This window comes from Periophthalmus magnuspinnatus, chromosome 16, assembly GCF_009829125.3.
Source record: "Periophthalmus magnuspinnatus isolate fPerMag1 chromosome 16, fPerMag1.2.pri, whole genome shotgun sequence".
NCBI lineage: Eukaryota > Metazoa > Chordata > Actinopteri > Gobiiformes > Gobiidae > Periophthalmus > Periophthalmus magnuspinnatus.
In genome coordinates this window covers 10248656-10537013 of record NC_047141.1, presented here as the reverse complement: position 1 = coordinate 10537013, position 288358 = coordinate 10248656, and the positions used below count along the sequence as shown (strand labels likewise).

Genomic DNA, 288358 nt, shown 5'->3' with positions numbered 1-288358 from the left:
TCTATCTTGTATTATTCAATTAGCTCAGTGTTGTTATTGATGCACTAACTAAAAACTCCAGACAAAGCAATAAATGTTTCCACTGAGGCAAAAGTAGGTTGCAGAGCATTAACCAGAAAAGTTACATAGTGCACCTTTATTCATCGTTGACAAAAAGGAGTCTGTCAAACTGCAAATGATTACTTTTTTCTACAACACAAGACGTGTTGTGCAAACTATGTCAACTGAGCAAATGATATAGTGCTTTGTGTCTTATGCAAAGGACTACTCATTTAAAGAATCAAAAAAACAAAAATGTCCAAACTCTACAACATGTTTCTTTGTTGAGGACAGTAATTATCGATTGCTCAAATGTAAGTACTGTTAATGGTGAAGTGGCAGTGACTGAGTTCTACACATTATCAATCTTGGATGGCTGAAAATGATCAGGATGCTCACAACAGTAGAACAAGCTGAGAAACCTAACTTTTGTTACATCCAGATGAGGGAAAGGCCCTTTCCTCAGTATATTTTTCTGTATTTTCATTAAAATAAGCTGAAGTACTGTCTGTCAGTGTCACTATGGTTGCTTTGGTTCACTCGGGCTCTTCACTTTTGGCTTTGCCCAAACCACACTGCTGCTCTGTCATTGTTCAAATCAGGTACCTGCCAAGATAGATTTTTGTGAGTTTGTGAATGCACAAATATATTATCTTGCTGTGCAAGGTTAATTTAGAGACACCAACTTCACCACACCAAAGGGAGAAAGACGTGGACCAGACAGGACATGTGACTCCTACCTCTGGGTGAACGTCACATCCTCCTGACTGAAAGGAAAGAGGAAACAATGACAGATGAGTTGCAATTTCAAAAACTATTTCAACCAATTCAAGCATGGTCTACTGTATCTGAACAGGAAGAGTAAGAATCATCAGTAATACGTCTTTAAAACAACTACAGTTGAGTTATTGTCTTGCAGAGAACAGCGCTGTTTCAGAACACACTACACTACACTGACAACAAATCATCTCAATATTAATTTCTGCATTATGCATTGTTCTTGTCAGTGTTGTCTATGCTAGGTGCAGGCATTTACAGAGACGCCTCACAGATGATGAGCTCTCATTAACAGTGAGAGTAGATTGACCAAACACGGCTCTGTTGGACTAATACAAACAGCAGGTAACACCAGACTGTTGACACAAGCCCTGACACAGGCTGACTGCTTCTACAGTGCAGCTGCCGCTCTAGTCTACTACACTTGTCATGATAATCTATGTTTGCTAGTCATTACACATTGTGAACAACAACAACCACTTTTTAGCAAACTATAAATCATAATGGTTTAATAAAGCCCTGACTATCTGCTCTCATCAGGTCCAAAAGTGCATGCCACAGAGCCGTGTCGTGTGTGTCACTGGCTGTGGCCAGACTGGCTCCAGGGCTGCGCTGATAACACAACTCTATCAGATGAACGCACAGGGCGTGGCTTCAACAGGTTTGGCCCCAGATCTGAGAGATACACACAAGCTTAGACCTGCTCCTTATGTAACCACGATATCACTATATTTAAAGTAACTGTAGCTGTATTTGAGGAAAAATCGACTTGCCCCAGTACAGATATATTGTATAAGTGCTGTCTGCGTCTAATTATAAATCGTTTTATTGTCCGAGAATCAGGAACGGCAGTGTTAGCATGCTAGTTGTTGTTAGCATTACCATGACTGCAAAACTTACTCTGGCTGAAAGTTGCAAAATGTGCGTATAAGCTCATTGCAGTGAATAGTTAGGGCAGTCAGAATGTAGAAGGTAATGGAGAAATAACTTTGGACTGTTTGTTCAGGACTACCTTGGTTGGGGGATTGTTTTGGGTTGATGGAATATTCTTGTTGTGACGAATGAGAGCTATCCACAGTGCTGCCATTAAGAAGATGCACGCTGCTTTAAACATGGCATATGGAGGTTAATAATGGCAGTGCCTATGTGCCTGTATGCATCACATTAGAGCCTTATCCTTCCATAAATGCAGCGTATTTTGACTGTGTTGTTTCAGTGTCTGGTGAATGCACTGCAGAGTAAACACAAGTATGGGAATGCAGACTTATCACTCTTCCATCTGCGCTCCTCTGAAATAAATCTACCTGTGACTGTCACAAGGCTGCACATGTGAGCTAAGCAACACCTCCAGGCTCCAGTCACTCAAGTCAAGGTCAAAGGGTCACGCTGCTGAATTGTGCAAAACAACTGCCTTTTGTGCATTACTTACATTAAATAGATACTAATACTGTGTCGAAATTTGAATATGCATTAACTCATCATTTTATTCATGAGTTTTTTGTAATAATCTAATCTATATTTCTGGCCTATTAAGCATATTAAAATGGATTATTGCGGCTTTAATTACATTTTAAACATTTTACATTCATTTGTAATATCTAATAATATCTTCATTTGGAAAAAAACACATTATAAACTCCAGTGAAGCATTTAGGTGTTGAAGTTATCCAGTGTTTATTCCGGTTGCTGTCGACAATGGGTATAAACACTTGATTTTGGGCATGAACTACTGTGCAGGTGTAGTCTTGTGAGTGCAGTTTGAGTCCAATACACTGAAATATTTCATGGTTTTGAGTTTGACACGCCCCCTTTTTTAGTCAACTACCCAATCAAAAGGGCATGTCTTTAGCCAACCAAGAATTTCTTGTCAACTACAACCCTACTTCGGCTTAAAAACTGTAAAGGAAAAGTCCAGATATTTACCTGTGACGCAACAATTTGAGCAAAATGAAAACAAAGCATTTTTGAGAGCTCAGAGAAGATGACTTTGGTGAACGAAACAAACTACAACTCCAGGTATGTGTTTGATGAGGGGACTATTATCTAGATGGAGAATATTTACAAATAAAGTGTATTATTGATTCAAATGGAAAATTGTTAGAACCTATTTTAACCCAATAACGTCACCGTCTTGTTAAGAAAGGGTATTTTAGTTTATGTTTTAGAGTCTGTATAGTCCTGACTCCTAGGTTTGGAATGACGTGTAAAGGGCCCATATGACGCTAATTTCTGATCTCTGTTATGTTGTTTGCTCATTAAAAACATACCTGCAGTTGTGTTTTGCTTCATTCACACAGAACAGAGTTTAACACAGAAACCCTGCACATTTTAGCTGAGTTCATCTCTCAAACAGAAAACGTTGTTCCACCTTGTGTGGTAATTCATGTGGTAATACAGGAAGTTCTCCACTGTGTTTTTAAACTCCAAACGCATTCACCAGAATCATTTGGATAATTTCCTATCCAAAGCTTTGGAAGTGTAGACAGACTAATAAGAAAGGGTTACTCAAACATGTGTGAATGAAATACAGCACAACTCCAGGTATGTTTTTGATGAGGTAACAAAATTCGTTTTTACAATCGTTTTTCGCTCACAAGAGTCAATTCTGAGTAATATAAGACTCAGAGATGTGCAGACTTGGCTGAGCACAAACTTACTGAACTTAAATCAAAATAACACTCAGATTGTGCTTTTTTGGCCAAACTAACCCTCTGCTCAGGCCTGACAGTGTGATTAGCCCTTTGTCCTCTTATCGTCGCCCTGCAGTGAGGAATCTTGGGCTGATTGTGGACTCTATGTTCAAACTGGACAAGCACATCAGCTCTGTCATAAAGTCAACCCTTTCAGTTGAGGCTCCTTGTTAAAGTAAAGCCTTACCTTCCACAGGCGTATTTTGAAAAAGCAATCTACACATTTGTTCTGTTGTGCCTGGATTATTGTAATTCTTTGGACGTGGGGCTGGACCAGACCCCCCTGCAGCACTTACAGAATGTCCAGAACACTGCAGCTCATCTGCTGACCAAAAGTAAGAGATAAGAGCACATCAGGCCTGTGCTGTGAAACCTGCACTGGCTCCTATTTCATCAGGTGCAATTAAAAATGTTATTGATTGTGTTTAAATTTCTGCACTCTATGGGACCACTAGATTTTAGGGAGTTACTGCAGCCCTATGCTCCACCCAGAGCCCTGAGATCAGCTGACCTGCTCCTGCTGCTCTGCCCAAACCCAGCCTCAAAACTAGAGGTGACAGAGCCTTTTCTGTGGCAGCGCCCAGACTAAGGAACAGCCTCCCTCCTTGGATAAATAAATAAAATAAATACAAAAACGTTTGAGGTTGTACAAAGAGTAGGCTATACACAGCACATAAATCTTATCAGTAAATGGCTTTCCTGCTGAACATAACCATTCAAACATTACAAGAAAGTTTAGCGTTTTTACTCGCAAGTTCACAGTTCAAGTTCACATAGGTCAAATCCAAATCCATCATGTGAAAGAATGCACCCATAGCACCCGTATCTCTGCAGGGTGCGGAGACGGGTGACCCTCAGGTAGACAGGGGCCCCTCCAGTCTGTCACGAAAACCAACAGGACCAAATCAGTCACATTCACCAACTGTCACTCACAAGTGGCTCCAGGACAAGGGGGGGGGGGGGGGGGGCACTGCAGGAATGTATAACATGTTTTTAGGGGGGCAAACATGTTACCACAAGGGATCAGAAAGACTAGGATGAAAAAGTAGATCCGGTCTGCCTTCTTCACCCTGACATGTTTTCATCAGGTGGGTCATGCACCGCTGCATCACAGTAGCGTGGACGTGAGGGCTGCTCTTATATCCAAACATCCAATGAAAAGTACACCTTATCAAGACAAGAGAAAGTCCTGTTATTTTAATGCATATTTTAGATGCCTGCAATAATATAATTTAATGAAAATGTAAAGGTGTATTTTGTAACTTTTCTCCTGTAGGGGCTTCATTAGGGGTGTGCAAATATATCAAAATATTGATATATAGTTTAATTTGATGATATAGTCTCGATGTCATGGGCTGCTGTATCAATATATCACCAAGAATATTCATTGTATATTTTAGCAAATTATTTTGTGACTGCGATACAGTTTTGTTGCTTGTTTAGAGAAAAGAAATTTGTACATTTGAGATATTCACTGTTTTGATGATTAAAATAGCTGATATTTTATATTAATGTTGAACAGGCAGTGGTTTAACAAAGACTTTTAGCATCACAGCCATGATATAGTAGATGTAGAGAAGTTACAATGCACATGTCTCTTTGTACAAGTAAATGTTTTTTGTTTGGAAATGCTGTTGATTTTTGTGGCTTTAATCCCCTTTTAAACATGCTTTTGCTCACCTTGGGATAAGTATTATGCATCACAACTTAAAATAATGTCTACATTTTGAACGCACGCTTTTATAAACTACATTTCAGTAACAGAGATGAACAATGACAAAACAAACAAATGAATCCCTTAGGCTAAGTGAATGCTGTGTTAACAGAGCAGAGCCATACATGTTTTGTGAACACAAACCGACTGCAGAACGGGTCCAGTGACTTAAAAACTGCTGGAGAAGTCCAGATTTTTACGTCTGCCGCAGCAATCCAGGCAAAATGTGCTCTGAGCATTTTACATTTTGGCAAACATGTAACATGGTTAAAATGTAAAAAGTGTAAATTTAGCATGATATGTGGGTAAAACAATGACATCTCTAGAGGCAAGAGGTGACAGACCCTTTACCAGAAAAGTTACATAATGCACCTTTAAAGTAAACTGCAAGTTTCAGAATATAAATGTAGTGCATTCAATGTGCCAGTGAGACTTACTGCAAAAAGAAGTCATCCATCAGTAGTATGGATAGGGAAATAACAGAGTAGAGTGGTACAGAGTTTACCTGCAGGGGAGAATAACTAACTATGTGCTCTGACAGCTGCATGTAGCCTAACTGTCATTAAAAGAAGCAGGTTAGCTAGGCTGTTAAGCTAATGAGGAGGCGTAAGGAGGAGGAGGGAGGGATGATAGTGGTGTAGTGTCCATTGGTGTTGACTTACAGTAGAGGGCAATGTTTGTCCAGACAACACAGCGGACTGCAGCTGTATGGCCTATACGGGGAACACATTTCAGACAAGAGAATGTGCCCTCTTAAGTTTGATGATTTAATGGTTTCTTACTTGTGTTATCATTATGAATCTGACAGTTAAAGAAATTCTATAGTGGCAAATGCCACTATAGAATTATGACATGTCATAATGACAGGTTTTTCTTTTTACTTGGGTTTCTGCATACAGGTGCTAAATATTTATCATAGTTTTACATCAGGTAGGTTAGAGATTGTGAAAAAGCACAAAAATACAGGAAGTAACACTGAGTGATCAACCGAATACCTCTATTTTTGTAATCAACATGGAAAATTCCATCCCAAACGCAGGGACACTTTACGCATAAAGGAAGTGATTTTTTTCTGAAAGATTAAACTTTCATTTAACAAAATAATAGTTGTCATAGGTATTTTTAATTAGCCTAATCATAACTATTGTGCAATCAAAAGTGTTCATGGACGATTTTGACTGTCTGAGAGGAAAAAATTGTAATCATGGAGAAAATCTTAACTGAAAATTGCGGGTTATAGGCCTCAGAGTGAGACTGGGACAAGGATCAAACGGCCAAAGACGAGCTGTGTCTGATAATTTGGAGTCTTGGTGCAGAGTGAGACCTCCTCTCGCTGTGTCTGCGATCAATCTTTGTGGGCAACAGTAAACACAAATGATCCTCAGTAACAGCAAAAGAGCTCTGCCGTGATTCCCTTTCAATTTTTTTTACAAATGCAGAAAATAAGCCTGTCGCGATAAACACTATATCGACTTATCGTTCAATAACAATCATTTCTGAGGGTCAATATTTATCACAGGTACTTTTTGTCAGGACTAGTGAGGAATTTTTTCTGGATTATGATTGTTATAACTTTTATGACTCATTATCTATACATTAATTATTCTAAAATTGTTTCATTTTTGTATTTATTTATTGCAGTTCTCATCCTCTTTTCTACCCGAGCATGGACTATATATACAATATGTACGATTAAAATTCCTCATGTTGTGTAGAGTGACATCCAACAATCGTATAAGATGAAAAAAATCGTGCAATGAACACAAGGCTTTAGACAAATTTTGGCTCTTGTTAACACTGTGGTTGGTAGATAATAGTTATGGAGTTACCTCTACATAAAGGTAAAATTTTAACTATAGGGATCCTAGTGTGTTGTGCCATGGTGACGTCAGGTGAACCCAACCAATATACAAATATTAACCATCACAACAATCTCACGCTGTTTAAAAAATGCACTGAAATAGCTGCCTGAAATCCTGCAGTCATCCAGCCTCCTCTTTTAGGCCACTTCTCCCGGGAGGACAGTTCTCCGTTGTCCCTCATAGGTGTTTGGATGAATGCTAATTGCCAAGCACAAAGAGCTCCATTGATGTCTGTGGACAATGGGGAGGCGGCGCGGGCACAAGCAGAGCGCCGCTATTATTTCATGTTTATTCCGCATTGCCCGCTGTTTGTGTGACCGCTGGCTCTTGTCACCGCTCACAATATGGCCCTTGTGTCCGGTAGCCGTGGTGGAAACCGGAGCTTCCTCTCCCCGATGCCCCCCAGCACGGTGTGGCTGCAGTGCGAGTGCTCTGTGGGCAAAGGCGGGCACGGCTGAATGCTCCCTACAGTGCGTATTGGCAGCAGCGCTCTGGGAAAGGACAGCACACAGAGGCTTGTTGTGTGCCAGGCTCAAATAAGATGGTCACTGTATTGTACAATATGCTGCAGAGGGGTGGTTGGGTACTACACAGAAAAGGTCAAATGTGAAAAAGGATGAGTAAAAAATGTTTGAACTGAAGATTACTTGAGTTTACCACTAGACATAATGTTACAAGATAAAGGAAAACTATATTTTCCCCATAGATAAATTATTCCTCTGCATTTGACCCATCCTTCAGTGCCCCTGGGGAAAGCTGTCAGGGGCAATGGGCACCAGAGCTCAGCGCTTTAGAGCACATCTCCAGATCTTGAGCTGGTCTTGGTCAGGAGTACCTTAGCTGGAGGATTTTACCTAATTTGCATGTGTTGGGTTAAAGGGGGAGACCAGGGAGCCTGAAGAAAACCTAACCAGAGGCAGACCTTGCAAACTGCACAAAAAGACCCAGGCGACCCGGAAATCGAACCCGGAAACTTCTTGCTGTGAGGTGAGTGCCAGCCACTCAGCCACCATTCTACCTAACAATTTGATAAAAGAAAGTGCAAGTCCTACCCACAGTTTTCAGAATGATGAAAATTAGGATTGTTGCCATAGCTAGGCCTGTCATGATAACAAATTTTGATGTACGATATATAGATGAAGAAAATATACGATAAGCGGTAATATTGAGAACCTAACCATAACCAGAGAAGTGATTTACTCAACCTTTTATGGCTTAAATCTTATCATGAGGGCAAAAAATAACCAAAAAGTCCCCAGTAGTGCAAAGAAAAAGTAGACAGGATAAATACTGACCTCCCCCCCCAAAATATCATTCCAGCTTTCATATATTGAACGATAAGTCGATATAGTGTTTATCGTGACAGGCCATAGCAATTTTTAAAAAGTAAATATATATTTTGAATGATGAAAAGTCTTCAAAATGACAGCTATATCAACATATTAATAAAAGTCTACATGAATTTTTATTGTAACAAAATGCATAATAAAAAAATAGCAGTGGGACGGTAGAGTTGGAGAAATTTCCATGTTGTTTACGAGCAGTGCACCGTCTGACCCGGGAGCAGGGGCAGTGAGCAGAGGGCGTGGGGCTGTGTGAGACTGACAGATGATGGTCCTGGATCAAGAGACAAAAATAGTTTGTGCTTTTCAACTTCAAAATGAGGGCCCACACAAGAGGATGCTGTAAGGATTCTTCAAAAGACAATAGCTTCCAATGAACAGTGCAGGTAATGCTTTTTTTTTTTTAAAGTGATATTTTCTGTGTGAAAGTGTTGTAAGTTGTCGTTCTTATAGTAGCGGAACATCCCCTCCTACAATGAGGTCTGCTGGGATCTGTTTTCTTCTGCTATCAAACTGGTCATGGGTCATATGTGCACCTCTAGAAGCAGGTATAGTTATATTCAGTGTTTACTCAGGAGAGAATTATGTCAAAGGTTCATAACTGCTCTTTTTATTTCTACATTATATTGAATCAGACTGTGAGCATATCAGGTGCTACTTTTTCATTAATCTGACTCTGGTTACCTATGCATTAAAAAGGAGCTAAAGCGTTATGATGTGTGGAATATAATACTGTACATTGTACAGTACACATCGTTATCTCAAAAGTGATGCATTTCAAAGTTCATAAAACCAGTTTTATAGTTGTTGAGAGATTGTACTGTGCTGATAGACAATGCCTGCATTTATTATATGCAAGTACAGTACTATAGAAGGTATTATTTTGTCTGGTGTAATTTTGTTCGCGAGTTTATGGGCTTTTACACGAGCATGTATTTAAAGTTTGCTCTTTGTATCATTGCTGTTATTTTACAGCTGTTAAAGGTGCACTACACACGTTTTATGGTGGAGGTTCCATCACATGCTTGTCTCATAAAAATGTTCCATAGCATGGTTTTTAAGCGTATCTACCTTTCATTCACTCGAAAGGTATTCATTCAGTATTATTGGCAAAAATACTTAGTTTGGTGGAGTCTTGGTGCTTGTCTCCATGGATATATTTATGCCATTCTGTGGAACATTCCATATGAAACACCTTGGCCCTCCACCTAAAAGCATACACAGAAAGCTTTTAGTATAAATAAACAACAACGTAACTTAAAATTCCCGGACTTGCTTGCAGAAACCAAAGAACTGCAGTACCTCATTGAGCCTCCTGTATATGCTGAGGTGACAGGCCGCAGAGGGGACAATGTCACCTTACCATGTTTACTGAGAAATAAACCTAAACATTACAAAGTTAAATGGACCAAACTGGACCCGGAGTCGATGGGAGTGCAGAATGTTGTCATGATGCTCAGTGCTCAGGGCTACAAACCCTACGGCCATTTGGGAAAACGCGCCTCACCCCGGAACGCCCACGCCATGGATGTGTCCTTAGAGCTCAGCCACCTGACGCTGGAGGACGGAGGCAGGTACCGCTGTGAGCTCATCGACGGCATAGAGGACGAGAACGTGGTCATTACTTTGAGTATAGAAGGTAAGAGGCAATGGTTAATTGTAAAACTGTTGTGAATGTAGACAATGCTGACCCATTGTTAAGCCAAGACTTGAACAATAAGATGCCATACAAAGACGTGATGAAGAGTTTATGGGATCATGGTTAGGACTAGGGCTGCACAATAAATCGCAGCTGATTTGTCACTATTACATCGCAAAGGCTGCAGTTATTTGGATAATAGAATGTCCTCTGCAAAGAACAAAATGTTGGGTCTTTATAGAAAAGTCAAAGCTGTGCCTCTAGTTTGACACTTTTACATTTGAGGCCATAAACTTGAATGCACTTTAAACATGTTATGAAATAAATGGAATTCTTATATTAGTCTATTAGTTCATATTTCAGTCTTCTCCCAAATGTCTAGCCCTAGTTAAGGCCAAAAGATTCTAGATTATTGTACAATTTATGGGGCAAGAACAAAACTGTCAGGAGCCAAGGCAGAAACCAAAGAAAACTAACTTAGAGATGAGACATTTTGGGATACAAGACGAAGTGAAAACAAAAGCTTCCAGAGGTCAAGACCAGGTGACCATGGATGTTTATAGGCCAATAAAAATACAAATAATGCAAAGACCCTAATAACACCATAGTAACTTGCTGCTTTCAGGATTAGTGTTCCCATATCAGAGCAAACACGGCCGATACAGATTCACTTTCCATGAGGCAAAGCAGGCGTGTGCGGAGAATGATGCCATTTTAGCTACATTTGACCAGCTCTACCGAGGTAAGAAACTCTATTTTAACACTAACATTTCCCAATAAACAGTAAAACTAAATGTTATGAAAACCAGCCTGGACAGAGGGCTTGGACTGGTGTAATGCCGGCTGGGTCCATGATGGGACTGTGCACTACCCGATCATCCAGCCTCGAGCGGCCTGTGGAGAAGGGCTGCTGCCGGGCATCCGCAGCTATGGACCCAAGGACAAGAAGCGTGATCATTTCGATGCATTCTGTTTCACCTCGTTAGCGCCTGGTGAGTTGTTGTTAAAACCGAAACATTTGAAATAGAGGTGTGAGATAAATTGGAAAATGGATGATATCGCAGTTGAGTATATATTCTGAATTAATTAAACATGATGGAAGTTGTTATGTTATAATTTAGTGTTTTGTTCTCAAGACGATTATCCAATCAGAAATCAAAGTGAGCCTCACATGAGTCTCTCATTTGGGTTGTCAGTTTCAATGCTGAAATGTGGATAGTTAGAAGGAGTCTCTCTGATCTGATCCTCTAGGGTTAGCAACAGGTTTGACTGACAGGGTCGCTAAGCACCTGCTCCCTGCTAAACCAACAGTGTGGACAGAAAGGGGCGTTACTTTCAACACGCTCACTCCTAATTGGCTCTTTATTTGGCGCCAAATTAGCCACTAGCCTCGATAGCTTCATTTGGCTGGAGCCGAACACTATGAGTGATGTCACACTCACTTATTCCACTTTAAACAGTCTATGCTTAAACCCCAGCACTTGCAGCCAATCATTAATCAGTGCTAGTACAGCCTTTGCAGCTCAGTGAGGAAATTCTGGAGATTTTGAGGTTTCACACGAGCAGTAGCCTGTCCATGTAATGAAAAATTAGGAAAAGTTTGTATGTGTCCTCTCTCTGCAGGTTAAGACACTTGTAACCTGGGTTCAAATGTGTTTATTCATCTTATTACAGGATTTGCTGTGGGTGCTCAGATTGTATTATTTTACATTGGGCTGCCGATCCTTGCTGCAAATAAGTTTTATAAGGACTACAGAGCCGTTTTAAAGCCTCCCAGAGAATCAGTGCAGTGTTGACTTGTTGTTGCTCATGAACATTGGACATAAATAAACCTACTTTATATCATATTTTAGCGGCGAACTTTTTCCCAAATTCTTTATTCACTTCTTAACTGGAAGTGCCACCACAAAGAAAGCTCAGTTTAGTAGCATTTATGGCAAAAGTGCACAGTGCATTTTTGTGCATTTTTTTTTTTTTAAATAAATACATTTTCTTTAAATAAGTGTAACAAACTTATTTTCTACTTTTTCTCTCCTAGGATCTGTCTTCTATGCGCGGGGCTCCTTCTCCTATAAGCAGGCAGAGCTTGCTTGTGCAGAGAAAGGAGCAAAGCTAGCTGACGTTGGACAGTTATACTCTGCCTGGCATTTCCACCAGTACGACCGGTGTGATGGAGGATGGCTGAGGGACGGCAGTGTGCGCTTCCCCATCAGCAACCCCAGGAGGCGCTGTGGTGGTGTCTCAGAGGCTGGGGTGCGCTCTTTTGGGTTCCCGGACAGAAACGCTCACCTTTACGGGGCTTACTGTTATCGGTAATGAGTGGGTAACTATAATTTGGACTTGTGTGAATGTAAATCTTACTATTGCTGCTTTAATTTTTTTGTTTTATGAATATGGTTGTGACTGTAAGTATTTGTGTATGTAATTACAACATGACTAAAATCAAATCAAGATGATGGGACTATTTTCTGTGTCTTCACTTGTGGATTTAATAGATACTGTATATACAACTAAATATACTCGTGTTTATCCATGTTGTTATTCTACATGCTGACAAAAATAAAGCCAAAAAAAGTCATACCTGAATAATTTATTACACTGTACTGTACTGTATTCTATTATGAAAATGTATTTCATAGAAGACACATGCCCTAACCTTTCTATTGCTAATAAATCAACTACTAGCACATTCAGCTGGGTCTATCCATTATGTTGGAATTTTCATGTCAAGAATAAAAAAATATGACCAGTTTCGAGATTTCCCATGTGATGTGTGTGTTTCAGTTGGATAAATGCCTAAACTCACAATTTAAGCGAACTGTTTGCAGCCTGTGCTCTTCTCAATAAATGGACAGGCCATGTCTCATGTGAAAGCTCAGAACCTCCAGAATTCACTCAATAAGCTGCAAAGGCTGCACTAGCACTGATTCATAATTGGCTGCAGGTGCTGGGGTTTAGGTAGTGATGATTCAGATCAGAGAGGCGTTTTAGGTTTAAATCGACTGGATTTCAGCATTGAAACGGGCAACCCAAATGAGAGACTATTATAACATTAAACAACTTGGCCACCATGTCTAATGTTCATGTATCTGTGTGTTTTTTAAGAATAATAAGCATTACATTAAAGCTATATTTGATTTGAACATTTCTACCTTGTATCTGGGGACTCAATCATGCTCATGGACTTTAAAAACCTAAATCTTACATACTGTACCTTTAATATCAATGTATTTGAAAGTTTGAAAATGCCATTGTCTGCATGCAGTATTAATGATGTAAAAGTAATCAGTTTGAGCGCACACTGTGGAACCATGTCAAATACAACTCTACATTTTAAAAGCTATCATTGGGGTATTTCAGTGGTCGGGAAGGGTCTATAAATAAAATCAATGCATTCATGTAATAAAACGTAATTTGATTTATTGCTTGTTAGACGCGTCACAGAATGTACTATACACTTTTTCCATAACTCACTGTCTAATGTTAAATAAACAGCAGGCAGAGTTAAGGGGGAGATATTTTATTATTGAAAAGTGTCAGAATGCAGATACAGTCTAAACTGAAAGTGTCAGTCACATGATATATGTGTTTTTATATGTGGTAATGTACATTGTGCAAAGTGCAAAATATACAGTTTAGGTTTTCCTGTGCTTCTTTAGGTCAACTTTACTGCCTCAAAAGAACTCTTATAAGTAGAGACAGTTTCATGACTAATTTTCTACTTAACTTTCTTACTTAAAAAAAAGAAATCAACTATAATCAGAAGACACATAACATCAAGATTGTCCATTGTCCTATACCATCTATGATAATATGTCATAATATGGGATCTATTTTTCAACATTTCAAACATTTAGATTCAGTGCAGTAGTTATTACAGTCATACATACAAAATAATAATCTAATAATTAGATGTCCCATTTGATGTACCGAAACTGCGGCGCAGACTTCTGTGTGGCCGCGCTGTCAGCAGGAGGTGTGGTGACCGAGGACGCTTTCATCAAATGCGCGAAAGCTAAAAAGTAAATCAAATCATGAAATAAGTCAACATTGTATCTAGATGTAAAGATATTTTCAAGGACACTTATTTGTATTGTTATTGGCCTTTAAACATGCTCACAGGGAACTACCATATGGGAAAAAACATTAGCTAGCATGCCCAGACGTGTTAATGTAATCATGCAGTTGTAATGAACAGGATCTGATGTAAGAATGACTTTGAACAAGACTGATGATGATTTATGTTATGATTCATGAAACTACCTGTGACAAAACAATCCTGGGAAAATATCACTATATAAGCATTTTATAAAAGCTCATGGCGGATTTAAACTGTCTGCAAGTGTGGTGCAGTTCAGGAGTCGAGCGGGTCTCACAAGACTTAGAGAGTTATTCAATTCAATGTGTCCTGCCACATTGACCTGACGGAGTGCCGGTCCAGGTGAGGCACAAGTCTGCGGAAAGAATCTGCAAGAAATCTACTTTTTCCAGACACCGCTGCAGTCTGGTACGGTTTCCTAGTCATTATACGTGTGTTATCACATTACTACCCTGCGTGCAACCACACTGCTTTGGTCAGATACGCAGTTGGTGTAACCGCTTTAAATATGTGCCAAACCCAGGCAGCCGTTAGTGTTAATGCGGCGTCTGGGACAGTGGACTTACTGCACAAGATTCATCAAACTATCGTGAATGAAGCAAAATAAAACTCCAGGCATGTTTTTGATGGGGGAACAATGTTATATTATGATTAAAATCTGAAAGTTAATTTTGCATAATATGTGTCCTTTAATGATTGGCAAAATGAACTGACTCACTTGGAATGCATGTAACTTGTGGCTCCTCCCAGTGGCCGCTGGGCAGACACTGGATGACCGGGTTGAGTTTCTGGATGTACCCGTCCTCGCAGTAGTAACGTACCATGGAGCTGGTCTCATAACGTGACCGCTTCCTGCCAAACACTTTAGCGTGTGGGACCTTTGGAGGCTCACCGCATGAAGCTAACAGAGCACACAAAACGGTGAGTTATGTCTGAAAGTCCCTTATAACCACTTTGAACTAAAATGGTTAGGTTATTAGAGGTAGTTATTATTTTTATTACAAGCTGTTGGCATTACATTGTGCATAACGCTATAATAATGATGTAAAAATAATGTGCATTAGTCATAAATGCTGTCCCTTTATAATATTTTGCATAATTTATTTACTCCACACTCGGTGGTGATAAGCTACTATTGTAGCCACAGTTGCCTTGGAGCAGAGTAACTGAAACTGCCAGGCTGCCAGTCTGCGATCGGTCTTTGTGACTTCCACAAGCACTCACACACACACTGTATTAATACAATCATGTACTAATATCAACTGTCACCTCCAACAGTATCATTAATTGTTCCAAGCACAACAGCTACTAATATTACTAGTATTATTTTAATATTAATGATATTATTTGACCTAAAATAATCAAAGTGTTATCCGCAACTTGTCTCGAGCTCTCACAGACCCTTTGATGTCTATTTTTCATGTGCATGATTTATTTCAGATACATTCACAGCTGTTCCCAAAAAACAGCAAGGTATCAGACTCTTCTGGGTTTGCAATCAATACAATGAATTTTGTTCTGTTTTTACAATGTGACATATGGGTGACAAATAAAAGTTTTTTTCAAGTCAACATGTTTTTGTTAAAGGGACTGTACTAGATTTTTACTGTTGTAACAATATGAAAAAGTCAAGTAGCTCATTTTAAGTGCTTCGTATTCCTCACTTACCTGATGCATTCTGAGCATCCTAGTTCTTCACCGCGATGAGTTTATAATCGCATTTCACAAAGTCACTTTCTGGGGACAAAGCTGAGCATTGCGATCACAGTAATGCAAACAACAACTAGCATACAAACAGGACTCTTCCTGATGCTCAGAGGATAAAGCGCTTTATAATTAGATGCAGACAGTACACACTGGGCTACTTTAAAACTAACCACACCGAAAAAAAAATCAGGTACAGCCCCTTTAAAGTCTTAACTGAAGTGCACTCACAGACTCCCTTCTTGCAGGTGTAGGACAGGTGGTAGTTACAGGGCACATCACTCCACTGGCCCTGCTCGTGCCACACCATCACAGCACAGTCCTCTCCAGACAGGAAGTAGCTGTCGGGCTGCCCTTTGGACCAGTTCTCATACAACTGACACAGAGGGAACAGGCCATCAGAGACAACAGGCTATATGATATGAAGATCCATGTCATATGTAAATGTGCAATGGTGTGGGATTTAGACTACAAAAAGAACTAGGGAACTAACTGAACTATTTGGGAAAAAGTTTTCTGGCAAGTATTGCATTGATATTTGCAATTCATGTTAAAATATAAGGATTCTGTTCAAGTTCACTTTTAAACACATCCAGAAGACTTGACAAGACAACTGAAATGTGAACTGACAAACTAATACAAGAGTCAGATTGCAGAACATCTTTGTAGAGGTCTAAACTACAGGGTTAGCAGCTGTTGCACAGAATAAGTCATTTGCTACTTGAGTCCATTCAAACTGCAATTTTGATTCAATTGTGATTAGTGATTTTCAGCCCTAAAAAGAATAGACATAGTGCACAAAGTGTTCTATGTACTCACCAGCGGTCTGCCATCTGACCAGCGGAAATCTCCCTCTATAGTTCTGTCATTCAGTCCGATCCACTGATATTCTTTGAATTTATCTACAAAATGAGATGAAAACCACATTCAGGAAAAGAAATCATACAATATTAAATGGATATTACATTACATATTATAAAGCATTATAAACCACTTTACACAACCACTTTAGAAAAGTCATCATGTCATTTTCAGAAAGGACAAGTACCAATTACTTGGTACTTGTCCTTTCCCCATTAACCAGAGTAGAACATAACAAAAAAAATAAATAAATAAATAAATAAAATAAATAAATAAATAAATAAATAAATAAATAAATAAATAAATAAATAAATAAATAAATAAATAAATAAATAAATAAATAAAAATAATAAAAATAATAATAATAATAATAATAATAATAATAATAATAATAATAATAATAATAATAATTCTGTAGATACTTCTGCACTTAATTATGATACGCATTTAAGAGACAATACATTTGGACAATAATACGTGTGTTTAAGGTTGCTGTTGCTGGCAGTTCAGAGGATCCACCGCCCCAGCAGCAGTGTGTGTGATGTCTATTCCAAAGCTGATGCTAACAGGAGCTACATCCTGGGGGAGGGAGGGACATTAAAGGCTTTGTTGTGTCTTCACTGGTAATATCTACTACGAAATCTACAAAAATGGCGTCCAAACAAGCATCCCACATTCCTGACAAAGATTGCACAAATGTGCATGAATCACACAATATAACTTTGAGAGGGTAAATAAGAAAAGGAAAACATGGTTAAAAGCTCTAAAAAGTTGATTTTGTAGAATCGGTCCAGTTTAAAATGAAAGGCTTTACACTTGTGATTCCAGGTCCATACAACAAGAAACAAAAGAGTTTGGAATTATCAATTAGGGATGTAATGATATTACATCTCTCAGTATGAGATTTTCACAATATGCATCTCATGGTTGCATATTTATTGCAATGTTTTGTGGAGGCAAACAAAATTGTGAATCATGCTACTTTTTACTTTTAAAATGCCTTGACAAGTCTTTGGGTCAGTCTTAATTCAAACAATTAAGTTTTAAAAGTGTTACTGCTGCACCATAGCACTGCACCTAAAAAAAGACACTTGTAATTCGATATATTGTGATGGCCCAGGATATTGACGATACAACATCACGATATTTTAGTTACTGTTACATCCCTATTATTATTGGCCCTATAACCTACTTACAATCCTATAGCTGCTGTGTTTCTGTGTTTCTACTGTAAAGTATGTGTTGATGAGTGATATCAATACACAATCAATATAAATTGACTGTGGCCATAATAAACTTCATCAACACTATTCTAACACATATGATTTCAAATCAAGGCAGTCAACAGTCAACAACAGCAAGTCACTGAAGAAAATCTTTGGCTCCATCTGGTGGTCTAACATGGCATCTCATGTACTTAGCTGTATTATTAGACATTTGCTACAATCCTCTTTTGGTTGAAGATATATATTCAGGGGTGGTCAGTAATTGCTGAAGTACTTTAGTTAATTAGTTTTTGAGAATCTGTACTTTAATCTGGATAGTACTCATTTACTTGAGTAACTTTTTAAATAATCTACTTTTAGAGTTAAATTTAATTTTTTGTTCAAGAAGCACTCTTACTTGAGTACATCAACCACTCACTCTTTCCCACACAAGTGTATGCAGTGTCTTGGCCACAGATACAATGACAGCATTCATCTGTGGGACCTGGCTGCCAATGACATTTACGTCAACAGCAGGATTCGAACCACCAACCATTGGATCACCAAACAACCATTCTGTAAACTGAGCTACTGCTGCCTTCAGATACTCTTTAGTTTGCCTCATTTTTGTGTCTATCCTTTGGCAATACCATATTTTGTGCATTGTTTTATGTTTTTCTTTCCAATTAAATTAAGTTCATATTATAAAATTCAGATTATATCTTGACAGTTACTCTTATTTGAGTAATACTTTTCCCCAAATCAGGGCTGCACGATATGAGAAAAAGATGTGATATTTGATAACTATGTTTTGTAATGTGATGATTTGTAACGCTATTACTGCAATACTTTAATAAGCTTTTTGGCACAATAAATTCTGTACATTTTTTTCCTTTCATGCTGTCATGCTGCTCCTCTCTGGTTGATTTTGCATAGTCAAATATAAAAAAAATAACATCCCAGAGCTCACCCTAGCCTCACCATTGATGTAGTTCTGCTCTTCGGGGGTCATGACAGACACCAGGTGCGCTCCACACAGGCGGCAGTGCTGTTCGGCCGTGTCCCAGCTCTGACGACTGGAGAAGTGACGATAACAGAAGCCATGGAACTTATCCCAGCCTGGCTCACACTCACCCAAGTCTGGATAGAAGCAAAGATAAGGAGAATGCTAACAATGCTATGCTAATGATGCTACTAGAAATGCTATAATAGGTTCACACAACATCACAACACTGTAGAATCCCTATAGTTTAAACTGGGATGGACGACAGATCAGAATTCTGTGGTGGAATTTGTTGTTTAACTGTAAGATTGAGGATTTGGTTTATGGTTAATATCTCTGTAAACAAGAAACAAAACTGGCACAAAGTTCAACGTCTTCTGTCAGTATGAATGCACAACAGTGAAATAAATTTTTCACAATAGTCTCAAAAAGTGGTCTCATTATTCAACCCCAAAGATGCGATTATCGTCAGCTGAAAAGACTTTAAGATATGACATTAATCTGACACGTTTGTGGAGCCATTCCTTAATAATTATGATAAGGGTCAACATTTGTGGACCTTTATTTTGGATATTTCTTTCAAAAACTTTATATTCCTAGAACGTGATAGGTGCTGTACCTGACTGGCACAAGTCTCCAGTGTATCCAGGCAGACAGACGCATCTATATTCATCAGCTTCTTCTTCAATACATGTTCCTCCATTCAGACAAGGGCTCTCCAAGCAGGTGTCTGACAACAACAACATTTAGGGATAAGAGATAGTTTTTAACAGCTGTGCGAAATATCATTGTGTAAAATTGAATTCACATTATTTGTACAGTCTTTGCTTGGCATTATCCAATCTAAGACCGTAGATAATAACTGCAATAAAAATGAAATGCAATGAAAAAACTACTTAAAAAACAACAACAAAACACTCATAACGCATAGATTTGAATAGCTACAGGTGTCACTGTCAACATATTAAAAGCCAAAAGGCCATGGGGACAGTAAATAAGTGAGACGAGGGACAGGTGTAGGACATCCAAAGGACAACCAAAAGAGTTGCTCACCGTAGATATAACATATATTAATACTTGTGTGACAGACAGTGGCATAGTGGTTATAATAGAGGGGTTTATTGAAGCAGGACTAAGTAACATTTCACCTTATTAAACATCTGTGTCCTTGTCATGGTTAAATATGGCAGAAAAGCTGCCTTGCAAAATTGGTGGAAAATGACCCAAAGAGAACTGTCCTGGAAAACCCTGGCTTGTTTTTATATTTGGCAACATTATATGTTTTGTATGTGATTATGCTGCCTTAGTTCAACAAAAAAGAAAAGAGAGGAAGACAAAAAGACCTTATGAGTTTGTTCCCTGACCTTGTATTCTCATAAGGGAACTGCAGGGGGAGCTCTTTTGCTGAAAGTTATTTATTTCTGCTTTAAGAGTTCAGACCACTAAGGAAGTGATTGTCCTTTTATGCAGTGCACTCGTGTCATCATGTACCTGGCACATCTACAGATGACATTCTGACCTCCGGCACAGAGGCAGCCATGGCCAGGTGCGCCTCCACATCTCCTGTCACTTCCTGGGGGGTGGGAGTGGAGAGGGGCAGGTCCTGGACGTCTGTGGTAACAGAATCATCTGATGTATCCTCATAAGAATGCCATGGACAGACTTCTCCTGATGACATCGAGTCGTCCTCTTCAGTCCAGGGCTCTGTTAGTACAATACAACACATTATATGTTTCAGTAAAATTACACTGGAGTTTCCTCTTCTTCCAGTAATAGGGATGAACAATGGGAAAACAATAAACTAAAATGTTGGAGATGGCTTATGGGCCTAAAAACTAGATGGAAGAAGTCCAGATTTTCATCTGTGATGCAACAATTTGGTGCAAATGGAGCATTTTTGAGTCCTCAGAGAAAACAACTTCATATTTATGGGTTAATGAAACAAGTATAAATGTAGCAAAATGCAACTCCAGGTATGTTTTTGGTTAAAAGCTCGAAAAAAATCACTTTTTCATACTATGTGTCTTTTAATCCATAATAAACAAATAGTTGATAAGGATTCAGGTTTAATAATTGCTTAATTAAGGGGCTAGGGGCAGGACCTAGTGTTAGGGTAGTCATATTTAGACTTGCAATTTGATTTTAACCTTTTTGGACCAAACAGAAAATAGAAATTCTATGTTTACAAAGCTGAAAAAATGGAGCAAAAGTATCTGAATCTCACCGTTAATGTTCCTGTCGGTTGCTTCTGTCAAGTGCTCCTGCTCTGTCTCTCCCTCAGCCTGTCCTGTCACTGTGGTGAGGGGGCTGTAGAGTACCTCAGATCGGGACTCTTGGGGTGGCCCGTCGGACGTCAGCTCCCAGCCCAGTGTCACGCTCTCATAAGACACCAGGGTTATCTGCTGGGAGTCTGAATCTACTGTTGTGCTGTCCACTGTAGGCAGAGGGGGATAAAGTAGCCAAAAATAGTACTCAAATAATAGTAATGTTATTTCAAAATAATACTACTCCAGTAAAAGTACAAAGTAGGAGTCCAAGAAAGTACTTAAGTAAGAGTTAAAAATATTTGGGGAAATCAATACTTGAAACTACTAAACTAATACTTGAAAAAACATAAATCATTTGGTACAATTATGTACAGCTCTGTGGTCAAAAATGTCTAAATCTAAGTGTGGGTGTGTTGCCTCCAGTGTGTTGCCACTGCAATTTGAAGTAGTTGGTGACATTACACAAGACTTCCCTAATTATAGCCAGGTGTTTCTGATTATAAATATCTGGCTACAGGGGTGGAGATTGAAGTGTGGATACCTGTTAAACCAATCACAATTCATATTGCCAACATAAAGCTTTTGTCATTTGTAGACTTACTTAACAGTGGGAAGAGTAACCAAAACTTGCACTCACATAAGAGTACTGTGTTGTTTACTGTTTAAACTAAATATTACTCAAGTAGAAATCCTCCCAAAAGAAAGATGCAAGTTATTGAAAAAGTTACTCAAATAGATGTAACTGAGTACTACCCACCTCTGGCTGTAGGATTTGGACTAAAACGATGTCCGTTCATTTCCACTTCTTCACCTGAGAACTCCCCTGACCCATCCTCAAATATGGTGGCATTCACCATCTCAGCACGACTATCTCCTTCTAGCCCTTTGTCTGATTCTTCAGTGGTTTGGTGAATTTGAGTGGAGATCTGGGAGCTGACTTCCTCCTCCACAGGGCTAGAGGGCAGTGTGACAAATGTGGATGAAATGAAAGTAACTTTGTGGAGAAACTGGGAGGTGTGTGACTGATCAGTGTCAATAGATGGTTCAGATGTGGGCTCCTCAGAAGGTAGAGCAGAACTCTGGAGTGTAGGTAGATTGTCTGGAGGCTCCTCTGTTGTGACATCAAGCACTTCAGAGGAGGGAGGATCTGCTGTAAACACAAAAGTCATTATTATGTATTCACAATAATCAGTGCCTAGTATTTACGTCTGTAGTTGATTAAAGAAATCCTTGGTTGACTAAACACATCCCCTGCTGACAATTAGTTGACTAAAAAAGGGGCGTGGCAAAAGCTCTCCAAACCATTATGTATCATTATGAATCTTATGAAGACTACAACTGCACAGGAGTTTATGGAAAAACAACTATTTATGCAGAAAAAAACACTAGGAAACAATGTATTTATATAAACACAGTTTCAACTTGTAAATCAAGACTTGAATCTGCCTTTTTACACATAAATACCAAAATATTCCATCTCTTCAGCTAACACACTCATTTCTCCTTTCTGCTGTTGTCCCATATAAATCTTTATAATCTAAATAAATTGACTGATCAACTAAGACAACACTGACCGATTAATCGACTAAACCACTAAAGACCTATAGCCCTATTAGCCTAGTGGCCCCAAATGCTTGTCTCTATGGATGTAGACACGTTTAATGTCATACTGTGGAACATTCTAGGCCAAGCAATATTATATTAATGGATATGCTATTGATTTGTTGCATAGTGCACATTTAATTGCATGAACGAACTTTATTATTTCTGTCCTCTTTTGTTTCGTGAAAGGATATCTAAATAAATACATAATTCTTAGGGAATAACAGAATAATCACTAATGTTATTGGGTCAAACTAGACAGTCACAGTCTTCAATTTGCCTTTGATATGACACACTACAGAGGTTATTTAAACTCTTCATGTGGAAGCATCACCAGGGCTTGGATATGCAATAAAACGTGTGCCAGTGCTGTGTGTTGAACAAGTTCCTCTGGCCATTGTGATTTGTAATAAACTTCTTCTGCATAAGACATCCAGACTGTCTCCTCATATTCAACTACTGGCAGGTTTAGCTTACTTTTATATGGTGCCATTTTGAGGACGGTTGACTACTCAAATAAAAATTCAAATTGAAAATAAAATATTTTGGTATGAATCGTTAATTATCATAGCGATGTAAGTTTTCATCACTCTGAAACCCTTGGATACATCCCATAGCACCATTTATCTATACGGCATTACAAAGCTAACTGAAACCGTTCTAAGAGTACTTTATAGTGCCAAGAATAACACCATTTTTCTACAGTCTTGACTCATAAGTGTGCCAATGTGAGTGATGACATAGAGCATGTGTATATTCATCATGTTAAAGCTTGTAGTAAATGATATCGCAGTGACTTACCTGTGGCAGTAGTTGTATAAGCTCCAGTTACAATCAAAGTGAGTAGACGTTCAGGAGCAGGATTTGTGCTCTCCTGTCTGGGCTCCTCTGTTGTTGTGCTGTCTTCTAATTCATCTATTTCTCCCGAATCCTCTTCTACTGTTGGATCAGTCACCTGGGACATCTCCTCACAGATAGTAGTCTTTTCTTCAAAATCCTCTGAAACTTCAAGGACTATGGTTGAATTGTTGATTTCAAATTCCAAATGGTCAGTGTGGTCTTTAAGCGGACTGGCAAAATCACTTTCAGTATGAGAATTCAAGGCAAGGTTTTCGGTCGTGTTATGGCCCAAGTGCTCAAAAGTTTCCACACTGGGTGAAGTAGATTCTACAGCCTCGCTACTGTCATCTAGATGTGTAGTGTAATCTGAACTTAAAGGAACTTGTTGAAAGGACTCATGAAAATCGCTTTTTATGACTATATCTTCATTAACGGTTATTGTTAGGTGGTCTTCAGGTGCAGGAGTATGATGATCTTCTGTAGTATATTCTTGTGCTGGAGTGGCAGAGTGGTTTTCCATGGACTCTACTGTGTGTTGGACCATGGGACTGTCTTGAGATGTCACTTGGTCGATGTCTTCTTCCTTAAAGTGCATAAGGCAGGTTAGAATACTCATTTCACTAAAACATAGCTAAAAATCTTGCCTATTTTTTTTTTTTTTTCAATTTTGGTGACCTTTCTAATTTTACGTCTGGGATGGACACAGGCAGCAAATGTGACATATGAAAGGTAAAATCATAACTGTTACCTATTAGCCATAATGTTAACAAGGGTCAGAACTCACCGCTACTTCCTGTATTTTTGTACTTTTCTTTAACAACTTATTTTTCACAAACTGCCACATAACTGATGTAAGACTATGATAAATGTTTATCACAGGTACTATTCCACCAAACCAAGTACTAATTATAAAAGCACGGAAACCTGTCATACGCACTTTATATGAGTGAGTGGAGAAAATGATGTCGTGGTCCATGTCCTCGGGCTCTGTGGCAGGCTCGCCCTGAGGGGAGTCTGTGTAAACATCATTCTCACCTGAAATAGAAACAGGTCATAAGGAGTTAGCAAAGTACTGTCTGAGGAAACTTTTCTCCAGAGCAATGGGATTTTTGAGGATATGGCTCAAGTGGTGTCACCATTGCGGTGCCCTTTGGGACTGCCCCAGTAGCCCTTGAGACTTTTTAAAAAATAGAAAACTACATTTTTTGCTCCGATGATGAAAAAATTCCGATTATTTTCCTCCCCCTACACTAAAATATTGCAAACCACAGAAAATGGAAAAACTGAAAAGATTGCAGTGATCATATATAACCCATTGGCCATTGGGGGAAATATTTTATGAATGAGATAAAACTATTACATTAAACATGCAGCCCAAACATTTCATTTGATATCACAGACTTTCAAAGCAGTCAGCTCTGCATGGCCCTGTGCTAAACTCTGGTTTCTGTAGCTGAGGAGCCTATGTTGCATTTTCAATGAAATTTGTAATGGAAGAAAGTGGGGAAAATAAAATAGATTTTCTTCCAAAAAGAAAAAAAAAAGGATTTGCGCTTCAAATTCGATTAATTGATTTAATTTTTTTACCCAGCCCTACTTGTAACTCACTATTATAGTATTATATTATACTATATTATATATTATAGTATTATACAACATTTCTTGGAGCTTTCTACCAACATTGTTCCCTCATTAAAAATATGCCTGAAGAGGTTTTATGTCATTCATGATGTTTGAGTAATCTAATCTGATCTCTCCCGTGGCCTATTTGAACCTTCCATATGGTTAAGGATATGCAACTTTGTACAATTTGTGTTTATTATTTATTATTTGTTATTTATTTATTATTCCCAAACTCATACTGTGCAACTGATTCTCATACAAAGAGAGCGATGGTCATATACCAGAGCGTGTGGTGAGTTTTATGGGTAGGCAAGCAGACTTGAGGTGGACATCAATATTTAGTCAATAACAATTCAATACCACCACTTTTTATACAAGCTAATTGCAAATTATTATATTTATTTAACATATTAAATGCATAATGAGCCACTTGGAGTCAAATTAGAGAAGCCTAGACCTACATAGTTTATTAATATTTGAAAAAATTGGACTGCATTTGACCCCCTGTTTGTACAAACAGGGCTGGTCAGTGAACTATTTGTTTCTTTACAGATTTGTCCTGCTCAGCCTTCAGTACTATTGTTATCTATGTAATTATCATTATGTATCTAAAAAACATATAACTGACATATGACAGCTCTACAGATGTGTAATGCACTTACTACACAAAATGTACATTCATGAAGAGACTAATAAAGACAGTGCAGACAGGTGCACTGGTCAGACAGACGCACTTATACAGCCTCATGTGTCACTAATGTTACCTTAAACACAGCCCGGCATTAGAACAGTGAGGTCACCTCACAGATGCAAACCAAAACCACGTCTTTCCTTAAGAAACATCCTCTATTTCCCTGAAGCGGACCAGGTCCCGAATAGCCACATGTTCCTCCACACGTGGGTAATATTGCCGTTATTCCAATAACACTGTTGCTCCTTTATAAACACACAGGCCAGAGACGTCTGCTACCAGACTGTGGTCCCAGCCGGTGTCACTCCACTGCTCTGTCTGTATCCTCCATTTCAACTAGCTCATGCTTCATTAAATAACTGTCTATATTTCTGCTAACATCTAATCATTACAGATGCAAAGCTACAAACAATGACTTGGCGCTAAAAGAGAGTTATTTTAGACACTTGTATTGAAAGTTGGCGCTGTTGTTGTCTCCTGTTCATTGAGCCGGCTGTGGTCCTCAGTACACAAGCCTCTAAAACAACCGGCTGGCCTCTCCAGTTGTAAAAGCACATGTTGAGAGTGTGGCACACAGGGAAGTATAATTGTGCAGCATGGCCTCCATAGCACAGGATAACAACACAAGTTAATAAAACCTTTGGAATTGAGGTTGCGCAGTCTGCTCAGTGACCACTAGGGTGCACTAAAGACTTGCAGTTGTGTTTTGTTTCATTCACACATGCTTGAATAATCCTTTATTATCAGTCTGTCTACATCTCCAAAGCTCAAAATGCAATGGGTAACCCTTGTTTTCATCCCTTTATGATGAGGATGAAAACAACGGCAGTTATATTGGCCGGACTGGCATTACCGGGACCCCACCCCGGAGCCAGGCCTGGGGTGGGTCCTTGACAGTGAGCATTTGGTGACTAGGTCTTTCCCCACAAGGCCCGGCCAGGAACAGCCCAAACATTCAACTTGGGGCCGTCCTCCTATGGACACACCACCTGCAGAAGGATCGATAAGACGCCGGTGCCGAGGGATCTAGGCAGCAGTTGAAGGCGGGGTCCTTGACAACCAGATTTCCAGAAATGGAGACTGGCTCTGGGGACATGGAATCTTACCTTGGTGGGATGGATGAGATCCGCCCTGAGTATTTTAAGTCTCTGGATGTTGTGGGGCTGTCTTGCCTGACACGCCTCTGCAGTATTATATGGAGGTCAGGGACAGTACCGCTGGACTGGCAGACCGGAGTGGTGGACTCCTCAGTCTCCCTGTAAGGGTAATCCAAGGTACTGGAGAGGAGAATCTGACCGGTGGCCAAAGAACACTGGATTAGTTCTATACTCTCCATCAGGTGCTCGAGGGTTCGTGAAAATTTGCCCCACCAGTCCACATGTGCTTTGTGTATCTGGAGAAGGCATTCAACTGCATAGCTCATGATGCTCTTTGGGGGGGTGCTCCGGGAGTATGGGGTCCGGGGCTCTTAGTTAAGGGTTGTCCAGTCCCTGTATAACCAGAGCAGGAGCTGTGTTTGCATTGCTGGCAGTAAGTCAGACCTGTTGGATAGAATTTCTAGGCACAGCCAGGGGCCAGAGGGGGTCCGGTTTGGGGACCATAGGATCTCATCTCTGCTGTTTATAGATAATGTTGTCCTGATGGCTTCATCGAGCCAGGCACTGGGGCAGTTTGCAGCCGAGCGCGAAGCAACTGGGATGAGAATCAGCTCCTCCAAATCCAAGGCCATGGTTCTCGACCGGAAAAAGGTGCCTTGCCCTCTCCTGGTGGGTTGTGAGTCTCTGCCTCAAGTGGAGGAGTTCAAGTATCTCGGGGTCTTGTTCGCGAGTGAGGGATCGCTGTATCAGACTGCTGTGGCGAAGAAGGAACTGAGTCGAAAGGCAAAGCTCTCGATTTACTATTCAATCTATTTTACTACCCTCAGCTATGGCCATGAGCTCTGGGTACTGACCGAAAGGACGAGATCGCGGATACAAGCGACCAAAATTAGTTTCCTCCACAGGGTGGCTGGGTGCTCCAGTCCTCACTACAGTCCTCACTACACTGAATGGAGTAGACCACATTGCTTTGTTTGTGGCTTGGGGTTTTGTCCTTTGGGTGAACCAGTTTCTATCTTAAAGTGTTTGTAGATTTGAAATAGACCAAAATTTCATACTGTCTGAAAATTCTCTGAAGCTTTTCAGACACACCAGCTGTGTAAGGAATGGTTCGGTGTGACATGATAGGGGTTAATGCCCTACAACTAGATAGTATAACTTTGAATCTTTTGGATATATATCTGAATAGATAGCCCCACAGTGTTCTGAATTACAAATGTAATCGATTAGATATTTTCCTGCGCAGTCCAAGTTTTTGCCCTCTTGCCCTTCTTACCTCTGAAGCAGTACACATCATGTTTAGTGTGTGGCTCTGGGAAGCCGGTCTGGTTGTTGAAGCGATAGACCGTCCTGACCCCGGGCTCCTTTCCTCCACAGCGCTCTCTGGGGGTGACGATGGGGTAGCGCACACTGCCATCTGCCAGCCACCCGGGGCTGCAGTGGTTCAGACCGTCATTCCAGGCGGCGTACAGCTGAGCGGTGGAGGCCAGCTCTGCTCCCAGTCCCTGACAGAAGGACTTTGCCTCCCAGAAGGTGAAGCGCTCTGGGGAAGTGCCATGGAAGACCTCACCTTTGAAAACCAAGAGCACTTCTAATGTAATGAAATGTTGGTAGTAGATACAGTTGTACTGAGATAAATGTACTATTGATTAGGGATGTGTAATAATGACACAATTTTTTTGTATTTTTGGTATGATTACAATATAAAACATCAAACCTTTTTTCAGAAATAGGCTAAAAATATATATAACTTACATATATATAACTTACAACCACATTTTTAACTTACTATTTGTAAAGTATTTTATTATATTTAAAGTACAGTTATGTGAATGTGCTAGTTGTTTTATTACCTCACATGATTTTTTATTATTAAATAGCTGTGCAAGTTGATTTATAAATGTGCTTTATAAATAAACTTGACCATGACCTTGTTGTAGTTTTCTTTTCATCCACTGTCTTTGTTTCTAAGAGCACTATGCAGTGTTGGTTGGTAGTACATACAATTATACTAAATGTACTGTTGATTAGGGATGGGCGATAATGACAAAAAGGAAGATCTTTGAAGGCCTCCACAATTAATCTCAATCAAATTAAAATTGCAATTTGTGTTGTTGTAATTATCAAATCACAACGTCTGCAGTAATGTAGATAATACAATGTCCTCTACAAACAGTAAAACATCCTGTCTTTTTATAGTTACATCTTATACATGTGGTATAGACCTCTACAAACATTTGAAATGTACTTGATTCTTTATCAGTTCATATTTCAGTCTTTTCTCAAATGTTAATGTTCCTGAAAATGTTTACAATGAGCACTCTGAATAATGTCCCACTTTTTAAACACGTTTCCTCCACGTTTTAGATCTTTGTATTTTTGGTATGATCACAAAAAGAAAAATCTGATATTTTTGTAATACATCAGACATAGGTTAAAAAAATGGAACAAGAATAAATAAAGTCTAGGCCCAAATTTCCTTTTTGATCATCTATCTTTGTAGTTACGTGTTTGTTTTCTAAAATTTGTGAAATTGTCAATATTTAAATTTTGCATTTCTTACAAAAACAATGTTGTTATTGACACCGTGCAGAAATGTACATCGCCCACCTCTTTTGACACATGTGCAAATTAAAATTAATCTCTAATACTGTCGTCAAAGCAGTATGTTATTCAATAGAAGTGTACAAAGACTACTGCTCACCTCTGATGTCTTCTACATAACAGTACACGTCGTACAGTTCATCTGGCTCTAAAATGCCATAGTTCCTGACTCCGGGCTGTTCATCCAAATCCCCCAAACAGCCTTCCCTGGGCATGTGAATCGGATATCTGTGAATATACATCCAAATTAGTGTCCATGCTCATTTATTTGTCCCATATCGCTACAATCCAAACATTTTAACATTTATTTATTTTTAATGATAGCCATATAAGTAAGGCGTATTAGCAGACTAGTTATAATTAAATCATAGATCAGATCAGTTTTACAAATCTGATTAACTTATTCTAAAAAATTAAAAACAAATAATACATTTTGCATATCTGTGGCATGCAGTTTTGTGAAATAGTGAAAAGAGGCAACCAATGATTTACAGCCTTAGACAGAAAGGCCCTGATCCATACTTTACACTAAACAATCTTCCATTATTATTTTTTAACTCACTATAAGTCTTGGTGCTGTCTAGTGAAGCTTGGTGCCTTCAAAACTTCACTAGAGTTCACCAAAGAATCCCTGAATCAGTGCTTCATTCATAGACCTGCTATATCGACTATTTATTCAGTAAGTGATGAGTGGAAAAATATATTTTAGGGCTCAGTATTTTTCATCAGTACATTTTCTTTGCAGTAGAATTGAGATTTGAGCTGTAGAGGATTGTTTAAATAACTTCTATGGCTAATTATTGGTTCATTCTGCAGATCATATTATCAAATTACACAGTTTACAGGGATAATCCTTTTTTATTGTTATCGTGTCAGTGGCATAAAGTAGTTTCAATATTATTGTTTCTTGTAATATTTTTCTGTAGCAACATGTCATGTCTCAAAATGTGTTATTATGACAGTAATTGCACTTACTTTTACCTATTTTCATTTTGAAGACTCATCATAGCTACATCATTATTGCCCAGCCAGTTAAAAATGCACAAATTTTAACAAAACTATACAAAAATGTGTGGGTCTGGAACCATATCCTGTCTCTCCAATTCCAGAGAGCGTGGTTTGACAGGTGGATGAACCAATCAGAGAAACACACGGTCTGTTCGGGTCAAAACAAACATGGCGGTTTGTAAGTAAAAAGGACGGCAGTTTGATGCACTTTATTATCTGGTTCCAGACCCTACAGAATTCAACATGAAGACAAAAGGGCTCTCAACCTAATGTAACGTGTTTTTGATGGTCACCTGACGGAGTGGTCGGACAGCCACCCCGCGTCGCACAGCTCAAAGCCGCTGGCGTAGGCTGCGTACAGATGCTGTGGAGAGGCCATCTCAGCCCCGATGTCCTCACAGGCTTCTCGGGCCTGCTCAAAGGTGAAGGCATAGCGGCTGGAAACAGAGCGGTAGTGAAAGACCACACCTGGGAAAAATATACAGAAAAGGAATTATGTAGTGTTTTTGAGACAGTCATATATTTGACATGTAGCAAGGCCAAAATCAAATTCCACAGGCAAATCAAAATCTTTAACTAAAAATATCATTGTACAATTTTATGTCCAAATTAGTGTTGTCACGATAAAATTTGAAGAAATAGACTTGATACTGCTGATAGGTCCAGATAAATTGGTCCTACATAAAAATATTGGCAGAACTTTTTCTCCATCAATTTTTAAGGAATCGGCATCAACCATGAAAAAAACATACCAGTCGAACTATACAAACTCATAATACTTTCTTTATGTTACCGTGTGGTCTTATTGAAGTTCTGACAAAGCTCAAGATCCTTCTACAATTGTTCAGGAAAGGTCAAATGTTGTCCTATTTATCTAGTTTTTATTATTGATTAAGTTTCTGGTTTTCGATACCCTAGTTAAAGTGAATTATATAGACAGTAGTATTTGTGAAAAATATCACGTTACACAAAATACTCTCTATGCATGAATGAAACCAGCATTCTGCACGTGAAAATGAAAGCAACAGTCCAAACTTGAAATATGAGGCTCCAAATGTGTGTGGTCATGAGATCCTGAATCTATTAGATTATGGGAGCACTGAATAAGAAAACAATCCATCACACTCATGTCACACAAAGGAGCATGGAGAGGAGGGATGAACAGATGAGTTTTGGTTTTCATATACATTTTAAGCAGATAACAACAATACAGATGTAGGGCCACAAATAATGATAATTTCAGTAGTCGATTTTTTCAGTTAGTCAAATAGCAGTTATTTCTACTGTACTTTGAGACTAAATACACTATGGACTAAATAAACATGGAATATGCTGACTAAAAGTGTGTAAATAGAGAATATTTACAAATAAAGTGTATTCTTGATCAAAATCACAAATACTTTATATTCTATTTTGACATTTTGATTTAATAATGTCACTGTCTTTGTAGTGTATATATGTTTAAGTGTTTTGTATGTGTTTTAGAGTCTGTGTTGTCCAGATAACCATAATGATTATCAAAATGCAATAATATATATATTTTTTAACTAGCCAGTTAGTCGGCCCTAGGGATATAGTTAGTGTAGGAGCAATTTCTTTCTTCTGTGTGTCTGATGTGCACACGCTTTAGTTCTGCACTGCAGTATGGGGGTGGGGGTGGTACTGTGCTTGTGGTGTGGCCTATATGTGATAACAGGAAACATTTGCAGATAGAAGGAATCACTGCATGGCTATGAATCACAGCATCTTTAAAGTAAGTACTCTTATGTTTATGCCTCACACATTAAACAGTCCAAATGTGCAGTTATTCTGGGTATGCATTCAAAGTGTTTTACCCCCGTGTCTTAACCTGCCATAAACCACAACAAACTGATCATTAAGATAATCATCAACTCATTTAATTGATTAATCATTATCTGGAATACACAGACAGCAAAACTGTCATGTGGTGAGAGGAAAGGTTTTACGGCTCAGACAAAGCAAGAATTACATCAAAAATATTTCTGTAAGCATGTTGTCAGGATGGCATCAAGCACTTCACTTTACCTTTTCTTCGCTCAAATGTATAAAAAATTTCAGATTCAAGGGCCTTTCGCAACTATTCAATAAATCAAAAGAATAATTGCTAGTATATAATATATAGTGACACTTTTATTACATTACTTTTATTGATGTATCATTTATTTGTGCGCTATATGATTTGTGGCCCTATGGTTTTGTATTCAGGAAGGAAAGCAAAAGACGAAGTTTAAATGTGTCAACTGGACAAATGGTTGTAGGAGTGAAGACATTTCACTGCTCATCCAAGCCGCTTCTTCAGTTCTGGTCAGATTGCTGATGGACACTGCCTTATATCTGTCTGAAGGGAGGAGCTAACTACACTGAAACTGGAAACAGCTATTGTCTCCTTTAATGGCCCTCCTATTGCAGAATAATAGCAGGGCCATTAAAGGTTGAATAGACCTGGACGACTGAAGGATTACACAGACAATCAGGAAGGAATCAATATCAAACTCTGACAATCTACAATATAATGGGAGCGCTCTAAAAATGAATGAGAGTATAACGAGTGTTTACTAATAATCATTAAATGGCACTGGAAAAGGATGTGTGTATGTAATTCACTCAGCTTTTTTAACCATGTAACAAAACAATCCTTTTTACACAGACAGGCCACTTTTGGCACTGTGCTATCAAAATCTAACAAATATACACCTTTGTAATCAATATATTCATGCTGCATTACCCTTGACTTTGACCAGCACCACGTCGTGTGCGTCCTCCAGGCCCTGCTGCACCTCACAGCGGTAGAAGCCTGAGTCGTTGTGCCGGAGCCCGTTCAGCATCAGGGTCAGGTCTGCGGGGGAGGCGGCGTAGTGAGGGAGGGACACTCGCTCCCTGTATGCCTCGCTCACCTTCACCCTGTCCCCGCTGGCCACCAGGATCTCCGTCTCCTCGCCGCCCGCCCTTACCACAGTCCACTTGACCCGGGGCAGGGAGAGCACAGCCAGGCGACCGTAGGAGGAGGGCGAGGGAGGTGGGTGGGCGAGGGAGATCAGGCAGGGGAGAGTCAGGGAGCCTCCCAGGACAGTCAAGACGGGGGGGTTTATGGGGATGGTCACCTGCAGTAGACTGGAGTCATCTGGAAGGACAAGTACTCTAGTATTCTTATACATTCAGACAACTCATATAAAGTGGAACTAAACACTGAATCAACTTTTTTGCTAATAAACTCTGTACATTGTGTTTTAATATTGTCAATTTTATTTGCAGCTTTCTCCTCAAAAGCAGTCAAAAACTGAGCCTCCAGTGCCCTTTGCAGTTTCAAGTACTATATAACATTACACAGGACTGCCCAGATAACAGCCAGGTGTTTCTGATTACAAACACCTTGCTGCAGGGGCGGAGTTTGAAGTGTGGATACTTGCCAATCAGCCCAATACATTATAGACTAGACCCTGACCCTCCTCCTCTCTCGCTCTCTTCTTTAGTCCTTCAGGTACTGCCCAGTTCAGCAGCTCTATGTAAAATGTGGTTGCTGGCAAAGTTTAGGTGTTTAGTCCCAGTCTAACTATTTCATGAAGTAAGTCACAAATGTAGTAGCAAAAAAGAAAACAGAAAAAAAAAAAAAAATCTCTAGTCCACATCTCTAAAAAGAAATCTTTAATTTATTTGAATATACAATATACAAGATTCTGACGTTTCATTTTCAATATGACTAACTTACAGGCAGGCCTTTATCTGCTTTGCCAGCCCCATATTGGCAGCTCAGTCCTTGTTATCTTAGCCTACGCCATCAGAGGTATAATACTCCCTACAATAGAAGCATAGCCAGACTTGATTTGAAAGGACAGTACTATCACAATGCCTTGAGGGTCTCATACTTATCGTAAATACTTCTCCTGTATTAGAACCATAGTCTGTTTATATAAATGGACATAGCTAACCCACTAGCCTTTATGTTCCAAATAGGAAGTGATCATGGGCTCGCTTTCGGCTCCATCGACTCGTCATTTTGGTGTTAAAAAGTTCGTATTAACCCACTGTACGTGATCCTCGTGTTTTTGTTTTGCTATTGTGTCCGTAAATCAAGATATGAACATTTCTTCTGTCCCATTAGCAACAGCTTTGATTCACAGTGTTGCTAAGTGCCTGTTTCCAGCTAAACCAATGCTCCAGCCTCATGTATCTTCTTAAGACTCTGAGACTACTTCAGTTTATTCTACACTTAGGGCTGTTTGATTTGATAATCCAGAGGTCATGTGTGTGTAAATTACCGGACTCATGGTGGGAGGTGGACGATGAAGGCAGAACCAGCAGACACAAGGTGCACCAGAGCAGGGATACAGGCGCTCCCAGCCTGTGGAGAAACAAAACATGTCCAGTTTAGCAACATTTTAACAGAAGTAACTCAAAGGGTGGGAGAAAAGAGGGGCGGGGACTGGTGGACTAAAAGGGGAGAGTGACGGGAGAGGGAGGAAGGGCGGGGTTTGGATGACCATAAGTGAGAGAGAGTAGAGGAGAGGAGGGACAGCGTCTGCAGGACTAAAGGGGGGAGAGAGAGGGGTGAAGGGGTGGGGTCTGGAGGACTAAAAGAGACAGTAAGGACAGAGGAGGGACGTGGTCTGGAGGACTAAAGGGGAGTGAGAGGGGGCAGGAGGGGCAGGGTCTGCAGGACTAAAGAGGAGAGTGAGAGGGGAGAAGGGGCGGGGAACTGTGATTGGTCTAACAGTCATCCACAGGTAAACAGAAACACCTGACAGTAAACAGCAGAGGGCACTAGAGGCAACACACACAGATTTTGACGGTTTTTATGTGCAAATGTATCTAATTTGCACTAAAATTGTGACCTAGGAGCAGTAGACAATGCTATTAAAACGCTATCTACACAGTTTAATATATAAAGAAATAGCTTTTGTGTTTAGTAAAACTTTAAATTGAATAACAAATGTTTAATCTTCTTGGAAAGCATGAGTGAAATCATGATGCTAATGTAACTGGGCTGGCTGGGAGAAATCAGAATTCTGCTCACTCTCCACAGCTCCTCAAAGACACTACAAAGACCCAAGGACACAGCGGTGCCTCTGTCCATCTGCTACTCTCCACAGAGGAGGGGTAAAAATAAGAATATGCTATAATTACAATAGAAAGATCATATCCTTGCATCGTGTCCTGTGAATCAATGTGTTGGTTGAGGTTAAAGTATCGCACAAAAAGTGAATGGACTGTAAAAAACAAAAAACTGAGGGCTGCCCAATTATGGCAAAAGTCATGATGAATGTTCAATTTTGCTTATTTCAACAATTACTTCTAAACTGTCAAAATTATCTATTAAATATAGACCTACTATAATGCATTACTGGTAGTGTTTTGTGACATTCAGTAAATCATGTGGTTTAGTTCAGAGTTCAGACTTTGAAGGTTTTGATGTTAACTGGCAGTGATCAAAAGTTTTTATGGTTCATGTTCAGGAATCTCATATAGAAAGCCATTATTTGTTTTTAATAAGACAAAATATAATTCAACTGAAAATCAATCAATATGAGGAAAATAAACTGTAATTATTTTTCTTTCATCCAGTTCTATTCTGAGCAATAATTAATTTTACCATTACAAGATTTTTGTAGTTGAAAAGAATAATATTTGAAACTACAATTATACATTTGATTCAATTAATTATGAAGAATACATTGCAACTTTCTATTCTAGTGATGATTGAAAAAGTGTTTGCAGATTTTTTGAGAAACAACCTAGGAAAAATACAGACATCCTGCCATAATTAATTTTTCACTTCTGTTTCGTAAGCAAAACAAGCTAATTAATTAATTTTCTGTTATATAAAAAAACATTGTTATACATTGATTTGATGGCATTGCAATTTGACTAGAGTGCACATTTAACCACAAAAAAGACACTGAATTAGTTGAGATGCAAAGAACATATTATTCCATATCAATATTCAAATATGTAAATGTATCACAAAGAAGGAGGAGTGACCTTGTGTAATGTCACGACTGACAAAGAGGCAGAGGCAGTGTTTTCTAAAGCTAAACAATAGTTGCATCAGCAGCATAAGTCTGACTGTGTGACCACAGCACAGGTCAGTCAAGGTCATGTGAGGCTGCAGCAGGAGACACAAGCCTGCATACTGGGCTCATACCACACACATTCACTTTTATCAGTTTCAGAGCTCAAACTTCAGAACTTGAGGTAAGGATTTTATGGTTCTAGCAGTGGATGGGAGATCGCTGGGAATATTAGATGCCACAGAAGGGAGTCAGTGGACAGTGGTGTTGGTAGTTGTCAGAGGGGCTATGGGCACAGATTGGCAGCAACTGAGTTCACAAGCTCTTGAGAATCCATCTTGTTTGGCTCCAGCTGAAGCGTTTGTGTGATAGACCCCGAACCAAGACTGACCAGTCACAGAGCAGCTCTGTGGCTCGGGCAAAAGCCAGTGCCAAACAAAACAAACATAGTGACACCGACAGGTGTACTTCAGCCTAATTCAGACTATTTTAGCCGACATATATATTTAGTTTTTGAAAAATGTGCAGAAGGAAGTGCTTTGTATATCTGTGGACAGGTAAGACGCCTGTGCTTTTCTCTCAACTAGATTTGACTAAAGTTTGTTTGCTGTTGTAACTTTCCGCCAATCAATGTGAAGGGTTCGTTTAAACACTCTGTTCATTGGTTCTAATCCCAGACCGATGTGTAGAACTCACATTAGACTGTTACACATGTCAATCTGGTGAGAGCCAGGTTAGGTATCTGTGATATTGTCACATTAGTATTGGTCTGATATTGAAAATTCAGCAGATCATTTTTCAGATACTTTGTGGGTATCAGATTTGTCTTGTTGAAAAGAGTAATATAAGTAATATAAAATATAATTATATATATATATATATATATATATATATATATATATATATATATATATATATATATATATATATATATATATATATGTATATGCAAAAATATGTCTAAATGTTTATGCAATCATGAAGAATTGATTTATATTCCAGATAAATACATTTGTTATTTTTACAAAAGTTAATTTGTGAACTTCACTATATTTTAAGGTACATTTTCTAAGGATTTAAAAAATTGGTATCGGCAAATATAAAATATAGGTATCGGTTCAAAACATCCAATTGGACCATCCCTATTAAACATCTTTAACATATAGTATGTTTTGGTCTGGCTTATAAGTACTGGAACTGTCAAAGGAAACAAGACAAAGTGGAACACTCTTATGTCAGCAAGGACACACACAACACAAAAAACTGACAGAAAAACTAGGCAGCAGCTTTTCATACTCATTCTTGACTGGTTCTTTTTAACCAATTTGCATTTTCAGGTTAAAATCAAATAAAGCCAACCAAAATCAGTTTTCATGATAATTTATTTCACATCAAATCTATGTGTGTAGAAAACAGCGGTCTGAACAGCCCAGATGCATTGGATCTGTTTCATTAAAATGCAGCAGACGTCACATCTTTGCACTGAAGGAGGCGGGATTGGCCACATCAAATAAAAACCAGAATGCCAGGAAACAACAGTGGATCTGCTAAGTGTAAAGGAAAGTTCAAAAACAATGTGTAAAAACTATCAGACAAATATAAAGTATGATGCGATGTGAATAGCCTCTCTCAAAGTTAATCCTAATCTGTTGGCTGGTTGTTCTTTCTCACACACATTATTGCACAGATTGCAGTGCAGACCACCACTCACTGTTGGCCCAGTACCAGTGCCACATCGGGCCACCTCAAATGACTTGGTCTGTCCATCTCCGTGGCAACCTCCATCCCCCGCCTGGCCTTACAGGAAGAGAGGAGCAGCCAAGGAAGGCCAAGGAGGGCAGGGGAAGGAAGAAGGAGGTGCAGAGATGGTGGGCCCTCACACGTTGATATTCAAGAAGCATTGGAACTGTTCTCTCTGAAGCAACGTTCAGTCTGAGACTGTGCTGACTCACTTCAGGGCAAAAGAGTGAACGGGTGTGTTGGCATAAGATGTGTCTGCAAAAAGCATCTTTACAAGGAGCAATGATCTGTGAAAAACTGCCCAAAGTTATGGCCAAGGCCATTCTCTATGTAATATTTTAGCAAATGTTATAAATGATGGAGTAGGCCTCCTCTTTGGAGACTTAATCCAGGGAATGAGTTTCACAGCAACAATAAGTGAAGCAGCCCTTTTAATTAGGTGCCCTTTGTTAAAAGCAAAAATGTCGAGCTGTTTGATGCATTAAAAAAAACAACAACCATAGGCTGTAGCCACCAAAATTACTTTTTTCCAATTAGGCTTGTAAAAGTTGCCTATATGCTAATAGAAAATTAATCGAAGGCAACCAAACATCCATATTTATCCAGGACAGTCCCAGGTTTGAGCCCTGTGTCCCTGGCCCCAGCAGATTTATCCAAAACCACTGATTTGTCCCAGTTTTATGCAGGACATATCCCAAGTTTCCCAATTTTTGACCAATTTGATACCAGCCAACAGTAAAAATGGTAATATATTGTCTAATGTTTTTGTTCAAATATAGAAAACTGTGTTTGAAAATTACCAGAAGGCCAAAAAGAGCACTCAGCTGCAATAACAGAAGACTCTCGTGTTATATAGCCCAGTGAGCATAGACTGTGTGAAGAAGTAGCCTATGTATTTATACATACAGTTTATAATAATGATTCACACGTGAGTTGAGAATGAACCGAGAGTTTAATAAAGAGCGCGTCATTAAGTCCATTATCACCAACCACAACAACTCGAGTGAGTCCAGTGTTTGATTTAGAAAATGCTCACTCTGGGTTCATTGATAACATGCATGATAATACAAGCCCAAAGCTAAGCCAAGTTTCAACATTAAGAGCAGGCTACTTAACTTATGAGACAAACCTTTTCCTCCGGGTTTTAAGCTCCATTTGGAAACTGCCCGTCTCCTCTGCACAGGTGCGCGAGACCGCGGTCCAACACCTCCAACAACTGCAGCCTGGGACCGGACAAGGACCGGACAGGGACCGGACAGGGAGAGGAGGAGAGGTGAGCCGAGAGAAGCACGTTGCACCGGGCCGTATAAATAAAGCCCCCCTCCTCCTCTAGAGCCCTGCCCCTTCCACGGACCACACGAGTCCACTTTGCCTCTAATAAAGAGAAACAGACGAACAGCAGCTCCCTCACTACAGCCTGAGGTTTAGATTTAGGCCCATGCATTTATTTTTAAAGTAGGTTAGTAAAATTAAAGTACACTTACTCCTACTTTTGCTACACAACTTACTATAGACCACTTTAATTCTACAGGTTTACATGATTTTATTTTTATTTAGCTTTGATTTATTTTATTATTATTTTTTATTGAAGAAGCATTACGTTTTTTGTTTTTTTTTATTTATTATCACATTTTTTCTTATTTAATTTCGAAAAGGAGAAAGAAATCTTATAAAATCCCACCCCTATTACACACAATGAACCTGATGATAGAACTGGAACAATAAAACAGTACATTTTAAGCATGAAGCATTTTTTTTCCCCAACCCACTGCCTTTGACTTGTCGTTCTTGTCCATAAAAGTCTGAGAGCCGCTGAGTACTGTGTCTTACTGTCCCAAAGACCTTGTAACACTTCATGCTCCTCAGAATCTTGTCTACTGGTCTCCCCTGGTCACTAATAATGATGTGCCCATGCAGCTAAGAGCTAGGCCTGTGTAAGAGTCTACGACAAAACATTCCTAATGGGTAAATGTATGAGAAAAAAGTAATTAAAACACATAGGCTTGAGCAGACCACACTGTGCTATGACACATGTGAACAAAAAACAGGTCTGCCAATCACCTACCGCATGTGGTGTGTGGAATCCAATCAAGTTGACATGTTTTTGCTGCACTGTTTTTACTGCTAAGCTTCAGTAATTGTCTTCATTTATTACTTTTTGCCAACCCCCGATAAAAATGTTAATATAGGCCTTTTAGATGACTTTTTAAAAACTTTATGACAAGTCCCTACGTCAAATTTTTGGTGAGATATGCTTCAGTTTTGAAAAATGAATTGATACTCGCCCGTGACATCATACCGGGGGTGTTCTGCATGTGTATCTAAGGCGGAATGTTCAACAATTACCGTGGACGCACACATTAGTAAAGACTGCCAAAGAAAAAATATCAAATAGATTTAAACGACACATTTTCAGGAGTCTGCGATTAATTCGAGTGTTCATGGTCTTGTTTATTTAGGTGTTCAGGTTATTTAAGTTTAGGTGTTTGATTTTCAACAAAAACGTGAGAATGACTAACCGAAAAACTGTCATCTAATGCTAGCTAGGGTCTTTAGGCTGCTAAAATAAATATCAGATTTAAGTCTAATTTGAGAAACTGTGCTTCAGACAGAGCAGTGCCCCTAGTTTGCATCACACCACAAGGACCAACAGTCAATCTACTGTCTTAGCCTCATTCACACATGCAGCTTGACTAGGGAACTTAAGTTACCTACATTTTGCCAGGACAGAGCCAGAACTGATTTCCCTGCATTTTTTGATCTGGCAATTTCATGTGTAGCCTAAATTACCGGGAAAGTTCAGGAAAGGCTTATGTGTGACTAAAACCATAAAACTGCCAGTCCCGCCTCTCAGTTTCCATGGTTACGAGCTTTGTTTTCTGGTTACGTTGCATTCTCAGGAAACTTAAGTGACGCATCAGCCCGTTGCTATGTCAGAGAGCACAGAGCTGAATGTGACACGTGAAGTGTGACCAGAGAAAACCCGGCAATGTTCTGGGACCTGTGTGTGAATAGGGCTTATCACACCATCTTTCCAGACAGTGGTTTTACTTCAACTTACTCACTACTTATTTTTGGAGAAACAGCCACTTCATAAGAGAATGTACCAACACCATTACAAGAACAGCTCAGGACCACAGTCTGCCGTACATATCCATCTCAAAGCCACTAACCGCTACTTTGAAGACAGTGAGGACCTTAGCCAAAGAAAAGAAATGGTTTGAGAGGGGAGTTAAAGAAGCATTTTTTGTTAGGATAGACAACCCATCTTTGACCATCAATGGGGCCTTAGTCATCATTTATCTCCCATTTATAACTCCATCCTCAGACCTGAATCTAAGCAAGGAAAACCATTGTGCCAGTCCGTATGCTACATTAGGGGCCTGAACGATTATGCAAAATATGACTCAGGCACAGTTCAGACTTAGTGTAGCTCATTAGATCTAGCCAACAAACAGAAACTGTAAACAACAGATGTGTTAGTTTCAGTGTAGTTAGCTCCTCCCTTCAGATCGATATAAGGCAGTGTCCACCAGTGATCTGACCAGAACTGAAGAAGCGACTTGATAAAGCGGTGAAATGTTTTCACTCTAAAATGTTTGTCGAGTTGACATAATTTTCTTTTGATAATGTGCCAATGTCACGGAAAGGGTGTAAAATATGTCACCATAGTTTAATATAAAACATTCTACACTATATTTGAAAAATGTTCACTCAGTTCTAAGAAAATCCCAAGCCTCCCTCTGAGAGTCTGGTTATTGTGCTAATAACAAGGTCTTACCAGGAATTAAAGATATTATTTCCCATACGAGGAGCTTATGGGATCAGAAGTGAGAGGATAATCCAGAGTGGGAAAATGACTTGGGCATTATTGGTTTTGAGTGTTGCCCAAACTGCAAACACACACTTGGGAACTGCAGCTATGTTATTAAAACAGAATGAAATGAAAAAGTATGTATTTTTTTAAACAATAGAACATTTACAAAATGATTATTGTCAATCTTTTAAAGCATTTGAACATTCACACCAAATTCAAGCCAGAGGAGGGCCAGAGTAGTTTTCAGACACCATACTTTTTCTTCTACTTAAAGTGCATTTGATTAATATGTTTTTTCTAGTTATTGCCTGGTTTGGTATGATGGCAAAGGTAAATATTCACATATTCACATTCCATCCAAACTTTAAGGACAATTTTCTCTTTTTCTGACAGTTTAAACAGTGATTTTACAAAATAAAGTTATTTATTTGTCAGATCATAACTGTGTGATTTAGACAACTTTTGACCCTTGTTAACATTATGGTTGCTAGGTAACACTATGTATGTCATATCTGCCTTCACAAAATCACATCTAACCTTCACAAAAATGATAAAACTAGAAGAGACTACGTAAGATTTTTGTAAAATCTTAAATATTATAATAATAATCGAAATTGTTATATGCGCTTTAAATATTTAAATATTTACTTCAGTAATAGTTTTGGTTACTCCACAGATTTTAAATGACCAAACTGTATCCCCAGATACGAGGTAAACATGTTCAAGTCAAATATAACTCTTACTGATAACAATTCTAATGTCGATTTATTCTTGATTACAAAATATTGGACATAATGGCCAAGTTGTTTGTGTTATAATTTGGTGCTTTGGTTGCCAGTTCCAATGCTAAAATCCAGTTGGTTTAAACTTTAAAATGCCTCTCTCGGGTCTGAATTGTCACTACCTAAACCTCAGCCAGTCATTATTCAGTGCTAGTGCAGCCTCTGCAGCTCAGAGAGTGAATTCTGGAGGTTCTGAGCTTCCACATGAGACACGGCCTGTCGATATAAAATGAGAAAAGCTTGTACACTACAGCCTTGTTTCCACAGGGCTGGTATAGGGCATAAAGCAATCCATACTGCCCCCTTTTAGGGGTCCAAAGCGGACCCCTGGAGGTACTATGTTCCAATGGTTTTTCATGTATTTTTCGTCTTTATTTCCATGATTATCTGCATTGTAGATTCTCACTGAAATCATCACAACTATGAATGGATGCATATGGAAATAAACACAAAATAAACTTAGAATAACTCAAAACTTGTTTTTGATTAAAACAATAAAAAATAGCGACCCTTTGCTTTGAGCCTTCCTTTGTACTCTATGCACTGGAAGCCCAGGTTCAGCTGTGGTTTTAGTACCTGTGGAGAGCAGGATACAGTTCTGTCAAATATTTTGAAGTGTGTTGCATGTCTTGTGAAGACATGATTTCAATTTTTCTCATTTAATTATTATTATTTTTTTCTTTAATATTTAATTTAATCATTTCTCCATCTAATCACATTAACTTCAAATCAGACACATACAGATTACAGTTACTCTTACTTGAGTAATTTTTTTGACCACTACTTTGTACTTCTATTAAAGTAATATTAAATTACAATACTCTTTGCCCACCCCTGACTACAGTAGAATAAACAATCTTTGGTTGCTACAGAAGACATAATGTGCTTGTGTCTGCTCTATAGTTATAATCTATGACACCCGTGGATCATTATGTTAGAATTTACACATTTTAAATTGCAGTATTCATCTAAAACGACTTAATAAAAGAAACAAATCCAATGACTTCTGCGTTAGAAAACCCAATGGGAGCTGCCGTCGCAGTAAAGGTCATCACAACAAAGAGCCATGAAGTTATCTGCACCTCCTAAGAATAGCTGCAGAGCACTTTAGTGAATAGTGTTTGTTTTTATTTGTACCAAAATGACTACACAATGCAGATTAAGAAAATAAAATTAGAGAACGAAGTAAGTATGCTGGTGGTGGTGAAAAGGTAGATTGGCAAAAGGGCATCTTGAAAATAAACAATTAAAAATTGGTCATGCACGAATCACCCCAAAAACAACTTTGAGAGGGTAAATAGTTGTTTTAAAAGTTGCTTAAAATATCACAAGACAAGTATCATACTTGTTGTATCTTGTGACTGCAGCATAGTTTGAGATTTACCTGAGAACAAACCTCTACCTCAACAGTCCAACAATATAACCCAAGTATAAGTCACATTTTTTTGCATCTACAAGTCAAGAACCATAATCATCATGGTTCATTTATTTTCCATTGAACAGAGCTGTGGAGGCCATCTTCCGCTCCCACTCCACTTCAATCACTTTGTAAAGCTCCATCGTGGCCTTGGCATCCTCCACAGACGAATGACCTTTCCTCCCAGTCTGAAGACACAAGAAAACACATCTGAACCAGGGGCAACATATAGGTTTGAATATTGGTATTTGCACATGCTGGAGTCGCTATGTTCTTCATATTTTTTTGATGGCGTCATCCCAGTTTGCCAGTGCATCAGATATGTCTTTTTGAACAGACAAGTGAGTAAAAATGGAAACAGAAAAGGCAAATTCAGCAAAAAATATGGCTGTGTGTTTTTTAAATATGCAAATTATTTTACATCCTAAATAAATATATTTAATTATTTTTTACAAAAGTAAAAAGTTAATCTGTGATCTTTATTTCAATTTGAGATTAATGTGTAGGCTTTGCTATGGATTTTAAAAGTTAAATATCAGTTACTGATATATCAGCGATTACTGGTGGTCACAGTAGTAAACCAAATATCCATATCCGCACAAAAAAATAAAAATAAATAAATCATACACATCCATATCAGACCATAACTTATTTTAATCAAACTATAACTTTGACTTTATTAAAGAAGACATTTGTTTTTTCTGATATTTAGTATTAAACTATTTCCCACATAGATCAATGAATAATTAGAAAGTAAGTACAGTGGGTGGAGAGAGGGGGTAGGTGAAAACAGGCTTACTGAAATATGTATGAATCCATCAAAATAACATTGTTATAACATGGTTAAATGCTCATTAAAAAAAAAAAAAAAGATTTTACATAACATATCCCCTTTAAACAAAGTACAGTCAACAGGTCAAAATGATTTCCAATACGTATATAAAAAAAGTAAGCATGAATAACTGAATTTAAAGTGAATATGGCAGGTTTCCATGTTTTTCTGCTTATTACTTGGTTTGGTGGGATAGCATCTGTGATAAATATTCACCAAAGCTTTGCATCTGTTAAGTGGCCGTTTGTGGGGAAAAAAAAAGTTAAAGAAGAAAAGTACAAAAATACAGGGAGTATCGCTGAGTTCTAAAATGAAATTGCTCTACCTATGTTATCAACACAGAACCTTCCATTCAAAATTCAGACGATTCACATGCACAGAAGGCATTTTCCTGATAGATGAAACATTGATTTAACAAAATAAAGGTGTGGTTATTTTTGCATTAGTCTAACAATTACTCCTGTGCAAAGACAATGTGCTATGTTTTAGCCCTTGTTTAAATTATGGTTGCTAGGTAACTAAACAGGAATTACCTCTACGTATATGATATCTGCTGCTCATGTCCAACCAGGAAGTCAAATTATTAAGTAATTAACTTCACCAAAATGTAAAAAACTAGGCTTGAATTCTTTTCGTAAAACCTTAAATATAATTCAGTTAACTATGTTTCAATGAAATTAGGACTCTAACCTGTGATATTGACTATTATTATTATTGTGTAAAGCACTTTGGTCGACTGTGTTGGTTTTAAAGAGCTCTATAAATAAAGTTGGATTTGGAAGAGAGTGGTGATACCTGGATGTCCTGGTTGAAGATAGCCTTCGTGAGCCTCTTGAGTGAAGCTGGCTGATGCTCGGGGAATCCAGCCTTAGCATTGAGCAGAGGGATCCGGGACGTGTCTCTGATCAGAGCTTTTGGGTGGTTGTAGTTTAGCACTCTGAGGTCGTTGTGAATGGCATGTCCAATCAGCACCTTCCCCACGAGCAGCTTCAGGATCTGACAGTGACAAAATATAAGCTCTCAGAACCACTGCCAGCCTGACTATTATTCTTTGGGTCCGAAGTAGATCTTATGGATTTGCAAAAAAAAAAAGGTTCATTTTGTAATGTGAGTTGACAAAAATGAGAACCTCCTCTTAACATTTTTCAACTATATTCAAATGACACAGTTTTTGCAAAGCTTTAAAAAATAGGTAAGCAGTTTATTTAGTACTTGCCTAGTAGGTTTTATATAGCCCAATAAAGGGTGTTCATGATTAATTTGTTCATTTGTTGGAATCATCCTTAAAGGCTTAAAAAAGTTTAAAAAAAAACAACAACAACGACAAAACAAACAATGAATATATGTAATGTGCATATTGGAGATATCAGTTGGCCGATATATGGCCAATATTTGCACTTTTTAGTGTATCGGCTATTGGCCTTTTTGGCGTGATTTGTACACTTTTGTACACAAGAGAAAACACAAAACGTAACTTGATTTGTGGTAAAAAGGTCTCATTTGGGGAAAATAAGCAAAATCTGTTTCACATATTGGCCCAAAAATATCCGCAGAGCTTATTGTACATTGGTTTCTCTGGATTCCAAATCGGGGCATGAAAAAAACAAAAACATCAGTCAATCTCTATTGGATATAAGAAAATATATGAATATACCATTTGCAAAAACCCCCATTAGCAATTTGCTCTTTGTCTACTAGTGTTCTGAAGAGCCAAATTGATTGAAGTGCAATAAAAATACTTCTCTCCTTTAGCCAATTTATATTATTGTCATTAATATGATGGTAATAAAAATGACAGATTTTCCAAACTAATATATCCGTTTTTAACTCTTTGTAGTAACATCTGAGAACCTACACAATAAATACAGTAAATTGTATTACACATGACATCAAGCTGAAGCTAAACAGTATAAGTTGGCATACACAACTTTTTTTCTTCTCACCTCTTTCCTGGCCTGGTCGTATGGCATAGCCCCGTATAGATCACTCTTCCTGATGCCGCTCCATCGTGTGCGGTAGTCTGTTATGGGCAGCAGCGGCCGGATAAATTTATCGTACACCACGTCTCCATCATACGAGACAATACTGCACCGTGCGAGCTGGCTTATGTGGCCTTTGGGACCTGCGCCCACCATCTCACAGTCTATGGCCAAGCACTTAGACGGCGTGGTGGTGAGGTGAACCATCCTTTGTCCGCTACGTTGTTTAGATGAACTAGCAGCAGCAATGGAGACGTCCCTTTTAGAATCCAGAGTTCTCACACCAGAAGAAGAGGTGGGCTGGTTGTGCACTGAGGTGGTTGGCTTACAGTGCTGCTGCGAAGTGGAGCTAGTAATAACCTGAGCAACCCGCACAGGAGCAGAGGTGTGGGAAGAGGACTGATCCGAACTGACTCCTGAATGAATCGTAACTTTGATAGAAGTGTCATGAGACTCTGTAAAATCAGTTTCATTGCAATGTGGTGTGTTAGTATTGTATGTATTATTTGGCACGTTCCCTGGTCTCTTCTTTTTCCATTTCCTCTTCCACTGCATCTTGTCCAGAGGTGGGTTGTTATCTGACATGGCTTAGCTGTTTGTAACTGTAAAACAAAAATACATAACTAAAATAATGTCAAATGTTACTTTTGGTAGCCACACCCCATACATAGTAGTGTTGTCACAATACTAAAATTTCAAACTCGATTTTGATACCAAGGAATCAAGTCAGTACTCTGAAAAGACTCTGTATTTACACAATAGGATAATAGGATGTCACTATCAACATTAAATAATAATAGTTTATTTTATATTACCATGACTTCTTATATGTGTAATCCCTCAGTCATCGAGGTGTATGTGTATCAGAACTAGTATAAGATCTAGTTCTTATACAGAACTATTCAGGAAAGGTTCATTTCTGTACTGTTGTTGATGTGACTTTCAAATGTCTTTCAATCTAGTTTGAATACTAGTTACTAGATATTATCTGATTGTTCGATAATTTTCACAATAGACAATAGACAATATCATGATGTCACACTCCCAGATTGTTCCTGTTCCATTGTACTCATGAAATATCTTATGAAATGTCCAAAAAGTAAATACAAATGTTGAACCTGATCATTTCTATCATTGGCTACACGGCTAGACCCAAGATCTCACTGTATTACAACAAAAAACAGCATTTAACAATTTAACAAAATCCTATCAGTGAAAAATATGATTGGCCAAAATAATGTTGTGATGTCATCTGAAACTACATCTGAGGACTACAGTGTAAAACCATGTAATATCCCAAAACTTCAAACTCTGACTGCAATGTTATTATGTTATTACAGATGGCATACACCTAGACAACTGAGGGATTACACAAACCGCATGGTAATATAAAAGAAAGTACTGCTATTTAATGTTGAAAATGACAATCGACTGTCTAAATAAAGAGTGTTTTCATTGTCATGGTGGTATCGGAATGTATATACACAGTCTATGGTTGTTCACACCTAATTGTACCATAACATGAAGAGTGACCTGTGCATTTGTTTGTGGTGGCATAGCAAACTCTTCAGTACCAGAAAAGTGTCAATATAATTAAAGATCAAAACAATCAGACAGATAAACAAGGTGGACAGTGATAATTAAAGCATATTCCATTGCTTTAAGAATGGCATTACTCACGTCTTTGTTGGATCGCAGCGTTGATAAGGACCACACAACAAAACAAGCTTTAAAAATTGAATTCCTAACGTTGTATTCTTCCAATCATCTAGGACCACACTACAGTATATCATTCTAAATTCAGATATAACGCATTATTTATCTTGGGTGGAGTAACTTTCCTATTTTTACTGAACCGAAAGTTAAACAAACCTTTTGCTACTCGTGAGTGCTGCAGCACATGTAAAAGTGCCAGGTCAAAACAGCTTCTGATTGGTTCCAGGTTATGATGCGTTCAAGATCCATTATTTATTCGTGTGAATTGAATGAACGTTATAATAATATAGTAATTTTATCTAATGTACATCAGAAAATAAATCTATGATAACAAATACGAATAAAATTACGATATTATTTACTTTACAAGATAATCACCAGCTTATCTTTTATTCGTATAATTTTAGTGGATAATACTCAAATTACGCTCAGGCTGCAAAGACATACCGCTCGGTAAACAAACGAACTGTACTTGAATGCAACCACCCATGAGCTAGCACACTAGCTGTTGTTAGCACTTGTTTTTTGTTAACGTGTCGTGTTTTATTATCTTGTGGCTATTATGTGAGCGTTAGTCTCGATTGAATTAATTTAAGTTATAGGTTTAAGAAATGCTACAACAATTGACCCGATTTACAGTTTAAACTGTCTAAATAAAGAACGAAGCTAAGTTTGTGTTAGCATTAGCTTGGTGTCAATACGAAACCTATGCAATTTCCTCCAAGACAAGATGAGGACATGTTTACACCAAGTCTTTCTCCAGAACAACAAAGAGTGTTGGCGACAAACCTCACCTCTTTCCTCTCACTGTACAGGCACCTGTCCGACTCCTACATCATCGTATGTACCGTTACAAAAACAGATGTTTGATTAAATTCAAATACTGATTTCTTTGGCAACTGTGAGTTCTCATTACCATAGACATTAAACTATATATATGGTAATTACAGTGTAATGGGTTTGTGTGGGGATAATCATTTTTGCGTAGTTTAAAGATAGTGTATTTTGTCATGTATTGCACACATGTGATTAAAGAACATCACTCAGATGGCTAATCACCAGTGGAACCTAATGTATACAATTATTAACCTTATTTATCCTTTATTTGAGACAATCACGATGCATTCTTACGGTATGACATTTTTACCCCACAGGAGTTTTATACAGAGGACCTGTGGCAGACATTACCCAGCAGCTGGCAGTCTGCACTTAAAGACCTGTCATTTCCAGAGATAGCAGATCTGTTACTAGACTCTACCTGCAAAGACAGAAGGTAAGATGATAGTATGATCTTAAGTGAACCAATAATGTATGTCTAGCATTTAAAAAATGTAATACCAACATCTACAGGGGGGGATAATTTTGTGATGATAATCCAAAGTCTCATTTGATTGTGAAGTATCTGGCAATTCATGCAATATAGTGTACTCCTAGTCCTAAGGGTTCTACGATTTTGATACTAAGAAACAGATAAAGTTTTTGAATATGGCAAACTCAACACTTATGACAAATATTAATGACTTTGTACTTTGTAACTTACTTATAGAATAACTGCTCTTTACTCCAGATACCCTTCAGTCTGGCCTCTGTCTCTGCTGGCATTCAGGGCCACAGCTCATGCCTTGGCCTTTCCCAGGGAGGACAGCCACAACCGAGACCCTTCCTTTGGGACGGTGAAGCCAGAGGAGTTCCAGGAAAACCAGAGTCAGAGCTCACTGCTGGGGCATATATTCAGGAAACACGTCAAACCAAAGAAACAGCATGAAATACGCAAGCTGGGCACGGTAGAGTTTGATTGTTTTCTTAAAGCTTATATCAAGCTATTTTCTGATCTATGTTATAATGTCGTTTGCTCATCCAAAACATAGTATCCATAGTTTTACTTTGTTCCATTAACAATTGTCTTCAGAAAACACTGTTCCATCTTGTAATGTCATGTGGTAATACAGAAAGTGCTCTGCTGTGTTTTTAAATTCCATACACCTTCACTAAACTCATTTGGATAAATTTAGCCCTGGAATTGTCTATCTCTACTAAACAAAAGGTAAAAAGTGGCTGTTAACTTGAAAACTACAGCTCCATGATATCACAAGGTGGAACACAGCATTTTGAGCTTTAGAGATGTAGGGAGACTAATAATAAAGGATTACTCAGACATAACGGAATGAAACATAACATTTTTTAACATTTTGATGAGGTAACAACATTCTAACATGGCTTTAAGCTTAAAAGAGTACATTTTGGATAATATGGACCCTTAAATGGGCAGAAACCAAGACTGTTTTTGCATAACATTTTTATTATATGTTTATCCAGCTGGTGAAGAGAATTTGTGAGGAGACTGGCTGCAACCGAGTGGTGGATGTCGGTTCTGGACAAGTAAAGATCTTATAAATATATCCAAGTCACAATTACAATTGAACATTATAACAAACTAACCATTCTCTGCCCCCAAACAGGGTCATCTCACTCGCTTCCTGTCCTATGGCCTTGGTCTGTCAGTGACAGCAATCGAAGCTGATCAACACTTGGTTTCCATGGCAACCGTATTTGACAGACAGTTGTTGTGGGCCTTGGATAAAGAAAAGCAGAAAAGGGTTTGTGTAAAAACGATGGTTGTCAAAAAAAACAACTCAGATTTGCCTTAAATTGAAACTAGGTACTCATTTGATCAGCTATTGATACTTTTTTTTTTACTTTTTCAGAAGTAGTATGATAACCACATAGTGAAATTTAAGAAACTGTCTTTTGTTGGTAAAGAATAGTGCATCGATTTGGCTTATACCTGTTAAAAATGTGTTTGTTTGTTTTTACTGTGGTATAAAGCTGTGTATATAGTATCAAGCTTTAACCATAACTTAGACTTAGACAAACTTTACTGATCGACAAGGGAAATTGCTTGGACACAGTCGCTCACATTGGACTATAATATAATAACAAACAGCAAACGTAAAGGGTACTTGACTTGTGTTACATAAGGCTCAATTATACAAAATTAGGCACACAATTTGTATATGTACAAGTTGAATTAAAGATATAGTAAATACACAGCATATCTAGGCTATATACGAGAGGTTGTGTAAGGAGAATAGAGTTATCTATTACATAAGGGTTAGTTCTCATGTTATGAAATTTGTCCATGGTATTGAAATTGAGTTTGACATTTTTTATTGGGACTGTGAACCATAACAAATACTAAATGTGAAATAATAATTGGGGACTAGTGATTAGAGGTTTTAATTGTACGAGGTAAACATTGTATGATACATAAATGAGATGTGAGGAAAACTGATTCTGTTTGTTTAAATGTTGACTTGAATTTTATAACTACTGTGTTAAAAAAGTGCATCATATATGACATCAGTACTAGCCATCCACTAATCTTGCATTTATTTGAAAATTTCCAGAGCTGCACCTTTCCAATCCCAGACTCCTCTCCCTGTCATGTGGCCGGCTGGGTCGATCCAAAAGCCTCTTGGAAAGACTTCCTCAAACAACTGCAGTCATCACCCTGTGCTAGTCAAAGTCCCCCTACCTTCGGCCCAAGTAAAAAGAAGTTAAAGGCCTCCAAGCATGAAATGACATTACAAGACAAAGAATTGAACCCACAAAACACAGAGATGACGCAAGAACGTTTGACTAAGAATGAGCTGTCATCTTTCAACTGCTGTCAACAAACCCAAAACGTCTATGAGAAATCCGTGGATGATGACCAGGTCCGTAATTCCGTAATTTCTGCGCATAGTACAGGTTTTCATGTTTTTCTAATTATTGCTTGGTTTGGTGGGATAGTAAATGTCGTAAATATCTATCATAGTTTTACATCAGTCAAGTTCTGGGGAAAAAAAATAAAAAATTGAGAAGAAAAGTACAAAAATACAGTGAGTAGTGGTGAGTTCTGAAGTGGAATATCTCTACTTGCATCATCAGCAATGAAAATTCCATCCAAAATACAGGGATAATTTATACCCAATGAACTGGTCAAAAATGTCTCAATTGTGTGCTGCCTCTAGTGGTCTGTGCAATTTCAAGTAGTATGTGACATCACACAGGACTGTCCTCAATACAGCGAGGTGTTTGTGATTACGAATACCTGGCTGCTCAGTTTAGCAGCTGAATTTGAAATGCGGTTGTGGGTTTAGGTGTTTAGTCCCACTTTGATTTCACTATTGGTCACAGTGTCTATAATCATGAATAATTCTTAAATCATGCTATTTTCTTTCTCACAATAATAACACTAAATTTCAATATGGTGACTTTCCTACAACCAGGAGAGCTTCTCAGATTTCGTCCTCACAGGGCTTCACGCATGCGGGGACCTGAGCGCCACCCTTCTCCGCCATTTTGTCAAGTGTCCCTACGTACGTGGCATCACGTCGGTGGCATGCTGTTACATGAAAATCACCACCAAGGAGAACCCAACTCCTCCGGGACTAGTTCAGTGCCCCACTTCCCTCACCCAAGATGGCCCTTCTGAGTTTGGGTACCCCATGAGCGGCTGGGTAGAGGGTCTTCCTGGGCACCAGCTTTCGTACAAGGCACGGGAGGGGTCGTGTCATGCCATAGAGGATTACATAAGAAGGTTGAGAGAGGGGAGCGAGCTATTGAGGACGCACTGTTACAGAGCTATGTTGGAGAGCTTCATAGGAGACGTGAGGCCGGACCTGAGGAGAGCCGGGATTCAGACCATCAAGAAGGCTCATCTGTTACACTTTACTGAGTGAGTGGAGATGGTTATGTGTTTGGTTTGAAGAAATGTATATCGACCTACCCTTCTGTAGAAACTTTCAAACTAAGCATAAAACTGGACAATTACAGTTTGTAAGTGCTATGTAATAATAAATGAAATGGAGGCAGGTTTGATCAAAACTAAATCACAAAGATATTTAAATCAACTGTATGTAGCCTGAGCTTCATTATAATCACAACTGAATCTGGGTCGCCAGTGCCTTAATTTGCAAATAAAGGACACATACATTTTAGTCATTCTCGATATATGGACAGTATACACTTTAACTGCAGAGGCTGCACTAGCACTGATGAATGATTGGCTGCAGGTGCTGGGGCTTAGAACAACTGGATTTCAGCAGTGAAACTGGTAACTCAAATGAGGGGCTCATGTGATGCTTATTGTACTTTCTGATTGGATAATCATTTTGAGAATGAAAACACCAAATCATAACATAAACAACATGGCCCTCATGTTCAATGGTTTTGTTGTTGAAAAACTGCATCAGCATTACAGTTGTAATCTGTAAACGATATAATCGGATTTGAACACGTCTACCTCATATCTGGGGACACAGTTACGTCATGGAGTTTAAAATGTAAATCTTACATACAGTTCCTTTCATTTTCTCCACCCTGAGTACCGGTAGATGGAGTAAGTTAGAACTTACAAAGTTTTGCAGTTGACATTTGCTCCAGCCTATAAAACTTCTACATTTTTGTGGTTTCAGGTACGCTCGTCTGGGGCTGGCCCGGGTGGGTTTGCCCCCTGACCTCCCCCTGGACTCGCGTCGGGTGGAGGCCATGCTGGAGCAACAGGGCAGGGTGGTGGTCTTCTTCAGCCTCGCTCTGCTGCTGGCTCCTGTGGTGGAGAGTCTGGTGCTGCTCGACCGGATCATCTACCTACAAGAAAATGGTGAGCAAAAGAGATGTCAAGATTAAAAGGTTAACTGAAACTTAACTCTAACTGTTTATGTCACATTAACTTTACTTTATCATAAACCAGCTCACATTATAGAGGAATAGTAACGTCTTAGGCAAAGCAAATTAGGGTCACGAAGTAAATAATCATCAGTCGTGATTTTGAAATCATGATCACAATAATTGTAACTCTAAAATTTGATATTGTGACATCCCTAATTAGACTCCCTAAAGCAATATGTATTTGAAAAAAAGTGTATTTGCAATATATGTTTAAAAGTAAAATTCTGTTCATAATTCACATTGTATCTCCAGGAACTTCAAAAGTATAGTCATTGGTCACAGGGAGTAAATCACAAAGGTCATAAATATTTTGCTAATTTTATGGGTTTTGAAGTCCTAATAATGCAGGAAACTCTTCATTGTTCAGTCTTTAATATTAAAATAAATATTCTGGTATTCTACTGTTAATACTCTTTGGTATATATCTTATGTAGAATCGCAGTATATTATTGCATACCTGATGGAGATTCTTGTATCTTCTCTGTTCCAGGTGTGGGCAGTCAGCTGGTTCCTCTCTTCAACCCAAACTTCTCTCCAAGAAACTTTGTCCTGGTTTCACTGAAGCCTCAGAGAAAATTTTAGCACAATTTGACAACATTTTGCCTTTGCACTATTTGTATAGTATTTTTGTGTGTTTGAAGTTTCAGGCATATCATGTTCCTATTTATTTGGCAATGAAGACTTGCCATGTTTAATAGACATTTACAATTAGTCTACAATTATGTTTTAACCCAAACTGAAAATCTTGAAGGAACCATATGCTACCAGTGAAAAGTTTGGACACACCTTCTTATTCAGTGTTGTTTTTCTTTGCTACTTTCTGTATTTTAGATACATATGGAACTAAATATATTAATTAAGATTTTTGTAATTATGGAGCAAAGAAACCGAAAAAAAAAAAAATCAACATAATATTATTTATATTAAAATTCCCCAAAGTAGCCACCCTTTGCTTTGTTGACAGCACTGTAAACCCTTGGCCTCCTCTCAATGAGCTTCATCATGTCTCCTGAAATGGTTGTCAGCTCAAGGTGTGCCATGTCAGGGTCAGGGAATGCCAAGTGTCCAAAGCAGCGATCAAAGCAAAGGGTGGTTATTTAAAAAAAAAAAAAGAAAGAAAAATCTGAAACAAGTTTTGAGTCACGTTGAGTTTACTTTTTGTGTCCATTCATAGTTTTGATGACTGCAGTGAGAATCTATAATGTAGTATAGTCATGGAAATAAAGAACAAATATAAATTAAAAAGTGTGTCCAAACTTTTGACTGGTAGCGTATGGTTCCTTCAAGATTTTCGGTTTGGGTTAAAACATAATTGTATTTTAAATTTCATCAACATGACTTAACTGTGTCTCCAGGTACAAGTTCAAATCAAATATTGCTTTAACTGATAATTGTTTTTTCTTAATTACAAAAACATTGGACATCATGACCAAGTTGTATGTTATAATTTGGTGTCTTAGTTCTCATTTATTTATTTAATTGGGACAATGCATGTTAATGAACAGATATGATTCAACATGAAAGTAAACACATTATAGCGAAAGGCTAATTTCCATCCATGGTCCTAAGGGCTGGGGTCGTGACAATGATCCAATCAGAAAGCACAGTCTTATTAAGGTTGCCAGTTTCAGTGCTGAAATCCAGTTGTTTTAAAGGACTCTCTCTGTTCTGAATCCTCATTACTTAAGCACCTGCAGGCGATTTTTGTTCCTTTATGGCAAAAAGTATAATTGGCTGGTAAAAAATGACATCTAGCAAGAACCATTTTTTGCACGATTGGGTTGAATTTGAAAAGATAATTGCCTTTTAGTTGTTTTTTCGCAAAAAAAAACACAACAAAAAACACTTTGACGCAAGTAGGATCGCTTCATTTTATTCATTTCATATAACATCAATATGTGTGTGAACATACTGTATTTCACCACTTGATGGCACTGTTGATGCATGATTTCACGTTTAAAAGTTTTATTTGACTGCTAAGCCATCCACATTTTTACACACCCTGTCAACTCGACATCTTGATTCTGAAATAGTTTTACAATCCCCTGTTTCATAATTGACAAAGCTTGTGCTTCTTTGTAAAGTGGCCTATTGAATTGCTCCAGACAGGATTATGTTCACAGTGTCTGATCTGGACAAAGGGCCTGGCCCAGATGCTGAGGGTTTAGGCTACATGGGCCAATTAAAGTCCAGGCATTATCAAAGAGCTATACATTTACAAAGATACTAAAGCTGCACACTGTAACTTTTCTTGGGGGAAGGGCTGCCATCTGCTTGTCTAAATGAAGATGCCATTGTTTGCCCTGGAAAGTTCCACATTATGGCATTAGACATTACTATCTAGCATGTATTCCATTATGGGTGTTACTTTGAAAAAAATACGCATTCTTACTGTGAATGGGGTTGCCTTCTTGCCAAAACAAAAACACGTCTATGGAAACAAGCAGGTGACAATCCCCCCACCAGAAAAATTTACATAATGCCCCTTTAAATCATGTAGCCGTTCAATCTTTAAGTCAGATTTCTGGCTTCCTCTTGGATAATTTGTGTTTTGGGTGCTTTCAATCTTGCACATATCCACATAAAAATTGGAACTAAATTTTGAGCTAAACTAATTTAGACCAAGACTAAGCCGGGACTAGGACAGTACTAGTGGTGGGAAGTACAAATTTTAAGTATTTGTTCTAAAATTTAAGTGGCTTTCATTTGAAGTGCATACAAACACTTGCACATTTCGCTAAAACAGTTATTAGATTCTGTATTTCCCAACTTTGTTTCTTTAAACTGCCATTTGGGGTCAAATAAGAATGAATATTTATGTCCTCAGGTGCCATCACATCAAACTAAATAATTAGAAAAACATGAAATGCACTTTAATATTGCCTAGAGAATGTGGTGACAATCTAAAACCCATCAGTTCCCCTGTAGTGTCAGGACACTGAGACAAACATGACTTTATGAACAGAAGACATGACAAGGAAGTGAAAGATATTTTTTATTAAGACTGGATGATGACAGCAAAACCATGCGAGCACCTTCTCTTGGGCTTAGTGGATGTGGCTCGTAAGGGGTTAAAGGTCATGGTCTTCACTCGCCATCTTCTTTCATGAGGGTCTCCAGGAAGTCATTGCACATACACGCCACGGAAACGACAAATATCACAAACTCCTGGAAGTCCACCTGACTGTCACCGTTGCTGTCCAACTCCTTCATCAGCTCATCTACCTTGTCTGAGTCTTTCACATTCTGAAATAATTTTACAGAAATATTAAGAAAAGTTGGCATTGGGGTTTAGACTGTGGGGAAAAGTACTGAAAATGGGTACTCAAGTACAAGTACTGCTGCCAAAATACTATACTTAAGTATTTTGCATGCACTTTAGAAGCAGTTTTGGATCTTTTGCACAAACCTGAGCAATCAAAAAATAAAAACCTCAGTCTTTATATTCTGAGCTCTGGCCAATCAGAGCGGGCCATGCAGTGCTGTTACTGTGTTTGTGAGGATAGAGGGGAGCAGAGACGGTCATGGATCAGGACAGTTGGAACTTTTACAGTACAAATCTAAATCAAAGCACAACTACCCCAAAAATATACTCAATTACAGTAACATGAATATATGTAATTAGTTACTTCTCACTTATGATAATTCACTTAAAATGCTGATTTTTGTTCAAATATAGAACTTTGCATTTTACCAATATTACTTTGTTATTTAAAGTTGCGACGTCATCTGAAACCCAGTAATCGACTGGAAAAGGCATACTCACTTCAAAGTTGAGTTCCTTTTGCAGTAGTTCCTTGAGTTCACGTTTGCTCAGCTTGAACTGGTTCATGTCCCTCGTTTCACTATGCGCCTCGTCTTTGGAGGCATACTCATGAAATACTTGCATTAGAGTCTGGATGGCCATTGTAACCCTGGAATCAGTCATTTTGGTCCTGAAAATACAGACAAAGCAGACACTGTACTTAGAAAAAAAAAAAAAAAAAAAAAAGGGGGCATGTGCATTTTAATTACTTGGTGAGGGGAGTACTTTTAAATGATTACCATAGTTTTGGCCCTTGTTGACATTTTGGTTGCTAGAACTGTAAAATTACTCCTAGATGTGTCACATCTGCTGCATGTGTCCAGCGGGGAAGTAAAATTAAAGATTCTTAGTAAAATGATAGTTGATGATAATGTGCAACTTTCTGGGTGAGGAAAGTCAACCACATGATTTCATGACGGAATAGAAATAGAACATCAAAACCATAGTCCTCCATTAAGATAAAGCAGGAGGATACTTTGTTGTACTTTGTGGAGATGCAAGCCCGTGCAGAATAAGTACATGTTTATGTTCCCAGTGCACTTCCATAATGAGAAAAACAGGCTTTGATTTTGACAAAAACAAAAAGTCCTCTTATCCTGCATAAAAAAACTGCTAAGACTGTAGTTTAGATCTGTACAAACATTATTGTTCTTGTTTGTCAGGTCATATTTTAGTCTTTTTTGTAAATGCTTCTAGACAGGTTTAAAATGTGAACTTCAAACAGAATCTTATTAAAACATGAACTGAAAAATTATAATTACTGGTAGATATTCTTCCCAAATTGTTCAGACCAAAATCATGGAAGTTTGCAGATTTCACTCAAGTGTATAAAAGTGTAAGCTCCTGTCTGAGTCCAACTGTTGACAGTTGGACAGTGGATACTTGAGGCCGGTGGGTGCAGTGCACCTGGCACGCGTCCTGACCAACAAAAGATGGACCCCCAACAAGGAGCTTAGAGTTCAAATTGGCACGCACACACACACACATTTCTTTTGAATGGCACTAGTGGGGCTCATTGCAAAAAGACTTCAAATGCATAACACAATGTTGTATCTATTGCAGTGAATATTTAGAACAGGGTTGGCTGTACAACGACTAATGAGGTGTAGCTTACATTAAATTATACAATTTTATTTTTGCAATTTCTGCTTCAAAATTGACATTTTGAAGCAGATTTCTTTCCTCAAATATATAATGGTGTAAACAGGAGCATTGCAAATATTGCACATGCTGAGCCCTGTGACAGTTTAACATGCTGAAGCCTCTAGCAAATACACAAATGGAGTGATGGAACATTACAAAGTAAAAGTAGAACACTACTGTAGTTAAGTACAAATTATAGGCATCTACTTCACTCCAGTACATTTTAAACTGGATAATTTTTTGCTTCACTACATTTGAGAGCAGGCGTCTGATTTCTATTCCACAACATTTTTAAAGAAAAAAAAATAATAATATTTGAGACCTGCTGAAAAGTCTGAGGGGTTTATTTTTAACACGTTCATAGTTTGAGCAAATAATATACAAATAAGCACAACTGGGAAAAACCCCCCACTGACTCTACAGTTTCTGTTGTGCAGAGTTCAGCACAAATCTTTATCAAAATCATTACATTTAGCCTTATATGATCTCAAAATACTTTTTACTCTTTAAAGTACATTTAAAAAGGGGTTCTTTAATACTTTTAGGTCAGTAGATATTTTCATGTGATACTATTTTTTCCTCCGGTATCCAAATACGAATGTAGAAAAAAATAAACCATTTACATTTCAAATTCTGTACAGTGTTTTTGTTTAAGGCTTTTGGATTGGTGCAATAATTATATAAGAGCAGGACGAAAGGGACTGAAATACAACCAGTCTGGGCAGTGGATATGATACTTTGACAGGATTAGGTTCAACATAAAAGCCTACATTATTTTTCAAAAACACCAAAAAGTAGCCTACACCTACATGTTTTGCATCATCTCAAGATATGTCGATGCAAAAGATTTGGGTGCAGGAGCAGCAACCAAAATATGTCGACTGCGTCATCACTGAGCCCCAAGATGTATTCAATTATCCCAGACCGCCTGACATCAATTAGCTTTGATGTTAGCCGTTGTTTTTCTAATATATTCGTCTACAGAAAAACTAAATTGTTCACATGAAAGAGCCTTAATTGAGGAGAGGAATAATTTTGTTCGTGAAGAGACTCACCTGTACAAAGCGCTCGTGGACACGTAGGAGGTGGCAGCAGGAGGTGGCAGTGAGCTCGTGCAGTGAGCGTCTGCAGATATATAAAACATGTGGGTGTGGTCACGTGCGGTTGAGCTGTCATAGACCCCGCCCCTTTCAGCTCACCTGTCACCATCAGTTAAATGCCAGGTGAGGTTAGGTCAGGTAAGGGGAGACAGTAGGCTACACACCAAACAACAACGTCACACAGGAGGAGAGGAGCTAATGCTAAAGCTATTTGATGGGTGTTCAGTGCTTCGAGTTTATCTGGCTTTATTAGCATGGCTATAGCAAAGGAAGCAGGTGTTTAGGGCCCTACTAGTCTAAATATCCCTCTGAAAATGTTTAGATGTGTTTTATTCCCAGTAGCTAGATACGTGCTGCCTGCGTTTGTTTTTGAGTGGGGCAGTGTGTGGACATGTTTACTGGCGTGAAGGACCCCTCCCCTCCCGGTGCACTCTGGGAGCACTGAGAGACCAGAGGGACATTTGAATGGGTGTTTTACAGACTAAAAGACTTTAGTTAGTGTAGGAAAGTTTATCTACAGTACAGGACAATGTAGGAGGAGCCCAGAGGAAGATCGTTTTGGGGACAGGACTTTTCAGAGAGGACTCAAAATATGTCCCCATTTCACACCATTGGACCTGCAGATAAAACAGTGAAGCTGGACGTGGATAACTGCGCAGACAGGACACACCTCAGAGCGGCAGAGGACAGAAGGTGAGTGTGTTTATTACACTGGCTAAATGTAATTCATTTCATTGTGTTTTTAGTATTTTTAATATTTTTATAGTATTTTTTTTAATTTTATTTTATCTTGGAACACTTATTTGAGAGGCTGTTTTAAAATTCTACTGAATTCACTGCAGTTAGGTATAATTCCAAAAATAATTTATATAGATAAGCACCTGGCTTTAATATTTACACTTTGTCTTTGCAGCCTGCGCTCCGCTAACTGCTAACGAGCCACTGTTAGCATAACAGTGAGTGTGTTACTTTTACCACGGCCACACTTTGACACGCTATACCTCTTTCAAAAGCTCTGAACCTGCTCTATTCATCGCTAAATGTGTTGGTCAATTAGAATAATTTAGAATGCATGAACAAGCAAATAATTGCCAGTGCCACTTAGCAACGCTAGCATGCTACAATCATAACACAAGCACTGCTATTCTGTGTGAACTATAAAAACCTTTAGAGTTCTAAATATTTTTGTCATTCATGTGACAGTCACATGTGTATGGAAGCCTGTTTCCGCCATGAAAAAAAAAGCCCCACAGAAAGTCGAAATTACGAGTTTTAAACTCGTAATTATTAGTTTTAAACTCGTAATTAGGACTTTTAAAACGACTAATTATGAGCTTAAAACTCATAATTTGAGGAATGTAACATTTACAAAATGTGAACCTTATCAATTTTGATTAAATGTATTTGGTATTTTAATAATTTTCTCAATAAACCAGCAGGGGTTGCGACCAGCTAGCTCTCTGCTCAGACCAGGAGGACGAGCGCTCACAGACCCAGAGCACAGCTCATGAGTGATCAGAAAAGCGCTCACGGCACAAAACAGTGGCCAGAACAGCACTCGGGTCCAGTGTTGGGCATCTTACTTCAAAAATGTAATTAGTTATAGTTACAAGTTACTTCTCCCAAAAAGTAACTGAGTTAGTAACTCAGTTACTTTTTGGGAGAAGTAACTAGTTACTAGGCAAAGTAACTATGCCGTTACTTATTATGTTAAAACAATAAAAACACAACAGATGTGAACCTTTAACATTTATTTCACTTTAACAGATTGCCACTATATTGTGTTTGATTACAAGTAAATTATAGAATGTATCAAAAATAAAAAATATATAAAAAATGTTATTTGAAGTGCAAATAAATCAACATGTCACGCAATTTCAGACAACTGTACTTCAAGTATTTTCTTCATTATAATACTGAAAAAAAATCATTGCAATGTATTGCAAAACTAAGGCATTCAAATGTAAACCATGTAAAATAATACAAAACCTTTAAGCTTTTCTGGCCACGCACTGTAATTCTCTGCCCAGTATTCAAATATTAATCTCTCTCATTTCAACATAAACTGAACTTTATCCAACTCTTTAACATTCATTGAAAGATTCACACAATCCCTCTAACACGTATCTATTCCTTTATTTATCTATCTATCCATCCAATCAGCTGTCGATGCATGTGTGGACAGGACATCATTTCCCATCATGCATTAAGCGTTTGTAGTCCATGCAGGTGGCCGCTGGCGGTGGAGGGCTGCGGCACTCGCCTTGCTCAAAAACTTCCCGTTACCGGCGCACAGGTTATGTCAGCGCAAGTCGGTGGCATCTTGGACACAATACTAACCAGCATGCACCGCGCACCGATCGACGGCGATAGTATCTGCGCCCGCCTCATCTCAAACAAGCCTTTTATCTCCGAGCCGCGTTGCAGCTCCTCGGCTGAGAGACTCTGATGAAGAGAAGAGTGAACTGAATTAAAAGTAACGCGTCACATTTTATAGTCAGTAACGGTAACGGCGTTAGGACGCTGGGAAAAGTAATTAGTTAGATTACTCCGTTAGTGAAAAAGTAACGCCGTTAGTAACGCCGTTATAATGTAACTCCGTTATTCCCAACACTGCTCGGGTCCCACTGATTTGTTCAAGACGCCAGGAACTTTACTGGAGCTTAATTTATTCATTTATAAAAGTACGTAGGTGATGAACACAACAGTCCTCCTCCTTTCTCCTCTGCTCTGTACACTCAGTTGCAATGTGTTACAAGCTCAATTAAGACTTTACAACTCCTAATTACGAGTTTTAAACTCCTAATTAGTAGTTTTAAAAGTCCTAATTACGAGTTTAAAACTAATAATTACGAGTTTAAAACTCGTAATTTCGACTTTCTGTGGGGCTTTTTTTTTTTTTCATGGCGGAAACGGGCTTCCATACACATGTGATTAAAGCTGAGTTTAATTTTCCGTTGATGTGCATCTTTATGGTCACTTCTGCACAGAGCTCATTGTTCACAGAGCACAGACGCTCTTTTCGATCAGTAAGCATGGTTTGTTCTGCTATTGACATAATTGTAGGTAAAGATTAATTCATGGTTGTTGTAAAACCAGGCGCCACTGTTAGCAAGCTGTGCAATCAGCTGTGCAAAATGCTGTTTAGCTAGCGCTAACCTAGCGATAGCAAAATTCAAACAAACACGTACCATTATTCATACAAATACAAACTAACACAAGCCACATTCAATAGTTTATTTCACATGGTATGTTACTTACGATGGATATTTTCGGCTCAAGTTTGGCAAACAATGCAGGATGGTTGTCTCGTAAATGCGCATATAAGTTTCTTGTGTTTGCCCTTGGAGCCTCAACTTTTTTCGGCAGGCTCTGCAGATTGGTGACTCATCTTGTTGGTCCTGTTTTTCAAATCCATAATAATTCCACGCATCAGACTTCTTGAGTGGAGGATATGCCGTCAGGATCCAGATCCAATGCCTGCCCACTAGCCATGACGGTGACTGAGGTGATGAAGAACCATCCCCAAATCAGAATAAGCACAGAAGCTAACAAGTATCATTGGTGTGACAGAGGTGTCCTTGTGGACAAGCATCAGAACTAACATCTACACTCACCTGAAGGATTATTAGGAACACCATACTAATACGGTGTTTGATCCCCTTTCGCCTTCAGAACAGCCTTAATTCTACGTGGCATTGATTCAACAAGGTGCTGAAAGCATTCTTTAGAAATGTTGGCCCATATTGATACGAGCATCTTGCAGTTGATGGAGATTTGTGGGATGCACATCCAGGGCACGAAGCTCTGAGTCCAACTGTTGACAGTTGGACAGTGGATACTTGAGGCCGGTGGGTGCAGCGCACCTGGCAGGCGCCCTGACCAACAAAAGATGGACCCCCAACAAGGAGCTAAGAGTTCAAATTGGCGCACACACACACACACACACACACACCCACCCACACACACACACATTTCTTTTGAATGGCACTAGTGGGGCTCATTGCACAAAGACTTCAAATGCATAACACAATGTTGTAATGTTGTATCTATTGCAGTGAATATTTAGAACAGGGTTGGCTGTACAACGACTAGCTTACATGTAGCAACATTAAATTATACAATTTTATTGCATTTTATTTTTGTTTCACTAAAACAGGGGTCGGGAACCTATGGCTGGCGAGCCAGACATGGCTCTTTTGATGACTGCATCTGGCTCTCAGATAAATCTCAGCTGACATTTGTTAACACAATAAGTAATGATTTCATTACTTCTGTATTTATGTATAATTTATTCAAGTAATTCTCAAAAATAAACAATACTACGGTAAGAAAACCATTTGGCTCCGTCTTTATGCGCTGCCTCAACTAACACGTTCTCACGGCGCGTGCTGTGTTCCCTCGTGCGCGCTATCGCTCTTAAAGTGACGGTAACATATTTACGTAAAACTCCAATAATGACAATCCTAAAATATTTTCCAAAATCAACATTAATGCAATAAAACAAGTGTAGCTTATACATATGAATCAAATATTAACATAAAACATAATTTATTAACAGTAAAATATTTACACTTGTAAACGTAAACCAAAACTTGGCTCCAACAGATGTTATTAAAAAAAATATTAACAATACATTCATAGACGTCTTATACTCTAAAATTGTTGGTCTTATTTAAAAATTCACACATTTAGTTGTATTCAGAGTTAAAAAAAAATATTGTATCGCACTCATGGAAATGCATTTAAAAATATGTGACTTTTTTGGCTCTCTCGGCTAAAAAGGTTCCCAACCCCTGCACTAAAATCTCAGTCTCACAAAAATTGACATTTTGAAGCAGATTTCTTTCCTCAAATATATAATGGTGTAAACAGGAGCATTGCAAATATTGCACATGCTGAGCCCTGTGACAGTTTAACATGCTGAAGCCTTTAGCAAATACACAAATGGAGTGATGGAACATTACAAAGTAAAAGTAGAACATTACTGTAGTTAAGTACAAATTATAGGCATCTACTTCACTCCAGTAAATTTTAAACTGGAAATTTTTTTTGCTTCACTACATTTGAGAGCAGGCGTCTGTAATTTCTATTCCACAACATTTTTAAACTGGACTGAAAAGTTAAAAAAAACAAACAAAAACATTTGAGACCTGCTGAAAAGTCTGAGGGGTTTATTTTTAACACGTTCATAGTTTGAGCAAATAAAAAAATATACAAATAAGCACAACTGGGGAAAAAAACATTGATTTTACAGTTTCTGTTGAGCAGAGTTCAGCACAAATCTTTATCAAAATCATTACATTTAGCCTTATATGATCTCAAAATACTTTTTACTCTTTAAAGTACATTTAAAAGGGGTTCTTTAATACTTTTAGTTCAGTAGATATTTTCATGTGATACTATTTTTTTCCTCCGGTATCCAAATACAAATGTACACATGTAGAAAAAATAAACCATTTACATTTCAAATTCTGTACAGTGTTTTTGTTTAAGGCTTTTGGATTGGTGCAATAATTATATAAGAGCAGGACGAAAGGGACTGAAATACAACCAGTCTGGGCAGTGGATATGATACTTTGACAGGATTAGGTTCAACACAAAAGCCTACATTATTTTTCAAAAACACCAAAAAGTAGCCTACACCTACATGTTTTGCATCATCTCAAGATATGTCGATGCAAAAGATTTGGGTGCAGGAGCAGCAACCAAAATATGTCGACTGCGTCATCACTGAGCCCCAAGATGTATTCAATTATCCCAGACCACCTGACATCAATTAGCTTTGATGTTAGCCGTTGTTTTTCTAATATATTCGTCTACAGAAAAACTACATTGTTCACATGAAAGAGCCTTAATGGAGGAGAGGAATCATTTTGTTCGTGAGGAGACTCACCTGTACAAAGCGCTCGTGGACACATAGGAGGTGGCAGTGAGCTCGTGCAGTGAGCGTCTGCAGATATATAAAACATGTGGGTGTGTTCACGTGCATCAGCTCACCTGTCACCATCAATTAAATGCCAGGTAAGGTTAGGTAAGGTAAGGGCAAGACAGTAGGCTACACACCAAACCACAACGTTTATTGTCACACAGGAGGAGAGGAGCTAATGCTAAAGCTATTTGATGGGTGTTCAGTGCTTCGAGTTTACCTAGCGTTATTAACACTACAAGCATCACTACCTCAGAATGCTAATTTCTGCTTTTATGAATCCTAACATCAGTCTGATCAGGGACTATCTGGGAAAATGACCTGGTAAAAGGCTAATGCTAATGTGTGGGCTACTGCCATTGAAATTCTAGGCTAAATAAACAAAATGAATTTGCAGCTATTAGAGCAGAGTAGAGTTAGAGTAGCCACACATTTTTCTAAAGAGTAACTTTACTTCAGCTTGTCTGTGTAGGCCCTCAGTCGTCCAGGTCTGATCCATAGGAAATGACAAAGTTTAAATGTGTCAACTGGACAAATGGTTGTAGAAGTGAAGACGTCCAAGCCACTTCTTCAGTTCTGGTCAGAATGCTGGTGGACACTGCCTTATATCTATCTGAGGGGAGGGGCTAAATACACTGAAACTGGAAACAGCTTTGGTTTCCAGTTTCAGCTGAAACTACCCTATTCAGCCCATAACGACCCTGTTATTTTTCTCATTGTTCTGAGTCTGAGGATGGAGTTATAGATGGGGGAGAGATTATGTCTCAGGCCCCCAATTCTGTCTCTTTCTTAACACAAATAGCTTCTTTAACTCCCCTCTCAAACCATTTCTTTTCTCTGGCTAAGATCTGAACTTCACCATCTTCAAAGGAGTGGTTAGTGTCTTTGAGATGGAGATGCACGGCGAACTGGGGTCCAGAGGAACTCTCTTGCCAGTGTTGGTACATCCTCTTATGGAGCAGCTGTTTAGTTTCTCCAGTGTAACGCTCACTGCACTCTTCACTACACTGAATGGAGTAGACACATTACTTTGTTTATGGCTCAGGGTTTTGTCCTTAGGGTGAACCAATTTTTGCCTTAAAATGTTTGTGGGTTTGAAAAAGACAGGAATCTCATACTGTCTGAAAATTCCCTGTTCAGACAGTATGTCTGTTTTTCAGACACACTCGCAGTGTAAGGGATGGTAACACCTCTCCTCTAGGTTCAGATTCCCTGTTGTCCTGTTTTTTAGCTCTCTTAGATCTATTGTAGGCCCATTTTGGATATCCCCAAGCAGAGAGGGCTTTCTCCACATGTTGCCTCCTTTACTTTTCCCTCTGTGTTTGTGGGCACCACTTGAGCTCTGTGGTGTAGTGTCGCTGGATGCAATAAAAGGCTCCAGATCTGGAGCCTTTTACTGCACATATTAATGCTGTGGATCCAAAGTCCATCAAGTTCACACGGGAAGAAGCCAAGGAGAACAAACTGGCCTTTTTAGATTGTGCAGTAACAATAGGAGAGGACAGGCGACTCCAGGTAGAAGTTTACAGGAAGCCTACACATACGGACCAATACCTGCCGTTTGATTCACACCATCCATTGCAGCATAAACTCGGAGTGATCCGGACACTACAACAACGTCTTCACTCCTACAATGATTTGTCCAGTTGACAGATTTAAACGTCGTTTGCCATTTAGTTCAGCTTTACTTCAACTGCATCTCAACTTCAACTTTACTCTCAGATAAGTAATGCTGCTCAACCAGTCTGTCATTTGAGACTTATCAAAAGATTTAGGCTAAATTAAAGTCACAGCCTATTTGATTTCAGCTTCCTGCAGCATTGTGAGGGGGTTCTCTATTCAAAAGATATAATATTTTGTTTTAAATTGTTAAACTCTATGGCAACTGCACACATTTTTACTTTTCTGGAACCCATGTATAGATGTTGTTGCAGAAATTGAGGCATTTTCTCTCATCCAATACAGAAATATCATGTAAACCAGGATGCTTACATGACACCTGTATTCACTTTAGTCCGGAAGCTGCTGCGGGCGCCGCCATCGTCATCCAGGTTGTATTATTTTTCATGGGACTGCAGAGCCTCCCAGACAATTGGTGTATTGTTGACTTGAACAGGGAACAACCTACTTTATACCATATTTTAGCTGCAAAACCTTTCCCAAATTCTCTTTTGAAATAAATAGGATTTTTGCTTAACTGGAACTACAACCACAAAGAAACGGTTTAGTAAGATTTAGTGGCAAAAGGGGCAGAATAAGGTCACTAAAAGCTATCCTACACCCTGACATTGTAGCAGAGAATTGCTGGGCTGGCAGGTTTATCCATTCATAATTTGTAGTAGTCTTACACCATAGTAACAGACAGGCAGCCACACGCCCATTAGCCTGCCCCAGGGCAGCTGTGGCTATAGAATTAACCTATCACTGAAAAGATGCACACTGTATGGTGATTTATGTCTGGAAAAGATCAATGCATACCAGCTAAAGCATTTTAAACAATACAAAATATGAATTCATTTCTGATTTACTTTAAAGGTGCACTATGGAACTTTTCTGGTGGAGGATGTGACATCTGCTGTTCTCCTTGGATCCTGGAATGTTCCCCAGTATGACATGGAGATAAGCAGGTTACAGATTGGATCTCTGGAGAGGCAACCCCACACACAGTAAGAAATTAAGAATGCATGTTTTTTTTAAGGGATTTTGAGAAATGTAAGATACATCAGTTTAATGCCATACTTTGGAACATTACAGGCAAAGCGATAACAATTCTATTGAAACAAGGGGGCAGATACTCTACCAGAAAAGTTACATAGTGCACCTTTAGGACGTCCTTGTACACAACAACATGTCCAAATGTTTAATAGTCCTTCATTGAGTTATAATAACCTAAACTGTTTCAACTTGTTTAGTGAGTCACTTTGTACTGTAGGACTGAAGAAGAGCATTTACAAAGGGAGGAGACATCATAACAAGAGTAAACATAGTTTACTGAGTGAGAGCCAATTTGCACACTGTTTTTTTTGGCTGGAATATTTGCATGGAACGTAAGAGATGAGCTCCGTTACAGTCCATTAGAATACATTTACATCCATATCTGCACAGCACCTTACAAAAATGCTTTGTGTCCCTCTTGTCTGCCCATAGTCTTTTCTTTAATTTACATACTATTACATGGTACTGTATGTTTAATCAAGACCAGTCAAAAGTTTGGACACACACTCTCATTCAATGTTTTTTTTTTCTTTATTTTTACTATTTCTACTTTTTAGATATAGAAGACATCAAATATGTGAAGCAAGATACATGGAATTATGTAGCAAAGAGAAAAAGCAACAACTCAACCACTTTTCTGGACTATAAATCGCATTTTTTTCATAGCTTGTCTGGGGGTGCATCTTATACTCAGATGCGACTTATATGTGAAATTATTGATATATATAATTTCACATCTTCGTTATTGTCACACTGACAACTGCACCAGGGCACTCTAGACTTCTTTACTAGTATCTACTAGTCCTGTACCATTGAAAAGGTAATATTTCAAAATTACAGTAATTTAAATGACATCTCAGAAAGACTGAACAAAAATGTCCCCTAAAAAAAAAAAAATCGTATTCTGCTGAGTCTGATGACAGTCACGCTGAGGCGGAAGTGGTGCTTCATCTATCTCCAGAGTTGGTGGAGTTGTTCAGAAGCGACACCGCGGATGAAGAATTCAGCTGATTTTGTGATTTGGAGTAAGATCCAGATTAAACTTGTTAGTTTGTTTTTTATGCTATAGTTATTTGATTAACTGTTAATATCTTACGTTAACAAACCAGACACCTTTTCAGTTTTGTCTATGCTTCATGTAGCTGAATAAATATAAATGTGTAACCCTTAATGTGCTGTACAGCTATTCAGCCTGTTGTTCTATATTTTATTGCCATTATTATAACTTGCCTTTAAAGATAAAATGTCTGTTCTTTGTCTCGGATTTTGTAAAATAAACTTCCCCAAAATATGCGACTTATAGTCCAGTGTGACTTATATATGTTTTTTTCTTCATTATTATGCATTTTTTTGGCTGGTGCGACTTATACTGCAGAGCGACTTATAGTCCAGAAAAAAGGGTAAATGTTTTTTATGTTTTATTTTATATTCACATCCTTAAAGTAACCACCTTTTTGCTTTTTTAATTGCTACATAATTCCATATATCTTGCCTCATATATTTGATGTCTTCTGTATCTATATAAATGTAGAAAGTCGTAAAACAAACACTGAATAAGAGCGTGTGTCCAGACTTTTGACTGGTAGTGTATGTGTGTGATGATATTTAAATTTGAAGTCTGCAAATAGTGATTAAGTTATATTACCCAGCAGTGATACTTGTCTGTTTTTCACTTTGTCTGGTTTAGTGTAAAGCCTTTTAAAACACAGCACATGCAAGTTACTCACGCCACACTGTAATGATATGCTTTTTCCTGGCCCAGAGTGAACCTGCAGCCTGGCGTTGGGTCCATAACAGTGGTCGGTCAGAGGGACCAGAGTGATGGAGTAGAGTAAATATACATAAACTTTACAAAACTACCAAAATGTTTAAAAAGTCTAAATATAGCATAAGATCAAATAGAACTTTATTGAGCTCACAGTGGAGAAGTTCACACACAATCAACATATGTTACAAATATAATATCAAATGTCAAATTTGCGGAGGTGGGTGGAGTAGCCAAAAAGTATACTCAAGTAAGAGGGATGTTACTTCAAAATAATATTACTGGAGTAGAAGAAAAGTGATCCAAGTAATTATTCAAGTGTAAAAAACTATGACTAAGTAGCAGTAACTTAAAGAGTAACTGTCAGGACATAACATCTGTAATAAATGGTAAATAAAGAGCCCATATTACGCTGTTTTCTGATCTGTGTTATAATGTTGTTTCCTCATCAAAAACATACCCGGAGTTGTATTTTGTTTGATTCACACATGTTTAACACACAAATAGGAGTTCTTTTCTCAAACAAAAAACATTATATTCCACTTAATGATGTCATGTGGTAATACAGGAAGTGCTTCACTGTGTTTTTAAAGTAAATACACTTTTATTAGAAGCATTTGGATCATTTCAGTGCTGGATTTGCCGATCTCTACTAAACAAAAGCTAAAAGGAGCTGTTAACTTCAAAACTACTGTTTCATTACATCACAAGGTGGAACAGAGCATTTTGAGCTTTGTAGATGTAGACACACTAATAATAAAGTGATACTCAAACATGTGTGAATGAAACAAAACACAACTCCAGGTCTGTTTTTGAGGAGCTAACAACATTATTACATGGCTTAAAGCTCACAAGAGTCAAATTTGCATAATATAGGAACTTTAAGGTTAATGTAATTTGAAGGACAAAATATTAAATAATGCACAAAATAGAAAAAGGACTGACACAAAAACTTGACAAACAAAACAAAACTTGGCAAGAAACACAAATGTTAAAAATCATTTCATATTGTCAACATAAAGCTTTTGTCACTTACTCACAGTGGGATGAGTAACCAAAACGTTTACTCAAGTAAGAGTACTGTTGCTCCAATAAAAATATTACTCAAGTAGGATTATGCTGCTAGAAATGTGCTCTGAAAAGTACAATTGCTCAAGTTAGTTACTCAAGTAAATGAGTACTACCCACCTCTGAAAATTTTATATTTCAAAAATATATCTGCCCATTCAAATGGCATTCACATTCTTTCAGTGAGTTGTTATGAAAGTTAATTGCAATATTCACATTGATTGTAAATTCAATAGCTACTTTCAGTTTGTAACCTTTAATTGAATGTTGGCAAGGCCAGGTCAGCAGTTAATGGAAACACCCAGGCAGTCATGTTATGAGGCTGGTGAAGTAATTTTTTGGGCAAAATCAATTTTTCTGTCTCATTCCACTCTCCTGACTCAGCTGTAGCTGTAGGTGTTACATTAGCTTCATCCTTTGCCATTAAAGATTTCTTTCCACTCCCCAGTCATCTTATTGACTGTTGACAGAACTTCATTTTTTTACTGTCTCAAAAACCTTGAAAAAATACTTACTGGGAATTATGCCAGAAGGCTAACGATTCCCAACTTAACCTCGTCTATGAAGCTCAGCAGTGACCACCCACCCCCTGGTTCCAGAACAAGTTCCCATTAATTTTTCCCATACACTGTACAAAATAAATAAATAAATAAATAAATAAAGTTAGAAGCTTGCTCAGGGCTAATGAGCTATGTGGTAATTAATGACACAAGGGCGACAGTGACTCAGTTGGTTAGAGTGTTGGTCCCCCAACCCGAAGGTCGGAGGATCGAGTCCCGCTCGGACCAAGTTCTGTCGTTGTGTCCTTAGGCAAGACACTTCACCCACATTGCCTAGTATGAAAGTGGTGTGTGCACGAATGATAGGTGGTGGTCGGAGGGGCCGATGGCGATGATTGGCAGCCTCGCTTCCGTCAGTAGCTACAATAGTAGCTTACCATCACCAAGTGTGAAATGAATGAATAATGACTATAGTGTAGTGCTTTGAGAGGCTTTGAAAGAGCACATTACAAGTGTAAGCCATTATTATTATTATTATTATTATTACAAGACCTGCAATTGTATTTAAAATCAGTTTCTGAAACTTTTTAAACTGCAAAGTTATTAAAACATTTGCCACATCTTGTGTTTCAAATGTGCTTTTTGGACTTAAAAGAACCACGTTATGGATATTAGTTACCACGCAGCTGGTTAGCCTCCACGATGCCGTTGAAATCTTAATATTACAGTTTTTTGAAGTCTATTAAAAAAATTATGGAAATTTTACTTCCGTAACCAGAGTGGACTTCAGAGTGAGCGGGACTGTTGAGCACCATATCAACTTGAGATTAGACAGGACATTTAATATAAACATCATGTTACAAAAACAATAATTAAATCTTTGTTTAATTTGATACAAATTAAAAATAATCCGAGTAAAGACAGACCTTCCGCCATGTAAGGCTCCATATCGTCTCCTCATCAGTATAAACATCAGTGTGTAACATACAAACTTCAGCATTTGTTTTTAGCTAATGTATCAAAAACCCTCTGCTTTTACATTGGCTATAGTAAGTGAAAAGTTTAGATAGATTTTATTTTGCATCAATGCAAGGGGCATTTGACCCATCCTTCAATGTCGCTGAGGCAACCTGTCAAGAGCAGTGTCCACCAGGCCTGCCACGATAACACATTTTGAACCAAATATACTGTATCATTAAAAGGCATTGCATGCAGAAAATAAATAGCTGAATGGACCAATTATTAGCTAAGTTAGCTAAGCTATAGATAAGTTGCTTAATCAATCCTCTACAGCTCAAATCTTACTGTAATACATTAGAAAATGGCAAACGCCTCCCCGCTATTGCAAAGAAAATGTACACACATTTAGGGATCCACCGATCCAGCTTTTTAAATTCCAATACTGATTTCGATTCACTGGCTTTAAGGATTTGCCGATCCCTGATATCAACTTAATGTAAATGTGTTACGTGGCTGTTATTTATCTCTCAGGAAGAATTTTTATTTATACAAAGTTGTCCTGTAGGGAGTCACCTATAACCAGTAAATAGTCTTATTACATCAATTTATATTTCCAGCCAAGATATCTGCTGAAACGATTCTTGGAAGTATCGCCGCTGATATTCAATACTAGTATCAGATTGGTGCAGTCCTGCACAGATTAAATACTGACCCTCAATGACAATGACAGTATGTTGTTCCAGCTATCATTATCATGACAGGCCTAGCGTCCAGGACCCATCTCCAGACCTTGAGCGAGGCTTGGTCAGCACGACCTTAGCTGGAGGATTAGTGTTACATGTATGTTTCATCAGGTATTCACTCATCCAGTCACACTTCAGGGTCCGGCCACAGGTAGCTGCATTTGCCTTTGATTAACCTCTTCCTCACCTCTATTCTGCTCTGTACTTCTAGGCTCTCCTACAACAGCCACACTCAGTCCACCATTACTCTCCAACGGCCGGTTCTCCTCCGAACGCAACCGGCTCCTCAGGCTGAGGCTCCTCAGGCTGAAGCTCCTCGACCTGACTGGAGAAGGCCTCCCCAGCACGCTCCGGAGCTGTGCCCAGAAGAAGGCCTGCTGGTTCACCTGCTGAGGCCACTCCAGGTACGTCTTGGTGCTCAACATCTTGCGGAGCTTGCAGTACTTGTTGGGCAGCGAGCCGGGGTCGATGGGCTCTTTGACAACCAGGATGACGTCTGTGAAGGATTTGCCCATGGCCCGCTGTTGAGCGAAGTACAGCTCGTAGTTGCACCACTCGCTGTTGACAAAGTTCCGCGAAAGAACAAAGATGACCTATAAGAAGCAGATGTGGGAGTTAGACTGGATAAAGTGCATATGGTAGATTAGACTACCCATTTCCATAAACCATAGTTAACATCATTATATTTAAAGAGGGGATATTTTACTTCTATGGGGTATAAACTGCGATCATATAACAGATTTGGATCACCATGTTACCTTTTATTGTTTAGAAATTGCTGTATTTCGCCAAAACAATGTAATAACATGTCTTATACTTTCTTGACACCCCTATCCCTTCCCTTTGCTCCCCACACTAAGACACTCCTCCTTCAGAGCCAACGCCAGACCGCAATCACATCAGGTTTTTCAAGTTGTTGGGTACAGTTGTCAGTTGAAATTACTTAAGGGCGTGGCATTAATGTGAACTTTGTGGGGCCAATCACAGACAAATAACTGTCAGGTTCAACGTTTGGGGTTTATTCGTTTGAGATGAATTTTGTTGGTATAGAGAGTGAACTTGTTGCTACCAGGTGGTCTTCAAAGGACAGAGGGAGGGCATCAGAATATTCCAAAACTAGAAAAACTTCATCAGGGCATAACACATTTGAGTAAGTAATACATTTAAATAAGTCACCTGATTTGTGGATTTTTATTAGATTTTTCAAAAACGGTAATTCTCCCATAGAGTAATATGCCTATACTATATGTCCTCCATTATCTTCAAATTCTATAACATGAGCAATAGACTATGAATGTGACGAGAACACAACCTATTTGCACCCGTCTGTCTGTGACGAGCCGCTTAACTCAAAGCATGACATCATAAAAGGTTAAACTGTGACCATGCAAACTCTGTCTCTCATAAAATGTAGCCTTATATATTTGCTTATGATATCTGGCATTTATCCTCAATGTATTCAGCCATTTATCCAAGTGTAAGGCCTTTACATAGATAAAAGCAGTAAAATACTGACACATCAAATCATAATAGAAAATGTTCATACTCATCCAGATATTTGATCAAAACTTAACCTTGCTTTATAACATGATTTTCACATGTTGACTCTACTCGTTGGAATTTTAATGGCATCCGTTGGTGGTAATTCTTTACCAGGAAATGCTCAAGGCACATCCTTGAATTCTGAGAATTAATAAATGACACGTGACTCCTTAGTGAACCTCTACACCTCAGGGTATGAGCCAACTCTTGTTGGTTTATATTTATATTCGTTTGTGTGTGTGTGCATGCGCACGTGCATATATATTTGAAAAAAACATTTTTTTTAATGCATACCCTTATTTTTATTTGATCAGTTTATATTATTATTCTTTGTTTTAAGTTGCATTAAAATGGCGAAACATTTTTTTGTTTTTTTGTTTTTTTTCCACTGACAATGGCAATTACACTTATTCTGACTCTGAATATAGTGTTTGTTATCCCTTCTATAAAATTCAAACTTTAGACAATGGCACTCTCTAGTGGTGGTGCTAAATACTGCAGTTACAATGCACTTTTTCTCAGTGTGTCTGCCACATGCTTCTAAATACTTAAATGTAAATCTGACTTGTATGGAATAATATCAAGCTACATTTGATCTAAATAAAAAATAAACATACTCCCTATACCCAATATCTTTTCTTAAAAATTCAAGGTCGAAATAGAAATATTAAATAATATAAAGTCTGTCTTTATTACTTTATGTTCTCCAGTCTGCTTTAAAGGTGCACTATGCCACTACTCTGGAGGAGGGTACGCCACCTGCTTGTGTCCATGGAGATGTTATTGCTTTGCCTGGAATGTTTCACGGTATAGTATACAACTTATCAATTTTCATGGAGATAAGGCCAAATTAGAAGTCAGATATGTGATTTTTCAAGCTATTTTTTCAGGAATAAAAACACCTGTAATTTGATTAATGCAATATAAATCAGTTAATGCCATATAGTGTAACACTCCAGGCAAAGCAATAACAGCCGCATGGGGAAGGAGGTAACGGACACTCAGCAGCAGAGTTGCATAGTGCTTGTTTAAAAAAAAAAAAAAAGACAATACTTGTACCTTGCGACTGTTTTCAATGTTCTCGATGATGTTGTCGATTATCCACTTGCCGGGCATGAAGTCCCTCTCATGGATGCACAGGCGGTAAGGGTCCTTGCTGCCCTCCAGTGCGGGCAACAGCTGCTCCTTCACCCACTCTGCGTCTGAGTGGCTGTAAGAGATGAAGGCGTGGTACGTAAACAGGACCACCCCCTCGGTCGTGCTCTCCTGGTATGCCCTGTACTTGGCTCGGATGATCTGGTATGTGGCTTTGGTGTACCACGGCAGGTCGAAGATGTAACAAATGACCATCAGTATAATGATGACCACAGCAGTAGTAGCCACACAGATGAGGATGACCAGTCTGATGTCACAAGCCACACGCCCTTGAAGGAAAGATGTCACAGTCAATACATTTCATTGTGATTATAGAAAAGATCTCTCTATATCACTCTGTAATATTATGGACAAGGATTTATTACCTAAAGCCTTAAAATGAAATGTGTGTTTGAGGTTTCACAGCCAATAAAGCAAAACATTGAAACCCATCCAGAAAGTTTGATCTAAATTAAATAAAAAATCACATCAAAGTGCCACATCAAGTCATACAATATTTGGCTACATTTAGATCCTGTCCTTAGTAATACAAGTAACACTATGAGACCACAGATTGAGAAACACCTGACAGACACAAACACAAACAAGTCACAACAAATCCCACTAGACTAGTGTTGTAAGTTTGTGGTCCTGTTGTGACAGAAAATAAAAAAGGGGGCAGAAGTGGCAGTGGTTAAGACCTTTGCCCATCAAGTCAAAGTAGATGGTAAAAGCTTATTAAATTGTTTGTCAAATCAGTTTATTTATTTTATTTGTGGGTTTGGAGCACCAACTAATTTTAACTCTTCTCAGAATTCTTGATTTGACTGAAAATAAATATTTCCCTTTTATCATATGCTTGGAATTTTAAGGGTTAAGCTATACATTATTTGTATTGACATTTCAACATGCTTTTGAGCACATTTGCTTTGGCAATTCAGGTTTTTATTTATAGCAGATTATTTTCCAGCATCAGGGCTCCTCATAGTAGGACCATGTTAGCATTCCATCTACTGCCAACAGAGGGAATTACCATGACTGACTAATAAGGGACATGTCCCAAACATGGATCTATTAAAATATTTGAGGAGGGCATTGCTATCTTAGAACTGTCTCGAGTTGGATTAGTGGCCACTCATTGGTACTACAACGAAGAAAATCTCTCCTGCCCAGAAAGGATTTTTCTCATAGAGCTCACAAACTGCTCGTGTTTCGCTCATAGGGCACCAGCAATTGTCAAAGGTCAAATTTTGTGGCGATTTTTACTTATTTTCAAATCATAAACTTCGCGTTAGCTTTGGCTACGCTCTGTCAGCTAAGCTCAAGTGCTGATTCGCTAGAGCAGTTACATGTGTACGATACGAACGAGCCCAACTGTCGTGAACGAGCCGCAGGTTTAGAACATAGTTCAGAAGCCCTGGAAGCATAAAATTATAATTTATAATTTGTATAATTTATACATTATAATTTATAATTTGTAATTCCTGACTGCTCTGCTCCACTCGCTCTTGTCACGCAAAGTGTCATGGGGGGTAGTTCACTTGATACACTTTGAAAATGCCTCATATTCTAATATTGATGATTTATTGAACTCCGTGACTTTGATTGTTTTGATCGTTCTCAACACCATTGACCCAATGAAGGTTAAAATGGCTAAAGATAAGCAGAAGGCGCCATGGAGGAATAATGACTCGGTCAGGGCACAGAAAAAGGAGTGCCGGAGGGCTGAGCGGAAATGGTGCAAGTCAAAGCTCCAGGTTCATTATGAGATTTACAGAGAAAAGATGTACACGTACAACCACAGTTTATGTAGAATAAGGGAGTGGTATATTCCAGGGTATTGGAGAGGAGAATTAGACCGATAGTCGAACCTCGGATTCAGGAGGAGCAGTGTGGCTTTTGTCCCTTTCGCAGAACACTGGACTAGCTCTATACTCTCCATCGGGTCCTCGAGGGCTCATGGGAGTTTGACCAACCAGTCCACATGTGCTTTGTGGATCTGGTGAAGGCATTCGACCGTGTCCCTCGTGGTGTCCTTTGGGGGGGTGCTCCGGGAGTATGGGGTCCGGGGCCCTTTGCTCAGGGCTGTGTGGTCCCTGTATGACCGGAGCAGGAGCTGTGTCCGCATTGCCGGCAGTAAGCCAGACCTGTTGGCATCCGCCAGGGCTGCCCTTTGTCACCGGTTCTGCTCATTATATTTATGGACAGAATTTCTAGGTGCAGCCAGGGGCCGCAGGGGGTCTGGTCCAGGAACCATAGGATCTCATCTCTGCTGTTTGCAGATGATGTTGTCCTGATGGCTTCTTCGAGCCAGGACCTGCAGCAGGCACTGGGCCAGTTTGCAGCCGAGTGTGAAGCAGCTGGGATGAGAATCAGCTCCTCCAAATCCGAGGCCATGGTTCTCGACCGGAAAAAAGATGGCTTGCCCTTTTCAGGTGGGTGGAGAGTTCTTGCCTCAAGTGGAGGAGTTCAGGTATCATGGGGTCTTGTTCAGGAGTGAGGGAAGGATGGAGTGTTGACAGGCGGATCGGTGCAGCGTCTGCAGTGATGCGGTCACTGTATCGGACCTTTTGTGGTAAAGAAGGAGCTGAGCCGATTTACTCTATCAATCTATGCTCCTACCCTCGCCTATAGTCATGAGCTCTGGGTAATGACCGAAAGGACAAGATTGCGGATACAAGCGGCCAAAATGGGTTTCCTCCATAGGGTGGCCGGGCGCACCCTTAGGGATAGGGTGAGGAGCTTTGTTACACAGGAGGAGTTCAGAGTAGAGCCGCTGCTCCTACACGTTGAGAGGAACCAGTTGAGGTGGCTTGGGCACCTGTTCAGGATGCCTCCTGGACACCTCCCTATGACATCACAATCCTGGGAAAATTCAGTGTTTGATGTGTTTGATGAGTGCTCAGAGGGAGCACACGTGGTGCAGCTGATTGATTATGTAAATTAAGCTAAATACAACTCCACATACAGTATGTGTTTGATGAGAGAACAATATTACAACATGGTTAAAAGCTTGAAAAGCTTGAAAAGTCAGTTTTGCTTAGTATGTGTGTTTATTGTGTGTGATCATTATTACTTGGTGACATTCCTACCTGGAAAATACTTGGAGATGAGCGTGTTGAGCAGAGGCTGGGGATGGTAGCAGTGGTAGTTCCATGGCCAGTCCGTCAGGTTGACCTTTTCTTTTGACATGGTATTCTCTACAAATGCATGCAGCTCGCACGTGCAATGGTAAGGGTTATTTCCCCCTTTGAGAGAAGACAACAAAGGCATCTCTTGGAAGGAGTCTATCGTTATCACACCAAAAGAATTTCCATCTAGCTCCAGAGACTGAAGAGACGGACTTTTCCAACTTGGTGGGATGTACTTGATTTTGTTACCACTTAGGAGCAGTTCTTTGAGGTTTGTAGCTTTCTCAAAGAACGTCATTTCCAACTGGTCCAGATTGCAGTAGGAGAGATCTAGGTACTCCACGGTGGTTGGCAGGCAAAGCAGAGCCTCACTGACAAACTCATTATGGTGAGCAATGAAGCGAGTGATATTTTGATGCCAGATACATCCAGAACTGTAGGCGGCAGAACCTAGCTTGTTGTTGCTAACATCCATCACCACCATTCGATTAAAGTATCTGGTCAGTGACGATAGGTCTCTGAGGCTGGTAAGCTCATTGTTGGTGAGGTTGAAAGTGCGGAGGTTGGGCAGGGTTCCTTTATAGACACAGCGGCGATTGTAGATGTACTCGTCCCTCAGGCGGTTGTTGGAAACATCCAAAATTTCCACGTCTCTCATCTCGAGCCAGGCATCACATGGAGCGAAGTTAAGGTATACATGCTGGATGGACAGCTGTCTGATCCCATTAAGCCACGTGAAGCGCCAATCAAAGCGAAGAATGTCTGGATTACTTATGTACCTGAAAGACAAAAAAAAAAGTATGATGTGTTTAAAGGTTCTATAGGACAGCATGGATGACATATAAAACCATTTCAGGCATATTTTTAAAGAACTTTTAAACATGATAGAAAGAGTTGCCATTGAAAGATGGAATGCATGAATGAATGTTAAAAAATAGTGCAAACATAATTTAGCTTACTTACCAGAGATCCAGTCGATCCAGTTTGAGGTCTGTGATGCTGGACTCTGCCCCGCTGTCAGAAAATGAAGGCGAGCGGGCAAAGTCAATGTACTGCAGCCTCAGTCTTTTTATTGGTGTTTTCTGGAGGTTCAGCAGGAGCATCCTCAGAAGATTCTCGTTAAACTTCCCCCTGTAAAAGATGAGTCTGTGCGCTGTAACGTTTACTAATCCTTGGAAAATGTCCTCCACCCCTGTGTAGTAGGTGAACTCGAAGAGATTGCGGAACTTTACATCGGTGAAGCTCTTGTTAGCAAGATCACCTAGCATATCGAGCAGGGCGTTCGGCTGTGTGTCTATAGCCATATCGAAACCCATTTGCTTTGTTTGGATTACTTCTAAGCTGCCACGTTCGTAATAGCTTAGATTGGACGAACATCTTATCGCAAAAGTTTGGAGTGAAATATTTCTAAGAGGTTCAAAATCGCCCTTTTTGAGCCCCATCACCAAATGTCCACCTAGCGACAATACTTGAAGTTTGGCAAAGTTTGCGAAGCTTTCTGCTAGTTTAGCGCTTTTGTAGAGATTGTTAGACATGAACAGGATTTTCAAGTTTGAGAGCGGCTGTAGTGCTTTGGCTGGGATTTCATGAAGGGAATTATTAAAAATGTTAAGGTTCTCGAGGATTGGATTATGCAGGAAGGCGTTGTCATCGATGTGCGATATGTTGTTGAAGGTTAACAGGAGGACACGGAGGTTTGGAAATTGTGAAAAGTCCTCGGCATGTATTGCAGTGAGTTTGTTGTATGATAGGTCAATTGTCTCTAGAGTGGTGGGAAGTTGGTGCCAGGGAACAGAGTCCAGTTGTTGACCCAGGCAGTCGGCAAAGAGGCCAGAACTGGATATGAGGCAGGGGGAAGAGGTAAGAGCGGAGGGGGGTGGAGTCGGGGATGTGCGTGTTCGAGAAAAAAGAGCACAGAGAAGGAACGCAGTCCAAATCATCTCAATGGACCTGGAAAAGCATAAACAGAAAAAAACAGTTTAAAAATTATGATTTGTGATTGCTCTTTGTTTTAATAGGAGCCCAGATGTATTACCAAAAGACTGAAATATGAACTATGATGATTATGCATTAGTGTTAAATATTGCTTTTCCAGAAGTTGGTTCAAAGTTGGTTTACAATTTTTGTGCATTCATATTAGTCAAGGGGGATGATGTGTCTTGCCTAAGGACACAACAACCTGATATTCCCAATGTTTTGACAGCTTTTGACAAGGCCACAACTTGTACAGATCTAAATTAAGGACTAGCAGTTTTTTCATGCAGAATAAGACATAGAGATATAAGATATAAGATATTTTGTTGTTTGTGGGGGAAATTATGGTACTTGAAAAACTGCACCTTTTGTGATTTGCTCATTGTATCCAGTCAAATTGCAATTTTGATTCAGTTGCAGTTAATGTTACAGTCGCAGTGTGGGGCAGTGATTGTTGTGTAGATAAAGAATTTTGGGTGTGAAGATTTGAGTGTCATAGCGTGCTGTTGCAGTCTATTGCAACATATTCAGGCTTCCTTTTGGAGCTTAATATACCAATTCAAAGATTTAGGAAAAGGAAGTTGAGTAATTTCGGTAACCAAACTTACAAGAGTACACATGAATACTGCTGTTTTGTGTACTCTTAAATTATTTCAGTGAGATCAATAGTCGAGTGGCAAGGACTATCTACCTCTTGGCTTCTTGCAAAAGGGAATATCAATATAATAGTTTGTTCAAATAAATTATTGTATTCATTAATTAACTACAGAGAGTTACCATAATTTCTGTTAATATCATGTATCATTGGCTAAGAATTAGGTTAGGTCAGTTTGTTCAGTGATGTATCAGAAGAATATGCCAGATTGTCTCCATGGAGATGTTATCGGTTTGCCTGAGATGTTTCCATAGACTGTTAAGAGACTATTAAGAAGTAAACAAAGGGACTGTGACGTCACCCATAGCTTTTGACTCTAGTCAAATGAAGCTCATTGAGGCTAGAGCAGTTACAGGGGTGAATTTGGAGCCAAGTTCCATATTTGGAATTCCAGCCGCGAGTATCATAGCAACCAAAGAGCCAATCCAAAGGGAGTCTGATGAATTAACACCTCCTTCCCGCCCACACTGCTGGTTTAGCACAGAGTGGGCCCATGGCAATGCTGTCAAACTTGTTGCTAAGGCTAGTGAGAGCGACCTTCGTCTCTTATTAATGTTCATATCTTGAGTTACAGACACAATAGTGAAATAAAACCTCCAGGAGAGCGGGTTAATATGAACATTTTAAGCCCAAAATGACGAGGCTGACGCCAGCAGTTATGGAGAAAGGGGTGACATATTTTCAACGTAAAATGAATTGGAGCCAGAGTTGATGGAGCTGGAACCGCACCCATGATCACTTCCTGTTAGGAACACAGCGGCTAGCAGGTTGGCTATGTCCATTCATATATGCAGTTTATGGATGTTCCACAGTAAGTCATTAAACTTATCTATCTTGATTTTCTTTAACGAATAGGCACTTTAATTGCACACGCATTTTTATTGTTAAGGTTAAGGTACACTTTATTGTCTCCGTAGGGAAATTTGTCCTCTGCATTTGACCCATGCCTTAATGTCGCTGGGGCACTTCAAGATCAGTGCCGTACCCGAGGACCCATTTCCTTGATTTTGTCGCTAGACTTGTTCAGGGCTACCTTAGCTGGAAGATTTTACCATTTTTTAAACTATTCAAACCTACTCAAATCTTGAAATTCTTTTAAATATTCCTTTTGCAGTGTCAATAAAGTTTCAACAATGTACCTGTCATAAGTTTTGTAAATAGACTGTCACCCACCTCCAGGCTGTGCAGACGCAGTGCGAGCAGATAGAGCGTATCGGTGGAGCAGCGGCGGCGACTTGCAGCTGTGTTTGTGTGCAATGCGTAAACAGCAGGCTTCCTCACAAGTGTCCCATCAGACCTCCAAGCCTGGGACCAGAAGCAAATGTCAGCCAGGTGCTGTTTGCCACTCAGTATTGACTGCTGGGCAAATATGATACGCTTTCATTCACTGGTGCATGATGACATAGGAGAGTGTGATCAATGACAAGTTACACCTGTTACTAGGCAACACATACAAATACATAATACTGTATTCATGGGTTTCAGCATTGTGTTATAGGCAATAATTTGAGGACTTTTCACCATTAAAAACATTGGATATTTGTTTGCAAAATGTGTCTTCCTCGGTACAGGTCTATTGTAGTAGCTCTTGAGGTCAAATTAAGTCCAGCCTGTACTGTGTGTATCTAATCTGTATCTGTATTGAATAAGGAAGTGCACGGTTAGCATGTTTAATGTTCTTAGCATTAATGCCTTGGCAAAACTCCACTTTGGTCTCTGAGAGTTGTAAAAAAAAAAAAAAGTGCTTATCAACTCATCGTGGTGAATAATTAGCATGGTCGGAATGCATAAGGTAAGTGAATAACTTTGGACCACTGCAAAACATTTAAAATGAATTAAGATATTAAAAATCAGGTACAGCTCCTTTAATAGCTGTGGTAGTGGTCCTAATTTTTCACAGTTCTGAAACCCATTATAGACTGGAATATACAGATGCGTGAAATAGCAGAGGATTTCAAAGTGGATGCCCTTGAATGCGGTTAAAGGTACAGCAAAGTAAACTTTATGGTCTTAAAACATGAAAAACAGAGCTAGTTTATTTTAAACTGTTGCAAAGTAGTTCCTCACTTTCCGTATGCATTCCGAGCATCCTAATTATTCACCGTGATGAGTTTATAAGTACTTTTTCATAACTCTGAGTCGACAGTGGAGTTTTGCAGTGACAGTAATGCTGAGAACATCTAAGATAATAATCGCACACTTCCTGATTAAATAGAGTACACACAGTACAGAGTGGACTTATTTTGCCCTCAAGAGCTGCTTATACAATAAATCTGTAAAAAACTTAGTCATCACAGTAATGCTAACAGCAGCTAGCATGCAAAGAGCACATTTCCTGATTATCTGACCATGTAAAGATTTGTAATTAAATGCAGACTTATTTTGAGCTCAAGAGCTGCTTATACAATATATTTGTATTTGTTCAAATACATGGAAAAAAAAATCGATACACTCCCTTTAAGATCGATGACTTCACAGTACAAAGGCTAACTGATAGCCCATTTTTGTCAATTGTTTTCCAGGCCTAATAGTAGAAAACACTACTCCAATTCCTGCCATAGATTGTTTCTGTTTCTGTTACATTGTAGAATCCCTATAATTTAAAATTGAGGTGGCATTTGGTGCTTAAATGTCAGATTGCACATTGTTGACTTGAAATAATTACTGGGCCTATACACATGAAGCAAAACTTAACACAAAGTTAGTGTCAGCATAAAAAAAACAAAAGCTTCAGGATAGCTTCAAAAAGTGCCATTGTTCAACCTCAAAGTCAGTGATGTCAGTGGAAAGGATTTTAAGCCACAAGGCCAACATGGCAAATTAGTGGAGCCAAATCCCTTACAAATAGTGATAAGATAAAAACTGTTAATCTCCCGTTGAGTTATAGTCTGGAAAAATGAAATTCCAAGCAGATTCAGCAAATTCCAAAATGAGAGCGCAACCTATTGACCTTTTAAATGCTGTGGTCAGAATGTTCAAAACTCCAGAGTGCAGGTGTCTTGAGGCAAACTAAAGTAGACCATAATGTACTTCAGTAATTAACTCACATCAGATAAAACTGTATTTTGTTTACATAAATAATAATATTGTCTAATTTCCTGGGCAGAAAGATCAGTTAGTGCTTATCTATTTAAAAGAATGTATCTGAGTGTTTTCCCATTTCTAATTTTTTCCTAATTTTGTCAAACTCTGTGGTTAATCCCAATTTCCCCATTGGAACTGCATCCTGTTCCACTTCATTTGTGACTCCATGACAGAATTTAGAATGTTTTGTTAACAAACTCTTAAAGAGTGTTGATACTTTGCCGTGACATCACACTATCGGATGTTCTTCATGTATCTCTATGGTGAAATGTTCTGCAGTTACCATGGAAACACAAATCCCACATTCGCAAACACTGTCAAAAACGTTCTAAAATAGTCTGAAAATACAAAATGGGTTTAAACAACACATTTTCAGGAAGGAGCCTGTGATCAATAAGAGGTTCATGGTCCTGTTTAGGTGTTTGATTTTCTAAACAGCACAAATCAACTCACAGCTGGTCAATGGTGGTAAAATAAAGCTCAGATTAAAGACTAACAGAGCCTCAGACAGAGCAGTTCCTACAGTTAGCAGCACACCCCCAGGGAGTGTTGGTCACATCAGCTGTAAAGTATCAGTTGTGTATCAGTTGGTGTTGGATTGTCCCACACAGCGTGATGTCTGATGTGCTTTATGGTCTTGCCTCAAACACCCTACGTTTGATTTAAACTGTGTTAGTCTGGACTCAGTGGACACGTCCCAGCTCAGCCCGTCCCCTCTACATTCTGTCTGAATCCAAAAGAGTCTGGACTTGAACCACAGAGGATGACAAACCTCCACCCGAACTTGGAATGGTTCAACTACAGCTGCTAATTTGTTGCATGTGTTTCTGAAATGCAGAAGAGATCACGGACAACATGGTATCATTCAAATACAGTATATAACTTTTTATCTGAGATAAATGAGTTTGTTGTTCATCTGTATTTTTTTAATTTCTACTTTTTAATTTTTGCTACTCTGCTATGTTTTTTCTGATCTGAATGGAGATTAATTAGCAATTTTAAACATGTCACAAACAAAAAAATATATATATATTTAAGTCATTTATATTCTATAAGTACTACAAATATACCCAATATCACAAATATACCCACTACCACTACTACAGACACACCCAGTACTACAAATATACACAATTCTACAAAAACTAGGTTATTGATGATAATAATTACAATGATATAATGATGATATATTTAAGAAGCTTAGTCAGCAACAAGTGCAACATGCAAACTGTTTAAAGGTACACTATGTAACATTTGTGGTGGATGTTATATCTTTGCCTGGAATGTCCCACTGTATGGGAATAAACAAATGCATCTCCATGGAGACAAGCAGCTGACACCACCAGGCCAAGTTAAAGCACTTATAAGGTTTTTAAACATCACAAGCAAAGCAGTGACATCTGCAATCAGGTGCAAACCCTTAATGAGAAAAGTAAGTAGTAATAGCAGTAGGAGTGGCAGTAGTAATAGCAGTAGGAGTGGCAGTAGTACTAGCCTAGTAGCAGTAGTATTAAAGTAGTAGTAGCAGCCTAATAGTAGCAGTTTAAACAGTAGCTTAGCAGTAGCAGTAGTAGTTATGTTAACACAGAATATCCTTTTTTCCTCAGTCACCCCCCCCTCCATCCTTCCTGCACTAGGCTAACCCCGACCTGGGCTTGGCGTGCCTGATACCTCTGCCTCTTGGGTTTATTGTTTATTATTGGTCTGAGGCGATTGCTCAAGAAGTTACTGGAAAAGTGATCTCTCTTCCAGGCACTAAGCTCAGCGCATGCATCTATCTGTCTGTGTTTGCCCTGGTTTAACTCCTGCGTCATCACAAAACACACACATATAATCAGGTCACGTCTGTAACATAGACAGTAACGGGTCTTATCTGTAACACACACACACACACACACACACACAGAGGTTGTATCTTACCGTACTGCAGAGTTGTGTTGTTGTTGTCATAGGTGATTTAAGTTTCTGTTTGTGGTGCTCATATGCGTGGCCTGGATGGTTTTGTGCCATGTGCTCCCTCTCTCTCCCCTCCTCCTTCCTCCCCTCTCTCCTCCTCTTTGCACTCTCTCTCTCTCTGTCTCTCTCCTTTCACCTTTCTATTTCCCTCTTCCCACCTCTGCTCCTTCCTTCTTCCTTTTCCTTCTTTTCTCTCTCTGTGTTTCCGTCATCCCTCCTCTCTACCCCTCCCCTTTACTCTGTCTCTCACCCATCCTGTTTTCCTTCTCTCTCTTTCTCCTCTCTCTCTCTGTCTCACGTCTCTTTCCTCTCTTTTTGTTTTCCTGGCCCCTACCCTTTTCCTCCTCTCTTCCCCTCCCCTTTACACCCCCTCGCTCCTGCTTCCTAGTTCTCTCTCCCCTCCTCTTTCCTCTGTCTCTCTTTGTCTCTCCTTCTTTCTCTCTCTCTCACCCCTCCTGTTTTCCTTCTTTTCCTTTCTATCTCCCTCCTCCTCCTTTCTCGCGCTCTCACCTCTATTTTCTCTCTTTCTCTCTTCCGCTGCCCCCTCCCTTCTCTCTCTCTCTCCTTCCTTCTCTCTCTCACCTCTCCTGTTTTCCCTCTCTTTCTTCTTTCTATCTCTCTCTCACCTTTCTTTCCTCTCTCTGTTTTCCTGCCCCCTCCTCTCCCCTTTACACCCTCTCTCTCCTGCTTCCTATTTCTTTCTCCCCTCCTCTTTCCCCTCTTTCCTCTGTGTCTCTTCCTTCTCTCTTGCACCCCTTCTGTTTTACCTCTCTCATCTCTCTTTCTCTCTTCTCCTGCCCTCCCTCCCTTCTCTCTCTCTGTCTCGCTTTGCGTTGCTCATTTCTGAAGTATTTGAAGTATTTGTAGAGTCAGTGCAGGTCAGTGCAGGTCACGTGGTCAGTGATTCAAACACGGCTGAGCTCCTGTGTCTAAGTCTTTTGTTGAAGTTTGTCTAAGTCAGTGGCTGTTTACATGTAAAACAAAACAAGCAAACGTCTGATCATCATTTCATTACTCACATTACTTTTCAATTTCTCATTTCTTTAGTTGTTCAAACCTGTGCAGGGTTTGACAAGGAGAATTATGCAACAAAGGTCAAAGTATTGTGCCAAAAATAAAAATGAAAGAAGAAAATGTTAAGGGTTGAAACAGCCATTTTAAATTTCATTGTACTTTGTTTTCTAATTGTAACAGCTTCTCTCTAAAGCCATGGATTCACTGGCACATGTCAGCAGGTGTTTTTATGATCAATGATCAATGTAAATGTAAACAGTGTCTCACTCTAAAGAATTTCAGTCTGTATATAAATTTATTTTTAAGAGATTTTTTAACCATGGTATTTTTTTTCATTGCCATAACAGACTGTTTTTTTTTTATTTATTTCAAACTTATTTTTCTGTTTCTTGTGACGGGATATTTAAAAATACATTTGACAATAATACCATTATAACATGTAGACATACATTCTTGCGCAAACTGGTTAAGTCACTTTTCACAACTTCCTTGTTTTGATTTCTTGTCAATGAGTGACACCATTTAAAGAAACCACTACGTGTTTGGCAGCAGAAGCTCCTCCGGAATTCCAAGTTTGGTCGGTGTGTTGATGTTTTTACCTGGCAAATAAATATTGTCTGTATAATTCCTCCAAATGAATAGTGTTTGGTGACACGTGGGTGTGTAGCACTTGGTGGTTTTCACATGTTAGTGCGAGTGCGGTCTGACCCCAGTTGACACTAAATTCAGTCACTGTTTACTTTACTTTTGGGTTGGCCATGTTCACACACACTGTGATTCTTACACACAAACATGCAGCAGAGTCATGTGAGAGTCCATCAGCTAATGGTTAAACACAGTGGACTGTACACGGTGGTGGTGGTGGAGGAGAAAAAGCTGTTGAAATGACAGACCCAGGCTCAGCTGCACAGAGGCTGGAGGAGACTCGCTGATAATGAGTTCGTCCAAATTCCTTTGTCAGATGAATGTGTCAAACAGCAGCTCTGCATCATGCATTTCTACAAATATACGTGATCTGAGCACTTTTTTGGCCAATTCCCGGTACTTTTACTGTCGCAGAGGACTATGTAGCTGCCGGAGGTTGTCCGTGTTCACGCAGCACCCTCTGCTCTGAGGCCTTCTGTTTCAAGCGCTCTTGATTGTTGGGTTCACACCAGCCCAAGTACACTGCTCTTGGAGTGAAAGCTCTTTTATGTCAACGTAACTAGTGGCATTGTGAACACGACCTTAGACTCCCAGTTTTTTTTTTCTGCGCACTCCAGTTTCCACCATCAACCAAACATGCACCAAATGTACAATCGTCCAGCTAAGATGGTCCTGACCAAGATAAGCTCAAGATCTGGAGGTGGGTTCTCAAGCTCTGAGCTGTGGTGCCCACTGCTCTGGACAGTTTAGTTAACAACAGAGAATCAATTTCCCTATGGGCACAACAGCATGTACCGTACTGTATCTTAAAAATGTCATATAATGTTTGAATATATTAAAGGTGTTTCAGCAGGTTTTTATAGTCTCAAAAACTAGAAAAAAAACAAAACTAGTTTATTTTAAACAGTTTCTTATTCCTCACATACCTAACACATTCCTACCATCCTCATTATTCACCATAATGAGTTCCTTAGAGCTTTTCACAACTTTCAGAAGCCAGTTTTGTCATCAAGGTTAAGATAACAACAATTAGCAAGATAACAATGCACCAGCCTAAAAACGATTTAGACTAATTAGGTACAGACAGCACACAAACAGCAATATCAAAGTAAAGTCATAATGGAGTTTGGAAATATGGAGTAGTAGTAGTAGCAGTAGCAGTAGTAGCAGCAGTAGCAGTAGTAGCAGCAGCAGTAGTAGCAGTAGCAGTAGTAGCAGCAGTAGTAGTAGTAGCAGTAGTAGTAGTACTAGCCTAGCAGTAGTGATAGTAAGAGCTGCTTTTACATAAACCTATATTGGTACTGGGGCAAAATAAATTGTACTTTGTTATCTGAAACCAATTTGTGTACAGTCCCTTTAAATAAATCATGAAACTCTAATAAACCAGAATGACTTAATCCTTTGCCCAAGTTAAACACATCCCAGCTGTGACTCATCTAAGTGTATTTGCAGCCTTCTGTCTGTGAGGCGCGTTTTTCATAAATGACACTCACACACACACACACGCGCTGGCTGGTTTGTGTGTGAATGTCCATGGTGAGCTACTTTTCTCATAAGAACAATAGAACACACTGAGCAATATCGAATGTAATATTGGCTTCTGCTTAGGCTTAATAGATGAAAAAAATAACTGGAGGCTATAGGGTTCGTTCTTATCTCGCAAACGTTTCAAATGAGCTAATTACTTTCACATTAATTTTGCAATACCAATTTTAACCAGGCTATTTATACACATACAAGTACTTAAAGGTTCTATATTACGCACACTGTTATAATGTTACCTCTTCAAAAACATACCTAGAGATGGGTTTAGTTGCATTATGTTATTAGTCTGTCCACATCTCCAAAGCTCAAAATGCTCTGTTCCACCTTGCGATGTCATGAAGTGGTAGTTTTCAAGTTAATAGCTATTGTTTACCTTTAGTTCTGGAGAAATTGGCAATTCCAGGGCTGAAATCATCCAAATGATTCTAGTGAAGGTGCGTGAGGTTTAAAAACACATTGGAGGACTTCCTTTAAGCATGACATCACAAGGTGGAACAGAGTGTCAGGCTAAATATGCAGGATTTGTGCGTTAAAAATGTGTGAATGAAACAAAACACAAATCTGGGTGTGTTTGCAATGAGGAAACAACATTTGAATATTTAAATTATTTTACTTTCAAAAGTTGATTTACCAGAAATCGCATGAGCGTTTCCTCATCCTATTGTGTTTTTGTCTGCTGTAGTGAATCATTGTTATATTTTGGACATTTTAAATCGCAATACTGTGCCACATATTTTTGGGAACTCCTGTGGACAGCTACACATCACACTAGCGAGCAGACGATTCTTTTTTTTTTCATGGATTACCAATTAAGAAAATGAAATTGTAAGTACAGAGCAGTGGGCGTGTGCCGGTGGTGGCGAAAACGAGGGCCGATCAGAGCAATGACGATTACTCAAGACTACTCAAACCTGCATGAATCACACTAAATACAACTTCCAGAGGGTATTTTTATTATTGTTACTTAATGATGATCTGAATTAGTGGAAGAGGCTGGAAATAGCAGAGGTTGCCAGCACTAAAAAGCAGAAGTGAGCGTAATGGAAAGTTTCATGAAACAAGAAGTCGATAAGGTGAAGGATGAAGAAATGAGCAAAACGCCGACTACTGCTCCTAGAAACTGCCCAGTCAGACCATGTCACAGTTTCCAACAGAAGTGCATTGTAGTCTAGTGTAGCAACATGCCAAATCTGACTTGCTGTCTAGTTTTACCATATTATTTTCCATTTTGTCAGAACAGGCTAGCTAAGGAACTTAAGCTAATTATTTTAAACTATGAACAAAGTATGACTTGCTTTAAAAGGGCACTATGTAATATCAAGGAGAAGTAAATATATGTATTATTCCCTTCGACACGTACATGTATTGGGAGATTTAAAGGAACTGGACCAGATATATCAGTCCATGTGCAAAACTACATGTGCAAACTAAAAAAATAACTTGTTCGGTTTGTGAGTGTGTTGCGTGTTGCGATTTAGATAGAAAATGTATGATGTCAGACACAATATGACTGAGAATTGTTAAAGAAGGCGTACTGTGGAAAATCGATTGTGAGCATTTGAGTTTTCTACATTGTTCCCTCATCACAAACATGCCTGAAGAGGTTTTAGTCGTCATTCATGCATGTTCAAGTAATTTAGCGATCTCTCCCAGACCCTATTTGAACTCTCCTTACGTTTAGCTGTAAGACTTGTCCAAAGCTCCGCACACAAACCTACAACGTCCACGCTCCCACACGACAATTCTCCATGAATATACAAAAACATGACACAAAACTGTACACAACAACTTCACAAACCTGATGCGATGTGCAGTAGTTTTATTCGCGGGATGCAGCTGATTGTGTGTGCGCTTTGAAGGGGGAGCGTTTCAGCATGGAGAGTCTCAAAAACTAAAGTGAACGTTATAAAACACGTTAATACATTGTTTTGTTTTTTTGGTGAATACAGCATTTTCAAAACAATAAAAGGGAACATGGTGATCTAAATAGGTTCTGTGTTAGCAGTTAATACCCCATAGAAATGAGCCAAAATCTATTTTATTTAAGCTGTCATTAAATCATCAAACATGTAAAATCGAACAGGTTTATATGAAGAGCTGTGTGTGGATGTGGGGAGACATAAAACCCTCTCCGCACGCTCACGAGGTGCCATCATGTCCAATGTTTTTGTAATTAAGAATAAATCAAAATTACAATTGTTATGAGTGAGAGGTGTATTTGATTTGAACATGTTTACCACAGGGAGATAATCAAACAGTAGCAGTAAAATACATTAATAATAGAATATTTTTTTATTTATTTAGGTGTTTTTTTTTGTTTTTTTTAATTGCGTCTGACAGTCTCTAAACCACAGGATGTGCACAAAAACACACAGGATAAAGCTGAGACTCCCTGAACAGCTTGCCGGCTCATTTACCACCTGATTCAAGCGATTTCTGTTTTTTAGAGACAACTTCCCAAACCATGAAACAAGACAAAAAGATAAAGCCAATTCAGTAAAACAACAATAAAACCGGGTTAATAATGTTTTATCGATGTGGAAGTACGACGTTTTTCTTAAGTAAAACAAGCGCTGGTGGGATTTTTTTTGCACATCACGTCACAATTGGGCTCAAACGCTTCATGATCATTATTACCTACTGTACGATAAAGAGAGGTCCACCCATGCGGCCCTTCTGTGGTCAGGCCTCCTCCCTGTGATCTGTACTGCCTGGTGCGAGGGTAAAGAGCCTGTCTATGGATCAGCAGGTCGCAGGTTCAGAGGAGATGCTCGCTACACTGGCTGGATAAAAATGCTTTGATTATCAGGTGTGTTATTTCTCCCAAAAAATTCTTGCACGCTGTCAGACACATTGTTTCCAACTCCCACGGATAAATGCTGTTGTTTCCTTAACCCTCACCCTCGATGTGTGTGTACATAGGTGTGTGAATGGGTGAGTGGTTTCTTCATGTAAAGTGCTGTGAGAGCCTTGAAGATGGAAAAGTACCGTATAAACATGTGATCATTCTCAGAGTCTGCTCTCACACACAGCTCCGACTGGTGTAACACGGCAGTTCAGCTTTCAGTTTCATGTCACAACATTCTGAAAACCTTTCTCAAAAGATATAATATATTGCTTTAAATTGTTAATCACTATGGCAACGCTCCTAATTTTTCATCATTCTGAAAGCCGTTGATAGGGCACGTCGTATCAGGCAACCCACAGCACATTATGGTTTCTGATTTGAAAGGTTTACTTAAGTTTCATTATGTAACTTTTCTTTCCTGCTGGTCTCCGTGGTGATGTTATTTTTTGCCGTAAATGTTCAACAACAAGTGATGAGACATCTATCTTGTATTTATTCAGTATCAAGTGTCAGTAACGCACCTGCTTGAGACATGCTGCCTACGCACCCTCTGACAGAAAAGCTACATAGTGTACCTTTAGAGAAGAGGCGGAGATAACTACTTTGTCTGAAATATTTAATGTGGGACTAAACACCTAAACTCCGCCCTAAACAACATTATTTCAGAGCTGCTAAACTGGGCAGTGCCTGGAGGATTAAAGAAGAGAGTGAGGGGGAGGAGGGGCGGAGTCTAAACATACGTGGAACAGTGTGTTTGGTCGAACATGTATCCAAAAGGTGTTTGTAATCAGAAACACCTGGCTGTAATTAGGGCAGTCCTGTGTGATGTTACCAAGTACTTGAGATTTTAGAGGTCACTGGAGCCAGGAGACTTCCATTTTTATTTTATTTTACACCACAAAGCTTAATTGGCACTAAAATAATCAAAACAGCTCTAGGGGCGATGCAGACAGTGCTGTTAAGACACAGTTTACATATACACAGTTTAGCAGCAAAAATGTAGTTTAATGTTTAGTTTCACTTTAGGATACTACATAAAGTACTTTTTTCAGCCAGTAGTGAATATAACTCCAGATACTTGGCAACAGACATCAATACTGTCTTTGTCTTTCCTGGGCCTGCGGCTGGAAACCACTTTTTCCATTTGTTTGTTTGTTGCTTCAGTGGTCCAAGAAATTGTGACAAATCTTTGTGTGAGCGCAGTCTGTTGTTTGTAGAGTTAAAGTGCGGATGGCCCTACACTGTAATCACCTTCTGCTGCGAGCCACATACGCTAATCACTGTGCCAGTGCAGAGCTCAGGAGGAGACGGCTCTACTTCTCAACAAGAACAAAGTATAAATGTAGAATGCTGTGTTTTAGACATTTTTAACTTATACTCATTATATGTTATTGTGCTTTGAAGGAATGAGGATGCACATCTGTCTGAAAAAAACCCTTGTATTCCTCACTGTACTGTCTGTGAGTGGGTTTCTCAAACTTATCACACCAAGTACCACCCATAAAATATTTGGCCTTTTGAGTGTTGCCAGATCTAAATCAGGTCAACAGGACTATTCTAGGTCCAAACTGTCCTAAACCAGGTCTACATGTTTTCACGTTGTCAGGCTGGTGTAATAGTTTCGAGAATAGTCCAGTTGGCCCAGTGTGAACCTGATAGTTGCATTCTTTGCAGTACACGGCCGCTCCTTGAGCACTTAAAACTACATTTATGCAATTATGTAACCAGAGGAGGTTAGTGTCTCATGAATAAATATTACACACAGGCAGGTCTGGCCAAATAAGGAACAAAGGCAAAGTGGCTTTATTTATTTGACAATAGCTTTAAAAATGCCTCTCTTAACATTTTTAATTTCAGGCTTACCATTTAGAAATAAAGCTACAATGTGCAGCTTTAAAGGCTGTAAATGTGTAAACAGGATTTTGCAGTTGGCAGGGCAGTGGTCGCACTAAACAAAAACCTTCATTTGACAATACTTGTTGCAAAATGCTCTGTAATTGCATTAAATTATATGGCAGATTCATGTGGGGGTGACGCAGGAGACCAGAATGGCATCTTTTAGTTGTTTTGCACACGATTCTGTGCCAATAAAGTTCTCCTGGATTAGTCACGTCTCTCTGCTTTTCCTCTTGATTACTCATTGGAATATGGACGTCATTGATGCTATTTTTATGGTTTCAAACTACTAATTATAAGGCACAGCAGGACTACTCAGACGCCTTCACAGGAAACATCAAAACATGCTCGCCCACTGCACCCTAACCCTACTCAAAGTCCACTCATGTTCTCACTGTTTCCCTGTACTGTATACGTGTGGAACATGTAAACTGGACGCTTTGGAGAACACTTTTATACGAGGCTACTGAGCACGACTCCTTACTCTGCTTTACTGTTTTTACTTTCAAATGACTCATATTGTGAAATTCAGTGAGTGGTATTGACTGAGTGACTGACTAATTGGAATAATGAGGTGCTATGTTTACTACTGCATACATCACTGTGTTGGTCATCATGTGGCGTGGCAGTGGCTTGTGGTTAGAGCAGCGTGGACCTTTGTGTCTTTGTGTCCTTGGGCAAAACACATGGTTGCTGGTTACAATTTTTCCAACACTTTTTCAGCTCATAGCGTTTTTTCACCACCACCGGCACACGCCCACTACTCTGTACTTACTTCGTTCCAGTTTTATTTTGTGTTCAGTGTGTTCTTAGGCGAGACTTTACACCCACGTTGCCTATATGAATGTGATGAGTGAGTGTTGGTGGTCGGAGGGGTTTAGTCTGGTTCAAATTTCATGAAAAAATGTATATACTTAAATAAATATTTTCTGTTTATCACCCAGTTATGAATTGGTTAGACAAGAAGTTAGTAACAGCTCCATTTAGCCCTATTAGCTGAAGTATCCCGTCAGACTATTTAGACTCACCCATGCTTTGATACAGGATATAAGCAGATGTGGTTTTATACTTCGCTCCGGCGTTTGAACTATCGGTCGCAACCGGGGAGATGGGCACTTCAAGTAAAAGTCAGACAGAGTTCAGAGGGAATTTCAATGGCGACAAATCTGGCGAGCCTGTCTAATGAGCCCATAGAGACGGATCAGGCAGGGAAGCAAGAAGTCATGCCCTAATATGTGGGAACCTGGATACAGACGAAGTGTTAAATATTCATACAAACACTACATGAAAGGGAAAAGACACTAGTGTTCCATTTGATGATAAAAGAGTGCATTGTGTACTTTGTTAATATATAAGAGGGAGGATAAGAGCTGCTCCGTTTATTGTTCTTACTCATGAATCAAAAATGTGCACCGTACATCTCCATTTCAAAGCCACTAACCACTCCTCTGAAGAGAGTGAGGTACAGATCTGAACCAGAGAAAACACGTGGTTTGAGAGGGGAGTTAAAGAGGCAATTTTTGTTAGGAAAGACAACCCTTCCTTGAACAGGAATGGGGGCCTTAGAAAACACCTTTCCCCATCTATAACTCCATCCTTAGACCCAAAGCCAACAAAGGACACAAAGAGAGCAATAGAGCTAGCCAGAAACCAATTAGGTGTGAAAGCACCTGTTAAAAGTTTAATGAATATGTTAATTATGACTCAGGCACAGTGCACACTCAGTGTAGCTCAATAGATGTAGCATACATACAGAAATTGTAAACTATAGCTGTTTACAGTTTCAGTGTAGTTAGCTCCTCCGTTCAGACAGATACAAGGCAGTGTCCAGGAGCAATCTGACCAGAACTGAAGAAGCAGCTTGGATGAGCAACAAAATGTCTTCACTTTTTTTGTCCAGTTAACAGATTTTACTTTTGGCTTTTATCATTAATCAAACTTAAAAGAGTAACTGGATACATATTCATTTTAATGAAGACAGTAGTAACACAACACAGCACTGAGTTTGAAAAAAAAGTATCTGACAAGTATTGCAGTTGCGATTAGATCTATATTTAAAAGCCTGTTCAGATTGCACACTGTAAACAACTCCAGGAGCATTCACATTTGAGCGAAGATGGAACGATTTGACTTGAAGATTCATAAACTAAATATTAGGCAACAACCATCCCTTGAATTTCAGAACACGTTTGTAGAGATGAAACGACAGGTACAACAACACTTCTCTATAAAAATACAGGATTTTTTTTTTTTATTTGCAGAGGAACCTCTGCTATTTGATAACTGCAACAACTCAAATTGCAGTTTCCATTTGATTGTGATATATTGTGGAACATGCACCCATAATCTTAGCCACTACAATGCTGTCCAAATGTGCATTAAAGCTTTGATGTGCTGATGTCATCCTCCCAGAGGGGGGCAAGAGTAAGTCATGTGACACTTTTGAATGGTTCCTGAACGGGAACGGCTGGAACTTGATCTTATTTTTTAAAAGAACCAAATCTTTTTCTTTCCAATTTTGATCCATTTTTATACTGATTAACACTCAACCGACACAAGAATCAGCGCAGAAGCAGATCAGGCAACACAAGTGAGAGCTTTGTGCACAAAAAGCATATTTTCCATCATAATAACAATTCGTTAAAAATAAAAGTTATTATTGTAGTGCAACATTTTATTTATATTTTCATAATTCCAAAGGGTAAAGACACTCCCACTTTCAGGTTGAACCATTTTAAACACATCTGGCCATTTCTCTGTGATTAGGTTGTAGCTAAAATGAGTTCTCAGGTTTGCTTCTGTCATAAATAAATAGTTAAAGAGAGTCTTTTGACCGGCTCTTTGAAATGAACAGATCCAAATCATTTGGATCACTAACAAGTCATTTTACCTATTGTCATCTGTTATATTTTCAATATAATCTAATAATTTTTAGAAACCCCTCCAGCTTTTTCAATATATATAAACATATACCAGTGCTGAGACTGATAAATAGCATTCATTTCCTTAAAACTCTATTAACTTGTGAAAAGCTCTTGCAAACTCATCAAGGTGAATAATTAGAATGTTTGGATTGTATAAAGTAAGTGAGGAATAACTTTGGACCACTGCACAAAGACACACACACTCTTTTCTATCATATATTTTATTAATTTCACTGCACATGTTCAGGGAAACACATGTCATAAATGGAGTTGTTACATGAATATCTATTGTACTATAGATAATCTGTTATTTAAAAATACTTGTGATGAGATGGCACCAATATAAATCTCTTTTCAATAATAGTTTGGTATGTTCAAACGGGATATATCAAGAAGACACACATAGTTTTACAGTACTCAACACAAAACCCCAGGGCAAAAAACAAGCACGCGTCTTCACTCGGAGCGGACGGCAGCAGATCCAGTGGTGTAGAGTGAGTCCTCACCAGGAGTGAAGGGAGCAGATGGAGCTCAGGTCTGGTTAAACAAGAGGGACCCAGAGCCTTCTACATGTACAGCTGAGACTGACGGGAGCTATTGGTCAGGACTTAACATTCAAAAGAAATCTGTTTGTTTCCTCAGTTACATGAAGTGAAATCAGAACTAAAACAAAGTTAAAATAATACATACATAAATATACTAGGATAATATCTGGCCGTGCTAAAGAGTTGAGTTTGGAACATGAGCAATATTAAAAGCCAAAATAGGATGACCTCTATGCAATGTGGCCATTTTTTTATTTTTATTTTTTTTGAGAATACAGTGAACAGGCATTGTGAATAATTGCAATTGTAACATCAACAAAGACAAAAATGAACAAAAATCTCCCTAACACACAACCAGTACATGTTAACTGTGTGTGTGTGTGTGTGTATGTGCCATTCAGTGACTTTAATGTCTACTTTTGCATTTTTTGCAGTGATCAGTAGCCCATTTCAGAGCCTTAACCAAATAAGAAGATGATAACTTAAATAGAACCTCAGGGATAATGTCATTTGTTAGTTCATTTAGGAGGAGGCAGTGTTTTTGTTGAAGCAACTAACTGTCTGCTAACCTCCTCATGAATGTGTACACACTTAGGCCTACTGGTTTAATAGTGCCTATAGCCACAGAGTAATATGCCCAGAGTCTGAGCTGAGAAACAACATATTAAATTGAGTGTAATATAAGCCATTAAATTGCCACAGCAACAATTCAATATGAATAAACAAATACAATAAAGGTTTTCATAATGTGAATATAGCCACAATGTGTAAAAGTGACGTTGTTGCGAACCGTGACTGTGGCAAAACAGCCTCCATTGATAATAAAATTATCATCATCACAAAAAACCAAAACATTTTACCTTTGCATTGTCTTTCAAGGTGTTGTTGTAAATGCATTCACTACAAACATGATTTAGCCATGCAGAATGTGTTTTCATTCAAGACCAGGGCTTGTAAACCACACGCAAATGTTATTCAGTACTTCATAATAAAGGTAATGTGCAGTGGCTGCATCTGGAATGTTTCATTTCAAATGTTAAAATAATAAATACATTAAGGGAAAATGTCATAGCTGCATTAGAAGACAAACAATACAATTGCATTCGTCCAGCCTCATCCTCAATTAGAAACAGTTAATGATGCGTTTTGAGTAATTAGCTCCAGAAAGCATAGGTTAATGAGCGCGCCCTAACATCACAACTCCACAAACCACACACAGCACAGAGACAATAATATCTGAACAGGAAAAGGCCTCTGGGCATGCTGGAGCTAATGCTAGCACTTAGCTTGTCACAGCTCTGTATACTTGGCACAGTGCCCTTTGAGGTGGTTCTCATGGCTGCAGCTCAGGTTGTCAAAATGTGAAGTGACTTTGAGGCTTTAAGCATTGCAGATGAAATGGCTCAACAAAGTATTTTTCTATCAAATATTTTTTTCTTTTGGCACAGTTTGTAGTCCGCGTTAGTGCAATGCAAAGCTCACAGAACTCTTAAAGGTGCTATGTATAGTTTTATACACAAAAAGGCCATGATATTTCTACTTGTTTTTATGAATCTATATCTGTACTGATGAGCTGATACTTTTACTGCCCACTGTGACTTCCCCTTTAAGCTAACAAATTTTCTGCGAAATCTTTGGGTGTGACGTTATGCACGTTAGACTTGAGTTAGAGCCTTGCCTTCTGTCCAACCCTTTCACAATAAAGCTCTTTGTGTAGGTGGTAAACACAGGAGCTTTTATGTTCAAAGCACCACGGAAAGCATCTAGTTGTTTAGTGCGGAAACTTAACATCACTGATGCGCTGAAATGTCTGCAGAGGTTATTTCAAAGACATCACTTTATCGCTTCATGATAAAACAAAGCACAGATAGGACGGGAGGAATCATAGAGAGCACTGGGGACAAATCGCTCCTGCAGCTGCAGAAGAGGGGCCTGCAGCTGCCCCAGTGCCTGGTCTTCATCTCCAGACCCGTACTCGTGGGCCGCCCAAACTAAATTTTGTCATCAGTTTACTTTCTGGCTGTTTCGGACTGAATGAAACGTACTTAAAAAAGTTTAGTTATTTAAATGCGTAGCTGTTTGTAATGAACACAGGGCAGGTCACTGAAAAATTCCAGGTTGGAAAAAACAGCATCACTGCCCCTCAAGCCCTCTCACTGGCCGATGCTCCGCTGATGTGCAGCTGATGTGGAACAGACAGCGCATGGGCAGGAATCAGCAGAAGTGAACAAAAGTGATTGTTTGAAATGATTAATTACAATGAAAATAATGTTTTAATTCAACTCGATGCCTTTGAATGTTTTGCAGGTACCAGCACACATGGAGCTGAACAGCGTGAACGAGCTGGCTGCTGGGTTGCTATAGTGATAGAATTATTGTAATCAAACTGCACATAGCACCTTTAGCAGCGACAATTCACCCCCTCAGGCTAGCATCTTCGGGGCTAGCGTCTTGGGGGCTACAGTGTTAGGTGCTAGCGTCCAAAACTTGTAAATTACACTGGCTAATAAGGTGCATAATGAGACAGCTCCATTGTCTAATTAGCTATTAATGACATATTTTCCAGAGCGAAAGGATCGGAGCGGCTAGCTGTACATAGCGCCGCTGAATGCTAATTTGCAAAACCCTGGAGACCAAGCTAATCTGCTGCATAATTCATCACACCACAATTGCTTTTCCTCTACACATCAGGATTCATGGGGTTTGGTTTAGTTCTGGCAAAAATCACCTCTGACACTACACATTGACTTTAAAGGAGACATATTATGAATTAGTCACGCTGTTTAAATACTGTTTCACCTTTGCATTGGTATTTCTTTGTAAAATGGTTTATCGTATGTATGCAAGAAGAGGTATTACAGAAAGAGAAAAAAGATAAGGATTATACAAGGAGCTTTTGACTGAAAGCTTATAAATTACATGTTATTAAAGGGCGTGTACTTCACTTATTTTTTCCTCGCCGCATTGTATCTTCTGAGCAAAAACAAAACAAATCAAAACAGAGACTGAATATTACCAATACATTTTAGAGGGCGTTTTATGGATGAGAACCAGCAGGAAGCAACTGCCAGGGACAGACAAGTTTGTCCAATCAGAGATGTTGTTTAATGAGACTAATGTGACTATCCCAGACGATTGTTTCTCTGTCATGGTTCAACATCAGGTGAGCGAAAGAGGGAGCTAAGTCTGCGGGGCTAACATCTCAATTTTAAACGTTGAAAATCTGGTCCTGGCCCTTTAAGACAGCTATTTTAAGAGTTCCAGTAATATTCCTTGTGGATTAATCAAATTTGTCTAATGAAGGTTAGCCTGGTTTGCGGTTATATATTTTTAGAGTCGATTTTGCATACTATGTCTCCTTGGATACAGTTGGCGTTATGGCTGCTGCTTTCAGAGATCTGTGGAGCTTTGGGAATCACAGCATATTATACATGTATGAAAAAGATACCCATACACATCATGTTCTAACTATGGCTAAAAAACCCAGACCATCAGGACAACCGGCACATAGGCAGCAATGGTAGAGATTAGCATTAGCATTAGCGGTAAAACACAATTCTAACTGGACGTACACATCACAAGCCTTATTCCTCTCTCCCAATGGTTTTGCTTTTATGAAATGCTGATGATTAAAACCAGCAGAGCGAAACACCTTGTTCACATCTTGTCTGTGCTGTTGCCTTCTGACACACGGCTGCGGTTTGGCCAAATATGAAACAGATGTTGCGTAGAGATAATGGATTCTAATGGGATAAACTTCAAACTGTACTTTTCTGGTTAGCACTCTCGCCTCACAGCAAGGAGGTCACAGGTGCAGTAGTGTTTGATACTAAGCAATAGACTTGATACTCAATACAGACTCTGATAACACACTTTCTTTAGACAATAGAATGTGAGTTTTTAACATAAAATCACAGTACTTTCTTTTATATTCCCATGTCGTCTTATATCTGTGTAATCCCTCAATCGTCCAGGTAGGGTCCATACTTGTCTTTGTCGTCTTATACTTGTTCTGATAGAGCTCAAGATCATTCTAAAGCTAATCAGGAAAGGTTCATTTTTGTCCTGTGAATGTGACTCATCTAGTATGAATACCCGCTGAAATGAGTATCTAGTTTCGATGTTAGTTTAAGTAGTAATATTTGATTTTCAAAGTGTTTTCGAATGTTAAAAAACATGCTAACATAAAGTTGACGTATGCATTTTTGTGGCCCTTATTGCATTGGATGCAAAATAATGCCTATTTTTTGGAAAACTTTAAAAGGAAAAAGTCTAGATATTAGATTTGGCCGTGGAAATGCTCAAAATTAATCCAGTGATGTTTATGGACTTAAAACTGTGTAGATTTCTGTGTTTTTGATCTTTTATGTAACAATCTGGGTAAAATTGTAACGTGTGATTTCTGAGGCTCAGAGAAAGCGGATCTCATATAAAGAATGAATTAAAGCATGAATTAAGCAAAATGCAACTCCAGGTACGTTTTTGATGAGAGGACAACGTCAAAGCATGGTTCTATGTCCCCTTTAAAATGCCTTATATTACTCTCAGGCATAGACTGTATAAAGAACTGGACTAAGTGAGTGTGACATCACCCACAGCGTTTGACTCCAGCCAAATTAAGCCAATCGAGGCTCGCAGTTATAGCAGTTACTTTGCAGCCAAGAGCCATATTTGGAAATCCAACTGCGAGTATCATAGCAACCGAAGAGCCAATTAGGAGTGAGGCTGTTGAAGACCTGTTGCTAACGTTAGTGGGACCAACCACGGGGAAAGAAGGTTGTTAATGTTCGTATCGTGATTTAAGGACAAAATTGTGACATAAAAACACCAGGGTCATGTAGAGACCAAAGACGAGCCTGACAGCAGCAGTTATAGAGCGAGGGGCGATGGGTTTTAAATAGAAAGTGAATTGGAGCCAGAGTTGATGGAGCCGAATCACGCCCACGATCGCTTCCTATTTGGAATGCAGCGGCTAGCGGGTTAGCTATGTCCATTTATATATATATGTCTATGCTATAAGTTTATGTAGTCTATGCTCTCAAGTTTGTTTTGTCAGAGCTGCATCTGAAGCCCCATTCACTGCTCCCATTAGCATATGGCTGAGATTAGTGCGAGCAGTGCTTTGGGATGGGCTGCCACTCCACACAAATTGGCTCTTGTACTCTGATTGACGAGGCTGTTTGGTAGCACCACCGCTCCAGCTGGATCCATTACATGTGACAAATGTAGCCCTCGTGCTAATGCTAACGGCCACTTTCAAATGACAAGTTTACACTAGAGCGATTCAGCATTTCCGATCATTTCAGGTATACACATAAACCTAACCTTTGTAACAGTAATAATAATGATTCGTTTTATATAGTGCTTTTCAACTCAAAAACACTTCACAGTAGTTTAAAATGTTAAGTTTAACCGTTAATGTACACTTGGAATCTTAATATTGCTTTTAGCTTCACTCACTTCGCTGTAATTGGTTAAAATGACCTGTCACTCACTCAGAGGCTGACCAATAGGAGAAGTGGGTGGGATCAAACAGAGAAAACTGCATTACTATTATTACACTATTTTAAAACTACCAACCCAATTATAGCTCAGATTGTTGATGCTGTCAGACAATGTAGTGTTAGCTTTCCTGTGTTCTCTTTGATGATCTGCGGGGGCTCTAAGTTCATAAGAGCGGGTGTTTAGTTGTACTGCTCTGGGGCAGGATGGATGCATGTAAAAGGAAAAAGACACCAAACTAAGCTGTGAACAAGGCGTAAGGATACGTCTGATCCAACATGTGAGAAGGCCTGTCTGAGGAGGAGCCCAGCGCGAGGAGGACTCAGACGCACTAAAGATAGCACCAAGTCCACCGGGTCGGCAGCATCGGCCCCGCTGCTCATTGTGCTTAGGAGTGGAGTCCCCAGTTTAAGGCTTTGAATCTCAATACCAGACATTAGAATACCATACCCAAAGAGAACAACATGGAGGAGGAGATGGATAGCGCTTTTAAAGGTTTACATATTCACAAATAAGCACAATCATTTGGAAAACAAGTAAAAATGGTACAAAGAACGGCCTGGTATTGGCGCATTTTGCCCAACTCACAGATATGCATCTTTTGAGTTAGAAGACAGGTTTCCAAAGCATTTAACTATGGCTTCAGAGCACATCTGAATATTTCATTTCTAATGTTAAAAGACTTGACAGCTAACTGGGAGAATGGTGTGTTGTACTGACCATGTATTAAATGCTGTGTAAACCTATCCGTACAGTGGCTCCCTGGTTGCTCTTCAGTGGGAGCCTCAGGAGAGGGTTAGCGTTAACACTTGCTGCAGTTAATGGAGCCATAGAGTGGCCGCAGCCAGCAGCAGTGACAGGCCCAGGGAGCAGAGCACAGAGGCGGCCAGCAGAGGGCCCTGGTTGACCAGCCTGAAGGAGATGACCTCCACTTTGAAGCCGTCCTCAGAGGCCATGCAACGGAATACCCCCTCCTTCAGCGGGGTGTCTACGGCCGGGCCCAGCACACAGAAGTCCCCAGAGAACAGGCAGGGGTAGTTGAGCACGCAGTTGTCCCTCTCCCAGCGGTACGTGGCGTGGAAGGAGCGCACCGGGCATGGCAGGAACACCGTGGTGTTTCTGGGAACAAGCACCTCCTTGGGGGAGGTTTTACGCAGCTTCAGGGCTGAGGAAAGACAACTTGTGTTACTATTGTAAAGCATATAAAGAACTATACAACATTCATCAAGACGTCACACAAACTGTGGCTCAGGATGAATATGGCTTTAATCGAAATGATTGTACTGTACTTAAAGGTTAAACGTTGACCTCTGAAAGAGCAAAGGTGAGTCTGGAAGCGTTCTTTGTGAAAAATAAATATAATTTTTATAAAATATTAACATAGCATTTGGGTTGGCATTTTCAATGGGTTGTGCTGCAGCAAACCGTTTTGAGTCTACAGCAGATTGCAAAAGTAGATAAAATGATCATCTCTAGTGAGTTGAAATGCTTGTGTATATTACTACAGATTGCATATTAAATTGTTAGATATATCCGTGAAAAGATGAAAAGACGTGCCCCAGTAACATGAGAGGAGCAGCCTTATCGACACTAAAGCTGAGGCGTGGGAGTCCAGAGAATAATGTGCTGATTAGCCTGTGGTAAGTGGGATGGCCCTTTGAAGCAGGGCACCAAACCTCCCAGCAGCCTCCTGGTCAATTATGTGAAAATCATCTTTGTACAGTAGCGGCAGAGAGCGGCTGTGATTGTGTCCTAATGAAGACTCAACAGAGTGGAGCCTGAGGATAGGCCTTACCGGCAGCCTCTCCACACACCGAGGAGTTGGAATGGTCCAGGTTCTGAATCAGGCTCCTGTGTAATAACATAAAAATGACAAATGAGCCGTACTAGAGTGCAGTGGTTTTGTGCTCTCCTTAAGATAAACATGAAGAGACAAATGGTGTTGTCTGATAGTGCGCTAAGGGGAGTCTTGTTAGCAATGAAGATATGGTGTAAGCCAGGTACACTGCTATGAGCTGTTTTCTACTCTCTTACAGAAGTGCACAGACAAGCCAAAAAGTGTACTCTGAAATCTTATCAGGCAAGTAGAAGTAGAGTTTGGTGTCATCTCCTCGTACAGTGTCAGCTGTGACTGAGGCAAAAGTCTGTGTTCAAGTATGAGGTGTTACGGTTTCAACAGTTAAAAAGGTTAAACAGTGAAAGATTAAGGGCACTAAAGAGTTAAGTGTCGATATTGATTACTGTACAGTGAAAAACTTAAAGGCTTTCGGTTAAAAATAGCTTTAAGTAGAAGTGTTATTAAGAGACACATTGGCTCCATCTTGTGGTTAATTATACATACTGCAGAAGTGTAGAGCAAGGTATCCAGTAGGGTGGGGCCCCTTATAATTGAAGTCAATGGAAAACATGTGTTATATTTTAATTTTATAGTGCAAAAACTATAAGAATGAGATGTGTGAAAAGTAACAGCAGGAAAGATAAAAATCTGATGATCGTGAAGAGGTCTCAAGTGTAATTTTTGATTAAAGTGTTAAGGACATAATCATGCAGTCACTCAGTTAGTGGTCCAAGAAATTAGAGTAAGAAAGAGTTTTTAAAAAAAAAAGTATTTGAGGAAACTACTACTGCTGCTACTTAAGTAAGAGAAACCGTCTGGGCGTTAAGTTAATTGAAATGGAAAGACGTTAAGTTAATCTAATTGGAAGGACATTAAGTTCATTTAATTGGAAGGACAAAATCGTAAATATGAACAAAATCTGGCATTTCCAAAGGACAGACCATAAAAATCTGAAAAAAGAAAATTATATCAGAACATGTGGTGCAAGAAATGTTCAAATTATTAAATATCATCAACATAAAGCATACAAACATAAACCTGTTTCTCTTCCAACTCTGTTACACTGTTAATGAAGACATATTATGGGTTTTTTTAGGTACTTTGAACTTTTGTACTTTAAACTATAACATGTGGAGATAATCGTTTTCAATTTTGCTGTAGATCTGTTTGTTTATGGTGTTTTTATTCTCGGGTGTGTTCTACAAATGACAAAGTGACAAAAGCTTTATGTTGACAATATGAAATTATTTGAACATTTTTTTCTTGCTCCATCAGATATGATTCAGTTTGGCTCATTTTTGTGTCAATCCTTTGAAAATTCCAGATTTTGTGCATTATTTATTATTCCTCCTTCATGTTACATTCACCTTAAATTATAAATCAGATGGTACGCCTGACAGTTACTCTTTAAGTTACTCTTACTTTGTCTCCTTGAGTAATATGATTTTGAAGTAATGGTACTCTTACTAGAAAAATTAGTAAATCTTTGGCTACTCTACCCAACCATGAAAATATCACATCTTACACTGCACAAAACATATATAGCTCTCTCCCCTTTGAATCCTATGCTGTGGATAAAGACAGTGCTGCTTTCTGTTTTGTGCTTGGTGTGACAGAGGGAGCAGGCAAACAGAGCACAGGGATTGAACTTGTACTGATAATGACCTTCGCACATCACAAAACCTGTTTATTCACACACATTTCTGCAGACTGGCACAGGGTAGGCCACACACAAATCATTTCTACATTCATTTCAAACCCAAACACCATCCTCCGAGTTTAAAGTTGCCTGACAAGTCCACATTGATGTGTTTGTTATATCAGTCTGGTCACCACGGCCTCCATTGTGCCTTGAGCCAGGGTAAGACAGTGACTTCCAATAGTGCCATCACGATACTACAATTTCAAACTTGATTTCGATACTAAAGAATAGACTCGATACAGATTTTGACACCCAAATGATGATTTTAAAACCTCTGTTTTAGACAATATTGTAATTTTCAACGCAAAACAATAGTATTTGTTCATTATATCACGTGGTTTTACACTAGTTCTGATGAAACTCAAGATTAAACTTTTTTCAGTATTAATGCTTGCTTAAATTAGTGTCTAGTGCCGATACTAAAACTAATATCTGATTTTCAGTATTTTTCAACTCTTACAGTCAGTCAGATTTGATTATTTTAGTGACACATGTGAAATGAAGGAGCTCAGTGGTCCCCTATCATTTTGAACAAAATCTAATTTCCCTCACCTAGTTTATTTTAGTGCTTTGCTCACTGATTCTGCAGAAATCTGCAATGTTTTTCAGTCTGGTGATTTTTTTCTTCATCCTTGATTGACTAATCCACCCTGTCAATCATGCCCATCTGTACTTCTGAACTACATAAGTAAACTGTGACTGGACTCGTTTAAAGGCATATTATGTAAAAATTACTTTAATGAGCTTTTAAGTTATAATGGTGTTCCATTATTACTATATTCAAAGTTATATTTCAGTTGATTAATGCATGTTTACTGTTCAGTGTTTTCACCTGTAGGTGTATTTAATCTGTATTTACTTATGATTATAACAACAAAAAATTTCACCATTTTTCAACAATATAAACACATAAATGTTAAATCTGCTCCTTGCTACAGGCTTTTCAGTTCTGCTTTTTTGAACAAAAACTCAATAGACTTATATGCCGTTCTATCTATACCTTTGCAGCTGATGTCATCAACATTTCCTGGGGGTGTGATGTTAATGTAGGCACTTCCCTGCTCTCAATAAACAACAGCTTTCACCCGCCCCACACTCTTCCCATGTGTCCCCTGTGCAGTGGGATGAGCGCGTTCGTACCCGGTGGTGACGTTGTACCCAGGCGGGATGGGGATGCACTTCCTCTGGAGCCTATCCCAGCCACAATAGGGGTCCCGGGACAGAATGCACTCCCGACACGTGTCTCCATAGCGACCGCAGTCTGCCAGTGTCAGCCTCTGCACCTCCATGGCTGTGCCCACGTACAGGTGGCCCTAAGAGGAAGGCCACAACACACAGGTCAATAATGGAGAGAACTGGATAGACAGGCTGCAGGAAATAAGAGAAGAGAAGTTTATTAATTGGGCTGGGTAAACGGACATCATTTTGTATTATTATTTTTTTTATCATTTTGACACAATAAGACAAAATGCCTGTGAAAAATTAATGTATTCTTTTCCATTATTAGACTGTCGAAATCTATACTTACTAGAACAGGAATAAACTAGAGATGTGATGTTTGTGAATGAGTCGGCTCTTTTGAACGGTTCCTTAGAATGAATGTCTGGAACCAGATCTCATTTTTTAAAAGAACTGAATCTTTTTATACTGATTAATACTGAACCAACACGAGAATCAGCACAAAAGCTGAGCAGGAAACACGAGTGAGAGATTTGTGCACAAGAAAAACATCGTAACAGTCATTTTTTATTATGATTATTATGATTATTATGATTACAATTATTATTATTATATTATTATTGTTAATTCCAAAGCATAAACACTCTCCCACTCTTGACCCAGTTTTAAAAAATCCGAGCCTTGGTCATTTCTTTCTGTGATTAGTTTGCAGAGAAAATGAATTCTCACATTGGCTTCTGTCATATAAATAAAAAATTAAAGAGCCAGTCCTTTGAACTGCTCTTTGAAAGAATCTAGATCCCATAAAAGAGCTGAAAGTCCCCAGTCACCAGAATAAACTGAACCAAATTAGGACTAAATTAAACATTCTGAAGATATATTTTTGAATATTACGTCAAAAAGGTTTCTTTTTGTCAGGTTGTTCCAAAATCTAAATTTTACAAATAGACTAAACCAGGGCTAAAACAAGACAAAAATAGGAAAACATAATAACATAATAACGTAAATAGAACTTTTTAAATGTATAAAACAAAAACATGTCCTTTATGGTTAAAGTACAACTAAATTAGGACATTGTGGTTAGTTCAGATTATTATGTATTTTCATGTTTGTGTAAGAAAAGTATCAGATGGAAGACAATCCAATACAATAATTACAATAGTGAAATGTATTTATTTGTAACACATTTATAAGAACTAGACCTTGTTAGGCTTAATAAAGCATGAACAACTGACAACATATTTACATATCTTGTATATGTTCATTCATGTGTTTTGTCCCTATTTAAAAAATAAATAAATAAATAAACAATGACTTAATACATAGTGAACAAATAGTTTATTAACAATGATTCAGGCTTAGTAACTACTTAACAAAGACCTTAACCATAACTCCTAACTCAGACCCTTAATGAACCTTGATTAAAGCTACAGTATGTAACCTTCTGGAGTTGGCACGTCACCTGCATGATTCCATAGAAACAGAAAGTTAAAACCATATTTTGGAACTTTCTCCAAGGAGAGAGTTGGGTTTTATGCCATAATGTGGAGTACTGTAGCCGCAGCATCAACATTTCCATGGAAACAAGCAGGGAAAAGCCCTCCTCCATACCAAATAAGAGTCAGGTTTGTGGAGATGCAAGCCCGGACACAGTAAGGAGTCGTGTATTATAAGTTTGGCAGTGCAATAAACACAAACAAAAGTTACATATTGTGGCTTTAAGTAGTTACTAAACCTGACTCACTCTTAATAAACTATTTCCTCATTGTTATGTTTTTCAAGCTGCAGTTATTATAAAGTGTAACCTATTTATTTTGCTCCTATCTGGATATAACCTTAGCTGGTATTGCCAATGTACAATAGAAACACTACACGTCCGCCTCTCTCCTTTAGAAACACTACACGTCCCCCTCTCTCCTTTACCTGTGTCTGTGTGAACACTGAGGCCCTATACTGAACAACATTGAGAGTGTAAGGATGTGCGCGGTACCTTTGGGGAGTCGATGACCATGCTGAGCACAGGACTCTCGTTGTGGAACAGGGAGTACTGAGAGATGATGAAAGCTCCGTCGCTGGTGTGGAGAACCTTCAGGATTTTGCCTTGTTCTGCTCAGACAAAGAGAAACGGAACCAAAGTTTATTTTTTATTTTCTTCAATTTATTTTTTCTTTTAGTGCAGGAAATAACTGAACCGCAACCAATACGTGACCAAAACATCATAATGTGCAAGAGGCAGTCATTTATAAAGTCATCTATTTAAAATAAACACTTGCAACTTTTTCTGGTCTAGAGTACGCCACTTGCACGTGTCACTGGAGATGTTACTGCTTTGCCTGGAATGTTTCGCAGTATGGCATTAAAGTTATCTATCTCAATTGGGATGGGCAGTTGGGGCGACACCCAGGAACAATACATGTTTTTGGTCAATAAAAACACCTATAAATGTAAGATGGATATGTTGAATGCCATACTGTGGAACATTTCAGGCTAAGCAGTTACATAACATTTTTTGTGAGCACTTCATCTCAACATTCAGTTCAACCTCATCACCAAATCACCTAATTTTTATAGCACTTGTGACAGGTTTTCATGTTTTTCTAATTATGACTTGATTTGGTGGGATAGTTTTACATCAGTAACGTAGCAGTTTGTGGGAAAAAGCCCTTGTTTGCATTATGGTTGCTAGGTAACAGAAATGGAATTGGTAGTTTTCAGATTATCGAATGTGAAGAGCCAGTTTTTCCTATTGCTTACATTGTACTTTGCAAGAAAATACCCCAAAAGTTGAACCTGGTATTTTCGATTAGTGACTAAACCCAAGAAGTCACTGTATTGCAGCATAATTTTACATTTTAACAATATTAATTTTAGCCGCCCCCCATCTGGATTAATTAATATGAGTGTATAGAATGTTAGGATGTCATCTGAAACCCAGCGACGACCTCTACGTAAGCCATAACTGCCGCTCATGTCTAACCAGGAAGTAAAATTATAACCAGTAGTCTAAACTGTCTTTAACTCAATGGAGATTCTGCAAATGAAAAAAATTGAATACCAACAGAAAAACACATTTAACTCCCTTTATTCAAGTTGTAATATGAGTTAGCTCTGCCGCTACAATCACTTATCTCCATTACAAGGTTCACAGTTTGCGCCCATATTAGTATTGGCAGTTCTAATATGAGCCATCCATCATCTGACTCTCATTTCACAAGTGTCACTGTCTCCTTCTGCCTGGAGCTGTTTGTAAACTGCAATCATCAGAGTTGAACCAGAGCACTCACAAGGCTAACTGCCCAAACTATTAAATAAGACACAATTATTTCGAATATTGGAGGATGCAAACATACATATATTTCACAGATTTATCATTATAAGTAGTTCAACTGATGGGCTATTGCCTCTATATGAGAATGTAACCAAGGGCGGCTCGATTATGGGCAGAAAAAAATCATTATTTGGGTTAAAAAATGTTAAGGTTAAAAATTTGCTTTTACTGTCCGCATAGAGAAATGTGTCCTCTGCATTTGACCCATCCTTCAATGCCACTGGGACAACCTGTCTGAAGCAGTGGGTGCCAGCAGCCCATCTCCAGGTCTTGAGCTAGTCTTGGTCAGAACTACCTTAACTGGAGGATTTGATCTACTGTGCGTGTTTTGGGGGAAACCGGAGTAACAGGAGGAAACCCACCCAGACACAGGAAGAACACGCAAACTCTTCTGTGTGCTAGTCACAGCCACGGTGCTGCCATTTGTCATTGGTTGGAGTAGTACTTGTAATGCGCACAACAGAAGAGATTAAATGAAATGTACTGCTGTTATGTGTATATAAACCAAAGTACATCTTATGGTCGCAAATAAGTGGCTTCTAAGTGCATTGTATAGTGCATTAGACATAGCTAAACTCCTAGCTGCCAAATAGGGAGTGAGCATGGGCGCGCTTCCAACTCCATCGACTGTGGCTCCAATTCACTTTCTATTGAAAAAGCTGTTGCCCCTCTCTCTTAAAATACTGTTGCCAGGCTCGTCATTTTGGCCATAAAATGTTCGTATTAACCTCTACATGATCCTGGTATTTTTATTTCACTATTTTGTCCATAAATCAAGATATGAACATTAATAACAAACAAATCAGGTACCTTTTTTTCCCTCCCATTAGGGTTGGCAACAGGTTTGATTGACAGCTTTGCTAATCGCCCACCTCCTGCCAAATCAGCAGTGTGGGCTGGAAGGGGCGTTACCTTCAACAGCCTCGATCCAGGATTTGGTTCTTTGGTTGCTTTGATACTCACACTCAGAATTCCAAATATGGAACTTGGCTCCAAATTCGTCCCTATAACTGCTCTAGCCTCGATGAGCTTCATTTGACTGGAGCCGAACGCTGTGTTGACGTTACACTCACTTAGTCCCCTTCTTTATACAGTCTTGTGATTCACATTTGTCTTGGTTCTTTCCCACTTTGAGCTCAGTTTAGTCTTGATGTAGACTTAGTTTGGTCCTTTTCTAGTCCTGGTTTAGTCCTGGTCTACACGGCGTACCAAATTATTATGCAAATTGTGTTTAAGTGTCATAAAGGTACATTTTTTTGTTTTCCAGTGAAACTCATGGATAGTATTGTGTCTCAGGGCTCTTTGGGTCAGTGAAATCAATCTCAGACCCCTGTGCCAATGTGTTTGTCAGGTCCAGTTAAAGGAAAAACTACTTAAAAAGGACGTACCACATTATTAAGCAGATGACCATTTTCAAACAATATGGGAAAGAAAAAGTGCAGAAAAGTGTGAAATAGCTGAATACCTTGGACAAGATATGAAAACCTTGGATATTTCATGAAAACTTAAGCTCGATCATCGTACTATTAAGAGATTTGTAGCTGATTCAGAGCACACACAGATTCGTGCAGATAAAGGCACAATGAGGAAGGTTTCTGCCAAGCAAATACATCAGATTAAGAGAGCAGCTGCTAAAATGTCATTACAAAGCAGCAAACGGGAAGCTGCTGGTGCCCTGGAGCCCTGTGAACATCAAGGTGTAGGATCCTCCAGAGGCTTGCAGTCATGCATAAACCTTCTATTCAGCCACCCTTAACCAACGCTCACGAGCAGAAACGGCTCCAGTGGGCCCAGAAATACATGAAGACTTCCATGGTATAAAAAGAAGAACAGTTCTTTCTGTAGCAAAATAATCTTCATGCGTGACAGTGCACCATCTCCTGCTGCAAAGAATATCTCTGAATCATTGGCTGCTATGGGCATAAAAGAAGAGAAACTCAAAGTGGGGCCCCCAACCTCCCTGACCTCAACCTTATTGAGAACCTCTGGAGCATCCTCAAGTGGAAGATCTATGAGGACGAGAGGCAGTTCACATCCAAACAGCAGCTCTGGGAGGCTATTCTGACATCCTGCAAAGAAATTCAAGCAGAAACTCTCCACAAACTCACAAATTCAATGGATGCAAGAATTGTGAAGCTCCTTTCAAATAAGAGGTCCTATGTTAAAATGTAACTTGACCTATTAAGATGTTTTGATTGAAATAGCTTTTGATTTCAGTAATGTGATAATGCTTCTAACTGAAAAATAAACATATGACCATTTTCAGTTCTTTACAACAATAACATGGTTTGAAACAGTGCATTTTAAGTTTATTTTTGAAAAAAAAAAAATACTGTTTTCATTGGGAGATTTGTTCAACAACATTCAAATTATACTCTAAAAGTTGATGACATGAAATTTATGATGACTGTCATTTATATTGACAATTTGGCAAAAGCAGAGAACAGTATCATTTGCATAATAATTTGAATGCAGTATAGGAATATCCAACTTTTAATACCCAATCTGTTTATACCTTTATACAAATACACAGCAAAATACAAAAGCAGTTGTTTTTCCTTTAGTTCTTCTAGACAACAATCGCTAACACATTTCTATCTTTCAATGTATCTTTATTGTTAAACTTGAGCTGGGAGCCTTTTTCTCATTGACTCTTTGACATCTCTCATCTGTATTATCCTTCTACACTTTGACAATCCAGACTATATTTCTATTCTTAACTCTTTTTTCTGTCGGCTATTTTGGCAGACTTTGATCAAAACAAACTCTCAGCACAAAGATGGCAGCAGACAGAGCCCAGGGGACCATGTGACTGAGGTGCATGTTTGGGACTGGGGACTGCTGACTAAACAAGAGACTGCAGGAGGATAATGACCACACTGGACATCACAGGAGGAAAAAAATCTATTGTTTTGTCCAGGCTATTTTGTTTTGTTTGTGTGCAGGGAACATTTTAAGATGTAACTTTTCTGGTTCAGTATGACATTAAACGTTTCAATCTCCATGGAGACAAGTAGGTGACGGCATTAGGCCAAGTTATAGATCGCATCTGTGGAGAGGTGACTAGGCTTCCAGCAAGAATGCATGTTTTTCCAATGTGTTTTGATATAACTGCAATTGGATAAATTCAATACAGACAACTTTAGCGCCATACTATGGAACATTACAGGCAAAGAAACAACATCTCCATGGCTCAATAGAAAAGTTACATAGTGCTGTTTTAAAGGCGCTGTACCTGATTTTTACAGTCTTTAAACCATGAAAAACAGCTCATTTTTGCAGAGGGGAAAAGTTATTTGTCACTTTACCAACACATTCCGAACATCCTAATCCTCATGAGTTTATAAGAACAAACTGACACCAACTAGCATGCTAACTGCACACCAGCACTACTTCCTGGTTCGTGGACTATAAAAACTCTTTATAATTTGATGCAGACAACACACAGCTGTCTCCTTTTGACCTCAAGAGCTGCTTTTACAATATATCTGTACTGGGGCAAAACTAATTCTACTTTATTACATCAAAGAAACAGAGTGCAGCCTCTGTAACAACTCTACTTTAAACTTTTGATTCATCTCACGGTGAACAATGACTAGGTTGCTTTGATAGAATTTGATAATGCCATGACTTCAGCCGAATTGGAGGGGAATCTTTGAGGAAGGCGCTAATTTTTATTGTCTCAAAAGCAGGAAAAACTGAACTCATTCATTTTAAACAGTTTGCAGTGGTCCAAAGTTATTCCTCACTTACCTTATGCATTCTGAGCTTCCTAATTATTCACCACAATGAGTTTATAAGCATGTTTCACAACTCTCAGAGACCAATGCAGAGTTTTGCTGTGACCGTAAAGCCAACATCTAGCATGCTAATGAGCACTTCCTGACTATCAGACAATAAAACGCTATATAATTAGATGCAGACAGGGCGCAGTGGACTTATTTTGCCCTCAAGAGCTGCTTATACAATATATTTGTACTTTGGCAGTATCTTTTGCTCAGCTATATGTGAAAAATCTGGTATAGGACCTATAATAATGGAGTTTAATAAAAGCATGTAGAAGGTTGTGGCTGTTTTTGCCCTTGTTACTATTTTAAACTATACGCTCATGAAATAAAATATGATGCCACATAAACACAGACTATTCCATTTCATAGGCCAAAACTCTGAAGCTTAGGCTGTAATTCCCAGTCGTACTTTTTAATAACCAAAGAAACTCACTGAAGCGAGGTCTGGATCTAATAGAAAGCCATGCACGATGATCACCGAAGGGGCACTCAGCTCTATTGGAAAAAATATAACCTATTTTCCACCTGACATTAAACTTACCTCAATAACCCACCAGTGACTTTAACCTCACAGGCGAGAATCTATTATGTAGCATCAGAACTCCCATCTTTATTCAGTATTTCTACTACAATGCCCTCACCGAACTTTTACAATATCATGAACTGAACTGCGATCTGACTCCAACTAGAACTTACCTGCGTATTTGAGAAAAATGTGTCTTGCCCCAGTACAGATGCATTGTATAAGCAGCTCTTGAGGTCTAAATAAGTCAGCTGTGTACTGTCTGCATCTAATCGGGTTTTATTATCAAGAATCAGGAAGTGCGGGGTTAGCATGGTAGTTGCTGTTAGCTCTACCACGAAGGCAAACTCTGCTCTGGTTTCCGAGAGTTGTGAAAAGTGCTTATAAACTCATCATGTTGAATAATTACGATGCTGGGAATGCATAGGGAAAGTGGGGAATAACTTTACTATTGAAATTTAGATATTTCTGTACCAACTACGACCAGTAAATAGTCTTATGACATCAGTTTATAAGTCTCACTAGGATATCAGCAGAACTTTGGAGCAGATATTTTGGAGCTGATACACGTTCCAGCAGATTCTTCTTGGATCAGTGCCAATATTCAACACCAGTATCGGTATCGGTGCATTCTACTACTCGTGTTTGGCTGACAGGGACCTACAGTTTTCACAAAAGTTGCAGTTTTTCAGAGTTTTGCTTATTTTCAGATCATAAAACTTTCTCAAGTTGTCTTACAAAACTTGGGCTATACTCTGCTGCGCTCTAGCTCCGCACTAGCTACTTTACTTTCATGCATTTGTAACTGCCTGAAGTCATTACCTCTCTTCTAACCTGTACAACTCTCCATGCAGTAGCGGCCAGGCCCTGTCCACCTTCTCATTCACTGGTGGCACACTGTTAGAGCTACAGTGGACTGTACATGAGTGAATGGGCTGACATTTGTGCACAGCTGTGGGGCTGCGGTGATTGAAAGCGTTGAGTAGCTTTACTTCTCACTCTGATCATTCTGTCAGAGTTAGTGAAGGAAATGACACGGCACGGCTCTACCTGGTCTTTTGTCGTGCTTACACCAGGAGACTTTGCCCCCTCCCCCCCGCCCAGTAGATCACTGCAGGACTGACAACTGATGGAGACACATGTAAGGTATTGGTACATTAGAGAGTTGTTTAGTGTTCATACTGGTGGGTTTCAGATTCTAAAAAATGATGTTATAATCCCAGATGGAGACAAGAGACAGATTTTGCTATTGGAGTGTACATTGTCATGAAATATTAAAAAAGTTAAATGCATAAATGTTGAATCTGCTCATTATTAACGACTAGACCCACACACGCACTCTCAAAATCTGCATTTTTACAAGATTCATTTCAGCCACTATGTATTAAATATTATTGCTAGATGGGATGTACCAAATTTGTGATATTGATAGTTTGTGGAGTGATATTAGTTTGCTCCAAGTACAGTTAAATAGTAAAACCATCATCAAAATGAGACCACTGTGTGCTGTCTACATCTAATTATAAAGCTTTTTATTCTCCATGAACCAAGCAAGTAATGCTGGTGCACTGTTAGAATGCTACCAGTTATTAGCATTAGGCTCAGAGACCACGCGGTGTAGCTCCGGCCTGGTCGCCACAAGTATTCCACAAAATTAAAAGTAGTGAGAGGCGCTCAGGTTGTATAGTGTGGTGGTGCTGGCGGAGGTACCGCTTCGCTCTGGATTCTTCTTGTTAGGAGTCTATTTTTGCCAGATGCTGGAGTCCACCACAGCCCTTTATCTTAGTAAAACAATAGTTACCGTGTGAACACATGGTCTCATGCATGTAGCTTTAAACAGCACAGCAGGCACCACTCTGACTGTCATACCACAACAAAACCACTCCAACAGTGGAGTCACAGCTGGACCAGGTGCAGTGTGAGTGAGGCGTTAGGATGCTCTGAATGTGTAGGGAATCTAAGGCATAAGTTTGCATTGCTGCAAACTATTAGTTATATTTTTCTGGGTTTTTTGGACAATAAAAATCACATCCAGCGCCTTTAATAAGGATGGGATATTCTGTGTTGTATAGGTCAAGGCCCTAGTCACAAATAGAAAAGCGTACATATTGTGATCTGAAAGCCACCGAGCCGCCCTGAGGCTACCAGCTAGCTCTTAACCCTCATCCATCACACTGGCCTTTTGTTCACATTTCCAACTTGGCATTTCACAAAATTTCCACAGTGTGTTTCTTTAGAGCGTGTATTAAACTTTGAGAAACATATCAGCATAGCATGCATACTTGTCAAAATATCTCCATTTTACAATAGAAGTCATTCAAATCATATCTTTGTGTTGTAGGTGTTGAAGAGCTGACTCTGTGCATACAAAATGAACCTTTGCAAAGAAGCCAAGAGGATAAGGACATTATGTGATAGATTTTCCTGTAACCATCACACTACATGCACTGTGTCAAGGAAAATGCTCCTAATGCCCAGAGCAGCAGATACGTGACTGTCTGCACATACAGGTAATAGCTCTACCATGTGTTACAGCTGCACTTTAGAGGCATTTTAAGAGTCTTTTGGTGTTTGTAGGGTCTGGAATTTAAGTAGAATCAGTATTCCAATAAGTAATGTTTGTTAAAATCCTATGAAAAACCTTTATTAAGTAATCCTAATTATTCAAAACTGTGAAGACTTTCTGTTTTTAAATGTGCATTATGTAAGTCTCTGGCATGTCACCTGCATGATTCCATGGAAATAGAACGCTAAATACACTCGACAACATTTCCATGGAAACAAGCAGGAGAAGGCCCTCCTCCAGGCCAAGAGTAAAGATGTATACTGTGGCTTTAAAGCTACCATCCATAAGTTCATTATATTATTTTCCACCAGTAGATGTGAAATCTGTTCCACCTTCCCTCACCTGGCCTTTGTTCAGGCTCACCTGTGCTCTCTGGTCTTCTGTCAGGGCAAAGACAGACTCTCATACTGCAGCAACTAGGTATGCTGTCTGTGGGTATGTGCCTCAACAAATCCTTCACTCCATAACAAGTGATTTTTGATTCAATTCCAAATCGGTGCCTGATATCTTTCCTAATGAATACTTCTAGCTCTCTACCAAAATCGCTTTTTAATGGCCTACTCTGTCAAAAATCATACTGTGCCCAAATCATATGTCACAGCCCATTACCCCTCACTTGGATGTTTTTCATGAGAGATACACTTGTTCGAATTGATGCTTCTATCGCGCCCTTGTTAAACTAAAATAACTTTTCGTGTTGACTACAATTAAGTTTGAAAAGTTGTGGAGGAGGGCTTTCATACTTTGGAGCACCGGTTCTCTGCAGCTCAAAAAGCACTTGGCCGGGGGTGAAATTAGTGTAACCTTCCCTGTCAAGCCCCACGAGATGCATAGAATGGCCATTAGGGAGAGACAATTGTGGCTGTACATAGCAGACAGGAGGCAGATTATAGAGGGGCGAAGAGCACTAGAGTGTGGAGGGCTTAATACACTCGTGACAAACCCCGGCAGGTTGTGGAGCCGCTTCTTTTGCTCGATGGCAAAACAGGGACGGGATATAAGCTCGACAAGAACAAGGACTGCACCATTCATAGTAAATTTGACAATGCAATTTAAACAGTGCAAAAGTGTAAAGGTGAGCTGTGTAACTTTTTTGGAGAAGGCTTGGTTTGTCCTGCTTGTTTCTGTGGAGATGTAATTGATTTAATATCTTCCAAAATATGGCATTAAACTGATCAGTCTTCATGGAGAAAAGCAGGTGACGCCAAGTTACAGGTCAGATCTGTGGGGAGGTGACGCCGTTAACAGTAAAAATGCATGTATGAATTAATGCAGGCTGTATAATATTTATTGCCATACTCCAGAAGATTCTGGCCAAAGCAATTACATCTCCATGGAAACAAGTGGACCCCCACCATAAAAGTTACCTGGTACACCTTTAAAAGCTCCAGTTATTGAAAGGTGCCTTATGTAACTGAGATTCACCCCTTCCTTGTCTGCATGCAGATGATATACTGTAGCTCTGCCAAACATGTCCCATAGTATGGCATTAAACATATACTTTTATTGTGGGTGTTTTTATTGTTGAAAAATACCTTGAAAACATTTTCACCTCTCCACAGATCTGATCTGTTTAACAATCAGGAATCCATTTAGTGCACTTTGATGGAGGGTCTACCACCTGCATGAGACAAGTCTCCATGGAGATAGGTAAGTTTAATGCCAGATTGTGGAGTGGGAGACCATTCAGACCCACCCAATGTAAAATTGTAATTGTAAACCCAAAATTGTAATGCATTTGCAGAAAATTACTATGAAAATCCAAGGTTGAAACTCACTATATTTTTTCTTTGAGCAGAATATTTGAAAAGTTCAAAAACCTATTCCTGTGTGGGAGTATAAAAAACATCAGAGCCTCTGGGACTAGAGTCAGGCAAACAGACTATTTGAACACTTTAACCAGACTGGCCCTGCATCTATAAAACTGCGGTATAAAAGATTTCAGAGAGTGTCATCTGGACTATGTTTTTGAAATTGAGAAGTTTCAGCTGCCATTTTTGTTTTGCTACCTCCTGCACAGTCACTGTCTGTAGCTTGCAGCATCACACTGAGCAAATGACAAAGGCTCGAGACACAGTAAAAGCTAAAGCCTTTGTCAGGACAACTTATAATGTTTTTTCTAAAGTTTTATAAACATTCTTTTGCACTTGAAAACATTTGCCTATAGTACCCAGAATACACACTTAAAAAAGATGTGAGTCTGGTCACCTCTGGTCTCCCTGAGTTCACATGGGTGTGACTGACAGGTGGATTAGCCAATCAGGGACACATGCATGGTCCATCTGTATCAGTTCAAACATGGCTGCTTACGAAGAAAAAAGAAAGTAAAATTAAAGACCTTGTACGCAATTTTTTACCTATGTACGTGAGCAAAATGTGTCCCACCTCAGTACAGATATATTGCAAAAGCAGCTCTTGAGGTTAAAATATGTCCGCTGTGTGTTGTCTACATCTAATTAGGATGCTAGCAATTGTTAGCATCTAGTCTAGCTCTAAGTTGTGAAAAGAGCTCATAAACTCATTGCTGTAAATCATTTGAATGCTCGTAATGCATGAGATTAGTGAGAACTGACCTTGGACCTCTGTTTGAAATCAACTAGTTAAGTTTTTCAGGTTTTTAGGATCGCAAAATTCAGGTACTTTAATCTAAGGTGAGAGAAATTAGATTTTGTTTAAAATGAAAGGTAATCAATGAGCTCCTCCATGTCACTGAAGTAAACAAATCTGATTGCACGGCTATGTTTGATTCCAGTTCAAGGTGCGACAGAGGGAGTGCTCACCAGACTAATACCCCTCCGTACAAAAAGTAAAGAGAGATATGGTTCTGGACTTGCCAAGCATCAGCTGAAACCCGCTTACAGAATGGTGCTTGAAAGTTGATTGCGATCTTTCAAGTTAGCTTAGCCTCTCCAAACCCATGCTGTCAGCTCACCTTTACACTGATGATGTAAGCTGTAGTTCGCTAATGACTGTTGATTAAACCGGGGCTTGCAACAGTGATGCAACCCACATCCGGTGCACCAGACGGGAGAGTTCTGGAGCATTCTGGGAGTGAGGATGCAGCTTTGGAAGTACCTGCGGTGAAGATTACAACCACCCCTCACAGATGACAGATACTGGGCCTGATAACGCGATTGTGCTCGGAGCCGCAGATAAAAGAGGCTGAAAATTCCCATCGCCGAATCCAGCAGCCTTTTGTCCGCCAGTGGAGCCCCGCAGAGAATAGACTCCACTGCAAAAAATGAGGGAGTAATAAGTCAGTTTAAGTGACTTGGAGTATTGATTTTTGTCTGAGTTTTGACAATTTTATTTAGCTCTATTTGGTCCAAAGGATGCCATTTGGGTTTAACTACGCCAATAGGCAAGATTCTCATTACTGCTTGTTCAACATCTTGTGCCCACGGAAATCTGAATATACGGAATGGGCAAGTTAGTCTTTTTTTTCTTCTTCTTCTTCAGATGCCGCAGGAATATTTCAAAATGTTCGTTCCAGGGAGTTCCCCACATGCTTGTCAATGATGATGATTGAGCACTTCTTTGCATACAGGTGTTTTATTGCTCAAAAGTATCTTAGTGTCACCTCTGAAGATGTAATGGTATTGGATCAATGTAACAAAGTAAAAGTAGTAAAGGACTAAACTTGTGTACATTTTAGGTATCTGTACATTTTTAAGTGGATCCTTTTTACTTTAACTTCACTGCATTTGAAATATAATATTAAAATTCCAAACTGAAGTCAGATTTACTTCTAGTAGATAATTCTTTTTCTCACAGTGTTAGGCTGACTTATTTGCACAATTAGAATCTACAACAGCATGGCCTCCCTCTGCGTCAGGTGGGGGCTCTCAGAGTGGTTGGCGTGAGGTCGCTTTGGCAGACGAGCGCGGCGAGAATAAACAAGTGTAGTGCGGCAGGTAGGCGGGACATCACAACACCGCAAATGAGATGAGCCATGGTGATTCACTGCTCGGAGGTGTCCTTGAGTATGGAGCTCTCACCAGACACACACAGGCAGACAGACAGACAGGGGGAGGCAGCCAGTGAATCAATAAGGGAGATAAGACACAGACAGCTCCTACATATATATCTTAAAGGGCTGATATCCTGAAAATGTACTGATTGATTGAAATTCGTTTGCACATCTGTTTGAGTAGTCCAGAATATTTAATCTGTCACCCCGATCCATTGACTCCAGTTCACTTTACATTGAAAAAATGTCATCCCTCTCTCTGTATCTACTGCTGTCCATCTCATCATTTTGTTATTAAAATGTTAGTATTAACCCGCTCTACATGATCCTGGTATTTTTATTTCGCTATTGTGTCTGTAAATCAAGATATACATTAATAGCAGATGAATCAGGTGCCTCCTTCCCCCAAGGTCGCTCCCGCTAGCGTTAAAACAGGTTTGATTGACAGCATTGCTAAGCACCCGCTCCGTGCTAAACCAGTGGTGCGGGTGGGTTACCTTCAACAGCCTGTCTCTGGATTGCCTCTTTGGTTGCTATGATACTAGTGGTCGGAATTCCAAATATGGAACGACTCCCTTAGTCCACTTCTTTATACAGTCTATCTTCAGAACACTCGCCCACACCTGCAGAAGTCACACTGACACATTTGATTTTAAGTGTAATATCTGTACATCCGTCAGATGGAAGGTGTTGTGGAATTTTGTCTCCCCTCCATAGTCTGAACAAGGACACCTCCAGTTCATGGCTGACATTTCTCTGGCGTCTTATGGCGTCATCCAACTATTACAGAGTTTGTCCTTCTTTAACATTACCGTTTCCTTGGTCACTCGTCTCACTGAAGCGCTCTGCTGCACTTTTCATTTTATCTCAGCCAGCTTGTCTCCAGGTCCTTCAGCGTGTCCTTCTTAACTCCTATTTAAACATCTTTGTGTGGAAGCACAGTCAGACTTGAATGGCAGATACTAATGTGCAGTGTTAAGTATATTCAAGCCACTGGGTCCTGGACTGATGGAAGGATGGAACTCCTTAGGACAACACGTATTTTCCCTCACAGAAGCAGCATTCTTTTTTTTTTTTTTTTTGTTAATTCTAATATTGTGAGAGTGCCATTGATTGGAGGAGGTCCTTGGAATTGGCAAATGTAACCACTGTTCACTTTTTTTTCCAACATAAAAATGACTTACAGCATATCAATGTTACATGCACTCTAATCACAATCTCCGCCAAAACTAGGGGTGCACTATATAAGTTTTATGGTGGGGGAGTCTGTCGCCTGCTCATCCATGGAGATGTTATTATATTGCCTGGAATGGCTTTCCTCTCCATAGAGCTTGGCCTGCTGTCATCATCTAGTCTCGAGGAAGATGGACAAGATTAATACCATACTGTGGAACATTACAGGAAATGCAAGAACCTCCATGGAGACAAGCAGATTGAAGAATACACAGTGTATCCTAACAAACTAACAATGAACTAACAAGTCTTCTTCAACCACAACAATTCCTATCAAACTGCTGCTCTTATGATATACAATACTAATCCACTGTAAGAAAAAACATCACATAATGGGTGTTTGAAATACACAGTATTCACTTTTTAAAAATCAGTTCACACCATTTTATTTAAACCTGATATCTGTTAATCCTAATCTTTCTAAATCCACAACACCTCCATTCATATCCATGACTTATCTGACATTTATCGCACTCTTCCTCCAAAGGTCGACGTATGTGGCCCGTCCAGACAGCATGTGTGCAGTAAGATTAGTGCCTCTAATGTGACCGGTCCATCGCAGTAATGACTCCATCCATCAGGAGGAGCTGTGACCCTGTGCACCTCTCTGCAGACTTCACTCACTAGTCTGACATTAACTAAGCCGTGACTTCAGATCACAATGTGAATATTTATGATCCAGGATTCAAAAGCACAATGCTCAGAAGAACAGACGACATCAGCAGGCAATACCTGAAGAGACGTGATACAAGAAGTATGGGACCAGCTAATCCTCACTGTGCATGTACTCAGCACTGATCTCAACTACACTTTTAATAGACTTATTCAGGCTTAGTAACTATAATTAATTAACTTGGTTCTTGCCAGAATGATGTGCAGCCGTCTGAAATGAGTTCTACACATAAATCTGGGATGGCTCTCGCTGAAAGATCAGAACCAATGATCTAGAAATACTTCACATTAATATGTGAAGTTTGTGAACTCATAAAAATCGTGAGAATGAATCTTGCTTTAAGAATAATAATTTATACCTTAACCCCAACCCCATAACAGCAATAACATCTCCATGGGAATAAGCAGATGCCATACCTTACAACACAAAAATGACACAGCACATCTTTCATTGCCTTGCTGAATCCAGCTGTTTCTTTTAACTTGTGTGAAGATTACAATTACAAAAACATGGTAACTGCATGGCTATTATCAACCTTGTGCTAACCGACAGATGTCTTTATATGCCAGTATTAATGGTAACATGATCCAAATGGTGAAAGAGCACAGTGCCTCTTGGTTTAGATTGCTTCTGTAGAGATTTCAAACTGAGCACTTGCAGCTGTTCAGAGCAAGATGAAGTGGTACCTTACATCATTATTAGGTCTCACTGACGTATAGCCAGTTTATTTTAAAAATGCTATGCTGAACTTTAGCTAACCTTTGGAACCATTTAAGTTGATTATTCAGAATTTGGACAGATAAGGATTCTCTGTGCCCGCGAGCGCTGGACGTCACAAGCTTGCGAAATTGCATGAAATTGCTTCAGTCACAGCACATCAGACCAATGCAGCTAGATTTCCCTCTTTCTGTTCTTTTATCAAGACAATTAAAAACAATTCACCACAACATAATACTTAGACAGAGCATAAAATTGCAATAACTTATCCTTTATTTCCTGAAATATTCCTGTGTGGACATCGTGTCTCTAACTTCTCTATCTGTTAACCATGGATCATTTATTAAAGGAGACATACTATGCAAAATCGATTTTTATGAGCTTTTAATTATGTTATAAAGGCACACTACCAGTCAAAAGTTTGGACACACCTTTTCATTTTTGTTCTTTATTTGCATTACTATTTACATTGTAGATACTCTCTGAAACGGACGAAGTAATCCCTCATTCGTCCAGGAATAGTTCAATGTAAAGATGATTTCAACTGTGGTCCTCTGGACACTGTTTTTGCAATGAAGATGTTCTGGCTCCCATCCAGCCATATTTTGAGCATTTTTTTGCATTGCTGAGTACCTGAGAATGCTAATAGGATACTCAATAATGCTGTAGATAAGACAGCTAACACACAATAGGGGCATAACAACCCAAGTAAACAAGGGCAAGGCAGATTCACTCTAAAACTCCTCCCTTTGGAAATGGACTCAGACTAAGATAAATTCTTAGTGCCTCAAGCCAGTACTATCAAATGGAAAATGGCTTCTAAGTGAAAAGTGTTGATTTCAAAAACAGACAACCACTGTTGAAATCTTCTCTACATTCTGACTGAAAGCAGGAACATGTTTGGAATGTAGTGAACAAAAAATAAACTCAAAATAACTCAAAAATTGTTTTAATTTTTAGACAAAAAAACAAAACAAAAAAACAAATAACCCCCTTTCCTTTAATTATTGGTTGCACTCTTGGTGTTTCTTGACCCTGAAAAGGCACGCCTGTGAAGTGAAAACCATTTGCAGTGCTGTCAACAAAGCAATTTTCTACATAATTCCATATATCTTGCTTTATATATTTCATGTCTTCCGTAAGTATATAAAATGTTGAAAACTTGAAGAGAAAAAACACTGAATGAGAAGGTGTGTCCAAACTTTTGACTGGTAGTGTATTCCTTGATCAGACTCAACAGCTTTCTCTAAATTGTACTTTTACTGAATCATGCATGTTTGTGTAATCTTACGATGTCCTGCTTTGGAGTGCTCAGAAAATGCCTCGCTTTCATCCAGCGCCAAACTCCTAAAAATATATATGGTGACGGACAAAAAGAGTTCATGATGGATTTTTCTAGACCCTGTCCGTCACAATGATGGATTGGAATTATCTCTATCCCGTCTCACAGCTCTGTACTCACTTGCGATTTTAAAAAAAGTTGACTTTGGAGTGTTGAAAAATAAACAGTCTGGCACAGTAAAGAATCAAGAATCAATTTCATATTCACTTAACAAACTGTAAACAAACAAACTGTAAATACTGATACTTTACAGCTGATGTGACCAACATTCCCTGGGGGTGTGATGCTAACTGTAGGCACTGCTCTGTCTGAGGCTCTGATAGACTTTAATCTGAGCTTTATTTTAACATGATCTGCCCAGAAAGAACTGATTTAGCTGGACCTACAACAGGTGAGATAATTTGTGCTGTTAACCAAATCCCTGTCACAAGTTAGCTAGCATTAGCCAACAGTTTTTCAATTAGTCACTCTCACCTTTTTGTTGAAAATCAAACAACTAAACAGGACCATGAACATATTGATCACAGGCTCTGGAAAATGCCTTGTTTGAATCCTTTTTGAGTTTCCAGAAGATCTTAAAACTTGTTTGGCTGTGTTTGCTAATGTGTGCAAGATTGAGATTTTAAATTCCTTAAACATGACCTAACTGTGTCCCCAAGTATGTTCAAATCATGTATAGCTTTTAGAGATAACAACTGTAAAGCTGACCTATTCTTAATTACAAAACACTGGGCATGATGGACAAGTTCTTTAAGTTATAATTTGTTGATTTGGTTCTCAAGACGATTATCCAATCAGAAAATAGAATGAGCCTCACATGAGTCTTTCATTTAGGTTGCCAGTTTCAATCCTGAAATCCAATTTATCTATATTCTCATGTTTCTGTGCATGTTCTGTTTGTGACGATGATTGTTTATGAAGTATGATGAATGAATAATCAAAAGGGAGAACGTGTGATAGAAATTTAAATATGTTGTGAAGAAAACATTCTTATCATGTGTCTTTAAACGCATTTGATCTGTGTCAGTCTGTCAGACCCAGACCAGACCTGAACATGTGTCAAGTCTCCATCCCGCAGGAAACTTTATGTTGTTCTACCCGTCTAAGTGTAAAAGTTCATCATCTCATGGGTGTGAAACAAAAGTCACTCTGTTTCAAATGTATGTAGCTTTGTCATTCCTGTATAAATACTGAGAGCTCAGATGCTCTGGGGAGACTAAGGACCAGGGGGAGAGATGCTCTGGGGGAGAGATGCTCTAGGAGAGAGGCTGAGGGAGACTTGGGACGCCGGAAGGCTACCAGTCTGTGCCTTGGGGACATCTGGGCCCTGTCCTGTCTGTATCTGCTGTAACAAAGAATAAGACTTTTTTATATTTCATAACTCACCAGGCTTCATAAATGGATTACTTTTCATCTAGAATTTAATTTTTTCCACAACACTCACTACCTAAACCCCAGAAGCTGCAGCCTTTCATTAATAAGTGGCTTTGTTCTGTCCATATACTGAGAATGAGAAAAACTTGTATGTGTTCTCTATATGCAGATTATGGCAATCAACTGTGAATGTAGTAGCTTTTTAAAACAGTAGGACCACAGGCTACGTACACTTCCTTTAATGAAGTTGAACAAACTGTGGGTTGACCAGCAGTTCGTTGAATATTTGCATAAACATACAGAGAAGTTCAAGGTAATTGGTGACCATAAATGGGGCATCCCTGACTAACTAAAATGATCCAACAAACATATGCAAACCTTCTCTCGTCCATTCTGTCCTGTGTGATTTCCCTGCCTGTTCTAGTTTCCTTTTTAGGCTCCCAGAGGACCTGTGGATGTTCCGGCTGCCCATCTTTCTGCCCAGGCTCTGACCCACTTGGCTTTGCCCACTGCGAGAGGCCTGTCTTTTAACACCCACGAGCTCCTTATTGCTATTTTTAACAAACAACCCAGAAAACATGATTAATGATAATCCAACACTGCGGTATAGCATCCACAGTTTGGGCCTCAGATGTCATTTCTCCATGTGTGAACCTCATAGACATGAGCAGAGTGCCGTATAATGGTTGCTATGGCGATCTCCCTTCGGCACAAAGCAATTTTAGGTGAAAGAGCCGCGGGCAACAGCAGCGCTCCAGCTTTGGCTCTCTGATCAAACCCAAAGTGTGTGTCAAGGCCAGGAGCGACTCAGTGTATTTGACTACACACACAACCTCCCGGAACTTTTCCCTTAACTGTCAAATATATTCAACATGTTTACTGACTCAAATTGTTTGATACAGAAATGAAATCAATAAATAAATCCTATTGATACTTTGCAGGCAGCTGATGTCATCTACATACTCTGGGATTGAAACTAACTAGAGTGCTACAGTTAGACTTTATGGTCAGACTGTGTTAAAACAACTTAGCTCAAACTACAACAGGTAAGCTGATTTTGTGTCCTTCTCAAATAATATTACAGTCACACAAGCTAGCTAGCATTAGCCAACAGTTTTAGAGTTAAACAGGAATGGGGGCCTTAGACATCACCTGTGCCCCATATATAACTCCACCCTCAGACCCAAAGCAAACAAAGGAAACAAAGAGAACAATAGAGCTAGCCAGTAGGCCCATTAAGGCTGAATGTAGGCCCATTAGACTGAAACTTTTGTTCAATTCACAGATTTAACTTTGGCTTTTACAAGTTTACAGTTAGTCACTCTCACCTTTTTGTTGAAAATCTAAACATAACCACAAACGCTTGTACTGATCACAGTTAACCTGAAAATGTGTCAAATCCATTTTGTATTTTTTTCATCATTTCATTTTTGTAAGTTTTCTTCTAAAACTATCATGCCTTATTTGCTAATATGTGCATTCTGTCACCATGGTAACTGCTGAACAGTGTTGCATAGGTGTACATACAGTTTCCCCGAGCGTGATGTCACTGCAAATCAATTGTACAGCTGTCATCGAGCCTAAAGCAATATTAACAGAAGAAGCTAACGCAATAATCCAGGTCTGTGATGTGAGCAATTTATTTATTTTTTTTCTTTTTAATGGAGAATGAAATTAATTTGTTATTACATATATATTATAAAATCAGGTTTTAGCCATACTCCTCTAACTGTAGTAAACAATGAAATATTTATACTTTGGGGGCAACATGACATAGTTAATCACAATAATGAAAATAATACTATAAAAACAATTCACTTCTAGAATGTTTGGTCCAGTTTTTAATCAGGAACACATTTTTCTTCTTTTCTTTCAGTCCTTTGGTGACTTGAATGTCAGTTATCCCAGTTTTATGATTTGCTGTGTGAAATGAATGGTGCATTCACACTGTGGGGTCTTTTATTCTGAACAAGCTCTACAAACAGCTTTCATTCACCCATACAGGCTTCAAAACTCTTCCATCACTGAAAAGTATTCAAAGTGCCTACCTCTGCTCAATAACCAGCCACACACTTTTAAAGATGTACTACACTGGCACTGATAATACAGGACCAGGACTAAACACGAAATCTTCTAGTTAAGAGGTAAATGCTCTATTAATGAAGTTGAGGCAAACCAACCAAAGCGTCAAGCTAGTTCCTGTACCTTTAAATGTTTATAACTTTTCTGGTGGAGGTGCTTCAATTTGATAGTCTCTATGGAGGTATTGTTACAATGGAACATTACAGGCTAATGTTCCGCAGTATGGCATTGAACTCAGGAGGCGACAGTAGCACAGTTGGCGGAGTGTTTGTCTCCCACAGATAAATGCTGTCGTTGTATCCTTGGGCACAACTTGAATGGCTTCTTGATGTAATGTGCTTTGAGTTCCTTGAAGGTGAAAAAGCTCTATGTAAAAATGTGACCTTTTGTTCCACTTATCTCACATTTATTCAATAGCTGTTTTTATTGCTATTAAAATACTGCTCTCTGACATCATCTGCTTGTCTCCATGGAAAAAGTATAGATCAGTTTAATGCTATTCTGTAGAACGTTCCAGGCAAAGAAATAATATCTACAGAGACAGCACAATGGCAGGCCCTCCTGAGTGCACCTTAAAAAAAAAAAAAATCACATTGCTGAAGAATGATGGATATGTAGGATGATGGATATAAGTTTTTAATCTTGTCTCATTAATTTGTCTATTTAACATAAAGAAGCCATCACATTATGTTAAGTGGCCACTGTATTCTACTGCAGTATGTTCAGGTCTGGCCCAAGATTCACCCTGAGCTCTTGGCTGGCATTTCCTGTCAGCCCTGTCAGCCGTGTCTGCCAAAACATCTCCTCTCCAACCTAACAGTAACGTGGAGCAATGAACATGCACCTGAACTTTTGGCTCATGGAATTGGCTCTGTCCACAACAGTGATCAGCTCGCTCACTTTACAAATGAGGTGAATACTGCAGGACACTTCTGAGTTTATTAAGGTCTTTTTGTCTCAGTGCTAATGCTAATTTTTATGCATAATACATATTAAACTAACACCACAAACTGATGTAATCTACATATAAAACAATCAGATAGTATTTGCTTGAAATTTTAATTGGTTGTTTATTTTATATTTTATGTTTAATAAAGGTTAGCATTAGCATTGAGACAGTGTGCTGCTGTGCACAGATCTCATTCCCCAAGCTGTATTTCATGCCTCAGTGTACACAAAATAGCTAGTTTTTAATCTTGCATATAAACTTGAACTTTTCAGGTTTGAAAAGTTACATGATGCACTTTTAAGATTATCTCATTCCAAACATCCATAAGCCCCAATTTTAGCTCAAATCAAATTAAAATAATAATGCATTTGTATTCCAAAAATGAGCTATATAAATCAAAGACACTTTACAGTGCATCATTCATTCAGTCCACACTCAGTGATGGTAAGCCACTCTTGTAGCCACAGCTGCCCCCGGGGCTGACGGAAGCAAGGCTTTCAATCTGCGCCATCGCCCTTCCAACATGCATACAGCACTTTCATACTAACTATGATGCAAATCCTCAGCAGAGCTTTGTTCCCTTAACTACAATGCATCTACAATGCAGCACCATGTCGGCACATATTATGAATCCTTTAACATATGTCAACATTTTGAAAATATACTTTATTAACCTTTGTTTCCAGTGAGGCATTTAGGCTTTAGCACTCCCTCTGCCGTCAGCAATGGGAATGAACAGTGACTAACTAAACAAATGACGTCCTTTTCCTTTGTGAATGCAGTGCTAATAGAGTTTAACAACAGAATCAGTCCAGTGATGGTTTATGGGCTTAAAAACTGCACAGGAGAAGTCAGGAGTTTTATCTGTGACACAACTAAAAGGGCAAAATGCACTACTCATTTCAAAATGCTTCACCAAAACCAATCTAATTTAAAGAGAAAATACTTTTGAGTATACTTTTTCCCATATTGCTAGAATACTATAGTTATAAACAAAAATGTTACAAAACTTACGGTAAGCGTATTGTGTTTGATAACAGCATAAGCATGTGTTTTGACCCACAGAATCAATACTGTTATGGTGTAATGTCAAGTAGAATCCTGCAGCTTGATAGGAGCAATCTTAAGACCTGTTGTACTGACATAAATGCTTTAAGCTGTTCAGCCATAGCTGTCACTCAAACAACAAGCTGTTATTTACAACACTGGAAAAGATAGAAGAAAAACAACATAGTACACTGAGTTGTGAGAAATAGTCACACCTTATGCTTTCATACAGGCAAGATAATTGAAGTGTCCTAGGACATAACAGAAGAATGGGGACTGAACAATCAACCTGGGTAAACATCTCCAGCAACTATGCAACTACCACCCCTAAAAAGTGTGATCCAAACATTTTAAATTGAGAAGTTTCCTGTGCTGTGATGAAATGAGGAGTCAGAAAGTTTTAAACATTCTCCAAAGGGAAATTTCAAAGTGACCTAATACAATATAAATGCAACTGAGCTATTTGGGACAGGTCCAGGAGCAGAATACTTCACACAGACACTCTTTAAAACTCGTCCTTGAACCCACTAGAATCTCGACATTAACATTCTGACTGAAGCGTCTTTGGAACGCAGACTGAATAGAGTACTGTGTTCAATTAGGTGCTGTCTTGTTCAGGATTATGTCATCCACTGAGATGATAGACAGGAGTAGTGCTGTCATGATACTAATATTTCAATCTCGATTTCAGTACTAAGGAATATACTTGGTACCGATACCAAAATGTAAATGAAAAAAAACAAAACAGTTTCTTTAGACAACAGAATGTTATTTTTCTTGTATATCTTATGGTCTTATATCTGTGTAATCCCTTAGTCGTTCAGGTAGGTTCCATAGTGGTCCATGGACATATACTAGTCTATATGGTCTTAGACTTATTGTGATACTGTTCAAGATCATTATTAAGGAAAGGTTCAATTCTGTCCTGTGAATGTGACTTTTCAGTATCTGCTCAAATGAGTACCTAGTTTCAGTACCCATTTTAGAATTAACATTTGATTTTTGGTACTTTTAACAAGGCAAGACAGGAGGCAGTATTACTATCGCTTATAGATTAGACATTATAATATAAAAATGTTGGTGATTGGGTCCACAAACGTATTATATTGGTACTAAAAGCCAACTATTTATCTTTCAACCAATGAGTTCTGAAGCACTATCTTTCTGCCTCATGTTTTAGATCTCACCATAACCTCCAGTCCAAGTCCAACCACAACAGCTGAGCTCCTCTACAAAGGTATTTCCCCTAAGATAATTATTTAAAGTGCATATAATATGTTATACTACATATTTCACAAAAAAGTAACAGGATTATATTAAGATGTTTGCGTACATTCTTATTTATTTTGCCCTAGTTTGACAGTTTTACAATTTTACTTCTTTACTTCTATTGAAATAATTCCATAACTGTTACCTAGCAACCACAATGCTAACAAGAGCCAAAACTGTAATTTACACAATTATTTCTGACACATACAAATTTTCATTTATAAAGTCGTTCCCGACCTGTTCCGAGGTATAGGACGCTGTAGTGCTCATCGTTGACAGCCAGGACGATGTCTGCGACAGCGTGTGTGATCTGGTCGTCGGTGGGCAGGTCCAGGGGGGCGATCCCCACGGGCCGGATCACATCTTCGATCTCCGGGTGGTATCGGATCACGCCCAGGTTCTTGATGTCATTGTGTCCTCCTGTGGAGCTGGGGTCCTTACGTACACACTAGCGAGAGAGAGAGAAGTGGTAGTCAGTTACCCTTCAGCTCATGTCATTAACATTCCCTGGGTGGTGATGCTAACTGGAGGTATTGCACTGTCTGAAGCTCCGTTACTCATGTTTGACTTTCATCCGAGCTATGTTTAACACAATCTGATCATAAAGAACTGAGTTGGAAGTACAACAACTGATTTTGTGCTGTTAAATAAGCCTCTCTCAAATAACTTTAGGCACAAGCTAGTTAGTGTTAGTTTTTCAGTTAGTTACACTCACCCTTTTTGACCATGAACGTTCGCATTGATCACAGGTTCATGAAAATTGGCTCTTTTATTTTGCAATTTTTCGTGAGTTTTCAGACATTTAAAAAAAAAAAATCAGGCTGTGTTTGCTAATGTGTGTCACCAGGCCCGTCGACAGACATTTCAGGGCCTGAGGCAAGACTCAAATGGGGCCCCCTCTAATATAAATTAATAGGATAATGGTCCAGTTTGGGCCCCCTAAATCCCTGGGAAGACAACAGTCCGCATCTGTCTACTCTCCTGTGTGTCGCCATGGTAACTGCTTAACATTTCTCCATAGATATTATGAGTTGTTACTGCTACTATTCCTGGAATGTTTCTCAGTATGTAATTTATTAAACAGGCATTGTGTCTAGCAGCACAGTATTTATCTCACTGTGTGTGTAAGCTGTTAGCTAATAGGAAGCTAACTGTGAGCTAGACTTTTGCAGTTTTACACAACTGTTTTTATTGTTAAAATGCATTGAAAGAATGAATGAATGCATTGATTTCTTACAGTGAGCATGTTTGTCTCCATAGAGATTGATAAGTTCAACGGCATACTATGAAACATTCCAGGTAAGGTAATAACTGCTGGCCCCCAAAGGAAAAAAAAAACCAAAAAAACAGAATGCCCCTTTAATATTTCTGCAATTACTGGGTCTATCAATGTAAACCAAAATAATCTGTTTGGACATTTCCTTAAATAATCGTGAATCAGTCTTAGTATTATTGTCCGTAGGCCTACATGATCAGTGTTAAAAGCACAGGAGGGCAGAGTGGATTACCATGCCGGGGCGCATTCCGGTTAATGGACTGCTGTAGCCCTTGAGCTTGGATGTAGAGAAGGCCCGGTCTATGTCTTCAATAGAGTAGGCACAAATCACAGTCTTCCCCCTGTATCAGAACAGAGGAGTTTATCAATTCAACAATGACATTCAAACAAGAACTTTCATTTAAACCCACAGCATGTACTTTTTACACAGCAAATAAAAACATGTTTTGCTTTTTCATTTTTTTGGATGTTCTCATTGCACTGAAAAAGACCATCCTTACTCAGAGCGGGCTTACATTTCTTGGCTGTAATATTCTACAGTTCGGCATAAAACGTACCCATCTGAAGTATGATTTTTATTTTCTATTTCTGTGGAATCATGCAGGTGATGTGCCGCCTCCCAAAAGTTACGTACTGTACCTAAATGTGATGTACTTGTTATATAACTGCATCACCTTATCCATGAGAAAATTAGGACAGTTGCCATAATAGTTAACAGTTTAAAATGAAATATTATTTGAATGGGAAAAAGTCATTAAAATGTTGCTTATATCAGGAAGCTGAATCCCGTGACTAGCAAACATTGAGCATATTCAACTGGACACTTTAGCCTCACCCATCCTGGGACTCAAACCTAGGACATTGTTGCTGTAAGGTGACATAATTAACCACTGTGCCACGGAAGTATTGCAAAATTTTGTTCAACTACATTACAATAACGTATTATAATCACACAGATAATTTCATGTTAGTATTGACAATACTGATTTTGATTCACGTATTTATAAATGGCTACCTTCAAAGCGGTTTACATCAAGAAACCACTCACCCATTCACACACACGCACACTCATACACCAGTGTACGCAGACACTGGGGGCAAGGCGGGTTAAGTGTCTTGCCCAACACCACAACAGCAGTATTCATGTGTGGCAGCTGGAATCACATCATCAACACATGGGCCAGTGCGTGTGACATCATCATGGGGTAGGGCAGTCTGGGGCAGGGAATGACTAGACTTTCTTGACCTTCAAATCCAGAATCACCAGAACACCACCTGTCCTGAGACTACCCACAGTTTTATGCAAATGAGATGGAAGTAGTCCGTGTCCAAATGCGTGTGCCAACTGAACACTGTCACAAAATCAGGCTTGATCATTTGGACAATGTGCTCTCTTCTTTGCAGCAGAGGAGACAGGATTTTAGCAAAGGTAAAATAAACCACAATTTTTTAGAACCTTATCTAATCTCCACTTTATATTGTGCGTTTCGCTGTGTTTTAATCAGTAATTTATCTCAAATGGACAGAGTAATTTGGGACATTTCAACAGGGAATAGAAAGTTGAAATGGAAAAACACATTGTTACTTGAGTTAAAATTCAGACCAATATAACCTAGTGGGTGAAAAGAGGAGGGAATGGAGTGGCCAAGGAGGCTGATGGTTCTGCTGCTCCTCGCAATATTGAATAAATCTATAAGAAAACATTTGAAGAGGAGCGTTATACAAAAACAAAAAGGCTTTCATGTATAACGTTGTTCCCTCATCAAAAGCACACCTGAAGAGGTTTGAGATCCCATCAATGGATGTTTGAGTAATTTAGTGATCTTTCTGGGGACTTTTCGAACCGTCTTTATAGTTAGCACGAGCCCATCCAATGCTCAGCCCACAAACCTACATCACCCATGTTCCCACATGACGATTCTCCATAAATATACAAAAAAGTGATACAAAACTGTACACCATAACTTGACATCTGATGCAATATGAAGTAGTGTATTGTTCTGTATCCTGTTAAAACATGCATGGACAACATACAAAACCTTTTCAGGCATGTTTTGGGTGAGGGAACAATTCAAAGTTAATACATTTATTTCAAACATAAAATCTGAGTGTGGGTCTCAAAGTGAACCCAAAAAATAGCTTCTCAAAAAAAAAACAAAAAAAAAACAAAAAAGTAATGTAATAATCAGCTTTTACTGAACTTGAAAAAGCAACTGTTCATAATTTCACAGTCCCTTCTGCCGTAATTGACACCACACTGAAGTCATGAGTTTGATAGCTGCAATCAGTGTGACAGGATTGGCAAACTTGAGGACAATTCTTTGGCAGATTGTTACAGACAAAAACTAAAAATGCTGCTGTTGAAAAATGAAACCCAAACCATGACTGACGCAGTGCTGCCTGATGTGATTGATATACAGTGAGCAAGGGAGTAATAAGATTGTAAATCTGACTGCATGCACCAGGGGGAGCTAGGGACAATAACAGTGGAAGATTATTGATGTATATATTAAAAATATTTAAATAAAATTATATTTTATTATTTTTCTGCTCTCAAAATAAGTGTCACACTTGCGGAAGCCGGTATACCCCCCAAAAACTTTCTATCCCAGACACCTGCATAAACATGAGGAAATATGGATTTCGAGTTGTGTGAGTCGCTATTTTCCACCATGAACTATGTTAAAAACAAACGCCTGAGACGACAGCTTACAGTCCTGTGTAAAGATGAAAGTGAATTCTACAGCCCTGATAGATGCAGACACTGTGCACTGTTTATACAAAGCATAAAGGTAAAAAAAAAAAAAAGCAAATATACACAGTGTTATTTTCATTTTAGATGTCAAAAAGTAGTTGCGACTCCCATTGTTTTCTTTTCCGGGGAAACCAGGTCCAAATGGCTCTTTGGGTGTTAAAGGTTTCCTCTAGTTTATAGTCACAATAATGGTTTTCTTACAACCACTGCTACTGCTACACTGTGTCTCTCTCCATGTTTACAACTGCACTAGATGTTGATAAATGTCTAAAATAATTTTAGATGACGGCTGTCATCAAGTGAATTGTTTTTTCAGTGATGATATAATTGGGTACTTGATGTTTGGGGGTGTAACACCTTTTTTCTGTCTTGTGAAGTGACACACCTTTGAAGCAGAATACAAAAATTATTTTCAAAAACAAATCAGTTCTACAACAATTGCAAAGAAGCCTATTCACAAAATATTATATTGGTTTTTGTGTAACTCTTTTCATTTTAGACATTTTAACATGTCCCATGGTTATTTTAATAATTATGTAATTGTTCTATCTTAATGAATATAATTCTAACAATTAGAATGGTATTTTTCTTAGGAAATACAGCTGTCACAACGCAGGACATCTAGCTAGTGCATGTTCAAAGTTTTTCAGAAAAATTTGATTTTATAAAAATAAGAAAACTATAATGATTCATTTTGACCTGTAACTTAGATCTCTAACCTCAGACCTCTGACCTCTCCCTGGGGCATATCTGTCAGATAAGCTCCTTCTAGTTTTTGGGTAAGAGTCTTTTTAAATGTGTGATAACACCCCTTGGATTACTGCATTAAAGTGCTTATATCTTTTTATATTTAAAGTAGACATAAAGGCATGATTTTCTGAAATGATTCATACATGCTCACATTTATGTAAACACTTTTATGAACTGTCTCTCACACAAGAAACTTGTTTTTTGTGTTAAAATACAATATATAAATTAATCAAAACACAATTTTATTCTAAAACTATGTATAATTTATAAAATACACATTTAAGACATTTAAAGGGATAAAGCTGGAACTTGAACACTCACTTATCACATACATTATACATTATGAAATCCAAAATTTGATACAATGTTCAGCCAATCATGACCTGCTATGCTGCCCTTTCAAAAAATCCCCACTAAAGACATTCCTTTTCCTGCCCCTTCAGCCATAACCTCCTTTGCTTCATCTCTGCTGCAGCAGTCAAACCATCAACCACTTCAGATATCTTACCGTACGGGCCTCGGGAAGACATTCTTAGTCCATAACTAATCATTATTTTCCTTAATGGCACTGCACCTGATTTTTACCGTCTTAAAAAAAAGTGAATTTTAAACTATTTGCAGTGGTCCAAAGTTATTCCTCATTTAACTTATGAATTCCAAACATCCTAATTATTCACCACAATGAGTTTATAAGCATTTCTTTTTTCTTTTTTTTTACAACTTTCAGAGACTAGAGTGGAGTTTTGGAATCACAGTAATTCTAACAACTAGCATGCTAATCAGTGCAAACAACCATTCCTCATATCTTTTCTGCATATCTGTATCTTGGGCCTGTCACTTATTTTAATTTCTTCTAGTTGAGATAAAATGAGCAGTGTATTATGCAGTGTATTGTAAATGCTGATAATGGAGGGAAACAGGCTAAAATATATAAGCTATGCATTTTACGAAGCATTTGGTTGGAAAGTAACAGGTTGTCTGTCATGGTGCATTTTCAAGAGTAAAGTTAAGGTACACGTTATTGTCCCCGTAGGCAAATTTGTCCTCTGCATTTGACCCATCCTTCAACGCCACTGATGAGTCTACCCAATTTCTAGTCTCCCCAGTTTCTAGTCTCTTAATGTTGAGAACACAACACTAAGAGAGTAAAATGATGGAAACTGTGTGGACACAACTACATGACGCTATCCCATACATTTGGGTCTGTGTCGTGGTACAATATCACAGTGGTAGAAAGGATTAAGTTGGCGGGGATTCACTTCACACTCCAACATGGCTGTCGCTCTTGGTTTAAATACAGGTACAGGCTCTTTAAGTCTACAGGTCAAATACACACTCACCATGCGTTGGAGAAGAGGCCGTAGAGCACCCCCGCTCTCTTGTCCTGGGCGGTGAGGACCACGGCCTGTCTGAGGTTGTTGTACTGCTGCTGGGTGTTCCCTGCTCCGCACATGACCCGAGCCTTGAGGAACGTGGTCCATGAGTCCGCAAGAAGAGCTTTGATGCCTCCTTCATCCACCTGATGATGGCACAGACATACAGCTAAGAAATGCTATGCGCTCTGATATTTATGGTCATTTTGGATAAATAGATGTTCTTAGAATTGCATTGAAATGAAATGTAGCTTGAGTGTGTTCCAGGTTTATGCTTAGAAAGTTCAAATTGAGTTAGTGGTTCCCAAAACCAGGGATAGGCAATAAATCAATTCCAATATTAGTATCGGCCAATATAAATACTGGTTATCGGCCAACAATTTTTGAGGTTAAGGAAATATTTTGGTGGATTTGGCAACTATCTGAGAAATGATAATGGAGACCAATGGGAGCAATCTAGCAACCGTTTATTCTGTACCATCAACTCGTTCCTGTAGCTACTGATTTACAAATCAAGCCCTACCGTGTTCATTGTGCCAGGGTTGAAATAAGATAAAACACCAACATTTCAGACTTCTGGTAAACTCTAATGCATATAATTGCGTTAATGGGCATTTCTTCATATAATTTCTAGCGCAGTGAGCTGTTGATAAAATTGGATTTAATTTGTTATTGATCTCAAATATATTGTGTATTTGACAAGGTGACAGCCCTATTCAAAAAACAGATTTCACTTTAGGACTGGGCGATGTTGGAAAAAACAAATAATTTCTATTTGATCTTCTATTTTAATGAAAACAGACAGGTGGACTTCAGGTATAGAGCAGGCTGTGAAGATTACTACAGTTTTTTTCGTGTTGATAGAACCAATAATTCCAGAGAAATCCACATTTAAAGTTTGGAATATGTTTGTACAATATATTAAGCCTAAAAGCATGTGCCCGTCACCACTGTTGGCAGAAACACGAGGGAAGTCCGCAAGCTTAATTAGGTCTTAAGTGAGAAAATAGATGTTCACTTTCCGTTACTTAGATTTTAATGATGATAATGAATATAATGGTAAGAAGCTTCAAGAGGAGAGAAAGAGAGGAGAAAAGGTGAGGAGCTGCGTCTGGATCAGAGGGAGGGAGGAGAGCGAGGGAAGATGAAACTGCGCACGGAGTCAGGAGGGAAGGAGGCACAGGATTATTAGTCAGATTGTGCAGATTTAGGTAAAAACTTAAGTAAAAAGTGTGAGGAGACATAAAGAGACACGCTGTAGCCCTGACTCAGCGCTTTCACCTACACAAGAGAGCAGTGACTCACTACATACTACAACACGCTCACTGCCACAGGATTTGCGATTTAAATTGCTCTTGCCTTATCAATGAGATCGGCCACAGTTTAGGTCTTTCAATTTTTGGCTTAATTACGTAAAGAAATTGTGTATTACCCCTTAAAGCCTTTCTGTTTTACTCCTCAAAAATGGTCTAGTTCTTGTTTCAATTCCTTTTGGTTTGGACCTGCTTTGACCTCTACATATCCATCTACATTTAACCCATTCCTAAATCCCAAAGACGCAACCTGCCAGGAGCAATAAGCAGCGTTATCTGTTATACGTGTGGACCAATCTCTCGTGCGACTCTTACCATGCAGACTCTGCCTATGCGGGCTCTGTACGGCTCCTCGTCCACCCGCGCCGTCTTGTTGAACTCGCTGAAGAAGAAGTAGATTTCCTCTTTGTCTCGGAGGGAGGTGGGGATCATGGCCGCTCCAGCAAACTGCGGATCTGACAGAGCGAAGTGTGAGAGTGCAATATCGCGCTTGCAACTTTCCTCTACCGTGTCAATCAATATGCTATTATCCCAGCACTATGTTGTCACGGTTACATCAAAGAATACAAATTTCAGAGTAACAGAAATGACTGATCCATAACTGCTGTTTAAAGAGGGAGTAGAGCACTTCTTTGGGGTATTAATTGTTAACACATCATATATTTAGATCACCATGTTACCTTTTATTGTTTTAAAGATACAATATTTGCCAAAAAAGAATTGTTTGTGTGAGTCTACCCTCCCTTTTCTCCACCTTCACAATCAGTGTGTGAAACTACTGCACATCGCATCAGGTGTCAAGTTGTAGTGTATTTTGTATCATGCTTTTATGAAGAATTGCCATGTGGGGGCATTGGTGACGTAGGCTTGTGGGCTGAGAATTAGACCAAATCTTACTGCTAACTGTAAAGATGGTTTGAATAGAGCCTGGGAGAAATTGCAAGATTACTCAAACATGCACGAATGATAAATAAAACCACTTCAAGCATGTTTGTGATGAGGTAACATTTTAACATGGTAGGAAGCTCCAAAAATCGATTCTGCCTCATCAAATGGTAATAGTATTTCATTAAACTGGCTGGTTTGCAAATATAGGAGTCTAAATTCACATACATACATAACACAGTGTATTTATATTTGTTAGGAATTGATACCCTGATACTAACTGATACTGAAACTAGTATCCAAACTAGAGACTAATTTGAACTGGTATACTGTAAATGATGGGATTACAGGGCCTTTCCTGAATGTTTTTTTTTTTTTTTTATGTGATCAGAACTAGTATAAGACCACATCTTAACATTAGATTGAAAATGACATTCTATTCTATCAATTTTTACAATAACTACAACTGCAATACAAAAGCTAATTTGCAAGTAGATGCAAATAGTTCTGTTTTTACTTTTTTACATTTGTGCAACTTTGTGTTTTAATTCATTATTATAGTAAATTTTAGTAAACTTTTCAAGTGCAATACATCTTTAATTAATTAGATGCAGTTGTGGCAGGAGGAGCATATGGTTGTTTACGGCCAGATGGCACAACGCAAAATAAAAACATATTTTAATTAGATTTATATTTTGGTTTTAATAATTTAACATATTGCCTTAAATGCTAATGGAGTTTTAAGTCTTATAATACTATTTCTAATGTGTGACAGTTTAATGTACATCAACAATACAACTGTGGTTAAGATAATATTAAGGAAAAATCATTATAAAGCTCATAAAAGCCAATTATACATAAAAGAACACCTGGAATGAATAATAAGGCTGTGTTTACACTTGTTTTGGTTTTGTCCTGATATAGACTTGGTTTGATCCTGTTCTAGTCTGGGTTTAGTTCTTTCTAGTCCAGGTTTAGTCCAAATTTTGATCTGGTGTGTATAAGTATGAATGCACCCAGACTAATATTGGTGGGTTTCATACTACCAGATGGTGTAGTATGACCTTTAACATATAGAGCTACTTTTACTTATAGGTCGTGTTCACGAGATATTAAAACATTCTAAAATCCCTATAGTTTAAAATAGAGGGTCAGCCAGATTTCTATGGTGAAATTGGCTGTTTAACTGTCAGATTGCAGATTTGTTGAGCTGGTTTATTGCTAATATCTCTGTAATTACTGGGCCTATCCACATGAAACAAAAACTGCCAGTATAAATAAACAAAAGTGAAATAATTTTGCCCAATAGCCCAGAAAGTGGTGGCATTATTCAACTCCAAATGTGTGTTTGTTGTCAGCTGAAAGAACCTTAGTCATTAATATTGTAGCTTTGTGGCCCTAATCCAAAATAAATAGGGCCTAATGATAAGGTTTAACTTTTGTGGATTTCTATTTTGGATATTTCTTTCAAAAAATAGTGAATCTCCCATAGAGTTACATCGGCTCTTCTCCTCCATTTTATAGTATCAGCAATTTCTAGAATATAAAAGTAATCTATTGATAACATAGTACTCTGTCATGAAATGTTATAATTTTTTTTGTATTATTATTAACAGGCCCATATTACACTATTTTCTGATTTATGTTATAATGTTATTTCCTTATCAAAAACATACCTGGAGTCATGTTTTGTTTCATTCACCCACATTTAACTCAGTTCTTCTCTCAAACAGAAGACTCTGTTCCACTTTGTGATGTGTTTTTAAACCCCATACACCTTCACTAAAATCATTTGGATAATTTCAGCTCTGGAATTTCCGATCTCTACTGAGCTAAACGTAAAAGGGGCTGTTAACTTGAAAACTACCACTTTATGACATCACAAGGTGGAACAGAGCATTTTGAGTTTTGGAAATGTAGACAAACTAATAAGAAAGGATTACTCAGGCATATGTGAATGAAACAAAACACAACTCCAGGTATGTTTTTGATGAGATAACATTGTTCTCAGATGGTTAAAAGCTCACAATTTTGGCAAATATAGGTTCTTTAATGACTAAACCGTAGAACTTGCTGTATTACAACACCATTCTGCATTTTAACCTGATTCATTTTATCTATCCCCCATCTGCATTAAATATTATTGGCCTATAAAACGCTGTGAGGTCAATTGAAACCCAGAAATTGCTCTGTTTGGGCTAGCAGTTGCGATTCTACCATACAGCGAGATATCCCTACGCCCTTTTGGAGATCATGCAGGGCTCTATATTTTCTCCCTCTGTGCCTGTCCATATTCATGAGGCTGGCCTGTGTCGGTGTCGCTCTCCTCCTACTCACTCATCAGCCAAATGTTCTCAGTCTTCAGGAGCTTCTGCGGGCCAAATGTGCGGCGTATGGATCCAGCGTGACCCCCCACTGAAGAGAGGGCCGAATACAGGCTGCCATCTGAGAAGGAGAGAGAACGGAGATGAGAGAGAGAGAAAAATCACTTTGAGGGAAAAACTGGCTTTGATGGATGGATACGAGCTTTGGAGTCAGAGAGAGAGATGAGAGAGGGAAGCAGATAAAGAGAGACAGACAGAGAGAGAGAGAGTGAGGGACAGAGAGAGAAACAGAAAGTCACACAGACAAAAGATAAGGAGAGAGATAAAGAGAGTCAGTGGATTTGATGGATGGATACAAGCCTGGGAAAAATACATAGAGAGAAAGAGGCAGAGAGAGAGAGAAAGAGAGAGAGACGGTGGTTTGATGGGTGGATACAAAATACAAACTTCAGAGAGAAAGAGACATAGAGAGGTAGTTAGAGACAGAAGGAAAGAGAGAGAGCGTGAATGAGAGAAAACACTTTCAGGAAGACAGTGGCTTTGATGGATACAAGCTTCAGAGTCAGAGAGAGACTGAAAGAGAGGGAGAGAGAGAGAGAGAGAGAAAGAGAGTAATACATATTTTTATAGAGGCAGCCTGAAAAGCTTCAGAGTCAGAGAGAGAGAGAGAGACAGAGAGAGAAACAGATAGTCCCACAGAAAAAAAGATAAGAAGAGAGATAAAGAGAGTCAGTGGCTTTGATGGATGGATACAAGCCTGGGAAAAATACATAGAGAGAAAAAGGCAGAGAGAGAGACACACAGAGAGAGAGAGAGACAGAGACAGAGAGAGAAAGAGACATAGAGAGAGACACAGAGAGCAACATAAAGAGAGAGGGGAGAAACACAGAGAGAGACATAGAGAAAGAGAGAAAACACAGGCCGGTGCTGTGTCTGCAAGAGAGAGTCTGAGGGAGTGAATGAGAGAGAGAGAGAAAGAGAGACAGAGAGAGAGGAGAGAACACTTTCAGAGAGACAGTGGATTTCATGGATAATACAAGATTGGGAGTCAGAGGGAGAAGGGGAGACAAAAAATGAGAGAGAACAGGAAGAGGGAGAAAGATGTAGAGAGAGAAACAGAGAGACAAAGAGAGAGAAAGAAACAAAGAGAGGGGGACAGAAAGAGAGAGATAAACCTTCAAGGAGATAATGTTTTCATGGATGTATACAAGCTTGGGAATGAGACAGAGAAAATGACAGAGAATAGGAAGAGGGAGAAAGACATGGAGAGAGAAACCTTCAAGGAGATAATGTTTTCATGGATGTATACAAGCTTGGGAGTGAGAGAGAGCTGGAGAGACAAACACAAAGAGAGAGAGCTGTAGAGACAGACACAGAGAGAGAGAGCTGAAGAGAAAAAGAGACCGGGGAGACACAAAAACACACAGAGAGAGAACAGTGAAAGACACTTTCAGGGAGACAGAGGGTTTGATATATGGATACAAGCTTTTGAGAGAGAGAAACAGAGAAACATTTTAACACATTTATTGTGTCTGTCGAGAGAGAGAGAAAGAGAGAGGGAAGGAAGAGAGAGAAGAACACTTTCAGGGAGACAGTGGCTTTGATGGATGGATACATGCTTTTGCAGAGAGAGAGAAAGAAAGAGCAAGAACATTAAACACAGAATAGAACAGTGGACCCGCGAGGCTGTAGACTCTGGGATAAAATATACAAGAAAAAAGAAGGAGACATCAAGTGGCAGAGCTCATCCACCAACCATAGCCCTGCTCTTTATAGGTGCTGTCTCCATAGTGACAGAGGACACTGGAAAAAAGAGGAATGTGTAGAATATGTGGACGTGACTTGAATCCTGAAGAGTCATCATGGCAGTCACTTTGATTTATCTTATTGTTATACCTGCATTATTTGTTCCACTGGGCTGAACATGCTGTTTTTATTCAAACTAAATGCCACTGCCAGAAGGGCCAAATAACTGCACCGAAAAAAGAAAAAAAAAAAACCCAAACATATTGCTGTAATGAATGATTATGCTTCAATAATAAAAAAAAGGAAAAAAAAAAGAAAAAAAGAAAGAAAAATTGCCTGGACACAGTGGCTCTCATATTAAAGATCAAGAAATAAATGGTTAGAAATTTCCAAATAACTGAAGTAGCAAAAATAGCAAAAGGTGTGTGTTAAATAAAATGTATTGATTTGATTTGTATATAAAATAAAAGCAATAAAAACATACTGTAAATATAAACTGTGATTTAACTGCCGACCTTTGTGTTTGACCCATAGACTGTATAAAGAAGTGGACTAAGTGAGTGTGATGTCACCCATAGCGTTCAGCTCCAGTCAAATGCAGCTCATCAAGGCTAGCGGTTATAGAGGTGAATTTGGAGCCAAGTTTCATATTAGGAAATCCGACTGCAAGTATCATACCAAACAAAGAACCAATCTGTAGCTAGGCTGTTAAAGGTAACACCCCTTTCAGCCCACACCGCCAGTTTAGCAGAGAGTGGGCTGTTAGCAACGCTGTCAATCAAACCTGTTGCTAATGTTGGCGGGAGCGACCTCAGGGAAAGAAGGCAGCGATGTGCCTGTTATTAATGTTCATATGTATAGTTACGGGCATAATAACGAAATGAAAATACCAGGATCATGTAGAGCAAGTTAATACGACCAAAATGACAAGCCTGACAGCAGCATTTAAGGAGAGAGGGGCAGTAGTTTTCCAATGTAAAGCAAATTGGAGCGAGAGTCGATAGAGATGGAAGAATGCCCGTGATCACTTTCTGTTTGGAACGCGGCAGCTAGCAAGTTAGCTTTGTCGATTTATGTATACAGGCTATGGGATGGACAAACCTTCTAACCTCCAGCCACTTCCTGCCACAAATGTAATTTTTGGTTGTTTTTTTCTATCGTAATAAAGGGTCTCAGCTTCCAGGTATATGCAATGTTTTTAGGACTTTTTTTCATTCCAAATATATAATATTTTGCCTTAAACTGTTCATCACTAAACCACTTCAAAGTCGAAAAAAGTTGATGGTTTATCTCTAAATTACAATTACAGCAACAATTGGAGTCTGAAATTTTCGAGAAATCTTGTAATAAATAAAATAAAATCTAAACAACTTCTCGACAATACGTATTTCAAATGTTACTGAGTCGTTGGAGTCATTTGAGCCAATATAGCCATTCATTTTTCAGAGAAAGCGGTAAAGTGGAAGCAGTGGGTGCTTCGTTAGGACCGATCGTTATTAGAATGTGAGGAGACGAGGACCGGCTCGTTGGCTTCTAAATCGATTCCAATCAGAGAACGCTCCCACCCACGGCGCAACCGGAGCTGTGCCAGGCTACACAAACAACCCCCTGTTCATTAGACTGGTTTAGACGCAGTGAGTACGCCTGTCGCTAACCTCCTCATGAGATCACCCGAGCCCTGGTCTCCATCAAGTCACTTAAGGTAATGTAGCGTTGTATACAGGCATTAAGAGTCTGAGCGCCGTATGAACAAGATGTGTCCTGGTGGGAATAACGGAGGGTACTACTACTGTTACTACTACCAATACCATTACTAAGACTACCACTGCTGCTACCACTGCTGCTACTACTACTGCTGCTACTACTACACTGCAGCACTACTCCAAACTGGTATCTTGATTTACTCATGCTAAGGTAAATACATGTGCCCAACTGTGGATATGGAATGCTTGGCCGATCACCAGGACGCTATGGAGACCAACGTGGGAAATTACAAGGACTGTGGACAAGAAGATAACACCTATGTTCTGTTTTTTTAATCAAAACCACTTCTTATCTGTAGCCACATCTCAGGAATGTGTGATCTCCACTTTGAGAGGGCCATAAAACAGTCACCTTGTTCGACGTTGCCTAAAGTTTCTTAATGTATAACACCGTGCTGATAAGAAGAAGACCCACCTCGCAAACACATACATTGGGAGACCCTATAAAAGCTGTCAACAGGCACATTTCAGGACTCTCCACCTATCCTTTCTGGAGAGTCCATTGCTTGATTGTTCACTTTACCTGTGTGGAACTCAATAAACCCTTCTGACTTTGTTTCAGTCTCTTTGTCCTCTTTGATGCTTACACCAGAAACGAATAATTCTTACAATACCATTACTAACACCACCTACCTACCACTGCTACTACTACTACTACTACTACTACTACTACTACTACTGCTCTAGGTAAAACTTGTTTTTTAACACAGTAAAATGGCTGTTAACAATTTAAACTGCACTTAACCCATTCAACTCAGTGCACAGCTCAGAAACCCTATCTACATGATGAGGTGTTACATACAGACATTACAAGTTCATTTCAACGTCATATGAACAAGAGGTGTCCTGGTGGGGTTAGGTACATGTAGAGGAGGCAGTGATGCAGTGGATGAAGCGATCACCCTTCAACGAGTGGATAGCATTTTCTAAAGTCAACATAAATACTTCACCCATGTTGCCCATTCTAGTTTTTAGTTATGTTTTCAATGGTGTAAATGAGACTACTATTACTGCTACTGCTACTACTACTACAGCGTCCACTACTACTTGGGTTTTTCATTAAATTTCTCTCTTGGTTTCCATTCAGTCTACATTGTGCTGTCTTGTAATACGCCTACCACTCCTTCTCACCAATGCATCTGAATCGCGTTAGGCTCTGATCTTCACGCTCATAAGACCACTCTATTAAACTGCCAAAGAGTCTTTCGCACATTTCATTTTGAGTTATTATTCCACGACCTCAAACTACTAGCTTTATTTTACGGTCACAGATTCATCAAAGGCTTATAGATATAGATGTATATATTCATAGCCCTTCAGTATCGCTTGATTTAACATTAGCAAACAGGCTGGGGAAAGCGTGGTTAGCGCTTGACTGATAGCATCTTTAACCTTGCGTTGTTTATTGATGACTTCAATGAGCTCCTTCAGACTGGAGCAGTGGTTCTCATTAGCTGCCATGTGCTTTTAATTGGACTGTGCTTCAATGGAGGTAAATTGGAGCAACCGGGATGTAATTGGCATCAGTTGTTTAAGCGCGGCGATGAATGGTGTTTAAATGCTACTTTTTTCCTCCGAGAGCAGACTTGAAGTATGGGGAGGCATTCGGTACCAGAGTACGTTCATTTGCACGTTATGGGTGAATGAGGAGTGATTAGAGAGACAGCCCTACCCACCGAGAGGATGGGAGTGTAGTGGCGTGCAGCTGTGACAAAACTCAGAACGACGCATTTGGATAGCTTTGTTCTAAAATAAGCCGGTCACAGTTTGACGTAGCTTTGATGATGACAAATTTGGGCTAAATATTAAAATAATTATATATTTTTTTCAGAGCTTGAAGACTTGTCTACTACTTGTCATCCATTTACATTTTTTTGTCAGTAGCTATATTAGAAGATACTAATAGAAGCCGCTAACCTACATAAAAACAGACTTAAAAGGGAAAAGCATCTCAATAAGACCACTGTGTACTGTCTGCATCTAATTATAAAGAGTTCCTGTCTGGGTGAAAGGCAATTTGAGGTTAGCATTCCAGTTGTTAGCTTTACCATCACGGCAAAGCTCCATACTGGTCTCTGAGAAGTGTGAAAAGTGCTTATAAACTCAAAATGGTGAATAATTCGGATGCTTGGAATGCATAAGGTAAGTGAAGAATAACTTTGGACCACTGCAAATAATTTAAAATGAACTAGTTCTGTTTTTCATGTTTTGTTTTTTTTTTGTCAGCAAGCAAAGCAGTAATCAAACATCTCATTTACTTTGTGCAATTAATTTTTGACAAGGCAAAAATGGGTTGCTCACATTATTAGCTCTCCACAGGGCAATTAAACACAACAAAGCTACAGTAGTATTCACTTTGGCCTTTTTAACACAGTAGACCAAAACAATGAAACACAAGCTTGAACGCCGTGGAGGAGCCATAATGTGTGCCACAGCATGTCTAATATTACTCAGTGCAGTTGAATGCCTCTTCAAGTGCGGTCAGGGTGTGTCCTGCGCTTACATTTTGGAAATCCTGTTCAAAATGGAGAAAGGCTCCTCAGTCTTTTTGGCATAAATGTAAACGTAGTGAATGAAACCCAAATTTAAACTGGGGCAAAACTGGAATTACATTTGGCAACAAAACTAGTTCACTTAGTACCAAATTTAGGACAAAACTCAGTATTTACTAACAACTTACACAAGAAATGGTTTAAACTTGACCAAACTCTGTCAAGCCAAAGATTAATTTAGGAGTGTAAAGTGATAAAGTTGCCCTGATACTAAACTATGACTAAACCTATAGATAAACTTAAAGGCTTTGTACCTGATTCATTTTAAATGGTTTACAGTGGTCCATATTTATTCCTCGTTTCTAATTATTCACAACTATGAGTTTTTAAGCACATATCAGATGCCAGAGCTGAGTTTTGCCATCACGGTAATGCTAATAAACATTAGCGCACTTCCTGATTCTCAGAGGATAAAAACACGATTAGATGCAGTAGTACTCAGCAGTCTTATTTCTACCCCAAGCTCCACAGCTGCTTTTACACAATATCTATGCTGGGGTAAGTTAGATTTTGGTTAAATATATGGAAAAAAATGTGTTCATGAGTTCTTATCCATTAACACAATGTATGCTCTAAGGTAGGATTCAAACCAGCGACCAACAGTAATAGTAATGCCTACCCACTGCACCACTACAACTCCACCTAATTTGAGTGATTGGTGTAATTTTCAAATAACAGCTAAAACAGACTGTGGTGACAGGAAGCAGTCACACAATAAATAGCATCCATTTAAAAAGGTCTATAATTATGGTAATCACAAAGAAAAGAATACCACATTAAAATATGAAACAGCATACTAACAATCTGGAAATTATCATATTGCATAACTAATTGGTATTAATTCTGAGTAGCTCTATTATGTCAAATTTTGCTTGCTATATCAGTAAACTAATTATGAGCCAGGATCCAAGGAAATGTGTTATCTGGCATTAATGTGCGGCAAAAAACAAACTAAAACAAGTATCAGTTGATGTGAGCAGAGTAGCAGTGGGTGTGAGTAGAGTACGAGACGATGTGATCACAGTATCAGTAAATGTGAGCGAATTAGCAGTGTACTTGAGTAAAGCCCTACTAGCAAGCGCAGTTGTGAGCAGAGTACTAGTCGATGTGAGAAGAGTACTAGTTGATGTTAAGAGAGTGTGAGTCGATGTGAGCAGAGTACAAGTTGACGTGTGAGAGTACTTGTTGATGTAAGCAGAGTACTAGTTGATGTGAGCAGAGTATGAGTGGATGTGAGTGGAGTACTAGTTGATGTGAGTGGAGTATTAGTGGATGTAAGCAGAGTATGAGTCGATGTGAGCAGAGTACTACTTGATGTGAGTAGAGTACTAGTTGATGTGAGTAGAGTTCTAGTTTATGTGAGCAGAGTACTAGTTGATGAGAGCAGAGTACTAGTTTATGTTAAGAGTGTGAGTCGATGTGAGCAGAGTATTACTTGATGTGAGAAGAGTACTAGTTGATGTGAGTAGAGTACTAGTTTATGTGAGTAGAGTACTTGTTGATGTCAGTAGAGTACTAGTTGATGTCAGTAGAGTACTAGTTGATGTGAGTAGAGTACTAGTTGATGTGAGCAGAGTACTAGTTGATGTGAGTAGAGTACTAGTTTATGTCAGTACTGTACTAGTTTATGTGAGCAGAGTACTAGTTGATGAGAGCAGAGTACTAGTTTATGTGAGCAGAGTACTAGTTGATATGAGTAGAGTACTAGTTTATGTGAGCAGAGTACTAGTTGATGTGAGTAGAGTACTAGTTGATGTGAGTAGAGTACTAGTTGATGTGATCAGAGTACTAGTTGATGTGAGTAGAGTACTAGTTGATGTGAGCAGAGTACTAGTTGATGTGAGCAGAGTACTAGTTGATGTGAGTAGAGTACTAGTTGATGTGATCAGAGTACTAGTTGATGTGAGTAGAGTACTAGTTGATGTGAGCAGAGTACCAGTAAACATGAACAGAGTACGAGGAGCGTAGCATTACCTGTGGCCAGGCTGATGGACTTCTGCGAGGGGTAGGCCGGGGAGATGTCTGAGGCTGAGGAGATGTGACCCTGGACATCAGTCAGCACTGTGTCATTCACCTGGACACACAAGCACACACATAGCAGTAGAGTTAAAAAGTAGTCTGAAAAACATGATAAATTCAACTTTCACTTTAATAACCCATTCCCAGACTGTAGACTACTGAAATATGGTCGCTCCTCTCTCTGTAACTGCTGCTGTGAGGTTCATTCTGACCTTAAATTTTTCTTGGCAACCCACTCTACATGATCCTGGTGTTTTTATTTTGCTATTTTGTCTGTAAATCAAGATATGACCATTAACAGCAGACCAATCAGGCGCCTTCTTTCCCTAGAGATCGGCTCCCGCTAGAAATAGCAACCAGTTTGATTGACAGCTATCACACCTCATTGCTAAGTGCCAGCCCCATGCCAAAGCGGTGATGTGGGAGGGAAGGGGTAAGTACCTTCAATAACCTCGCTCCTGATTGGGTCTTTGGTTGCACACTCGGAATTCTAAAAATGGAAGTATGGAGAATGGAGTTCAGCAGTTCATATTTCAGTTTTCTCTCAAATATTAATGCAACAGTGTTATGCTACTTTTCTGTTGGGAATTTCGCCTGCCTGCTTGTCTCCATGGAGATTTTTTTGCTTGCAATCTTTCACAGTACAGTATTGTGAACGACGTAATCAAAATTTTGCTAAGAGAGAATGGGATCTTCAACTGTACCAGAGACTTTTTGGAGTTTTTCAAAATTTTCATAAAGTTATTTGATGGAATAAATGCAATTGTTAAACAATTATTTATATCCCAAAATTTCCTTAAATGAAACCCATTACACGCTTTTGTGACTTTCAATTTTCCAGTCTCCTAAATACTTTTATGCATATGGCAGAATTGCAGCTGGATGCTAAAGCGCCCTAAATATAGCATATAGCGTAGTTTGCCAACCTGATCTGCCCCTGAACTGTCTGGAGCTCTGGGTGCAGCTGGGTATTGTGCAAAGCAAGTGAATCTAACACTGATAAAAGACTACAACACTGACTGGTCCTGAAGATAAGTCACCATCAGCTAATGTACAGGAAGACACTTCTGCCATTATCAGGGTTGCAGGCGCCGGAGAGTGCGTTTACTCAATTTGGCACTGCACTGCGACTGTAGCCTGGTATTTAAAGGTCCTATGGTGTATTATGCTAAACTGGCATTTCAAAATTAAACATAACCGGAGTTGTGTTTTGCTTCATTTGTACATGTTTTGTTTTTAAAGTGTATTATGTAAAATCAACTTTCAGCCTCACCATAAGCTGACTCTGAGCTGTATTCTGATTGAGTCATACATGTTCAAGTAACCCCATTGAGGCTTGAGCGCTCTGAAAGTGTCTGTTTTCACCTATCGTCTTTCACCACTCGTTATTCTGCACTTAGTTGTGTCAAAAATTACTCCATTTCTCAAGAATACACCTAAATAAAAATCAGCTGCTTGCTACGGTGAAATGTCACTTACAAGAGTTCTGCAGTTTTTAATAGGAAGTCAAGTGGCTGAGTTTTAGATCAATACTGCAGTTTATAATGAACAAAATCTAATATGAACATCGGCATATGGTAAAAAAGCGCAATATGTTCAACACTTTGGCTCGCTTAACTCATTTCAAAACACAACCCCTCGACAATACAAATAACAAACTTTGACAGGGGCAATTTTAGTTTTTGCTATACTTGAAAATACTTCACACCTGGTGGAACTGCAGCTATACAAACATAACGAGAAATTCAACGGTTTTAAATTGGAGTTTGAAAAGCCTGAAAATGCATAACACACAGTAATGTAAGGTTCTTGAAAGTCAACAATACAAATGAGAGATATGAACGTAACTATGGTGGCTGTGCTAAAAGCATTGAGTGACTCTTTTCATGCATGCATAAGAAATGTTGGTCAGGAGGAATGAAATAGAACTAGGAAAACATCAAAATTCCAAAGCCTGCACTCTGCAATGTAATTTTAGAATGGAAAATATGTTGAAATATTTTGCCTACTAAGTTCCATGGCCCAGAGAAAGCAGGCCTTCAAAGCAAGAAGTAACAACAATATTAAAGACGCTGTACCTGATTTTTACTGTATGAAAAAACATGAAAAACAGAACTAGTTAATCCCTCACTTGCCTTATGCATTCCGAGCATCCTAATTATTCACCACGATGAGTTTTTAAGTACTTTTCACAACTTTCAGAGACCAGGCCAGAGTTTTGCTGACTTATTTTAACCTCAAGAGTTGCTTATACAAGTTATCTGTACTGACGCAAGACAAATTTTGCTCAAAATTGGCACAGGCCCCTTAAGAGAATGGATGCAGAATTACCTTTTTCATGTAGAGTGAGCTTTTACAATGTGTAGTAGTGAGAAGAGAATGGTTTGTATTGTCAGATAGATTGGTGGTTGTAAAACAGAATGCGTTGTAGTTTTGCTTAGTCAACTGAACGCGCAAGTTCGAAAGGGAGGTATTCTTTTACTGATAACAGTTTAGAAAGGTAATTCCTTCTACTACAGCAGGCTACATCACTTTAATTGGAGTCATTTTGTGACAATTATCAGAGAAAAGTGGAGCTACAACCTTGTGATCAGGTGTGTGTAGACATAGTACAAGCAATCTCGCTATGGCCTTGAAAACTGAGATACAGTGTTTGTTGCCACCAGGACCGCAGATGTCTAATTGGGCGATAAAAACCAAAATCTTGATAAAATGGAACGCTTATGAGACTTGATAGTTTTCTAAGAGCACAAAGTCTGACGTCGGCTCGAATCAATCTAAAGTAGCTTAGGCCTAACACGAGGTGGCGAGGAAAGAAATTACTTTTTAAGCGCAAGTGAATACCAATATTGTTTGGGGGTTTTTTTTATCATTAAATATACTTTAATCTTCTGCCTGAGAATGCCATATTTGTTGTGTCTTTGGTTTAATAGTGAAAAAGAAATGTCATTGTAGTAGTTAGTTAAAGGGACAGTATGTAACTTTCTGGAGGTGGCACGTCATCTGTTAATTCCATACTTCAGAACCTTCTCCATGGAGGTAGATAAGCTTTATACTGTGGAAGATTATACCTAAAAAATAACATTTCCATAGAAACAAGCAGGTTCTCCGGGCCAAATAAGAGGCAGGTTTGTGGAGATGCAAGCCCACTCATAGTTAGGATTTCAGTGTAATAAAAAACAAAATGGGAAAAAAAAACTGTGGCTTTAAGTTGAAAGAATGTTTTTAAGTATTTAAGTTAAATGACAGTGGGTATGATTTAACTGAACCGATCAAAGATTATGTTGTTCTGGAATGGACCAAACCAAGACACATTTCATTTTAGTTGTAAATGTGTGTTAGAGCGGTTGTTTATCGCTTTATAGGGCCCTGCCACATGTTGTAGAATATATTGTAGTGTCTCGAGGGTTGAAGATAAGAGGCATGAGGCAGCAGTTCTAAAACAGGTGAAGTTTACTTGCCATCGGTTCAGGACCCAGAACCCAGAGACATGAACCCTCAAGACACTGTGATAGTGTTGTCCATTCCAGTCTAATGTAGTCCAGTCTGGCTGTATGTCCATTGTAGGGAGTATTATACCTCTGATGACGTAGGCTAAGATAACATGGACTGAGCTGGCAGTGAGAGCCCTCAGTACAGCACAAAAATGAAATTTCTCTTATGGGGACAAAAGTTCAGATATGGCTTAAAATAGTTTGAGATTAGGGTTTAGTTTGATGTTAGGCAAGTAGTGACTATGGTTGAGGTTAGGATCAGTCTCCAGGAAATGAACATAGGTTAATGTAAAGACCTAAGAGTATGTGTAGCCACTCTTCCTATACTCCACAGTGTCCTGGCTTGACCGTAGAACCACAAAGCCCATGAGAAATGAATGAGCAAACTCCATTAATCTTTGAGAGAGCTTGGAGTTACTCTACTGAAGTATTCAAGGCACACGCACCATGATCAGGTGAGACCACTGCGGCTGTAAGCTAATGGGTTCGGAGCTACAACACTCTGCACTATCAGGCCAAGATGGGTTGTGTCTGTTGTGAGAAATCTTGAACTGCATGGGGAACTATGGCTGGGTTTCAGATGATATCACAACATTCTCCAGCCAACTAATAGAGTTTGGGATTAAAATGTAAATCTGCCATGTTAGTGGTAGAAGTGGAAAACTCTCATAGCTCTATATTAGCCAAAGCAGCGTTCATAAACTGCTGGATGACGACTGGTAAATACAAAAAAGTCACTGACAGTTGAAAAAAAATCATAACTCTTGTTTATATTTTTCTGACATTAATATGAGCAAATACAGCACCGAGGAATGAACCCTCATTGTACAGTGATACTTTGAGTCACATGGGTCAAATTCACAAACTCAGCGATGTTACCGTCGACATTTTAATACCAGAGATGCCCCGAGTGTAAATGCCATTAGAGGAATAATAAGTTGTTTTCAAAGACAGGGGGCAGTATGTGATCTCCACAGACCTGACTAGTCTCGATTTCTTCCTGTGGGGCGATCTTAAAGAAAACGTGTGTGAATAAACCTCAGACAATAAATGACTTAAAACATAATATCGAGGATCAAATAAGAGCCATAAGCCCGGAAATGCTTTCAAATGTTATGCAAAGTGTGTTCGATTGGGCTATTCAGTGCAAAACAGAAAATGGTGGACACTTAAAAACATTATTTTTTAAAAATTAGGTCATTTTTACTTTCTCTAGTTTACGTAGTGATAAGTTCAAGTGTAAGTGAACAATTATTACCTACTGCTACAATTTGGTGAGTATAACTTAGTATAAGTTATTGAAGATTTAAAGGTGTCAGTGATTTTTGGTCAACCCTGTACATCTATCACTCTATCGTGTCAGAAAACCTTTGAATGAAGTTTAGTGTTTAGCATCTTAAAATATCCACTGGTTTAACATTAGGCTCTCTGGAAATTCTATCAGGCTATTTTATTCAGATGGTGGGCAGCTAAAATTGATATTGTTAAAATGTAGATTTAGTTGTTGAAATATAGCAAGTTCTCAGGTCTAGTCACCAAAAGAAATGATCAGATTCAGATATGCAGATATGAAGATACCATGTAAAGATACCCCCTTTTTAATGCAGAAAAAAGTACTAGGAAACAATATATTTATATAAACTAATCATGAGTTTAATCTGCCTTTTTTACATATAAACCAAAAAATACCAAATCTTCAGCAAACTCACTCACTCACTCCTCCTTTCTGCTGTTGTTCCAAATAGTCATTTTTGTACAGTTTTGCATAAGTGCCAATGATTAAAAAAAAAAAAATGATGAAATGAAGTCTGATTTGGAATATCACTTGTTGCATATTATGAAATGATATCTACCATCAGACTATATAACAACTTGGCAAAAGTAACTTCCAAATCATCTGCATTTTTGGCAGGTAATAATGCTTTTACCCTGCAGAAGCCAAAACGTATTAACAGTATTAGCCAATGTGGGAATGATCCAAGTATTGTGTCTTTTTCTAATTCAGAATTTAACTCTACAATGTTGGCTTTATCTGGAATATTATCAGGTTCTCTTCAATCTTCGACTTGTCTGACAATGAATCAATAATAAAAGTATTATAATGTATCTAAATTAATTCTTTCATTTGATTATTCCTATTTGACTGGGGCATGGCCATATTACGCTATTTTCTTATTTATGTTATAATGTTGTTTCTTCATAAAAAAAAAAAAAAAAAAAAAAAAAAAGCCTGGATTTCACTCACACACTCTCACAACACTCTGTTCCACCTTGTGATGTCACGTGGTAATACATTATCCTCCCCATCTCTTGCTAGCTCCGCACTGTGTGGATCATTTCCTGTGGATCACGCTGTGGATCACACCTTCACTAGAATCATTTGGATGATTTCAGCCCTGGAAATGCCAATCCCTACTGAGTAACTTGAAAAATACCACTTGATTACATCACAAGATGAAACAAAGCGCTGTGAGCTTTGGAGATGTAAACATATCAATAATGCAGGACTGCTCAAGCATGTGTGAATGGAACAAAACACAAGTCCAGGTGTGTTTTTAAGGAGATAACGACATTCTAACATGGCTTAAATCTCACAAGAGTCGATTATGTGTAGCTTAAACTGCATTTAAAAGAGCTACATGTTTTTGTAATCATGACTTAGTTTGGTGGGTGTGGTGTGGTAAATATGTATCACACTTTTACACCCGTCAAGTTGCAGTTTGTGTGGGAAAAAAGAAAAAAAGTTGAAAATTAAAAGGAAGTAATAATAAGGACTGCTTCTGTCATCATCAATACGCGATTCTATTCAAAAGGCAGTCACAATTTCCGCTCAGGAGCACATTTTTCTGACAGTTTAAACATTCACCTAAGAAAATGTGTTTGCATTGTGGTTGCTAGGTAACAATGGAATTACCTCTACATCAGTGGATCTCAAACTTTTTCACATCAAGTACCACCAAAGAAAAGATTTGGCTTTCTGAGTACTACCAGATCTAAGTTAAGCATGTAAAAGGACTATTCCAGGTCTAATGTAGGGCTAAAGTGGGTCTAAAATTGGACCACATCTTTTCCACTGCAGTTCTAACCGAGAAATTGCCCCAAAGATAGACAAAAAGTGGATAAAATGAACTCTAAATTAGGTAAACCCACAAACTGAAGAGCTGTCCAAGTACCACAGTGTGAGAAACATTGCTCAGCATATTTTACATCTGCTGCTCGTTTCCAAACATGAATTACAATTATTCATCAAAACACTTTTTAGAATTTACGTCTATGGAGTATTGCAAACACAACATATTTAGATCCCCATGTTACCTTTTATTGTTTTGGAAATGTTATAAATGCTTTGCTGAAAACATTCTTTTTTTTTTCATTTCCATTTTTGTCGCTTTGAGTCTCCCCTCCCTTTGCTCTCTGTGCTAAGTCATTCCCCTGTTAGAGCGCTATCACAACAAAATCAATGTACATTCTGTTAATGAAACTACGGCACATCACATCAGGCTTGTCAAGTTGCTGTGTACAGTTTTGTATCATGTTTTTGTATATTTACAGAGAATTGTCCTCTTAAACAATGTTGTAGTAACAGTAGTTAAACTCGTCATATGCATTTTAACACTGGCATCACTTGCCTTCTGAACACACTGTCCTCATTTCAACAACTTGGTGTATGTTCAACTAATACGTTTCATTCATTATACAAATTCATTCAGCAAAACATCCTGAGCTGTAATAAATAAGCATTGGTTTTCATCTATGCGACCGGAGGAGAAATGGGGAAATAACTGAACACTAATGGCCATTGATTGTGAACGCGCTCCGTTTCAACTGTGCTTGGAAAATGGTACATTAGCAGTAGAAAGAGCCCTAAATGAGATCTACTGTGCTTGGCTCTGACTTGTTTAAATACATTTGAACACAATAGTAAGTGTTTTTGGTGTTTTACTTGTAAAGGTATAGAAGTGCTTTGAAACAACACAGAAAAGGCTTGGATTAGTATCTTCGTCTAAGCAGCACTCTGAACTGAGTTCTACACATTTATCTGTAATGGCTCTCACTGATTACGTTCAGGAAAAGACAGAACGTCACAACTAATGTTTGAAGCTGATAGGTTGAAACGTCAGAACAGTGGAACAAGCCAAAAAATCTAACTTTTGCTACATGCAGGTGAGCAAAAAGCACACCTTTCCTGTCCACAAATGCAAAATGCTCTTAACTTCTGCACATTTTTCACAAACAAAATAGTCTTTATTTTGCTAAAATACGCCTGACATGCATCTTTGTTTTGGTTAACTTTAGTGCTTCGCCTTGTGCTTCTGCATAAACCTCCATGCTGCTCTCTAATTGGTCCGTTCGCTGCTGGGCGAACTTGAACCATACAGCAGGAGTATTTCAAGATGGAGTCACATGAGTTTGTGAACTCACAAATGTCATGAGACTCCATCTCGCTGTGCAAGGTTAATCTTTCCCCACTGCTGGCAAAAAATGGGAGCAAACGTGTTGGAAAATAGAAAACGACATTGAAGAAATATTAGCAGGCTTTGCAGAACAATGTCATCTAGAATAATTGTTCAGTATGATTTGTATGGACTTTTAAAATATGTAAGAAGCCTCACAATTTTCACTTTGCTGTGTATCAAATTGAAATAAAACTTCTCTATTTAACGGAATTTCATAAACATCCCTGAATAAAACAAAATGCTACTAAGATTATTTTGCTGTGACAAGTTAACATGGTAAAACATTTAACTCAAATCCATTTGTGCAGTGGTTCCCAAACTTGTGCTACGGGTACTTTCATAGGAGTGCAGAGTGACCTAGACAGTACGAAATAACAGTGAAGTGAAGTAACCTTAGTGCGCTGTTGGTTTTATCAATAGTAATGTTGTGATGGCAAAAATCTCTCTTTGTCTTATGAAAGTTGTGAAGCACACACATAAACTTGGTGAAAAATTAAGATGTTAAGACGGCTTTACGAAGGGGGCAAATATGCTTCAACTACTGCAAGAAGTTCACATGCAAAGAAAAATCGCCATCAAGTCTGTCTGATAAGAATTTTAATTATTTTGTTCTTAAGGGCCAGTTTAAATGTAATACGTGCAATGTGCATGATTCAGTATAATTAAAAACTAACTATTAGATATTGTATGATTAATGCAGCACCCACAGACATTTTCATCAAGCTGTTCTTTAGTATTATGATGTCATCATAACTGCTTGTTCCGCACTGATCCATTTCCACACAAAATAAGAGATTTAATGAGCTTTCACACAAACTGTATTCGGGAAATTGAAGAGTCTTACCAGCATCCAGCACCTGGGGCTCCCCGCGTTGGTCCCACACACGATGAATGTGTCGTTCACTTTCTGCATGACCGTGATGAAGTTATCACACTCCATCTGTGAAGACAAGAGAGAAGGAGTTACAAAGGAGGACAAAGAGAAGAGAGCAGGAGCTAGCAAGAGACGGAGAGGACAAAGAAGAGAACAGGAGCTAGCAACAGACGTAGAGGAGAAAGAAAAAAGCCAAGAGACAAGGAGGCTATCAGAAGAAAGCAGGAGCTAGCAAGAAGTGTAAACAGATCAGAAGAAAGAAGGAGCTAGCAAGAGGCGAGGAGGACAAAGAGAGTTCATTGGGAGATAGCAAGAGACAATGAGGACATAGAAGAAAGCAGGAGTTAGCATGAGACGAGGAGGACAAAGAAGAAACCCTAAGCTAGCAAAAGACAAGGAGGACAGAGAAGAACCTTAAGCTAGCATGAGACAAGGAGGACAAAGAGAAAGTAGCAGGAGCTAAAAAGAGACAGAGAGGGCAAAGAAGAGAACAAGAGCTAGCAAGAAGTGTAAACAGATCAGCAGAAAGCAGAAGCTAGCAAGCAACAAGGAGCATAGAGAAGAGAGCTGGAGCTAGCAAGAGACAAGAAGGACAAAGAAGAAATCTTAACCTAGGCAAGAGACAAGGAGGACGAGAAAAGAGCTGGAGCTAGCAAGAGACAAGGGGGATAAATAGAAAACATAAACAAAAGTGAAACATAAGACATCAAGAGTTAGAAGAAATTAGATTAGAGCAGAAGTTAGCAAGAGACTAGGAGGACAGGAGTTAGCAAGATACATGGCTGAGTATGGCAGAAAAAAAATAAAGTTAGCAAACAACAGGGAAGACAGAAGAGAGCACAAGTAAGCAGTAGACAGGGAGGATGGAGGGAAAGAAAGTAGTAATTGGCATGAGAAAAGCAGGATAGACGGCGAGGATTATGGGTTAGCAAAAGACAAAGTAAGATAAGAAAGCAGTAGTTAGCCACAAATAAGACTAGACAAGAAAAATGCGAGAGTTGGCAGGAGACTATGAGGACTCTGCAAAGAAAAGACAGCTGTCATGATGTCAGTTTTCCCTGTCCTCCCGTGCTCTCTCCCCCTCCCCTACCTGTGTGTCTGGAGCTGGGTGGAGTGCCTGACTCCTCCCGTGCACACCTGGGGTGCATCAGCCTAATCACCACCACCTGCTGCTGAGTACAAGAAGGCTTGGCAGTCTACACTCGGTGCCAGACCGTCCGCGTGTAAAACGTGAATGTTTCTTGCTAAGCTTTGTTATATGGTACTTTCCTGCAAATGCTCATTTGGATTTATGCACCCTCCAGATTCCTGCCTCTACTCGCCCAGCTCCTGCCGCCACGTTCCAGTCCCGGTATCGCTTCCAGCTCGTCTTGTCTCCTGCTCGTCTCGTCTCCTGCTCGTCTCGTCTCCAGCTCGTCTCGTCTCCTGCTCGTCTCGTCTCCTGCTCGTCTCGTCTCCTGCTCGTCTCGTCTCCTGTCCGGTCCTGGTCTCTGGTTTGTCACCCGCTCCCCGCTCTGGTCTTCGTCTGCTCCGCCCGCCCTGGTACCGCACCTGCTTCTATCCCCGTCCTGGTCCTGTCCTGCCCGCCTCTACCTGCACCGCACCCGCCTGACCCGTCTCCCGCTCCCCGGTTCCTGTACCTGCTCTTGTGACCTGTTTAAAGACTGCATTTTCACCGCTGTAAATAAACACTGTTAAAACTGCTCTGGTCTGCATCCTTTGGTCCTATCCGCACCGTTACGACAGAACGGTCTGGCCACTATGGACCAAGCAGGCTCAGATCCGGACCAGACGCGCCGCCTCACGCACTCTCACCCCGAGGCGGTGCTGGGTCAGCACGAACAATCCATTCGAACTCTATTGGAGCTAAATCAGACATTGTCCCAGCAGGTGGCACAGCTTAACCACCAGGTGGCCGCGCTCCTCGTCACCCCGCCTGCTGCAGCTGGAGCGCCACCATGCCTCCCGGAGCCGAGAGGCACGGATCCGGAGCCGTATGCTGGACAACCTCACCTCTGTCGCGGATTCCTGTTCCAGTGCGAGTTCATGTTCCAGCAATGCCCTTCTCGTTTCAGCTCGGGGGCCACCAAGATCCGGTATATATGTGGATTACTCCGGGGCAGAGCTCTCCAGTGGGCAGAGGCGCGCCTAATGAAGACGTCTGTGGATAGCCTGGATTTTAATGAATTTGTGTCCACGTTTAAGCTGGTGTTTGACCACCCGCACTACCAGGACAATGCTGCCTCCCGGTTATTGACTCTCAGCCAGGGCTCCAGGACGGTAGCGGATTATTCCATTGAATTCTGGACACATGCGGCGGAGCTGGACTGGACGGACAGCGCGCTGCGGGCTGTGTTTGTGCGGGGCCTGAACGAGACTTTGAAAGATGAATTGGTTTCCCGGGACGAACCCCCCGACCTGCGGACCCTCATCTCCCTCACTCACCGTATAGACAACCGCCTACGGGCTCGTCGCCGAGAGAGGCGCCGGTCACCGGCCCCGCCGGAGCCACGCGCTGCCCCGCCCCCGCCGGATGAGCCCATGCAACTCAACAGGACCCTTGTGTCGGCCGAGGAGCGTCAACGGAGGCGTCGTCTGGCCGGGGCTTGCCTCTACTGCGGTGAGCGCGGACATTATGTGGTCACTTGCCCAGTTCGGCCAAAAGGGGGGGCCCACCAGTAGCGCTGGGAGTACTGGTGGGCGAGCAACACATCCTGGACTCTTCTAATAGACTGCGGCTCAGCGCCACCCTGTGCGTTCGCACAGAGACCTTATGCGTTTCCGCCCTTATCGACTCCGGGGCTGAGAGGGACTTTATTGATGCCCAAGTCGCGGAGCAGCTCGGGGTCTACCTGGAGCCCCTCGAACGCCCCTTAAATGCCCAGGGGCTCAATGGACGTTTTCTGGGGCACATCACTCACATCACAGAACCTGTCACCGTGATTCTGTCCGGCAACCACCAAGAGAACCGTCAGTTTCATGTCCTGTCCTCCTCCGCTTCTCCTCTGGTCCTTGGTTACCCCTGGCTACGCGCCCACAACCCTGTTTTCGATTGGGCCAGGGGCGGAGTTTCGGGCTGGAGTCCCGATTGCCACGCCAAGTGCCTTCGGTCCGCCCTCCCTCCGGCCGGGAGGTCCGTTCCTGTCGCTGATCCGTCCCCAGACACCCCCAATCTGTCCTCGGTGCCTGCTGAATATCACGACCTGGGGGAGGTTTTTAGCAAGAGCAAGGCCCTCTCTTTACCGCCCCACCGCCCATATGACTGCGCCATTGACCTCCTGCCGGGTGCCCCACTACCATCTAGCAGGCTATATAACCTGTCTAAACCTGAACGCGAGTCAATGGAGGACTATATCCGTGGGTCCCTGGCTGCCGGAATCATCCGCCCGTCCACTTCACCCGTGGGAGCGGGGTTCTTCTTTGTGGCTAAGAAGGACAAATCCCTGCGGCCTTGCATTGATTACCGGGGTCTGAACAATATAACTGTAAAGAATAAATACCCGCTTCCCTTACTGGACTCGGCATTTACGCCCCTCCACGGTGCGACCATCTTCTCCAAGTTGGATTTGCGGAATGCGTACCACCTGGTGCGCATCAGGGAGGGAGACGAATGGAAGACGGCCTTCAAGACACCCCTGGGACATTTCGAATACTTGGTTATGCCCTTCGGTCTCACCAACGCCCCTGCCGTATTCCAAGCCCTCATCAACGATGTGCTCCGTGATTTCCTTAACCGATTCGTCTTTGTTTACTTGGATGACATCTTGATTTTCTCGCGGTCCCCCCAGGAGCATCACCAGCACGTTCGCCAGGTTCTCCAGCGCCTCCTCGAGAATAAACTGTTCGTGAAAGCTGAGAAATGCGAGTTTCACGCAGAGGAGGTCAGCTTTTTGGGCTTCATTGTGGGGCGGGGCCAAGTAAGAGCTGATCCTGAAAAGATCCAGGCTGTCACTGAGTGGCCCGTTCCTACCAGCCGGAGACAGCTCCAGAGATTTATCGGCTTTGCCAATTTTTATAGACGTTTCATCCGGGATTTTAGTAGGGTTATCTCGCCCTTAACTAAACTCACCTCTCCTGCTTTGCAGTTTGCCTGGTCTCCTGAGGCGCAGACAGCCTTCGAGAAGCTTAAGAGACTATTTACCTCCGCTCCCATCCTGCACCAGCCCGACCCTTCACGGCAATTCATCGTGGAGGTCGACGCCTCCGACTCGGGAGTGGGGGCCGTGCTTTCGCAGAGGTTCGACCCCCACAACCGCCTCTGTCCCTGCGCCTTCTTTTCCCGGCGATTGTCCTCGGCCGAGGTCAATTATGACGTGGGGGATCGGGAGCTCCTTGCCGTAAAGCTGGCCTTGGAGGAGTGGCGCCACTGGCTCGAAGGGGCGGAGCAACCATTCATCGTCTGGACCGACCATAAAAACTTGGAGTACATCCAGTCCGCCAGGCGCCTCAATCCCCGTCAAGCTCGTTGGTCCCTCTTCTTCAGCCGCTTCAACTTTCTCCTCACCTACCGCCCCGGATCTCGGAACGTCAAACCAGATGCCCTCTCCCGCCAGTTCGCCCTGGAGGATAGCCCGGTCACCGCAGAAACAATTATCCCCTCCTCGTGTGTGGTGGCCGCGGTCCATTGGGATATCGAGGACACCGTCCGAGAGGCCCAGACCAACGACCCCGACCCAGGTAACGGCCCTCCAGATAAACTGTTTGTTCCCGATTCTGTCCGGTCTCAGGTGCTCCAGTGGGTCCATGCCTCCCGTTTCGCCTGCCATCCTGGTGCCGGTCGCTCTCTCTCCCTCCTCAGGAGACGCTTCTGGTGGCCCACGATGGACACAGACACCCGGGCTTATGTCGCCGCCTGCCAGGTATGTGCTCGGGCCAAGGCCTCCCACTCACCCCCTTCTGGTCTCTTGCATCCTCTCCCAGTTCCTCGTCGCCCTTGGTCCCACATCGCCTTGGACTTCGTGACGGGCCTTCCCCCTTCCCAGGGGAACACGGTGGTTCTCACCATTGTGGACCGCTTCTCCAAGGCCGCCCATTTCGTTGCCCTGCCTAAGCTCCCCACAGCCAAAGAAACTGCCGACCAGCTGACCAGTCATGTCTTCCGACTCCACGGCATCCCGGTGGACATCGTGTCCGACAGAGGGACCCAATTCACCTCTCAGGTATGGCGGTCTTTCTGCAACAGTTTGGGGGCCACGGTTAGCCTCACGTCCGGGTTCCATCCACAATCTAATGGGCAGACGGAGCGGGCCAACCAAGACCTGGAGTCGGCCCTACGGTGCACAGCCTCCGCCAACCCCGCGACCTGGAGTACTCACCTGCCCTGGATAGAGTACGCTCACAACTCCCTCGTGAGTTCCGCCACTGGTATGTCTCCCTTCGAGGCATCGCTGGGATATCAACCCCCTCTCTTTCCCACGGAGGAGAGGGACCTCGCCGTCCCGTCTGTTCAGCGCCATCTCCAGCGCTGTCGCCGGATCTGGAAGAAGGCCAGGGCGGCCCTTCTTCGGGCTGGAGCGCGCACTAAGGCGACGGCCGATCGCCACCGTGTCCCGGCGCCCGTATACCAACCTGGCCAGATGGTTTGGCTCTCCGCCAAGACGGTCCCGCTGAAGACGGACTCCCGTAAGCTGTCCCCCCGATTCCTGGGACCGTTTAAGATCATGAGGATCATAAATCCATCGGCGGTGCGCCTCCAGTTACCCCCGTCTCTCCGGATTCATCCGACCTTTCACGTCTCCCAGGTTAAACCAGTCCGGACCAGCGACCTGTGCCCTCCGGCCGATCCCCCACCGCCCGCCCGAGTCATTGACGGCCACCCGGCGTTCACCGTCCGCCGCCTGATTGACGTTCGTCGCCGTGGTAGGGGCCTCCAGTACCTCGTCGATTGGGAGGGTTACGGTCCGGAGGAGCGATCCTGGGTGCCCAGGGCACGCATTCTGGACCCCGACATGGTGAGAGACTTCCACCGCGCTCATCCTGACAAGCCTGGGGGTCCACCAGGAGGTGGACCTTAGGGGGGGGGTACTGTCATGATGTCAGTTTTCCCTGTCCTCCCGTGCTCTCTCCCCCTCCCCTACCTGTGTGTCTGGAGCTGGGTGGAGTGCCTGACTCCTCCCGTGCACACCTGGGGTGCATCAGCCTAATCACCACCACCTGCTGCTGAGTACAAGAAGGCTTGGCAGTCTACACTCGGTGCCAGACCGTCCGCGTGTAAAACGTGAATGTTTCTTGCTAAGCTTTGTTATATGGTACTTTCCTGCAAATGCTCATTTGGATTTATGCACCCTCCAGATTCCTGCCTCTACTCGCCCAGCTCCTGCCGCCACGTTCCAGTCCCGGTATCGCTTCCAGCTCGTCTTGTCTCCTGCTCGTCTCGTCTCCTGCTCGTCTCGTCTCCAGCTCGTCTCGTCTCCTGCTCGTCTCGTCTCCTGCTCGTCTCGTCTCCTGCTCGTCTCGTCTCCTGTCCGGTCCTGGTCTCTGGTTTGTCACCCGCTCCCCGCTCTGGTCTTCGTCTGCTCCGCCCGCCCTGGTACCGCACCTGCTTCTATCCCCGTCCTGGTCCTGTCCTGCCCGCCTCTACCTGCACCGCACCCGCCTGACCCGTCTCCCGCTCCCCGGTTCCTGTACCTGCTCTTGTGACCTGTTTAAAGACTGCATTTTCACCGCTGTAAATAAACACTGTTAAAACTGCTCTGGTCTGCATCCTTTGGTCCTATCCGCACCGTTACGACAACAGCAGGCGTTAGGAACTCTGTCGGACAGAGTGGACGAAAGCAGAAGAAGGCAAGAGCTATCAGAAATGATGACAAAGAGAAGAGAGCAAGAGTAACAAAGTGAAAAGATGGTGGAGGAAAACAGAGGAGGCATTAGTTAGACAGTGAGGACAAATGAGGCAGAACTGGCTTTTCAAAATACATCCAAATAACGACAATGCACATGAAAATATGGGATGGGTCATGGAAGTAAAATGAATAAAAATGGATGAACGAATAACTAGCTATGTCTTATGGTAAAATCAAAATGGATGTCAAGTGGTTTCGCTACTTGCACAAGTACAATTAGAAACCCAGGCAACCCTAGCAAGTGGAATTATGTGGAAATGTTTGATCAGCTTTTTTGAAATACTGAAAATTATGTTCAAAACTATGTCCCAGCCTGCACTGTGCATAAAGGTATAATAGCAGAGCTGCTCCTTTACTAACATATTAAGTCGTTTTTACATTTGTTTTAAAACTAGTCAGTAATTTGAAATGATGTGGTCTTCTGTAACCCAATTGACTGAAGTTTGAACCTGAATCTACCAATACAATAGGTTGTGTTCACGTTATGTCATAAGACTCTATAAAGTGATATTTAATTTAAAGCTGAAATAGCCAAAGTTTAGCATTTGTGAATCGCTATATATTTCATACATATATTAGAGGCATAGTACAAAATCCATCCACACAAAGTGAAGCTATTTTGAATTTTTGGACACAAGTAATTAGTGTAAATGTGTCTTACAACCACATTTAATTGAGGTATTTGGAGTGTATTTCAATGCAATATGTTTCAGTATTTTTTTAATAGATTTTTTTCAATTATAATATATATTTTTTGTGTTCCTCTTTCCTCCATCTTGAATTCTAACACGTGAACACAACCTATAGACAGCAGTGTTGCGCGTCATACTGACCCGGCCCGAACTGTCCAATGGGAACGTGCCTCTACTTTGCCAGGATGCTTTGGAGCCCTGGATAGATAAGCAAATATATCTGCATTACTTTTTATAAACTTTAAATACCTGCAGCTTATTTAGACAACTTTTTTTTGATTGACAAATGCAGAAGCCCCACGCAAACTCCTATAATGTGCACAAAGCAGACGAAAACACCACAAGTAAACGCATACAATGGCAGGAGAGAGGGAGGAGAGGAGAAGGTGAGAGGGAGGAGAGAGCGGATAGGAGGAGGAGGAGAGGGAGTAGCGAGGGAGGCGAGGAGGAGGAGAGAGGAAGCAGAGAGATGACAAGAATACAAAAAGAGAGGTGAGAGGAGGAAGAGAGAAGGAGGCGAGGAGGAGAGAGGGAGGAGAAAGAGGAGGAGAGAGTAGATAGGTTAAAGATATGCGGTTGCGGTGATGTATGAAAAAAAAAAAAATGAAAGCCAAAGCGAAGGACAAAAGGAGGATGCAGACAGAAGAGAGGGACAAACAATGCAGATTATGAATGAGAGGATTGGGAAAAGGAGGACTGGAATGCGGCCATGTTCTGAGCATTCTGGCAGCGGAGACGTGGAGAGATTATAAGACCTGCACTGCATCACCGTACTACGCATCAGTGAATCATTAGAGTGAGTGACAGGACACACTCGCACGTGACTCAGATGACATTCAGTTACAGTATGGTTAGGGTTAAGTTATGGCAGTTACAACTACAAATGTTAACTATTTTTCTGAGGGACAGCATCTGTGCTACATATTTGTCATAGGTTTTCATCAGTCAAGTGTTAGTTTGGGAAGAAAGTTTGCAAAAAAAAAGTTGAAAATTACAGCAAGCAGCGCCACATTCTACAAAGGAATCAAGTTCCATCCAAAATACAAGGTCAATTTATCCATCAGATTATTCAGCGAGGGGCTGTGAAATACAATAATAACAAAAAAACAAAAGTCTCAGTGCAGCGCAACAGGTAGAGTCATTAGATCCGGTGTCAGGGCAGTCTGAGGGGAGTAACAGCCCTCAGAACAAAAGTATCCCTCCTGTTTGTCCTGAAGCCTGGGCATCAGAGCAGTGTCTAAGGGGAGACAGGTGAACTCTGAAAACACAACAGAAAGATCCCTCCTGAGCCGCACTCCGCTCTGTTGTTTTGGCCATTCCCTGTGGAACATCGTCTGCCATATTTGTTATAGAAAGTCTGTTGCACTGTTTCAAAAAGTCTGGAGCATTTCAGAGCTACACTCCACTTCTTAGTTGGTCAAAATCACAAATTTAAGATGGATTTAAGATCAAAATTGAAGAAGTTAAAATACTCAGTGGCTCAATAGCACCAACCAACCACAACCATGGCAACCACGGAGCAAGGGATATCAGTTTCTGACAGTTGTGTTGTGTAGATTAGACAGGTTTTGGCCTTGTTAACATTATAGTTGCTAGGTAACAGTAACATAAATATAATTATGTTAACTATGGTGAATAGTCTATGAATGTGAATGTATCATCTGCACCTTAAAAACAGCCAAATTATGTACAGTGGTGTTCTCACAGTTTTACTTAAAGGTGCAGTTGTGTAACTTTTCTGGTAGTGAGTCCACCACATCTCCACGGTGATGTTTGTGCTCAGCCTGGGATGTTCCACAGTATAGCGTTATAGCTTTCTCCATGGAGTCAAAACACATTAAAGTGAATAAATGCAACAAAAAAAAAAAGTGTAATGCCATACTGTTGCATTCAAGGGAAAGCAAAAACATCTCCATGGAGACAACTCTCCACCAGAAAAGTGACATAGTGCAGCCCTGCCTAGATTTCATCCCAATGCCCTACCTGATCTACTTTTCCATTATCAACGCTGGAGACCAAGATAGAGTTTATTATTCACAGGGGAATCAAGACCTACATCAAACTCAGGGCTGTTATAATAAAGCGTGCCATATGGACCGGTGCACCATAAACAGTATTGGACAGGAGCCTAGATGTACATGAGCAGTCCCATGAGGCTTGTATGGTTCTTATGTAAGTCCATGTAGGAGGACTGAGGGAGGAGAGTGGGTGAGTTGTGGGTAGTAGCGGTGTATCTAAAGACACAATCATCTCAAGCTACCAAGCAGGCCAACAATGATAGAACAATATTTAGATTGTTCTGGTAAATTATAACTTGTTGTACTTGTGAACTGCATGTAGTAGTATTTGGTCAGTACTATTATTATTAAAGGAGTATTTTACTTGTAAGGACGGTATTAACTGCTAACACGTAACATATTTAGATCACCATGTTACCTTTTACTGTTTTGAAAATGTCATATTTGCAGAAAACAACGTATTAACATGTTTTATAAGTTCTGTTTAATTTTTGGACGTTCTGAGCCTCCCCACCTTTTGCTCTCCATGTTAAGTCACCCCCCCTTAAGAGCACTATGACAACACAATCCAGCGCGCATCCTGTTAATGAAACTACTGCGCATCGTATCAAGTTTGTGAAGTTATAGTGTAATGTTTTTGTATATTTATGGAGAATTATTGCGTGGGAGTATAGACTTGCACAGAATCTTACAACTAACCGTAAGAAGGGTTCAAATAGGGCCTAGGAGAGATCGTTAAAAAACTCAAACAAGCACGGATGACATCTAAAACCTCTTCAAGCATGTGTTTGATGGTACGTTTTAAAAATGCTTTGAATAGCACAAATGGATGAAAATTGATAGATGTAGTTTGTGTATTTCTTATGCTGACTCTAGACACTTAGCGATAGCACAACCTAGCACCCAGACATTTTTCTTCCTCATTGATTGGACTTTATCGATCACTAGAACATGTTGGCTGCCTGTTGCTGCAGCTGATTTTTTTTTACAAGCGTGGAAGTAATAAATTATATATACTGTGTAGATTGGCTCAAGTCCAGGAAAGCTAGACACTTATGTGGAATGAAATAATACAATATATTTTAGTGGCTGGTTCTAAAAATATATCAAACTACAGCGGTTTATTTGGTCATTTGTATGAAAGCCTTGGTCTTTATCATTTCTGAGATATTTATAGCCCTAAGATGATGTCATAATACTAACATAATATTACTGTAACTTGGGTCTTGACATATTTCAACATGACTGGATGAAATGAAACTCTGAAATGTCGTATTCATACCATACTATGAGCCTCACCGCACAATTGCAAAAAGTGTTGAATGTGATATTAAAGGAGACATATTATGCAAAATCAACTTTTAATCATAGCATGTTGTAATGGTGTTCCCTTTGCCTGAGCAGTCAATCCCTCCAACCTTCTGTTTGAAAGCAGAAGGGTTTGGAATGCCTCAAACAGCCATCCTTAGTTGGGACAATCATCCTTACTTGGGACAATCACAGCAGCAGAATTTCAGAAAAGCAGAAAAGCTGAAGACAGACTAATCCTGTATTGTCCTGCATTGAGGCTTTAGGACTCCGAACATTTCACCTACACTCTATCTCCGCAGACATCCAAGACTTCAAGTGATACAAGTTCTGTAGCTTTGAACAGGAAGTCAACGGACCTGTTTCTATTACTTATTACCGTTAGATCAATACTTACGTTTACAATGAGCAAAATGTAAAATGATAATCTACTTATGTTATAGTTTAAAGTGGAACTAAACACTTTATCCACGTTTATGCTACTAAACTTTGTACAGTATATGTCTTTATACAGTCCCTAGTCCTTTTTTGGCAACTTTACTGCATACATTTGCAGCTCTCTGGTCAAAACCGTATAGATCTAAAGTTTGTGCTGCCTTCAATGGACACTGCAATTTCAAGTACTATGTGACATCACACATGACTGCCCTGATTACAGCCAAATGTCTCTGATTACGAATACCTGGCAGTTTGAAGTGTGGTGTTCCTCATATCCCTAGACTCCATCCCTAACCCCTCTCACTTTCTTCTTTAGTCCTCCAGGTACTGCCCAGTTTAGCAGTTCTATTTGAAATGTGGCTGTGGACTGAGTTTATGTGTTTAATCCCGCTTTAATACCAAATAGCACAAAAAAAGCATAAAATGTTAATATTGATAGCATCATACCGTGCCATTCATTCTTGTTTTCCCACTGAACCACAATACTCTTATCAGTCAGCGCACTCGGGTTTGTCCCTCGTCTTAAATAATGCTAATGCACCGAACTCACTTAGGCTATGACCTCATTTGCGCATCTTGTTTTAGCGTCGATCTTATCCTGTCTATGAGTGGATGTGTTTGTGCAAAAGGCCGATTCAGCCCCTCGTCCTTCACTCTCCCCCCCCCGTGCCAGTGTCTTTATGGGGGAAGATTTAGTGCCTCCGTCAGGGCTTTCTCATTCTGCACCATCTGCCTGAGCCAGCCGCTGTGGAGGTTGGTTGTCGGGGAAGAGCATGGTAGTCAAGAACTGGCTGTGTTTGTATGGCCTACAGTTACGGGGCACCGCGGTAAACAAGGGATTACCTCAACCATTACAAAGCAAAGAATACAGGAATATACTGAACTGTGGAGGAGATACTATTGTCAATACAGGTCCCGTGCCAGACTGCAGTACAAACACGGCATTGTGTTTTAAACGACTGGGTGGCTGATAAAGGAAGAGCAAAATATAGTGAATGAAGACGGTTTTGCACGCTGGGTTGAACTACAGTGACGAATTCTTGCCCTTTGCAGCTGATATCATCAACATTCCCTGGGGGGTTGATGCTAACTGTAAGTTCTGCTCTGTCTGAAGCTCTTTTACTCAAGTCAAACTTTTATTTAAACACAATCTGGCCATAAAGAACGGACTTAGATAAAACTACAGCAGGTCAGCTAATTTATACAGTTAAATAACAAATAACATTACAGTCACACGCTTAGCTACCATTAGCCACCCACCTAAAATCAAACACCAACCAGGATCCTGAAAATGTGTTGTTTAATATTACGCTATTTCTGATCTGTGTTATAATGTTGTTTTCTCATCACAAACATAGCCGGAGTTGTGTTTTGTGTCATTCACACACACATAACACACAAATCCTGCATATTTAGGCTGAGTTCTTCTCTAAAACAGAAGACACCTTCCACCTTATGATGTCATGTGGTAATACAGGAAGTGCTCCACTGTGTTGTTAACTCCATGCACCTTCACTAGAGTCATTTGGATGATTTCAGACCTGGAATTGCTGATCACTACAGAACAAAAGGTAAAAGGAGCTGTTAACTTGAAAACTACCGCTTCATGACATCACAAGGTGGAACAGAGCATTTTGAGCATTGGAGATGTAGACAGACTAATAATGCAGGATCACTCAAACATGTGTGACTGAAACAAAACACAAGTCCAGGTGTTTTGTGTAATATACTACCTTTAAATCCATTTTGTATTTTTTCTTGAGTTTTCAGACTCTTAAAACTTCTTTTCGGTGTGTTTGCTTATCTTTGCATTGTGTCACCATGGTAACTGATAAACATACCGCCATAGGCATAAATGCAGAACACCCCCAGCGTGATGTCACTGCAAAGTATCGGTTGTATATATTTAAGTTTGTGTGGTACTGTCTTATTGCTACTTTTATGCACAGAAGACTCTCTAACCATGTATTTAAACAAGGTTTGTCCTGCCCCAGTACAGATATATTGTATAAGCAGCTCTTGGGGTCAAAATACTTCTGCTGTGTGCTGTCTGCATCTAATTATTAAGCGTTTTATTATTCAATAATCAGGAGGTGTATGGTTAGCATGCTAGTTGTTGTTAACTTTTTGTGATGATTACAAAATGGCAACATGATCTGTGATTGAGGTACCACACTATACAACATCACTGCTGCCTTCGACAGGATTAAGTCTCACACACATATAGCATTACAGCCTAAATCATTTTTTGGCCAAATTGTTTTCGGTCTCATTCTACTCTCGGGACGCTGCTGCATCTGTAGGAGTCTTTTGAAGATTAAATTAGTTTGTCATTTTTATGCTACATAAAAATGAAATTGTGTTACAGCCACATCCAACCACTACAATTCAGTACAAGAAGAGATAAAGGTAATATGAAGTCCAATCAAGAGTCTCTGATCAGCTTAACTGCTGTGGCCAGGACGCTTGACCAGTTGGTCAGCTTCAGTGAAATTAAGTAAGTCTCCCGAGCAGCTCCAGCGTAGCATTCTGTCCAGACTGATCAATTGTCTGGTCACTGCAGTCTTTGATGTTGATTAAAAATCAGAACTGTAGAACAACTTTGGCTGTGGACATGACAAATAATCTAAGGGATGCACTAAAAAAACAAAACAAAAGTCAGTTGGGGTCACATCAAACGATTCTTGTGCTTACTCATTTGTTTTGATTCTTTGGCTATTCCCTCTGTGTATTCTGCCACATTTAATGTAAAAAATCTGTAGCATCTCAGACGTCTGTTCTTGCACGGTATCCATGGATACAAGAAAACAAACAGCTCATTTCACACAATCCAACAACTTCTGCCCTTTGAACTCCTCAAGCTGCATTTTTTAATTTGGCTGAAATCCCACGATATAATGTGAAAAACTGAGCTCAATAAACAAAAAAGTTTCAAAAACTGCAGAGGGTCCCAGTTATGTAGCCACAATCAACTATGAGGTTTAGATCTGTTCAAACATCTTCTGAGATGTGATTCTTGTATTAGTTTGCCAGTTCATATTTCAGGTTTTTTTTTGTCAGTTCTTCTGGTTGTGTTTAAAATGTGAACTTTGAGAATCCTATTATTAAAACATAAATCACAAATCTAGTCACAATTGCACTGCTCATCAGAAAAAACAACAACACACAATTAGAAATTTTCTCCAACTCATTCAGCCCTAATAGAAACGATCTTATTCTACTTACTTTGGTACAATAAACATATAGAATAAATCATAGCTGTGTTTTCTATTGTGCACTTTTGAACTGGGGCCATGTTCATAATCATCTCCAAACACATTACAAGTGCAGTGTGCTTCTATTGTGCGTTCTCTTGGGTGTTGCATATTAATATTTTACAGGGAAGCAGGACTCTAGGCAGTACAATTGTGCACACTGCTCAGACCATTATTTTCATTGTCATACTGTGTGAAACTGCCCACACATTCCAGTGAGAAAAACACCATCCCTGGCTTCTGCTGCTCCGGTGTCAGGCTGAGAGATGGCGGAGCTGGATTACAATGCAAGATCCATTAGTTGAATTCATGTTCCACGGAAAAAACATACAATTCCCAGACGATGTGGGGCTTTTTGTTCAAAGTTTGCATGTTCTTCCTGTGTCTGGGTGTTGTTGTTAAAACTTTGGTTCAGCATCTGGTAGAACATCGCTCCAGAGGGGAAAAAAAATCTATGGGAACAATGCCTATTTTAGAGCCTATATTGAACTATTTTCTGATCTGTGTTATAATGTTTCCTCATCAAGAACATACCGAGTGTTTTGATTCATTTACACGTTTAACACATAAACCCTGCATATTTATTCATCTATTTGAGTTATTCTCTCACACAGAAAACACTCTGTTCCCCCTTGTGATGTCACCGGGTAGTACAACAAATGTCCCACTACATAAGGTCAAACATGGAATCGCCAATCTCTACTGAAATAAAGGTAAAAGGTAAAAACTTGAAAACTACAGCTTCATGGCATCACAAGGTGGACCAGAGCATTTTGAGCTTTGGAGATGTAGACAGACTAATAAACCAGGATTACTCAAACATGTGAATGAAACATAACACGATGTTTTTTAAAAGCAGTATTATAACATGCATTTGGTCGGGTTGTGGAGGTTGCAGCCTGAGCAGGGAAGCCCAAACTTCCCTTTCCACACACACTTCCTCCAGCTCTTCCAGGAGGATCCCAAGGCGTTTACACTTTGGTACTGGTTTGAGACCAGTTTAGTCCTGATGTAGACTTGGTTTGGTCCTGGTATATTCCTGATTTATTCTTGGTTTAGTACAGGTTATGTTCCATGTTGGTCCCAATTTTTAAGTGGTTTGTAGTAAGTAATGGGTTCGGGTGATAATAGCAAAAACAAATACCTCTATATTTTCTGGGATTATCCTGGTAACCATAATCAAATCATATTTAGCAATCCATCAATGCAAAGTGCTAACATGGGTCTGTATTTTTTTGGGATAAGTACTGTACAAATATGAATGGATTGCTGTATGACTTTGTAGCCCTTTTTGGAAACACTACAAGCTTCCTGCTCTTTCTATCAGAATGGCTTTTTTGTGGTTCTCATTTCTTAGACTAGTGATTTCACCCAAGAAAATATTTATGGTGCGTTCACACTACATTGAAACTGGGATTAAACTGGGACTTAACCTGGAAGTAAACCAGGGGTAAATCAGGGCTAGAACAGCACTAAACAAGTCTACATATGAAAAATTGGGTCAAACCAGGCCCAAACAAGCATAACTCTGCCTTCAGAGTACCACCTGATCAAAACTAGGTCTAAAATAAAACTACACCATCGCTGCTCTACTTCAAAACAAGTAAGACTTGTTACTAAGGCAAAGAACAAATGTGGAAGAAATCGACTTCAAAACCTGCAAAGTAGGTCACATACCACCAAAACAATCTGGCGCACCGCAATTTTAGAAAAAACTGTCTCAGGCGATATATTTCACATTCAAATTTTGCATGCCTTTAAAACTTCTATTTGGGTCTTATCTATCAAACGGTGGTTTTCAGACACTAGAATGTGATGACGTCCCTGTTAATTACATCGTACTTTGCCATGAAATATTGAAAATGCAACTTCACAACTGTTAAACCTCACCAATTCTATTAGTGACTCTAGAACAAGCTATATTTCAGCATTATATAACACCATTTATTGTAGCAGGCACCGTTCTGTATTAAATATTACTGGGGAAACAATGTTATTACTACAGTGATTTATAAAGGTGTTGTTTTCCAATAAAGCTTTGGCATTTCAACCAAACAACCCCAGTGCTGTGCCATGAATGGAAATACTGAGGACAAAAACAACAACAGCCAGATACTATTTCCCACAAAAAAGGATCTCGCAAACAAATATTATATCGCAGGGCAGAAATCCAAGCTAAATCCATAGAGACGAGTGTAATTGTTTGAAGAAAAACATTGGAGTAATTAGAACGGTGGACCAGCCTGTGTCGTCCCCAGAGCCGGCTCGGATACAGCTGTACTCTGCCTCTCTGAATATCAATTTGAAAAACCAAGCAAATAAATATACCGCAATCCACTAAACCCTGTTGGTTCTGTCTGGCAGGGCTCTGATAGTGTGGTATCAGTTATTGGTCCAGAAGCACTTTGTCAAGGTTTAAATAGGAAATTAAATCTGAAAATTAAAGATAAAGCATATTTTTATGAGCTAAACTAATTCAGCTTGACAAACTAGCTCTTTACACGACCGCTGGACAATGGTGATGTTGTTAAAGATGGACGATGTAACTTTTCCGGTCTGCCGTCTGCTCGTCTCCATGGAGATGTTATTCCGGTATCAGAACCACGCAAACAACAAACGTTTGGTGGAATTTTATTTCGGTGCAACATTGAAAAGAAACTTATGTCAACAGCACAGACAGACAAAAGACAACATTTCCTGTGCTGTTTCATGACATCATTTGGATATGGATACATATGTTTAAGGCATCTCCATGGAGACGTACCCTCTACCAGAAAAATTACACAATACATCTTCAAATAAATGCAACTTCTGAATGTCTTTGATCTTGACATACTTTATCGTGGAGCTTTAAGACTTGTGGCATGATTTGCGATAAAATAAAAACAATAGAAGCTAGTATTAAAGATGATTACCTATATAGAAGCGCCAAAATGACCAAAATGCCTAATAGTGAATGTGTATACTATGGACTTATTATGATTAAAAGTTGATTTATCACAATATGTCTCCTTTAAATCAACTGTGTATAAGATTTAGATTTAAAATTTCTTAAACGTGACCTAACTGTGTGCGAGATAAACATGTTCAAATCAAACATAGCTTTCACTGATAACAACTGTAATGCTGATTTATTCTTAAATACAAAAACATTGGACATGATGGATCATTTATTTATGTTATAATTTGGTGTTTTGGTTCTAAAGACAGAAAATGATTTGTGAAATGTCTTTGCAGAGACTGTAGCTTCACCAATGTCCACCAGGGGAAATTTGTCTCTCCTTTTAAAAGCAGCAGGAGGGTCAGAACAGTCCAGTTTGTCGGGCCCTTCAGTTTTGTATAAATACCTCACTCATTTGGGATATCTATGACTAGTTCTGCCTCGTCCGCCTCGACTGGGGATGTTGTCGGGCGGTGGAAGGAATACTTTGAGGATCTCCTCAATCCCACTGTCACGTCTTCCGAGGAGGAAGCAGAAACTGGGGACCCAGGGGCGGACTCGTCCATCACCCTGGCTGAAGTCACTGAGGTGGTTGGCAAGCTCCTCGGTGGCAAGGCTCCGGGGGTGGATGAGATCCGTCCTGAGTACCTCAAGTCTCTGGATGTTGTGGGACTGTCTTGGCTGACACGTCTCTGCAACATCGCGTGGCGGTCGGGGACAGTACCTGTGGAATGGCAGACCGGGGTGGTGGTCCCTCTGTATAAGAAGGGGGACCGGAGGGTGTGTTCCAATTACAGGGGAATCACACTCCTCAGCCTTCCCGGTAAGGTCTATTCCAGGGTGCTGGAGAGGAGAATCCGACCGATAGTCGAACCTCGGATTCAGGAGGAGCAGTGTGGTTTTCGCCCTGGTCGTGGAACACTGGACCAGCTCTATACTCTCCATCGGGTCCTCGAGGGTTCATGGGAGTATGCCCAACCAGTCCACATGTGTTTTGTGGATCTGGAGAAGGCATTCGACCGTGTCCCTCGTGGTGTCCTTTGGGGGGTGCTCTGGGAGTATGGGGTCCGGGGCTCTTTGCTAAGGGCTGTCCGGTCCCTGTATGACCGGAGCAGGAGCTGTGTTCGCATTGCCGGCAGTAAGTCAGACCTGTTCCCAGTGCATGTTGGACTCCGCCAGGGCTGCCCTTTGTCACCGGTTCTGTTCATTATATTTATGGACAGAATTTCTAGGCGCAGCCAGGGGCCGGAGGGGGCCTGGTTTGGGAACCACAGGATTTCATCTCTGCTGTTTGCAGATGATGTTGTCCTGATGGCTTCTTCGAGCCAGGACCTGCAGCAGGCACTGGGGCGGTTTGCAGCCGAGTGTGAAGCGGCTGGGATGAGAATCAGCTCCTCCAAATCCGAGGCCATGGTTCTCGACCGGAAAAAGGTGGTTTGCTCTCTCCGGGTGGGTGGTGAGTTTCTGCCCCAAGTGGAGGAGTTCAAGTATCTCGGGGTCTTGTTCACGAGTGAGGGAAGGATGGAGCGTGAGATTGACAGGCGGATCGGTGCAGCGTCTGCAGTGATGCGGTCGCTGTATCGGTCCGTTGTGGTAAAGAAGGAGCTGAGCCGGAAGGCGAAGCTCTCTATTTACCGGTCAATCTACGTTCCTACCCTCACCTATGGTCATGAGCTCTGGGTAATGACCGAAAGGACAAGATCGCGGATACAAGCGGCTGAAATGGGCTTCCTCCGCAGAGTGGCCGGGCGCACCCTTAGGGATAGGGTGAGGAGCTCGGTCACACGGGAGGAGCTCGGAGTAGAGCCGCTGCTCCTACACGTTGAGAGGAACCAGCTGAGGTGGCTCGGGCATCTGCTCAGGATGCCTCCTGGACGCCTCCCTAGGGAGGTGTTCTGGGCATGTCCCACCGGGAGGAGGCCCCGGGGAAGACCCAGGACACGCTGGAGGGACTATGTCTCTCGGCTGTCCTGGGAACGCCTTGGGGTCCCACCGGAGGAGCTGGAGGACGTGTCCGGGGTGAGGGAAGTCTGGGAGTCCCTGCTTAGACTGCTGCCCCCGCGACCCGGCCCCGGATAAGCGGAAGAAAATGGATGGATGGATGGATGGTTCTAAAGACAATTATCCAATCTGAAAGCAGAATAAGCCTTACATGAGTCTCCAGTTTGTGTTGCCAGTTGTAATGCTGAAATCCAGTTGGTTTAAACGTAAAATGCCTCTCTCTGATCTGAATCCTCGCTACCTAAACCCCAGGACCCACAGCCAATCATTAAAAGGCACATGTCACGCTATTTTACTGTCTTTTGTTTCCTCATCAAAAACAACCTGGAGTGATGTTTTGTTTCATTCACACATGTTGAACACAGACATCCCGCATATCTAGGCATATTTTAGTTCTTCTTTCAAACAGAAAACGCTATTCCAACTTGTGATGTCATGTGGCAATACAGGAAGTATAAAAGGTATGCGTTAACTTGAAAAATACCACTTCATGACATCACAAGGTAGAACAGAGCATTTTGAGCTTTGGAAATGTAGACAGACAAATAATAAAGGATTACTCAAACATGTGTGAATGAAATAAAACATAACTCTGGGTATGTTTTTGATGAGGTAACAACATTCTAACACGGCTTAAAGCTCACAGGAATTACTCTTGCGAAATACAGGGCACTTAATCACTGCTGCTGTAGCTGTAGTTCATACACTGAGAATGAGAAAAACTTATATATGTCCTCTATATGCAGGTTAAGGTACTGGCAACACAGGTTACACATACAGTTCCTTTAAAGTGCCATCATTATAGTTGTATGTTTTCTATTCAATAACAGCTGTATTATACTGTTCCCCTCCCCGTTATGAGTATGTGCAGATTACATTGTCAGTGTCAGGAGACTTAGAATAATTCCGTTAAGCTTTTCTAAGTTATTAAACTCCCTTCAGAGTCCATATTGCATTTGGTGGGTGTCAGCCTTCAGTACTCTCTCAGGAATCTCATTAAATATGGAACTGTGCTTATCATGGTGCCTCATCGGTGCGCTCTGTGATTTGATGCTGCAATATCACCGGAGTCCTCCTCTCTTCTCCACATACATTAGCATAGCAGAGAGGAGTATTTGAATATTGATGCACTTCAGTATGTTTGTGTGTGTGTATGTGCATTTATGGAAGACTGTCTGAGGTGCAGGTTTATAGTCATAATATCTTTCTAATGGAGCTGTTTGTGACAGGGCAAAGGGGCATCGGTGAGTTAGAAGTTTCATTTAGGAAAAAGAAAAACATTGCTTGCCCAACAAGAAGAACTCCACAAGGAGACAGTAAAAGGCTAATCTAATCCATTAACCTAAGCTATTATATCAATGAAGCTACAAGCACTAAATGGCATAGTTTGTTGTTATTTAAAGTTTATTCATCGAGAACTAACATCCCTTTGATAGCAGGGCTGAGCAATTTTGGAAAATATCTAACTGTGATTTTTTTTTTTACTAGTATTTTAATTATGATCTGATTTGTGATTTAATAATAGGATTCACAAGGGCTAAGTTCACATTTTAAAGGAAAGGTACTGCAATCACAACAGATAGAGGACACATGCAAGTTTTTCATAGTTTTTCATTATATGGACAGGCCTCATGTGGAAGCTCAGAACCGCCAGAATTCACTCCTTGAGCTGTAGAGGCTGCACTAGCACTGATAATGATTGACTGCAGGTGTTGGGGTTTAAGTAGTGACCATTCAGACCAGAGAGAGGCATTTTAGGTTTAAACCAACAGGATTTCAGTGTTAAAACTGGCAAACCAAATGAGAGAATCATTCTGCATTCTGAGTTAATAATTGCCTTGACAACCAAAACACCAAATTATAACATAAACAACTTGGTCATCATGCCCAATGTTTCTGTAATCAAGAATATATCAGCATTAGAATTGTTATCAGTAAAAGCTCAAATCTGGGGGAACAGTTGGTTTTAGGTTTAGATTCAATTTAAAATCTAAATCTTACAGACAATTCTTTAAACACATTCATGAACATTTGAAAAGAGACTGCTAAACTAATACAAGAATCCCATGAATTTCAGATTGTAGAGGTCTAAACTACAGGGTTAACAGGTTTATGTATGTAATAAGAGGATAATTTGTTGTTTGCAAAGGAAATTTTGTTGCTATATAACTGCAGTCCTGGTGATTTGCTAATTGCCACTGTTCAAATTGTGATTTTGATTTGATTTTCATACCTTGCAGCACTTGACAGTAGAGAAGGACACATTTAGCGTCTGAAACTATACACACACGGATGATTTTTGCTTTGGTCGTAGTTTAGATAACGATCACCAAGCAACGGAGCAATGCCTTTTAGTCATTTTGCTCTTTTTGACATTTCTCCAAGAAAACAAGACTGGTTGTTGAAGATATGGCTGTACAAATCCATTTTCATTCCAAGTCTGTAAATCCAGCTGACACCCCCAATCAGCTGTGTTCCCTCAATAAAGGAGGATTTGTGGTGTTTGACATTCACCAAAATATAGCAATTTATAGACGTTTAAGGCTCTATATTGTTTTTTTCCCATTTTTCTGAGCAGAATTTCACTTGTACCACTGCATATATATATATATATATATATATATATATATATATATATATATATATATATATATATATATATATATATATATATATATATATATATTGTATAAGCATCTCTGGAGGTCACATGATCTGTCTGCATCTAATTCTAAAGCATTTTATTGCCCAATCATCAGGAAGAGTGGTGTTAGCATGCTAGTTGTTGTTAGGTTTACCATCACAGTGAAAGTTAATTAAAGCTCTTCATTGGACCACTGCAAACTGTTTAAAATGAAGTTCAGTTTTTTCACGTTTTTAAGATAGAAAAAAAATTACTAAAATGGATGTGAAACGATAATACTGAAAGCAAACCATAAAGCTGAATTATCCCCCAAAAAGTATTCTAAATGTGCAATATTATTGAAAAACACAAGCCGCAATACATACACAGCAGAATGCAACACTTAAGTCATTAGTTTTAATGAGTCATAGAGGTTCATAATTCAAACTTGCAAAAAAATAACCCAAAATTCCCACCAGTACAAAGAAAAGGTACCATAGACTGTATATATATATAAATGGATGTAGCTAACCTGCTAGCCGCTACGTTCCAAATAAGAAGTGATGGCTCCAATTAACTTCCCACTGAAAAACTGTCCCTCTCTCTGTAAGTGCTGCAGTGAGACTCATCATCTTCATCTTTAAATGTTCGTATTGACCTGTTCTACATGATCCTGGTATTTTTTCTTTAGCTACTGCATCCATAAATCAAGATATGAGCATTAATAACAGACGGATCAGGCACCTTCTTTCCCCAAGGTTGGCAACAGGTTTGATTGACAGCGTTGCTAAGGGGCATTACGTTCATCAGCCTCACTCTGGATTGGCTCTTTGGTTGCTATAAATTCCATATATGGAAATCTGCTCCAAATTCGCCCCTATAACGGCTGGCCTTCACAATCTTCATTTGACTGGAGCCGAACGCTATGGGCGACGTCACACTCCCTTACTCCACTTCATTAGACAATCTATAAAAGGTGCACACGATAAATATTGGCCTCTAAAAATGATCATTCCATCTATAATTTATTGATGTCGATACAGATTTATGGTGACAGGCCTACTGATCCCAGAGATGCATTCAGTTTTGAAAGCAATCAATGCACAGCGCATGTCTTTAGGGAACCAGGAATTTCTTTAGCGGACAACAGCCCTACATACTACAAAATGATCTATGTTCAGTGCAACGTTTTATGTCAGACATTAGCCAGTGGAATGGGAGTGTGTCGTGCTAGCTCACCTCTGTGATGTGGGGTAATGATAATGACAAACAGCATGATTACATGGACGGAGGACAAGATGGAGGAGATGGTGATGGAGGGGGTCTGACGACGTCCGTGATGAGTCTACCTCGAGTGGTGCAGCCTTGGCCCTGCAGGTATTCTTGGCGGTCTCATCAGAAGCCGCTGGGATCTGTGGGAGGAGAGAGGAGATTGTTTAGTCATTTCACACTGTTCTGTTTTTGTGTGAAGACTGTGACCCTACTGCTGCTGCCCTAAACACACACAAACACAACCAGTCAAAGTGGGGAGGGTTTGTATAAAACGGTTCTCCAGTGGTTAAGGTTATGAGATTCTTTGATGTCCCCATTGGCAATTTGTCAGCTGCATTTGGCATCCCATCCCATAATGCTCTCGCTGTAGCTAGTTGTCAAGGCCCTGTTTCTAAACTTGTCCCAAAACCCTCACCTTAACCAAAATAGCTGTTCCTGAACCTAAACGTGCCCCAAGCGTAACTGGATTGTGAAATAAACAATGTTTGTTAGCACTGTATCAATGCACATTGGCTGTTTTTGTAGAAATGCGTCGGGAAAACAAAATGTGCCGACTTGTTAGGAGCAGTAGCTGTGGGACCCATCTCCATATCTTGAGCGAGGTTTGGTTAAGACTTCTGCGTGTTAGGAGTTGGTGGAGGAAAAAGACCCAGACATGTGGAGAAAATTCAAATTTGACCCAGTTGGAAGGCGTTGAGGTAGTTACAAGAAATAGCCAGATGAAGTTATGTATTTCTGCAACGTCTTTTGTTTTTGGTTGTCTGTAAAAAAAAATTAATAGAATAAAATGTGCTGTTACAAAAAAAAAAAGATACAAAAAGATTCTTAATAATGTAGATGATTTTATTTTTGTTTCCCTGTTGACGAAATGATGAATAAGCGAGTATAATATCAGTTGGTTGTTGGTTTTGCTGTGTAGTACGTACCAGCATTGAGAACATTTGAGAGAGAAGGTATATTTAATGAATGATAGGGTTCATTCTTATAAAATGTATGACACAAATTTTAAAAATGACCATTGTAAAAGTGCATTATATTCAACTCTTTCAATCTAGCCTGTACAGACACCATTCATTTGTCACTTCAATACTATACTGCCTGGCCAAAAAAAAAGACACCACCAAAAAAAAAAAATTATAGTTTCACACACACTAATATTTTGTTGGACTGCCTTGCACAGAATCATACTGCTAACTGTAAAGAGGCACTGATGATGGTCAAGTCTGACGCTGCACAAAGCCTTTTTCAGCACATCCCAAAGATTCTCAATGGGGTTAAGGTCTGGACTCCATGTGTGAAAATGATGTCTCATGCTCCTGAACCACTCTTTCACATTTTGGCCCGATGAATCCTGGCATTGTCATCTTGGAATATGCCCGTGCCATCAGGGAAGAAAAATCCATTGATCGAATAAACTGGTCATTCAGTATATTCAGGTAACAGACTGTTGCTGAACCTAGACCTGACTCGTACCTATAGGCTCATAGCTATTTGCTTAGTTAAATCCAGGTGGCGACTTTTTTTTTTTTTTTTGGCCACTCTGTGTATTACATGACTGTATTTTTCCATATGTTGTAACCTTGTATTTCCCATGACATATTTCAAAACCTGCCCCTCTATATTAAATTACAGCAGTTGTGCTTGTTGTACGGCGGGTTCCAAGCAGAGTGAACATTGCTTATATCTGTGGCACATCCACATTTCCTCACATATCCTGATTTTTTTTTTTTTTTTTAATGTTGTCATGGCCCCGTTCACCAGCTCCGGTGTTTACAGCCATACTAAATCGTGTTATGAACAACAACAGCAGCAAAACATAGCCAGCAGGTCTCTCTATATCACACATCAGCAGCTTCATATTAACCGTCAGAAAGCAGCATTGTCTTAGCTCCAGGCATTCCTACTCCTATCTAACGTGTTAACTATAAAGCTCCACAGAATTTTGGACATTTTTGTGTACATTCGAGCGGTCCCACACACATTTTCCCCCATGTTTTTGAGCAAAATCTTTCTTGCCGCTGTGTTGATATATTGTGTAAGTCGGCAGTGTACTGTTTGCATCTAATTATAAAGCGTTTTATTTTCCGAGATTCGGGAAGTTGTTGTCAGCACAACGGCGGCAGCAAAACCCCGCTCTGATCCGTGAATAATTGCTCGGAATGCATGAAGTGAGGGATACCTTTGGACGACTATAAACCGTTTAAAATGAACTAGTTCTGTCTTCATGTTTTTAAGATGGTAAAACTCAGCTACAGCGCCTCAAACCTTAAACTGTTAGCTCTTGGGATCTAACTGCATTGTTTTGTTGAAGCATAGAGGAAATACAGAAAGTACATAATCCTATGATACAATCTTTAAATGCTATGGATGTGTTATCTATGGAATAAGCGTTTCTTCACTATGCTTTCCTGCCAGAGAGATTTTGATATAGACATTCTCTAAAGTATTCTCTGACATATTCTAACAGCAGTGCACTTACTTCGATCTTTCCAAGTTGACCCAAGTTCCCTTTTGGTACCAAAGTTGAATCGATTTCTGCTAACTAATGTCACGCAGCAGTTAGAGTAGCAGCAGTAGTTATTGCATGGATATCGGGGGAGTTGGAGAGATATTGATTCTCACGCTGTTTGTCTATGTCTCATCCGAGCCGCTTCTTCTTTTCAGGCTGCTGATGGATCCTGACTTGTATCTACCTGAAGGGAGGAGCTAACTACACTCAAATTAACACACCTACTATAGCAAAAGATGAAATTTAAATCTGTTAACTGGACAAAACGTTGTAGGAGTAAGATGTTTCGCTGCTCATCAAGCCGCTTCTTCAGTTCTGGTCAGATCGCTGGTGGACACTGCCTTATATCTGTCTGAAGGGAGGAGCTAACTACACTGAAACTGTAAACGGCTATTGTCTCCAGTTTCAGCCGTAACACACCTACTGTTTACAGTTTCTGTTTGTTGGCAATGTCTATTGAGCTACCTTAAGCGTGAACTGTGTCTGAGTCATTTAGCATACTAATTCAGCTCCCCAATGGGTGCGCTCACACCAATTAGCATACTGGCCAGCCCTATTGTTTTTTTAAGGTTTAGGTCTGAGGATGGAGTTATAAACAGGAGATAGATGATGTCTCAGGCCCCTATTCCTGTTCAAAGATGCATTGTCTTTCCTAACAAAAAATGGCTCTTTAACTCTCCTCTTCAACCATTTCTTTCCTTTGGCCAAGATTTGTACCTCACTAGCTCAATAGACCTAGCCAAAAAACAGAAACTGTAAACGGTAGGTGTGTTTCAGTGTAGTTAGCTCCTCTCTTCAGATAAATATAAGGCAGTGTCCACCAGCAATCTGACCAGAACTGAAGAAGCGACTTGGGTGAGCAGCGAAATGATATCGGGGTGGTTGGCGCCATATTGATTCTCAAACTGTTTTTCTATAGCTTTTCACAAACTGTAGCAAAAACATAAGGTTATTAATCTAAGAAAGGCGAGCTCAAAATGTATTAACTGATTTAATTCTGATATTTGGGCAGTTAATACATGTTTCCTTTGGAGTTTATATTTGTTTATAAAAATTACTAGAGCCAAACCAATATGGCGGTAGGTGGCAAAAAAACGATTGTTTTAATGTGTTACACAATTGTACTTTTAATTCTGCTTGATCACAGCATGAGTCACTCTTTTTCTCTGAACTTTTTGACACTATGCTGCTATATATATCTTATACCAGTGTTTTCCACCTTTTTTTGTTAAAAAGATTCCAGGGCACACCACCTACTGAAACACCGCCAAATTACATTTACATTTAGAGATATTTTTCTTGCCCTGTGTTTCTTTCTTTCTTTTTCTTTCTTTTGGCAGTCCAGTGAGGTTTTGCTTAACTGGTTCACAAGTTGCTCAGTAAAACAGTAAATTATTCGATTAAATGTTTGTGTGAATAACCTTAACCTTTACCTCAAGGCACCGTAGTGTTCCCCGGCACACTGGGTGAAAATCAATGGCCTCCACAATTACAGGTCTAAAACTCAGATGACAGCCTAAAAACTCAGCTCAGTCTCACAAATCACAGAGTAGTACATTAGATCAGTTACATTTGCCCAGTATTACCGATCAAATGATCCTTCTCTGAACACACTATATTCTAAGTGGCTGCTTGCTATTGGATATTATAGTTAGCACAATAATGCTACTGCTAGGTGCAGATTTTTATGTTGTTTTTACGTATGTCGTGAAGCCATTTGGTTGTTTCTGTTTTTCCACATGCACCTTCAGCTAATATTTTGCACTAGCTAGCTTATTTTGACCGCTGCTTTTGCATTTCTCAAGAAACAAGCAAATAAATAAGCCTAATTAGCAGTTTCAAGAAAACACCTGCGCAGCGGAGTGATACACATTTTAGTTATGAGGCAATAAGCTACGTGTGAGCTAATTTGTGGAGCACGTTTAGGAACAGATAAATATACTGAAGTGGGTTTTTAAGTCTGAAGACACTTTTTTTTAATCTTAAAACATTTTTATGTCCCCCAGCACTGACAGAGTGTAGATAGTACTATAGAAATAGCCTGAAACATGAAATCCTGTCTACACCGTGCTATACATCTGCTTACATGTGTTTTCGTATGAGTACCAATCAGGGGATAAACACACATCAAGTGCATATATTAGCATAGTAATTATGTGAAGGCATATTTAGCCTGGTTGTATAAGATTAATCAAGCAACACCACAAACTACTTGCATTGTGTAGCTAGCTCATCAACATTTGAAAATGTCATTCAGTAATATATAGTGGCCCCACACTTAACCCATTTCTATTAAGTATTCCATTAATAATTCTGCATAATCTATGTGATATAAAGCCTTGTTGCCAGACAAATTGGACGGCTGATGGTTGTGTCCCAGCTTCAACCAATGCACACTGTTAAAGCAAGACACATTCTGAGAAACAAAATCCAATAAATGTTTTTTTGCAATTAATGATAATAGTGTAAACTGCAAATAAAATTGATTATTGTCTGGTACAAAAGAAAATTGGATTAAACAAGCTCACTCAATTGATTTTGCCATAGGGTTAGGGGTGTGCTTCATTTTATTTGATACTTGAGATTACCTGGACCTCATATTGATACTAAGGTAAAAATGAATGGGTCAGAAACTGGTGCCAATTGACTCTCTACATGATCCTTGAGTTTTGATTTCACTATTTTGTCCTTAAATCAAGACATGAGCTTTGATAACAGACCAATCAGATGCCTTCTTTCTCCTAGATCAGCTCCTGCCACAAGTTGGATTGACAGCTGTGCGCCTTGTTGCTGAGCGTGGGAAGAGGTGAGTACCTTCAACAAAGTCGTTCCCGATTGGCTCTCTGGTTGCTATGATGTTGCTATGTGCACTCAGATTTCAAAATATATAAAATGGCTGTAACAGAACACTGTGGGTGTCATCACATCCCCACAGTCTATGAGATGGATGTTTTTTCTTCTCAAACTGACAGGCAAGTGCAGGTTTTTATATAAATGTGCGACCCCAGTCCTGATATAGTCAAAATGGAGTCTTCTTTGTCAGACCAATCACCTGTCCTGGGCTCACTCACTGGGCCACTAGATGTCATTGTATAGTGACAATGACTTGATGGAATAGCTTTAAAAATCTGTCATTCAGTGCTGTAGTGAGGATTAGTGCTAGCAAGAGCCTCAGAGAAAATGTAAGGCTAAAAATCAAACTAGGTCAACTGAAAAACATGGACTTTTCACCGAACTATGATATTCGTTTTTTTCTTTCCATTACAAATAATTAGTTTGATATCGGGATATTAGGGTCTACAAAGCGTTAATAATAGGGGATGGATTACATTATATAGATTGTAAAGATCAGGAAATGATGCAAAAACAGTAAAGTTATCAGATTAAAGATATTGGTTAACATCGTTGATTGATTGGTATAGTTGGTAGGATAATGAACATTGTCACCTATAGAATGGTCATTGTGGACATTTGTGTTCCAGGTGCCATTTTGAGGACTTTTAACCAATCAAACGATCGAATATTCACTTTCAGATTGTGAATTACTATAGCAATGATTCCAATGCTCCATCCCGCTGGAACTCATAGATAGGTCAAGCCATTTGTGTTTGCACATTTGTTTGTAGAAACTGCAATCTGCACTTTAGTCAGTAAAGAAACTCAGGCACTAGTTTTCCGGTCAATAAAACACTTCTAGGTTTTAATCAGGCCAAGCCATTGCAAAAGACTGCAGATGTAATTTCTAAAGGTAGCCATATTGATTCAGTGAGGTGTCATTTTGGTGCAATGAACGGGACCATTCTGTTTGTCAAGTATTTGAATGGATACTGTAATAATAATAGTGCATTGGATTTATATAACACCATTCATGACACCCAAAGCTCTTTACTGTGCATTTTTCATTCACCTTGCACAGCATTTGAGGTGCAAGGGCACAGAAGCAGGAAGGAAGAACTACCTTCTTACGTCTGCTATTGATAACTTCAGTAATTTAACCAATCACTTCTTAAAACTGTACTAAAAAACACAACTTAAACTACAAAATCAGCTACATGTCCTCCTCTTCCACCCCATCTTCACTAAAGCAGGACTATTAACACCAAGCACTTCCTTCTTCTTGACCAAAAGCTACAATAATCCAGTATGTTTGATGCATTTATGATTTTCTCAATGTCGCTGTCAGTATAGCCATGAGGAAATTAGCAGTGACAGAGTGATGCTGTCACACTGTTTTGCTGATGGGCCTTGAGGGACATTTTTTTTAATACTCTGAAACTTAATTTTAATAAACATGATGCAGATTTTTTTTTAAGTGTATGTTAGGTCAAAACACTTTCTCAAACTTCCTCACTGCTCTTCTCTCTGAGCACTGAGTGCCTCCTGTTTCATCTCCTCACAGGCGAAGTTCAGAATTATTATAGCCACAACTGCCCTGGGGTAGACTGACGGAGGCTTCCAGTCTGCCATTGGTCCCTCCCACCACCACCAACACTCATGCACACAAACCATTCATAGTAGTCAATTTGGGTGAAGTGTGTTTTGACAGTTTTTGCTACTAGTGCCCCACTGTCGCACCTGATATTCCAGTGGTCTGCCATCCATGTATTGAACTGGTCCAAATCTGCTGAGCCTCTGAGATCTGATGAGGTCAGACTTTGACAAGGAAGTTTGGCTACAAAGTTACATGCATTTTTGTACATACACACGCTTTATAAATGAGACACCAAATGAGCTGTAACTTTCTTGTGGATTAATTCCACCGTCACATTCATAGAATGATTAGAAAGGGTTTGAATTTCTTGCAGAGGATGCATGAATTGATCTGATGTTAGATGTAGACAGTTTTTTCCCAAATTCATAATTTTCATCACCAACGTTTCTACCTGGAGGAGTCTAATCACAGTTTTACATGAGTGAAGTGGCCGTTTGTGAAGCCATGTCAAAATGAAAAGTACAAAAATATAAAAAGTTGTGCTGATTTCTAAAACAGAATACCTCTACTTCTGTCATCCAAAATGCAGCAAGACTTTTTATGCAAGGATGGATTTTTCTGTCATTAGTTTAACAAAATAGAAGTGTTGCCATTTATTGTGATTTCTCAAATCACAAGGTTATGATTTGGTTATGCAGTCTATCATTCACTCAGAAAACTCAGCTAGCCTGTGACGATTTTGGAACACCAGAGCCAGTTCCTTGTATTTCTCCCCTAACCATTAGCCATTAGCATTAGCAACTATGAATAATCCAGAGGATGTCAGATGAGACCAACCCATCTACCACATTTACACAAGATCAAAGCCTCAAAAGCCGTTAAAAGACAACTTTGAGCAGTGGCGTGTGGTCAGGACAATTAAAGCAAGCAGTGCTTGTCCAATAAAATCTAAAATCATCATGTATCAAAAGTATAATTAAATAGTTTTGAAATATATCCAAATAATTCTCTTTTCCCTTAACTTCTGCCTATTTGAAGCATGGCCATGCTGCGCCACACTCTCAACATGTGCTTTTACAACCGGAGAGGCATGTGCATGTGTGCATGTGTACTGAGGACCACAGCCTGCTCAAACAGTGTGGCATAAACCCATATTATAGATCCGTGGGAATCGGACCTCTGAGGAAATTTCTAGTAAGTGCACATGTGCAGCAGGAAACGACAATATAACAGGAATAACAGGAATATTACCCATGTGTGGAGGAAGATGTGGCTGTTCTGGACCTGGTCCACTTTAGAGAAATAGAGGATGTTTCCTCAGGAAAGATGTGGTTTTGATTTGCATCTGTGAGGTGAGTGTGACCTCGCTGTTATAATGCAGCCTCATGTGCCACAACCATCCCCTTAAACACAGCCCTGCTTTACAAGTGCACTTGTCTGACATTGCTGTTGTTAGTATTTCTTCATGAATGTACATTATATGTAGTGCATTACATATGTGTAAAGCTGCCATGTCACACATGAGATGCAATAATAATAATGTATATAACATAGTATATGTCAGTAAAAATAAATAAACACATTTCCATTATAGTTTGTTTAAAACATGCTGTTATTAATTGTTAATGGCTAAATATAAAAAATATAAATATTTTTTATATAAAATATATAAATATAAAAATACATCCCAAGCCTGCTTGCCTACCTTAGCCATAAAAATCTTGTATGCTGCTGTGGTTGAGTGCATAAGCCTTGTGGTGTTTTATTTTACATCATAAGTAGAGTAAAACTGACATCTGAGGTAAAAGCGAACCGAATTTCAGTTGAGATTTCCAATCTTGTGTGGTTGTAGCAAACATCTGGCGACACTAAACCTCCTCCTTTACATGTGACTGGTGTGAAGACCAGATAAATGACATAAATATCATAAAAATTCGGAATTGGCTTCACCATCCATTTGTATGTGAAGGAGAGTTCAGTGTGATGTGGCATTGGCTAATGAACTAGCGTTGTAGCAAGGGCTAGCACTAGAGAATTATGCGTTTATGAATGTGGTGCCCATGTCCAAGAAGATTTTTAAACTAGAAAAAAAACAGGCAAGATTTATTTTTGTAAAATCATATATATAACTATGTTTTAAGAATCTTTTAATGAAAACAGTAGTGTAACCTGTCAAATGCACCTCATGCTTTTCCATTCAATAAAAACCATCTCACTCCTCCCTCGTTCGTCCACCAAAGTTGATCAAATAAGTCATCATACCTGCAAATCGGTGACGCCATGGTCAGTGAAGTTCAACACATAGATGTTGGCCCGGCCTCCCACATAGAGCGTGTCGGTGCCCTCCTGGTGATACATGCTGATGTAGTTCTCCGCTTTGCTGAAGTGGAACCTGGGGGGCTCTGCAGAGACAAAGATAATAAAGAGGTAAGTAATGAGCTGGCAGGCGTGGTGTTTGAGCTGGATTTATTGTTGTCTGATCCGTGGGGCTAAGGAGCTAAAAGTTTAATTACTTGGATGCAGGGAAACAATATCAAATTAAACAAAACAGAATGCTGATTTGAATTTTCGGATTAAAAGGCTTAATGAAGAAAGGTGTTGTGTCTGAGGGAATGATGTCAATCTCATCTTGTAGCCTAGGTGCTAGCAGTTTGCTAATACTATTAATCGAACGTTCTCAAAAAATGTGTTGTATTGATGTGTATTTTAATTTAAGATAAAGTTCACACAAGTATTTCTGTTCCTTGTATTCACTTTGATTTGCAAATAGAACATTGAATAACAATAAAAAAAAATGGGCTACAGTCTTGATACAGTAAACAGAAGGCTTGCCTGTGTGCTGTTTGCCTGGCCAGCCAAAACCACACGCTTTGGCAATATTAATTTGCCAAAGATGTCTAAGTCTGGAACCGTATCCTGTCTCCCCGATTTCAGATGGTCGTGATTGACAGGCGGAATAACCAATCAGAGAAACGCAAAAAAAAAAAGTACAGAATCAACAAGCAAAGCACCAAACTACACACTACTACTAGACTGTATAAAGAAGTGGACTAAATGAGTGTGACGTCACCTGTAGCGTTTGGCTCCGGTCAAATGAAGCTCATCGAGGTTATAGGGACAAATTTGGAGCTGAGTTTCATATTTGGAATTCTGACCACGAGCATCAAAGCAACCAAAAAACCAATCTGGAGCAAAGCTGTTGAAGGTAACGCCCCTTCCCGCCCACACCGCTGGTTTAGCAGAGAGTGGGCGGTTATCAATGCTTTCAATCAAACCTTTTGCTAAAGCGTGCAGCAGCGACCTTTGGCAAAGAAGGCACCTGATTTGTCTGTTATTAATGTTCATATCATGATTTACAGACACAATAGTGAAATAAAATGACCAGGATCATATAGAGCGGGTTAATACAAACATTTTAAGACCAAAATGTCAAGCGGGACAGCAGCAGTTATAGAGAGAGGTAAAGTGAATTGGATCCAGAGTAATAATCATTTCCTATGTGGGATGTGGAGGTTAGCAGGTTACCTATGGCCATTTATATAGACAGTCTATGGCTCTGAATTATGGACGGAGGTTATTCGCGCTCTATGGTCCAGTTCAAGACCCTTGTCGAACTGGAACAATATGTCAGAGGGACTGATTGAAGAGCAATGTTCCCTCTAATTTTTCACGAGTCTGAGCAAACACACAAACTCCCTGAGCGGTCCCATGGACCACTGTGAGCGACATCAGACGTGCGCACTGTGGTCATGCTGCATCGCATCCATCCAAGTTAAATGGTTTATTAAAAGAATCAAATTACCGCATTTACATTTCTGTTATAAGACTTTTAATTAAGTGCTTAAGCCACTTATACAATGAAAATGACAAAAATCTTGCTCATGACCTGTGTAGTATGTTAATGCTATTGGAAGTATAAATATTTAATTTTAACTATGGCAAAACATGAGCTTCCAAACAAACCAAGACAACTGTAAACTCCAATGTTGAAAACACACTTAACATTTTTATTATAAAGCTCTGACTTGTTTTATGAGTATAAGCCATTGTGTGAAGCTTTTGCTGTGCACTGAGTGAGATTGTCCTACTGTGTCTGGGAGACAGTCCGTTAACTCTTTTTCAGTATATGACACGATCATTTGATTTTTACAACTCATAAACAGTGACAGTATCAATGACCAACACACACTGAGAGGAATCTGTATCTGCACAGCTGCTCTATTACTGTACATTTATATATCATATCAAAACACAATATAAATTGTGTATTTGTATATAAAATATATTCAAAACAAGTTGTATGGGTCAAAATAAATATATATTTACAAACCACACACTGCAAACAGTGAATAAACACACACTTCAAAATGTAAACAAACACACACTGGAAACTAAGAACACACTGTACATGATTGTACAGTGTGACAGTCATTCTGCTACAGTGGCTCAGTGGTTAGAGGTTGGAGGATCGAGTCCTGCTCGGACCAACTTCTGTCATTGTGTCTTGACCCACAATTAAGTCAATAGCAGAATAAACCACGCTTACCGGTCAGGAACAGCATCCAGTCCATCAAATCATTAGGTCCTCTGCTCCTCAGTCCATCATGAGATCTTCACTCGGTTCCACGAACCGCTCCGGGTCCGAGATGCCTCTAGTTTAACTTGTACAAACATCCACAGTGTCCTCAATGTCCTTCCTTTCTTTTGTCCGTTTCGTCATGTTTAAAACGCAAAACTGCTACAAAACAGTGCGTAACAGTGCGCCCGAGGGCGGGCCGTCGGAGCGTTAAGGGGATAAACACTTAGCATCATTAGCATCATTAGCATCATTAGCATCATTAGCATCATTAGCATCATTAGCGAGTCTTCAGTCCACATCGGCCACATCGGCTAAACCTCTGGTAGCGGCGCATGAGGAGCCTGTCAATGACGTGGATAAGCTGCGCAAATACGTATGTGAATCACATAATTGTCTGGAGCAGCTCGTCGCCGGTCACACTCACTGACTCACATTGAAAAATAGCGCAGAATGAATTGTTCTGTGTTTATTTTATTATCAATTCCGGTTCGATTTTTTTGTGCGCAGCACAGATTTTCTGTGCGCGGAGACCGCGTCAGCAGTGCGCCATTGCGCATGCGCGCAGTTTATAGGGAACAGTGCTGGTGAGGTAAGTGTGCTGTAACAACTTTACTGTTGCACTCCAGACTGAGGCGGTGTAAATGAAATGAAAAACAATAGCTGTGAAAATCTGTATATTGTCCACAGCTTTTAGCTTCAAAGTTGAGTAAAGCCTATTGAAGTTGTGAAGTTGTGTGGACTTTCAAAACACAGAGGAGCACTTCCTGATTATCCTCTAATGACAAGAAATTGGATTATTAGATCAGTTTCATTTGAATTCACATTGTAATACTTTTTCTGCCTTATGGCCTGTGATAACAGCAAGCTCCTGTCAGCTCTTCATAATTGTGATCATTTTGGCAGCACGTCTTCCCTGTTCACCATGTAATGAGCCACTGATTGAATGCTATTATTGTACAGGTGTAAAGCTTTTAGCACACAATTTGACACTTGCAGAAGCCTGATGTGAACCAAGACTGGCAAAACATTCACAGTAAATGGCAAATCAATCTACATTCATTTTTACATACTGGGAAAAAAGGCTATTACATATATGTCAAAATGATATGCAATAAATTATAAATCCACTTGAAACCAAAAATAACTTTCAAAGCCCAGAAAAAATTAAATAAATCAATGGTCATAATCTAATAGATATAACTAATCCACTCAGAGCCATGTGAGAATTGTGGCCAGATCTGGTCTGAGCTGGTCACCACTGGCTGTGTGTGTCCTGTGTGTGCTTAAACAGGTGGTCTTTGGACACTGTGATGTGAAAGCAAAGGGCAGTGTGGGAGTGTGAACATCACTCTAGTGTGGGCCTGCCCCATCATTCCACAAACTAAACTCATTTGGCATTTATTTCTGATTCACCATTCCTACATCTAACTATTTTGACTGGACCTCCTGAAAGGCCGTAGATTTATCATACAGTGGGTAAATAATTATAGAATGTGATATGAAGGACAGGATCCAGCAAATATTGCCTGCATGGTGGCAATATTGGTAGCCTTGATGTTTCTATGGCAACAATAAGCTCTTATAGGACTTACTGATCTCAGAAGCCTGTATGTATGGGTATAATGACAAGGCAAGAATGTAATGGTCAATATTTGTTACACATATGCCCAAAAACAGTGGCACGTATAATGTAATTTTAATACATGCTATTTGTGCTGGAAGCAAAGCTCATTATAAGGTTGCATGGCAACAGCCCATTTCAGGAGGCCAAAGCAAATCAAGAGCAAATGACAGTGAGCATGTGAGCTCGCTCCCTGTGTAATCACAAGTCCCAGAACAATAAATTAAAATCAATAACCCCAGCCAAGGGCCATATGCATTTAAAGACCAGCTCATATTGTTCTTTCTCTGCTCTTCTTATTTGTGACTTGCTCTATTGCAACAAGTCTCGTAGCTTGGAACACGCAATGGAGACAAGTGTCCTGCCCAGAAACAGCAAAACAGTAGCCCAAGTCCTTGCAGTGAGGGGCATCCTTCAGGCCCCTGTCGCCCCTTCTCCACCTCTCCCGAAAGACATCTTCTCTTGATGTCCTTCCGATTTTAACTTATTTTCAATTATAACCCATCATAATGATCTCTCTGTAAACATTAATGCTGATGCCTAAATCCACTTGAGTGGCCGTGCAGCTTGTTTTGTTTGAGCAGTTAAAAGTACTAAAGAGGTTAAGTTCTAAACATAGATGCTGAATAATGCACACTGAGCCTGCAGATTCCCAGTATCAGAGGGGGGCAGTAAAAACAGCTCCATAGACCAGGCGCTAACGCTGATGGTTAGCCTGGTCGAGCAAGTGGAACATATCGCTCTGAAAAGCCCTTGGTCAGCACTTCCTGCCTCTCAGACAAACCACTATCCACAGTGGTGCTCTAAAATGCCTTGTTCCATTTTTCTTATCGCATTTACAACTGCACCCAGAGGTAAAAGTCGCTCTCATTCAGCGACATCTCCCTGTGTTTTGACATGTGAGGAAAAACCTTGATTTTTTTTAAAAGGTCAGCTCCTCAAAAAACAAGAAAAACAACAGCGGCCTTGTTTTTTTTTTTTTTAGCTTGTTCTTCAAAACGTCTTAATGAATCTGGGGCCGGCTATTACTCTCCCCTCGGTGCTTGTACGCGGCAGAATCGGTGTTGAAAAGCCAAACTGTTAATCGTGCTCTAGAAACGTGCTAATTAACTAAAAGTAAAGGCCTGAGGTAATTTCGGCGAGATCTTTGCTACATGACTAAAGCTGGCTGAAAAGCTTAAAGAGAGGTTTAACATTCGGATCTCGGTGTCTTTTGAAATGGGTCTCCTTTGAAGCTGTTTATACACCAGCTGTTTTCTCATTGACGTTCGGTTCTTTGACATGCAAGTTGTTTTGAGAGGGCCTCTTAAAAACACGCTTTTGACTAATACGCCTCAGATGTTGTAGCTTCTTCAGGGCCTTTCACTGGCATCTCGAGGTTGTTGTGAGAAGAGGAGAAGGTCATCAAAGGAGTTGGTGAACTTCACAAATTGAGTTGGTATTTCGAAATGAGGCCAGCTGTCGACGGTGAATTAGCCGCTGTCTGTCAGATTGGAGAGGAAGGGAGAGTTGGCGTGACCCGGGTACAGATATAAGCATTTGTAGAGGCGTTGGTGTTGCTAGGCAGAATTTTGTACGGCTGTAATCGATTAAAAAAAAAAAAATCTTGGTTGACTAAAGATATGGCCTGTGTATTGATGATTCAACTTAAAATGGAAATAAACACTAAATCAATGCTTTGTTTAGATGTCCCACACTAAAAAAAGCACTCAAAATGTTTAGGTTCTCACGCAAGTGCTGCAACTAACCATTATCGTATTTTTTGGATTATAAGTCGCACTCTTTTCATAGTTTGGTCAAGGGTGTGACTTATATTCAGATGCAATTTATATGTGAAATATGTTTTTTTCTTCATTATTATGCATTTTTGGCTGGTGCGACTTATACTCCAGTGCGACTTATACTCCAGTGCGACTTATACTCTAAAAATATGGTACGTTTGTCTGGTCAATAAACATTTTTTTCAATTAGTCAACCAGTCAAAAGGGTGTTTTTTTTATTGTATTTTAAGACTTCTTTCATACATTGTTAACCAAATAAAGGTTGAAACATGGCGTCAGGCGTCTAGATAAGAGAATTTCTATGAATAAAAAGTCTTAGTGATCAAAATCAGAAATTGTATTGAATTCTTTTGTGACATTTTGTTTTAATAATGCTGCTGTCTTTGTTATAAAAAGGTATTTACGTGTTTTAGAGTCTAGTTTGTATAGTCAAGGTAAGGATTGTGCGTCTCACACTCTAATGTAATCATACTTTTGTCACATCGTCCAGCTCTAACTGTTGGTTGGCTGTCACTAGATTAGTTATGGGCCATTTGACACCGAGCTCTCAGGAAGACCAGGCAAATCTCTGTCAAATGAAATCTTGCAAACACTAATCCATCAGCTGGGATGAATGCTTCCAGTGTAATTACATTCAAGTAGAGAAATGTGCGATCCATAATGAGACTATTAACATGCGCATAAACATCTTAGTATGAATCAAATCACAGGCATTTGGAGTTTCTTTAGTAACACATATAACTAATACAATCCCCACTCAGGTTATTTCTGCATGTTTACCGATGAGATTATGTAAATTTAAGTTTAGCATTCTGGGCATGCTCCAGAACAAGCTGTTGTGAGTCAAGTGTATAATTTAATACATCTAAAATAAGAGTAGATACTAAAATGGCCTCTTATATAATCATAATAATAATAATAATAATATGAATTACTACACTTGGTTGAGATGTATGCAGGGCTTCACTCCGGTTTCTCTTCATTTTTAGCCGATATGAATCTGGGTAAGGTCATTTTTGATCTGGTAATTTTCCTGACTGCCATCCGCAAAGATAGAATTTGACAATCGCTTTTTCAAATTACCGTAACTCTACAACAGAACGTACAATCGTCACAGTTTGAACAGCTGCTAAAAGCTGAGACCTGGTGCTTCCCAATGCTACTACATGTATTATAGTAATGACTGAAGTGTGCACATGGGAGAGGGGTGAGAATGTGTATCTCCCACATGTCTGACAGCAGAGAGTAAACAACAGGCAGCTGGTAAATGATTTGAACTTTTAAGAAACTTTTAGCAAACGTTTAGTGGACTTTTATCACATATTTAGTGCTGTTTTATTTGTAGAATTGGTTTTGTATTATAGATAAAACAAATACATGTAGTTCGATATTTATATCAGGTTTTTGATGCATTTTATGAAGTAGAGGTGCCATTTTGAGGCTACACTTTACAAACTAGTCTTGTCACAGTTTATAATGTTTAGGCCATTTGTTTTACTTTAGACTGAATAAACACATTACTGTGTTTTGGTTTTATGACTTTTTAAAATATGTTTCTGGTGTTCTACTTACTAAGCCTATGTTTATAACTTACTGCGCTATATGAAGGGCAATATTTTCTTTTCTCTTTTTTTTTGCAAAAACATCATCATTTGAACAACTTTATTATCTAACTTGCTCCTGCGGGTGAAGATGCTCTCATAGCTGGTTATGTAAATATGAATGTACAAATGAAGCACTGGATGTGTGGTTCTATTAATTTTGTAATGGGCCGATTCTGCAAAAATAGTGCCAAAAGTAGATATTAGTAAAAGTACTATTGGTGTCTTTTAAAAATGGTAGCAATAACAGGGACAGTATATTACAAGCACAAGTTAATGATAAAAACATAGTCTTATCAAATATTTTTTGATAGAATGGAAAATAGGCAGTATTCAGTCTCCTTTTTCTGTCACAGATTGTTACACTCTATGGAGTAAAAGGCATAAAAGTGTCAAGAGTCAAGTACATGACATGCCCTTTAAAGCGTGCCAGTCTACTCCTTTCACTTATTCTCACTGGAGAATACTCTAGCTAGAGGTTTCAGCTCCTTATTAGGGGAATTCTCAGTAACAAATTGAACTTGTCTTTCTTTTTTGGAATTACACAGATAAGAAAAATCAATTGTGAATCTTAAAGTGGCTGTATCCCAGTTTTTCGGAGGGAAGTTTCCTGCATAGTTTAGCAAAATGAGTTTTACCCATACAGATATATTGTATAAGCAGCTCTTAAGGTAGTTATGTAATAAGTTATAAAGCATTTTGTTGTCCAAGAATCAGAAAGTGCGCTGTTAGCATGCTAGTGGTTGTTAATATCACCACCATGGGAAAAACTCATGTGGCTTTTGAAAATGCTTAGAAACTCATAGCTGTGAATAATTAGGATGCTCTGAATGCATACGGTAAGTGAGGAATAACTTTGGACCATTGAAAATTGTTTAAATTTAAATAGTTCTGTTTTTCACATATTCAAGACTAAACTACATTGTCCTGGCTGTAAGCGCTAACCACTCTGCCACTGTGCCTCTCCATTTTAAAGCCCAAGCTGCACAGTATGTTTTATTTAGAAGTAAAATTGGTCGTATAGTTGATATTCTGTTCCAGTGTCTTTGGCTGAGATAGTGGAGTACATTATTCAGAATGAGCAGGTGTGTGGTATTGACTGAGCCTACACCAGAGCAGCAGCGCCCTGCTCTAAAGGCCTTGGCATACAATCACTTACTTGTTTGTCTCTTTTAGATGGATCTCCTCTGTTTTAATCACTAGTGATTTTCAGAGCACGGCATCATTTAAAGAGCAGGAAATTTCTAGCTTTCTACCATGTTATAATGTTTCCTCATCAAAAATACAGTATGCCATTCCAAATTATAATGCAAATTGTGCTAAAGTGTCATAAAGGTAATTTTTTTGTTTTCCAGTGAAACTCATGGATAGTATTGTGTCTCAGGGCTCTTTGGGTCAGTGAAATCAATCTCAGACAAATCAATCTCAGACACCTGTGCCAATGTGTTTACCAGGTCCAATTAAAGGAAAAACTACTTAAAAAGGACGTACCACATTATTAAGCAGATGACCATTTTCAAACAATATGGGAAAGAAAAAGATTCGCTCTTGTGTGAAAAAAGTGTGAAATAGCTGAATACCTTGGACAAGATATGAAAACCTTAGATATTTAACGAAAACTTAAGCTCGATCATCGTACTATTAAGAGATTTGTAGCTGATTCAGAGCACACATGGATTCGTGCAGATAAAGGCACAATGAGGAAGGTTTCTGCCAGGCAAATACATCAGATTAAGAAAGTAGCTGCTAAAATGCCATTACAAAGCAGCAAACAGGTATTTGAAGCTGCTGGTGCCTCTGGAGACCTGCAAGCATCAAGGTGTAAGATCCTCCAGGGGCTTGCAGTCATGCATAAACCTTCTATTCAGCCACCTTTAACCAACGCTCACGAGCAGAAACGGCTTCACTGGGCCCAGAAATATATCAAGACTCATTTTCAAACAGTCTTGTTCACTGATGAGTGCTGTGCAACTCTGGATGGTCCAGATGGTGGAGTGGTGGATGTTTAATGGATGGCCACAATGTCCCATGAAGGCTCCGACATCAGCAAGGAGACCCTGAAGGTGTGAAAACGACCTCTATAAAGTATATAGAGTTTCTGACTGACCACGTTGTTCCATGTTACAAAAAGAAGAACTGTGCTTTCTGTAGCAAAATCATCTTTATGCATGACAATGCACCATCTTTGTATCATTGGCTGCTCTGGGCATAAAAGAAGAGAAACTTAAAGTGGGGCCGCCAACCTCCCCTGACCTCAACCCTACTGAGGAGCATCCTCAAGTGGAAGATCTATGAGGGCGGGAGGCAGTTCACATCTAAACAGCAGCTCTGGGAGACATCCTGGAAAGGAATTCAAGCAGAAACTCTCCACAAACTCACAAATTCAATGAATCCAAGAATTGTGAAGCTCCTCTCAAATAAGAGGTCCTGTGTTTTAATTGAAATAGCTTTTGAAAGCGTTTGTTCAGTAGCATCTGAATTGTTCTCTAAAGGTTGATGACTTGAAAATTATGAAAACTGTCATTTATATTGACAGCCAGTGTATGTTAACCATGCATGCTTCAGTAATTTAGTGATCTTTCCTAGGACCTATTCAAACCCTGCTTATGGACAGATGTAAGATTCAGTCCAGCGTTTGGCCCACAAGCCTACGGCATACAAGCATCAAAAACATAGCATTTTCAAAACAATAAAAGGTGACATGGTGATCTAAATATGTTATATGTTCACAGTCAATACCCCATAGAAATAAAATACCCCTTTGGTAAAAGTGCCAGCACAATACTGAAAGAAAACCTGAAACTGAAACCTGAAACTAAAGAATCAAAAACTGGTACAGAAAGTATACTTTATCTTTTAATAACAACTTGAATACTGAGTGGGTCCTGGGAGAGCACAAGCTAAAAGTTACAAGCTAATGTTACCACAAATGAATAATGGAAACATCAGCTTTTATAGTAATACTGTTTATTTCAATTCATAAACACTGCAGTTGTATGGGCCTGTCACAATAACACTCTCAACGTAAACATCATTGGTTGAAAGGTCAGATACATTGGCCTATAGGTTGGCGGGGCAATTCTAGCTCACAAAGATGAATGCTGTTGTTGTGTCCTTGGGCAAGACACTTAACCTTAAGGTTCCTTGATATAAATCGCTTTTTGAGTGCCTCGATGATGGAAAAGCGCTATAGAAAAACGTGACCGTGACCATTTAACATAACATTCTGAAGCAGGATATACTGCTAGAGAAAGATACAACGATAAACGATAATACTGAAACTACTTTATGACACTGGGACAGTAACAATAAACCAGGATAATCCCAGAGAACCATTTTTACAAAATAAACATCATTTAAAGGGCTGAGCTGCAACAAATAAACAGCAGAATGAAGCAATAATTAGCCATAGCAGTGACTCAACCCTCTACAGCTCAAATCTTATCGCATTACAACTAAAATAACAAAAAAAATCTCCCCATTATTGCAAAGAACACGCAGATACGATCAGATAATAAAGTGGATAGAGTAATTATCATGACAGGCATACAGTTCCATTTTGTCTTGATGATGATAAATACAAGATATACTGAAATAAAAAAAATACAATACCCCAAAAATGAGGTATTGGCACCATAGACTGTATATATAAATGGACACAGCTAATCCGAACGCTATGGGTGACGTCACACTCACTTAGTCAACTTCTTTATACAGTCTATGATTGGCAGCCACCCCTAAAATACAGTGATTAGACAAGTACGGACTAGACATAAAAGACTTAATACAAAAGTTGGGCGACTATCAAATATGCGGCTGTGACATTTCAGACACACTTGAGCTAAGTGAAATGAAAGGGCATGAGGATGTCTATTCGTGTCTAGGTCAAAGTATGAACATTTTTTGGTTACATTTTCTGGTGGAGGCTCTGTCACGTGCTTGTCTCTGTTGTTGCTATACCAGGAATGTTCCACAGTACGGTTTAAACTTCTATCTTTCATTTATGCTTAAAAGTCTCATATACTATTTTCAGATATGTTATAATGTTGTTTCCTCATCACAAACACAGCTGGAGTTGTGTTTTGTTTCATTCACACATGTTTAACACACACCCCCTGCAAATTTAAGCTGTTCTCCTCTGTTCCAACTTGTGATGTCAGGTGCTCCACTGTGGTTTTAAACTCCCTACACCTTCACAAGAACTGATTTTTAATGTCTTAAATCATGAAAAGCAGAAGTAGTTCATTTTAAATTCCTTACAATGGCGCAAAGTCATAGGTTACGAGTTTAAAAGTGCTTTTCACAACTTTCAGAGGCCAGAGTAAAGCTTGCTGTCATGATAGTGCTAAGAAAAACAATCATGCTAACTATGTACTTCCTGATTTTTGGATGATAAAACACTATAATTAGATGCAGACAGCACGCAGCGGAATTATTTTTGACCTCAAGACCTGCTTAAACAATATATCTGTACTGGGGCACATTTTGGTTTCATTTAAGAATTCTTTTGGCCCTGATACAGACCTGGCTTAGATCTGATGATACTCCAAAAGCCAAATATACACTTAGGTGGTACTTGGTGTGAAATGTTGGAGGACCACTGCTCTAAGCCTCTAATTAGAACAGCCTGGGCAAAAGGGCAAGTGGGTTCTTTTTATATATATATATATTTTTGCATTACCTTTAAAATTACTCTAATGTCACATATCCATGGTTCCAGAATGACAAATTAGGACCGTTTTGGCTTTTAAGCATGGATATATGACACATACATTTGCTGTGTTTGTGTAAAGTACTATATAAACGTCTAGGGGTGGGATGAGACCATAGACTGTATATATATAAATGAACATAGCTAACTCACTAGCCACTATGTTCCAACTAGGAAGTGATCATGGGCTTGATTCTGGCTCCATCAAATCTGGCTTCAATTGACTTTACATTGTATTGTCACTCCTCTCTTTGTAACTGCTGCAGTGAACCTCATCAATTTGGTTTTGCTATTGTATCTGTAAATTAAGATATGAACATTAACAGGCAAATCAACCACGTTCTTTCCCCGAGGTGGCTCTCACTAACGTCAGCAACAGGTTTAATTGACAGTGTTGCTAATTGGAGGACAAGGGCGTTACCTTCAACTGCTTTGTTCGAGATTGGCTCTTTGGTTGCTATGATACTCGTGGTCAGAATTCCAAATAAGGAACTCAGCTCCAAATTCGGCTCTGGGTGACGTCACACTGACTTAGTCCACTTCTTTATACAGTCTATGGATGAGACACGAGATATGGTCCACGAGAACAAGACAAGATGAGATTGTGAGATTATTTATAGTGAATAAATTGTGCGGTTTAGTTTATAATTTGGGCCTCGCCATTTTTGATTTACTTATGTGCAACTCACCAATGCTTAATCCCTTTTTTTTGACCAATCTTTTCCCTCATGTGTGCATATTCTCGTGTCAGTTTTGTCTGTGATCCTGTGGTACGAGATATTGTCCCATCCCTGCAAACAACATACGTAGACGTTGGTGAGGGGGGAGGGGGTGGGCCGCCAAACTGTGGAGGTGACCGAGATGTGCCAGCTGTGTGCTTACATGAAAGAGAAACACGGCCTATTTTTGGTTATTCCTGAGGCTTAGGGGAGGGCTCTCACGGTTTGGGCTGAACAAAGTGTCCTGTGGTTTGGCAGCTTGTAGTATTTTTGTGTAAGTGAAGCTATTTTGTTGAGATAAGATAAAGCTTTATTGCAACTGTTGTTGTGTTAGCTGTGTTATGTTACCTCTTCAAAAACAGACCTGGAGTTGTGTTTTGTTTCATTCACACATGTTTGAGTAATCCTTTATTATTAGTCTGTTACATCTCCAAAGCTCAAAATGCTCTGTTCCACCTTGTGATGTCATTAAGTGGTAGTTTTCAAGTTAACAGCTCCTTTTACTTTTTGTTCTGTAGAAATCTGTAATTCCAGGAATGAAATCATCCAAATGATTCTAGTCAAGGTGTATAAAGTTTTAAAACACAGTGGAGCACTTCCTGTCTCACCACATGATGACATCACAAGGTGGAAAAGACCTCAGCCTAAATATGCAAGGTTTGTCTGTTAAACATGTAAATGAAACAAAACACAACTCCAGGAAACTTTTCAGGTGGAGAGTCCGCACTCCGCACCCTGCTTGTCTCTGTGGAGATGTTATCACTTCACCTGGAATGTTCCACAGTATGACATTAAACGTATCCACCTCCAAGCAGTTGACACCGCCAGGCCAATTTACAGGTCAAGCCAGCCAGAATTTGTGTTTTCCATGGCATTTTTTTCACAATAATTCAAAAAACGCAAGGTACTGACAACTTTTAATGCCACAGTATAGACCATTCCAGTAAAGAAATAACATCTCCATGGAAGCAAGCAGGTTGTGGATGCCTCACCAGAAAAGTTGCATAGCGCTAACTAAAACATGCTCTAAAATTGTGCATGTGCCTATACCGGTTTGCACAGATACGTGGGTGAAGTGTCTTGCCGAAGGACATATTAGCAGTACTGCAATAATTGAGACTAAACCAGCTTCATCCTGTCTATTCTCCAGGATAAATTACTGTCATTATGTGGGTATCTCTCGGATTCTTTCACTACATTCTCCTACCACTGATTTATTGTTACCAAGCAGAGTAAACCAATATAACCAGCCAATAGAACTTCAAATTTCCTGCTAATATTTCTTAAGGGTCTGTGCTTGACCTCGTTTAAGCCTGTTTTTTTCACTCACTTTGAGTCTAAATATGGATTTGGTTTGGTCTCATTCTCGTTCTGGTTTAGTCCCAATTTTGATGTGTGCAAGTGTGGATCCATCTTATATCTTCCTTAAAGCCACGGTATATAATTCTTTTGCAGGTTTTTTGTTTTATTGCACTTAAACACCATTAGAAAAGCGGGCTTGCATCTCCACAAACCTGACTCTTATTTGGCTTGAAGGTGGGTCTTGTTTCCATGGAATTGTTGTTCCACAGTATGGCCAAACAAAAAAAAAAAAAAGCACCAATCTCCATGCATTTTAGCTTTTTAACTTTCCATTTACATTCAACCAAGCAGATGACGTGCCACCTCCAGAAAGTTACATACTGAACCTTTAATCAAACATTTCTATTGTCTATATTAAAAAACAAATATAGCAAATGCAAAATACAAAAGCTTTTTATTTGCAGCTTATTTCACAAAGCCACACCGCTCTCTTTTAGTCCTATTTCATACGTCCCGGCGCAGGAATGTCCAGGGCCACTCGGGGACATGCCGGAGCTGTCCGTGGTGCTGGACTTAACTCTGCCTCCTCATTCCCATGACGCGCACGTCTGGACTCGTCACCGTCTCATGCGTGTGCCGTGCGCGCTTGGATGGATAGAGGGAGGGAAGGAAGAAGAGTAGAAGGGCAGGGTACAGATAGAGATGAAGTTGACACTCCAGCCCCCTTCTCCCCGGGGCTATTGATTGCTGAATATATTAGAACGCGCGTTGTGGGGTGTACCAGGACGTGCGCGGAATGCATAACCACGAGACGCAATTTCCCATTGGTTCCTTGGTTTATGCGCCTTTCCAATTTTTTCCCTGTACAGTTTATACTCTTCTATAAAGGTCGCTTGCCCCCTCGCTCTCTGCCCCTTATACCCCACTCACTTACGGCTACTAAAAAAACCCGCTTGTATTACTACTGCAGTACGTGTCCCGCATTGCAGCTCAACCAAGGACGCGCTATACCGGGCCGAGCCATAATAGCGACAACCTCCTCCCCCCCCAACTCTGGCCATATTTCACCGTAATGAAGCATTTTACCAGTGACAAGGGAGGATTGGAGAAAAAGAGAGGAGAGAAGGACAAGAGAACGCGTGCGCCATGTTGCTCCAAACGCCAAGCGGAGAAGACGCGCTGGCGGGTACAGGAGGAAGGAGAAGGTCGCCTGTTACACGCTATGTGCCTGGACTCAGAAACAGGTGCTGGTGATGTCAGAGATGAGATTAGGGGTAAACTGCCAAATACGTGGGTTGCGTGGAGAGAAAAAAAACGGAGGAACAGCGATAAAGTTGGCAGGAATCAATTGAAATACGAATTAGTCCGGGTTTCGTTTGCGTAAAACGTCTGTCTAGTGATAATTATTCGATAAAACAAGCTACAGTTCTTTCAATTAACTGTTCTGGTGTTGTTTTCCGCACGTACAACCTTCACTGGCTGCAAAATCCCGCGCGTAATTTACGATTCGTTCGCTCAATTCGCGCCATACGGGTTTATTTGATCACTTTGTTCCACTGTTTCAACAAAAATACTGAGTAGTTTTCTCATCAAGCGAAGTGTTACCCACTCCCTCACCAATTCATTGATTCATTCACCCTTTCAAACCTAAAACCGGTACAAAAACAAGGTACACGAACTACTAAATCAAGCGTAAAAAGCCACTACACGGCGTATTCCAATAATGACCTACCGTGCACCACGAATTTGAGCCGAGCCATCTTCCCCGCCACAGCTGTGACCAAAAGCGACAAGAGGATAAGCGAATTCATTCTTTTACGCTTCTTCTCCGCGTTCTTCTCCTTAAAATACTTCGAATGAACCGTGTACTACTCTGCGTCCGGTGAAGGGAGTCAGTATTCGTGCGTCCTTCTCTTCTCTTCTCTCTGCCGTCGCCGCCGCTGCTGCTGCTTCTGCCGCTGCTGCTGCCTCCTCCTCCGGGTTCGGATATGTGCCAGGAAAAAGCCAGCCCAATCCCACACAGACCAGCGCGCTGCCTGACTCTCTCCGCTCCTGCGCTCGCTCGCCTGGGATGGGGGAGACTGAGGAAAGGCGAGGGCACAGTGGATTCGGATGGGGGAGTAGGAGTAGTAGTAGTAGTTGTTGTAGTAGTAGTAGTAGGAGCGCAGAACGGCGGAGAAAGGAGCGAGCCAGGGAAAAAAAGAAAGAAGCGAAGAAGCGCACGGGTGGAGAGCTAACGTCAGACCTGTTGCAGAGAATGATGAATGGGTTTGTTGTGGGGAACAGACGGTTCGGGGCTGATTAGAATGTGTTTTTTAAAGGTTCTATATTGCGCAAAATTGACTCTTGTGAGATTTAAGTCATGTTACAATGTTATTACTTAATCAAAAAACATACCTGGAGTAGTGTTTTGATTCATTCCCGCATGTTTGGGTAACCCTTTATTATTAGTCTGTCTACATCTCCAAAGCTCAAAATGCTCTGTTCCACCTTGTGATGTCATGAAGTGGTAGTTTTCAAGTTAAGAGCTACGTTTTTACCTTTAATTCAGTTCAGATTGGCAATTCCAAGGCTGAAATTGTCCAAATGATTCTGTTGAAGGCGTATGGAGTTTAAAAACACAGCGGAGCACTTCCTGTATTACCACATGATGACATCACAAGGTGGAACGGAGTGTTTTCTGTTTGAGAAAATAATTCGGCCTAAATATGCAGGATTTGTGAATTAAACATGTGTGAATGAAACAGAACTCAATTCCAGGTCTGTTTGTGAAAAATATGTTTACATAGATCAGAAAATCATGTAATATGGGCCCTTTAAAGGTACACTATGTAACTTTTCTGCTAGAGGGTATGCCACCTACTTGTCTTCATGGAGATGTTATTTCTTCGCCTGGAATGTGTCGTAGTCTGGCATTTAACTTATCGATCTGCATGGAGACAATGAATAGTTACAGCCAAGCCAAATTGCAAGGTCAGATCTGTGGAGAGGTGACCCCGCTCACACAATGAATGCATGTTTTCAAGGCAATAAATAACACCTGTAATTGATTAAGTGCAAGATGGATATGTTTAATATTATACTGTGAAACATTTTAGGCCACGCAATAACATCTCCATGGAGACAAGAAGGTGGAAGACTCTTAATCAGAGAAGTTACATTTGTACAGTTATTGCATCCTCAACATCTAGGAATAATTTTGTTCCTGTGCTAATGATCTTCATTCAGCCCACTCAATTGTGGACTGTGTTTCAAGAGCAATACTCGGGGTCACCAGCAGATGATGCTTGGTGCTTTCGCTGACAGTAGTTGCCACCCGGGGTGAAGGAGTACAGTCAGTGAATGCAGCACAGAGCATGCATAAAGTCATCTCCTGTATTTTGTTATTCTTTTTTGGAGGTCAGCTGGTTTGTAATAACACACAGATTAAGTATAACAGTAGTAAAGTTTGTTAGATGCCTTAGAGAATACATCTTGTTAAGTTAAAAACGTGATTTGACAAGTTTGTGAATTTTTCATGTCACCGCTCTTTGGATTTAAGATGGCAGAGGCAGGTCAGGGGAGTCTGTGGTAAATTATTTCAAGTGCAATCTGAGTTGGTTTACGGCAAAAAGAGTACACTTTCATATGTTCAGTAATATATAAGGTTAAAGCAGAGGCATGTAAAACAGAGTCATGAGTCAAGTTCAAGCTAAAGTGCACATGTTTGGAGCTATGCTAAAGCTCATTCACTGTTATGTGGAGACAGTAGCGTAGTGTAACTTACAATTATACAGTTGTCAGTTCTTTTACATGTCACTGATCAAAATGGATAGAATTGAGAAAAAATAGCAACACATTAGTTAATTATTTATTCAGTCCTAATCAGAAGCTTAGTTTGTTACCACAGCTGCTATGGCAACTACCACCACCAATGTTTCTGTACACTACACTCACCACTTGGTTATGCCGCTCCATGTTTGGATTCCCTGCAGCATCTTACACTCTGCAGTTATGTGCTGAATTGTCTCAGGGGCCTCTTTGCACAGCCTACACCTTGGGTTTTGTCTGGTGTGGTCTATTGCTCTAGTGCTCAAGGCTTGCTCCTGTGCAGCCATTGGTAGGATTTCTTGATATCAGCCACTTCAGTTACGTATGTTCTGGTGGTACATCCCGTGCAGGGGCTTGTCCTTCCATGATGGTTCCTCCAGCACCTCTTCCTCTGTGCTCCACTGTCTGAGATATTCACTGAGCACGTCATCTTTTGGGGCCTTGTCCTTGATTTACATACGGATCTGGGATGTTTCATCCTGGACTGTGGCTGTCACACTCACTAGTCCTCGTCCTCCTTCCTTACAGCTCGCGTACAGTCTCAGGGTGCTGGATTTGGGATGGAACCCCCCATGCATGGTCAGGAGCTTTCGGGTCTTAACATCTGTGGTCTATATTTCCTCCTTTGGCTTATGATTCCTGCTGAGTATCTGATTACTGGCAGGGCATAGCTGTTTATTGCCTGGGTCTTTTTCTTGCCATTGAGCTGACTAGAGCTACTTGCTCTGGTTATAACTACTTTGCTCCTCAATGCATCTGCCACAATCCTGCCTCACAAAACTTGGCAACAATTATCCATGTATTTATAACCACCAGGTTGGACTACTGCAACTCCTTATATGTGTGTCTCCCAAACACCTGCATCAGCAGATTACAGCTTGTCCAAAATGCGGCAGGCAGGTTTTTAACAGGTACTAAAAAAGGAGACGACATCACCCCAGTTTTAGCTCAACACCGCTGGCTGCCATTGAAGTTTAGAATAGATTTTAAAATTTCCCTATTTGTTTTTAATGATGCTGCCCCAGGTTACCCGTCTGATCTCCTGGTTCCTCACTCAGTCTCTCATGCCCTCAGATCAACCTCACAGCATTTACTGAGCATTCCTCCCACCTCAAAACAAAAGGTGATGGGGTATTCTCTGTCATCGCCCCGAAACTTTGGAATGAGCTCCTGATCCATGTAAAGAATGACACGTCTATTGATCATTTTAAAACTCTTAAAGACTCACCTGTGATCTGGCTTTTAAGTGCTACTGTTTTGCTATTGTCTTGTTGCAAATGTCTGGTTGATGTTTTAAAATCTTTGTACTGTGTTATGTTTTATTTTTCTGTTTGTGAAGCACTTTGGTCCTTTGGGTTGCCGCTGGAGTCTTTGTGCCCTCTGCTTTTTTTTTCTTTTCTTTATTGTACAAATATAAGGTCACAGATAAATACCTGTTTTACATGTTTGTGCAACTCAGGTGTCTAATAGAGGGAGGGCAGAAGTGGAGAGACGCGGTGTATATATGTACAGTGTATATTTTAAGACATATTATTCAAAATTGACTTTTATGAGCTTAGCCTCTACTTGTCTCTTGTCTCTACCTGTTAGCTTGGTGTTTATAAGTTAGTGATTCATGTATGTTTGCGTAATGCATGATCTTGCATTTACCAAAATAAATAAATAAATTTTAAAAATCCTTAGCTATTAATAAAAGAAAAACTACACATAAACAGAAATCTGGTACTAACTATGATGAAATACCACAACGAAGAGCACTCCTACAGTTTTGAACAGGTATGGTCCCATTTCTATTCTATTTCTATTATGGTTTACAATGAAAAATGTAAAAAATGTATTAAAGTTGATTATGAATTAGCAGAAAAAGAATAACATGTTTTCTTTAAATGGCTGAGTAATAGTAGTTACTATTAAAAATCAGATTAAAAGAAATAAACAAGCTGTACGGAGCCCACTATAGAATACAAGTGTTAATCTATGCAAGTCATAATCATAAATCACATTCAAATCACTAGGGGCCACTTCATCACCTCACGTGCCATCACCCCTTCAGCCAATCAGAGCCTTGCTTCAGAAACGATCCAATCAATGTGCGTCAATAGTGCTCTGGAGTCTGCATAGGCGTGAATCAGCAGTTTGGCTATAGGCCTGTGTGCTGCGCTTGCATTTGTGAACTCAATGGAGAGGGATGTGTAAAATGTTCCATCTTTTTAATGAGTAGACATTAGAGACAACGGGCAAAAACATCCTCTGTATCTGTACCGGTTTGGTTTGTGCGTTCACCCACAAATGCAAAAACCTCACGTGAAAGAGTTCAGAGCCGAGGGACAGCCCTGCCGCGTGGCTGAAGTAGCAGTTAATAGGATTGTCAATTATAATGATGTCATTCAGTTCTGTGGATTGACAAAAGTGTGAATTGGTTAAGGATGGCTGAGGGTTCATCAAGTGGAGAAGACATGATTGTTCAATTTAAGATTTTTAGGTTGAAATGAATAGCAGTAGCTTAAAGTATGAAAGTTGTAATAGGGGTTCTGATTTAAACTTTTTAATGATTTACAAATTTAAAAGTTTAAATCTGGTTTACGTCAGATTTAGATCTGCATTAGATCTCTTTTTTTATTTTGATCATGGTTTAAAGAAGACATTGTGTTTGTATCTGCTATATAGTCATAATCTATGACACCCGAGGATCATTATTTAACAATTTGCACATTTTAAATCATAATACTCATCTAAAGCGATTTAACACAATAAACTAGTCTGCTGACGTCATCACAACAAAGAGCAGTGAAGTTGTTCAGCACCTCCAATGGGTAGTTGCATGTCAAGGTTGCAAGTAGTGGGTTTTTAAAGATTGTACCAAACAGCCTACATGACGCTGCCAAACCCTACACATACCACTGATTAAGAAAATTTAATTGGATGAAGTTAGTACAGAGCAGGGACCAGCGTATAAAGATGAAGTGAAAAGGCTCAAACATGCACTAACCACTCCAAACACAGCTTGGAATGACAAGGGGAAACAACTATAACATGGTTAAAAGCTCTGAAAAGTAGATTTTGTACAACAGGCCTGTTTTAATGTAGTTTAGATGAAATTTCCTGATTTAGTCCTATACGGTTTTGCTTCAGCCCTTGTTTGACCAGCGAGTCTCTCCTACATTCTGTTCGAATGCACAAAGGTCTGGACTCAGATCATAAAGGGTGCCAAACCTTGATTGGGATGGACCAATCACAGCTGCAGATTGGTATCATGTGTCTCAAAAGACATCTTCTCTTGAACATTCTTGTATCATTTAGAACAATATAATATGCAACATAACTTGCATAGTTAACATGTCACTTGAATCTGAAATGTTCCCAAGAGCTTTGAAAACTGTGGTGGTCAAGCCTCTCCTAAAGAAGAGCAGTCTGGATGCCACAATATTAAACAATTACTGACTCATCTCTGCTGTTTTTAAGCAAAGTCCTTAAAGAAGTTGTTTACTACCAGCTTATTAACTTTCTCCAAATGAACAACTCCTTTGATGTTTTCCAGGCAGGATTTAGACCTCACCACAGCACTGAGACTGCTCTTATCAAGGTGACAAATGACATCTGCCTGAACACTGATGAAGGCAAAGTCTCAGTCTTGATCCTGTTAGATCTGAGTGGTGCCTTTGACACTGTGGATCATAGGATCCTCTTACAGAGACTAGAGGACTGCGTGGGCATCTCTGGTACGGCACTAAACTGGTTCAAGTCCGATGTAGAAAACAGGGAGTACTTTGTTGAAATTGGACAATAAAAGAGATAAAATGTTGCTGACTTCTGGGGTGCCCCAGGGGTCAATCCTGGGACCCCTGTTGTTCAATCTCTACATGCTGCGTTAGGCCAGTTAAAATGCAGCAATAATGTGTCCTACCATAACTATGCAGATGACACTCAGATCTATGTCTCACTGCAGCAAGTGAATATGGACCAGTGGATTCACTCTGCCACTGCATCCAACAGATCAGGCTGTGGATGTAAAATAACTTTCTCCAGCTAAACTCAGACAAGACTAAAGTCATCATCTTTGGCCCACAGAAACATAGAGAAAGTGTCAGCAGTCACATCCAGTCAAATCAAAGGTAAACTGTCAAAACCAGACCTAGAGAGACTTATCCATGCATTTGTCTCCAGTAGGTTAGACGACTGTAACAGCCTGCTCACTGGCCTCTCCAAACGAGCATTAACACAGCTGCAGTACATCCAGAATGCTGCTGCTCAGGTCCTGACTAGAACCAGGAAGTATGAGCACATGCGTCCTGTGCTCAGGTCTCTGCACTGGCTCCTGTGGCTCAGAGAATAGACTTTAAAGCAGCTCTGCTTGTGAACAAGTCTCTCCATGTCCTAACACTAAAGTACATCTCTGAAATGTTAGTGCCATATGAACCATCTCACACTCTGAGGACTTCATGGACCGGCCTCCTGCTGGTGCCCAGAGTCAGGACTAAACATGGAGAATCAGTGTTTCAGTTTTATGCAGCTAAAACCTGGACCAGTCTTCCTGAAGATGTGAGACAGGCCTCTACTTTGACAATGTTTAAATCCAGGCTCAAAGCGGTTTTGTTTAGTTGTGCATACGACTGAAATGGTTTTATTCTCCTTTAATGTTAATTTAATGATGATTATTTGTGATTATTTATGTTTTGATTTGTTGTATTGTGATTTTAATATCTTTCTTATTCTGTAAAGCACTTTGAATCACCTTGTGTACGAATTGTTCTATACAAATAAACTTGCCTTGCCTGTAAATATATAACTTGTTTTAAAAGAAAAGCACTTTGAGTGCCTCGAAGGTGGAAAAGCGCTATATAAAAATGTGACCATTTACCTTGTTTTACTTCAGATACAAGACTTTAGCACTTCACTTGATTTAGCAGAAATTTGTGCTGTTTCGCAGTCCTCTGTTATTTATTTCTTTTGAACTCGTAAGGTGCCATGTTTGTTTTGACAAAAACAGATGTGTTTCTCTGATCACCTAATCTGCCTATCAATCACACGCACCAATTTAAAAAAAAAAGCTTTTGGTTTGGGCTGGCAGGTTTAGTCCAGGTTTATTCATGAAGCAGTCCTGGTTTAGTCCTGCTTTAGACCTGTTTTAGACCTGTTTTAGACCTGCTTTAGTCGTGCTTTAGTCCTGCTTTAGACCTGTTTTAGACCCGTTTTAGTCCTGCTTTAGACCTGTTTTAGACCTGTTTTAGACCTGCTTTAGTCGTGCTTTAGTCCTGCTTTAGACCTGTTTTAGACCCGTTTTAGTCCTGCTTTAGACCTGTTTTAGACCTGTTTTAGTCCTGCTTTAGTCCTGTTTTAGACCTGTTTTAGTCCTGCTTTAGACCTGTTTTAGACCTGTTTTAGTCCTGCTTTAGTCCTGCTTTAGACTGGTTTTAGACCTGTTTTAGACCTGTTTTAGTCCTGCTTTAGACCGGTTTTAGACCTGTTTTAGACCTGTTTTAGTCCTGCTTTAGTCCTGCTTTAGTCCTGCTTTAGACCTGTTTTAGTCCTGCTTTAGACCTGTTTTAGACCTGTTTTAGTCCTGCTTTAGTCCTGCTTTAGACTGGTTTTAGACCTGTTTTAGACCTGTTTTAGTCCTGCTTTAGACCGGTTTTAGACCTGTTTTAGACCTGTTTTAGTCCTGCTTTAGTCCTGCTTTAGTCCTGCTTTAGACCTGTTTTAGACCTGTTTTAGACCTGCTTTAGTCGTGCTTTAGTCCTGCTTTAGACCTGTTTTAGACCCGTTTTAGTCCTGCTTTAGACCTGTTTTAGACCTGTTTTAGTCCTGCTTTAGTCCTGTTTTAGACCTGTTTTAGTCCTGCTTTAGACCTGTTTTAGACCTGTTTTAGTCCTGCTTTAGTCCTGCTTTAGACTGGTTTTAGACCTGTTTTAGACCTGTTTTAGTCCTGCTTTAGACCGGTTTTAGACCTGTTTTAGACCTGTTTTAGTCCTGCTTTAGTCCTGCTTTAGTCCTGCTTTAGACCTGTTTTAGTCCTGCTTTAGACCTGTTTTAGACCTGTTTTAGTCCTGCTTTAGTCCTGCTTTAGACTGGTTTTAGACCTGTTTTAGACCTGTTTTAGTCCTGCTTTAGACCGGTTTTAGACCTGTTTTAGACCTGTTTTAGTCCTGCTTTAGTCCTGCTTTAGTCCTGCTTTAGACCTGTTTTAGTCCTGTTTTAGACCTGTTTTCGTCCTGCTCTAGGCCTGATTTAGCCTTGATTTAGTCCTGGTTTAGACCTGGTTTAAACTGGGTTGGATATTTATTCTCTTTTTTATGGTGTAGTCTGCAGCACACAGCAGTACAGATAAATAAGGAGGTGTACTACAGCACTGGTCTGATTCCAAACACATTTATTTGCTGTTGCCTCCGTTGAAAGAGAGTTAGTAATGGGCCCAGAAAGTCCAAGGTAAAAGTCCAACTTCTAAATCTCTTAATAAAACCAAATGTTGTTGCATTCTCAAATTACTTGTTTTGTATTGGTGAGGTTCAATCTGGCAATGAAAACATGTAGAAGATATTTGACTGTGTTTCGCTATAATATGTAACTTTTATGGCGAGGGGGGCTGATACCACCTCCATGGAGATGTTATTGCTTTGGCCGCAGCGTTCCACAGTTTTGCTTTATCTATTCAACCGCAAGTGTTTGTATTGATAAAAATCCTGTGATAAACATATATTCTAACTAATAGCAAGGTCGCCCCTCCAGAGATCTGACCTCTAACCTGGCCTGCTGTGTCACCTGCCTGTCTCTATGGAGGTGAATATGCCCTACTGTGGAACATTCTAGACTAAGCTGTTTTATTAACAATGGTTCAGGTTTAGTAGCTGCTTCATTTTGTGGATTATAGTTAGGAGATAGAGTCGGGTCATTCTTAGCTGTTTGTTCATTATGAATTCATGTTTAAATTCTTTCTTCATGCTTTTCAGGCTAAATAAACTGTTTATATAATGTTATTACAGAATGTTAGTCAGTTTCCACGTGACGATGCCTCTCTGCCATCCTAGACTCTGGTGTATGTTTGGAGCGTTCTGTCCTATGGGAGGTACAGGGATTAATACAAGTTCATGTCAGCTCTTTGTCGACACATTGTTCACACATAGTTCACAGTGTCCCTGCTTTGAAGATGGGATAAGTTACATGTGTGTAATGGAACAGCAGCCATATGTTCAACAGGTGTCGGAAACTTCGTTACTTCAGACTCTAATTGACACTGCTGCAATGTAACCAATGCCGTCCTATTTTAATCTCTGTGTTTAATTTTTATTAATTTTATTTATTGAATTTTTTACCAACTTTTTAATTTATTTTATGCTTACATTTATTTATTTTATTTATATTTTACCTACATTTTAATGCCATGTCTCAAGCCTGTATTTATGTGCCTTTTTTTTACAGAGACATTGGGACAAAAAGGTTAAGAGTAAGAATTACTGCACATCTTTTGCATTTGACCCATCCTTCAACGCTCCTGCAGCTAAACCTAAAAGCATTATATTAAGGGGCGAGGAGTATCTGGTTGGACATATAGCTTACTATGAGTTGCTTTGATGGACGCTGATGGAAAGTGCCTTCTCCAGCTCTCACAACAACTCAAAATATATGAGCAGTATAGATGGTTTTCAAATACTGTGATGATGTCATACTGCCATACGGGGGGCAAGGGCCAAGTTTCTGTTTTGATAACATGCTTTGCCACGAAAATAATAACAAATGCATAAATGTTTAAGTTGATGTTTTCTATAAGTGACTAGACCCATTAACTTCTTGTATTACAACCAACAACTGCATTTTAACAATATTCATTTTAGCTGCCCCCATCTGTATTAAATGTTCAAATCAAATCAAATCAAACTTTATTTATAGAGCACTTTTCATACAAAAAAAGTAACACAAAGTGCTATACAAAGCATTAAAATCAGTCCCACCCACCAAACCCACCCAGCCACCCGACAGCCCAACAACCCAACCCCAACACATCAATAATCATAACCAAACAACCCCCCACCCCAACACACACTCCCACCCCCCACCTCAACACATGTTAAAATACCTCGGTTTCATTTAAAATATGTTTAAGTGGAACAGGCTGGATAAAGATGAACCAGATGAGAGAGCGCAACTAGAGGAACCATCTGCTATGTTATTGGCCTTGTGACAAAGTGGGCCTTTGTCCCTTTAATATCACCATAATTTTGTTTATATTCACACATTTGTTCATTTCCAATAATTTTTCAATATGCAACTAAACACTAAACGATAACTATCCCAGGTTTGTTTTGTTTAGTCTTTCAGTTAGTCGACCTTTAAGTTAAACAGCAGACATACTGTTACTTTAAAGATATTTTATTTGGTTAAATTTACACAATTCAGTTACAACACATATGAAGGCATTCTTACCTGAATCTCCACATGGTCCAGACAAAGACAAGGCCTGTGTCGGCTATTTTTAAAGGCTTGGGTGTGTTCACGGGTTTGTTTATTTCAATGTTTAAGTGTTTATAGTTTAACATAACACTTTTGAGTTAAAGGGATTTAGGCCTTTATAAGTATGCAGTTGATTTGGCGATCTGGATAAAAGTTATACCTACTGCACCTTTAAGGTAGATGTATATACCTGGGGGAGATGCTTCCTGCTCAGAAGGGTATTTAAGCCAGCCAGTCAGTGTAGCAGGGCACATGTGGGTTTTTCCTTAATTTCTTCGTTTCTGTTGCTTTTGCTTTAGTTGAGCACCATTAATTTTTGTAAATGTGTTATTTTTCCATGGTGACCTGCAAGAAATTTTGATAACCAGGAATTTTTCTAAATCTGCCTCCTGCTTTGACCACGTTGGCCAGCTTCTCCACAGGCCTATAGAATGTTGTGATATCACCTGAAACCCAGCAATAGGCTAATCCTCCAGCTAGGTACTCCTGGATCAAAAACTGCAGTTGGGTCCTGGACACTGCATTGGTTGATGAATGATTCAAATACAGTGGGCACGTTTCCCTATGGACATGCAAACACATACCCCCATTGTATCACAAATAAACAAACTGAAAAAAACAAACTATAAAAACATGTTTGCTTCCCATTATTGGTTGTTTGTGTCCTTCTCTGACCTCTGCTCCTCAGGCTGACTTCTCCTTGTCCACACAGTGACGTCATCCGGCTGATTTATAAACGCACTACACCGTCTGACCACCAGATGGCAGCATTACACTCTTCACTGTCTTGCACACACTGTATCTCAGCCATACATTCACCATGAAATTCACTAATGGATTGAAAATTTAAGTATTGTAAAAGTCAAACCAGATCAGATATAATGTAGGATTAATAGTTACGATTGTTCTCTGAGTCTCTTTTGTTTGAGAGTGTTTACAAATGCATTTTTTTTTTGCTGCATTTTTCCAAATACTATAAGCGCCCTCAAAGCAAAATTTGAAAAGTGCAGTGCGATGATAAAAGCCCAACAAACTTCAAAGGGTGTGTTTCTTATGTGATTTCAGCAGAGGCCTGGGGAAACTGTGATAAGACTTTCAGCGAGCATTCAGTTGGCAGCAGAGAAGAGGGATGTGTGCCAGTTTAAAACAGCCAAGGAAGCTACCATTACAAAAGTCAAAACTACAGATCTATTAGTTTAAATTGGTAGTGTCGTTTCTGCTACAGTATAGAATCAGTTTGCAGGTTCAAGACAGGTGAAGATTTGGAGATAAAACATTTACCGGCGTTGATTTAAATGGAAACATGGCTGGAGAAGTGGTTGGAAGATTGGGCTATTGTGCATGTTTGAATGGTGCCCATGTTCAAAATCTTCTTGCTCTACAAAGTCAGAGCAGTACCTTATTCCTGTGAAGCGTGAGTCCTAGTAATGGGACTTTTGGCTCCTTTATGGGATCTGAATCTTTTGGATCCATTCCTTTCAAAAAGCCATTCAAAAGACTGTCTCTTTTACTCTTTATTTATATGACAGGAGCCAATGTGAGAACTCATTTTATCAACAAACTAATCATAGAGAGAAATGATCAAGGTTCGGATGTGTTTAAAATGGTTCAAGCTGAGAATGGGAGCGTGTTTATCCTTTCAAATGATGCATAATCTGAATAAAACATAAAACTGCAATAATAATAATAAAAATGAACTGTTATTATGATGTCGAACTCATTTTTTTTGTGCACAAAGCTCTCACTCTTGTTTCTGCTCTGCTTCTGTGTCATTCTTCTGTTGGTTTAGTGTTAATCAATTAGAAAGAAAAGGATTGGGTTATTAAAAAAAATAAATCTGGTTCCAACTGTTCAAAAGAGCCGACTGGTTCACGAATGTCACAACATGAGTGAGTTCTAACCACTCAGCCACTCTGCTAACACAAATAGAAATGCATCTTTTCAGTAGGGCGGGGTAAAAAAACAATTGATCAACTTTTTAGTTCATTCACTTTTCCTCTATACTCTATCCTCTCCATGCACAAGACAGGGCTCGTAACCATAAAAAATGTATGAGCGTGTACATGAGCAACCGTGCTGTGCTGTCCCCCACCTCCTCCAACCGGGCCAAGTCCCACTCAGGACAAACGTATTGCTCTTTAGGGGCTGTCTGGGCTTGGGCACTGTTCGATTGGAGCCAGTGTGAGTGCACTCTTAGAAGTCATGTCCTCTTTGTGTGTGTTTGTAACTCTCAGACAAAAGCAGAGGAGTTTAGCACAGGGCCAGAGCTCACTTTGATCAGCAATAGTAGGGCCATTAAAGGTTGAATAGGGCCATTAAGGCTGAAACTGTAAACAATAGCTGTTTACAGTTTCAATATAGTTAGTTCCTCCCTTCAGATAGATATAAGGCCGTGTCCACCAGCAATCTGACCAGAACTGAAGAATGAGCAGCGAAATGTCTTCACTCCTACAATGATCTGTCCAGTTGACAGATTTAACTTCGGCTTTTGCGCTGGATCAGACCTGGACGACTGAGGGATTACACAGACGTCAAATTAAATGTTGTGAAAGTGTTTTTGATGTGTCTTTTTCCCCACATCAGCTACAAGTGTAATGTAACCACAACACTGTTACAATTATTTCTATCAGGCAAAATCCTCCAGCCCTATTTCAATTATTAAACCTCTACTGAACTTAAAGGTGCACTATGTGACTTTTCTGGCAGACGCTCCACTTCCTGTTTGCCTCCATGTCTCCTATTGTTTAGCTGGAAAAGTTCCACAGTATATATCGCATTCAGTTTAATTCTGTCTTGTAACCAGGCATGTTTTTTCAATGTTTTTAAGCAATAGAAACACGTGATTGCTTATACAGCTAAGTTTAATGCTGTGCTGTGGAATATTCTCATGAAAGCAAAAATATCTCCATTCAGCCAAGCAAATTATGTACTTCCCGATCCCACAAATGTTACATAGAGCCCCTTAAAATGTGTGCAGTAGGCCTAATTATGTTTCTTACACTGTTGTCCATCAAACTTAAAAAAAAGGTTTAACAGTTTATTATTAGTATTATTTTGTATTTGCACAAGCAGAAATCATACTAGGTCAAAAACAAAAACTTACTCTCTACTGCACGCTCTGAAATGCTTTAATCTGCACATTTAATTCCACTCTTTTCCTTTCCCAAGCAGATAACTTCAAAGAACACTATTTTTATACATTAGAGATTAGATCCTGGCCACCGCCCTTACTACAAATATTAAATTATGCTCCATGTTGAAGTATGACCTCATCTCTCTCCTATAGCCACTCTCTAATCTACTCAGATTGGAGTAGTGTTTTCAGTGCAGCGTGGACGAAGGCAGGACTTACAGACACTAAAGTAATCTGTCCTGTGGCCTCTCGTCCAATAGGAGAGCGGCGTTGTATTAAAATATGACTAGCTCGGGTCAGCAGACAGACCTATATAACAGAGTGACACAGGGCTAATCCAGAACACGTGATCTGTTTTCTGGGATTTATTCTGGACAGTTTGCTACTCTGTCTGCTTAAATAGAGTTGAAAAGGTTGTGTTAGAAAGTCATCAAAGACTAAGCCACAGTAGCATAAAATAGTAAAGAGAAATAAAACAACAAAACAAAACAAAAAAACATGAATGTATTTGTACAAAATGCATTCAAAAAGGTCTGAGGCACTTTTACCTTGAGAATAAAAGTCTTTTATTGGGACATAGACTGAAGCCTGCCCGTTTTGACACTCTGTGTGTTCTTCAGGGCCCTGAAGTAGACACTGACGAATAAAAAAGTCTCTGTTTGCTATTTTAGGAGATGTATCGGTGACATGTTTTGTCTGTTAGCTGGAAGCACATTATAAAAGTCATTTTTCATAGGTTATATTTTAAAATCAGCGTTTTGTGTCTGAATCTGGCATATGTTGGTTTTGTCTATTGTTAACCCTCTACTTGTCAGTTCATGAATAAAAACTTCAATACATTTTCTTCATCTCTACTATTTAAGATTCGGGTTCTTTTGACTGTGTATGACCTGCATGTTTAGGGCCCGAGCACAAAAGTGCGAGTCAGCCCTATTGTACTTGTAAAATTTTGAGGAAAATCACAAAAATCAAGTAGTAAACAATAACCTATAAACTAGTAACTAGTATAGAAAATTAGAGTTCAGAGAGCTCTAATTTTAAGTGGAGACCCTGAGAAAAAATATTGAAAGAAAAAAGATAGAGCCACTTCAAAAATCTATTTACTTTGCCCCTATGGGAGCCCAGCCCATTAAAAAAATCTACATAGACAAATGAAATTTAGCATCAAAATAGGTCACATCAGGACATGTACAAAATGATATGGCCCTGGCCTAAACCCTACAGGAAGTCGGCCATACTGGATCAGACCTGAGACCATTGTACTTTTGTATCTCCTCAAACAGTTTACATAAAAACATTTCAAACTTGACCAAAAGACACAAAACCTATGTGCAATTAAATCTATTACATTATCTATTTAATTTTTTGTATAACTTTGGGCATGTATAATTTTTACAAAAGTTAAAACATTTTAATTTTTGCAAATTTATTTTGATTGGAAAATCATCAGAGTGTGCACGCAGATTTTTAAGATGAATATAATGGTATGCCAATCAAACCACCATCTGAGAACATTTCTCTCGCACCCTCTTAAAATTTTATTTTCAAAAGATTAATGAAAGAAAATCTGTTTGTTGTGTAGATGTGAACTAATATATAGAGCCCATATTTGTGATGGGGAATAATGTGACAAAGTCACATGACTTGTCCTTACTATGGAAAAATAATGGACATATAAAAGCCAAGTTTGACTCCTTGAATATGATGAAAAATGAAATTTGAAAAATGAAAATTTAACACAGACAGTTTGACAATGACACTTTCCTTCCCTTCTTCCCTACTGGCCCTCTCCAGGTGGGTGGAGAGTCCTCTCCTCAAGTGGAGGAGTTCAAGTATCTCAGGGTCTTGTTCACAAGTGAGAGAAGGCTGGAGCGTGAGATTGACAGGAGGATCAGTGCAGCATCTGCAGTGATACGGTCGCTGTACCAGACTGTTGTGATAAACAAGGGACTGAGTCAAAAGTTCTCGATTTACAGATCAATCTACATTCCTACCCTCACTCAGATACATCCATCCATCCATCCATTTTCTTCCTCTTATCCGGGGCCGGGTCGCGGGGGCAGCAGTCTAAGCAGGGACTCCCAAACTTCCCTCACCCCAGACACGTCCTCCAGCTCCTCCGGTGGGACCCCAAGGTGTTCCCAGGCCAGCCGAGAGACATAGTCCCTCCAGCGTGTCCTGGGTCTTCCCCGGGGCCTCCTCCCGGTGGGACATGCCCAGAACACCTCCCTAGGGAGGCGTCCAGGAGGCATCCTGAGCAGATGCCACCTCAGCTGGCTCCTCTCAACGTGTAGGAGCAGCGGCTCTACTCTGAGCTCCTCCCGTGTGACTGAGCTCCTCACCCTATCCCTAAGGGTGCGCCCAGCCACTCTGCGGAGGAAACCCATTTCGGCCGCTTGTATCCGTGATCAAAGCTCATGATCATAGGTGAGGGTAGGAACGTAGATTGACCGGTAAATCGAGAGCTTCGCCTTCCAGCTCAGCTCCTTCTTCACCACAATGGACCGATACAGTGACCGCATCACTGCAGACGCTGCACTGATACTCAGATACAAGTGATCAAAATGAGTTGAGGCGCTCTCTTAGAGACAGGGTGAGGTGTCTTTAACATGACTCTAAGGCACTAACCAATCAAGTTCCAGACAAAGGTCTTGGAGGTGGACGAGCAGCTCATGGCTCTGGTCATCCAGGTGTGATGGGGGACCAACGATGCCACTGCAGCCCATTGAGAAGAGGTGAATCCAACTTTAGTCCTGGTTCAGTCCTACATTTGTCCTGAATTTAGTCCTGGTTCAGTCCTAAAGGACAAAACCAAGACTTAGAGTTGTATTAATCGGGATTAGACTAGTACAAAACCAGGACTCAGCTATTCTGATGGGGTCTAATCCAGGACTAACTCTGGACCAGTACTAAATCTGGAGTAGACTGGGACAAAACCAGGACTAACTGTTGTTTCTCTGCAGCTGTTCTGATGAGGATGTTGTGAATGTGTTCTAGTTTGTCAGCAGCAGCATAAATGTACCTGCACCGTGACACCAAACTCTGCCTGGTGAGTTTAGACCTGGTTTGGACCTGGTTTGGACCTGGTTTGGACCTGGTTTGGACCTGGTTTGGACCTAGTTTGGTCCTGGTTTGGACCTGGTTTGGTCCTGGTTTGTACCTGGTTTGGACCTGGTTTGGTCCTGGTTTGGACCTGGTTTGGTCCTGGGTTAAACCTGGTATATGTCTGTAAGTACAACCTGCAACTTTTTGTAATGTGATTGGAAGAATATGACGGGATAAAGACAAACATTAGATTTTTGCTTTGTTATTTTCCAGACCTGTAGACCTGGTTTAGTTCTCGTGTGTCCCTGGTTTAGACCATATCCTGGGTCTGGCCTTGTTTAATCCTGTTTTTCTATTGTAAACCTCTTATCATTAAACCTTGCACTGATTGAACTTCATTTAAACCCAATTATCATTAATATGTATTATTCAGTAATTTTACAGAGACTAATGCACTTTTGTCCTTCTTTTTCTAGGCCAAATGTCATTCTATTTTATAATTTTCTTTTTATTATTTATTTGCTTTTACAGAGTTGTTTGTGAAGAGGGCGTTGGACTGTGAGGGTTTTCATAATGATGCAAACATGAGGTGGTGGAGGAGAGAAAAGCTTTGCCACTTTTATTTTTTATTTTATGGTGATGAGGATTTTGGATTTCATGTCATTTCCGTTAATCACTAAGAGACTAAATTGTCTTTGAAGCCTGAAATGGAAGATTGTTTTTTTGTGTTGGGATATTTGAAAAGTTGAATACACAAAAGAAGCAGACAACTTGAACAACATGAAGTGAAATCCAATTAAAAAGTTGGAGTAAAGATGTTAAATCAGTTCAGTTAAGTTCCACACAAAATTGACAATATTATACACTGCTCAAAAGAAGTAAGCAGACGTAAAAGTACTTATGAGAGCTTACCCCCATTTCCACATTTATACTAGTTTATATCAGATTAATTATATTTCACGTGTCAATATAATTTTACTTGTACATGACCAGCAGGGGGCAATCTTTAAATGAGTTGTATGACATTATCCTCATACTCAGTGCATCTATTAATATAAAAATGTATGTAGAAAATGTTATAAATCTGAAATAAAATGTTGATTTAAATTATACTTAGAGCCATATTTGTTTAAAGCATAGATAAATAATTAATTAAATATAATGGGGTGAATATTTGTAGCCATTTTTTGGAGGATTTTTCAGATCTTCTTTGCTCATTTGCAGACGTCTTGCTGTATGGAGTAGTGCAGAAGTGTGTAACTCTGTCCATTGTGTCACTAGTTTGAGTGCTGATTCCACTGTAATGTCTTTGAAGCATTAAAGATGTATCACATATATTGATTTATGTTGGTTTATTTAGGTAAATACACAATACTACTTAATGTATGTATTTCTAAAGTTGCAGGTGTTCTAAAATGTAACTATATTTATAGGCTGAGATAATTTGAATGTTCAGAGGCATCAGATCAAATAGAAAAAAATATGTATAAAGTTACATGTAACAATCTTTTATATTTCATCACCATCAGCAGTACATCCAATAAAAACGCACATTTTTTTCTTACTTTTGAGTGGCCAGACCCTACGATAACTCTAAAATAGCTCTGTTATGATATGCAGTGCCTTCAGTATGACAACTAACAGCATCCTCTGGTTTAGTTGTAATTGTCCAAACAATAATAATGATGTGTTAGTCGTGTAGAGCTCTTCCAGGAACTCAAGGCTGCTTTGTAATTGAGAACTTTATTCATTCACTGCACAGACAGCTGCCCCGAGGAAGACAGACGGAAGAAAAGCTGCCAATCTGCGCCATCAGCCCCTAAAACATCACCACTCACTCACACTCGCAAACATAACATGTAAGTTGTTTTTAATAGTTTTTGCATAGAAGTTCTGTTATTTGAACTGGGTTTCAAAGCAGAGTGGAGACTGTCTGAGCTGCAGGCATTTCCAGATATCTTCATGTGGCAGCTTGTAATGGTCCTCCAAATGCTCAGATTCTACAGTGTAATTATTCTGGTAGAGATTTCCAAGATGGAGGTGTCCTGCCTCTGCCCACTGTGGCCAACATACTGGGTCTGTAGTGATTAGAATTAAACCATATTGACCTATTTGATGTTATGCTATGTGCTTCAGAAAAATCTAGTATAGGATTATGTGTGAGCAAAGATTGTATCTGAAAATATCTGTTCCAAAAGGTTTTAAGATTTTTTTTTATACCTATAAATAAATACCTTTAATTGTAGGTATAGATTACATAGTTTAATATTTTGGATCTTCATCCACAGAGGTCCTCCTTGTTTGGAGCAGTTTATGCGTCTGTCATCCAAAACTCTACATTCCTTGAGGTTAAAGCTTTCTGCAGTAAAGTGTACTAAAGAACACCATGACTTTGAACATGTTTTAAACAGGCAGAAGTGAAGGGGAAATGGGATTATTTGAATATATTTCAGAGCAATTTAATTATAGATAATTGAGCAATTGAAAAAAGTCCTGATACCACTCCACGTTTGGAGAGGCCCATCTTGTTCTTTGGAGTATAATTTAATTCGGTTAACTAAGGGCTTTTTAAGGGCTCGCCAAAAACACTTTTTTTCAACAGTACTATTCTTTTAGTAGTGAGGGGGAAATCATTTATCTTAGGAATTATAGTCATTTTAATCAAGATGATTCTTCCTATTAAAGAAATAAACATTTAGTTCCAGTTATCTATGAGTAGTTCCATGTGTAGGATCACTGGTTCAGTTGCATAGTTTCCATATTTTGTAAGTTTGATTCTTAGATACATGATGCTTTGGGGTACTCATTGAAATGACCATTGAATACTGGACATATCAGGTGAAGTTGTTCAGATTGGCTTTACTGACAAATTGTTAGTCAGTGTTATATAAGAGATAGCAGTTTTTGTGATTTTGTGAGACTAAAAGAAGATCATCTGCACGTAAGAATATTTTATGTTCCTTAAGGCCAGCATGTACCCCTTATTTATATAATATCTAATGTTTGGGTTGCTTCTAGTTGCAGTGGCTGGTAGTCCTAAGACGATCGCTTTAGGGGAGTGAGCAGCCAGCCCTGTTTCATGCCTTTGAAGAAGTGGAAGTGAAGAGAAATTATCCCATTGCTTAAGACAGATGTGGTAATATTTTTATAGAGTAGATTAATCCAGGTAAGAAATTAAGGTCTGAATCCAAATTTCTTCAATGTAAAAGCTATTAGGTAGCCCCATTCAAACCAGACAAATGCCTTCTACACATCTAAAGAGAAGACCATGACAGGATTAGGGTCATTTTTTGATTTATGTTTGAAATGTAGGAGCCGTCTCAAGTGAACCCCTTAATAAAACCTTCTTGATCTGGATTTATAATTGTATGAAGTATTTTCTCAAGTCTATTTGATTGAATTTTTGTGAAACAGGTGAAATAAGTCTGTAATGACCACATTGCTGGGGGTCCTTTCCTTTTTTCTGTATTATTGTATTCAGATTTGTATTCATTTTAGGTGTGAGTGTGCCCTTTTGAAATGCATTAAGGAATACTAATGGTAATCTTGGAGAAAAGATAAGTTTTTATATAAATCTGGCAAATCCCCAACCTCGTGATCTCCACCCATGAATAGCTTTTTGAAACCTCTTCGATTGTGATTTCCATTTCCATAAAATCTCTGTGTGATTCATATTATATTGATCCTTTCCCACCTCTCCTCGTGATGTGTAGAGAGTCATAAATAACATCATTAATCTCCTTTTTCCCTGTGACAAAAACATCAAACTACGCTGCTAAATTAAAAATAACAAACTAAATCAATTTAAATAAGTAAAGGTCCTTCATAAAAAAGAAAAAAAAAACGTGGACATGAGAGAGACAAGTTTGAATGGAACTCATCCTCAGAAGTCCTCCTTGTTTGGAGCAGTTTAACTCATCCAAAACTCTGCATTGCTTTGAGCTTAACCTTATTGCAACAGGTTGTACTAAAGGACACCATGACACTAACGACTTCAAACATGCAGAAGTGATTTCAAACATGCAGATGGAAAACAGGATTATTCAGACTTTGGAACAATTTAATTACACTTTTGACACGCAATGATTTTAGATTTTTTCAAGTACTGCTTGCCTCGATTGCCCTGACCACATGCCACTGTTAAGCAGTAAAGTCTCTTTTACAGACACTGGATTCTGTGTCTGTTCCATGTGAGGCAGCAGCAGGATGGGTCCAAATACTCCTTTGACTCTTATGTTGTGTTTCATGTGAGGCCTCTGATGGGCTGGACCTGGGGCAAAACACTGCCCAGATCTCCTCACTTATCAGCAGCTTTGGCTTAGGCTGGAGCAGATCTGCACAGCCAGGGCTTTGAGGGCTGCTCCATGAAGAAAACATGGCCAACGGGCTAATTACTTTGGCTTACCAAATGAAAATCAAATCAACAAACACGGTCTTATAATAATATAGTAATGCATTTTAGAGAAAAAAAAGAAAATAAACTACATGTCACAATACCAAAGATAAAAGCCTGTTGCAATCCTTGTGACCGCCTATCGACTCGATGTGATTCAACATTTCCTTTGTGACTTTGTGGATAAATGTTTCTGTCCCATGTTAATTTTGCAGGGGGCATTGGAGAGCTAATTAAAAATATAAGTCTAATTCACATCTCATTATATCCAGGTCATTAAAATACACAGATGTTTCATTGGGTCCATTGGGATTTTTATGCTTTCAAAATGGCCGCTTCATTAAGAGCTTGTTGTGACCACATGAGATTTGATCTCAGATATGTCCTAATGATACTACCTCAGTTTGGAGTCTGTTGGATAAAAACCCCCGGACATGTTTGTGAATGTGTGTAATTTTGAATCAAATGTCAAGCTAGCGTTGATAGGCAGCCCTCCCACTGAAGTGTTCCCTTCTGTGGTCACAAGAGCCCTTTATCACTGCTTGCAGTTTTAATTGACCTTATAGTTTAACTATACAATGGCTGCACTCTGTTGCCTTCCCATGATACATGTCTTTTTCATGCTTCCTTAAAAGGGCCTTGTGATGTTACAGTGACATGGCTCCATTCTCCTACACCTGAGCCATGTGAAGTCTGAAATTTTCAAAACACAATGTCTTCTGTGAAAGCTTGTAGGCCGCCTCGTCCCTGTTCACTGTCCTGTGGGAGCATTTACGGATCTGAATCGGCTCTTTAATCCAATATTTGTGTTCACTGTCCTCCACCTAATTATTATGCCGTTAGCCCAGTCCCACAAACATTAACAATGCCCCTAGCACTCCTTTACTGTCAGGACATAACAATCCAGAACTTTTGAATACTTTGGTAACCCACAACACTGAATTTTACATCTTAAATTATTTATTATGTAAGAAAAACAAGCAGAAAGTAAAAATAAATCAGCTGTGATTTCTGGGCATACGAAAAGCCTTGGTGTGCAGCAGTGGGAGCATACCAAGTCAAATCTAAGAGTCATCATTGGGACAGGGAGTTAATAAAGTTTCAACTAAGAGGGAAAGTGCCAAGTCGCCAATCTACATTCCTTGCTCATAAGCTCTGACTTGTGGAGAGACAGCTCACACATTTGTACCCCTCTGACAGCTGCTTTTCCTGAGCTCTTCAAAAGGACAAGGCCACTCATTGTCTCCAGTCAGTTGCCAAGTGCTTTGGTTGTACAAGGAATGATCACTATCTTCTGCCAAGTTAGAGTCTAGACAACAATGGTCATTTTAAAGACATCCACTAAGAGGCTTACGGCGATAGGATTTGGCCCATTTAGAAAGGGCGCCAAAAAGACGACAATTCACACAGATTTGAAATGCTTTTAATCAAATAAAAACATTATGAAAAGCAAAACCCATCTGTGAATAAATGCAGGATGTGTTTTTGTTTTTTCACAAGCTCATTTATTGGAAAAACGTTCCACCCTGTGTGTAAGGAGGTGTTTGGTCAGTGGCCTGTTTTAAGAGCGATAAAAAGTCACTATTTTGTCATTCTTTGTGGATTTGGTTTAACCATTTACCAGAGTAACCCAACAGGAAACACACTGGTCTTTTGCAAAATATAATATGTAAGATGCCAGTAATAAACTTTATTTTGTAAGTGTCTATCAAAAGAGGCCAGTGATCGAACACTTTACCCTATAAATCTTCGAAATAACATTGAACGCTTGACCTTTTATTTACATGACGAGACAAATCAGGTGAGCATTCAGTGTCTGTGGTTTCTATATCGATACTGAGGCACATTTTCAGAGCGATGTGTTCCTTTTGTCTTAACCAAAAACATAAAAAAGTTTATCAAAATGACAAAAAAAACCCTCGAAAAAAATCAAAGATGTCAAAAAATGCAAGTTAAAACAGGGATTCTAGCTTACTTTCAGAGCTACGAAAGTATACATTCCTATATACATTTTCTATACTACGTTTCCCTTAACGTTGCTTCGGTAGTAAGTCTTAAAAATATGTTAGCGTTACGGTAGTTAGCATGCTGGGGATACATCAGGATGAACGTCGGTAAGCTGCCTGCATTCTGGCAGTGACCATGCTTATTGCAAATACTTTAAAATGATGTCTCAAAAATGTATTGGTTAGCTTTAGCGCTTCTTAGCATTCGTTTAACTTATAGCCTACTGCCTGACTGGTGCTGTGTTATGCTAGCTGCTCTCTCGTCTCCCACTCAGGTTAGCTTCGGTGACTGTATTTATCTGCATAATGCTTTTTTACACACAGTTGCTCTTTCCAATAGGGAATTTCTCATGAAGAGGCAGAAATAGCAGTGAAGCTAGGGTCAAAAGTACAACTGTGTTCTTGGCTTAGCATACTGATGCATTAACTGGCAGCTGATGTATTGCAAAAGAGATGGATCTGAATTCATTCTCAACCTTTCCTTGTGTCTATGAAAACTAATCTTTGCCTACCCATGCTACATTTAGATAGAAAACACACTTAAGCAAGGCAAGCGTTAATAAATCTAAAATTAGTGATGAAAAATCCACTAATAGCCTTCTATTCTAAGATCATGGCATTTTAACTAGTCCGTTCAATTGCGTCAACATTACCTGGGGGTGTGATGCTAACTGTAAGCACTGCTCTATCTGAGGCTTGTTAGACTTTCTGATCTGATGTTTATTTTAAGACAATCAGATCAGAAGGGGCTGGATTAGTCCGAACTACATTACTGCATACTACATACACTGATTTTGTGCAGTTAAACAAATCTCTCACACATACAATTACAGTTCCAAGCTAGCTAGCATTAGCCAACAGTTTTTTCAGTCACTCTCACGTTTTGGTTTAAACTCAAACACCTAAACAGGAATATGTAAGCTCGTATTGATCACAGGATCCTGAAAAATAGTTGTTTAAATCCATTGTATAGTTTTCACACTATCGTAAAACTTTTTGATAGTGTTTGCTAATGTGGACACTGTGCTACAATAGTAACCGCTGAACATTCCATCATGGAAATACATGTAGAACACCCCCAGCGTGATGTCACTGCAGACTATCAATAGGTTGTGTTCATGTTACATCACTGCGTTCCCTTTATTTAAATTGAGCCGGGGGCAGATTAGAATTCTATGGTAGAATTTGCTGTAGACCAACTGTTTACTTGTAATTACTGGGACTATTCACGTGAAAACTAAATTGGCACAAAATTCAACATCTTCTCGGTCAACACAAATAAACAAGAGTGTAATAAATTGTGTGGAAAAGCTTCAGAAAGCAGTGTCATTATCCAACCGTAAAGCCGTGAATGTTGTCATCTGAAAGGACTTTAAGCCATGAGACCAATACGGCAACTTGACTATAGTTGAAAATGTGTGGATCATAAATTTGGATATTTCTTTCAAAAACAGTGATTTCCCCATAGAGTTCTACAGGCCCCTGCCATCCATCTGAAAATATGACATCATTAAATTGTAGAACATGAGCGCAACCTGAACTTATTCCCACTGAATAGCATGGCATAGTTCGAAACAGTATGGCACAGTTAGTACAGTTAAGTAGCCCTGATTTCCACTGCCAATGGAGCATCGTTTAAAATACTGTACACATTTTTGCTTTTGTATGGCTTTTTAATAATTCATTGGAGATCTAAGTACTTATGCACTACTAAATCACATTTATATATCAAAAATAATGTAGCCCTATGAAAATGTGTTAAAATGGAAAGAAGCAGCGCAGCTAATTAGCCTAAGGTGACCAGATGTCCCTGTTTATCCGGGACAGTTTTGAAACCTGTGTCCCCTGTCCCAGTAGATTTATCCAAAATCAGTGATTTGTCCCAGTTTTATACAAGAAATGTCTCAGGTCTCGCTATTTTTGACCAATGATCCCCGCCAACAGTAAAGGGAGCTATATTTTGTCATTTGTTTTGCCAAAATACAGTGACACAAGTGAGTCGAGAATGGACAGCATTCTTTTCACAGTTTTATTTATACCAACCATCCCAACCTGGGTGTGTTCCAGTTTGTATTTTTAAAGATCTGGTCACCCTAAATTTGCCACATGATGCTAACAGACTGATGCAATGTTGTGAATTAATTGACAAAAGAAAGAGGTTAAGCTACAAGGAGATTTAGTTTAAAGCAAAAAAAAAAAAAAAAAAAAAAAAAGGTTTATGTGAGTAAAAACTGTTCACCATATAATTTGACTGATTTAATCTTGTCAAAAGCTGAGTAACTTTTTTGGCATTTAAGTTAATCATAGCTTAGTAATATGTACAGTAAGTATAAGTATAAATATAACCATTTAAGAATACTAGGTGAAGTTACTAATGCTTTTCACTGTCTTTGTGGTTAGTGTGTTACAGACTTTTCTGGCTTTCAGTCTGTCTTTTACAGCTCCTGGCAGCAGGGACAGTGGCAGATGTGCTGATTATTAAATTACCGTAAAAAGTGTCACTTTCACTGCCATTTTTATAACTCCAATGTGTCAGAGTTCATCTGAGAATACTTTTATCTTATTACCATCCACCCAACCAAGAATTTCTCAGACACACTGTCGCAAAAAGATCATAAACTTATCTTTCTGTTTGACTTTTATTTGCAAGTCGCCAAAAATAATAATAATGTTTGATTTCCCAAGGTATTCACAACATTGCTTTTGTTTATTGAAGTTTAATTTGGAAGTCAACTGGGGAGACATTGCAGTTTCACCTTCTCTGTCATCAAAATATAACGAAGTACCAGAAAGAACCAGGATGTAAGAGGAAGTACTTAATTTCTTACAACTTACTACCAATTCTAATCATACTGGATCGATCTATACCACACCATGCACTGAAAACACAAAACTCACATTTAAGTAACATTCTGTTCTAAACTCCAGAGATGAGCCAGTTCTGTATTCTGTATTAGGCAGAATTCACAGTAAGTGTCCTTCACTGTCCTTCTCAGAGTACGTAGTCCGAGATACTTTTGACCTTAGATAAGTTTCATTGTGAACCTTCCGCCATCCCCTCCATCCCCTCCTCCCCCCATAGAAGACCGGGGTACAAAGTCAATGGTAGCAGTGTGCTTGATTTGTCCTTTACTCTGACTCCAGAAAAACATAAAGACAAAACATATGGCTACCGAGCTGAGGAAGGAGAGGAAGCCCATCGTCGTAGCGATTATAAGCGTCTTTGCGTCAAACGGATAGGGCTTGGCCATTTGAGAGGACGAGTTTGCAGTTTGTGTCATATGTGTTGGTTCTATCCAAGATTCGTCAATGAAAATTGGGATACTTCTGTTTCGAGGGACACCTTTCACAAAGAGTCCAACTGTTAGGCTGTCATTACCGGCGGTGTTACCGGCAAGACACTGGTAGGCACCACTATCATGAACTTGGGCATAGCGAACTTCCAAGGTACCGTTGGGCAACACTCGGATTCGTCCTGTAGGAGAGATGACATTCCTCTGTGATGAAATCCACGTAATGGCAGGAGCTGGATCGCCATCAGCTTTGCATGAAAATAGGACCGTAGTGCCCTCCTCGACTCTCGCCTCCTGAGGTCGTCGATCCTGGATTCTGGCCGGGCGGCAGGTAAACAGCCTCGGAAGCTCTTTTTCTGAAAAGTCTCTGAATTGCCGTTGCCTCACTGCATCCGGAGACACACACGTAGGTTGGAATCCGTCAAAGTTTAATCTCAACCTCCGGCACACCACCCAAAGTAATCGGCAATCGCACGCCAAAGGGTTCCCATCCAACCTCAGCACCTGGAGGTTCCCAACTGCCTGGAAAGCAGTCTCTTCCAAAGTGCTAAGCTGATTGGACGATACATTGAGCATGCGGAAGTTGGTCAGTCCTTTGAAGGCGCCTGGGTCTATCCGTACCAAGCTTCCCCCAGCTAGGTGTAACTCCTGAAGTCTAAGAAGATCGCCAAGTAGATTTCTTTGGATGACCGTGATGGGGTTATATGACAAGTCTAAAAAGCGCAAATAAACTAGATGCCGGAGCGCTGGGTAAGGGATCTCGCTAAGGTTGCAGTTGCTGATAACAAGAGAGGTCAAATTGAGTCCGATGAGGCTATTGCTTGCCAAACTGTCCAAAAAGGGCCAGCTGGAGATGACGAGGCTGCGAAGTCGGTGTAACCTCCGGAAAGCGTTATTGGGGATGGAGGGGATGGTGAGGCGGAGCATGCATAGACGTGTCAAGCTCGGTAGCTGGGACAGGGCCTCAGTGGGAATGGACGTCAGGTTACTGCGATCTAAATTCAACTCTACTACGTTTGTAAGTCCGAAGAATGCTCGCTGGGAGATGAAAACCAAGTCATTTTCTGTGGCTTCTAGTATTTGCAGGTTTGACATATCTTTGAAAGTGTAATCAAGAAAGACCAGTATCTCATTTTGGCTCAGGTCTAGGAAGCGTAGACTGGAGAGGCCTGAGAACACCCCGACAGGAATGATCTTAAGGCGGTTATTTTTAATCCGAAGAGTCCTGAGATTTGAAAGGCCCTGGAAAGCCTCCACTTCCATCATGGAGATTAGATTATCACTCAGGTCCAACTCTTGAAGGAGCTGTAACCCGGAGAACTGGCGCCGCCCCACAGTCTTGAGCTTATTGTAGGACAGATCCAGTCTTTTGGCATCGCTAGAAAAGCCCTCCGGCACCGAGTTCAGATGTTTGCCGGAGCAGATGACTTCTTTAGCCTCGGGGCGACATGTGCAGCGAGATGGACAGCCCCCGCCGGAGACACCCAGGCCAGCGAGAAGTATGCTCCAAGCGCCCCACCGGACCACCGACTCCACAAACATCTTTCCTCCACACTGAGAGAACAGAAACAACATTTAGAGTTAGATTTATTAGGACAAACTTTACAAATATACAACAGAGGATGCTTCCAATGTACCAAAGTATGATTATAAGAAAGAAATATACCCCTGAAATACAAGAGACACATGACGCCATTCACTTTAAGACAAACTAGGGCTCAACCATTTTGGAAATTTGTGATTTTTCTGGTCCAGGAGAATTAACATTGAGAGAAAACTGATATATGAACTGAAACAAAAACAAAAATCCATTGCATTTCTCAATATGTTTGTAGAGGTCTAAACTATAGCTTTTAGACATAATTAAACATGATTTTTCACTTGCAGAGGTAATGTATAGCTTAAATAACTGCTGTCTTTGCGATTGGCTAATTACAACCACTCAAATTGCGATTTTGATTTGATTGCAGTATATCGTGTAGTCCTAGGGTACACTTTACTCTTCGTACCTAGACGGCATGGGTTCTCGTAACATCACCTGATTAAAACTATATTCAGGATCTGCTTCTTGTGCGCATTAATACAAAAATAAAATGTCTCTTTATTAATAATGTGCTAATTTCTGTGGTGGGTGGTGTTTGTTATTGGGCGAAGCTGAACAGCTGTACTAACCGTTTATCTCTCAAAGTGCAGATTTTCATAACCAGCAGCAGTCCAGTTGTTGTCAGACCCGCCTGCACCGTCGAACTTTGGATCTGTCAGCAAAATAGCATCTTGGGAGTGCCTGCAAAATATGAAAGGAATGAAGAAATTACACAGTGACTCCACATAATAATCTTAAAACAAAATTAGCTTTAGTTCTGTATTTCCGAAGCCGTAAACAGTAACTTTGTAGAGAGCAGTGTCCCTCCCGTGCTATTGTTGATAAAGAATGATCTCAGCTGTCAACCAGGTGCTACAAAAGGTGAAATAAAAGCTTCAAAATAGTTTAAGGCTCACTGTTGCATAATAGAAAGTAAAAAGTTGAAACAAGAACATTGAAAAATCACATTCAATAAAACATATTTGAAGCCTACTGTTGGCTGGACTCAGATTTCCATACTACTTTTTTAGAGTTTGTATCACCCTCATAAAGTAAAAGCTTGTAAAATGCAATACAACGGAGACTACATATGATCTGCCTGTAAAAGAAAGTTGAGTTCAGTGTGGATACATGTTATAGCCTGAGGACCAGACATCTGCCGTGAGACTGTAAACTTACATCAAAACAGAGTTAGATCATTACTTACTTGGTATAGTACTTATATATAGTAAAATATAATAAGAATAATGTCACGTATGTTTACCAAAGTTACCTAAATATTAATATAGTTAAATTCTAAGGAAGATGTAAATAGATCTTAATGAACTGAGCATGGCAAATTACCTTATCTCATTAGCTCTGTAAATTAAAGTACATTTCATAGTCAACATTATGTAATACACGCTCTTTATGTAATGAAACTGCAACTCAGGACTGTTACTTATTTACACAGTTATAATTTTATGCTATGATATGAAATATAATTACATTGTATATAAAATAACAATACTATCAGTTAAAAAAGTAGGTTATAAATGATAAAGCCTAATTTTTTACTTACAAAAAGAAACTTGGACAAAGCTGCTGGATCAGAAATCACCACATTAAAATCTTTCTTAGACCCTTTTGAGTAAAAGTTGAACAAACAGTAGTGAGAAAATATTTAAAAGTATTTCATCTCCATCAAGCCAAATCTGCAAGTTACTTTGGCTCAGTTGTAAACTATTACATAATGTCATTATTGTGAGAGTGACTTGCTTTGAGAGTCCATCATAAATAATGCAACTTTGCTTCCAACTAAACACAACCCAGTAATCCATCTACATTTTTAAAACAGCCACACACTTAAACCGGGAAAGTAATGTAACTCACAGAAAACAAAGTGCCGTTTCATGACGAACCAAGAAAGATCCAAGTAATCCCATCAAAATCCATGGATTCCCAAACGCCCCTTAGAGGACCTCTTCCAATTCTCGTGGTCGACTGAACTGACAACCCCCAAAGCTGCACACTGTTTGCCTGTGTCCCCTCTCTCTTTGCAGATGGCTCTTATACGGGCTGCCAACGCTGACTCACAATCCAACACTTGTGCTTTCCAGTCTCCAACTCCCAGGGACCCCACGTGGACCAATATATCTCCACTAACACAACATCGGCACACTGGACGGCTACGAATGCTGGACGTGTGCCAGTCAGGATTGATCCAAAGAAGCCATATTAGCTTGTTATGTGGAGCACGCGCAGAATTATTTATTATTTAACTGCTGTCACTGGTCCGACGCGGGGAAAGCCTGGGTTATGGACAGCCGAGGTGTTGCCTTAAATAGTGCCCCAGACGATTACATGACATCATATTAGCACTAATGCTAGCCAGTAATCAAATATACGAGGAGCTATCAAATGGCAGATGCAGAATTAGATTTATATCTGATGTAATTTAATTAAGAGGCAGAAATTAGACTGGGAAAAAATCCATCCAGAACAAAATGTAACAAAGTGCAAGGATTAAAAAGAAGCTTACCTCAAACAAAGATGTAAACAAACAAGTATCACTAAGAAGCCTGATGATAAACGCATTTTAGAGTCAAATAGGGTTTCTATACAAAATTATGTAAGGATTTCTGAAATAATTATAGTTATAGAAAATGAAATCCACTTTTCAACACTAGACTGGATAGGTAAGGAGTCATGTCAAAATACAGATTATGTAAACCATGGCTACAATAGGCTAAGAATAGCACTAAAGCACAACTAAGATTTGGATAAGGTAACACTAGGGCTTAACCTGGACTGATCGGTCTAGTTGAAATAGTAACATATGGTAAAATTGAGTTTTGGGCCAAAATGTAATATGGTACGGAACACTGATAATGATAAAAAAAAAAAAAAAAAAAAAAAAAAAAAAATCCTTAGTTGAATAGTTGCAATTAGCAGAACGTAAAGACTGCAATTATACAAATCCTTCCCAAACAACAAAATATCTTCCCTTATTGTCTAAAAAAACACCACTTAGAGTTTAGACATCTATAAACATGTATTGAAATGTCTGTAATTCCTATTTTAGTTTAGCAGTTCATATTTCTTTCTAATATTAATGTGTCTGCATGTGGTTAGAATGTGCACTTTGACCAGCACTCGAGTAGATAGGACAGGCTAAAACAGTATGTCCGTTACTACGCTTTGTCTGCCAAAATTTCAATGTGAATAACAAAACAGAATAACACATAGGCCATGCTGTAATTTTTCACTGCCGAAGGACAAGCATGACAAGATTAGCCTGACTGGTACCGATGCTGGCAGTGGAGTATTGCCCGTTCTAAATTTACAAGCATCATTAAGAAGCCTAATGCTAACTAATCTAACATAATTTAAACACATTATAAAGTCAGTGGGGGTTTCTGTATAAATTTCTGTACAAATTTCTGTAATAAGTTTAGTTGTAGAGAATGGACTCCACTACTCAACTGGGTAAGTAACAAGCCCTGACAAAATGCTGATTATGTAAACCATGACTACAATAGGCTAATAATAGCACTAAAGCATAACTAAACTTTGGATAAGGGGACTCTAGGGCTTAACCTGGTCTATCTGAAATTATAATGTATGGTAAAATTGGGTTTTGGGTAATATCTATAATAAGCTACTGTGAACTACTGAAATCTGACAATGAAAACAGAATAACAGATAGATAGATAAGCTATATTGTCATTTTAACTGCCAATGGATAAGTGTGACAAGATTAGCTCGTCTGTTACCAATGTTGGCACTGCTCTGTTGCCGTTCTAAATTTATATTGAATCCAGAGAGGGAGGGTTTTGGGTAAGGGGTGGGATGTCACCCTGAGCTAGGGTCAGGGTGATATATGTAAAAGAAAAATGTAATTTGACTGGAAGGGCCTGTACCTGATGTTTCCCATGGATTTATGCAAAATGTGTCTTGCCCTAGTGCTGATATATTATAGAAGCAGCTCTTGGGGTCAAAATAAGACTCATGTGAACTGCCTGCATCTAAAGCATTTTATTGGATTGCATGGTTAGCATACTTGTTGTTATCATTACCGTGAAAGAAAAACTCTGCTCTTGCCTCTGAAATTTGTGAAAAGTGCTTTTAAACTCTTCACGATGAATAATTAGGATGTCCAGTGTAAGGTATGTGAGGAATAATTTTAAACCACTACAAACCGTTTAAAATGAACTTGTTCTGTTTTTCATGTTTTTCATGTACAGCCCCATTTAATATAGCTTTACAAAATAAATAACTAATAGAAAAAGGGAAAAAAGACTTCAGTAGCTTGCTGTTTGTAGTACATAGCTTTAGCATTTTGACTGTAGGGCTTTCCATATGCTATTGCTCACCACAAAGACCTAAACAACAACCTGTCCCAGTGGCAGAGCAGCAACCGGGAGATATGGGAGATTTCCCAGTCGGCCGGTAACCTATGTGGGCCGGTGTCGGAGCTTGTTTGATGCCAGACGGCTGTGTTCCTCTCTCGCATCTTTCCCGTTCGGCACAGACCAACTCTGCTGCGGCTCTTTGAGGAGCTGTCAGCGGCCGACCCGTCGGTGCATCATTTTTTTGAGCTTTGTTTCATCAAGTCATGTGTTAATTCCTGGACTGCTGATGGGATGCTGTATTGCAAATGCTCTCGATTTCAGAGCCCCACTACGCCCTTGGTCTGTCCCTCATGCCATGTTTTTGTGTCTGTTTTCATAGAAAGGTCCCCCTCCCCTCTTTGAGCTGCAGTGTAAACAGTGAAACCTGAGGCGTGATCGAAGCGCCACTAAATACCAGCTTTTCATCCATCCACAAAACGATGGGCTTCCCCAGAGCGGCCCGTCAAGACTGGATCTGCTCTGAGCCCTTTCATGAGAGACACAGGCTGGCAGCTGCATGCAGGCTCACAGGGGACACATGGAGAGGAGGGTCTGCTTCCAGCCCTTGGTGTCTGCAGCAGTCATCGGATTTTAAAACTACAACTGGTATTTGCATAATATTTTTAAAGCACATGTATGTGACCCCATTTAGGGATAGTCAAGTGTTCCACTTTTGACTCCCTGCATAAATTTAAATTTAATTTAAAATCTAAAAGTGCAGAAAGTCCATACATCTTTGCCAAACCTATTCTTACCATTTCAACATTCATAGTGGTTAAGGTGTAAGTAACTACTTTCTTGTCTTCTTAGAGAGTTTGTCTTCTGCACTTGTTGCCATGGTGGATGAGCAGTGGCTGACTGGCATACAGCAGGGATTGGGCCAGGTTTGACTCCTGGGCTAGACCTTCCTTCCATCTTTCTGTGAAGTTTGCATGTTTCTCCCCGTAGTGACTTTCCTCCAGGCACTCAAGGTTCCCCCATCAACCCAAAACATGCACAACAAGCAGAATCCTCCAAGTACAGTAGTCCTGACTAAGCGCAGTATGGCAGCAGCTCATTGCTGTTGACAGGTTTCCAGCGGCACTAGTTGAAGGATAGGTCAAAGGCAGAGAAGGAATTTACCTCATAAGGGACCAATAGTGTACGTTAACCATAACTTGGCCCATCATTCAGTAACACTGGGTCAGCCTGAGCAGTGAGAGACCGCAGAGAAGCGCCTGATTTCAAAATCTTTACTGGAGTCATATTGTTCACGTTTTAGGTTGAAACCAGAGTACCTCGAGGAATCTCACCCAGACCAGGGAAAAAATATCCAAACTCCACACAGAATGGCCCTGACCTGCCCAGAAATCAATCTCTGGACCTTGCAGTGATGATAGAGGGCTTGTTACTCAAACATTGTGCCGCCACTACAAATGTTCTGTTATCATCATGTTGTTAATATCAATGCTGCTAATAAACCGTGAACCATGCTCCATTCTCCTGTTGCCAAAAGAGGGCACTTACATCTAACCCAAATGTTCTCTGCCAGGTCATGAGATTGAACATTGACTTGCCAAACTGACTCAAGAGTGACTCAAACCTGATGGCAAGATCACTACAACTGCATTGTCAGAATCTGTTGGCAGTGATTCATTGCTTTAACTTACATTTCTATTGCATACTCTATTGTTTATTTCTTTATGTGACAAGACTAGAACATAAATTCCCAAAAGAAAGAATTAAGATTCACGTGTTTAAGTATGTTATAAGTGTTGACAATTAGCCACGCTGCTTTAAAATAAAATAAAACGCAAACAGCAACACACAAATACACCTATAATTTCATGTTTTTGAGTGAACTGCCTTTACCCATTGGAATGTAAACGGTAAATTCAAACATTTTAACAACCAAAATATTTTAAAAAGTAAAATAGGTACTGCAACTTATTGGCAACAAGTCCATCCTGAAAACTCTTGGAACGAAGAAATGCATCAATACTTTAATTGCTAGTGAAACTGCCATCAAATCAAGCCCTTTTTTCAGACTCGTCGCATCAGCACATATAGGTTTTCCACAGCCTAAGGTCGTGACCCTGGCTGCTCCCCTCCTCCCACCCCACACCCCCTCTCCCCCCGTACTCCATTTAAATTAGAATCCGAGCAACAACCGCACTGCGAATTGGCCCTGAGTTTGACGCCCTGATTGGCACGCTCATGGTCACATGGGTGTCCGGTTACTAGGCTAATTACTTTACAAAACTATTTTCTATTACGCACATGCACTTGTTGCTACGGCAGGCATCAAATGAACACCGGCAGGATGGAGTAAATGTGGACTAAGCGGTAGAGTGACAGCCTTTTGACAAGAGAAGATACAATTTGGCAGCATAACCAAGACGTTGCATAAGGCATAAGGTGTTACTTAAAGGTCTTATATTACACAAAATGGACTCTTGTGAGCTTTAAGCCATGTTATAATATTTTTACCTCATCAAAAGCATGCCTGGAGTTGTGTTTTGTTTCATTCACATATGGTTGTTCCACCTTGCGATGTCATGAAGTGGTAGTTTTAACAGGTTAACAGCTACACTTTACCTTTTGTTCAGTAGAATAGGGCGGAAATGATCCAAATGATTTTAGTGAAGGTGTATGGTCTTTAAAAACACAGTGGAGCACTTCCTGTATTACATGACATCACAATGTGGAACAGAGTGTTTTAAATTTGAGAGAAGAACCCAATTTAAATATATAGAGTTTGTGCGTTGAACATGTGTGAATGAAACAAAACACAACTCCAGGTATGTTTGTGATGAGGAAACATTATAACATAGATCAGATACTTTAATACGGGCCCTTTAAAGGCGTTGTCTAGTTTTCAATATCCTAAATACAGTTCATTATCTGGGATCCAGGATACACACTTACACACGCCAATACTTTACGAAAATGTGAGTCTGGCCACCGTTGAATCGCCCCGAGCCCATAAGGCAGGCAGAATTGATGAGTGACGCACTAATCTTTGAAAACTTAAATAATATTCAAGTTGTGGAGACCTTGAACTTTAGGCATCAGCGGTACAGTGGGTTTGAAGATCGCCTTCTAACTGGAGGATCACCAGTTCTTATTTAAGGGCATCATTCATTGTCTCCTTCACACACATTCTTCAGATACTGTATTGTATGCGAATGACTGGGCATCACGGTATAAGTTTGCTTTGCACTGTCTTATAAACACATCGTGGTGAATAATTAGGATACTTGGAATCCATAAGATAAGTGAGGAATAACTTTAGACATGTGGAAGAACCAAGAGAAAAAATTCAGAGGGAAACTTTGATGAGCCAAAGCATCTTGTTAATATCAAAACCAGGGTAAAAAGTACTTTTGATGGGACTAATTTGCATAAAGCGAACTTTTCAAGTGCTTGACACAGTGCACAGAGCAGACGCAGCAGTGGTTGGTCCAATCAGATAAATTAAGCTGAAGTGTTTGGCAGCTCACACTGGAACATGTCTATTACTTAACTCACTCAATTAATAATACCATTGCCTTAACAGACTTCTCTTGTCGAAATCGTAAGCCTTTAGCCAGGAATGCCAAGTTTAAGGAGGTGGTAGTATCACACTTATATGGGGTTTTAAGTGCTAACACATAACATATTCAGTTCACCATCTTACCTTTTATCACTCAGTTTTGTAGAGCTAAGCAAACAAGCAATTCCATGAGTTCAATGCAGGCCAGGTGCAACTGAGGACACGGAGGTTTCCAAATGTGTGAAAACAACTAAACATATGTGAAGAACACATCATTTAAAGAGGAGGTATTACACTTCTTTGGGGTATTAACTGCTAACACATATTTACATCACCATTTTACCCTTTATCATTTTGAAATTGATATACCAATACGGTACAGAAAGTTAAAGTGATAATGGAAAAAAATCAGAAAAATACAGCTGAAAATTTGGCAACCAATCAGAAACTACGCTCCAGTGCCGTAGCAACGTTATTATCCAGACAACAGCTACAAACTAGTGGGACCTTTATTATCCCGGGTGCAGCGGTTAACCTAAAGGCTGGTCACGGACACGCTGGGTTTTATGCAGCGTAAGAATGTCATTAATTGTGCACCATGGTAAGCTGCTAGTTCCAATCAGTGGGACAGTCTGCACAACCATTTCTGGCGTATTGTAATCTATGAAGGGTTTGCAGAGTCGCGCTAAAATCAATAAATACTGACAGAGCAGGCGGTGCACAGGGAGCTGCGGGTGGATGTCATTGGCAACATGTTAAACACAAATGCGAGGGAAACTTCACCAGAGGAGTCTTATGTGTTTACAAAGGTAACTCTTTGTGTGTCAGTGCTAATGCTATCCTCTATTAAAACGTTAAATGTAACATAACAACTAAATTAAATGTATTGAAGGAACAACTCACTTATTTTTCGTGGTAGATTATTTAAGTCATTAGGCTTCAAAATTAACATAAGCCCTGACACACAAAGACGTGCCTCCGGTGAAGTTTTCTATTCATTTGTGAAGTGTTTAACATGTTGTCAGTGACCCAAAGGATTCAGTGATTTTAGCGCAACTCGGCAAAAATTACATTACGCCGGAAATAGTTGAGCTAACAGTCCCTCTAATTGGAACTAGCCGGCTCCCGTTGTGCACAGAATCAATTGCATTCCCTCCTTTAAGCCATATGCCATTCTAATCAGGCTATAAACATGACTAAAAACTATGAACACATGACCAAGTACAAAAATGTTATATTTACACACACATCTCTACACTCCAAACCACACGAACACATCAAAAGAGAAAATCGAACAATCACATTACCTCAGAGCAAACTTGAAAAGCCTTATTCGCTTCACAAAAGGTCCATTAGGTTTTAGTTGTAGTCACAGGTTATGATTTATCTTATCTTGAGCCACCAGCAGAGTCACTCAGACCTATGTAACACGCTCACTCACACTGAACAGGTGCCTAACACTCACAGCTGTGGACCGCCGCTGCTCTTAAATTAGAGCTGCAGGTTTGAATCGTAAATACTGTGTTGACTGTATCTCCACTACGCTTCCATAAATAGTACGACTAGTCACATAAGCCGATAAATCATACGAATGGGTTAGCCTAGTTAAAAGGCGCTGTACCTGATTTGTACTGTATTAGAAATGTGGAAAATGGAACTAGTTCATTTGAAAAGGTTTGAAGTTATTCCTCACGTCACTTGATTATTCCAAGCATCCAATTATTCAAGGAGTTTATAAGCACTTTTCACATCTTTCAGAGGCCAGAGCTTTTTAACCATAACCAGATGAAAACATACAAACTACTACTACTACTTCACTATGACTGGTCGATATGGTCATCAAAAACAAATCATGATCTGTTCCTCGTGACAATCTGCTACTTTGGTGATATCATCGTATTGTGATTCAGCGCATCTCTGCTTAAAGACATTTAAAAACACTGCAACAGTCCAAACTTATCCCTCACTTTCCTAACGCATTCCTAATTGGCTAATTATAAGCGCTTTTCACAACTTTCAATTCACTTTTTACCATCACAGCTAATAGCATGGCAGCATAACTTCATGGTGCACTCATGATAAAAACACTTTAATAATTAGATGTAGACAATACACAGCAGCCTTATTAACCATTATCACTTATTTCACCCTCTAAGAGTTGATTTTACAATGGATCTATACTGACGCAAGACCAGAAAAGACTTAAATGTGCACTATGTAACTTTTCTTGTGGCGATTTACGACTGAAAAATGACTTGATTTCTTTAGAATCAACCAATAAAGCTTGAAACTCTTATTTATCTACTCTATTTTACCCATGTTTAGAATGATGATGATTGTTCTTGTTTATAAAATGTGCTGTACAAATAAACTTGGATTGGATACGAGAATTTCCTTTTGTATAAGAGCGAAACGCGATATAAATAAGTGGCTGTGGTCCCAAGTTAGAATGGTTGTTTCATGAGAATGTAAGCGGGACTGGCTGATTAAACATGAAGCTGCATGTCAATTTACACTTTTTTATACATCCTTTCCTCTGTTAATTTCCACCATCAGCCTTCGAACAGTTTATCAGTGAATGCCCCGTGATCCTGCTGCCTTCCGACACTCGTCAAAAAGCTATTTTGGTCCGGACTAAAGACAAGAGCCGGCCCAAATCCCCAATTAAAGTGACTGCCGAGTACAACAGAGCCAGGATCACCGCGGGGGGCCCTTGAATGCCTCACACTCACACCAATGAGAAGGCTGTTTTACGGGCTCCAGGCACCTGCTTCAGTCTGGGGCCCCCCTAGAGACCCCCGGCCAATAAGAAAGCGTGTGGGAACAGCTGCTTGGTGCATTGCAGGAGTTTAAAGTGTCCCAACAGGATTTGATTAGAAGGGGCCCTAACATGATCAGTATGCAAATAGACTGATATTAGGTTCGTGAGGGAAAGTGAATCAGATGGAGTCAATGTACAGTATGTTGACAATACCTGGGCAAATATTACTCAATAATTTGATTTCTAATTTGGTTTAGTTTAATGGTGTCATAGTGCAATATCAACAAAAAGTGTAGTATGTAAGCCTGATGAACTGTTTAAATGTACGATATTATGCAAAATTGACTCTTATGAGCTTTAAATCATGTTAGAGAGAGTTACCTCCTCAAAAACATAACCATAGTTGTTTTTGAGGAGGTTTGACTAACCCTATATTATTAGTCTGTCTACATCCACCTTTTTAGCCTTTATTTTTGTCAGTGGAGCTTTTGTTTTTGCCCCACAATAAGCACACAGACTCAGAAACATGCTATTTAAGGAGAGAAAGCTTCAGTTCAACTGTGTCTATTTCAAACCTATAAACACATTAAGACAGAAACTGTTTCACCCAAAGGACAAAACCCTGAGCCATAAACAAAGTAATGTAGTCTACTCCATTCAGTGTAGTGAAGAGTGCAGTGAGAGTTACATTGGAGAAACTAAACAGCCACGTCATGAGAGGACATACCAACACCGTTGCAAGAGCTCATCTAGTCCCCAGTCGGCCGTACAGCTCCATCTCAAAGACACTAACCTCCTTTGAAGAGAGTGAGGTACAGATCTGAACCAGAGAAAAGAAATTGTTTGTTAGGAAAGACAATCCTTTCTTGAACAGGAATGGGAGCCTTAGACATCATCTATCCCCATCTATAACTCCATCCTCAAAGCAAACAAAGGAAACAAAGAGAACAATCAAGGATGCCAGGTGTGAAAAGCATCTATTAAAAGTTTAATGAATATGCTTAGTATGACTCAGGGACAGTGCACACTTACTGTAGCTCAACAGATCTAGAGTACATACAGAAACTGGAGACAATAGCTGTTTACAGATTCAGTGTAGTTAGCTCCTTCCTTTAGACAGATATAAGGCAGTGTTCACCAGCAATCTGACCAGAACTGAAGAAGCGGCTTGGATGAGCAGCGAAACTTCTTCACTCCTACAACTTTTTGTCCAGTTGACATATTTTACTTTTGGCTTTTGCAATTACATGTCTTTTTCTATTTCCTTGAGACAAGTATTGAAACCATTAGGCACAAGCTCAGTACAGAAGGTCTAACATCTTCCATCGAAGTTGATAAGATTACATTTACAACTTTTACTTATTCAACCTCTAAAACTACTGCATACACTAAAGAGGGGGGTATAAATCCTAAAAATGTCTGCAGGAGTTTTAGATGTCACCCATGCATGTTTGAGTAATCTTGCGATCTCCCGGGTCCTATTTGAAACCCCTCACAGTTAGCAGTACGATTCTGTCCATGCTCCAGCACAGCAAATGTCCATAAATATACAAAAGCAAAACCAAAACAATACACTACAACTTCACAAACCTGATGCGGTGTGCAGTAGTTTCATTAGCGAGATCTTGGGGAGGGAGGACTTGTCAACAGCTGAAACTCGTTAAATATTTCAATATGTTGTTTTCAGCGAATACAACAAGCTAACATGGTGATCTAAATACGTTATGTGTGAGCAGTTAATACTCCATAGAAGTGTAATGCCGTCTCTTTAACACATCATGATTGTTTTCAGGCTTGAACATTCTCCACAATCCTCTTTGTGACCAAGCAATGCAATCTTCCTTTAACTCATGTTCACATTACACTAGATTTGCACTCTTCACAAAACAATTTACAGCCCGCGATGGAGGTCATGGAAGCCAATTTTAATTTCTCAAACAGCTGTGGGGCATTGCGTTCAAATGCTAATCTAAGAGCGCGACAAGAGAGAAGCGATTGGAAACGAGTGGTGGGCCAAATAACGTGACTTTGGATTATATTAATTGTATGCCTGGGTGATTTTGCTATTCATTCACTCCTATGTAATTCTGTGTTGGTGGAACGGTAAAACGCATGATGGGAATAAGAGCGAGAGATTGTCAGCAAAGGTCAAAACAAAAGAGACGTTTTTAATGACGACTGCAGTGTTCGTATCCGTGCAGGTAATTTATGGACAGTTTCATTTAACACATAATACAAGATGTAGTTTATACTCTGTCCTATGCAAAACTATACCCAGGTTTAGTTTGGGCAGGTGGTAATCTGGCCTGTTACTTCGGGTTTACGTACATTTTGAAAAGTCTGTTTAAACTGGACTGGGTTAGTGAGTGGCAGACTTATTTCCATCTATCCGTCTATCCCAGGGCAGCTGTGTTATAAAACGTACTTAATAAATAACTCAAAACTAAACTATAAGACCTTTCTCCTCTATCCAAAATACTGTAGATACTGTACTGAAAGCAGGACACTGAAATGGGACATAGGTTATCCAGGTTACGTAGAGGCAATGCAGCAGCGAGGAAGTTGTAAAGGTAAGATTAGAGTAGCACAAGAACTACAGGGAGAGTAAGAAATGTGCAGTCAAGATAAATTATTATTAAAAGATTTATAACAGACATAAAAATGTAAAACTGTGCCAGTGCTATAAGTCTACAAAGCTATAGTGTACAATGAGTGAGTACGACTATGGTTCTGTGCAGGGCAGCAGAGACAGAATAAAAAAGAAGGTAAAGCGATTTCAGTGTATTAAACTGTTATGTACAAGTGACAGAAGTGGTGGAAAAGAATCAAATCCAGTCACATTTGTGTTCCTCGGTTTGAATATTAAATAAATATTGTATGTAAAGCAAGACATTTTGATATTGTCATAAGATATATGACATGTGTTAACTCAAATGATGACCACAATACTACAGTGCCCTGGACAGAGCCACTAAACCAGGACTAAATTAGTTCACTAAAACAGATATGTCACTGCCCAGTAGAGTTGGGTACCATTTGATGTTTTTCAGTTAATTTTTCCACTACATACAACACTTTAAATCAGTTTGTGCAGAGGGCAGTCGTGATGCGTGAGCACCTGAGCTGTTGATAAATCAGTGTGGTGTATATATTAACCCATTGATGCCGGCATTTAAAGACAAGGAAAATAAAGTTGGCACAGAACGAACAGTAGTTTTTTGGTGCCGGATATATTGTGCTCTCTGTACTCTGAGCATAAGTGTAAATGAGGTTGATTCTCACAAATCTTTGGAGGTTAAATAAGGGTAAAAAAGACAATAAGAAATGGATGCTCACTACTACATGTACTGCAGTAGAGTCTGAATCTGGGCCAGGAGCTACTCCATTGAGACATGATGCAAAGGAAGTGTGCAGCTATAATGCACCATCTTAAAGTGAAAAGCAAGGGCTAGCTAACAAAAGTGTGGTTGTTGATGAGCTAATTGTCAGCAACCTTCATAGATTTATAAGTTTTCCAATACTGATACCAATACTCTATGCTGGTCCGACTCAGGTCTAACCTAATAATACCAATGAGATGCTGATGGAGACAAAACAATGAGGAAATGGACCCAAAAATGGATGCCTAGCCTTAAAATTTGCATATGTTAATTTGCATCAATATTTGCATAACAGTATCCATCAAGTATCAGTCATTATAGAAATATCAATATATTTTTGTGCCTAGTTTGGAGCAGAGTTCAGACTTAACGCATTATACAAAATTGACTTTTTTGACCTTTTACCATTGTCCCCGAATCAAAAACATACCTGGAGTTGTATTTTGCTTTAGTCACGCTTGTTCCATTAATCCAGAGTTATCTTCTCTAAACCCAAAAATGCTCTGTTTGAGTTTAGGCCGTTTAGTTCTCCTACACAGTTTTTAAGCCCATAAGCCATCACCGGACTCATTCTATGCTTGGCTCTGTTTGCGTAGCATTTACAGAGGAAAAGAACTTCAGTTGTTTACGTTCTAAATGTTCATTCCCGTTGCTGACAGCAGAGGGAGCTCCAGCACCTAAATGTCTCATTGGAAGAAGAGGTGAAGTTTATGAAGAACATTTTCCAAACGCGGACATTATTTTAAGTTAGAAAATGTGAAATACTTATCAGCTTTCTACGATGTTATAATGTTCCCTCATCAAAAACATGCCTGAAGAGGTTTCATACGTCATTCATGCATGTTTCATTAATTTAGAGATCTCTCCCAGGCCATATTACAGTGAGGTGTAAAATTCTGTCCAATGATCTGCCCACAAACCTGAGTCATGCATACTCCCACACGACAATTCTCCATTAATGCATTCTTTTTGGCAAATATAGCATTTTCAAAACAATAAAAGGGAACATGGTGATCTGAGTATATTGTGTGTTAACAGTTAATACCCCATAGAAGTAAAATACTCCCTCTTTAATAGAAACTCTTTCACTATGACTGTGATTAAAAGTCTGTATTGCTGATGCTCAAGACAAAATAAAATTGAATCAAAACTGATCAAAATGAGGGAAAACCTTTTTTTTTCTGTTACATCGCCCCATAACAATACATTTTATATGAATCTCATGCATGTAAAATCAGCACATATCATTTCCCAGCTCAGCGGTTTTTGCAGACCCCATAGCGGGTTTGGGTCAAAGATGACAAAGTGAAAATGCATCTCTGAAGGTGAGAAAGAGAGAGAAAAAGAGAGATGGGGGGAAGGGGGGTATTTCCAGAGAGGCGTGGTGCAGTGGTGCATGCTGGGACATTGCAGTGGTGGGACATGCCGGATGACCTTGCAGAGGGTATTAGAACAGAGGGACACAATCATGATCAGGCTCCTCCGTGCTCTCCTCAGCTCATCTGGAACAGTTAATGGAGTCGACCCCATAGTCCAGGGTAAAGAGATGCACTGGTGAAATGGGACTGGGATCAAATGGGAATCAAGTTACAACAACAAAGATGATGTCGGCCTATAGCAATACGGCATACTTATACACTCAGCATTTTACGTAATAATCTCATATTTTTGTTAAGGAAGATTAGCAATCGCGTTTCAATTTGGGATGAGCAGACGTGGGTAGAATAGCCAAAAGTTGTACTCAAGTAAGAGTACTGTTACTTCAAATAAATAATATTAATAATGACTAAACGCCTTACTTTCAAGAGGGTTAAACAGGTTTCATAGCGGCTGGTGCTACTGGTATAAAAAAAATCAATAAAAACTTGCAGATTGCAGAGAGGGAAAAGTACAATTAAAAATAAAACCTATAAATGTAAGGGAGTACTACCAAACACTAGAGAAGAATGATATTAAACATATGCCCTTTGTCTGGGATTTGGTTTAATCTTTGTGGGAAAAAAAGAGGAATGTAATAAATATAAGAATTTCATTTATTTTTATTTATACAGGGAGCGCCCAATGAGAGTACTTAGACTCTTTTTCATGAGCGCCCTGTTAAAATACAGAACAATACAAACAAAAACAAATAACTACATCCATTTGAAACATTAAAAACAGGAGCAGGTGTGATTATAAATGTCTATCGCCACATTATTAAAGTGCACCAGTGTATCCAGTTTTGCATGTCCTGTAGTTTACTTAAGTAGATTTTTTACAGTGGATACTTTTTGCTTTCACGTCACTACATTTGAGAGCAGGTATTTGTACTTTCTACTTCACTACATTTATGAACTGGGCTGAAATGTTACATGGCTGAGGATTTATTTTTGACACTTTCATAATTTGAGCAAAGAAAAACAAAAACAGCTAGAAAAAAAACATTGATTCAATTGTTTCTGTTGAACAAAATTCTACACAAATCTTTATCAAAATCACTACATTTGAAGCATTATTAGATCTCAAGTTCTGCAAGAAATACTTTTACTTTTTACTCTTTAAGCACCTTTTTTAATAGTACTTTAATACTTTTACTATAAGTGTATGAGGCTTTCTCTTAAATTATGACCAATCAAATATACTATTAATAAATATACTAAAAAAGTAGCAGGCCCAAAATTGAGCCTTGGGGTACTCCTTTGCTTAAAGAAAAAAAAACAAAAACAAAAAAAAACCCATTGGCTACTACTGCCTGGGTTCAGTTTGACAGATAATCAGTCACATGTAGCACTCTCAAATCCAATATGCTTCAGACGCTTCAAGATTTTATGATCCACTGAATCAAAAGTGTTTGTTAAATTAATAAACAGAGCTACACAATCTTTTTAGTCATCGAAGGCCGTGAAAACGCCATTTAAAACTTTTGTGATTGCAATGATAAGACTATGACCTTTTCTGAAACATGACTGATAAGATTTCAAAATGGAGCATTTATTTTAAAAAATGTAACTCGATTTCCAACTAGCTTTTCTAAAACATTTGCAAGACAAGCTAATTTAGATATTGACTGGAAATTATTTATAGTTTTAGTGGTCTTGCCTTTATGTAAAGGCAAAACATGTGCTGTTTTCCATAAGTCTGGTATAACTGCTATTTGAATTGATAAATTAAACATATGTAATTGATGCCGAATGGGGCTGTAGGTAATAGAAGGTTTGACTCAAGGTCATCAGCTCCAGTGGACTTCTTTGGGTCTATGTAGCGATGAGCATTTAAGAATTTATAATAGCTGAGTCTAATAAAATATTGGTTGGTAATGTATGTACACTGGGTTCTGAGAAGGATCTTACTGTCCCCCAAAACTTTGCTGGATTTCCATGACTTGCAGATGCAGAAGTAAGGCGTTTTTGCCTTTCTAGTGTAACTGTTGATAAAAAGAAATTTATTTTGTTAATTTTTGAATTGAACCAAGGATTGTTTCAGTTTTCCATTCTTTTTTTTTTTTTTAGGTGCATGTTGGTCTGCAACAAATGAATGTGCAGATTTCACGTAGAATATCTGGTGTCATGTAACTTGGTTGATGTCAATATTACAAACCTAATCTCCAGACGTCAAATTGAGGGTGTAAAGGTCATCATCATACCCTGACCCTGATATGGCCTTACATTTTTGTATTAATAAATAATTAACTTATTAATACAAAAAATATTTATAATAATAATAATAATAATAATAATAATAATAATAATAATAATAATTATTATTATTATTATTATTATTATTATTATTTATTTTTGTATTAATAAGTTCATTATTTATTAATACAAAAATTTAAGGCCATATCAGGGTCAGGGTATGATGATGACCTTTACACTCAATTTGACGTCTGGAGATTAGGTTTGTAATATTGACATCAACCAAGTTACATGACACCAGATATTCTACGTGAAATCTGCACATTCATTTGTTTTAATTGTCAAAGAGCCACATGAGAAGTTGTTTATTCTATGTGTAAGGAGTAGGTCTATTAGGAGCAGAGTTTGGCTTTTGATCCCATGTGACATTCAGACTACCGCATAAAAAATGTCATATATAGTTTTTGTCAAAGACTTCCAAACTCATCATTACCAAAGTGACTCCCGAATACAGAGCGCTGACTCCTGTCCTGATGACTAATGGAACAGGGACCTCTCTGACTCCTGAGGGGTAAAGGCTACCACAGTGTCTTACACTATATATGGCTGGTGAAGGACTTATCTGCTATAGTACAAAAATGTTTTTCTAAAATGTAGTTTTGAACTGCCTAACTCCTCTTCATTTTGATTTCACTTTGGTTTCATTTTGAATTTGAGGTGAAGAGGTAGACACGATATGTGCATATTCAGACTTCAAATACTACAACATTTTTGTACAGTATTTAACCTATACTGATTAATATTTTTTCAAGGGAGCCATGGTAAAATATCACATATGCTTAGATGCATCAATATGCACATACATACATATACATATATATGCCTCATTTCCATGAGTATTGTTCACTTGGGCCCAGTTTGGCGCGGCTCCGTCCAGCTGAGTTGTGTCTCTATGCTCAGATCTAGGAGCAGGGCTTTGCTACGTGTGCAACTCAAGTCACCCAAATATAACTAATGTTTTCCTTGTACTTGAATTATACTTTTAATCATAAGGCCACCCTCAGCGATTCACAAAAAGACATTTAGTCATTTCAAGTTTATGGTTTATGTGAGAAGCTAGATTAAACGGGACACTACTTCTGATTTATCATCAGTTTTTCTGAATTTATTTCACTTCTCTGGGCCTCTACGCCACATTTTAACTCCTCTTTATGTAATGCATTGGGTTTGGCTCATGTTAGATGCATTATGCACTGGAAATATAATATTTTTGAGCTTAATGCCGTGCATCGATGGACAGGAAATGACTGTTGCTAACGTGCACTAGCTTTATTTTACTAACGTGTCAGCTCTACATGTAAGATGCCATCACTGGAAATAGTGTTTTTTCACAATGAGAAGACATTTGATAAATTATTATTTTCTTTTTATGTCTGCTTTTTGACATATTTTTTGCCTGAGTTTAAGATTTTTTGGACCGTACTTATCTAGTCCAAAGTGAACCGTGAAACGTGGTTATAGTGCACCTTTAAACAAGACCCGGGACTATTCTTCCATGACTATTCTTAAGACGTCTGGGGGCTATTTATTCAGAGCTATCCGCTTTCAGATCACTTACCAAAGACTGCGGCTGACAGGGCGACCCGAGTGCACCGTGCTCTTAACATGCATTCAATTTGTTACAAAGAGACACAACCACTGAGATGTGTTCCCATTTTTGCTCTGTCCAAACTCTGTCATGAATGAAAGGTTTCATTAGGTCCGTGCCCCTATGGGGTGTAGGGCCTTTTCCTTTTGCAAAGATGAGTGCATGGGCGAAGCCATATTTATGACTGAATGATAATGAATGGAAATCAATGGGAGGTCAATGTTGAGAGTTTTCAAAAAAACTTATATGTCACTGTAATGTTAACTGATATATTGTTTTTGGTCAAATTATTATTATTATTATTAATTTATTTTTTTGTTTAGGCCCAAGCCTCTACAGAACGTAAAAACTATTGCTTTCGCAATAGTTGAGTGCAAACAATAATAACGAGTAGTGGCAGTGTGAAAACGACCTAATTTAGTTTGATCGGCATAAAAGAGCATTCACTTCGAGATCTACACAGTCCGCTGTGACAGTAAAAGTGCTCTGAATTGGGCAAAAAGTGCTCAGATCATGTATATTTGTATGATCAGGCGCTGCAGAGCTGCTGTTTGACATGTTCATCTGACAAGGCAATTTGGAGCAAATTAAGATCCGAGACAGTCTCCGCCTGCCTCTATCTGCGCAGGTGCCCAGTCCTGTCTGCAAAGTTATCTCATCTAAAGCACGTCTCATCCACATGCAACGGCCTTTTCAGGGCTCTGAAAACGGTACATCTTCAAACTAGATCCCAGAATGCAAAATGCAGGTAACCCGAGTGCATTTCTGACACTTGTAGATTATCAAATATGTCCCTGGACTGGACTTTGATACAGAGGAATGCTAAGGTCAGGTGTGTGCATCAACAGTGACCAAAGTAACATAGAACAGTACAGGATCTGATATGTCTGAAGAATGTGTTTTTCCATTACACGGGATAGAGACTGTTAATTTGGGCAAGTCTGAAAGACTTTTGTGATGCCTGGACTTATAACAAACCTTGGATTATCCTGACACAGGAAGACTACTGTACACCCTGAGTCTATTCTTAACAGAACACATAATTCATAATTTCACAATGCTCTCTGGGGCCACCCAAAGAGCATTGTGAAATTATAAATGTCAATTTGTTGACAGTATAACAGAATTTAGTTTTACAGGTCATCAAACTGGGTCAACGACCCAAAGACTGGAGGGTTGGGCTTTTTTGCTAACCATGTCTTACTTGGTTAAGCATGGAATAAAACCATGTCAAACACACAGTTTCAAGCAGGTTTCAACCATGGCAGCATGTGATCAAGCTGACAGTATTACTCTTCCTCCTGGTGAGACTTTTGACAATTTGGAGAACGGAAAAGGGATCGCCATTGACATAGGTAACCTATCTTAAAATTTTTATCTTTTTCTTTATCTGTTGTGGATGTTATGTAGCCAACATCCTTGTTAGTAGACCTGTGTGTAACTCGGGGAGATTAAGGTCTCTTTTATATAAATAACAGGCCAGTCTGGCAAAACAAAGGATGGAGGCAGCATATAGTGTGTAATGTACAATCATGTTAAAAGGCGTTTTTGTTTATATTAGTTGACTTGGACTAGCTGATAAAGCAAGTTAAATTCTATATTCCAGTAGAAAAGTGGTTCTCAAATATTGCGGTGAGATGCCGGGGGGGCGCCTATGACACTGTAGTACTGTACGCGCTGTACGCAGCGCACACGCAGCGCGCACAGCAAACAGCAGGAGAGAGCGAACAGATCGTGACACAGGGCAGTGAACAAGAAACACTTTTGCTAAAAAGACACTATGGAAAACATTTGAACAGGAATGAAAAGAAAGGCGGATATGGACGGAGGTAAAGTCACCCGAAAAATAAGACGAGGAAGAGTCTGATGAAGCGTATTTAGCACTTGGCTTCACCGTGACTCTGGTGGGACATGAGGACAGACCGGTGTCTGCTGTGTCTGAAAATGTTGGCAGCGGACAGTATGAAGCCAAATAAGTTAAGGCGCCTCATTACACCTCAGTCACGCTGATAAGACGCTGGAGTTTTTTCAGCGTAAACGTGCCAAATATTGCAAACAATCATCCCGCTTTGTAAATGTCACTTAAAGCAGCGAGCACTGAGCATCATATAAGGTGGCGTACCAAATTGCTAAATTACTTGTTTTAATTTGATATTTATTTAATTTTAATGTATTATTTATCATTTTTTTCTTCTTTATAGGGGGGGCATGATAGAAAATAATTGAGAAGCACTGCAGTAGACCAATGTGCTAGTGCTGGGGGGTAAGAGGCAGTTTATCCTCTTGATTACAATGTACTTTGCTGTGAAATATCCAACAGGTTATTCACTAACATTGAACTATTGTATTTTCCCTGTGTGTGACTGATTACATTATTAACTTGTAATCACCACACCAAATATAACTTAAGGTTAGTCTAGTCATTAGTCTCTATAGCGCCTCAATCCCTACTGTAATGAATAAGGTAATCACTATGTAAATGTATGTCTTATAGGCAATACATGACCAGGTAATCTGAACATTTTAAATCAATGTAAGCCTGGGTGGTTAACGAAATAACCAGTGTTTAATTCAGTAATTTCATAGGAACATTAGTAAAGTGTTGCATACCTTCATCTTATATTATTAATGCACTGAGTTGAGATCCACATTTACATTCAAAATGTTTTTGTTTTTTTTAAAGCTTAATAGAATAGACAATGAGCCAATCTTTTGTAAACAATATGTCAACAATATCCAGGTGCCTATTATGCCATAATGTAAACAACTCTTAGCATTTATAGATCAAGTATCTCCCTTGGTTTAATGACGCGGCCTGATCCGGTGGTGTAACCAGGCTGCTGTTCTGTCACTGGACTGAGGCACAGGTTGGTCACATCTTTGATCATGGAGTCACTTTGGATTCACAAAGGTGGCGTCTGTTGCACCGAAAAGTCTGTTCTTCCTCTGTTTTGATGTGGTAGTTCTTGTCGGTGTGAGCAGGTTGTGGTCTCCACAATCCATCCTCTTGGTGGAGACGGACATGTGCACCTGTTGGCTGTAGTTGTGCAGCTGATGAAAGAATGCAGCGCAGCCTGCGGCTCATCAGCAGTTGAGTTGGGGACGTTAGATTGTCCACAAGAGTGTTCTGTACTCTAATAATCCAACTATTAGAGCACCGTCAGCTTTACCTTTGTCTAAGATGCCTTTGGCTGTTTGGACTGTCTTTTAAGTGAGATTATTACTTTGAAAGCATCTTGGGCTTGTTGTGATGTGTGTTATGTCTCACACTTCTACAAAGTGCTCAAACTCTACTGCACTGTAGCTGCCATTGTAACTGTTCTGGGATGCCATGGCATGTAAACACTGCTTTAGACTTTAAAGATGATGGTGGATGCAGTGCTATTACTCTCTCCATTTCAAAATATTGACTGTAGTAGTCCACAACTGTAACATAGTTTTGTCCACTCCATGTCAATAAGTCTTTTCCTACTACTTGCCATGGTGTCTGTGCAATGGCGTGTGACAGTAGTGGCTCCTCGGTGTTAGCACTGCATCGCTCTTAACATATACTGCACTGTCCAACCATCTGCTGACCCATTCCTGACCAAAAGTTCATGTGCTCTATGTTTGTATTTTTACACATCCATGTGGCCAGCATGTCCAGCAGGTCTTGTCTGAGGCTCTGGGGGATAATTATTTTCTCTCCTTTGAGCATTATGCCTTCAGCTTCACTGGACTCTGTGATTCCAGTATTCCTGCACTAGTGATGCACATTGGGCCAACCTGAGTTACCTGTGATTTGTTTTAACATTGTGAGTTGAGCGTCCTGTGCAGTATCTGATTTAGTCTATTGTAGTTTTTTGTCAATCGCTGCCATGTTGCTGATGAGACTATGTATTTCTGCACCCATACCATCATGCAAGCTATTGTCATAATACTGAATTGACTTTCTTAACAGAGTGCAACTGGTATCTCCTTTTTTTGAGGTTTGTGCGTGACGTGGATGTTGTACTTTTGGATTTCAAGTATCATCCTTTAGAGGTAGGGGGTGGTGAAGCAGCAAGTGGTTTCTTGAATATCCCCTTCAGTGGCTTGTCGTTGGATTCTACAGATACTTTCCTGCCATACATGTACTCATGGCAGCGCTTACACCCAAAGAGCACAGGCTGCATATCTCGTATGGCCTTCACTTTTTGGACACAGGTTTTGCACTTGTCTGTATTTAACTTTAATCCCCTTTTTCTTGTGCACTAGAGTATAGCTCTCAAATTTTCGCCACGCTCCTTTTTGATTTAGCCCAAAACAAGTTTAATGGCCCAGCAGCCTGATCTGCAATCTAGGATGCTAAAGGGTCTAGACATATGCGTAGTTTAGGTTTTAGGGCTTTTTCCACAATGACTAGAACACTGACCCATTTAGTAGGCTTGGTTATCTTTGTGATGATTTTGTTGTCCTCCATTTGTTCTAGTTCCTCCTTGAGCTGCGCTCGTAGTGCAACGGGAATTGGAGGGTATACCACTGGTTACATAAACTTTTAAGACTGTACTCTTCACTCTTTGAAGACTGAAGGCAAAAACAGACAATGACCCAAAAGTATCACTTCTAGGCTAGCGCTTAGTGCTTTGGCATTTATGATGTAAAAATCTAGCTGTGTTGCCACATACCTATAGTGCTTTGCCCCCATAGACTGTGATGGCTTGTGCAGGTGGCATCATGGGCACTGTCTTAAACAGTTTAATGTAGATAGATACTCTCTGGAATGGCATTTATCTCTGCACCTGTGTCTATTTTGTTGGCCTGGTTCTACTTTTATGTCTCCATAGGCTTGTACATTGCTTTTGTTTCTGTTTACAATTGTGATGCTGTCAATAAGGTTCACACTGCTCATCATCACTGCTTTGCCCTAGTGCATGTACAGATCTTCTTTGTGGCTTAGCTGGGTTTGTGACTTTGGATCTGCATGCTTTGGCAAAATGGTCTTTTTGTTTAACTGTGTTTGTGCCAGTTTGTGTGAGTGGCCAATGTCAATCGCTTTTTCCAAGGTGAGCTCGGTTGCCTGGCTCAGCAGTTTCTTACGGATGTGTGGGGAATTCGTGGCAAAGACAATGCAGCCCCGGACCATCTCGTCACTATTTTGGTAGCCACAGTCTTTCACAGACAGCTTTAGATCAGTCATAAAGTGTTCAAATGGCTCACTTCTTTCCCTTTTAGTGGACGTGAGAACAGTAGCTCTGCTTGTTACTTGATTTGCTGCTATGCATCTGGCGAATTGGCTGAATCCCAGTCCACCCATGGAGCTGGAATGGCGTACGACTCCATCTCTGGTTTCTTTGATGGGTGCTGTAACCTCTACTCTGACACCATGTTATATTTGCTCTGTGGCTATGAGTGATTGCATTATTAACTTATAAGGACCATACCATATATAACTTCAGATTTGTTTTTTACTCAGCCAAAAAAAGTGTATAGCATCTCTAGCGTCAGGATGATACAGAACCTGATCATTTTTATTAGGGACTAAACGAAAAAAAATTGCTGTATTACAACAAAAATCTGCATTTGAGCAACATTAATTTTAACTGCCTCCCATCTGTATTAAATATTATTGGCTTATATCATCTAAAACCCAGTAATTAAAAGTGCTTAAGTGTAAATGGACTCAAGTGCGTGGAGTTTTAAATGTTTAAAGTGTGCTATGCTAGGAGCCTAACATTTCTAAAGTGTCTTGTGCTAACCCTGAAACGGGCTGTATCACATTGCAATAACCCTGTATTGCACTAGGCCTGCTAATTCCCAAATAAGTGACCGTCAGCTCCTTTAACCAAAACATCACAATCAAACGCTACTTATACCAGAAGACAATAATCACAAAAGTAGAAACCTATTTACATGTGCTCTAGATCCATGGTCAGCAATCAATGAGGCCGGAGAGAACCACGTTTACTGACACGACTGGACATCACCTATTTAGAAATTTGTTCACTCGGTTACATATGTAACTATGCCGCAGCCAAAATTATGAAAAAAACATGAGACTAAATATAATAACCTGTATTTTTTTATAGTTTACTATTACAATATCAGAGAACACAGAATACCTTTTAGCAACTTAACTTAACAACAACTAAAATTTTCTCAGGTGGGTCCCTAACAAAGCTTGTGTACTACTCCACTACCCAAGTGGCTAAAGAATACTCGTTTGACCACACCACAAAGGTAATGTGTTTTGAGGCTGCAAAGACTATGGAAAGTTTGCCTTATTTTAATGTATATCAATATTTGTTCATTCCTTGTATTCCAGGCACGTGGTGACAAATTGCATAAAACAGATGTACAGAAAGAAGCCACTGCAAGACTGCATTTTGTCAAGTTTCAAAATACTTACTTTGAGACAAGCTTGGACTTTATCAAAGCTCACTTGGTCAATACAGAAACCAAAGTTATAAAAGCTACAGGTGGAGGGGCACATATGTTCAAAGATCTAATTGAGAAGAAACTGGGACTCAAGTAAGCGTTCTTTAATATACAGAAGATATACATTTAGAAATATAAATATAAATGTTCTACTTGACTCTAACTCAAAATGTATTTGTTTCCATTGTGGCAGGGTGGACATAAAGGAAGAGATGTCTTGTCTTATAAAAGGCTGCAACTTTGTTCTAAGAAATGTGCCTCACGAAGTTTTTGTATATTCCAAGCATTCTGGCTCAGTTCTCAATTTTCCAAGCACTCCAGATATTTTCCCCTACCTTTTGGTCAGCGTTGGCACTGGTGTGTCCATATTAAAGGTAATATAACTAACAATGTGATAATAATTTTGGTTTATAATGGTAAATGTTTGTTGGTAACTTTGCTTGACTCATTTGGTTGGTGAAGGTTGAGTCAGAAGACAAATTTGAGCATATTGGAGGAAGTTTAATATCCGGACGGACATTTTGGGGACTAGGAGCTTTGTTAACCAAAACAAAGGTACTAAGAGTGCTACACATGTGTTCCTTTTATTTGAACTCTATGGCAATTTCCTGAATCTTCCTGCAGGGGTTTGATGAATTGCTACAACTGGCCTCAAAGGGACAACATACAAATGTAGATATACTAGTAAAAGACATCTACGGTGGATCATATGGTTCTTTGGGAATTCCCGGAGACACTACTGCAAACAGCTTTGGCAAGCTTGCCACTGCTGATGAAGGTGATGCACTTACGTGGCTTTTCTGCAAACTGTAATTATCAATATAATTATCATCATAATCACAAGTGTGATTTACAAAGAAATAAAAAGTGATGGCTATGTTGAAATTATATCAAAATATGATATGGGTTCAGAATATTAAAGAGTAGAATGTGCTGGCAAAGTTAGGCAAACAATAAAACTACAGTTTTCAAGGTATAGGTAGGCAGCACTATAATTATGAATACTGTAGATATGTCACAGCAACATTAGAAAAAAAATTGCTGAATTTGTACGTAAAAAACATAACGAGTATCAAAAAGCCTGCAATGATATCTCAGAATGGTATAGACCAGCTTACTTGGGACCTGCAGTCAGAATGAGGCCTGGAAAATATCACCTCAGAGGATTAACAATTTCATAGCCATAGGGCAGTTGAAACGACACAAGGAAACCAAAGAACATCACACCTTTGGATGGGAAAAGTGGACGCAACTGTGTACAAACAATCTATCATTCTGCACTCGAACAGGCTGAGGTCCATCTGAACATGCATGTTTGTAAAGGGCTTGTACACAACAACATGTGTCGACAACAATGACAAGGAGGCCAATAAAATGTAGGTTTAGAGTGAAAACCTATTTCACTTAAACACATCGCGTTACAGACATTACATTAGGTACACGGTTTGCAGTTAGGGCATTGGCAAGGTATGGACTGTCCATGTCTTTTGACGATCACAAGAGAGGGGCGGTTGCAATATAATGTGGTGTATGCTGGGGCGAGGGCCTCAGTCACCACTTGCAGGTTTAATGTTGATTGTTGAAGTAAACATGTTCTTATGTAATATGCTTATATTGATTTTAGAGCTTTCTAAAGAGGACATGGCCAGTAGTTTACTACACATGATTAGCAGCAACATTGGGCAACTGACCAGACTCCATGCCAAGCTCTACAACTTATCCAGGATTTACTTTAGTGGCTTCTTCATCAGGGGACATCCAGCGACTATGCATACTATCACCTGTACTATCAACTCCTTCAACAAGGCAAGCTTCCCTCTTTAAGTTTCTCTATATTTAGTATTTAGTATTAAATTTAAGTATTATATTTTTTGCTGTTTTTACATGTGTCATCCATTTCTTTGCTCCTCCAGAATGAATTTCAAATTTTTTTTCTAAGACATGAAGGTTATCTCGGAGCAATTGGAGCTTTTTTGAAAGAAGCTGAAGAAGACAGTAAAACGAAAATCTACTAACACTGGCTTTTTTATATTCAACTAAATATAAATAATTTCTTTCTATATTTACGAGATCCAAATCAGTATAGCTGGGACTGATTATTGTACAATTATATTGTAAATGTTGATTTCAAGGAAAAATGCAACATTTGAATACTGCATATTAAAATAGGTGTTGCAGAAAGAGCTGATGCAAAATAAAAAATTGAAAAAAAAAAAGACAAATGGTGTGGTATTTTACTATATTTAACATGCAATAATGAGGACAAATATCCGGGGACCGGGTCGCGAGGGCAGCATTCTAAGCTGGGACTCCCTGACTTCCGTCACCCCAGACACATCCTCCAGCTCCTCCGGTGGGACCCCAAGGCTCTACCAGGCCAGCCAAGACGCATATCCCTCCAGCGTGTCCTGGGTCTTCCCCTGGGGCCTCTTCCCGATGGGATATGCCCAGGCCCGAGCCACCTCAACTGATTCCTTTCGACATGTAGGAGCAGCGGCTCTACTCCGAGCTTCTCCTGTGTGACCAAGCTCCTCACCCTATCCCTAAGGGTGCATCTGGAAAGAGGAAACCCATTTCAGCCGCTTATATCCACGATCCTGTCATTTTGGTCATTACCCAGAGCTCATGACCATAGATGAGGGTAGGAGCGTAGATTGACCGATACATCGAGAGCTTTGCCTTCTGGCTCAACTCCTTCTTTACCACAATGGACCGATACAGCGACCGCATCATTGCATGGCCTCAGATTTGGAGGAGCTGATTCTTATTCCAGCTGCTTCACACTCAGCTCCAAACTGCCCCAGTGCCTGCTGCAGTTCCTGGCTCAATTAAATAATCAGGACAACATCATCTGCAAACAGCACAGATGAAATCCTGTGGTTCCCAAACCAGACCCCCTCCAGCCCCTGACTGCGCCTAGAAATTCTGTCCATAAATATAATGAACAGAACCAGTGACAAAGGGCAGCCCTGGCGGAGTCCAACATGCACCGGGAACAGGTCAATGCGAGCACAGCTCCTGCTCCGGTCATACAGAGACTGGACAGCCCTTAGCAAAGGGTACCAGACCCCATACTCCTGGACCACCCCCCAAAGGACACCACGAGGGACACGGTCGAATGCCTCCACCAGATCCACAAAGCACATGTGGACTGGTTGGGCTCCCCCTGAGCTCTCGAGCACCCGATGGTCGGATCGGTTGACAGCTCAGCCACACTCTTCAGTGTCCAAGACACGCGGCCGGAGATCAGATGACAACAAAGTTGATCATCGACCTCCAACCTAGGGTGTCCTGGTGCCATGTGCACTGATGGACACCGTTGTGCTCGAACATGGTGTTCGTTATGGAAAAACTGTGACTAGCACAGAAGTCCAATAACAGAACACCACGCAGATCAGGGAGGCCATTCTTCCCAATCACGCCCCTTCATGTGTCACTCTCATTACCCACATGACCATTGAAGTCCCCCCAGGAGAACAACGGAGTCCCCTGTTGGTGCACTGTCTAGTACTCCTCCCTGGGACTCCAAGAAGGCCAGGTACTCTGCACTGTTTGGCCCGTAGGCTAACACAACAGTGAGAGACCTGTCTCTGACCTGGAGGCGCAGGGACGCAACCCTCTCATTCATCAGGGTGAACTCCAACACATGGTGACTGAGCTGTGGGGCAATGAGCAAGCCCACACCAGCTCACTGCCTCTCCTCGCAGGCAACGCCAGAGAAGTAGAGAGTTAAGCCCCTCTCAAGGAGTAGGGTTCCAGAGCACACGCTGTGCGTGGAGGTGAGGCCGTCTATAACTAGCTGGTAATGCTCAGCCTCCCACACAAGCTCAAACTCCTGGGTTCACGGCAGGATGACTCCATGTCGCTCCTTTGGGCTGGGCCCAGCCACCAGACACTCGCTGCCGAGCATCACCCCAGGTCTGGCTCCAGGGTGGGGCCCCGGTTACACCAATCTGGGCGACATAACTGACCTCGTTCTTAAACTCATCATGGGGGCTTCTGAACCGCTCTTGGTCTGACCCGTCCCCCAGGACCTGTTTGCCATGGGTGAGCATGAAGCCTCCGACAACATAGCTCCCAGTATCATTCGGGTGCTCAAACCCCTCCACCACGTTAAGGTGGCAGTTCAAGGAGGGGGACAAATAAACAATCTCACTCAAGTTAGATGTGAACTATATGTAACTGAAGTAACTAAAGTTCATTGGGGCTGTCTGCTTGTCTGGAAATTCAAAAACTGTAATGGTCTGGTCACTGTTGCGTCTACTCAATTTCCTGGAGCAAACCCAGGCCAACAGCAGAGTAGGCCAATCAGAGAAGGACGGGTATTAATATTAAGTAGAGTTATAAGTCATGGAACTCACCTATTATGCAACAACTTGGGGACTTGGATATTGCATGAAATAAATAGACTGAAAAGAATTTGTAAACCTTGTTTAAACCTTTTTGACATTTGGAATTGGCAACAAAATAAGAACAATCTCACAATCGAAACACCTTAGGGCGTGCCGGGTAGGCCGAGTGGGAAGCCCCATTTGATGCCACTTGTGGCAATTCACAAAGCTAACCTTAATGTGTACGTAACATTCAAAGTGCATTGGCTAAAACACTTTTCATTGTGAATTTAATGGGATTTCCATGTTTATAAAGTCAGTTTGTTGATGAAACTTGGAATCAATGCAAGGTTTTTAGAAGTTGCCAGTAGACAGTGTTGGGGACCAATAAAGCGCAGACACTCCATATTTTTCCCCACACACTTTTAGAAAAAAAAAAATTAATATAATTAATTATGTCACAAATATATATTTTTTGTCCACTGAAATTGGTTTCTTAAAGATGCCTTATGTAACTCTTTTGGTGGGGGTCTGCCACCTGCTTGTCTCCATGGAGACTTCATTGTCTGTAATGTACCAGCATTGTGTCTACCTCTTCACCTAAACATGCATTCTTACTGTGAGTGGGGTCACCTCTCCAGAGATCTACTCTGTAACTTGGCCTGGTGGATAAGTTTAATGTCATACTGTGGGATTCCTGACAAAGCAGTAACATTTCCATGGCGGCAGGAAGACTCTCCACCATAAAAGTTACATAGTGTTCCTTTATAACAGGGCATGTACTATTGTTTAAATCTACTTTACATTGATTTGTGTCAGAAGTTGGCATTCAAAGGAACTCCCACTAATGGAAGATTTGTGGGGAAAACAAACCATTCATTTGAATAGGGAGGAGCTGTTTTATTTCCTATTGTTCAACTAGACTACATGCTCCTGCAATATTAGTGCTGCCTACTGTATATATGTATTTAACGTTAAAGTTGCACTATGTGACTTTTTCTGGTGGATGACATGTTACTGTTTTACTGTTTTGTTCCTCAGTATGGCACTAAGTTGATATATTTAGATTTTTTCTTTTCAATTGCAGAAATACTTGATACTTAAAGAAGACCTATTGTGCTTGTGTCTGCTATATAGTTATAATCTGTGACATCCGTGGATCATTATGTTAAATTGCAATATTTATCTAAAACAACTTAATAAAAGAAACAAGTCCACTCACTTCCGCAAATGTCATCATAACAGCAGTGCATCTCCGATGGATTGATGCAGATCAAGCTAGCAAGTGTCACGGATTAAGAAAATAAAATTGCAGAACAAAGTAAGTACAGAGCAGTGGGCGTGTGCCGGTGGAGGTGTAAATGAGAGTTGATCGACAATATGATGTCTTCAATATGTGGTATCTGGCCTGCCATCTGTTATCAGGCCCATGTGTTTCTTCCTATCTTTTTTAAGGGTTAAGACACAGAGGTGACAAAGGTCATAAACTCACACTGGGAGGTATGGGTGCAAGGTTCAGGAATCGCTAAGTCTTGGGACCTAACACCTGAACAAACAACATATGTTAAGGGGCTGTCCTACAGTTCTATAGTTCTGTAGACTATAAATATTGGTGAGTTTCTTTGTTCTGGGTCTTTCTCACATTGGCTCCGAGAATACGCAGACTCTGTCTGTGATTGGCATATACTCTGTTTTTGTAATAAATATAATTACACTATCAGAGCTTGTCTTTTGGGTCATTTCCTGAATACATCCCACACCGGACCACCGGGCTACAGGTGAGCTGCTCTGTGTGTGTAAATTAAACTACAAAAATAAGCGATTAAAGATTTCTCAAACTAGAGCTGTTCTGATACCAACACTGTTATCCACAAAAGCTCCAGTACCTTCCACTCTGTATTCTCCAGGTTAAATGCAGACTGTGGAGGCACTGCAGACACTTAAAACATGCTGATAATGACAGAAAAGACATTTGTGTAAAGTCTTTGATACCTGCATTTAGGCTTTGATGTGGAACTTGGTAAAATAACTACGGACAGTGCAGCCTGAAAACAGCACTAACCCGACAACAACACTTACACAACAACAGCGCTAACACATACTTTGTTTACTCTGCATAGTTAGCCACGAGCCACGTCTTTTTACAGGCCTCACAGTTTTTTTTTTATCCATGCTCTGTGGTACAAAGTGACAAAGTTAAAAAGTAAAAGTGCTTACATCACCACATCTCATCATTTAGACCATTATACATTTGACTCTTTGGAGATAGTTTTCTAGTAGATTTATTTTTCGCCCTTGTACTGTTCTTCACACTATGTGGTATCGGTATCAGCAAGTACACAAAGGCCAAGCATCGGTATGGGATCGGATAAAAAACAAAACAAAACATGGTACAACATCTAAAACATGCACAAATCACTCCAAATACAACTTTGAGTACAGGGGAAACAACTATAACATGGCTAAAAGAATCAGAATCAGAATCAGAAGACTTTTATTGCCATAGTCTGTGAACACAGTTCACAAACTAGGAACTTGATATGGTGAAAAAGTGCAACATAAACACACTGAATAAATACAAATACAAATACAAATAAGAGCATGCACAAAGTTAAAAAGATATGCTTAAAAAAAAATCAAATGAAATACTTAAAGGGAAAAAATATGTACAATAGCAGCATCAGAACAACAGTGCAAAGTGGCTTATTAAAGTGACCGGTGTTATAAAGTGTCCAGTTTAGTGCAGATATTATAAAGTGTTCATGAGACAAACAGCAGAGGGGAAGAAACTGTTCTTATGGCGAGAGGTTCTGGTCCCAATGGACCGTAGCCTCCTGCCAGAGGGAAGTGGCTCAAATAGTCCATGTCCAGGGTGAGAGGTGTCAGCTGCTATACGGCCTGCTCGCCCCCGAGTCCTGGAGACGTACAGGTCCTGAATAGATGGAAGGCTGCAGCCAATCACCTTCTCAGCAGAGCGCACAATGCGCTGCAGTCTCTGTCTGTCCCTGGCAGTGGCCCCAGCGAACCACACAGTGATGGAGGAGGTGAGGATGGACTCAATGATGGCCGTGTAAAACTGCACCATCATCTGGACTGGCAGCTTGCGTTTCCTCAGCTGCCGCAGGTGGAACATCCTCTGCTGGGCTTTCTTGATGAGGGAGCTGATGGTCGGCTCCCACTTGAGATCCTGGGTGATGCAGGTGCCCAGGAAGCGGAAAGAGTCCACAGTGGTGATGGGGGAGTCCGTCAGGGTGAGGGGAGGCAGGGGGGCTGTGACTTTCCTGAAGTCCACGATCATCTCCACTGTCTTCTGGGCGTTGAGCTCCAGGTTGTTACTGCTGCACCAGGACACCAGCCGGTCCACCTCCCTCCTGTAGGCAGACTCATCGCTGTCCGAGATGAGTCCAATGAGGGCGGTGTCATCCGCAAACTTAACCAGTTTGACGGAGTCGTGGCTGGAGGTGCAGCAGTTGGTGTACAGGGAGAAGAGCAGGGGAGAAAGTACACAGCCCTGTGGAGATCCTGTGCTGATAGTCCGAGTGTCCGAGACATTCTTCCCCAGCCGCACGCGCTGTCTCCTGTCTGTCAGGAAGTCAGTGATCCACCTGCAGGTGGAGTCAGGCACGTTGAGCTGAGCGAGCTTGTCCTGGAGCAGAGCAGGGAGGATGGTGTTGAATGCAGAGCTGAAGTCCACAAACAGGATCCTGGCGTAGGTTCCCGGGGAGTCCAGATGCTGGAGGATGAAGTGAAGGGCCAGGTTAATGGCGTCGTCCACAGACCGATTGGCTCTGTAGGCAAACTGCAGAGGGTCCAGGAGGGGGGAGGTGAAGGACTTGAGGTGGTGCAGGACCAGGCGCTCAAATGACTTCATGACTACAGACGTCAGCGCCACAGGTCTGTAGTCATTAAGTCCAGTGATCCTGGGCTTCTTGGGGACGGGGATGATGTTGGACAGCTTGAAGCAGGCTGGGACGTGACATGACTCCAGGGAGGTGTTAAAAATGTCCGTGAAGACAGGAGCCAGTTCCTCAGCACAGTGTCTAAGGGTGGAAGGAGAGACACCGTCTGGGCCCGCGGCCTTACGGGGATTCTGCTTCCTGAAAAGCTTAGTCACGTCCTGCTCCACAACTGTGAGGGCAGTGGGGGAGGAGGGGGGGTCCGAGGTGGGTTTGGAGGTAATGTCCATGATGGTGGGGGAGGAGGGGGAGGGGTGTGAAACTTCAAACCTCGCATAAAAGCCGTTTAACTTTTCTGCTAGTTGTTTGTTGTCCACGGCGGGAGGGGCTTTGGGCCTGTAGTTGGTGATTTGCCTAAGCCCTCTCCAGACAGAAGCAGAGTCGTTGGTGGAGAATTGCTGCTCCAGACGTGTATTGTATTTCGCTTTAGCCTTTTCCACCTCTTTGCTAAAAGCATACTTGCAACGCCTGTAGCCTTCACGATCTCCTGCCCTGAAAGCCATCTCCTTTTCCCTCCTCAAATGTCTAAGTCTGGGTGTGAACCAGGGTTTGTCGTTGTTAAAAGTCACCCTGGTGCATGATGGAATGATGCTGTCCTCACAGAACTGAATGTATGACGTCACAGTATCTGTGTACTCATCCAAACTGTCTGTGGCAGCCTTAAACACATCCCAGTCTGTAGTGTCCAAACACGTGCGAAGCTCCTCCACAGCCTCACTGGTCCACTTCTTAGAAGTCCTCACAGCAGGTTTGGAGAGTTTCAGCCGTTGTTTGTAAGCAGGGATGAGGTGAACCATGACGTGATCAGAGTATCCTAGAGCAGCGCGGGTCACGGCTCTGTAGGCTCCACTGACCGTTGTGTAACAGTGATCCAGCGTCTTCTGCTCTCTCGTCGGGCAATTAATAAACTGTTTATATTTGGGTAGTTCCTGGCTCAGATTTCCCTTATTAAAATCCCCCATTAAAATCAGTAAAGAGTCCGGGAAGGTTCGCTCCACATCCAGAATCTGCTCCGCGAGCACGCGCTGGGCCTCGTGCGTGTCCGCGCACGGAGGGATGTAAACAGCGGCCAGAATGAATGAAGTGAACTCACGTGGAGAGTAGAAAGGCCTACAGTTAATGAAAAGATATTCCACGGCGGGAGAGCAGTGTTGGGAGATCACAGTCACATCCGTACACCAGGCGTTGTTGATGAAGAAACAGACACCTCCACCTTTCGTCTTTCCCCCGGAGAGTCCCCGTTGTCTGTCCGCGCGGAGGAGCTGGAATCCCTCCAGTTGAAGCGCACAGTCCGGGATACGCTCATTGAGCCATGTCTCCGTGAAGCATAAGACGCAAGAGGAAGAGAAGTCTTTGTTTCTCCTCATCAGCAGCGCCAGTTCGTCCGTCTTGTTGCTGAGTGAGCGAACGTTAGACAGGAAAATTCCAGGTAGGGGCGTGCGAGCGCCGCGTCTCCGGAGGCGCACCAAGGCCCCTGCCCGCTTTCCTCGTCTTCGGCGTCTCACTCTTTTGGCCAAAGAGTGAACAAAATCTACTGCAGGAACTAAAAAGACCGGCAGTAGATCGACAGGAGTGGTAGTTCTGATGGATAAGAGCTCTTCACGGGTGTAAGAGCACGCGAACACAGGACAAACGCACAAAAACAAAAAACACACAGCGCACCAAATCACCAGGGCGACCGTACGTGGCGCCATCTTGGATCATATTCCTAAAAGCTCTGAAAAGTCGATTTTGCTGAATAGGTCTGCTTTAAAATCATATGTATACTTGTTGTGAGCGTGGGTCATCCCTCCATAGATCTGACCTGTTACTTGGTCTTATGGCTTCATCTGCTTGTCTCCATGGAAATACGCCAATGGCCTTCAGCTCTATCTATTATATTTTGTTTATTTGGGTGAATGTTTCCAAGCTACTTTCTGAAAACAATGCTACTTTAACTTTCCGCTCACAAATTAAAACGTGTACACACTCTCACAAAGTCTAAATCACAACTATCTACCAATACAACCACATTAGGTCGTTTTAAGGCGGCACAATCCTTCTATTTTCTTTGCGTTGAAGGCTCTGGCAGCAGCAGATGCCCAGCGTGCACCTGCAGATAAATCATCTCTTAACTAGCCCTATGACAAACTTCCCACGCACCAAACGCCCTTGATGAAATTGCCCATTTGGCTGAATCCCAGGCGTCCAATGCGTGTGCTCCCTTGACAGTGCATATATGTGTCCTCATTAGCACAGAGGACAATGTCTCTGTCTCTATATGGCACCAACACGTACGCTTATCCAGGCTTAAGGCACAGGCGGGGGGCATCTCAACTGCAGGGGGAGGTAGTTTTGATGCAAAGTGGGAAGATTATTGTACAATTATTATTAACGCTGAATTATTTTGGTACAGTTTCTTCTATTTATTTATTTATTTATTTATCCATTAACATATTTACCAAGATTATTTGTCTCAATCATGCATCTTACTGGCTTAGATGTTTTGTTTTGTTTTTATTTGTGGTGCAGAAAAAAATTAAGAATTATTTTGAAATATAACAAGTTGGAGTGACAGTGGTAAGACGACTCTCCACAAACCTGAAGTCTGAGGATCAATTTCAGCTCAGACCAGTGCGTACTGTCCTTAGGCAACACATTTCATGCACCTTGCCTATGTATAACTGTGGTGTGTGGGTGAGTGATAATTGTGGCCGAAGGGTCCAGTGGCACAGATTGGCAGCGTCACTTCAGTCGGTTGGCTCCAGGGCAGCAATGGCTACAGTTGCAGCTTACTACCACCAGGTGTGGAGTAAATGAAAAATGCACTGTAAAGCATTTTGCTAGTGTCCAAAAAATATGATAATCAATCAATACCAGACCACTTCGGTAGATGAGTTTGGTCATAAAATGCTCAAAATCACCATAAGACTATAGTACTATACACCGTCAAACATGTCATTATGCAGTTGTACCAGGGCAAATGAGAGTGACAGTAGAGAGAGTGTAATCCTGCAGTGAAACAGTCTGCTCTGGGCCTTTTTGGGTTTATGGAACAAACTGCAGAGGATTATAACTGCGCACATGAGCTAAACCTGACTAAGACACAACAGCCAGAAGAGAAAAAACAAATGACAACAAAAGAGAGGACTGTGCAGTTTAAGGTACTGCAACTAATGCTATACCTCAGCTGCAATGAAAATAATGGAAAAAGCAAGGAGGGAAGTTGAATCTCTCCCCAAGCCTTCATCCTAACACTTCAGCCACCGCACCTCCTCACATTCTCCTTCTCCCCTTCTTCACTGTTTAACCCCCTCAAGTGCTTGTACCTGTAGTACCTGAAGTCTTTCCTAAATGTAATGCAAAAAACACAGTGAACTATGTCACCCACTTTACGTTTAGGCGAAGGACTTTTAAGCCCCCAAAGGGAAATTTGTCCTCTGCACTTAGCTCAGGGACCCAACTCCAGATCTAGAGAATATTACCACTTGTTTTATGCAACCCAATATGCAAATTAACTGGATACAGAAAGGCCCACACGCGTCAGGAAGTCAAATCTTCTTGCTGTGAGGTGAGAGTACTAGCTTTTAGCCACTAGCCTTATACAAACAGTGGTGCATGGTCGGGGGGGCCATAGGTGCAGCTGAACAGCAGCCTCGGTCACCAAGTAAGATGTGGCAATGACAAACTGCTTTCGTCCATCACGAGAATATTGACAAGGTTATCCAGTTTGTCAGTCTGCATCCCGCTGCTCTTCATATGTTGACTTATTGTTCGATATATGTTAAATGGAGCAATACTTTTTGGGGTCAGTATTTATCGTGGGAACTTTTTCTTTGTACTAGTGGGGAACTTTTAGTTATTTTTCCATACTACCATAAGATTTGAGCTGAAGAGGGTTGAATAAATAACTTCTATGACTCATTATAGATACACGCTAGTATCTAAAGTACTCAAGTATTTAATTCTGCTATTTATTTATTTATTGCAGATCATGTTTTTAACCATAGTCTACATTTAGAATTGTTTTTTGTGGGAATAATTCTACTTTAAATTTGTTTCAATATTATCATTTATCATCTATGTCAGGGGTGTCAAACACATTTTCACCAAGGGCCACATCAGCAAAATGGCTCCTCTCAAAGGGCCAGATAAAAAAAAACCTAATTTTTTAACTTCTTAATTAACTGTTTCTGTATTTATTACTTATTCAAGTTACAAATTTTGCATAAGCACTTGGCCACGACAAGAGAAGTATGAAAAATTACAGATAGAAAAAGTCCCTGTGCTTTTCCTAAGTGTGCCAGTATTTACCACACAATGTTATATGACAGACACTATTGTATAATCGTCTTATAGAGGTCACTGCCCTCAAAACAGTATAGTCATTTGGGTTTTTGTCACAACTAAATATTTATGATTAAAATCTGACACATCATTAACTATTGAAAACGTCACCTACTTCACTGCACTGTTAAATGTTTAAAATGAATAAACCCAAAGCAAAAGAGTGAGATACTATATGGCCCATTTAAAGATGCACTATGTAACTTTTCTGGTTTGGAGGATCCACATCTCCATTTGCCTCTATTGCTTTGTCTGAATATTCCACACTATGGCATTAAACTTCCCTATAAAATGAATGCAAGGTAGATGTTTTTTTTATTGCTGAAAAATACCTTGGAAAAAACACATTCCTACAGCAAGCGCAGCCACCTCTCCACTGATCTGACTTGTAAGATGACCCGGTCAAGTAACAACCTTGTCTCCATCAAGTTAATGCCATACTGTGGAACATTCCAAGCCAACCCTTCACCATAAAAGTTACATACAGTAGTACACCTTTAAGCTTACGCATTACGCAGGGATAACTCCACACTTTAATGGAATAATTTGAACTTGAACAAGAAATATGAGCTTACACCTGCCTTAAGTATACCTGTATTATTCCTTAAGTAACACAAAAGTGCATAAAAACATAAAAAAAATACACAGAAAAGTCCTCATAAACACTCACCGACCGTTGCTTTGACGGAGGTAAACATGGTCCCAAATTCCCGACCTCTTTACGCATCTCCATCCGTGCCAGTGCGCTGTACTTTCCGGTCCTTCTCCTCTCCTTCGCGCGCTGCGTTTAACCAGACTTGTCCAACATCTGCCCGCGTCCCGTTGAGCGCCCCCCTTCCTCGTTAATGTTCCCGTTGAGCGCGCATACCTCGGGGAGTTTCGGGTAATTGCGCTACTATAATAATTCAGGTCGTTCGTGTGCGCGTGTGTTGATGCGAAAGAGTGATGCTGAGTGAACTATAGCACTGGACACTGCGCTCCTGCTGCCGATGCGCACGCAGCCCCTCCCCCTCATCTCCTCTCCTGTGCCAAAGTCCCGTTTACAACCTGCGAGCGCGTAACGAGTTTGCGCTTATCCAAAACGCACGGGAATGACTCATAACGAGCTCAAACTGTGCCGTGGTGGATTCGCAGGTTTGTGTTGTCAACTGTTTACCAGGATGACGCCTGGTTCTATATATAGAGGACCTGGGATGGCTGCGAGAGGATGCGCGGGATATTGTCACAACTGGGTCAAAGCTGCCAAACTGTTGTTTGTTTACACGCTGAGGTTTCTCTTTGTTGCTTGCAGTATAATTAGAAGATAACCAAGTGACACTTGGTTTTGATTATGATTTATAAGCTGTAACTTAGGCTATTAGTTATTGCTTGAATAAAAATTTGTATATATGTTTTAGAAACCAAAATGTAGTACTCCTTTCAAATTTCACATAATAGTTTTTGCTATGATTTTTTGCTAGTCCTATTGAGCATATGGCAAATTGCATTATGGCGTATATACCAGCTGCTCACCCTCTGAATTTTTACAGCATCAACACCTTACCCATTTGTAACTGTATTTGCAAAGGTTAAATAAATAAATAAATACTTAAAATCCATCCATCCTTTTTTTTCCCACTTGTCCAGGGCTGGGTCATGGGGGCATCAGTATTCCCTCACTCCAGACACATCCTCCAGCTCTTTAGGTGGGACCCCAAAGTGTTCTCAACTCAGCTGGCTCCTCACGACGTGGAGGAGCAGCGGCTCTACACCAAGCTCCTCCCATCTGATTGAGCTCCTCACTCTGTCTCAAAGGAAGCGCCTAGCCTCCCCACGGAGGCTGCTTGTATCTTTGTTGGTTTATACTTAAAACTGACATGCAAAATAATAAATAAAAAGTGTGCTTTCTTGCTATAAATTGTATTTCTGTCATACAGTAATTTTGAAATTAAGTATTGTTCCAGTGCATCGTGGGTTTAGTTTTAGCATGATATGTCATCGTGTCCATAAGCAACACACTTCACCCATGTGTGTTTTATGTGTGAATAACTACGACTGCAATTTTTTTTTTTTTTTTAAGAGACCACAGGCACAGTTTGGCTGGCACATTTTTGACACTTTGCCTCGGGCGGCATCAAAAGAACAACAATGCCAGGATCCATGCATTTTTTATCAGCACACAGATGCAGTGAATTGGAAGTCCCCACATAACCTTTACCTCCATCTATTTTATCATCGTTGCCTTTAGAAGAGAAAACCCTTTCAGTGATTTTGCCAACAATACCATATTTTTCTGCTGATGCCAGAGGTTTGCTGCAAAAATATTGATTTACTGATCCTCTTCTTGAGCGCTTATGATGATTGCACCTTCACGGGGTTGCCAGATACTCCCACATTCACATCCTCGACTAAAGACGTATTTGCCTCTAACAAAAACTATTGATCTATTACTTTAGATTACAATTTTAGTGTTAGAATTGAGAAGAAATATCATGATTTTACAATTATTAAGACATTTTTTGACACCATGAATAGTGAAATCCTTAAAGGCCTTGTACCCAGTTTGTCTCTGTATCTGAGCAGAATGTGTCTTGTTCTAGCACACATACACTGTATAAGCAGCTTTGAGGTCAAAATATATCTGCTGACTGCTGTCTGCATCTAATTATACGGCGTTTTATAGTCTGATAATCAGGGAGTGCGCGTGAGCATGTTGGTTGGATCACTGCAGACACTTGTTTTTCACCATTTTAAGTGAAAATTAAGTCAATTTCATTCACATAGATCACCTTCTCAGCATGTCTCACAGTATATGACAGATAAAAACACGGCACACTTACTGTTTTGAAGCATAAATTGTCTAGAATTGGTTTATTTTAGTTTATACAATAGCCAGTATGATTATTATTGATGATTTTTTTATTTTGATAATTGATTTAGCTAGTCATCGTGGGTTAAGATGGTAAAAATAATTGTTATTAATGATAATATCACAATAATTATTAACATTACCTACAAATGTTATGCATATTAATGGTCACATCTTATGCAAATTATACCTTTTGGAGCTTTTAAGCATGATATAATGTTGCACCCCTCATCAAAAACACACCTTTGTTCACATTTTCCCTGGATTGTTGTGTCATAGATAAAACTCCAGACTTCTTCTGCACATTTTTAAAGTCCATATACCATTACCGGACTCATTCTCATTGTGCTCTCGTTGAACACATGGCTGTATTAGCACAGCAGTCACGGGGGATCAGGATTCATTTATTAATTTATTTTATTTTGTTCTGACATCTAAACCCTTCACTGGAAATGGAGATGTAGATTATAACGTGTTTTTTTCCAAATTCTAATCCCTAGTGATGTGACATTCGTGAACTGTTTTAAACGATTCCTTAATTTCAACGGTTGGATCCAGATCTCATTTTTTTAAAAGAGCCGAATCTTTTTTCTAATTTGCATGCATTTTTACACTGATTAACACTGACCAGAGCAGGTGACACAAGTGAGAGATTTGAGCACAGAAAACATATTTGGCATCATAATAACAGTTACTTTTAAAATTATCATTATTGTTTTATTTCAATTACGCATCATTTGAAAGGATTAACACACTCCCACTCTCAGTTTGACCCAGTTTAAACACATTTAAGCCTTGGTCGTTTCTCTCTGTGATTAGTTTATTGTTAAAATGAGTTCTCACATTGGCTTCTGTCATATAAACACTACTAATCCCAGTGTGACCAAACGCACGTTGAAACAGGAATTAAAGCCACAAGAATGCACCATATGTGTTCTTTAATAATTATAACTTTAATATTCTGAAGAAGTCCCATGTTTAAACAACTTTTCTAGAATTGTACTTTGTTATAAGTGAAAATAACATATGATCTAGAAGACAACATGTGCATGAGTAGCTTCTTGTGGCATAACCTGACAGCTATCTTGGTAGATAACAAAATAAAATTACACAAAATGTACCACAGACAATTATAGTATTGTTCAGCGCTCCATCCCAAACCAGCAGTTCACAGCAATAGTAATAATAATATGGGTAGCACAATCCCCCCGGCGCTCTGTTGTGAGAGGATTTGTGATTTTTTTTTCTCTTTTTTTTCCGTTGGCTGCACAGTAGTGAGTGGAGGTTGGCAGGCTTCCACTTGAGTACATTACTATGAGCGCCGCCTGCGAGGAAGAGCTAAAGCAGAGCAGTGTGGGTCAGCCAAATGTGTGGAGTGGACATCACAACAGCTGGATAGAGACGGGAGGCCGCGGTGACAGGAAAAGCCCTCGCACACACATCGAGTCCATGTGTTGTGTGAGGACGAGATATACCGGTACATGGACGGAGATTTATTTTCTGGAGGCTTATAGTAATGATGGAGAAAATATAGGGTGGATTCACCTACTTAACTGCCTGTAATTGAGCTGGAAGGGACGGGGGATTCTATATGGCAGATTTAGTGTTGTGAAATGTAGATTGTTTCATTACAGGCGATAGATCTGAAACCATCGTTGTGTTCTTTATGGATAAGTGGGTTGGCCTTCACTGTGTGTTAGAAGAGAACAGCACTGTATGAAGTTTATCTATAAGGGACTACTTCAAAAACTGCCACAATACCTCATCTGCTTGTTAATCTTTGATACACATTTAACACCAGATCACAAGACTGTATAAGGCTAAGGACGAGCTGCACCAAAACTGAGACAGGAAAGAGGATTTTAGCTGTTTAGTTTCACAAAAATGGAATACACTGCAAGGAAAAGACAAACTGGATACGTTGGTGACACAATTGCAGTTTAATAACCTGCTAATTAACTTTTATACACACACCTACACCTGTTTTTAATGTTTTATATGGACTTGTATACGTTAATTTTGTTTATCTGCTTCTATTAATTAAAAGAGAGCCCAATTGCTCTCATTGGGTTTCTCTGTATAAATAAAGACAAACGAAAAGAATAGAAAAACAAAGATGTTTGTCTTGGTTCTTGGTTAATATCTCTGTAATACTGGATCTATCCACGTGAAACAAAAAACTGTTATGAAATGCATGCAGTGTCTACTGTGTCAGGAAAAATGAACTAAATGGAAGTTATTTTCTTACTGTGAAGCCAAAAAAAATCACAAAGGCATGATTGTTTTTAACATTTACTCAAGAGATTTATATGGCAGAATGACCTACAGTATTATTGATTTATTTGGTCATGCTGGTGCAGGTTAAACACTCGGAACAGATAGATTTGAACTCCATGTTCTCATTTCTACCAGTTCAGAGTATATGCATGCATAGACAGGATTGGGCAGTACTAGAAATATTGTCATGACATTTAGCATTTAACCTTGTGTTCCTTTCTTTATCTTTATTTATACAGGGGAACCCAATGAGAGCACTCGGGCTCTCTTTTTCACGGTAAATAAGTATACAACTCCATATAAAACATTAAAAACAGATGCAGGTGTGTGTATAAAAGTTTGTTATTAGATTATTAAATTGCGATTGTGTCACCAAAGTATCCAGTTTGGCTTGTCTGTGCAGTGTATTCCATTTTTGTGACGCAAAACAGCTAAAAGCCTTGTTCCCGTCTCAGTTTTGGTGCAGCTAGTCCTTGGCCTTATACAGTCATGAGATCTGGTATTAAATGCTCTGGTACCAATAATTAACAAGCAGGTATTTTGGCATTTCTTGAAGTAGTCCGTTATCAATACATTACATACAGTGCTGTTCTCTTCTGACAGACAGTGATGTCCAACCCACTGTATTTGTATTGAAAATATAACAGATGACCACGTAAGGCCACGAAACGATATCAACGACCGGTAACTCTGAAGCAGTTTACGAGTTTTGTCAATAATACTTGATTTGGTGGGAAAATACCTGTGTATTCAAGTCAAGTGGCAGTTTGTTGAAAAAGTTGAGAGAAAAAGTACAAGAAATACAGGAAGTAACAGTGAGTTCTAAGATGGAATCCCTCTACACCATGGAGAAAATTTACATGCAAGTATAGGCCTGTCACTCCAACACATTTTGAAGATCGATATACCACTGAAGTAAATATAGACGATAAACAATAATACTGAAACTGATTTATTTCACTGACACAACAACCCAAGAGCAGAAAAAAAAAGAAAAAGTCATGAGCTGAAATAAATAAACAGCAGAATTAAACACTTTAGCACTTAGTTTGTACCTGTAATGAGCCATAGTAGTTATTAATTCAACCTTTTACAGCTTAAATCACAAACAAAATAACCACAAATTTCCCAGTAGTGGAAAGAAAAAGTGCACACGATAAATACTGACCCCAAAAAGTACTGCTTTCACATACTGGACACTTCTTTTTGAGCTTAAATAAATTGATATAGTAATAATTGTAACAGGTATATGCTTTAAACGAAATATAAACCAGTCTTCATAAAACATGGTAAGCACACACACACACACATAGCCTAGCATATCTGAATGTTCATAAGGGGAGACAGTGCTGCTGATGTGAATGCTTTCGGAGGCGGACTGAATAATATAGAAGCTTGGAGTTTCACTGCTCTCCCCAAACCGCCCAGTTTGAAATGTTAATGTGCTCTTTGACAGACTGCCTGCTCCGGGGGATACACGCTCAGATCTGCAGACAGCATTTTAAAAGCAGTTTGTTGATGTGTGTAATAACCGCAAGCAGAAATGTAGGCCAACTCTTATGTTACCTTGTGAATAAAATAATAAATACTGTATATTGGGAACTATTTTAAGGCTGCAGAGCATTTCAAATGCTGCTTAGGTCAAAGATACGGGAGAGGGAAAATGGTTGCTAGGAATGTATTTTTAAACTTAAAAGGAGAACTATGTAACTTTTCTGCTGAAGGGTCCACCACTGCCTGCTTGACTCTTTGGGTATGTTATTCATGTGCCTGGAATGTGCCAGAGTATGGCATTAAACTATCTTGTATGTATTCATTTAAAGATGCTTTTATTGCTTAAAAATATCTTAAAAACATGCTTTCTTACTTTGAGCGGGGTCACCTTTCCACAGAGCTGACTTGTAACTTGGTCTTGGTCACCTGTTTGTCTCCATGGATATAGATCAGTTTACCATACTGTGGAACATTCATGGCAAAGAAATAGCATCTCTATGTACTTTTAAACAAGCTAGTACTTATGTAATTTTTATCCAGAAACAGATTCGTTCTTTCTTTGGCTATGATCTTCAGTATGTCATTAACTTTCGATTTCCATGGAATCGTGCAGGTGACATGCCTCCGGAAAGTTAGATACTGTAACTTTAAGAAAATACAAAAGTTGAAATTGACAAATCCAGAAATTGTCGACAGTCACTAATGGGCATTTTCAGGGAAGGTGCTGGCTGAGGTACATTATCTTCATTATAGATACAATTCTCCTCAGTATTTGACCCATCCATCATTGCAGTGAGGGCAATGAAGGATGTCATGTTTAATTCTCCAGGATCTTGGTTCTTAGTTGGAAGATGAGCCTAATTACATTATTATATGGGCTGACGTTTTACAAATTGTGAGACTAAAACTGCTGCCAAGTATACATGAAGAATTAAACAAAACAACAATAATTTATGCTCAATTCCTTTGACAAGATAATTGTCTGTGGGTCTGGAAACACTTTGTAGTTAGAGCACTGAAGAAGTGACAGGAAATCTTGGGGGATAAAGCCGTTTGAGACATTTGGTAAATAATTGGACTCGCAGAGGCACAGACGAGGCGATGGGGTTGGTATCACTTTATAATAACTTTATCTAGTAAAACGTGAACAAAGCTTAAATTTATAATGAACAAATACTTTATTAAGAATGATTTAACTTAGTAAGTACTTCATTAAGGGGTATGGTTAGGAGTAACTATGTTTAGGGTATTTAAAAAGTAGTTACTAAGCGGCGTGGAGCCAAATACTGATATGTCTACACTCTTTTCACTTCAGTTATATCTAAGGCTTTAAAAGTGCACTATGTAACTTTTTGAGTGGACGTTTGGTCTCTATGGAGATTTTATTGCTTTCCATTGGATGTTCCAGTATGGTATTAAAGTAATCAATCTTGCTAAGAGATACCTTCAAAAACACGCATTTTTACTGTGCAGGATCACCTCTCCATAGAGCTGATGTGCAACTTTGCCTTGTGGTGCTTTCTGGAGTTTAATATTGTGGAACATTTGAGGCATTACATCTCCATACAGACAATATCCACCAGAAAATTCAGCTTTAAACAGCAGTTATTACATTTCTGTGGAGAATTAACTGCTAACACACAACACATTTTGATCACCATGTTACCTTTTATTGTTTTGAAAATGCTATATTTGCTGAAAACAAGATATTAAAATTAGTTTCAGTTTCATTTTTGACGCTCTGTCCCTCTGGCGGTCGCTGTTCTGCGCAGAGGAGCCATGTGGGAGGAGCATGCGCTGCAGGGAACTTCCTGGTTACATAGGCTTGTGGGCGGAGCCTTAGACAAGCGATGTAATACGGTACCTAACAGAAAGGATGGTTTAAATAGCGCCTGGGAGAGGTCACAAAATCACTCAAACATGCTCGAATGATTCAGAAAACCACTTCAGTCTTTTTTTTTTTTTGATGAGGGAACAACATTATAACATGGTATAACACCTCCACTTTAAAATGTGTACATAAAACTGTGTAGTAAAGCATCCTGCTAACAACACTAGCTGCTAACATAAAAGTGGTTAGAAATTGATTTGAACACATCGAGAAAGTGAATGGATTTTACAGACACAGTGAAGCGCTTCTGGTGAAAATTCCCCGTCAAAGGAGCCTATAGACGAAACCGCAAACACCGATTTTATCCGCTGTTTGCACATGACTCTTTTTGTTAGATTTTACCTTTTTTTTTCTTCACTTGAAATAAACATGGAACTTTTTCACGGATGTCTGAGTTCACTGAAGGACCCTGTTGTGTTCGCTGTTGGCTCACGTCAGCGCTGCCCTGGTGGATGGTTAGTGCATTTGTGAAGGCTGCAGAGGAGAGATGTTCACCTTTAGAGTAGTCATGGAGCTGTAGAGCAGGAGAGAGGGGGGGCAGGATTTTAGCAGAGCCCACTCCAAATCCTAACACACTCCTCCACACTGCTCCTGTCTCCCCAGAGAGCCGGTCTGTGCCACTGTGCCAGCGGGAACATCAAGTAAACAGGAGTGACTCTGAACTGTATTCATAATGTTATCAGCAGCACATGGACTGAATAATGTTTCAGTGGAAATAAATGTGCATGTATTGGCATTTTAAGAGGCTCTATGTGTGTATATACTTTCTGGTGGTGGGTCTGCTACCTGCTTACCTCTATGGAGATGTTTTTACTTTTCCTAAAACGTTCCATAGTGTTGCATTAAACTTATTTGATAGATGCAAGATAGATTAATGCCTGGCTGTGCAACAATCCAGACAAAGCAATAACATCTGATTGATTCTTGGCCTAAATTTCTCTGCTGTATTGTCGAATTGGGCCGTGTCCAGGTTGCAGAGTCCTTTCAGATGAACCATTACATAACCCTGGTTCTATGAGTGTGTCGGCCTGGGCGGGGTCGAGCCCAGAGAGGCAGGGGCCCGATCTAAATTCTAATTTCCACAAAGACAAGCAGGAGGTTGAAATGTTGATGTTAAAGACGATGCTTAAGAGACTTTTTCTGTTTTGAAGAACGGACATACACATTAGTTAATATTGCATCATCAATCAGCTGCAGCTACTTCACTGAGAGTCTAGTTTCTTACCTAATTATTCCAGTGGGAGCTGTTCCAGATTGATATTATAGAGCTAACCAATTTAGCGCTGTTAAATCAATTAGGTTTAAGTAATAGTGCAGTTCTTTACAACACTAGACTTTCAATAGGCTTTTAATTGAACACATGCTGCAGCTGTAACACGGGCAGGTTGAAGAGGAGGTAAGTTGAAAAATACTATTTGAAATCTAACAACAATGTCTCCTTAAACCAGCTTCATCATATCATTTATATTTTTTCTGATTTGATGCAGGGACTTCAGGGCAAGGCAAGTTTATTTCTCACATCTTCAGGAAGACTGTTCTCCATGTTTAGTCCTGACTCTGGGACCAGCAGAAGGCCGGTCCCTTAAGTCCTCAGAGTGTGAGATGGTTCATGTGGCTCTAACATGTCAGAGATGTACTTTGACTTGTTACAATAAGAGCTGCTTTAAAGTCTATTCTCTGAGCCACAGGAGCCAGTGCAGAGACCTGAGCACAGTGAAGTACTAACTGGTTCTAGTCAGGACCCGAGCAGCAGTGTTCTGGATGTACTGCAGTTGTCTTAACGCTCGACTGGAGAAGCCAGTGAACAGGCCATTGCAGTAGTCTAACCTACTGGAGACAAATGCATGGATAAGTCTGGTTTTGACAGCCTGTCAAATCTGTTGACATGTTTAGCCATCCACGTGTAAGTGCATTCTTCCACACTGAGGACTCTTTTGTAACCTAACTTTGTCACAATTTTCTCAAGATATCCTTTTTTCTTTAAGTTCTAGCTAGAATGTTTATCAGTGCTACATATAGAAGAGAATTTTCTGTTTACTTCATGATGTTTTGACACATTACTCTGAAAAGTTTCCCAGGATTATTTTAGATCCAAGTTTTTCCCTTTTAATTAAGAGTTAGTTGATTAGGGTGATGTCTTCCCCGGATGATCTAAATGTTAATTGCAATTTTTGTCCATTAAAGATTCCCATTAAGAACTCATCATGTTCTGTAATTATGGGATGTATGTGCAATCAGGCCGTTTTAAAAGGATTCTGATCATGTTTACCGTGAAGGCGGGCTGATCTTTGGTTCTCTGTAGGAGGCTCTTGATTAGGGCACAACCTTTTAAATGATCGCCAACACACCCACATGGGGCTCTCTGATTGGATGGACCTGATTAGCATTTCCTGGTTCATCATGTGTTGCACTGGAGAGTTGGGGGTTACAGAAGGTAAAGAGAGGTTGGTAAGGTGAGAGAAGACTGGGGATGGAGCAAATGGTGCCTGTAGATATGTTTTAGTATTTGTATTCTGATGTGGATATGGTCTCATACTGAATAAAATATCTCTTCTTGGAAAACGAAACAGCCTTAAAACAGAAAGGACAAAGTTTTGGTGAGTGAATATTATGATTAAAGGCTCAAAAGTCTATTGTTATTGTAAGTCTTCTTCAAAGGTGTGCAATGTAAATGTTTTGGTTAGTTCAAAACCTTCTTGTCTCCATGGATATGTGGTTGATTTACTTGGGATGTTTTGGCAGGTGATGTTGCTCTGTCACAGGTCATATCTGTGGAGTGGCAAGCCCATTCAAAGTAAGATAGAATGTGTGTCATCGAATAAATAAAAGATTATGAAATGTTAATGTAATTTTCTTTGAAAGCATTAACAAAGCCAATGGGTAGCTTAGCCTTTATTGCTGCATTTGACCCATCCGTCAATGTCACGGGAGCGTCATGTCAAGAGCAGAGAGGACCCATCTCCAGATCTTGAGCTGGTCTTGAGCAGGACTACAGTATATTTTGGATAGATTACAACGCATGTGATAAAAATGTGCAAAATCAAACGTGAAATTATATAAATATAACGTTATTAAAACAGAAATACACTCCAAAAAACAATTGAAATAATAAATCAAATCTTTTGTGTTAATACAGATATCCCTACACGTCTTGCCAGCACACATTACTAATATGATTTTGTGAGTTCTGTTGATTGACAAGGTACTTCTTGGTTCTAAAATTAATATT

The 288358-nt window shown here is 39.7% G+C and overlaps 8 protein-coding genes and 1 pseudogene across 13 annotated transcripts; 3 read left to right on the top strand and 6 right to left on the bottom strand.

Moving 5' to 3' along the window:
* The first annotated feature begins 8031 nt into the window (after nt 1-8031).
* On the top strand, nt 8032-12623 carry hapln2 (hyaluronan and proteoglycan link protein 2). 3 transcript variants are annotated; one of them, XM_033981293.2, is made up of 7 exons: nt 8032-8069; nt 8627-8811; nt 8882-8973; nt 9708-10064; nt 10690-10806; nt 10874-11056; nt 12103-12623. In XM_033981293.2, exons 3-7 carry the CDS (start codon nt 8901-8903, stop codon nt 12378-12380), a joined length of 1008 nt encoding a protein of 335 aa, XP_033837184.1. In that variant the 5' UTR covers nt 8032-8069; nt 8627-8811; nt 8882-8900; the 3' UTR covers nt 12381-12623. The 3 variants fall into 3 exon arrangements, with proteins under 3 accessions (XP_033837184.1, XP_055083764.1, XP_055083765.1); XM_055227789.1 differs by having other exon boundaries at nt 8879-8973; XM_055227790.1 differs by having other exon boundaries at nt 8033-8069; nt 8650-8811; nt 8879-8973.
* Nucleotides 12624-13571: 948 nt separating this feature from the next.
* Nucleotides 13572-39596, bottom strand: bcan (brevican). The gene is made up of 17 exons (XM_033981419.2): nt 39564-39596; nt 34946-35028; nt 33415-33810; nt 30962-31136; nt 29761-29888; nt 28333-28626; nt 24583-24680; nt 23607-24228; nt 21961-22353; nt 21161-21370; nt 20428-20640; nt 19556-19666; nt 18915-19073; nt 16687-16769; nt 16099-16243; nt 14882-15064; nt 13572-14079 (listed from the first exon to the last, which is right to left on the bottom strand). The coding sequence occupies exons 1-17, from the start codon at nt 39587-39589 to the stop codon at nt 13973-13975; spliced, it is 3426 nt and encodes a 1141-aa protein (XP_033837310.1). The 5' UTR covers nt 39590-39596; the 3' UTR covers nt 13572-13972.
* Nucleotides 39597-43861: 4265 nt separating this feature from the next.
* isg20l2 (interferon stimulated exonuclease gene 20-like 2) lies at nt 43862-49171 on the bottom strand. Its single transcript, XM_033981179.2, has 4 exons — nt 48942-49171; nt 47226-47863; nt 46078-46278; nt 43862-44638 (listed from the first exon to the last, which is right to left on the bottom strand). Exons 2-4 carry the CDS (start codon nt 47844-47846, stop codon nt 44519-44521), a joined length of 942 nt encoding a protein of 313 aa, XP_033837070.1. The 5' UTR covers nt 47847-47863; nt 48942-49171; the 3' UTR covers nt 43862-44518.
* A 265-nt stretch (nt 49172-49436) lies between these two features.
* mettl25b (methyltransferase like 25B) lies at nt 49437-55991 on the top strand. Its single transcript, XM_033981769.2, has 9 exons — nt 49437-49817; nt 50132-50250; nt 50545-50761; nt 51294-51356; nt 51437-51574; nt 52385-52693; nt 53249-53697; nt 54437-54621; nt 55180-55991. The coding sequence occupies exons 1-9, from the start codon at nt 49686-49688 to the stop codon at nt 55269-55271; spliced, it is 1704 nt and encodes a 567-aa protein (XP_033837660.1). The 5' UTR covers nt 49437-49685; the 3' UTR covers nt 55272-55991.
* A 1691-nt stretch (nt 55992-57682) lies between these two features.
* Nucleotides 57683-66657, bottom strand: s100a1 (S100 calcium binding protein A1). Its single transcript, XM_033981586.2, has 4 exons — nt 66634-66657; nt 60693-60762; nt 58456-58624; nt 57683-57935 (listed from the first exon to the last, which is right to left on the bottom strand). Exons 3-4 carry the CDS (start codon nt 58615-58617, stop codon nt 57777-57779), a joined length of 321 nt encoding a protein of 106 aa, XP_033837477.1. The 5' UTR covers nt 58618-58624; nt 60693-60762; nt 66634-66657; the 3' UTR covers nt 57683-57776.
* Nucleotides 66658-71271: 4614 nt separating this feature from the next.
* Nucleotides 71272-88079, bottom strand: tlr18 (toll-like receptor 18). Its single transcript, XM_055227859.1, has 6 exons — nt 87858-88079; nt 84027-84158; nt 81188-82174; nt 80186-81003; nt 77019-77383; nt 71272-75010 (listed from the first exon to the last, which is right to left on the bottom strand). The coding sequence occupies exons 3-6, from the start codon at nt 82162-82164 to the stop codon at nt 74552-74554; spliced, it is 2619 nt and encodes an 872-aa protein (XP_055083834.1). The 5' UTR covers nt 82165-82174; nt 84027-84158; nt 87858-88079; the 3' UTR covers nt 71272-74551.
* A 17450-nt stretch (nt 88080-105529) lies between these two features.
* Nucleotides 105530-210426, bottom strand: si:ch211-113g11.6 (uncharacterized protein LOC559008 homolog). Its single transcript, XM_033981010.2, has 14 exons — nt 210349-210426; nt 194565-194704; nt 185439-185501; nt 161943-162038; nt 153103-153202; nt 145081-145188; nt 142174-142313; nt 140513-140691; nt 135900-136008; nt 134629-134839; nt 111521-111636; nt 109492-109664; nt 106608-106663; nt 105530-105977 (listed from the first exon to the last, which is right to left on the bottom strand). The coding sequence occupies exons 1-14, from the start codon at nt 210374-210376 to the stop codon at nt 105631-105633; spliced, it is 1866 nt and encodes a 621-aa protein (XP_033836901.2). The 5' UTR covers nt 210377-210426; the 3' UTR covers nt 105530-105630.
* Nucleotides 210427-232846: 22420 nt separating this feature from the next.
* On the bottom strand, nt 232847-277332 carry lingo4b (leucine rich repeat and Ig domain containing 4b). 4 transcript variants are annotated; one of them, XM_055227860.1, is made up of 3 exons: nt 240193-240375; nt 238911-239022; nt 232847-238292 (listed from the first exon to the last, which is right to left on the bottom strand). In XM_055227860.1, exon 3 carries the CDS (start codon nt 238278-238280, stop codon nt 236469-236471), a length of 1812 nt encoding a protein of 603 aa, XP_055083835.1. In that variant the 5' UTR covers nt 238281-238292; nt 238911-239022; nt 240193-240375; the 3' UTR covers nt 232847-236468. The 4 variants fall into 4 exon arrangements, with proteins under 4 accessions (XP_055083835.1, XP_055083836.1, XP_033836903.1 ...); XM_055227861.1 differs by lacking the exon at nt 240193-240375 and adding an exon at nt 277290-277332 and having other exon boundaries at nt 236430-238292; XM_033981012.2 differs by lacking the exon at nt 240193-240375 and adding an exon at nt 247515-247561 and having other exon boundaries at nt 236430-238292.
* Nucleotides 258872-266102, top strand: LOC117384132 (4'-phosphopantetheine phosphatase-like; annotated as a pseudogene).
* Nucleotides 277333-288358: the final 11026 nt, after the last annotated feature.

What these genes read in the sequence shown, in the direction of transcription:
- isg20l2 (XM_033981179.2), bottom strand. Translation starts at nt 47,846, where the DNA reads ATGTCAGATAACAACCCACCTCTGGACAAGATGCAGTGGAAGAGGAAA. An exon ending in ACGACCAGGCCAGGAAAGAG is followed by an intron (nt 46,279 to 47,225) that starts GTGAGAAGAAAA and finishes TGTCACTGTCAG; the next exon opens with ATCCTGAAGCTGCTCGTGGG. An exon ending in TCTTCAACCAGGACATCCAG is followed by an intron (nt 44,639 to 46,077) that starts GTATCACCACTC and finishes TTGTGTCTTCAG; the next exon opens with ACTGGGAGGAAAGGTCATTC.
- bcan (XM_033981419.2), bottom strand. Translation starts at nt 39,589, where the DNA reads ATGGAGCTTAAAACCCGGAGGAAAAG. An exon ending in CTGTCCGACCACTCCGTCAG is followed by an intron (nt 29,889 to 30,961) that starts GTGACCATCAAA and finishes GTATATTCACAG; the next exon opens with ATATCCGATTCACATGCCCA. An exon ending in GTCATCTGTAGATGTGCCAG is followed by an intron (nt 19,667 to 20,427) that starts GTACATGATGAC and finishes TGTTGTTGTCAG; the next exon opens with ACACCTGCTTGGAGAGCCCT.
- tlr18 (XM_055227859.1), bottom strand. Translation starts at nt 82,164, where the DNA reads ATGATTTGGACTGCGTTCCTTCTCTGTGCTCTTTTTTCTCGAACACGC. An exon ending in CTGGATCGACTGGATCTCTG is followed by an intron (nt 81,004 to 81,187) that starts GTAAGTAAGCTA and finishes TTTGTCTTTCAG; the next exon opens with GTACATAAGTAATCCAGACA. An exon ending in ACATTGAAAACAGTCGCAAG is followed by an intron (nt 75,011 to 77,018) that starts GTACAAGTATTG and finishes TGCTTCTTATAG; the next exon opens with GTCATCTTTGTTCTTTCGCG.
- mettl25b (XM_033981769.2), top strand. Translation starts at nt 49,686, where the DNA reads ATGCAATTTCCTCCAAGACAAGATGAGGACATGTTTACACCAAGTCTT. An exon ending in TGTCCGACTCCTACATCATC is followed by an intron (nt 49,818 to 50,131) that starts GTATGTACCGTT and finishes TTTACCCCACAG; the next exon opens with GAGTTTTATACAGAGGACCT. An exon ending in CATCTACCTACAAGAAAATG is followed by an intron (nt 54,622 to 55,179) that starts GTGAGCAAAAGA and finishes TCTCTGTTCCAG; the next exon opens with GTGTGGGCAGTCAGCTGGTT.
- s100a1 (XM_033981586.2), bottom strand. Translation starts at nt 58,617, where the DNA reads ATGACTGATTCCAGGGTTACAATGGCCATCCAGACTCTAATGCAAGTA. An exon ending in AAAAGGAACTCAACTTTGAA is followed by an intron (nt 57,936 to 58,455) that starts GTGAGTATGCCT and finishes AAATTATTTCAG; the next exon opens with AATGTGAAAGACTCAGACAA.
- hapln2 (XM_033981293.2), top strand. Translation starts at nt 8,901, where the DNA reads ATGAGGTCTGCTGGGATCTGTTTTCTTCTGCTATCAAACTGGTCATGG. An exon ending in CATTACTTTGAGTATAGAAG is followed by an intron (nt 10,065 to 10,689) that starts GTAAGAGGCAAT and finishes TGCTGCTTTCAG; the next exon opens with GATTAGTGTTCCCATATCAG. An exon ending in TTTCACCTCGTTAGCGCCTG is followed by an intron (nt 11,057 to 12,102) that starts GTGAGTTGTTGT and finishes TTTCTCTCCTAG; the next exon opens with GATCTGTCTTCTATGCGCGG.
- si:ch211-113g11.6 (XM_033981010.2), bottom strand. Translation starts at nt 210,376, where the DNA reads ATGGCTCGGCTCAAATTCGTGGTGCACG. An exon ending in CCAAGGCTGCACCACTCGAG is followed by an intron (nt 162,039 to 185,438) that starts GTAGACTCATCA and finishes TTGTCTTCACAG; the next exon opens with ATGGAGTGTGATAACTTCAT. An exon ending in GGTGTGTGGAGAGGCTGCCG is followed by an intron (nt 105,978 to 106,607) that starts GTAAGGCCTATC and finishes GTCTTTCCTCAG; the next exon opens with CCCTGAAGCTGCGTAAAACC.
- lingo4b (XM_055227861.1), bottom strand. Translation starts at nt 238,280, where the DNA reads ATGTTTGTGGAGTCGGTGGTCCGGTGGGGCGCTTGGAGCATACTTCTC.